The sequence below is a fragment of the Ursus arctos genome, unplaced genomic scaffold, assembly GCF_023065955.2.
Source record: "Ursus arctos isolate Adak ecotype North America unplaced genomic scaffold, UrsArc2.0 scaffold_18, whole genome shotgun sequence".
Taxonomy (NCBI): Eukaryota; Metazoa; Chordata; class Mammalia; order Carnivora; family Ursidae; genus Ursus; species Ursus arctos.
The window spans coordinates 29,610,262-29,896,889 of NW_026622852.1; the positions used below are offsets into that span (position 1 = coordinate 29,610,262).

General features: G+C 46.7%; 4 protein-coding genes across 7 annotated transcripts; 3 read left to right on the top strand and 1 right to left on the bottom strand.

The window, feature by feature from the left end:
* The first annotated feature begins 2,765 nt into the window (after nt 1–2,765).
* COL15A1 (collagen type XV alpha 1 chain) lies at nt 2,766–104,091 on the top strand. 2 transcript variants are annotated; one of them, XM_026506149.4, is made up of 41 exons: nt 2,766–3,136; nt 3,216–3,301; nt 38,999–39,546; nt 40,707–40,781; nt 42,297–42,377; nt 48,135–48,282; nt 52,189–52,298; nt 54,092–54,247; nt 55,512–55,664; nt 57,074–57,223; nt 57,729–57,872; nt 60,429–60,488; nt 61,665–61,757; nt 62,800–62,925; nt 63,477–63,539; nt 69,465–69,500; nt 69,917–70,057; nt 70,261–70,329; nt 71,124–71,159; nt 71,265–71,348; nt 72,675–72,740; nt 74,736–74,771; nt 76,686–76,748; nt 79,029–79,097; nt 79,207–79,242; nt 82,207–82,260; nt 82,356–82,415; nt 83,727–83,795; nt 83,918–83,959; nt 86,422–86,467; nt 88,504–88,584; nt 89,238–89,287; nt 89,390–89,491; nt 90,391–90,535; nt 93,818–93,882; nt 95,434–95,562; nt 95,712–95,771; nt 96,462–96,521; nt 100,051–100,236; nt 101,726–101,841; nt 102,998–104,091. In XM_026506149.4, exons 1-41 carry the CDS (start codon nt 3,126–3,128, stop codon nt 103,209–103,211), a joined length of 4,119 nt encoding a protein of 1,372 aa, XP_026361934.3. In that variant the 5' UTR covers nt 2,766–3,125; the 3' UTR covers nt 103,212–104,091. The 2 variants fall into 2 exon arrangements, with proteins under 2 accessions (XP_026361934.3, XP_026361935.3); XM_026506150.4 differs by lacking the exon at nt 55,512–55,664.
* A 28,632-nt stretch (nt 104,092–132,723) lies between these two features.
* TGFBR1 (transforming growth factor beta receptor 1) lies at nt 132,724–189,499 on the top strand. 2 transcript variants are annotated; one of them, XM_026506147.4, is made up of 9 exons: nt 132,724–132,890; nt 161,859–162,104; nt 164,476–164,718; nt 169,496–169,726; nt 174,353–174,520; nt 176,205–176,361; nt 178,307–178,431; nt 179,467–179,597; nt 184,951–189,499. In XM_026506147.4, exons 1-9 carry the CDS (start codon nt 132,806–132,808, stop codon nt 185,074–185,076), a joined length of 1,512 nt encoding a protein of 503 aa, XP_026361932.1. In that variant the 5' UTR covers nt 132,724–132,805; the 3' UTR covers nt 185,077–189,499. The 2 variants fall into 2 exon arrangements, with proteins under 2 accessions (XP_026361932.1, XP_026361933.1); XM_026506148.4 differs by having other exon boundaries at nt 164,488–164,718.
* A 39,956-nt stretch (nt 189,500–229,455) lies between these two features.
* Nucleotides 229,456–234,553, bottom strand: ALG2 (ALG2 alpha-1,3/1,6-mannosyltransferase). Of its 2 annotated transcripts, none has more exons than XM_026506144.4 (2): nt 234,129–234,553; nt 229,456–231,562 (listed from the first exon to the last, which is right to left on the bottom strand). In XM_026506144.4, exons 1-2 carry the CDS (start codon nt 234,474–234,476, stop codon nt 230,660–230,662), a joined length of 1,251 nt encoding a protein of 416 aa, XP_026361929.1. In that variant the 5' UTR covers nt 234,477–234,553; the 3' UTR covers nt 229,456–230,659. The 2 variants fall into 2 exon arrangements, with proteins under 2 accessions (XP_026361929.1, XP_026361930.1); XM_026506145.4 differs by having other exon boundaries at nt 234,276–234,535.
* A 273-nt stretch (nt 234,554–234,826) lies between these two features.
* SEC61B (SEC61 translocon subunit beta) lies at nt 234,827–244,839 on the top strand. The gene is made up of 4 exons (XM_026506146.4): nt 234,827–234,948; nt 235,156–235,253; nt 237,888–237,989; nt 240,844–244,839. The coding sequence occupies exons 1-4, from the start codon at nt 234,946–234,948 to the stop codon at nt 240,929–240,931; spliced, it is 291 nt and encodes a 96-aa protein (XP_026361931.1). The 5' UTR covers nt 234,827–234,945; the 3' UTR covers nt 240,932–244,839.
* The last annotated feature ends 41,789 nt before the right edge of the window (nt 244,840–286,628 follow it).

Genomic DNA, 286,628 nt, shown 5'->3' on the forward strand with positions numbered 1-286,628 from the left:
CTGCTGGTGCCTCAGCCTCTTGAAGGCTGGGTTTCGGATGTCGTCTCTCTTGCATCACACCCTTGCCAGAATCTCACCACCATCATTTATAGAAGCGAACATGCAAATGAGCATTATCTTGCATCAGACATGCTACTAAATGCTGCGGATCTCAGAAACATCTTCATCCTCCAGCAACTTATAGGAAAAGCTCTTTGTCATCTTCGTTTTACAGATTTTCCCACATTTCATATAGCTCATTAGTAACAGAGCCAGGATTCACCAGGCGGCATGATCCTAGAGCCCCAGTTCGTAATTCCTGCCTTCTCTGGGACCTCTTGTTTGTTAAGGGATCTGCTTCTCTAGTGATAGGGAATTCACCACCTTTAAGGATCTTCTGCAACACTGGAAGACCTTTCCCATTCTCTCCTCTTATGCATCTTCCTCCTTGGCTCTGGGACTTGTCAATCTGTCACTTACTGGATAGTTAACTTGGTAAATTGCATGGCCTTTCTGAGCCTCAATTTCTCCATCAATAAAATGGGGACAGGAGGGAGATGGCTGGATCAGATTTCTCAGGGTTCTATCCACTGTAAATGTTCCAGGATTCCAAATGCTCAGAGAATACCAGTGATTTCAAGGCCACATGCATACCCATCAATTGGCATGTCATTGAAGGTCTTGGCTCTGTAGCGTTACCCTGCCCGCCATTCCACTCTCCAACCCAGGAAGTCTTTAGCCATTTGCTGCTTGAGTGTGCATCTCTAGGATTAGGGCCTTTTCCCTCCTCTGAATCCCCTGCAAACTCTCCTTGGACCCAGAGGCTGGGTGAAGTTCACTTTCATCTCCAGGCCATGCTGCTCTCTTCCCATTCTGAAGCCTGTTCACATGAATCCCAGCGAAGTATAGATCCCGGATATGCAGCCTTTGACAGGGGACAGAGCATTGTGGAGTGCAAGTTTTCTTATTGACAGACTCACAGCCACTTACTTGCCCACGTCAGGACCATCATGTCCACTATACAGATGAAGAAATTAAAAAACCAGAAAACGACAGGATCCGCCCAGCTTTACTCTGCAGCCCAGGCCAGAACTGGACTGGAAACTGAGCTCCTGACCACTGGCTGGAGCCCTCATTGGCCGTGCAGGCATTAACCCTTTCATGCCAGGGTGCTGCGTGTCTCCAGTGGGTCTAACCGCCTTGTCCTTGGGCCCGTAGTGTGACTGAGTGGTGCAGAGCACAGGTGTCGGCACCTGTCCCGCATAGGCTGGGCATGTTTTAAACCTCGGCTTCCTCATGTATGAAATGAGGATCATTGCAGTCCTGCCTTTCCAGGGCTGTGGCGGGGATTAAGCAAGATAACACAGGTATAGGTATCCCCTGCTTTTCAAAGGTTCATGTTTTGCTGCTTTGCTTTTATGAAAGACCTATGGGAATACCTGTTCTCTGTAACTGAAAGAAATCCGAAGAGGATTTTCACTTTTGCAGAGAAAAGGGGCAAAGTGAAAATAGTGTTCAGTGTTTTGCAGGCAAACTGTTATAGATGCAAGCAGTGGGATCAGCCCCCGCAAACATCTCAGCATCAAGCTGCCCCCCACTTTGGACTGTGTCTGTGAGCATCTGTGCTTTATCTCAATTTATTTTGGGTATCGTTAGCAAGATGTGTCCTATGGTATTAGAAAAGCCTAAGAGGGGTTATTTTTTGGGGTCTGGGAACTCTCAAACATTTTTCCATATAAATTAATGGTAATTGCTTCTTTGCTTTACACCATTTTGGCTCCTCAAAGATTTTGTAGGAATGCTCTACTTTCCAACGTTGAGGGAAACCTGTAAAGCATTTATTTAGCACAGGGCCTGGGAGATAATCAGCACTCAGTAAATGTTAGCTACCATGTCCATCCCCATCCCATCTCTGGGCGCCTAACTCAAATTACTAGAAATGCAAACCAGGAACTGAGCACCGTGCCATAGCCCACTGTGGCCACTTGGTGCATCAGGAAGAGAGGCCCCTGGGACTTGCCAGGTTTCAGAACTGTGCAGGTCTCCGTGGACCTCTGTGGTGCCTCCTCGCACCCCCAAATCTTGCCCTATTGTGTCTGCTAGTAATCATAATAAAAAAAGCCATCATTTGAGGGTTTAGCCCGTGCCAGGCCCTGTGCTAAGCTCTGTACACGTGGGATATAGTCACACACCCGGGATAGCTTTGGGAGGCTGAGCCTGGTTCACCTCTCCTACATCATCCCAGTGCCTGGAGTGGTCTCGCCTGAGACTGTGCTCCTTCATTCACCCAAAGTTTATTGGCACTTCCTTCCACTTACTATTTTGTTAGCCAGATAACAAAATAAATATAAATTCTCACCCTCCTGAAACTTACATTCCCGGCAGGGGGTAGAAGGGGAAGGCAAGTTATAGAGAGGGAAACCTTGGAAATACTCGATACATTTAAATTTTTTGTTAGGATTATTTTTGCTGCATGTGTTTATATGTATCACTGTACCCCTCAAAATGGGGTCACTTCTGTGGGGTTCGTGTGTCAGGCGTGCAGGGCAGGCAGAGCAGTCAGGAACTCAGCCCTGCTGTGTGATCTTGGACATTCGCTCCATCTCTCTGAGCCTCAGTTTCTTAGTCATTTAAGGAAATCACAATGACTCCAGCCTCCCTAGGCCGTTGAGAGAATTCCATTGGCCCATGAAAGGAGAGCGCTTCGTCTGCGGGGCAGCCCCGACTGGGACAGACGTTAGGGCGGGAGGGAGACACGTTAGGGCGGGAGGGAGACGCGTCCGGTTTACCCAGAGGAGCGCGGGCGCGGGGCTTTTCTGGAAGGTTACATAAGACCCTCGGGGTGGTGGCCGCGGCCGGGAGCGCACGTCCGTCGAAGAGGGAAAGGGGTGTGGGGACGGCGGCGGCGGAGGGGACCCCCGGGGCGTGAGTGCCGCGCCGCGGGCAGAGGTGGGCGCGGCGCGGCGCGCGGGCAAGCGCAGGGCGCGGCGGAGTCGGGTTTCAGAGCGCGAGTGACTCAGGGGAGCCGCGAGGCTGCCCGCCGCCGCCGCTGCCCAGCGCCGCCTTTGTTCGCCGCAGGAAGGGCGAGCGGCGGCCAGAGCGCAGCCGGGCGCACAGTGCCTTCGGGGGCTCGGCAGGCCTGCGAGATGGCGCCAAGGTAGGACTCGCTTCCCCGCGCCCCGGCCCCTCGGCCCTCCCGCCCGCCTCACCTTCTCGCCCCCCGCCACTTCTTGCAGGAGGAACGCGCGCGGCTGGCGCCTGCTGTTGCTACTTTCGGTCTCCGCGCTTCTACCCGCTGTTACCCGGACCCGCTCCGCGACAGGTAAGCGACCTGGCCTGACGGTGGCACCGGCTGCGTCCGCGCCCCGGGGAAGTTGGTTTTGGCGGCGGGCGTGCCTGCGGTGCGCTCCTCATTCCTGGACTTAAAAGGGAGTCCTCGCGGCTCCGTGCGCACTGGCGATCCCGCCGCTTCCCCGGGCGGTGCAGGGGATGCGAGGGGCGACCGGGAGCCCCTGCCCCGCCGGGCGGGCGGCGCGCCGTTTGGGCACTGTGGAGCTAGGCGCGGCCCCTCGGATCCTGGGCACAGAGGGACTTTGGAAGCACAGTGACAACGCCAGCGGCTCTGCGGGGACAGTTAGCTCCAGCTCACCCGGCGCCCGCGCGCAGGTTGTGCGAGCTGGCTGGTTCATTTTAAGGGCAAGTCTGGTGCCCTCTCTGTACACAGGTGCGGGAGCGTGACCACCAGCGGGGACACCTGGCGCCTTTGCCGCGCAAGAAATAACGGGACTGAATTACCTCGATGCCTAACTTAGTCCTAAGTTACCTAGGGGAGTCCCATCCATCCTGGGCAGTGGCGCCATGGGTGATGAGAGAGCTAGGGGCGGGGAGCCAGGGGATCTGGTCTCTTCTGTTCCCTGAGCCTCAGCTTCCCCACCAGAATCCAGAGGCGGATGGATGACTGGTAGGGTCTGAGTTAAAACAGATTTTGGTTAAGGTGTGTGTTCAGGCTGCCTGTGCTTGAATTGTGGCTGAGTTACGTGACCCAGCTCAGGACAATGAATTTCACCTCTCTGTGCCTCAGTTTCCCCTAAACGGGAATAATTAGACCACCTTTCCTCCTTAGGATGCTGTGAAGATTAAAAGAGGTATTAGAAATAATATGCTTTTTGCACTGTGGCCCATACTAGGCACAAAGTGATAGAACTTTTGTGTTGACCCTTGGAACAACCGTGTGAGCAAGCAATGCAGGCAGTTGACAGAAGAGGATACTGAGGATGAGAGAGGCTTAGGAAGTGGCCTGTCCCAAAGGCGGGACTTGAGCCCAGATCCCTGGGCTCCCATCCTTCCTCCCTCAGCTCTTTCTCCTTGCCGGGTTGCAGAACTACGTTGACTCCACAGTAGCCTCCCACCCCTTTTGGATTGAGAAAATCAGTACTTAGCCTCAATAGAGTAAGTGTGTGAGAAAGGGCAACAACCTCTGTCCCTTTGAAGGAAACTGATGATTGAGGGTGGCCTGGGTTAACTCTTTGTGTGCCAGAGGAAGCCTCGGACAGCCTAGACCATTGTCTTCTTGGAAGCAAGACCCAAAGTCAGAGGCCACTTTTTCCTGCCAGAGCCTCCAGCCTGGCCTTTCTTGCAGATCAAAGGGCAGCTGGAGCACAGTTTTGGCTTCTCAGCACCGTGGCCCATGTCGAAACGTTGCAATTTTGCATGTGATAGAGGGTACTGCCAGCTCAGCGGCAGAGGGCAGCTTCGTGTTTCATGGTAGTTTGTGAATTTTGCTGTAACCCCACCTCCAAAAAGGAAGACGATTCTGGGGAAAGAGACTTCGGTGTTTCTTTCTTCTCCTGTGTTTGAAGGCCGGACCCCTTGATGTCCAGTCAGTTGTTAGAACAACACAGAGGAAGTCCTGTTCCCATCCATAACGTAAAAAGGGAGTGCCAGGAAACCCTCAGGAGCTGAAAAGGGCAACGAAAGGGCCATTTGCCACTGATGGGTATTCAGGGTCCCTCTGGGCCTCTGCAGAGACTCTTCCTAGATGTGTGAAATATGGTCCTGCAAACCAAATTTTGCATGCACTTTAACCAGGCTAAAACTTACAAACCACTTTATACTTTCGGGTGGACGTGTGAACAGGTCTGGGTTACCTTCATCCGTTCTCAGAATCACTCCAAGAGGCAGGGACTGGGACTGTTATTATCTCCGGGCTTTAATAAGGAAACCAAGGCCCAAAGTCTCAAGGCTTCCCAGCTCCTGAGGGTTTCCTGGCCTGCCCTGTTTAAAGAGACCCTGGTCAATGAGACCCTGTCTCCCACACCGATCCTTGTGCCCCTAACGCATCATGGCCGAGCCAGTAAAGTTCCAGTGCCATTGGAATATCTGCTATTTTAGCAGATAGGGAGGTGGTTTTGGGGGCAGGGGCAGTGGCTCCACAAGTAATTTGTTCCTGCTAATAAAATCCTTATACGTGCAAATTATTTACATTTCTTTAAACTGTTTTACCATGAAATATAACATCCATGCAGAAAAGTGCACACAGAAAGTACAGCCCAATGATTTATCAGGGAGCAAACAACCATATATCCCGGGTCAAGAAATAGGATAGCCCCAGATGCTCTCTTGTGCCCCTTGGATGTGATTATTCCCTCCCTGCCCTCAGAGGTCACCATCACCTTGACTTTTATGGTGATTGCTTCCTTACTTTTTAGAAATAACTTTAGTACCTAAGCATGTATTTCCAATTTCTACAGTTGCATTTGACTTGACTTTGAACTTTATACATGGTGTCTTTCACTGAATATCATTAAGTTCTGAGCTTCATTTATGCTGTTGTATGTGGCTGTAGTGAACTCATCTTTGTCGCTGTATAATTTCCCGCTGTATTAATATGCTGTGCATTATCTGTCCATTTTTCTCCAATGACATTTGGGGCGTTTCTATTTTGGCAGATACAGTGGGGTGTCTCTGAACATTGTCGTATGTGTGTCTTGGTGCACATCGGCATGTAGTCCTGTCGGTTCCCTATCTAGGGGTGGAGTGCTGGGTAACGGGCGGGGCGGGGGGTGGCAGCTCTTCCAGCTGAACAGACAGCCCCAGCCCGTCTTACTCCATGGTTGTATGAGGCACACGGTCGCCAGCCTGGTACAAGAGCTCCCACATCTTCAAATCCCCACCAGCACTTGGTCTTGTCCCTGGGCTGAATTTCCGCCGTTCTAATGAGTACATAGTAAAATCTGACTGTAGTCTTAATTTATGTTTTCCTGATTATTAAGTTGATTGCCTTTTCATGTATTTATTGGACCTCTGGTTACCCTGGTTGATTTTTCTTTTCTTGTCTTTTCTTTTTTTTTACTGCGGTGAAATTCACATAACAGGAAACTAGCCACTTTCATGTGTACAATTTGGTGGCAGCTCGTACATTCATACTGTTGTATAGCTATTTCCTCTGTCAAGTTCCAAAACATTTTCATCACTCCAAAGAGCAAAAAGCCTTATTTCCATTAAGTGGTCACCCACCATTACCCCCGTGCTCACCCCACCAGCCCCTGGCAACCATGGATCTGCTTTCTGTCTCTATGGATTTGCCTGTTCTGACTATTTCATATAAATGGCATCATATAACCTGTGCCTTTTGTGTCTGGCTTCTTTCATTTAGCGTAATATTTCTGGGGGTCATCCATGTTGGAGCAGGTGTCAGGACTTCATTGCTTTTTATGACTGAGTAATATTCCAATGCATGGATAGACCATCGATTGATGGGGACATTTGGGCTGTTTGCTCCTTTTAGCTATCATGAATAGTGCTGTTGTGAACGTTTGTGTACAAGAATTTGAGTACTTGCTTTAATTATTTTGGGTATATACCTAGAACTGCTGGGTCATGTGGTCATTCCATGCTGAGGTTTTGTAGAAATTCCCAAACCCTTTTCACAGGGGCCGTACCATTCCACAGTCCCACCAGCAGTGTGCAAGAACTCTGATTTTTCCACAACCTCGCCAACACTTCTTATTTTCCGAGTTTGTTTTTTTTTTTTAAAGATTTTATTTATTTATTTGACAGAGATAGAGACAGCCAGTGAGAGAGGGAACACAAGCAGGGGGAGTGGGAGAGGAAGAAGCAGGCTCATAGCAGAAGAGCCTGATGTGGGGCTCGATCCCAGATCGCCAGGATCACGCCCTGAGCCGAAGGCAGACGCTTAACCGCTGTGCCACCCAGGCGCCCCTAATTTTCCGAGTTTTAATTACAGTTATCTTAGTGGGTGTGAAGTGGTCGCTCCTTGTTGTTTTGATTTGCATTTTCCTAATGACTAATGACGTCGAGCATTTTTTCATGGGCTTATTGGCCATCTGCAGATCTTCTTGGAGGCCAATCTGAATGCTAATTGGAGCCAGTTTGGGATTTTCCTCCAGCCATCTCACTCTCGCTCATGGCCGTCTGATGTGCTTTCCTGAAGGAGAGAGGAGTGGGGAGGGGTCACACCTGAGATTTCCTGTCTCTGGCCCTTTGCCTTCCCCGTGCCGTGGCCTGTAGCGAGCTACCGTTGCTCATGTACCATCGGGAGTTGTGATGAAGATAAATGATTGTAGTGTTTTAATGACGGGCTGAACTTCTCGGTTCTGTAGCAAGTGGGGAGTGCCCAACCAGCATCCCGTGCTGCCCGCGTGTTTTACGGCAGAGCGTGGGCTGAGAACTGGCACGCGGAGCCCCTCACAGCTTCCCATGTCGTGTTGGGGTTTTATAGCCTCTTTGACTTTGCACAAGATGTGAACTCCTCTCCCTGTCTAGAGCACACTGCCTTGCCCTCTGTTTCTCTTTAAGGCCTAATGCTCCCTACCAGCTTACAGGGCACCCTGGGAGAGACCTCTCTAGGTGAGCGCTCTCATCGCTGAACTCCCCATGACCTGCGTCTGTCTCTCCCGGCGCCAGCCACTGTCCCCCCTCTAGGAATCAGTATGTTTGTTTATTTCTCTTTTCCGTGGGAGCATTTTGAGGGTATGGGTCATGCCTCGTTTGTCCAGAGTTGGCCACTTGGACTTTTGTCATTATTTTGTCATTATTATGAACAGTGCTGCTGGGACCATCTTCGGACAAATGGCCTTTGTTTTCTTTTGATTGTTGTTGTTGTTTTTTTTTTTTTACTAGATTTCCCTAAACAGACTTGCCCATCAAAGAACAGAAGTAGTTGCATAATTCTTATGTATTTAGATGGATCTGTCTTAGATAGAGATTTAACCATTCTCCTTCCTACTTTGATTGCTCTCACTGGGTTCTTACTGTACCTAAGAGGGGGTCATGCCCCTTGCTGCAGAGGGCCCTTTGTGGCCTCCCAGTCTCTCCGGTCACACAGAGCCCCTACTGGCTTGGGCTCACACCAAACCACTGGTAGCTTGTGGAATAAGATATGTGATGACTCACCTCTGTGTCTCTGCCTAGGCCGGTAGCTCTTTGAGGATACCTTTCTTCTTGTCTGCCTGGCAGCCCACCATTCATCCTTTACCCATCTTCTCTGAGAGGCCCTCCTCCACCAGGCAGGTTGGATGTCTTTCCTCTGGGCTGATACTGTCTATCAACCCATCCATCAGTCACAGGGCTTCTCAGACGGACGGTGACCACTGATGATTCGTCTGCCTTCCCTACTACGCAGGAATCTCCAAGAGGCAGGGACTGGGCCTTTCCAACTCTGAATCCTAGAACCTAGCTCAGGGCCTGGCCGAGTGAGCACTCAGCAAACTCTGTCAGTGACTCAAAGAGGGAATGAATGGGTAGGTCCAGCTTGTTGCCTGGAGAGTGTGTGCCAATTTACCATGTCAATTGTAATTGTAATTCATCTCCATTCTTCTGCAGCTCTGCCAACTGTGGGGTGATCATGGCTGAGTAATAAGGGTACATTATGGGGCTTTTAGGTTTTTTTCCTTTAGTAACTTTAATAACTAGTTAAGAATTTATGCTAATGTTATTTTGCTCTTTATCTTTTTTCATTATATGTAATTGCATAAACAATTTGTTGTCTAGTTTATGCCTACTCATCTTATTCCTGATGTCCTCCATTTGTCAAAAGTTGTACATTTGTCTTTTCTCTATTCACTAAATATTGAGTTTATTTTCAAGGTTTCTTTGAATGTCTACAGCTTGACCTACTTAAAATGGACCATAAATTAAGTTAATTACGTAGATTACATAGTATGTAATTTAAAGTCAGTTTTTTTTCAAAGCGGTACCCAGGATTCCCCAAAATACTAATTAAGATGTGAATGATTTACCCATTGTTGTATTGCTTCTGGGGTATCGTATAATTTTTTTTCTTTAATGATGAAAATTTTTTTCTCAAATCTCTACTATTGGTCCCTTCTTGTGCTTATGTGCCTATCTCTACTATTTTAAAATCTCACATGGTCTTGATTATCACTGCATTGTAATATGTTTTAAAATCTGGTAAGGGAAGTCACCCCTGTCTCGTTCATTAGGCCATATATTTTTTGGTACAGATTGATTTATCACAGAGTTTTCACATGATATGATTGGGTAGTGGGAGTGTTGGAGTGGTGATGGGCGAGTGAGGGTTATCAAAAGGGAGGAAATCTTATAATAAGATTCAGTTGAAGACACTAATGTGCAATAAGGAGAATGGATGAGCAAATAAGGTTTCGAAGTCAGAGCAGCAGGTCATGGGGCCTGAGCTACTACTGTCGACAGAGAGCACAGGGGAGTAGAGATGCTTCAGAAGTGCTGGGAGGAGCAGGTTTGCTGACTGACCCCCTTCCTCTGCTTCACCCCAATTCAAGAGAGAAAAAGTCTAGGGTTAGAGCGGAACTTGGACGAACGTCCGGACCTATTATTGGGCAAGCTTTAATGAGGGAGGTATGAGACTGGAGTCACCTAATGAGTGCATCCCACCCCTTATCCCCATTAGAACTCAACTGAACCCAACCTAATCTAATACAACCCAACCCAACCCAAGCCAACCCAAGCCAACCCAATTTTATCCAATCCAATTCATTTTGCACTTGTTACGTAGCATGGATGACTTGAAGGATTGGACAGGGAAGAAAACTCTTCTGAGGGTCCTGGTATCTCCCTCAAATGAGCAGGATCCCCGACTTCAGGTATTAGGAGAGTCCCATCCTGGGTTTGAGGGACTTGGCTAGAGTCTGATTTGCAGGGAGCAGCCTTGCCTTCAACATCTCCGGGAGTCACCCTTCCATCACCGAGGGACTTAAATGGGGCCCAGCTTGAAAGCCCCCTCTACCACTAGGAGGGCTTTTTCTTTTCTTTTCTTTTCTTTTCTTTTCTTTTCTTTTCTTTTCTTTTCTTTTCTTTTCTTTTCTTTCCTTTCCTTTCCTTTCCTTTCCTTTCCTTTTCTTTTCTTTTCCTTTCTTTTCCTTTCTTTTCTTTTCCTTTCTTTTTTCTTTTCTTTTCCTTTCTTTTCTTTTCTTTTTAAGATTTTATTTATTTATTTGACAGAGAGAGACACAGCCAGCAAGAGAGGGAACACAAGCAGGGGGAGTGGGAGAGGAAGAAGCAGGCTCCCAGCAGAAAAGGGAGCCCGACGCAGGGCTCGATCCCAGAACCTTGGGATCACGCCCTGGGCCAAAAAAGACACTTAATGACTGAGCCACCCAGGCGCCCCTAGGAGGGCTTTTTCAACTAGTCTTTCCACAACGTGAACATCTGTTGAAGTCTTTGAAAAACTGTCTGCCCTGTTCTGTGTTCTGACTACTATATAGATGTATAAATTTATAACATTTCTGTCTTCTTCCCATACTTCTTGATTGCCTGCTCTCGTGGAGGCCCTCTGGGATGGGTGGTGGGTGACTAAGAAGATGCATTGGACCGAGTGCCCATCCTAGATGCCTTGTAGTTCAGTAGTGGAGACCAGTGTGCAACAGCCGGCTTAACAGCTGGGGAGCTTATCCTGTGTGTCCTAACGCAGGTGCAAGCAAGCCTCTGCACTAGCAAAGTAAGGATGTCTATTTCCACCAGAAGATGGGGCGGGCAGGTGGAGGGAAGCAGGCTTTGAAAAAGGAGCTTTATTTTTTCAATTACGTTAAAAATTTGATGGTAAAAGTAACAGTCATTGTAAAAATCTAGGGTGGGGGAAGGAGTTTACAAATGACACATATTATATCATGACTCAGAAATAAATGCTGCTAACATTTGGTGGACAATTTTTCAAAGTTATTTGCCTAAATATGCACATACGTTATAAAAAGAATAGATCATTCTATACATTGTGTTTTGTGGCTTGGCATTTTTTTCTCTTAATAAACATCTAAACACTTCCTCTGGAGCATTAACTATTGTTGCCTAACATCTTTTGTAATTGAAATAGTATTTAATTGTATGTACGTGCCGTAATTAAACTAGTCCCCTTTTATGCTCTTAGACGGTTTCTGGTTGTTTGCTACTATAAACACTATCGTGATGAACCCATTCTTGTAGCTCTGTATTTGGCCTTTTCTGCAATTATTCCCTAGCACAAATTCCTGAAGCAAATTGTTGGCTCTAGTGCATGCCCATTTTTAAAGCTTCTGTTGCATTCTCTGGAAAGGCAATAGTGATTTCTACTCCCTGCAACAGTGTACTAGACTAGCTCACTCTGCCTTTCTCTGCTGCTCCTATTTCTCCAAAGGGAGATGGGGTATCTGGGTGGCTCAGTTGATTAAGCGTCTGCCTTTGGCTCAGGTCATGATCTCGGGTCCTAGGATTGTGCCCCTTGTCGGGGTTCCTGCTCAGCAGGGAGCCTGCTTCTTCTTCTCCCTCTGCCCTCCCCCACCCCTACTCATGCGCTCTCTCTTACTCTCTCTCTCTGTGTCTCAAATAAATAAATAAAATCTTTAAAACAAAATAAAACAAAGGGGGAAAGTGACAGCAGGTGTAGGGACAGTGCTGCCTGACTGCCCTATAATGTCCTTAGTTGAATGTCCTTAGTCGTGAATCCTTCCTCCCTTTTCCCTTCCCACTTTGTTCATTCATGTTACACATGTCCTGTAGGGCTGGAAGAGAAGAGGATCTTTCAGGAAATTGGAGTTCCAGAGGTCATGTGATAAGGTCCTTGGTGGTTCTCAACCTTGGCTGCTTGGAGAATCACTTGGAAATTCAGAATGAACCTGATGCCCAGCCTTCCCCACTTCCAAGATGCTGAACTCATCAGGGGTGACGTCTAGGCACAGTTTTAAAAGCTCCCGGGTGATTTTAAGGTACACCCAGGGTTGAGAACAACAGGGTTGAGAACAACTGGTGTGGCCTAAAGGCCTCCTTTCTGACGCGGCGATCCTGAGCCCCAGAGAGGGAAGTACTGCCCATGGTTGCAACACAGAGGAGGGGCAGGCTGGCACTGGATCCCAGACGGAGCTTCAGGAGCTATAGTTCAGCCAGATGAGCTCCGGGAGCTTGGGTCTTGGGTTCAGATCTCAGCTCTGCCACTTCCCACCAAGTGACCTCTCTTTGCCTTATCCTCCTTATCTGTAGATTGGCCAATAGTTCCTACTATGAAGAGTAAGGAGGTGAGCATTGGGCCTGTGATTGGTGACCTGTTCAGTACCTCCTTCCTTCCCTGCTCTCACATCACTGCGGGTTCCCTGAGGGCAGGAACCCTATTTTATTTATCCATGTTTCCTCCGCATCTGACATGGCACCAAACGGACACAATGAGCATTTGAATACATTGATGAATGAATCATTCAGAGCCTGAGACTGTGGAGATCTGAGTGAAAACCCAGCATTATGAACCCTTGACCGCAGCAAAGTCTGTGTGTGCCTCCAGCCCTGCTGGGAGACCACCCACAGCCATCTGCTACGATGGATGGTATGGGGACCAGAGCGGGGGTAGAGCAGGGCCTTGGATGTAATAGATAGATCGGGGATGAATACATGTCACCAAAGGAAAATGAAGCTGTGCTTTTTGGGTGCTGGAAAGTTATAACCATTCTAGAATAGAAGTCCAGAGAGCCCAAACGCTGGTGGACAAACTGAACCTAAATTCCTGTGATTTCTGCAGCATCACACACACAACTCCACCTGCAGTTGGGTCAGCCAGCTGCTTCTCCCCTCCCAGACGTACAGCTCAGCAACTGGCTTCTTCCATCTTTATTTTCAGCACACAGGTCTGTCTCGCTCCACCATTCAGTGCCTCCCCGCCTGCGGCCAGCAGTAGTCTTCTTGCTTCTTGCTGCTCAGATGTGGTCCGCAGGCCAGCAACATCAGCAATATCTCCAGTCCCAACCACAGACCCAGTAAATCAGAATGTGCATTTTCTGGAACACTGACTCTGATCATGTCACCCTGCTTAAAACCTTTTGTCATCTTCCTGTGCTAACCACCTGTGGTAGGTCGTCATGGCCCTCCAAAGGTGTCCGCATCGCCCTCTCCAGAGCCTGTGAATATGTTTGGTCACATGGTGTAGGAGAACTAAGGTTGTAGATGGAATTCAGGTGGTTAATCAGCTGACCTTAAAAGAAGGTGAGGACCCTGGATGACGCAGGTGGGCTCAGCATAATCACAAGGGTCCTTAAGAGTAGACGTGAGGGCAGGAGAGGAGGTCAGAGAGATGCAACATGGGAAGAACTTGACTGGCCTTCTTTGCTGGCGTTGAAGAAGCAGGAAGGGACCATGAGCCAAAGCACACACACAGGTGGCCTCTAGAAGCTGGAAAAGGCACGAAATGGATTTTCTGTTAAAGCTTCCGGAAAGGAGCACAGTCTGTTGATACCTTACTTTTTATCCAAGGAAGACCTGTATTAGACTTCTAACCTACAGAACTCTAAGATTATAAGTTGTTTTTTTAATATATATAAGTCACTAAATTTGTGGTGACTTGTTACAGCAGCCGTTAGACAACAATGACAACACTTCTTAGCATGGCACTTGAGACCCTTGACATCCCACCAGTGTGCTGTTCTTGTCTTGTCTCCCAGAATATGCCTGCTCACAGCCTGATCTCAAACCACACGGCCTCCAAAGTGGTTGAAATCTGGGGGAGGGCCACCTCAAGAGTCTAAACTGGGGACATTCTCTCCTTTACCCCCAGCACCTAGCATCATGCCTGGCCCCTGGCAGGTACTCAGGCAATGCTTGTGAAATGAATAACCTGGTGGAAACCTGGTACGTTCAGGTGACCATCAGCTATGGAGGGGTTCCCCTATCTTCAGGAGGCAAAGATGGCAATGATGGGGAGAAGCATGGTAGACACTTGCCCAGAGGCTCAGTTTTGATGTTCCCCTATTTTTCTTTTGGACAGGTCTCTGCCTCTTTTGGGGCCTCGTTTTCCCATCTGAGAAGTGAAGGGGTTGGACCAGGTGAACCCTAAAAGCACTGTTAGCATGAACATTCTAGCATGCCTGAGTTCAGCTTGGCCAGACGCTGTGGCACTCAGGGGAAGTGATTGAACCCCGCAGCTCTCATCCCTGTTCCTCTGGTTGCTAGGCAAATGCCTCATTGCATCCCCGTCCACAAGGCAGGATACAAAACTGTGCCCGACAACTGTGCATTTGGCATAAAACAGAGACCGCAGCTGCCCTCTCCCCCTGTCTAGTTAAAATGCCAAATTACTCACTCTCCCACAGAAAGAAAAAAGGGGGGGGGGAGAAACTATTTCTCACTGCAGAGTTTTTCCATGTGACACATTTTCTAATTTTACTTCAGGTTTAACTGTCTAGAGTAGATGGCTCCGTTTCAGGGTCTCCCCCCTCTTCTTTTAGAATGTAAACTTCCAGTTTAAGAAATGGAATGTTTTTGCTTGTTTAATATTTGCAAGTGTGGGCTGACACCAAATTACAGCTGAATGTCTTCGTTTTCTCTGCCGGGGGAAATTCTCTAAAATGCACGGCACTGGCCTAGTGGTCGGATTCCTCGATGCAGGGCCTGGCTGTGGAAGCTTGACCAAGTCATTGCCACTCGGGGACTCAGATGCTTACGGAGCAAGGGCAGGAAAAGGCTGTCCTTTGGAGGCAGCTCCCTGTGGAGACTGTGTGGCCGGACTGGAAGGAGTGGTTGGTCGGCCCCATTTCTAAGAGTCATTCTGTTTGAGACTCCTTTGGAATCGTATGCACCTGACTTTACATTGGCCGCCAGCTCTGCACTGTGGCCCCAGTGTGTGGAGGGGCTGAGAAATCGTTAGTACCTGGAAAGAGTACTGCCGCTTTGTTGGAAAGAAAACGGTCTTACCCTGCAATGTCTGTTGCATCCAACGTCCTTCTTCCATCCCTCTGGCCACCCCCCACCCCCGGATCAGGCCTGTGTCGGGTCCTCTAATGGATTGTTGTAGCAGCTTCCTTGCTGGTGGGACTTCCATGTCTCCGTTCCCAAGCACGCCCTGCAGGCAGAGTGGCTCGTTGAAACACAGGTCCCATCACGTCACGCCCCCTCTTAAAACCCTTCCGTGCTTTCCATTACACCTTAGATTCCACTCTCTTTGGGCTGGAGCTCAAGGCTGCTTGTCCCCTTCCATCCCTCCTCATGCCCTGGCTTCAGCCACGCTGAACTATTTGCTGGGCCCTGAACTTCACAGTATGTTCCCTGCACTCAGCCTTCGCTCATGCCTGCCCGCAGGCTGGAATACTCTGCCTGCCCTATGGAAACCCTCGTTCGCCTTTTCTCCTCTAGAGTCTTACTATTCGAACTGGTGCTTGTACCAGCACATGGGCATCAGCTGGGAGCTTGTGAGAAGTGCAGGGTCCCGGGTCAGCATCGCCCAGGCCCCTCGGGGATGTGGGTGCGCACATGGCCTTTGTAGCATGGTGGTTAAGTGTCGGGGCTGTGGAGCCGCACAGAGCTGGTTCAGTTCCGGGCTTTGCAGTTCCGGGCTGGTGATTCTGGATGGTTTACTAATCCTCTTCTAGCCTCAGTTTCCTCGTTTGTAGTGTGGGAGATAATAATCGTGCCCATCTCAGAGTTCTTGTGATGAGGCCATGAGCACCTGTCCCCACAGCTATTAGCACAGTGCTTACCCACTTCAGTCCATCTGGGCTCAGAATTCCTGGGCGGGTCCACCTTGCCAAGGATGAGGAGGGCTGGGATGAGGTCATTCATCTTTGGAATCACTGACCTTAGAGTGGAGGGAACGTAAAAAGCCATACTCTGTTGTGGAAAAAGTGAAATATAGCTGAATGGGGACTTTGCAAGGGTGGATGAGGGGTGGGATAGAATGAATGCTAACGTTTCTGGCCTCAGTAGACTTTGCCATCCTGCCTGTCACACCTGGTAGGGTTTTCGTTCTTTTTTTTTTTTTTTTAAGAGAGAGAAAGAGGGGGGAGGGGTAGAGGGAGAGAGAGAATCCCAAGCAAGTTCCACTCCCAGCACAGAGCCCAGCTTGGGGCTCGATCCCACAACATTGAGATCATGACCTGAGCCAAAATCAAGAGTCGGGCGCTTAACCAACAGAGCCACCCAGGCACCCCAGGTTTTTTATTCATTCATTTGTTCACTCACTGTTACTGAATAAATATTCACTGACTGCCTACTTGGTACAAGGCAATGTGGTGTGTGCTCGGCATCAAATGATGAACAAGAGAGGCATGGTTCCTACCCCTCAGGGAACCTACAGTCTGTGGGGGACATAGACACTAAATAAATAATTGTACGAAAAACCCCAAATATTTGTATGTGGCTAACAAATGTTATGAAGAAGTGCAGGGAGCTCTGAAAGCACAGCCCTGGCCATTCTGATCAGCACTGGGTTGTCGGGAAAGTCTCCATGAGGAGTGACATTTAAGGTGAGATGAGAGGGGTGAATTGATTTAGCCAGGAAAGGGGGTGGGGGTGGTAGGTTGGAAGAGGGATAGAATGTTCCAGATCAAGGGAGCAGAATGAAGAGAGGGTGGAAACGGCAGCCTGCGTGCAGCCTGAGCATGGTGTGGGAGGGAAGGATGCAGGTCTCAGGTCGAATGCAGAACTTCCATCCAGGAGCTGTTTTCCCAAGCCCAGCCCTGGGTGAGCATCTTGGCTTCCTTCTGTCCAGTGGGTCCCTTGCAGTGCTCACAGTCCAGGACCCACGGGCTGGGGGCCTCCGGGTCCTGCCTCCTGCCCTGCTCATGCCTCTACTTGAAGAGAGTGAATTGCTTCAGGGAGAGGGTACAGCGTCTCCACCTCTGTGTTGCACAGAAGTGCATTTAAGAGTCTTGCAGCAACATGATAGGGGAGCAGGGCTGAGTGAGAGCCACCTAGAGCCTCAGCCACCCAGAGCCTGTCCCAGCTGCCTCACCAAGAGCCCATGAATGTCACATGGGGAAAGGATTCTAAGAATTGCCCTCTGCAGTTAGACTCCAGTTAGTCTTGGGTTTGAAAAGCTTCTTCCTGTCTATCAAATGAAGGGGTTGGACCAGCTCTCAGGCCCATCCAGATCTGATACTCTCCTTTTGATTTTTGTCTCTCTCTGGATCTCGGTATTCGGAATGTGCATCCATCAACACAATGCAGGATTCTCTCGCCACGGAACAGAAACCAGATCTTGTGGCTAATAACTCTGGTGGGAAGCTTTTAGATGTGTTTACATAGGAGAGCAACTTCTTTAGAAATGGTGGGATACAGATGGTGCATTACCTCCTCCTGTCTGGGCCATTCCTTTAGAGACCTTCTCACCTTGGCTGGGCTCCTGGCTTGTGGCTGTGTGACCGTGGCACGCAAAGTCACGTTGTTTATTTCCTGCATCCATTTTACTCAGATATTGGCAACTTGGGGTGGGGTGGGGAGTCCAGTAATAACTGGGAAATAATTTAGAGCATTTTATACTAAAAGGAACAGCACACATGTTATGGGGTAGAATGCAAAAGTTGAGTGCTTTTAGAGTTAAAGCAGGAGGCTTTAATTCTCTAAGCTCTGGGGGGCTCTTTGTCTAGAGCCTGGTCCTCAGGCATAGGGTCCCCTCTCCCTGATGGTAGGATGCTAAGTGGAGATGATGTATATAGATTTGAGGTCCCCAACTTGTGGGGGAGGTTCAGAATCGTGGCAGTGGGTGCCAGAACCCACTCTTGTATAAACATTTTCTCCGTCTGCAGATATCTAATGCGCTTGTGTGTGGAAGGGGTTATTAACGTTTTTTGTTGTTGTTGACAAGATGAAGATCATTGCTATCCGCAGCTCTTATACTAGAAGTGTCAATTCCATGGGGGATGGAACTTGTCTGTCTGTCACTGCTCTATCCCCAGCACCTTGAATAGTGCCTGCCAGGCAGCAGGAGCCCAGTGAATGCTGGTTGAATGAATAGATGTGTGTGTGTGTGCGCGCGTGTGCGTGTATTCATGGCTACAAGAAGCTTTCCCCTCTCAATCTGCATTTACCTTTCCAGGAATGAGTGTGTGGGGGCAGCATTAGCATGGGAAGGTTGAGTGGAATGTGAGAAATGCTGCTCATGCGTATGCAGGCGGGAGACTGGCTAGTCCCACTCAAGTTCAGCGTTTCTAAGAACCGCCCTTTGGAGGCAGCCTCCTACCCAGTGTGGTCTGTACCACATAGTGGCTCCTGTGGGAGAAGGCACAGCTCACCGTTCATGCACCTTGGAGAGCTGGGCTCCTAGGGTGCCCCTCTGAAAGGGCCTGGAGGTCCCCCAAATACCTCACCTCCATCAAAACCCCTTGGGAACCTGAGGACCTGTAACATTTGGGACTTTCAGGATCATCTATTCTAGTTCTAAATTAGAGACAGAAAGATGAGAGCCACAGATGGAATACAGAAGGCCTGGATTTGGGTCTTCTGATGTCCAGGTAGGGGCATTGCACCACCCTGAAATTCCCCAGTGCAGCGTGACTGTAGATGCATGGTTGGTCTGTTCCATGCCTAGGGACATGGGAGGAGAGCCGAGGGCAGGCATTCACAGGTGCTGAGGTCCCTTTTATATGTGGCAGCGTGTGGTTGGAACTGAGCTTTGGAAACATCAGATGTACTTCAAATCCCAGTTCTTTCTTTTCTGGCTTGGGCAGGTCGCTCAGAAGGAGTGATGGTTTCCTCACCTGGATGTGGGGTAGGGGTGGGTAGAGGTCCTGCCTCCAGGGCTGTGTGAGGCATTCAGCAAGTAATGCTGGGGGAGTGCTTGGAGAGAGCCAGAGGCAGAAGGCCTTCAGTGGATGGGACGTTTCCCCTAAATCATGAACCTCACGCTGCGGCGCAGTGGCATCCCTGGCCTTATCCCTAGAGATTTTGGTTAGGGCTGCCGCCAGGCATCAATGTTCTAAACCCCTGGTGGTGGTTCTGCCAGGGATGAGGAACTCAGTTCTAGACCACACAGACCATGAAGACTGGTGACTCTGCAAGACTAGCTGCCAGGCATGTGGTGATTGGTGCTGATACTATTTATGAGTGAGTGAGTGGATGGGTGAATAGATGGATGGATGGATGAATGAACAAACGATGGACAGGATGTGCTTGGCACCTGACATTGCCCTGCACCACCACCCTGAGAGCTAGTTATTGCCATCTCTATGTCCAGAGAAAGAAACTAAGGCTCAGAAATGCTAAAGAACTGGCCCGAGGTCACTGGCTAGTAAGTAGTGGAGCAAGGACTTGCACAAGGGTCTGTCTGGCGCCAAATTCCACATCCTTTCTCCTGCACCCATGGGGTGATAGTGGTCCTCCTGGGATTCCCCTGATGTCACCCTGAGTTTCAGGTTTCCAGGTAGGGGCATCTCCCATGTACTCATCTTGGAAGCTCTGAGCCCCCTCCCCCAGCTCACTGCACCACTCTCCCTCCAGCGAACATGTGGAGATTGTCGAGCTGTACTTTCATCTAGATTAAACAAGAGTCAGCCTGTTGCAAAATATGACTTTAGGGTCACCATCTGTTCCAGCTGTTCGCTGAAACTCAGATCCCACTGCAGAGCCAAATGGGCTCCAGTGTCCAGCAGGGAGCTGGTCTTTGCACAGTTGAGCAGGACAATCTGTAAGAAGAAGCAGTGTGTTTGGTAGCAGCTGTAGGACAGATTGCTTAGCTGATTTGTTTCTGCCTGCACATCAGCACCCAAGTCATTGTCTGTGTGGGCTGCAGGCCCCCACTACAGCACGGATGCATTCATTCCCACGTTGGGCCCCTACTGTGTGCCAAGCATGGGCGGAGGCGCTTCCCCACGCCACGCCTTCTTTAGGGTTTTGGGGGAGAGTGGCCTGGGGAGTAGATAGCTGTGGGAACATGCCATGGGCACTTGGGTGACTCACACTGTCCATCTGGGCTCCGGTTTTCTCGTCTTTGGAACATTGGACTGGTGTTTCCTGAGGTCCTCCCCAGCTCTGAAGGCCTCCACCAGCCTTGGTCTGTGTAGACGAGTTTTCACAGTGCCTGCTGAAGCCGTGAGCTCATTCTGCCCGGCTGCTTCTCTGTCCTGGCTCAACTCACACAAACTTGTCTGTTGGGACACCCCGGGCTGTTCCCAGGGCAGCTTGATTCGCCCGGGGCATAGCATGCCAAGTGCCCCGAGAGGCTGCAGGAAAGTATGTCTCCTGCTCTTGCCAAACTACCGCCTTCGCTCCACATTCCAATTCGCCAATTCCACCCTCTCCTTGGCAAGGGAAGGAAGGGGGCCCTGCTGCCAGGGGCAGCAGCTTGGGGTGAGATGGCGACGCCTCCTAAAATGGTCAGCAGTGGCTTTCCCCAGAAGCCTGCTGAGGCTCCCTGTGGCCTGTTGGATACATTTTAGTCTCCTTGGCTTTCAAGGCTTTCTGCAACCTGGCTCTTGTCTCCTATGTGAAAAAATGGTAAGACTAGAAAGAGCTAGGGAGGACCTCAGGTGACCCCCTGCGAGTCCCAGCTACCTGCTCACCAGCCCTGAGGCTTTCATCTGCAGAATGAGAGAGCAGTAGTCCTCACCTACCAAATTGGCCTGAGATTAGGCGAACTACCACATGTCACTTTAACACTTCTAAGTCTGTATTTCCCTGGATTTGTAAGTCTCTCCTTTCTGCTCTAATACTGGAGGTTACCTAAGGGTCCCTTGCTCCACTCCCCAGAACCACTCACATACCCCTTGTTTTTCTTACAGTGGGTTAGCCTGTGCTCTGCTCCCTCCACCACGTTCACCTGCGCCAAGCCTTCCAGTTCAGGCCACCTGTAGTGGGGCTCTGCGTTGGTGTCTTGTCCCCTCTCCTAGGCTGAGAGCTACTTGGGGACCATCTACTCTCCCAGAGTCTAGCCCAGAGCCAAGTTTGGACCGGGTCAGCCACAGGACACTGGTTGTAGACGCTGGTTGTAGACAAGGCCAGAACCCTTGACTGGAACCGGGATAGAGCAAAAGGAAAGATCCTTCCAGGATCCATACTCCCCTTGTGGCTGTGCTGGGGCTGGGATAATGTAAATGATGGCTGAATTGAGGCACGTGGATAGCAACTCTTTAAGAGATTTTACTGACCAGGTGGTGTCACCATGCCAAAAAATTTAAGAGACACCAGAGGATATGCCTTACTTAGAGAAAGACTTAGAAAGCTCCAGAATTGTGAAGTTTTTCAAGCTCCTCCCACCATTTGATGCCCCTCCCACTCAGTGCCTTATTTCCTGGGTCCGGGTAGGGGTGAGGGTGGGGGATGCAACCAGGAGCAGGAATTTTTCCCTTCTCCCCCAGGACCTGGAAGGCTGGCCTGTCCCATCCCTTCCCACTTGTCCAGTGCCCCCAGGTCATGCCTGATACCCAGACAGGCTATGAGCAGCTTCCCCAAGGCCTCTAGCTGAACTTCAAGACCCTAACAGTATGTAAGGGAGAAGGTAGGCATGTGTTGCTCACATCCTCCACCCAGACCCTCATTTCAGGGAGGGGGAAGATGGGGGCGGCTGGAATTTAGTCTGAAGTCAGAGGCCAGTGTGTTTAAGGGAAGCACTCCCAACTCAGTCAGTGGGTGAGAGCCAAGGGCAGGAATTTTGCAGAAGACTGGTCATTCAAAGCCCTCTTACTTAGGGGTCAGCCAAAAGGATAGAAGACTGCAGCCCTCACAAAAGTTAACATCAAGCCTTTGTAATATAATAATAATAAAATTCTATTATATCTCAACCGTGGGGATCAGATGAGAGCTAGGCTATGAGGTATATATTGAGTTAATGGTGCTGATGGGATTATGATGGCAACAGCTAGCATTGATTGAATTCTTTTGATTGATGACAATAAATATGAGATATTAGGGCCAGCCTGCAATCACTCTTGTCCAGAATCTACGGAGCTCATTCATTCACTCACATGTGCATTATTTGTCCATCTGTCCATGCATCCATTCATGCTCAGTTTTCACTTACCCCAGGCAAGGTCCCATGCTAGAAGGGTCGGTGAAGTTGGAAGATACAGAAATAAAGCTAGGACATGATGTCTGTACCCCAAAGGGCTCATAAGCCGGTGAGAGACACAGGCAAGTAAACAGATAATAACAGAGTAGTGAGAAATTGGAGCTTCCTGGGAAACTCACCCAGGGAGGATTTCTTGGCAAGACGGGGTGACTCATTTGTAGTCATCTAGAAGGAGTGGGCCCTGAGGCCCAGCTTCCCAGTGTGGCTGAAGTGGACTTCCCTGGAAGTCTTCAGGCCCCTTAAGCTGAGTGCAGGGCACGGAGAAGCTGGGAGAGGCAAGGGAGGTAGCTGTCGCCACCGCCTCTGGAAGGCATGGGCTGCTTCTGCTCAGGACAGGCTTTCCCTGGTTAGTAGCTCCCTTGGAGGCCATCAGCTTACTCCTGGCTGCAGAACCCTCACCCAACAGGCCCAGGCCCTTGGGCTGGGGCTCCCAAGCCTCCCTGTATCCATTTACCTCCAGCCTGGGGCTACTTGGCCACCTCACTCCAGGCCCTGAGGCCCTCCTGTTGTCAATCAGTGGGATCTAGTCACACAGGGGACTCAGCATGGCATTGGCCTGGCTAGGAAGTCACTCATTTGCAGCTCATCATGGCTGGCTGGGGCCCTGCCTGGGTCCGTCCCCTGGCGGAAGTGGCTGGAGTCCTGCCCAATCTGATGCCTGGGTCCTAGCCCTGCAGCAGACTTCTGTGCTGCCGGCTGTCTGCTCACACCTGCTGCTGCATGCTTCCCTACCACTGGCCTCTGTTCTGGCCTTACGCGGTGACCTTAGCCTCCACCAGCACTGTGTATGACAGGTGTCACCAACCTGAGGGTGATCGTCACCGGGAGGACTAGTCCAAACACAGATGCTGGTCTTTGCTGCGGAGTTTCTGATTCAGTAGGTCTGGAGGATAGCCTGCGAAATGGTAGCTCGGTTCCCAGGTGATGCCGTTGCTGCTGGCCCAGGAACCACACTTTGAGAACCATTGGTGTTGTGGTTAAGCAGATGGGCTATGGGGCTTGAACCTAGGCTATCTGGGTCCAGATCTTGTCTCTGTCACTTTACCATCTGTGTGAACCCCTGCCTCTGCACTCCAGTCGCCTCATCTATAATCCGGGCTACCGTGAGCATGGAATGACCCAGTCCGGGTCCCACTTGGCATACAGTAAGAATTCAGAGAATATATTCATTTCCTTGGCTGCTGTCACAGAATACTGCAAATTGGGTGGCTTCAAACCACAGACATTTATTCTTGTAAAGTTCTGGAGGCGGGAAGTCCAAAATCAAGGTGTCGGCAGGGTTGCACCCCCTCTGGAGGCCCTAGGGGAGGATCCTTCCTGGCCTCCTCCAGCTTCTGCTGGCAATCCTCGACTTGCTGGGGCCTCCCTCCAGGCTCTGCCTCCATGGTCACAGTGTCTCCCCTTTCGCCTGTCCGATCTCCGCCATGTGTCTCTTATAAGGACACTTGCCATTGGATTTAAGGCATACCTGGGTAATCTAGGATGATCTCTTCATTTCTAGTTCCTTAATTTAAATATATCAGCAAAAGACCCTTCTTCCAAATAAGGTCAAATTCATAGGTTCCAGGGACTAGGACGTGGACATATCTTTTTGGAGAGCCATCATTCCATCCACTGCGCGAGCATGGTCATTATTATTATTATTGTTTAGTTGTTGTTTCCTCCAGCAGCTGCAGTTAGGCCTGACCCCAGCTTCTTGCCCTGGGGTAGGGCTGGGATTGAGTGGGGTGCTAAACCAGTTTCCAGGTTCCGGCTCCTCTGTGCCGGCCCCGTGTTCCTCAAGCCATTCCCAGGCTGGGGCAGGGAGTTCTGCTTATGGAGTGACGCTGGCCACATTACAGCCTCTGTGTGTGTGTGTGTGTGTGTGTTCAGATTTCACTAATCAGAGAAAAACAGCACTCTCAGCTAGAAGACACCTGTTTGGAGCCCTCTGTCCTTATAAATTGTTCCTTACACTTGAGTAGGCTGTGCTTGACAAAGCATTTTCCCATTCAGAACCACCTGTGGCCCTCTCTGCACCCTAGGGGAGGCGGTAGTTATCACCCTATCTGCAGGTGAGAAAACTGAGACCCAGAGGGAAAGTTGCTCAACGCTGCCTTTCATGGCAATTACAGTAGTTCAGGGGAGAGGAAGGAAAGCTTATGTCATTGATAATAATAGCAATACTCACGACCAGTGTGCGCTACTAAATGTCTGTGTTTGCCAGGCCTTCGGCTCAGTATTTTATATCTGTTATCTATCTCAGGTCATTCTCGAAACCCTCTCCTACAGTAGGTGACATTATTCCTATGTTACAGGTTTAGAACCTGAGGCTCAGAGAGGGGAAGTGTTTTGTCCAAAGTTGCACAGCTTTTAAATGCAGAGCTGGGATTTGAAGCCAGAGCAGTCTTTCTCCCCAACACCATTCTGCTTGGAGATCCTTCTCCCAGCTCTGAAAATATGTCCGGTCAGCCAAGATAAGAGATGTAGGTACCCAGCGGCCAGCAGGACCGGAGTCTCTGGCCTTCCTGGATCTGCTCAGAAGGTGAAGCCCAGGAGAGACCGTCTCTGGCTGGCAGCAGAGCCCTCTCCCTGGTAGCTGGTAGGGAGAAGCTGTGTTGATCCTAAAAGTGATGGGGAGGGGCTGTCAGGGCAATGGGGATAGAGAGGCAGACGGGCCCAAGGCCGCTGAGGGCTAAACAGGGGGTGCTCCCTGGAGTGGGGCAGCCTTGGATAGAAGTGACATTCCTCAAAAGGAGCAGATAGAGACTCAGCTCCTCACATCTGACAGATGAAGGTTTAAAGTCGTCAGTTCTGGGACCTGATAGCTGTGTGCCCTTGGGCAAGTTGTGTAACTGCTCTGTGCCTCTGTTCCCACATCTGTAGATTGGGAACAATAAGAGTGGGGCTGTTGTGATGAACTCAAGGGCTGTGTCGGGGCGCCTGGGTGACTCCGTTGGTTAAGTGTCTGGCTCTTGATTTCGGCTCAGGTCATGATCTCAGGGTCCTGGGATCGAGCCCCATGTCGGCCTCCGTGCTCAGCATGGAGTCTGCTTGAGAGTCTCTCTCTCTCTCCCTCTCTCTCTCTCTCTCTCCCTCTCTCTCTCTGTTCCCCCTGTGCGTGCGTGCTCTCTCTCTCAAATAAATAAAATCTTAACAACAACAACAAACCTCAGGGGCTGTGAATGAGTATCACCTTATGCCACTTCACTAGCCCCAGCCATACTCGGACCATCTGATCAAAACCTCTGAGAGAGAGGCATGGGCAGTGGTATTTTTGAAAATCTCCCCAGTGTGATTCTGCTGTGCAGCCAGAGCTGAGAACCGTCGCCACAGGGAAAGCACTTGTACCCAGGACACAGGGAGGGCTCAACACACGTGAGCTATCGTTGTGCAGAAATGCACTTGAATGTTCCTGAAACCGCCCTTTATGGGGCACCTACCTGTGCCAGGCTCTGTGCCGAGTATCACCTGTTACAGGTCAGCTGTTCATCGATCAACCGTTTCTAGCATTGCTTCTAAGAAAATGAGTCCGTTGGGTTCCATGCTTTGTGAAGACATGACCCAAATCTGACATTCTGAGAAGGTTTTACTGACGAGGGGGAAATTCGGAAAATGGACCCACATGGGAGCCGCTGAAGCCCTGTGTGTAGGATGTAGGCAAAGACCTCCACACCCTTAAAGAGGTAGCTGGTGAAGAAAGAGTGGGCTGCAGACTCTCGTGGGCCCCTGGGCCGGTGTCTTCCCGTGCAGCGCCCCCTGTGAACATCAGTAACATGGAAGGCTTTTGACGATGGGGTTCTTGGTTGGTTGCTTGGTTTTTAGCTACAGAACCCTTTCTTCAAATGAGGCTGTGATTGGAACCGGATATATGAAACGAATGAAGTCTGAGTTGCTTTGGTGCGAGTGTGTGTATGAGGGTAGGTGAGTGTGTGTGAATGTGCGTTAGAGTGTGAGAGAGTATCCACAAATGAATGTGTGAGTGTGCGTGAGTGTGTGAGTGTGTGAGCAGACGAGTGTGCATGTGACTCTGTATTGGGGATGAGTGTGGGTGAAGCTGTCAGCGTGGGTGTATGTGTGCGTGTGTGAATGTGTGTGTACGGCTACCTGCATCTGTGTGTGAGCGTCCGTGTGGCTGTGTGCGTGTGTTGGGGGCCCCACGGGCAGGCCTTCTCCTCCTTCATCTGCCTCCTCCTGCTGCCAGCCTCCTCGGTGCAGCTCCCTCCCCTGAGCCCCACCCCTGGCTCCTGGGAATGCAGTTTGAAACCCTCTGGGCCAGATGTCTACACTGACCCTGCCTGGCCTCCGGCTCTTGGTTTTTTGTCCCCATCTGGCGCCGAGCCCTGCGGTGTTCAGGAGCTGCGGTTGCCGGGGCCCACTGCTAGCAGGCAGCTGCATGCTCCTATCTGGTGCCCCTCAGGTGCCCCGACAGGCCCCGTCCCCTCCGTGCCTGTTTTCCATGAGTTTTCCTCACGGTGCCCTGAGCTGTGTCCTCCAGAGCAGCCTGCCGGGAGTGATGACTCATTGCAGTTGATGTCATCCTCGGGATTCAAGGCCCTCATCACACTCAAAGAGTCTTTGTTCCCCAAATGGAAAAGGAAGGTCCATACATCGAGAAGAGCTGATTAGAAAACTCTTCCCAGATGCTCCTGCCTGCCCACACCTGCTGGCCTTCATGTGCCACCTGGTGCACATGGTCCCTGAGGTGGCTGTGTACCCAGATTTCTGGAACAATTTTGTGAATGAAAGACCTTCACCGCAGCAAGACAGCAGGACCCACTGCGTGCTCCCTGAGACTTGCACATGGCTCTTGCACCGGAGCCGGTTTCTGCCTAGTCCAAGGGGTTAGTGTGTGTGTGTGTGTGTGTGTGTGTGTGTGTGTGTGAGCAGACCTGGGTCACAGAATGAGGGAGTCATCATATATATTCTCTCCAGGCTAAACTCTTCAGTTCCTTAGTTGCTGGGCTAACTTATCCAATTATATTATTAATTCTTTACTGGCTAACAGTGGAGTCTGGCTGAGGAGAGCATGGGAGCCCCGGGCCCAGAGATGGCCCGGTCGAGTTAGCTAGGACCCACGGTGGGTCCTGAGTTTTCAGATGTGCCAGCCCTCTGCTGAGCACGGCCCTCGTTGTGTTGGCTGTTCTCACGTTGACTCTGTTCTGTTGCTGCCCCTCCGTACAGCTCAGAGGAGTGAAGTGGCTTTCCCAAGACCATGCACGGGTTAGTGGCAGACTCAGGACTCAAGCCCAGCTCCGTCTGATAGCCAAGCTTGGGGTTGGGGGAGAGGGGTAACACTTACCTGTGGCTGCCTGCTGGGAGAGGGCATTAGACTTACCCAGACTAGACCCTGGAAGACACTGGGGTCCCCAGGGCCAGGCGGGAGGGGCAGGAGGGGCAGACCTCTGTCTTTTTAGAAGCTCCCTGCATGACTCTGATGTATGGCTAGGGCTAGAACCTTCACGCTGTGCTGTACCACCCATTCTGATTTGAATCCTGACTTTAACCGTTAATTATCCTCATGGCCTTAGAGTGGTCATGATCTTCTCTAAGCCTCAGTTTTCTAACCTATAAAGTGGGGATAATAATATTATCTACCTCATAGAGAGTCGGTAGGAAGGTGAAATGATGCATGGAAAGCTCGTTGAACCATGCCTGTCATGCAGCAAGCCCACAGTAAATCTTTGCTGCTGACGTCCTTCTTTCTTTCTTTTTTTTTTTTTTAAAGATTTTATTTATTTATTTGACAGAGATAGAGACAGCCAGCGAGAGAGGGAACACAAGCAGGGGGAGTGGGAGAGGAAGAAGCAGGCTCATAGTGGAGGAGCCTGATGTGGGGCTCGATCCCATAACGCCGGGATCACACCCTGAGCTGAAGGCAGACGCTTAACCACTGTGCCACCCAGGCGCCCTGACGTCCTTCTTTCTTGTCTTCATTCATAGGCCATCCTTGCCAGGCTCTGCCAGCACTGGAGTCTAAGATGGGTCTGCATGGTCTATGCTTAGAAGCCCGTGTGTCATTATATCAGAGAGGGAAGGGGCCACCAGCAGAATGCAGAGAGATGAGGGTGTTTGGGTGGAGGGATGGGTGGGGACCGTGGGGACAGAGAGGTATGCAGCTATACCTGGAGGAGTCCCAAGGGCAGCATAGGAGGCCGTGGCTTGTAATGGGCAGAGCCCAGTGTTGAGTCTTCAGTGCTCCTGAAGGTAGGTTGGGGCTTGATTTCCTCCTCTTTGAAATGAGAGAATGAGAGAATGATCATGCCTTGCCTCCCCTCTGGTGGGGGGGGGGCGCTCAGGTGAGGGGATGCTCTGGAAGCCAGAAAGGGTGCTGGGTGGGGGATGACTTCTCCTTCCCGCCGGGTGGGTGGGGCAGACAGGCCACAGTGCCCACACCTGGTCTGACTCCACCCACGTCCAGGCACCTTCAAAGCCATCCTTCTCTCGGTTTAGGCCAAAGGCCTGAGAGAGCAAGAGAGCGAGAGAGAGAAAGAGAGGGAGGAGGGCTCACACAGTAACTTCATTGAGCATGAAATTCCTATGCTATATATGAAAACCGGAAAAGGGAAGGAGGCGTTCTAAGTTTACATGTAGAAAAATGCTCTTCTGTAATTCAGAAAAATGAGGTCTTTGATTGTTGCCAAGCCCAGGTCTCCTTTCTAAGTTGATCCAGGACTTTTTTTCCCCTGGCAGGAAAATGGTTCTTTTTCTAAGAAATGCATTGGGTGACAGGTTTTTCTAAGAACCTCTTGCATCTTTGCTGGGTGCAGTTGGATCCCATGCAGCATGAATTCTGTTGTGTTCCTTTTCCTCAGGAAGGGAGTCCGGTAGAGCCGGGAGCCTCTGTGGGCTCCAGCCTGGGTGGGGCGATGCTTCCTCGCAGGCAGTGTTGAGACATTTTCCTGGGCACAGCACTCCATGCCTCTGGCCAGGCTGTGCTGCCCAAAGACGAGGAAGTCTGTTAGGGAGGGCTGGGTTTGTCTTGCTCCCTGTTGGAGTCATTCCTTCCAGGCCTGAAGGCTGTGGGCTGGAGGAACGGACGGTGAAGAGTGGTTGGAGAAACTGGAAAATAGACAGAGACGAGAAGGACGCAGGATTGGAGACTCCCAGGCCTGGCAGGGGCGTCTGGAAACCGTCATCCTGAGGCTCAGAGAAGAGAAGGGATTGCTCAAGATCATATATTGAGCTAGTGGCAGTCTGCCTCCCAGGCTGGCCCTTTCCTCCCCCCCATGTTTCTGAGAGGCCATGATGCAAAAGTCAAGGCCGACTTGTGTGTGGTCCCAGAGTGCAGAGAAGGGCTCAGCCTGGCGGGGTCGAGCTAAGGGAGACCACCTCAGTCCATCAGGAGAAAGAGGTCTAAAGACTAAAGACTGTCTAGCAGTGGTCAGAGTTGTCATGAGAGGGTCAGACTCCCCAGCAGCGGACATGTGCACACAGAACCCTTGAACATGGCCTTTTGATGGGTATGAGGTGGAGGAAACTCCTTCTCCAGATGGTGAGCTGTACTCTTCCTTCATAGTCTGTGGCTTGCTGCACTCCCAGCTTCCTGTCTCTGTGGGGAAGTGAGAGGAAGGGAAGCCACGGGCCAGGAGGTCTGATTTGATAACCCAGAGTCCTCAGGGGCCATGTCCCTGTAGGGGTATCCAAAGGGAAGGGAAAGAGTAGTCCTAAGAAGATGAACAAATGTCTCCCTCCCAGGCAGGATGGCCTGAGAAGGAGCAAGAGGAGGGACACTTGGTTCTCTGAGGCTCCCCAGTTTATGCTGCTGGAGCAAAAGAGGTATTGGGGAACTCCTTTCTCCCCAGAACCTAAGTGCAGAGGGCCCTGCTGGGACTTTCAGGGTAGTCACCCCCACTTTACCTACACTCCCTTAGCCTACTGGCTCCAACCCCAGGCCACAGCAACTTGGGGTCCTCTGGACCCCCTGAGCCTTGTCTCTAGTGGAATATACTAACCAGCTTAAAGAAGTCCTGGGTCCCCTTTTAAGCTGACGAAAGTGTCCCATGGGTCTTCACAGCCACAAGTGGAATGAGAGATGTGGGGCGGGGGCACCTTTTGCTTTCCCAGGCAGCCAGAACAGGAAAAGTGAAAAGGATAGGAGGTAGGCATCTAAGTTCTAAGCCTGGCTTGGCCACAGTAGCCTGCCTGACCTCAGGCCTGCTCTCTTGGGACCCTCCCAGACCTCTGACTCTGGTTCTGTTGTTGCAATCCCTGTCCTCCCAGTTTCCCCAGGCACAGGCAGTGAGTGTCCCTCCCAATTGCAGCTTGGGAAACCTTCCTTGGGTTTCATGGAAGCGCAGGTCTCCCTCTGGCCACCAGGGGCCGCTGCACGCATCATCCTGGGGTGTCCTCAGCCTCCCTCCCTGTCTGGCTTCTCTGCAGCCCTAGTTGACCTAGAGCCAGAGGAACGCTCCTTAGCTCCTTCCGGCCTTAAATGCTAACAAGCGCGAGCACTGGGCGCAGGTCCCAGATGATCATCTGTGAGATGGAGCTTTGCGAAGCCAAATACAGTTCCCTAGGGAGGCAAGGCTCCAAAGCCCGGACTAGCCCTGGGCACTGCCTCAGCACCCCACAGATGGAAGGGCTGAACCAGCCCATTACACAGAAGGAGAAACCGAGGCTTGGCTGGGGAAGAGAGATGCCAGATGTCCTGGAGTCTGTGGCTGCGAAGAGGGGAGGGAAGGGTTCCTGTGCTTCACCTCCTCTGGCCAGGTTGCTGTCGTCTCTGTGGAAGGAAAACCTGAACCCTGCCCTGTTTGTTTCTTCATCGCTAGGAATCTGCCCTAGTTTCCATGGAAACTGGTTTTGGACACCTGGGAGGAAAGTTGCACCCTGCAGTGACCGACTGTTCAGATTTTCCTCTGCCTGGTCCATCTCTAAAGCCGTCTGATGCCACCTCCCTGTGCCCTCGGGAGGGGCTGCCCAGAGCTGTGCTTAGGAGCCTGGACCAAGGACTTGCGGCACAGGGGCCTCTATCTGGCCCCTTTCCTCAGGCCACGGCACTGGTATTGAGTATTTAGAGGAGGGATTGATGCTGTGGCTCTGTATATAGGGGGGAGGAGGGCTCTGGGGTCTCGGAGCACAGTTGAGCAAGGGCAGGAAGTGGGAGGGTGGGTCTCTTCTTAGATGATTCCACTCTGAGAAGATGGGAATAGAAGGAACAGCATGCGCAGAGACAGAGATGGGGGCGGGGGGAGAATGAAGAGATGAAGCAGAGGGTGTCTTCACTGGAATTTTGACTTGATCCTGTGGGCACTAGGGAGCCATGGAAGGCTTTGGAGCTTGTAAGTAGCATGAATGGATGACTGCTAACCAAGACACCTAGATCATGAGCTTCTTGAGTGCCTGCATTCTAGATTCAGCATCGTATCCCCAGCGTCACACAGGCAGAATATGGCGACTTTATCAACGTTATCAATTCATGGATTGGTAAAGTGGGTTGAGAAATCCCCATTGGAGCTGAAGCTATCATTATGTATTAATGAAGTGAGAGATGAAGACCGAAGTCAGAGTCAGTTCCAGGAGGTATTTGGAAGGCAGTGAAGATGCCTAGAATATGTCTATATGGCTATGGCTCCGAGGGTCCATGTTGTCTGACTCCTTGATGTGCATGTGGGAAAACTGAGGTCAGGGATGGAGAACAGCTTGCTCATGAGCACAGATGGAGTCAGTGGCAGAGCTGGGACTCAACTGAAGGGTCCTGCACCCCCCGCCCCACCCCGGGCCTCTCTCATTGCCCCATGGCTGTGTCCGTGCCTGGAGGGCCCCCTGGGCTGGTGGACCTAGCATCGTGGGAATGGGAGGGAGCTTAGACCTAACTCCAGGTGGTGGACGAGCCCGCACTGAGGTCCCTGCTAGATGTGGAGCCTGAGTCTGCTCTTGCGCACCTTCACTGGGGCCTCAGATTCTGAGCCTGGCACTTCCTGTGCTAGGCATTTTAGATATATTACTTCACTCAAGTTACACGGCTGTCCTATGAGAATAGGTGTTATTATCTGTGGAGAAGTGTGGCCCCCTCCCACGAAGGGCTCCGAGGTTCCTGAGGCCAGAGAGTTCCAGAGTTCCAGCCCCCATCAGCACTGCCCCCTCCGTCTTCCCACCAGCTGTGATCCCCACCCTCCCACTTCCCACCCAGCACAGAGCCATCCCAGGACAAGCCTATGGACCAAGTTGCTGGGCCTGTTTGTCTTGGCTCCCTGGCTTCTCTCCCTTCCCTGGTGGCCGCCCAAGCAGGTGGCCCTCCTGCAGAAGCCAAGGGGAAATCAGCCAGCAGGCCCGGGCGCAGCCCCGAGCATGGGTCACTCCAGGCCAGGGGTCGCTCCCCACCACGCCACGCCAGGGGACACTGCGTTTGGAGGGAGGTAGGGGTTGCTGAGAGCAGAGCTGGGCTGACTTGGGCTTCCTGCAGATTGTAGTTTGGCTCTCTCTGTGGCCAGCCCAGCGGAAACAAGGCCAGTGGCCAGGCTCCTGCGCACTTGTCTTCCCTCACACAGTTGGGGCCTGGGCGGCAGGAGGGCAGGGGGCGGTTAGGGAGGGTTCTCCTTGCCGACTTTGCTTTTTGCTAAGCTTATACCTTTCAGTCAAATCGAATACCAGTCACTACCATTTGCCGAGCATTGGCACTTCCCACCCCTCGTTTCATTTGCTTCCCACATGTGAGATGGGCGGAATATCCCACATCCCGCTAAGTCATCCACCCAAAGACTGCCCACTTGGTAAATGGCAAAGTCTGGATCCGAACCCAGCTCTGTCCAGTGCCAAGAATTCTCCTCTGCAGGTGGCTTCCTCTGCCCACTCTCCAGATGGCCGACCCGCCGCCAGTGCCCGGAGGGGCTGGGGCAGCATGGCAGAATCACACCTCCCCTCTGTCCATCTTTGCCCGGGGCTCATCTGCCACTTCCTGCCTGTGGCTTATAGTCATGGAACTCCCTCTGACCATCTATTTTCCTATCTATAAAACAAGGCGGTTGGATAGATTTGCGATTTTTTTTTTTAAAGCAGAATTCTTTGAGGACTGAAGGATTCCCAGAATTGCCACGTGGAAGCCTGGGCTGGACCAGCCATGGCAGCCCTGGGTTGGTTTAAACCGGCTTCCCGGCCTCTTGGCCTCTGCCTCCAGGTCCCCTGAACCCCCACCTGTCCCCGAAACCGTGGGGACACTACTTGGAAGCCAGCCACTGGCTGCGTGAGAGCTCCGCCCATTTAGTCCCCCTGGAAGGGCACATTCTCCAAAGCTGGAGCAGCCCACCAGAAAGGGGCTTCCCTTCTTCTCAGGAGGGGGGACAGTGGACCTGGAGGAAGAGCTTCAGGGAAGAAGAGAGCAGGGCTGTCAGCAGGGTGCTGTTGGTTTGATTTTGTTTTTATCTTTAAACCGGGAGGGGAGAAGAAGCATCTCAGTGGGGTGTTTGCTTTTATTTCTGTTTCTTGTCTTTTCACTCTTTCTCTCCCCTTTCTTTCCAGAGACAGGCCATATCTGAGGACAAACAAGGAGAGAAGGTTTTATAATTTCTAAAAGGGGATGGAAGGAGTTAATGTCTTTAAAATATGGAAATGTCTTTTTCACACCATGTATATGGTATAAAATTTCAAGTACAAAAGAGTATCTAGAGAAAAGAAAGTCTCTTGTTCCCCACCCACCAGCTCCCTTCCCTGGAGACAATCTCTAGTCCCAGTTTCTTGTGTATCCTTCTAGAAATATTCTAACATATATTTTTAAATATATATAAATATATTTTAAATATATATAAATATGTATTAATATATGTATTTCTAACTGATAATGATTCTGCTCTGTACCCTCTTTTTTGGTCTGTTTTTACCTAATACATCTTGTTGATTATTTTGTATTAGTACCTAAGGAATCACTCTTTTTAAAGGCTACATGGTATATCAAAACTACTATTTATTTAACCATTCCCAGAGATGGACAGTTAGATACATTTTCAACAATGCTGCAATGAATATGCTTGTACGTGCTTTATATTTCACATATGTAACTTTATCTGTTAAAAAATCCATAGAAGTAAATTCCTGGATCAAAGAGCCCATGTACACTTGTAATTTTGATAAATATTGTCAAAGTGCCTCCCACAGACATTGGACCAGGGTATGGTCCCACCAGCAACACATGAGATGGTCTGTTTCCCTGCACCCTTGCCAGTCTAGCGTACTATCTGACATCCTGATGTGTGCCAATCTGAGAGGGAAAATGGTATCTCTTCGTAGCCTTAACTTGTATTTCTCTCCTGAGAGAGGTGGCGTATATTTTCACATGTTTAAGAGCAATTTTAATTTTTTTTATGGTGGAAAGAATTTCCCTATTCTTCTCCCATTTTTCCATGGGGCTATTGCTCTCCTGTTTTCTATGTAAGGTAATTAGTTTGTTGTCTGTGATATATGTAGCAAATATTTTTGCCCAGTTTGGGATTTTATTTGACACCAGTTTGGGAATTTTTGTTGCTATGCAGAACTTGAAAAATTTCGGTGCAGTTAAATTTAACCAGATTTATCAACCTTTTCATGTATGCCTTCTGGGGTTTCTCATACTTAAAATTAATTCCTGTTTTAATGCAAGTTGCAAACTGGAGAGGAAAAGCATTGGATGGAGAATCAGCTCTGAGTTCCTAGCCAGCAATCCCCTCCCTCTTTTAATCTCCCTTTCACCCTTTTTGTAAAATGAGGGGGTTGACTTTAGTCATGCATTCATTTATTCACTCATTCATTCATTCATTCATTCATACATCAGAACTAGGCTGGATACTGGGAACGCAGAGATGAATGGTGTGGTCCTTGTCCTCCTCGTCTAATGGGGAGAGAGCCGAGTGACCCAACAGTGTGCTGAGGGCTATGACAGAGGGTCCCAATGTGTACGGAGAGGGTGTCTAATGCAGCCTCCAGAGGGGACGAGGATGTGGGTGCAGGAGGTGAAGCAAGAGATTTCAGGGGAGGTGAGGCCGGGGCTGAGTCTTGAAGGATGAGGAGTTCTTCTGACAGAGTAACTGGGTGGGGTGAGATGGGGTGGGCGGCAGAGGGGAACATACTTTCTATGGAAGGGGAAGGGCCTGCCACAGCCTGGGGCTCTCCAGGGACTGCCTCAGGGCATGCCCGGGAGCAGGGAGTGCAGCTGCGTCTGGACCACAAAGGCTTCTCAAGCCAGGAGGCAGCATCCCAGCCCTAGACGCTGACTGCAGACCAGACCAGACCCAGGGCCCTGGCTGCACGGCCATAGAAGGCTACTCAGCAGAGTGGTGACTTGATCAGATTTGCTCTTTTGTTGAGGATGGGTAATTTTTTTGCGAAAATGTGAAATATTTTCCATGACATGTTTTATAAACAGTACTGCAATGAATACTTCTCAATATTGCTTAGTTTAAGAAGTAAACATTATCGCTCTAGTTGAAAAGCCCCACAGCCTGCTCCCATAGCTCCTCTCCCTGCCTCCCCTGAATGTTGGTAAGAATATGCTGCTGGTGGGCACAGTGGCCTCTGAAATGTTCTTACCACCACCAAAAAATAAAGATAGTTATGTGATGTTGAGGGAGGTGCTAGCTAAAGCTGTGGTGGTGATCAGATTGCAATTTAGCAATATATCCAATCGACACATTGTAATATTTAAAAAAAAGCGTCAGACGAGTCGACGCAGCACACCAACACTGATCCGAGGTTTAGAGACATGCACGGTGGTGGCACGTTCTGTGACAGGCATGTCCGTGCTCATGTAGTAAACATATGAAGTCATGCATGGGCGTGTGCATACCACAGGCCTCAGAGAGGCCACCTTTGGGACGTGGCCGGGGGAGTAGGACTGGAGAGCGTCAGAGAGCTTCTGCCACATCAGTACTTTCTCCAGCAGAGGGGTGGACACGTGCCTGTTCTTCATCGTATTCCTCAGAAATTAGTGAAAAATATATTCTGTTTAACCCAGTATTTCCCCCAATTATCATTTCCACGTGTAACCCATATACCATGATTAATGAGATATCTTCCATTCCTTTGTCCAAAGGAAGGCTTTGAAATCCAGTTCGTATGTTACACTTGTGGCCCAGCTCGGGTGGGACGACCCACATTTCAAGTGCTCGACAGCCATGCTTGGCAAGTGGCTGCCGTGCTGGACAGGGTGGGGTGAACACATCTCGGGTAGGGATTGTATCAGGGGCCCTCTGAGATTCCTTTCAGAACCTGAACGTCAAAGATGGTGATGATGATGGTGATGGTTCCCACCATGATTGAGCAATGCTGCATCTCCTACTATTTCATTTAATCCTCTCATTTAATTACTCCTGTCTAAAATCATGGCAAAATATAGGGGTGCCTGGGTCGGGTAAGTGTCTGCCTTTGGCTCAGGTCATGATCCCAAGATCCTGGGATGGAGCCTCATGTTGGGCTCCCTGCTCAGTGGGGAGCCTGCTTCTCCCTCTCTCCCCTGCTTGTGCTCGCTCTCTCTCTCAAATAAATCAATAACATCTTTTAAAAAATGGAATAAAATCATGGCAAAATATAAATACTTAAAATTGACCATTTTAACATTTAATATGTGCCTCCTATTATCATTTATGCTTTTTGGTAGGTCCTAAATATTTTGTACTAATTTTGTGACACACACATACACACGCAGGCTGGCTGCTGACGTTGTGCAGCCTTCTCTGGGGGACCGGGGGTGGGGCACTGGAGTCAGGGCATCTCTCTCTCTCCCATCCTCCAGGGAAGTTTGAGTTGCTGGGCCACCCAGAATTCAGTTGTACGCTCGCACTGCTAAAGGGGCATTGGCACGGCAGACTGACGGGTCGAGCTCCCTCCAGAACCCCTGGGAGGGAGCCCCCGTCTTAAGAGACTGAGGCAGTGAACCAGCCTGAGGTCAGACCAGTCATGGCTTGAAAACATCTGCCATTTACTGTGTCACCTCAGGGAGTCACTCCATCTTCCCGAGCATTCATTCTTCATCTGTAGGATGGGAGAGTGGCAGTTAATCCCGGGGCTGCAGTGAGAACTAAGTAAAATCATGTATGAAAAACCTGGACATTTTTATTCTGTGTGGGGGGCTCAGAACACAGAGGCAGAGTGTCCAGGCCTCTCTCTCCTTGTCAGCACAGTGTGGTCAGCGACCCCTGTCCGTCAAACTCTTGGGCTTGCTGAGTGGATGTAATCAAAGGGAAGAGTAGTGAATGGTTATTGCATCACCACCATATTTACCAGGGTTATACGGATGGTCTCCTTTACTCATTTTCATGGGGCCCATATCATAGGGGGAGACACAGCCTTGGAGCAGTGAAATGACTCACCCAAGGTCACACGGCTAATTAGTTATCAGACAGGGACAAGTTGGTAAACTGAAAGGCAGTCTGGATTTGTCAGATGGGGCTTTACTCGCAGTGCCCTTGAATGGCTTGGGTCTTCTCTGGAGACAAACCCAAGTCCCCTGCGGTCACTCAGGCTCTCAGGGTCCTCTGGCCTTTGGCTGTAGCCCAGGCAGTCCCCAGGGGTCTGCTCTGCTCCTTGGTCTCTGGGGAAGGACCCTGATCAATTCTGACCCTCACTGACTCCAGCCCTCCTCATTGGGCTGAGTCCTCAGAATCTGGCTTCACTTCTGAGGCCAAGGTGTCCTGTGTATCCATTGTTCTGCCTGCAGGGGTCCTGTCCACCTGTCCCCAAGAGCTGCCTTCCTGTCTCACTGCTGGCATCGTGGGCATTTCCTTGGGAATGTGTGCCCATCACAGCAAGCGAGCCCAAAGCCTGCTCCCAGGGCACCAGGGTTGGGCAGATCAAGGCTACCGAGCCTGGGTGCCTTTCTAGGCCTCCACAAAGGAGCCCTAGGATTTCAGCCAGATAAGAGCTCAGACTCTGGGGTCAATGCTCTGGCTTTGAACCAGGGCAAATTTCTTCACTTCTCCTTGAAGTAAAATGAGGCTAAGGGTACAGAGTTGTTGTAAGGATTAGATGAGCTAATGTATGTGAAAAGTTTAGAGCAGAGCCCTGCACAGAAGAACTCAGGGAAAGTCCATCATGATGATGATGTGAATTTCAACTGCCCTGAGGTCTGGGAACATTTCACCTTGTCCCAGCTTTCCCCCATACCCTGGGGCACTTCAACAGTAGACCTCATTTAAAACAAACAAAACAAACCTACCCAGTTTTATAGAAAGAAACGGGGAACAATCTGTAAATGGGTGGGAGAACGTTATATAGTCTGCGAACATTCTAGGACATACTTAAAAATGTTTTCCAAACTGCAGGTCAGGACTTTTTAGTGGGTAATGAAATCAATTTAGTGGATCATTGCCAGCAGGCTTTTAAAGATTCTGTTCGTTCATTTGAGGGGAGTGGACAGAAGGAGAGGGAGAGAATCCTAAGCAGACTCCCTGCCGAGCATGGAACCCAATCGGGGGCTCAGTCTCACGATGCTGAGGTCATGACCTGAGCCAAAACCAAGAGTCTGACGCTTAACTGACTGAGCCACCCAGGCGCCCCTCCGGCATGCTTTTAGTAAAATAAAAGAGGAAAAGAATTCCCAGAAGGAAAATATCAGAGTGCCTGGTGAGTATTGAAAGTAAATAATGTTTTATGGAACATTGTCTTGGTGTTACAGATGCATGTTTATTGAAATGGGCATGTTGGGCTGCAATATAAATGCGTTTCTCATTGTGGGTCATTGTCAAAAAAGCTTGAAAACCAGTAATTAAGGAATTACGGTGGGATTTCCAAGGGATCCCATTTCACTCGGGACTTTTTCTTTCTTTCCCATTTCCAAGCATAGTAGAATATATGTGTGAGCCGTGGCCTCTGTCTCCCTCTCTGCAGAGTCGGCTTCCCACGGCCACCTGGACCTCACGGAGCTCATCGGTGTCCCATTGCCCTCCTCCGTGTCCTTCGTCACGGGCTATGGTGGCTTCCCAGCCTACAGCTTCGGGCCTGGTGCCAACGTCGGCCGCCCAGCCAGGACCCTCATCCCACCCACCTTCTTCAGAGACTTTGCCATCAGCGTCACGGTGAAGCCCAGCAGCGACAGAGGCGGTGTGCTTTTTGCTATCACTGATGCCTTCCAGAAGGTCATCTATCTGGGCCTGCGGCTCTCGGGCGTGGAGGATGGCCGCCAGCGGGTCATCCTCTATTACACAGAACCAGGCTCCCACGTGTCCCACGAGGCTGCTGCCTTCCTGGTGCCCGTGATGACCCACAGGTGGAACCGCTTTTCGGTGATCATCCAGGGCGAGGAGGTGACCCTCCTCGTGGACTGCGAGGAGCACAGCCACGTCCCCTTCCAGCGCTCCTCCCGGGCCTTGGCTTTTGAGCCCAGTGCGGGAATCTTCGTGGGCAATGCAGGAGCCACGGGGCTGGAGAGATTCACCGTGAGTCCAAGCCCTGCAGTTCGGGGAGGCCCCTGGACGCCGGGCAATCAACACAAGCAATTGTTTTTATTATTTTGTTCTTATAGCTCAAAGAGGCATGTGTGTGGGGTGGGAAGAGCACTAGTCCTGGAGCCCAAAACCTAGATTCCAGTCCTGTTTCCAATTGAGCCTGATGACGTCAGAGCGTGGATTCTCTGATCCTTTCTGGGTCTTCTTATCTGTACGTGAGGATGAGAAAACCTAGGCCATGGAGTGGTAGAGTCAAGTGGGATGGTCTGAGTGAAAGCTCTGTGTGCATTTTAAGACATTATAAAGAGAGGAAGGGTTATTATTTCTTCAGCAATTGTTTACCTTTGGAGAGGAGTGCCACGTGCATACAAGTAATTTCTGCAAAGGTGGAGGACGCTAGAAGGCCAGAGGGAGAAGTCGTTTCTCTCTCTCCTTTTGGACGATGTGCCCTAAAAAAAACAGCAGAAAACTAACTTTCCTGTCAAAACAGGCTTTTATGCATGTTTAAGCCATTCTAAGAACATCCCTGTTACTGTGGTTATGCATCTCGTCAGCACACATACTTACTGATACCTTAGCTAGCTGATAAAAGATGGTACCCTGGGGCAGAGTTTGGTTTGCTTGTAGTACAGTGGGAGACCGTGCGTGAATCTGAAGAAGTTAAAATCCAGTTACAATTTTTCCACACTCACTTTGGGAGCGTCATGGAGAATGAACTGTCAGGGGTGGAGAGAGGGGGCGGGAGGGGAGGCGGGGAGGCTGGCTGGCCGCTCTTCTTCACACGAGGCCTGCCAGCCAAGGAGCTTCGAGCTACAGGGGAAAGGCACTTTCTGGGAGAGGGGAGACGGGCATCCTAGGGCCTGCCACTGACAGGCTGGGGACGTGGGACCGGTTAGAGGCCGCTGGGAATCTGTCTCCAGGGGCTTCTCCAGCTAGCAGAGCTCACATTACAGTGGCCTGGGGAGAGTCCCCCGAAACGAGAGCGGTCCAGGAGCTGGCTTGTTCCACTGTCGTGGCCACAGGCAGCACATTCTCATACCTGCCCTCTCACTTGGTGGTGTGGTCTCCGGGACAAGAACAATCATGCTTGCCACTAGTGGTTGTGCCGTGGACGAGCAAGTGGTGGCTTCTGACCCTGTGCTTTTCCCCAGGGCTCCATACAGCAGCTCATGGTCCACCCTGACCCCAGGATCCCCGAGGAGATGTGTGAAGCCGAAGAAGCCTCGGTGAGCCCCCATCTCCCCTGCCCTCGGCCAGGGAGGGCTGGACGCCCAGGCATTTCCTCTTCCCCAACGTCACAGAGTCTCTAAAATTTCTCAACTTGTCAAGCGCTGCCTCAAGTCCTATTTTGGGCTTTTTGGCTTAATTTTTTTTTTTTTTTAAGAGCTCCAGTCATCTCTTTTGTGGGGGGTGGGGGTTGGGGGTGGGTGGCGTTTCTTCTAAGGTGTTAGGTTCTTCTGTGGCTGTGGCAGTCAGTGGCCTGGTTTCCAGACTTCCTGCCAAGAAAGGGTGTCAGGATTCTAAAATCAAAGTTAAAACTCTAAGACATGAGTGTAAATTCCTATAAAAACGAACCTAAATTTAGCTTTTAGGCTTGGCAAAGGAATCTGTTCCTAAGTTGGGGATGGAGTGGTAGGCAGGGAAGAAAGATGGGTCCTTCCACGCCCCCCTTCCCTTCTGCCTCCCTCCCTCCCCCCAGGATCTACTGAATCCCTGCTAGGTGACAGTCCTGGAGGATGCTGGACATAATCAGATACTTTGGCAACTGTCTCTGCCCTCAAGCTGTTCACGCACACCTACACGCCCAGAGGCAGTGACAGAGCCAGGGGTGACTGGAACTTGGGAGGTCTTCAAACCCAAGCTCTCTGGGTTGGGTGGGGGCACAAGGGTGAAAGAAGAGGAACCAGAGTTAGGTGAGGGAGGAGCTGATACCTGACCAATGACAAGCCAGTATCAGCCAGGTGAGGAAGAAAAGGCCTTTCAGGCAGAAGCCTTAGCTTGATGCAACAAGTCAGAGGTGAGCATAGCTTGCCATATTCCTAGCACATCTGTTTCTCTTTCGGGGGGTGTCAATCCCAAAGCAAAGAGTAAATTGATTTCATTTATTTAGAAAAAAAATGCTGCCCATTTAGTGGGAACGCCCTTCAGAGATGGAATTTGGCTCTGTAAGAATGTTTGCTCTCCCTGAGGCCATGTCCTATGAAGCTGGGAGAAAGGGAAACCTTACGTATATTCATTCCCTTCCCTCTGCATTGCTGTTGGTACTGGAAAAGTAGAAGCTGCCCGAGAGTCCTAGAATAAGGTATTATTTACAAAATGATGGCCCCCAGGCTCCCTGGCTGACATCAGACAGCTTATTATGAAGATAAGGTAGCAATAGGAAGACATTCTCCAAACATCACGGTTCTCCAGCGTAACATTCCTATAACAGCCATGCACATGGCAGTGCCTTTGGCAGAGATTGAAGGGACCTGGACAAAATGAAAGTAGGCATGGTAGAGAGACTGTATGTTGACTGTAGTTTTTTGTCCACATGCACAATAAAGTATGGAAGGAACAGCAAAAAGAATAGCCACTGTAGATGTGTTCTCTCTCAGTTCCTCTCTCTGGCTTTGTCCATCTCTTTCTCTCTTACACACACACACACACACACACACACACACACACACACACACGCAGTTTCTCCAAAGGAGTGACCGTCTGTGATTTCCCCTCTGCTGGCATGATTTGTCTCCACACAGGCGTCAGGAGAGGCCAGCGGGCTTCAGGAGACAGAGGGAGTCGCTGAGACCCTGGAAGCTGTCACCTACACTCAAGCCCCGGTGAGTACTGGCTGCCGCAGTCTACCTCCTCGCCGGCTTTTAGGGGCCCAGAGTTAATGGAGCGTGCCCGGGCCTGACATCTCTGTTCTTAGATCTGCAGCTTCAACTGTGGGCTCACGTGGGGGGGTCAGGAAAGTCCTGGCCAGGGGCATTTGGCCACAGCCCCAGTGCCCTGGAATGCCTGTTATCTCCGGGCCACCTTGTGCTGTGGCCACAAGAGGACTGTCCAAGGCAAACGTTGTGCTCTCCTGCCTCCAGGCTCTGTGGGCTTAGGTAGCATACTCAGCCTCTCCGAGCCTCAGCGACTCCTCCATAAAATGCAAATCAGAGTCCTGTCTCGAGGGGGTGTTGGGAGGGTCACATGAAGCAGTGCAGAGTCAGGGCTCAGCCGGTGTCTGGCATGAGGGAAGTGGCCCTGAATGGTGGCTGGTGTCACATTTGCTCTGGATTGTGGGCTCTGGGAAAGAAGCCAGGGCCCCCACTCCTGGGAGATGCAGAGTCTTCCCAGGAGCTCCCTTCTGGCCCCATGGGAAAGGCGGCTATCCTTGCAGCGGGTATCCTCCTCCCTCCTGGGAATGTACTCTGTGGCCCAGACAAGGAAGTGGTTTTGAAAACACTGAGTCAGACTGTGGGGACAGCAGGAGCCCATTTTTAATGAAAACAGCCAGCAGTGTCTGAGTCATTGAACACAGAAGCCCAGCAATCTCGTCGACCAGTCTAGCACATTTTACAGACTCATCTCTGATAAAAGAAAGCAAGGAGATGGGGATAAGGCAGAGGCTATAGACCCCTGGTGACAAGAGGTTTGGGTGGGGCAGAACAGAACCGTAGTCTGTTAGTGCCGGGCAGAGGGGAGGGGCGCTTAAAGTTCCCCTCTCTCTGTACAGAGGTATATGGAAAACTGCCCTTTGTACAGATGGGCAAACTGAGGTCCAGACCGGGGAGGAGTCTGGCCCTTGGGTGCCTGGGCAGAGCGAGGCTAGAGCACGGGTTCAGGGTTCAGGCCACAGCCCTGTGCTTCTGGCCTGGGCCATGCTGCAGAGGCTCATCCCTAGGATCACAGCCAGTTCTGGGGCAGCCGAGATGGAAGAGGCAAGGGTTCAAGGTGGCCTGGGCGGTGATGGGGATGCTGGCTGCTCTGGGCAGTGTTGTAACCCTGTGTGCCACAGCTCTGGTCCCCCCCACACCCCCCTGCTGGTTGGTGTGTCCAGGGCACCTGCAGCGGGGCACAGAGCAGTGGTCCCTTGGGCCTTCTTGCCTGATGCTGCCCCCCAGTGCACTAGTTCACAGCTAGGCATGAGGCCAGCCCAGGCAGAGATGTCAGTAACATGTGGTGGCCTTGCGAGAGGGGCGGGAGCGGGGAGTGAGTTTTGAGAGCATGAGATGATCATGGCGGCAGAGACTGGTCAGGGAGGGCTTTCTGGTGGAAGAGGCCTTGAAGCTGCGCAGCTGTGGACAGGTGTCAAAAAAGGGAAGGGGTGGAAGAGGACCGGCATTTCTCGATACCCGCTGTGGGCCTGGTGCTTGTGTATACGTGACTTGATTTAATCCTTGCAACAACCTTGCATGGGAGGTGGTGGCAGACGCTCAGGGAACAGGGTGGCTTTGCCAGGTCAGGCAGTGGTGATGTCAGGACCTCGGGCCATAGTGCCGCAGGCGCGGGGTAGGTGGTATGCAAGCACGCTGCAGCTGGGAGGAAGTAAGGAATACATGCCTCAAGGGTCTGGAGAAGAGAAAAGTCATTTGAGGGACTCAGTGGCCCCTGGGGCCCTGCCGAACACTTTCCTTCCTAGACTTCCCAGCCCCCCTGTCCTCAGTGGTATTAAGAGAACTGGAGCACACCAGAGTCCCACCAGGGTGGCTCAACTCCGCCCCTTACTGGCTGTTGGCCATGAGCATGCCTACATCCCAGACTGGTGTGAGTTACATGGCCCTGTGACCACGGCAGCCCTCGGTGCGTGGTGGCGGGTGTCGCTCTTAACTGATAAGTTTATTGTGCTAGAGTGCCCCGTTCTTCTTGGGACCCCCTTCCCACCACCTGCTTCCTGGTTGGCTGGTGACTAGGGCTGCAGGACATGCCAAACCGCTGTGGTTGCCCTTAGTCCTTAACAGAATTCTCTCTGGGCTGTGGGTCCTGATGCGAACTGGTCTGTTCCTGGTATCGGAGTCCTGTCCCTGTCCGCAGGCTGCCGGCTTGGCTCCTACGGAGCATGCACTTCCTTTGCTGTTTACTGGGTGTGCTTTTCCAGTCATTCCTCAGAGGAGGCACTGAGGCACAGAGGAGGGAAGAGCTTTGTCCCCAGGGCTGCCCAGCCTGGAGGTGGCCGAGCCAGGTCTCCAGCTCAGGTCTAGGGAGCTGTCAGTCACGTCACCATCTCCTGGAAGAGCTCCATGGCTCCCCTCCATGGCCACCCCTCCAGCATGGGGGAATTTGCCTCTTCTCACAGATGTTCCCCTCCCATCTCTGTCTGGCTTCTCTCTTGGAATGAATCTCACTTCCCTGTCCTCACCCCTTCCAACCTGCCACCCCACAAGACACAAGCCATGACCAGCAGACTGAATCATGGGCTGCCTGAGCCGTCAGGGACTTAAAAAGCCAGCCCTCCTCACCTCCTTCCCCATTTAGGGCAGGAGTCCCTGCTACCCCACGCTTCCCCCTAAGTCAGCTTCTGCTGACACACCTTTCCATTTCTGGAAAGTTCTATCATGCTTAGTTAGAATTAATGTTCCTGTGGTTCTCAGCCCTGGCTGTGCATCAAAATTGCGAGTGTGTCTTGGCGGGTGGTGGTGGGGCAGTGGTGGGGGGACAGTTGCCTCTGGGCTGCATACCTGGACATTCAGATTCTGGGGGTCTGGAGTGAGGTCCAAGACAGTGTAGTTATGAGAGCTCTGCAGGTGATTCTGATCCACAGGCAGGACCTCTCTTCCAGCCACACCTAAATGCTCACAGTTTTCCCAGGCTCTGTAAACATTTGTAACCTGTTCGTCCAGGCCTTGGTCCCGGTGGTCTGTTCGCCTGGAGGGCCCTGCCTGCACCCCCCACCCTACCTGGCCAATTCCTAACTTCTCCTTCAGGATGCTGCACTCTGCTCTCACCTCTGCTGTCCCACGTGTCACCTTCAACCACACTATATCTGAGTCTGGGTGTCCCTGTAGTCCAACAATGTAAGGGTAGACACCCTGTCTTATTTCTTCATTTCTGTATCCCTGGGCGTCAGCTAAGGACCTGGCACGTAATAGGGCCTCAGGAAATACATGTGGAATGAATAACTCTGTGAATGAGACAGAGACTCAGCAAACCTCTACGTTTTTAATACAAAGTCCTGAGACTCGACAGTCCCATTTCGTCATCGGCCACGCAGGTTCCGCATCCACACTAACCCCTGAAAACCAACGGCCACCTGTTGGAGGCAGGACCCCTGGCCTGAACCACCATGGGTCACCTTACCAGATTCACGCTGTGCCTTGAATAGGGGTTTGTAGCGGACTTCTTGGGAGTTTGACAAAAGAGGGTTTTGGCGGACAGGCTGGAGTCAGTGATTTCATGTAACAGAACCTTTGCCGTCTTGAACCGAGCTCAGCCCATGTTACCTGGCTTTCCCATTTCCCATACCCCTGCCTGCCCTGCCTGCCTTGTCCCGAAGCTCAAGTCCCTTACAGAGCAACCTGGCTTCCTGCTACCAGCAGGGACAGCCTCAGAGCGCCACGGCAGAGCGCCCCTGCTCCTCAGAGGGGGAGGAGAGGAGCTGCCTGGGGGGAGCTCTTACCACCCTGCTGGGGAGGAGCGGGAAAGCCCCCGTGGAGTTCTTCACAGCTTCCTGGTGGTGGCAGCGCTGGCTCTCTGCTCCCACTGCCCACCCTGGTTCCAGCCTCCCCGGGCCTCTGTAGTGCAGCCTCCTGGTCTCCGGACCAAAACCTCAACTCCCAACCCTCAAATCCATGCTCATATTAGTGCCAGAGTGAACTCCCCAAAGCATACACTTCTCTTGAGCCTGATACCCATGAAGGCCCCAGGTCCAAGGCCAGACTTCTCACCCAAGAACCGGCCTCCCCGCTCTCCTGCCTCCCCTGGCTGCGTCCCCCTGCTTCCCTCCCCAAGCCCTCAAACCCTCGCCAGGTGCAGGGAGCCAGGCCCTGACAGTGCTGTGTCCCTTCTTAGCTGGTGCCTCCCTCCATCCCTGCCTTCTGTACTGTAACTCTCCTCAGTCTTTAAGGCCCAACTTCTTGGAGGATTCCACTCCTGCTTCTACCCTGGAGATTTTACAGTACGATAACCTATATTTTATTTTTGATACATAAATATTCCATACTCGTTATTGGAAAAACTGCAATTGCAGATAAGATAAAGCAATCACCTTTAATACCAACACCCAGAGAAAGGCACCATTGAGGGGTTGTTCTTTCTCAAACATTTAAAATTCCAGTGATATAGATAATAGCTACCATGCATGGGGTCATACTGTGGGCCTGGCTCTGTGCCAAGCACCTCCACGTGCTTTCTGCCCTGTGAGTAGTCACTCTTGTCCCATTGTACAAAGGAGGAAGGTTATGTGACTTGCCCAACGAAACGTAGCCAGTAAGTGGAGCACAGAGATTTGACCTAAATTTGATTTAAGAACTGAACCATTGAATCTGAAGTCATGGTGCCTGTAAGAATCCCCTTCGTTCTGATGGACCAGAGATTCACCGTTCGTACACTAGATTCTGACATTAAGGAAACAACCTTCTGTTATTAATCAGGATAGGCAAGTCATGCTACCATAACAGATCAGCCCTAAAAGTCTCAGTGGCTGAGTTGTTTCTTATTCATACCACAGGTCCAACACTGGTCAGCAGATCCTTCCATTCACCACGACTCCTTGAGCTCAGAAAGGGATGAGACTGTCTGAACATCCCCAAGCCCTGGGCTTAGGAACTGCTACCTGATCCTGGGTCTAGGGATGGTGTCATGACCTTTGTGGCCCCCCCATCAGGATTTCTGCCTAGATCTTTTTTTTTTATATAAAGATTTTATTTATTTATTCGATAGAGATAGAGACAGCCAGCGAGAGAGGGAACACAAGCAGGGGGAGTGGGAGAGGAAGAAGCAGTCTCATAGCAGAAGAGCCTGATGTGGGGCTCGATCCCATAATGCCGGGATCACGCCCTGAGCTGAAGGCAGACGCTTAACCGCTGTGCCACCCAGGCGCCCCTGGATTTCTGCCTAGATCTTGAAGCTGCTCTATGTTTCCAGCTATTGGGGCGTTTTGTCTGTTCATTTTTCTCTACTCGGTAAAGTTAGTTAAGACACCAACTGCTTTTGGAAAAGCTGCCCAGATCCTGAAGTTTCCTTGGAAGTCACACCCGTCTTATATTTCATGGGCATGCAGTACACATCTGGGATTGGATTTGTATAGTTTTTACTGGGGACAGCCTGGCTCATTCATTTGTTTACTCATTCATTCCCTCATCTAAGAGGTCTTTATTGGGCACCTCGCCTGGGCTGGGCTGGGATGCAGGGTCCTTGTGCTCAAGCTTCTGCCAAGATGAGCAGAATCTTCCTGTACACAGAGCAGAATTTCATTAGCCCATCATGTGCCTTTCTCAGGGGCTGGGAGGTTCAGTGATGGCCTACGTATATAATAGACAGGTCCACACGTTTTCCTGGCTTTGTTCAGCATGTCGTGGATGTGTTATCTCCTCCAATGAAAACCACCGCCGTTTTTTCTGCTTTCCTCCCAAGTAAATCCTTTTGGCTCTCGTTTTTCCTCCCATCAGTCTAAAGAAGCAAAAGTTGAACCCATAAACACACCTCCAACTCCATCACCTCCTTCCGAGGATACAGAGCTTTCTGGTGAGCCTGTACCCGAGGGGACTCCGGAAACCACCAACCTGAGTGTCACCGTGCACGGCAGCCCCGAGCAAGGCAAGTCCCCAATGCGCCATCACCCCCAGTGCTCTTTTATGAAGGGATTCCTGTGCGCCCACCCGCGCTATGCATGCCATTTAACCTTCCCCTTGGTCCGTCGAGGGAGGAATTATAACCATCCTTGTTTTATAGACAAGATGGGGAAATCAAGTCACAGAGAAGTTAGGTTACCTAGCTGTGGCTCTTTGGCTTGTAAATGGCAGAGCTGCATTTGAGCTTGGATACTTGCACATTTTTTTAAAAGATGTTATTTATTTATTTGAGAGAGAGAGAGAGTGTGTGTGTGCGTGCAAGAGGGGGGAGGGGCAGAGGCAGAGGGAGAAGCAGACTCCCTGTTGAGCGGGGAGCCTGATGTGGGGCTGGATCCCAGGACCCTGAGATCATGACCTGAGCCAAAGTCAGGCCCTTAACCGACTGAGCCACCCAGGCGCCCCTGATACTTGAACTTTTAACCCCCAGACTCTGGAAGGGCTTGAGTTCCAACAGAAAAGCTTGCAGTAATTGTTGCTGTTAATTAAGTACCTACTGTGTGCCGAGTGTTCACATACTTCATCTCCAACCCTGACAGTCCATCTCCCGCTTGGTATTATTGGCTAGTATATTATGGGTGGAAAAACTGATGCTTGGAAAGGTAAGTGACATGCCCACAGTCACACAGCTAGTGAGTGGTAAGACGGACCCTCTGCCCAGGCCCGACTCCAGAAGCCCCACCCTTTCCAGCTTCGGGTGCAAACTCCTGACTCTCAGAGGATAGGCTCAGGTCATCAGAATTCCTGTGGGGCACACATGGGAAACTGGTGGCCAGAGAGAGACAGGCAGGCACTCACCGGTCAGCAGCAGGCCTGGGCGAGTGCTGGCCTCCTGGCAACCCATCCAGGGCCTCACCGCTGACCCTTGTCCCCTGATGTATACAGAGGACACTGGTCAAAACCAAAGATCTGTTGTGACCCCCCTGGCAGCAGCGTGATACGTGTCCAAGGCCTGAGACGGGTCTGCACTTCCCACCCTTTATCAGAGGGGCATCTGCTTCAGACTGAGGTTACTGCCCGTGCCAGGGTGCCCACATGTAGGGCAGAAAACAAGGGCAGAAACCCATGTTGCCTGCAGAAAAGATTGGTGGGGAAGTTGTCTTTCACGTATATATACTGCCCTGATATTGGGGATGCAGAAGATGTGATGACCCAGGGACGGACTCATGCTATACTTCACGAGAAAAGCAGATTTCAAAACTCTATGTGTGTTGTAACCCCAACTTTGAATATATTATTTCTATCTTTTTATATATAGCCATGTAGAGCAGTGTGTGTGTGTGTGTGTGTGTGTGTGTGTGTGTGTGTGTGTCAGAGTAATAGACAACAAAATGTTCTGAGTGGTTATCTCTGTGGTGGAATTGTGGGTGGCTTTTCTTTCTTTACTTCTGTGTTTAACAAGCCTTCTGTAATCATATGTATCATTCTTCTTTTCACTCCTGCCATCAGTAACTGCGTGTTATTTTAACAACTCAATTGGGAAGTCTCTGGGTGAGAGAAGGTGTACAGTACTGAATAGGAAAAAATTTGTATCATCATTTAATACAGTCATAATACACGCACAGAGTCGGGGTGTTGCTGGCGAAGACGGGGACAGAGAAGATAGTTTGGACAGAAGCCCTGCTCAGCCACCTATTTGCTCTTGTGCCTGGGGCACGTTGCTTAATATTTCCAAGCTTCAGAGTCTTTTTTTTTTCTTAAGATTTTATTTATTAATTTGAGAGAAGAGACAGAGAGAGCGCATGAGCAGGGGCAGGGGAGAGGGAGAAGCAGGCTCCCCGCTGAGCAGGGAGCCTGATGCAGGGCTCGATCCCAGGACCCCGGGATCATGACCTGAGCCGAAGGCAGATGCTTAACCGACGGAGCCACCCAGGGGTCCCAAGCTTCAGATTCTTTAACTGCCCCCTGGGAGTGTTCACGATCCCTGCCTCCCAGGTAGTTTAGAGGATTGAACCCAGCCAGGGATGTGGTTTAGGAATTGCGAATGCTCTTCTCCTGGGTGGAATTAGGATCTCGGAGGAGGGAAAGGGGGAGGCAGAGGCAGCAGGGCCAGGCAAGAGCCTCTCCTAGACTGGAGGGTCAGTGCAAAGGAGGTGGGAGCCAAATGCGGACTGGGACGCAGGTCCAGGCACCACTCGTCTGTTCCCTGGGATCAGCCAGACTCCTGCACCGGCAGAGAAAAGGCCAAACAGAAGCGACAAAGCTTGCGGAAGTGTTCCTGCTCTTCCTGTTGGGTAGACAGCCCAGATGGTGAGGAGAAAGGGGCCTGAAACCTGAACCCTGTCCCCGTCTCGGGAGAGCCACCTAGTAGTTTTATTCCAAGTTTCCTGACACCATCTTGGCCCAGGGCACCCCTCCCTCCACCCCCCAACTTAACATCCTCCAAGGAGTGGGGACTCGGAGGTTTGGGTTCTGGCCTGCTGCTTGCACAGCACCCCCTGGTGGCAAGATCCGGGAGGACAAGAGAGAGTGACGATGCCTGCTGGAGATCCTTCGGCACCTTCCTCGGCCCACACTGTTCTTACCGTGGGACATGCATGAGCACAGCACGCGTGGACATGGCCTGACGCCGGGACAGGCTGACCTGGCTCAGGGCCCCTCCCAGTCACTTACTTTCTGTGGGACCCTGTTCCTCAGCCGCAAAATGGGGTTAATCATAATAAGGTGCTAATGTGCACGTCAGAGCAGCACATGCGTGCCATGGGGTGATAGTGGGCAGACTGAAAACGTGGGATTCCTGTCCTGGCTCTGCTCCCCCAGCTGTCAGGTGGTGGGAAGGTCCTTGTGGGTAGGACGGATGAGCTAGCAGGAGGATTAAATGAGGTACTGCATGGGACATGCAGACGCTTAACTGACTGAGCCACCCAGGTGCCCCTCACTTGTTTAAGTTGCAAAAGAGATAATGTGTTTGCGGTAACAGTTCAATCAATGCAGAGTTGTATGAACCCTCCAAGATAGTAGTTTCCTTTCCTATCCTCTGGAGGAAACCAGTATTAAGCATTGTGGATTAGCCAACTTTGTGTGGTCTGTCTGCATACACATAAGTATCTGTATATTACATATGTTGTTTAATAATCGTATTAATTATATAATGATTATATATATAATGATTATATATATAATGATTATATATAATGATTATATATAATGATTATATATATATAATGATTTTATATATATATATATATATATATATATATATATATATATAAAATGATGATAAAACATATACTCACAGGGCACCTGGGTGGCTCAGTCGGTTAAGCACCTGCCTTCGGTTCAGGCCACAGTCCCAGGGTCCTGGGATGGAGACCCATATCAGGCTCCTTGCTCAGCGGGGAGCCTGCTTCTCTGTCTTCTGGCCCCCTATTCATGCTCTCCCAATCTCTCTCTCTCTCTCATAAATAATAAAAAATAAAATCTTTTAAAAAAACATGTATACTCCCATAGTTTTTTTCCCCTTTATACACTTAGAACCACACTGATCGTGAACATTTATGAATTGCTAACTAAATTGCTAAATTGATTTAGGGGCTATCCTCAGTGCTTTTTTTGTATTAACTTATTTAATCCTTGTAGCATGTAACCTTCCAAACAACCTTGCAAAATAGGAATCGCTCCTAATTTATGGACGAGGAACCTGAGGCCCCAGTTGAATGTCACATTCCTAGTAAGCGGCAGAGCCGGGTTCCCACCCTGCAGGTGGTGTGGAGCCTGTGATGGAAGCAGGGGTGATACTGCATTCAACATCAGTTTTTCTCTCTCTTCTTCCTGTATTATGGGCATCTTTTCAAGTTAACAGGTAAAGATACACTTCATTCTTTTCCAAGATTACAAAATGCAGTTATTAATTACAGAATGCCTGTTTCCGTAGGGTCCGGTGAGGTCCTGAATGACACAGTGGAGGGAATTCATAGCATGGACGGTGCCCCCGTTACAGATGTTGGCTCGGGGGATGGGTCCTTCATACAGGTCACTGAAGAGGTGAGTGAATGGTGAATTTCATGTGCTAAGTCAGTAGTCAATCTGTTTGCTCATTTCAGACTTGATGGTGACTTGTATTGGGCACGGTGAAGAATCAAGAGGGTTTTCACTGAATGTCACGGTACAGAGGAGAGGAGACCCAGGGCCCAGGAGGCTCTCCAGGGAAGCCCCAGGACAGGGGGAGGAGATGCAGCACCTCACACCTTCCCTGGGGGATGCGTGCCGGGTCCTCACCTCGGTACCCACCTCCCTCCTGCTCATTTGTGAAGACACACAGCCTTTCCCTTTGGAGCCCCTTCAAGACAGATCGGGCTGATTGCACCTGTGCCTGTCCATCCCATTGTTGTGTAATTGGCTTTTGCACCTGTAAAGCCAGTTTTTTAAATGCTAGACACAGTAAGGTGTGAAATTAAAGCAAATGTCTTCTCACAACAACCTCTGCTAAAATCCCACAGGTTCAGCTCATTCTTTCTGCTATCCTGGGTTAAAACTCAAGACACTTCTCAGGCTCTCCCAGTCACGACCTGATAATAACCTATTTTCACAGCTATTTCCAAAGTCCAGTCCAGCATAACATCAAAATTCAGTCCCTTTGTTTCCCAAATTCCAAGGAACACAGCTCGCAAATGGTTTATAGTGGGGAGAAGGTAGGAGAAAGTCCCAGCACACTGACGATTGTCTCCAAAGGAATTCTTTACCTTTTCCTGTATAGCCCAGAGGCAGGTGGCAGGCTAAGCCCGATAGAACTGATTTCCTTTCTTGTCTCTTAGTACATCCCACGCAAGTGGTCTGGTTCCTGCTTCTAGCATGTGAAGTGTACTTAATTCACAATGAATTAATTGTTCTTAATTGTACTTTCGTGTAAGCTCTTTGTGACTTCAGCTGAATTTGAGGCAGAAAGAGTCTCATTTTAAAATCTGTGACATCATTTTTTCTCTCTTTTTTGGGGGGAAGACAATAATTCTGCAGGGATTCATGTTGTAGGAAAAAGGTTCTGTGGTCAAATACGTTTGGGAAATACTCCACTTTATATCCTCCTATTATAGACTCCTTAAAAGTCCTGCAGCAAGGAAATCTAACTTTGATCAGCTTAGCGGTTTTAGTATCCAAAAGAGCTACTTTTTGCAAACCAAAACAAAATAAGACAGAACGACCCCCACACCCCCCAAATTTAAAAGAAAAAGAAACGTTTGGAAAGTGAGATAAAACATAGTTTGATGACACTAGCAGCCAAACTGCTCTTTCCATTTCATGCATCTGCTGTGTTAACCTCCAGAGAAGGTTATGCATTTCCCGAGGAAACTGAGACCCAGGGAGAGAAGAATCATGGGGTTCAGTCTGGAGAAGGCTGGGGAGGACAGCGTTGTTGCCTGTATATCTCTGAATCTCCGTCAGGGGCAAAGGCATTCGACTTGTTTTTATGGCTTCTGGACGGGCACATGGGGGAGGTCACAGAGAGACAGACGTGTCTAGATAGAAGTGTCTGGAGCTGGAGCAGGCTGACTCGGGAGACAGGGACCTCCTGGTCATGGGGCGTGTGCAAACAGGTGCTTGGAATCAAACAGGAGATACGGTTGCCTTGCAATCTCTCCTGTCCCTGGCGTTCTGTGATTCTAGGACTGTCGTGGGACTGGGGTGATGTCACAGATAAGAAAATGCTTTAAGAGAAGGAAGCTACAGAAATGCAAGCTGATAGAGAGAGAGGTGTGGGCTATCTGTTCTGTACAGCCACAGGCACACCGATCAGAGCCATGGGCCCAGTGACATGGTCCCTCATGATGGTTTTGTTTCAGAGTCTGCATGCTGAAGAAGGTTTGGCAGCCACGGCAACAGTCAGGGAGGCTGAGGGGCCTACCAGCACCACTGGGGAAGCAGAGGCCAGCAGTGTGCCCACTGGGGGGCCAGCCCTCTCCTTGTTTACTGAGGACATGGGGGAAGGGGTCACTCCGGTAAGTAGCTCAGAGCATATGCTGTTTCCGGGAGAGGTGGGCATCTCAGGTGGGTGCAGTCACTGGTCTTCCTTATCGGTCTGCAGAATGCAGGGCAATGGCCTTGTGGGATCAAGTCTGAGTAGACACTGATTCGGAGGCTGAGGGGTCTGTTGCCTCATTCAGCGGATGTTTGTGGAGTGATGTGTTATGCTGGGCACAGGTAACTAGGATAGACCAGTTCCTGGGGACAGAGCCATAAGAGGTGCAATAGGAGAAGCACCAAAAGGGGCCCAGAACCCAGATGTGGGGGTCCTGGAAGCCTTCCTGGGGAAAGGATGCGGAAGGCGAGAATATGGGGACTCCTGTCAGGAGCCTGGCAGGTGGGAGAGAGACAGGTGTTCCAGGAGGTAGGCCAGCAGGAGCAGAGGCCTGGAGGCATCAACAGAAACATGGAAAGAGGGTCATATGTGAGCGGGGGGGGGGGGGGGGCAGGGAATGTGGCTAGAGAGGCCCCTGAGACCCTGGGAGCCACGCGTTGGAGCTGGAGTGTGTTCAGAAGTAGGGAATCACTGAAGGGCTAGTGGGCCAGTCAGAGTCTCTTTCTAGCCAGGCTAGAAAGAGAAGGGGTGGGAGAAGCAAGCCTGGAGGCCGGGGACTGGGATCAGAGGCTGTGTTGTGGTCCGGGCAACAGGTGGTATTGGCTTGCTCTGGGTTTGGTCAGTGATGTCATATTCTGCCAGAAGTCTCAGTGAGTAGAGGCTTGGAAGGCGCCCTGTGGATCTGCCACCATGACTGGTGGTGACCGTGGGGAGGATAGGGTTAGGGATGCCGGAGGGCTGGAAGGAGAGTGAGATGAGCAAGCCATCAGTGAAGGCAGCCAACTCCTCTAACGAGGACAAAGGCTGTGCATTGCGAGACCCTGGGTTTTGCCCCAGCACCATGACCGGGGCATCGGTGAAAGCCTCCCTCCCGGGAGTAGCGGAAGGGAGACGGCAGGGACTGAGGTGGCCGGCACCGAGGGTGGCAGGGAGGAGCAGGCTGAATCACGCAGGTGGCATCCCGGCCAGGGGCTCAGGCCTCAAGTGGTGTGTGAGGCGTGGGTTTCTGGTTGGGTGCCACGTTCGCAGCGTCAGCGCAAGGTGACATCTGGGATGTGCCAGTGCCTTGAAGGCGAGGAAGCGATGGCATGCAGGCGCCCGAGGGGCCCGGGCTGTCTGCTGCCTCCGGCCACACTGACCACAGCAGACTGCTGACGGCTCCCTCGTGGCGTCTTCCTGCTCAGGGTGCAGATGCTGAAGAAGGCTCGGCGACCACCGCAGCTGGGGAGGCTGAGGTGCCTGTCACCACCTCCGGGGACGCGGAGGCCAGCGGTGCACCCACGGGGGGAGCGACCCTCTCCACGGCCATCCAGTACTCTGGGGAAGGGGTCACATGGGTAAGGAGTGCGGAGTGCCGCAGGGTTGAGGTCATAGCTGGAGCAGGTCCTGACCTTCTCAGAGGACCCGTCTTCATTTTGCTCAGCGCATCCAAAGGAGCCTGAATGGGGCACTTCTCTGAAGGGGAGCTGGCCAAGGCCTGGGTACATGTGTGCTGGAATTCTGTTGGCTCGGGGACTGCACATGCTGGCAGCCCCAGCAGGCCAGTGGGGAGCCAGGCTGGGGGGAGGTGGAGAGCCAGTGAGGTGGGGTAGTCCCGGGGGCCCACTACCTCCACCAGCAGTGGGGCAGGAGCCAGGGTGGAGGAGCCTGGATGTGAGCAGAAGAGGTGATGGTGGGCACAGCCATGGCCAATTTCTGGGCACAAGCATGGGCTGTCAGAGGGCAGGGGAAGATCAGGGTCAAGGGCAGCGCCAAGCCTCCTCACCCTCTCCTTAGGCAGCATGGAGACAGTGTTCCCAGCTCGTGGAGGTGGGATGCAGATATTTCAGGACACCTGGCAGGTCTGTCCCTAAGATGTCATTACAGTGGCTGTCCTGCAAGTTCTTCAGACTCAGACCGAAACCTGGACTCCTCGTGTCCACTGTTGTGTTCCCACCTCAAAAGATTGGGACCATCACCCCCCAGTTGGCCAATCCAGAATTCTCTTCTGTCTTCCTTACTCCCCATATCCTGTCAAGCATCCAGTCTTGTTGGTTTTTCTACCTAAACCCACTACGCACCTGCACGCTTCTCCCCTTTCCCAGTACTATCCTGTGGACCGAGACAGCATATCTCCAGTGCAGACAATGGCTGAGGCCCCTGCCTCGCTTCCTCCGTCCTCTCCCCCGACTCTCCTGCTGGGGCAGCCCTCTGCTTGGAGCTTCCCATCACCCTCGCTGCAGACCCTGCTCCCCCACCTGACCACAAGGCCCTTCAGGGTCTGGCCTGGCCAGCCTCGGTGACCACGTCTTGGGTCACTGTCTCCCTGGCTCTCAGTTCTCCCACCTCACTGACCTTCCTTCAGTTTCTTGAATGTGCCCAGACCCTCTCCTCTCTGCTTAGAACCTTTTCTTCCCTCTGCCCTGCCTTTAATCCTGGCTTATCCTTTAGAGTTCAGCTCAAATACCACTTTGTCAAGGAAGCACCATCCCAGAGCGCCTGGGTGGCTCATCGGACACTTAACCGGCCAAAGCACTTGGCAGCGATGTGCCATAGGGGCGCCCAGGGGATGGGTGCACTGACCTGAGAGGTGCTCTCCAGCCTGGGGTTCTGGGGCTCTGTGGGCCAAGCCGGGTCTTGCATGAACAAACCTATGGCCATGTTAGTTATCTATCTGGTCACCCTGCGTCTTCCTCCCTGCAGTCACACACCTGCTGAACCAGGGGGGTACAAGAAGTGGCCGATTTTCATGCCTTTTTTGTTTCAGGGTGCAGTCAGTGAAGGAATGTTCACAACACCAGCAGCTGCAGCAGAAGTGCACCCCAGCACTCCTGAGGAAGAGGAGACTCACGGGGTCCCCACAAGCGGCCTGGTTCCCCCTATACCCACAGCGGCCCCTGAGCAAGCAGCCGCTTCTGTAAGTGTCTCCTAGCGTTTTCTGTCTGGCTCACAGCAGGGAGAGGGGTCAGCGTCCTGAGACAGGAACAGTCACTGGCTTTCCCGGAGGCAAATGCAACACTCAGCTTCAGGAGAGCGCAGATCTGGGTCAGGGCCACTGGAGGGAGGCAGGGTGCCTGGAAGGAGCATGACAGAGCAGGTCAGGGAATCAGGTGCCCAACCCTGCTGCTTCTAGCTTTGTCCAAGAATTTTCTCGGAGTGCTGCCAAGTGGGCAGGGGAAAGGGTTGCTAGGGGGAGGGGGGAAGGAGCGCCCCATCGCCGGAGGAGATGCGTATATGGGAGGGGGATTATGAGTCTGTGCTTCTGTGACTGTGTCGCACGTAAGGACGGTTGAGGGTAAACAAGTGTGGTGAAACTGGACTAACACCGTAGGAATGACGGTCACCCAGACTCTCCGGCAGCCTGCTGTGCCTTGCGTCACAGGCCAGGTGGGGTGATTCCTCTTGTTGGTTTTGCTTTTCAGGGTTCTGGTGATGAGGAAGACCTAGCAGCAGCCGCAACGGAGGAGCCCCTGCCCGTGACTGTGGCAGAAGAGCTGGACAGCAGCCCCCCTGAGAGGCCCCCACTGCCCATACCCACAGTGGCTTCTGAAAGAGGGGTTACTCTGGTAAGTGGCGTGGAGGGGCAAGGATTTGGCGTGGCCTGTCTTAACGGAGAAGAAAAAGAAAGGCCAGAGTCCTGGGAGGGACCCGCCCCTGGCTTGCTTAGAGCCGGGGTCCATTTTGGCTCATCAAGTTCCAGATTTGGGCATTTGAGGGCTATGCAACCTGGGAACACACAAGGAGGCTGCAGGGTGCAGAGGGAAAAGCAAGAGGTAAAAGGTAGGGCACCTGGCTTCATGACCCAAATTGTCCCCAGATTCAAATGAGAACTTTGTAACAGGCAGAGCTAGCCAAAGATGCCTAGACCCCATCTCAGATGTCACGAGAGTCCCATCTCCGACTCAGGGAAGCTTGTAAGATTCAGCAGGGACTCAGAGGTGTGTGTGGGTGACCTCCATGTCCCTTCCCCCATGCATTTCTGTAATTCTGGGCTGTACTTGTGAGACCTCACGCAAACCCTTTCTTTTCTTTGGGCCTCATTTCCTCCTCTTTATAGGAGGATAGCTGTGAGGTCAAGTCGAGGATGCAGGTCTGGGAATGTTTGGAAAGTTCCGTATGCATGCCCGGCATTGTCACCCGTTAAGGGCTGTGACTTTGTGTCTTAGAATTGGGAACCCCAGAACTGATTCTCAGCATGGGCGAGTGTGAATCTGAATGAAGCTGCTCTTCAGATGTGAATATTTTGAGGGACAATCTGGTGACCAGAGTTACCTGGTCACTTGCACTTTCAAAGGCTTGACTCAAGCTACAGGCATGTGACCCATGTGACCCATCACAGCGCTCCAGGACGAACCCCGTACGGTTGTCTAGTTAAACCAGCCATGTTGGTGGCCGTATGATGCTCTTACTACTTCTGAGAAGCTCTTTGCAAACACATATTAACAACCATGAAACATCTTCTTGTCTTGGCTCAGAGAGGCCATGTGGGAAGGAGAGGGCAGGTTGGGCCCCAAGCAGAAAAGGCTGGTGCTGGGACCATTCTGGAGAACGCGTTGGCTCTGGTCAGGTGCCTGGAGCGTGTTGTTTGGGGTTGACATAGGCAGCTCTGATCAAGGAGAGGGCAGAAGCAGTAAGAGGACCGAGGCCCAAAGAGACCGAATTGGGAGTCTGGGAGAACCAAAAAAAAGGCGTGGGGCTTAGTTCTGGCCACCTCTCCTCACCGACTGGTGACCTTGGCCTCTGCAGGCCTCAGTTTCCCCATTTATAATCAGAGGGTCCTTCCAATTCTGGTGTTCTGTGGCTGGGCTCCAGGCTCTGCCTTTGATTTTCTTCCTGGGAAAGCTTGGGCACATGGGAGCTTTAGAGACCTGGGTTTGCTTCTTGGTAGTTGTAGGGTTTCCAGAGAGGTCTTCAGTACTTCTGTGCTCCAGTTTCTCCATCTGTAAAATGGGGGTGGCGATGACTACCCCTCGAGGACATTGTCAGAATGAAATGAGGTGACGTTGATGGGAATGCCTTGTCTGGTGTCTGTCACCACAGGATAATGGACTTCTTCTGAAGCAGCAGTGACATTTAACTGTCACCACGGGGCTGTGCCCACAGCAACCAGGGCCAGGGCTCCTGGGAGCCCCACAGCCTGCGGAGGTCCCACCCACAGAGCCTGCTCGGGCCAGAGGCAGCAACGTGGCTGTCTCTGGGGACCCTATCCGTCTGCGTGCTGGTCCCGGTTCTCTGCCCACCCCCCACCTACCCCAGGAGAATGCTCATGAGGCTGCCGGTGGGGTTGGAGGGGAGGGAGGGCTTGGGGTCTGGGGAGGGCGGTGTCCTCACTTTGAGCTGGCCTCCTCAGTGGACTTCAGATGCCAGCAGGGTTCCGGGGAGCAGTCAGGGAGTCTAGGAGGGCATCACACCACACAGGTTTCATGCGAATTTACTATTCATGTTTCCATTCCTTTTGGTGGCTGAGGCCATTCTGTCACCTTTTTTTGTCAGAGCAGCCATTTCTCTGGACCCTTTGTGACAGCTAAATGCCCCCTGGGATGCTGCCCTTTCCCATTTTCTGCTTCATTTTTCTTTTCTCCTTCTCCTTTCCAAGTGGGTGTTCCTGTCACTCTGAAAGCATTCCCTGAGCTCTGGCCAAGGGCCGGGCACTGGGGCCTGGAGGGGATTCAGGCACCATGCCTGCCCTCCAGGAGCGCACAGTCCCGGGGAGGCAGGCCTACGAGCAGTAAAGGCTCTGGACAGGCTATGGGGCTGGCGGAAGGAGCAGGGTGGCCAGGACCTACCTCAGAGGGAGGCACACTGGGCCTGGCTACCATGCTCTCGCAGGACCTGAACCGGGGCGTGGGGCGGCGGGACCCTAGATGGTGGGATGGGGAGGGTCCCTACTGCCTCCTTCCTTCCATCAGTCCCATCCACGCTATGCGTGTGATGCAGAAACGAAGGGCTCCTGAGCCCAGCGTGGGCCGAGTGCCCCTTGGGCTGGCTCCTGAACAAAGCCTTCCCCCCTGCATAAGCCTCATCTTAAAGATGAGTGGTGTCTACAGGGAAGAGAGGGGACAGTATGTGTGTGTGTGGGGGGGGGGTGCCCAGTGCTCCACTGACCAGCTTGTTCTCTTTAGGGTGAAGCTGGGGAGGGGCTTCTTGGCCACCCTGAACCTGCCAGGCCTACTGGACCCACGGTGAGACCCCCTCTCCAGGCTCAACACACACACAGCATGCAGGGGCTGGGATGCTGAGAGATGGGCACAGGCGAAGGTTCAGGGTGCCTTCCAGTGAGACGTCGGGCCTTCTCCTCTATCAGAACCCTCAGTTTGCTCCGGACCAGAGTCTGTTTACATCCCGTTTATATCCTGTGCCCAGAATGGCCCATGTGTCTCTCAACCACATCCCAAACAACTCCTCACCATGCCTCAGACCTGCTCCTCCCTCAGGACTCCCCATTTCTGGGAATGGCACTCCGTCTTCCTGGATACCAAAACAGAAATCAGGAAACCTCCTCCAGTGGCCCTTCTTGCCTCTCATGCCCCATCCAGTCAGTCTCCAAGCCCCGAGTCTACCTGGTTCCTCAGACGGTGGCAGCAGCCCCCCATCCCCACCTGCCTTCTCCTACCCGCATGTACACGTCACTGCTACCCTTCTCAACCCAGCCCTGACCTCCAGCCCAGCTCCTTCTTGGGGCCTCGGAGCGCGTGCTCCATGCACGTTCCGTGATTGAATTCCACTTCACCTGGTTCTTATGCTCAGGAATGAAGTCCCAGAAAGGGTTTTTTTAAATTCCCTTTTGTTCTTTGGAGGAATTTGATGGCATTCAACAAGTATGCACTGAATACCTTCTTGGTACCAGATCTTGTGCTAAGATACTGGGCATCCAGAGGTACCTCAGGATGGGCCAACCCTGGAGGGGTCCTAGTCTAGAGGGGCTGCCAGACATATGCACAACTGAGCTTTGAGTCAGGTGGTCCTACCACCAAATCGAGACCTCAGCAGAGGTTGGTGAGGAACAGAGAGTAGGGAGAGATAAATTCCATCTCCACCCGGAAATGGGGTGGGAGGGCTTCCTGGATGTGATGACAGTGGAACTAGGCCTTGAAGAATGAGTAGGAGTTTGAAAGGCAGGAAGGGAGGCTGAGAAGATGTGAAAGACCATAGTATGTTTGAGGACCGGCTGCCCGTTGGCTGTGCAGCGGGAGGTGGTGGGGGAGGAAGAGAGGGGTAGAGGGGAGTGGGAGAAAAGGCCAGAAGGAAGGTTGGCAGCAGCAGTTACAGGGCTACAGAGTAAGGGAAGACTTGGTGACATGGCTCTCCTTAGGGAGTGGCAGGTGAAACCAAGTGGTGGGAATTTCTTCTCTCTCCAGGTGGGAGCTGAGGCCGAGGGCTCCGGCCTGGGCTGGGGCTTGGACGTTGGCTCTGGCTCTGGGGACCTGGTGCTCAGTGAGGAGCTGTTAAGAGTAAGTGTGAGGGTGGCACAACCTGCTGTCTGGGATTGCCTTCTCAATAATTGGGAGGATTCTTTTTTCCCCTCCACATGTGTCTATATTTGGCATTTTCCACTTGGATCAGTTTTGTTCTAAGTGAATATGAGCCTTAGTTTCTATTCAGGACCTCTACTTTGCCACTTGTCCCCTTTCCCTGGCATCTAGGGCTGTCCCACAGCAAGTATGTCCATGATCTTCACCTCTTACTTGGCTTTGCCCCCATCCCGTTTACCCATTCCAGAGAACCGCTGGACTCTTCTCTAGGGGGTATTTCACACTTGGGCTTCCAGACCCTTCTGGAAATCCTCCCTACCCTGAGGCAACCCCTCCTACCTCTTCAACCACTACTTCTTCCTCTTTGCTCTTGCTCCCTCAGCCTCCTGCCCAAGGCAGGGCCCTCACTGGTTCCTGGGGAGCACCTCCCTGCTCCAGCTGCAGCTGGGGGCTTTGTCCTGAGGCCCCCAACCTCACTGTGAACCCCTGTGCTGAATCCCCACCTAGAAGACTCCACTCAGTTGCCCCTCGGCCCACTCCTTAGGGTGAGGCCAGAAGGATTCTGGACTCACTGGATAGGGGCGGTGAGAGCCACATGCGTCTTCCAGGCTGGTGGGATCAGCCAACCCAGCTGGAGGCTAAAGAGGCTGCTACGCTGCAGGGAGAGATTTAATACGGGTTCGCAATAGGCAGTTTTTGACTGCTCTGTCAGGTAATCAGAAAACTAAATTAGAACACTTCTGAAAATTCTAACTGAATTTTTATTTTATACACACATCTGGGGAGAAAACATGGTATGATGGGCTCAGAAAGACCTGGGTTCAAATCCCAGCTCTTCTAATAATTAGCTGTGAGTGTGTGAGCCCAGACCAACTCACATTATCTCACTGAGCCTCAGTTTCCCCCATCGGTCTCTACTTGCAGTGTTAGAGTGAGGAACAGAAAGAATGGATGGAATATACATGCTTCATATAGGTTTATCCCCTCCCCTGCTGTTTCTTAACAGATATCTGTTTTTTAGGGTCCCCCAGGCCCCCCGGGCCCACCTGGCTCACCTGGGATTCCAGGAAAACCAGGGACTGATGTTTTCATGGGACCCCCTGGATCGCCTGGAGAGGATGGAGCTGCTGGTGAACCTGGGCCCCCGGTGAGCCACTGGGGTCGTCTCCCCTTCTCCATGGCCATGAGGCTTCTTCTAGCCAAGGAGGGGCATACAGAGCCCAGACCCCAGCTCGAAGGCTACTAACAGAGAGCATGCAGCTTGCTAACATTTGTAAACAAAAAGTTCTCAGCTGAGTCATTGCTAAGATTCCTAAGAAGCAGAAGCCAAGAAATAACCATCCTGCACACTGCTTTGCTGCTTTATCTTAGTATAGGAGATGCAGACTCATATGGAATCTTGGAATCTTAGGACATCGAAGTGCTGAGTCTGTAGCACGAGGCCCTCAGAGACCATCTGGTCCGGCCCTGCCCCCAGCTCCCCGCCAGAGTGAAGGACACTCATCCCCAGGTGCACGGTCAGCAGGGGCCATGCTGGGGCCAGGGACCGGCAGTTCACCCTAGACTGACACAAGGCTCCTGGGCCCACTGACCTCAGCACCTGCTCAGTCCTCCCAGCCATGGCCTCCTTCTCTAGGAAAGGGTCATACTTGGTTCTTATCAGAGATGTTGTGGGCTGATTGTCATTGATGTTCCCAGGGCCCTGAGGGACAGCCTGGAGCCGATGGAGCCTCCGGCCTTCCTGGGATGAAGGGAGAGAAGGTACGGACAGGGTGGGAGGGGTCCAACACTAGGGGGCCACCAGGCCCACACTGCCCCCCTCTGACCTCTAGGCCTGTCCGTGCTTCTTAGGTGAATGAATGACCCTTTCTAATCCCCTCCTAATCGTCTCTCCGCTGCATGTCTCCATCCCAGGGCTCTTGATGCCCAAACCTGAGCTCAGCGTGTCTAGCTTCAGTGAATGGTGCCGCCATCTACCCAGTCACGAGGACCCAAAGGCAGAATCTTCTCTAAGCCCTCCTTCCTCTCCCTTTCCTGCCGTGCCGCACCTGTTGCCAGGACTGATCCGTCTGCCATCCACATCCCTTGCCTCTCTCCGCCCTGATCTGAGGTTCATCTCTCCTCGCCAGCACCGCAGCTTCAGGCTTCTCGCCAGTGTCCCGTTCTTCCCACCCGCCATCCAGCTTCCACCCACCTGCCCTACCTGTCCATCCTCCTGCAGCAGGCTCCCTCTGGTCTCTGCTGAGAAGTATCGAGGCTTGCCGCTGCTTGCGGGACCGAACGCTGACAGTGCCCAGACCTGCCTTCCCAGCTCTGTCTTCGGCTGTTCCTCACACGGCTCTGGGTCAGCCAGCAGCCCTGCTGCAGTGCTCTGGGCATGCTCCTCCTGGATGGCCCCCTGACCTTTGCGCATGCTTTTTCTCCATCTCAGGTGACTTTTCCTTTCCTCGTCCTCCAAGGGCCAGTTCTGGTATATCCTCTGAGAAGCCCTTTCAGACTCCCTATGAGCAGAAAGCAGCCTTCCTTCCTGCACTTCCCATTAGCACAGCATTGGTTCTGCCAGGACCCCTCTGAGCCCATGTTAGCTTGTCGTGACAAGCAGCTCTACACGGTCTGTGTGTCCTTAGACTCCAGCTCAGGCCTCCAGTAGGGTTTGATCAGCAAACTGGCCATTCCCTTCACTCTCTTCATTCTCTGTCAGCCTGCGTTGTCCTCTGTCTGCACACCCTACATGGTGCTGCAGGGGTGGGGTTCCTGCCCCTACAACAGTTCCCAGCCTCTTTGATGAGATAAGCCATGCCCCCCAAAGGAGAGCAATCAAGATAAGGTGTATACGCAGATAATAAATCATAGAACACTAAAAAAAAAAAAACATAAGGTAAACCTCCTTGCTGTGATGGAGTCATGAGTTTCACCAGGGTTCAGAGGAAGGAGACTCCCTCCCAGCTGGGATAGGGAGCAAGGCCTTCTGTGGACTCCACTGCATGAAGTTGTGGAAAATGCTAACTCCCCAGACACCACCATCTTTGCTGAACTGAATTTCCAGTTTCCGTCAGCTCTCAAGTGTGTTTATTTTAATTAAAACAGTAACTCGATTTTCGTGGAAAGCTCATTTCTCAGAAAAAGAAGAAAGAAACTAGTTGTCAAGCTTTATAGGACTCATTTTACATGTACCAACTATTTCATAAGAAATTAGATTTTGCAGGAAACATCACAGACCTACACTGTTCTTCCCTGTCCTTCTTACCAGCTCTCCCCTACCCGCCCCCACAACACCCCTCCCATGCTCGTCTGGTATTTAAAAATACCCATGCCCACATCCGCACAGTGACACGGGGCGGGCACTGCTCAGGGCAGCAGGCTCGCCCAGGATCACCGTTGGAGAGAAATTACAGTTTTCTCCCCTGAATTTGCTATGAGTCCTAATTTGTTACACCATGTGCATAAGACGCTTTCTGGTCAAGTGAAAGCAGACTCTAGAAGGACTTGGGATTTTGCATCTAGAAAGCTTGAATGAAACCTTGCAGATAACATTTACCTAAAAAATATTTCTTAAAAGCCAAAAGTAAACCAAGGAGCATGGTATGGATATCAAATAACAGAAGGTGCTAGAGAAAATGAGCAGTCTCTGGGACATCACACAACATAGGATCCAGTGACACATTTGGTCCTTGACTCCCCTCCATGATATCTGTTCTTCAGCTTGCACACCCCCTGTGACAAGGGACTCATTCCCTGCCAGGCAGCGCGTGGACACGTGTAGGGGGATCGTTCCTCACGCTGCTCAGAAAACAGCCTCTCTTCTTGCTCGCAGGGCATGGAGACTCGTCTGGGCAGTTGTCTAAAGGGGAGTTTTCCCCCAAAGAATAAGGTCCGGCTTATTTGTCTGGCAAAAATATATATATATTAATATATATTATATAATATATATATATAATCCTATACATCATTTTCAAATTGGATTGTCATCAAAATGTGAACGGTCATTAAGAATTTATGAAATAGGCTGTTTTATGTTGAGTTCGATGACAGGCATACTCCTCAATTTATTTTCCCCTAATTAAGATGAGCAGCTACTCTGGGATCTTTAGCCCATGAAGAAATAGGCGAAGAGTCGCCTGCTTTCCCTGCTACAGAATGCTTCTGGAAAGGATGCTTCTGGAACATGCTGGAAATGGATCTCTGGAAAATGCCTTCCTGTTTTGTGCCCCACACACTGTGCCACCCAGATCGTCAGTACACGCGTAGTGTTTACAATCACCACTCTTGTCCTCCTTTTATAATCTGAATCATTCACGGTATTCTTTGGTGTCAGAAGGTGCTGGGACAGCCAGGCAGGAAAGAGTTTGTGTTTTGAAGTTTTCTTCAGTGCCCAGGATTGCTGAGGGGCGTTGAGCTCCCAGTAACGGGCTTCGAGTGATCTCACTGAGCTGCCGAAATGTCACTGCTGGGCCTTGTGTAGTAGCTTCTGTCTTGCCGGTGAGAAGAGGGGAAATGCAAGTAAATCATCATCAACTTTCCTTTCTCCACTGCGCCCCTCTTGGGCTTTGAGCAATTCTCTAAATTTTACACACTACAGAACAGGGTGCCCCTCAAGAGCCAAGCGGCAAGCCACGTTTAACAGAGATCCGGTGATGGGTTTGGAGCCGATAACAGCTTCTTTCGCTTGAATGTTCCAATATTGGCCCGATTTCCTATTTCATATCTTCTTTAACCATCAGAAGTGTTTGGTACAAAATCAGGACGATAGGTCTCCATCAAACCAAATCGACCATGGTCAATTGTAATTGTAACAAGTTGAAGTTATCAGTATAACAAACACCACGACTCCGCTGATAGACACGCACCAGGCAGGAAGTTGTGCCATCTCAGATACCACAGCAGGGAAAAAAAATCGATGTATTTATTAGGTTCTTTGATGTTCCTGTACGTTGAAGTCTAATAAAGTTCTTACCAAATCCAATTACCGTAACGAGTGGAAATTTCTACTGAATTCTGAAGCATGATTTTGTAGCACTCCTGCACCTCGGTCTTTTGCAGTATTTCTGTTGCGGAACTGGCCTCTCCATACTTCACCGCCACAGCCAGCCCCACAGCTTGGCTGGTTGGAATTCCAAGGTCCTCATGTCTCACACTGAGCAATGAAGTATAGCTCTACCACCATCATTTGGGGAGCAGGGAGTCTTTGCTGACTCTCGTAATTGGAGTTCCCGGTTTTCAGTGTACCCGTTGATGTAAATTCCAATAAGATGAGCTCTTCCGGGCCCCAAGCCGATCTGCTCAGATTCCAAAATGGTGGCCACCGAATCTGTGAGCTGATGGAATGGGTCCAAATACTGCCTTTTTGCATGTACAAGCTGGATAAAATCATCTGTTTCTGAGACCGATAACTCAAGGTCCGAAATATCTTCCAGAACTTCCTTTGAAACTGCTACAAGATGTACTCTTGACTTGAAGAGCTGGGAACGTAACTTAAGAAAGACCGTTTTTCACTTTCTGATCATGATTTTCTTTAACACGCTCAGCTGGCAACACAATAAGTTCTTCAGAGGATAGAGTCCAGAAGTCAAGAGAGGAGGCTAATTTAACTTCTGTTTCACGATATCCCTGACTGCGATGTGACTTGTTCCTGGAAAGGTGCACAAGGTTGGCTCTTCCTTCAAGGACAGATGGCGACAGGCCGCAGAGGACAGCGCGGCTGGTCACATCCAAGAAAAGCAGGCGCGAAAACCGTAGCCTCCAGATAAGGCCGCGGAACCCGAACGCAGTTCTTTTTGTTTCTGCCCACAGTGAAAAGTCCCATGAGGTTTCTCTCCGGTCAGGCTAGTAGGCAGAGAAGCCTCTGAGGCCGGCCACCACCGCTGCCTTCTCCCAGCACCCCTTCCCCCTCCAGCACCCCCTCATGTCCCGGCGGCGGGGGGGGGGGGGGTGGCAGCCTGACTCTGTAACTCCCTCCTCATGTACATCTGTGTGATTCAGCCCTTATAGAGCACTTCCTTCCAACAGTTACGTATTTTTGTTTCTCAGATCTCTAATTGTTTCTTTTGTGTAACCACTGTGCTTATTTCATGATCGTTTGTGCGTGTTTCGTGGCTGGAATACCCTCCCCTTTCTCCCTGAGAATATGTATTGTATACACTGGGAGTCCTGATGGGCTTGTGTTCTTCACGCTCCTTCCCCGGGCGTACGTCCCGTTGCTGGCACTGCCGCCTCCCCTTCACAGTGTTGCCTTCCCTCGGATGTGTGCTGTTTCTTGCTTGTGTGTTTGCTTTGGAATTGGAACCCACTTCGGTCTGCTTTCTGTCTCTGTGCGTATGGATTGTTGGGGAGTTCGGGATTGTTGGGGGGTTGGGCGGCAGCTACTTCGGAAACTTGCAGGTTTCAGGGAGCGGATGGTGGCAGTGCGGTGTGCCATTAGGCAGAGCCCCTCAGCAGCTGGTCTTATGAGTTTGGGGTACCGCTGCACCTCCCTGGGTTCCCCTAGCACTCTGGGCTCTGCCCTATGCCCTGACTCCAGTAAACAACGCTTATTGTTCTTGTAGGAGCGGGGACTGAGGGGTGAGGGGGATGGGCAGGGCTTGTAGGCCTTCTTGCTCCAGAATTTCAACCTATCTGCCCATGAGAGCCACACCCTGCTCCTGGCTTCTGCCACCGCTCTGCAGGGTACTTTTTCCCTTGCGCTTTCCCTCCACCACTGAAACCTCTGGCTTCAGCTTCCTGTGTTTTCCCTGTGGCGTTCCTCGCTATTTTCAGGTTCAGTGTCATTTGCCATCTTACTTTTGAGTCTATTATTTTGGAACTGCCCGTTCTGTCCTCTCTATAGATTTGATATAGAAGGGCGATCCAGCCCAGGGAAATAGGGGACTGGGGAGAAGGGCACAGCCACAGATGGTGCGTACATCCCCATCAGGTGTCAGGACCTTTTCCTGGGTCCTTCTTTTGTGGATCCTGAGCGAGTCTCCCACTAGGGGCCTGCCGCCCACAGTCCCCCGATACAGGGCCATGTTTCTTATGGTTGACCCCTTGTGGCCACCAGCTCCCCATTGGTTCTCCCCTCTGCTCGGAGCTCACAGCTGGCTCTAGTCTATGAGATCCACATCTAACCCCCCCCCCCCATCTAAACCTATACTGTGGTCCCCACTGGGGATGGATATGCAACCTACTTTAGAGTGATACCCCCCGACTCCATTCTGGGGCCACCCCAGCCGGCTTCTGGTCTTTAGATATATCCAGAAGAAAGTCAGTCATCGGTCCACAAATCTCCCAAAGTCTGGGGAATACACATCAAGTTCTTGAAGACCCTTTCTTGGCTTCAAGTAGGAGACATATCCCTTTACTTGCGTCAGGGGAGGGTGGGGTAAGGGACCGGCCAGGACACGGACAATTCTCCAAGGGAATTCTTCCCCTCCAATCTCTTACTGGTTAATCTTCAACTTCTCCTTTTCAGTCTTGAGGTAGGTAATGAGCTAATAGTTGGAAAATGGATTTCTGAAGCTTTCAGTCTAACTTGCCTAGCGAAGTGACGGCTAGAATGCACTCGGTTTGGAGATGTCAGCCCATTTTCAGATCCTGTTACTTAAGAGTCAGTAATTCTGCGTTTTCTTTTCTTTTGATTATACCAAATGAGATGTATATTAATTGGCCTTTTTTCTTGTGTTGTGTTTTGTGTGTGTGTGTGTTTTCCAGGGTGCAAGAGGGCCTAATGGCTCAGTCGGTGAAAAGGTAAAAGAAAAAAAAAAAGCTTTCTTTTCCCTCTTGTCCTTTCTCCGGGTTTACTGTGATTGGGCTGTTGGGCTGGAGTGCTGCGCGTCTGCGTGTCAGGCAGCAGAGAGAGACGGATCTCAGAAACTGCTCAGGGAAAGCAGAACAGCTGGAGTTGGAGGCAGGGGACAAGCGGCGGTGTCTGTCCCCCTCCCACGCCCTCCACACAAATGCTCACACGCACAGAGTGGATCAGCTTGTCTTCAAGTGAAGTGTCAGTTAGCAAGACAGCAGTTTCTGTACCTCAAAGCAGTGCCCAGCAGAGAATCCATCCACCTCATTAAATTCAAAGAATGATTTTCGGACCCAGGCATGTTTGTTACCCCTTTCACGAGTGAACCCAGGGCTGCGCAATAAACCTGTCCTCTTCCTTATAGGGTGACCCTGGCAGCAGAGGCTTACCCGGACCTCCAGGGAAAAATGGACAAGCTGGCTCTCCTGGGGTCATGGGACCCCCGGGGCCTCCTGGACCCCCAGGGCCCCCAGGTCCTGGATGTGCAGCGGGACTTGGGTTTGAGGTACTTCCCCCCCCCCCCTTCTGTGGTGAAAAAACAATGTGCATTAGGGACTGTTGGGAAAACCAGTTAACAGAACGCTGGCCCAATGGCAGAGACGGTGGTGACTCCCCCACCGAGCCCAGCCCCAGGGCCCAGCTCCACACCTGGTACCAGCAGGTGCTCAGGAACTGGATATGGAATTCTCATTCTCTTTCCTTCCCCAGATTACCGAAGGGTCTGGAAGCAGCAGGCTGTTGCACGAGCCCAGAATCTCCGGACCAGTGGCTCCGAGTGTAGGTTGAGTTGGGGAGCCTTCATCTGGAGGACTGTTGTGCTGGAATGAGGAAGCGGTGGGGGGCCATCCCAGCTCTGCTATTTTCAGTAATTCTCCCTCTCTGTGCCTTCAGCGTCCAGCTGTGCACGGGGGAGACCAAGTGCTCTTTATAGCTTGTTGCTTTGAGGAGCAGCACAGACGTTTTGTACAAAACATCATAGGGGAAGACTTGAAAGATCTCTCTCTCTCTGTCTCTCTCTGTCTCTCTCTCGTCCCTTACCATCAAGCATCTCTGCTTCTTTGCCTCCTACCTGCTGCCCCCTTCAGTACTCATACTTTCCTCATTTCAGAACCCGGGGCTCCTGACAGGTGCTCCTCCCCCCTGCATCAAGCCCCAGGGAGGTGTGGTCCATCTTCTGCAATGATTCCTGCTCTCCAGAGGACCAACCCCCGATCTCACTATCTTTGTCAGATGGGACCCAGAGCTGAGCGTACCAGTCCAGGAGAAAGAGCCTCATAGGGGCAAGCAGCATAGCCCCTCCGTGGTTAAAGAAGACCCTTCCCTATCCTCCTGACGCAGTGGGCTCTGAGATTCAGGGTTAAAGGGACACTCACCCTGTTCTGGGAGAGAGCTTCTGTGGGTGTTTCTTCTTTCTGACTCTGGAAGGGGAATTGGCGCATCATCTTTTGCTCCCATTATCTGGGGGCAAAATCCATATGGGCGCTTAGGGAGAGACGGCAATATGGGAGGATAGATGGGGAGTAAGCGAAGTGAAGAGAAGAAAGCCAAAGAATGTTTGTTTGTTTTACCAGGGTCCCAAAGGAGAAAAAGGAGACCAGGGACCCAAGGTGAGGTCACAGATCTGAGGTGGAGCTGGGGGAAATTTCCAGCCAGGTTCTAGGCGCGTTATCCATGTACAATGAATTTTTCCCCCATATAACTGCTGTATCCAGGGTGACAGAGGCATGGATGGAGCCAGCATTGTGGGACCCCCTGGACCCAGGGGGCCACCAGGTCGCATCGAGGTCTTGTCCAGTGTGAGTATCATCCAGGTTGGAGCATGGCTGTGTATTTTCTGCCTTTGCTAAAGGGGAGAGAAGGTTGTCCACCAGTTCAGGGCCTTCGGGGCTGGTGGTTACACAGAGGGCACACAGCAGGCATCTGGCATTGGAGTTTCCACCTGCCAGCACGCCCTGCATGTCTGTTCCTACCCCCAGTTACCACCGTTCTCTCTCATGGTGCTTCCAGAACACTCCTCTGGTTGGCAGCATTTGCAGTCAAGAGAATGGCTGTAACAGAGCTGTAACAGAGAGGTAGAGGAACGTAAGTGGGGGAACAAGTGAGGAAGTTGTTTTTGGGAGATGAGAAATTAAGGAAGACTTTCTGGAGGAGGTGTCTTTGAGCAGAGACTCGAGAGCTGAGAAGGATCTTACCAGATAAGTGTGAGGGACAGGACTTCCAGAAGTCAGTTGGCAGGGACACTCTGAGCCACATCTCAGAATAGAACGACGTGGGCGTGTCCAAGGCACAGGGAGCTGATGGCTGTGAAGGGCGTGGAGAGTGATGGAAATTTGTAGAGAAGGCTGGGATGGGGTTGGGACCAGAGCAAGGGACCCTTCATGTTAGGGCATCACATTGGTGAAGACTGTGGCCGTTTGGAGACAAATGATGTCCTACTGGTAGATGACAGAAAGACAAAAAGTCCCAAATAACTGGAAAAAAAGGATGACTAGAGTTTAAAAAAGGGGGGGGGTTAAAAATGTCAAGCATGAGTAAGGGTGTGGTGAAATAGTTAATCTCATACGCTTTAGCGACAGTGTAAATTGTATGGCCCCTTTAGACAGCTCTTTAGCAATCCGTTAAAACCAAAAATGCCCATACCCCCAGTTCCTCGTGGAACTATAGTGTATGGTTGGAGAAAGCAAGTGGAAAAGTAATACAGACAGCCTGATGCCATTTATGTAAAACAGGCACATGGACACACACACACCACCAGCACTGCAAGCTTTCTGTGAAGAGATATATATATATATATATACACATATATAGATAGATAGATAGAGATAGATAGAGATATATATATGCTTAAAAATATAGACGTGTGTTTAAAATTTTAAAAGCAAGCAGGCATTCATGTATTGCGCAAGCTTAAGGTTAACTGAAAGAAGAAAGTGCTACAGCAGCTCAGGGCTGTTTTGGAAGAAGTGGGGGAGGGGATGGATGTGTTGGCAGTGAGTTTAGGGTGTTCTCATGTCTGCCTGTGTTCTGTCACGCTGCGGTGACTTCAGTTAAAGCCTCGCCGCCAGGAGCAGGGTGGGATATGTGCTACCCTCTGTCTCACTGTCTGTTTCTTTTCTTTTCAGTCTTTGACCAACATCACCCACGGATTCATGAATCTCTCGGACATCCCTGAGCTCATGGGGCCTCCGGTGCGTATCCATAGCTGTCCTAGAGTGAGGGTCCTACCCAGATGCCCCTGCGGAAATGAAGTTGGGTTGGTTTGGAACCCTTTTAGCCCCTGAAGCGTGGAGCTAGAATATGTCAGAATAGAAGGGGAAAAGAATTTTGCATTTCTGAGAAACTGCTATCACACTAATTTGATTGTTCAGGGAGTTTTGTCCAATGCAGTGGAAGCTTCCAGTCTCATGTCTCAGAAGTATGTGTCATGGAAATCAGAGAATCATAAGTAACAAACCCATTGATGTCCATGTGATGGCTTTGGCCTCCTTTTCTTAACATGATCTCATTTCACAGAACGGGAAGAGCCTAGAGAGACCAAACCTTGTGCTAATGGGAAAACCAGCGCACAAGGAGAAACATGACTTGCTTCGGACTTTCTAGCCCCCTGTTAGAGATCAGGAACACTCAGTGAAGCTACAGTATTTCTGCAAGTCCACAGAGTTGGTCTATGGCCACAGCAGGACCTAAGAGAAAGGAAGCTTCTTCCTGAGGTCTGGGCCACACACTCCCATGGCACCTCCCAGCATCTGCTGGTGACAACTGGGGAGAGAGGAAAGAGCTCTGAGGAGCCTTGGGGTCCCAGCCCACCTGCCACACACCACCCTGAGCCTCTGAGCCCGTTCTCTGATAATAGCTCACCAGCTTTGGGGCAGCTCGTGAGAGGTTGGCGCATGTGGACCTCCTTTGCAAATGGCACACTTTGTGCAAGCCCACATGGAGACTGAGGCTTATGCTTCCACAGCTGGGCAGCCCAGATGTCTTCGGGGGGTCACCCACTCCTGTGGTCCCCACTGAGGTTGGCCTGAACCCCCACCACCCATGTCTTGGGGGACCTTGGTGCTCTCCCCAAGACTTCTGCAGATATCTGGGAGGGTCTTCTAGAACCAGTCTCTCCTGCTGGGAGACCTGGTGGTGGGTCCTTCCACTGTCTCTTCTGCACTATATCCACTGGGGCTCCCTTTCCTTGATATCTGGAACATTCAAAACACCCCAGTAATCAACCCCTAAAGCAAGCCAGCTATCAGGCAAAAGTGCTCTCACAGAGGGTCTTGGTATTTCCCAAACTATTGGAGGTTTGGGGTATTAGAGGGATTATTACTAAAGCAACGTACAGGCTCAAATCAACGATTTGGCCTCTCTGTTCTAAGAGTCCCTGGGTCTTGTCTGCCCCCACCCCTTCTCCCTCTCCCCACCTCTAGAATCCACCTTCCCCGCCAATCCCTGTCCTCCCCTTAGCAAATCCAGGCCCTCAAGGGTCCTTTTCAGTCCTAATGAAGGGCCAAGATTTTCCTACTCAGGTGCCCTTTCCTCCCTGAAGGGACTCAAGTCCCTGCCAGCACCCTCATGCTCTCCCACCCCACTGTATATACAGGGTATTGAGAAATGTGTTACTATCCAGTTGTCTCTCTCTTTATGTATTCTGCCAAACTCACGGACCTTTAATGAGTATGTGGCTACCTGAGCCAGCAGGCAGAGCCCTGGCCAATGTGGAGTGAACCACAGACTCTCTGTCTATTCTTCTCCGAGGGAGAAGAACTGCGTGTCACCAACATGCCCCCACTTCCACCCCCAAATACTTCAGGGCACTCTTTGGGCCCACTCCTCAGAAATGAAGGGCTTATTCTCCAAGAACATGTGTTGAGGTCCACGCTGAGTGGTTTCATAGAGCAGGAGTCAGCCACTTGAAATGCAGAGTCCTGCCTGGGGATGGGGTGGGTGTGGGGCCTCTAGGCTCCGGGCACAGTTTCTGGCTCGGTCACTAACTAGCCTTGTGACTCTGCACAGTTCCTTTCCCTCCCGGGCCTCGGCACCCTCCTCTACAAATGGATCATGAGATCCCCCCGTAGGAACACGCTTGGGCTTTTGGGAGGTGCTGGGAGGGGTGGGCGCCTGAGGCACAGTGGTCCTGCTGGCTCTGGAAATGCTACTCCTAACCCACCTGTTTGGTTTTTGGTACGTCTCAGGGTCCGGAGGGCATACCCGGGCTGCCAGGATTTCCAGTAAGTACCACAGTAGCCCTCTTCCCTCTGTGCCCTGGGGCTGTGTTCATTCTGTTCCTTCCACCTGGAATGCCGTTCTCTTTCTGCATGACCAAGCTCTGTGGCCATCTTGTTCGTGTAACCTGTCCTCGTTGACCCCCACCTGGAGTGATCCTTTCCTCCTCTGAGTCCCATAGGCTTTATTTTCGGCTCTGCTGTGATTCTTTTCTGCCCTGAATAACAGTTATTTGTGTCCTTGTCTTTTTTTTTTTTTTTTTTTCTCGATTTTACTGTGAACAGCTCATGATGGCTGGGTCTTATCTCTCTCTCCCACGGTACCAGCGGAAACCAGAGCCGGTGGTTGGCTTTCTATGAATGCAAGTGGATGAGTCAAGCATTTCGGTCAATAGATAGATAGATACAGTCGATACAGTCCCAGCAGATCAGTTTCCTAAAGCGAGGAGGTAGTAGCGATGGAGAATGGGGAAGGGGAATCACAGACCGGAAGTCCAATAATTCATAGTCTGTGTGCACACGATTGCGGTTTCCACCATGGAAGGCAAATATGCATTTCTGTGTAGAAAGTGATCAGTTCTGTCTCAACCGTTGAGCCTTGTGCTGAAGCTCAGGGCTCCAGCGTGAGAGCTACGTGATTTCTCCAAGACACTCCAGCTCTGGAAGGTCCCAGTGCCAACAGGCCTATGCACTGTCTCCGGATAAATGAAGGAAATTTATCAACACTGTGACATAAATTAATTCTTGATGGTGGAATTACAAGTGATTTCTTTTTCTGTTTCTTTCTACTTTTCTGAACTTTTTACATTTTGTTAAAGGAGCATATTCAGTGATGACACTGAAAATACCTATGAACTAGACCTTAGACACAGCAGAGAGAGTGGCAGCCGTGGAGGGCGCCTCTTTGTTAAGAGAGAAAGAGGCCACACCTCTGAGCTCCGGCCGTGGCTTGGCTGCTTCAAACTGGTGGCATGTTCCAGAACACGTTTTCCTCTAGATGAGTAGTTCTGTGTTCCTGTGGGAGCCTCCAGGGCCAATTTAGGGAGTAAAGAGGGGGCCATTAAGGCAGGTTCCGGGCCCCCGACCTCTAATAAAGAAGCTCCATTTGACATATTTTATATATTGGGTTTTCATTGAAGTCTTGTTTGAGAAAAAAGGACTGAAAAGAGCTTCATTGCTAAAAAATAATAATAAATATTTGAAAGCCACTGCTCTCGTGGGTAACTCCCCCTTTAACCCAGCAGAGAAGACAGGGACTTGTGCAAAGCTCCATGGCAGTAAAGTGTGTAAGCCTTTTTGGGGCAGCCGTCTGGCTATGAGTCATCGTCACAGGTATTCAGCATCTGTTGGAGTTGAGAAGAGGTCACCTCTGCCTGGTGTGCAGAACTTGGCTCTGCAGAGGGGCGGATGGGCGTTCCTGCAGGGGGAAGGGTATGGGCGGAGGCGCAGAGGGGAAGGGGAAAGGCTCACCCTAGTGGGGTGACGGGGAGTGGGGGATGAGGTGCTGAGGCTGGCTGGGCTGGGTTTGGATGTCGGGCTGGGATGGTTGGATCCCATCCCATAGGTGGTAGGGAGCCACAGAAGAAGTAGGAGTCATGGAAGGTGAATGGTGGGTGGAGGCCGGCTACAGAATGGCCTGAAAGGACCCACGGGGCCAGCTGAGGCAGCAGGACCAGGCTGTTTCAACAGTGCCCATCGGAGGAAGCCTCCAGGCCTACTTACGCTCAGCTTTGTCTTCTTTCCACCAGACCACCATTCCTGCAGCACTTAAAATTAAGAAAATATCATGGCTCATGGTGACTTCCTCCCACCAGCAGAATGACACTCTCTATTCTTCTACTTTTTGAAAAAACACTTCCATTTGGTTAAAGCAGTTTAATCTTAACAAACTACAAAATAGCCTCTCATGATTCCTTCCAGGGCCCTCGAGGACCAAAAGGGGATACTGGCGTGCCCGGATTTCCAGGACTGAAAGGAGAACAGGTAAGAGGGAGCCAGGTATTTAGTAAGCTCACGCTCCAGAATTTGCTAAGCATTTCCAATTGGCTGAAAGCAGCTGTTCACTTTTAAAAACTTTTCGAGATATAATTCACATACGACAAAATCCACTCCTTAAAGGATTGTGAAGTTCAGTGATTTTTAGTATATTCACAAGATTGTGCAACCATCACTACCCAATTCTTGGACATTTTCATGCCAAGAAGAAACTCCCTATTTATTAGCAGTCACTCCCCAGCTATTAACTTTTCTAATCTCCATGGTCCTCCAAGGTGTAGGTGGGTCGTGGGTGGAGAAATGGATTCTCATCACAGTTTGGGAAAAGAACGCAACACGCCTTTGAATGTTGTTGTCGTGTGTGCTGTGCTTTGTCTAACAACCTGTGGGGAGCACCCATTAGAGTGTGCGCTCCCCGAGGGCAGGCCACATGCCAATTTCTTTTCTATGGTTCCAGTGCTTAGCATAGGTCCCGGTACCCAGATGGCACCCAAGACATTTATTAGATAAAAGAATATATAATTAATGAGTACAATGAAGGCTAATATTTAGAAATTATAAGCTGGGCGTTCTGCATTTGTACGGCAGTCTTGGTCCAAAATCTTTGGAATAAATATTTAGCATGCAAAGCATGTCCTTGGAGCTCCCAGGACACTGAACGGACCTTTATACCCTTCCACATTTGCCTCTTAGAGTGAACTCCCCAATTGGTTTTTATAGATAAGGTGGAGAGTGACATCCCTCCACAGCTTGCAATGACTGGGGACTGGGTCATTAATTCATCTATGCATTCGTGTACTCATCCGTCGCATATCCGTCCCCTGGGGTATGCCAGCCGGTTTCCCATAGTAGGCACTAGGGACATAGAAGTAAGACATGAGGAACAGATGTGCAATCAGCTAACAGAAAGTATGGCTGTTGCTGTGCTGGAGGTCTGTGCAAAGCCAGTAGGAGCAGCCCTGGAGCCTGCCTTGAGAGTCACAGAGGGTGGGTATGTCTCCAAAAGGAGGGAGCACTAAGCTTCTCTCTTTCTCCCCCCACCATTCCACCCCAGCCTCCCAATAGGACCTCTCGTGTCTGTTGAACCATAATCTTAGAGAGGAGGGGGTGCAGTGTGCTGGGCAAAGGGGTCTAAGTTTGGTGCCACATGGGGTGATGTCTTGGGATGCTTTTCGATGTCTTGCGATGCTTTTCGCTGCCGTGGGTCTTTGGCAAGCAAGAATGGTTCTTGCCTTAAACACAGTTTCTAGAGGGACCTACATGCCATCGCCGCCCCTAATCTCCTGCCATCTTGAAAACTGGGATGGCGCCCAGCCAGCTGTGCTCCAGCCCTCACGGCAAATGCGCTTTCTCTTGCTCTGCCTCTAACACTTTTGTGCTTGTCCTTCTCACTGCTGCCGTGCTCAGGACTGCCTTCCCTCACCAGTGGAGTGGTAAGATCCGAATATGAGGTGTGGGCTCGGGGACGGAGGGAAGAGGCTGCTCTGCTTGCTTTGGCACCACTGTCCTGGCTGTTTCTGGCCCCGTGGAAGGGAGACTTTCGTGGGGTCCAGCCCAGCCCCCCAGGGGCCAGTGCTGAAGTTTGGGGCCAAAGCCTCAGAGTGATATAGAGAGTTCGTCCCCCCGGGCTTCTCTGTGCACAATATCTTCTTGGAAGCCTCCTGGGAGAAGTAGGTGGCTCTGCTGAGGACAGGATTTGGGGCAGGATTTGCCTCCGGTCTCCCCAGCTCCCCAACATCTGAGATAACTTTGCCCTGATCAGGTTTGCACAGGATCCCAGAGTTAGGGGACAAAGTTCCACATGGTGACACAAGACCTCTATGTCGAGAGAGGCTTCTGGTGTTCATACCTTTGTCTCTTTTCCAATTGCAGATGTTTTCGCAAGAATAAAGATTGTTAGGAAAGCAAACCACCAAATAAATTAGGAGTCAGAGGTTTTCAGAGGGGTGCCGTGTAGCAAGACGTGGGGAGGACCTCACCAGGACGGTCCTGGAGGGTAGGGGGTGAGGATGCAGATCCGGCAGCAGTGGGAGCCCTGGAGGGCGGGGGGCTTGCAGGACCCCAGCCTGGTCCTGGGCTGTATGGGGGGAATAATCCAGAGAGCACCCCTGAGAGGCTGCTGCCGTTCTCTCCCCAGTGACAGGTTATGTCAAAGCAGTGGGGCGGGAGGGGCGGGGGCGGGGCTGGAGGACTTGGGGGGTGAGGGAGCCTCAGGATGAGGCAGTGAGGAGGAGGCCCCACTTCATCGAAATGTTCTCTGAATTGCAGGGCGAGAAGGGAGAGCCAGGTGCCATCCTGACAGGGGACATTCCTCTGGAACGGCTGCAGGGGAAAAAGGTAATCGTGTCATCAGACCCCGAAGGCACACATCTATACCAGCATCCCATGTTTGTTCCCGCCACAGACTGTGTTCTCTGAATGACAAGTTCGTATCTCCCTGCTTTAGGGTGAACCTGGAGTGCACGGAGCCCCGGGACCAATGGTAAGCCAGAGCACCTCTCAGCTGGGTCTGGCCTGAGGGCTGAAGGGCTTGTCATACTTTGGCTCCATTAGACTGAATTGTCCCGGTTGTGAAAATAGGAAGGATGTGGCAAGATGCGTGTGGAATAGGGCAGGTGGCAAGATGCGTGTGGATTAGGGCAGGTGGCAAGATGCGTGTGGAATAGGGCAGGTGGCAAGATGCGTGTGGATTAGGGCAAGTGGCAAGATGCGTGTGGATTAGGGCAGGTGGCAAGATGCGTGTGGAATAGGGCAGGCTAATTGTGATGAAGTAAGGGTCTCACGGGTTTAACAGCAGCTGCTTGTCTCTCATTCCCGCCAAGCCCACAGCAGTGGGCAGAGGCCCGCCGAGGAGCCTCTCCCCTCCCAGCAGTGACTCAGGGACCCAGGATGCTTCCGTCCTGTGACTCCACCATCTGGTGGCTTCGAGGCCACACTGGCATCTTCCAGGGGGCGGGCTGAGGTTGGGGAGGGGAACGAGGTCGTGGAAGGTGGTGAATATCACCTGTAGCACATTCTACTGGCCAGAAAGAACTCAGGTGCCTCGGGGCAGGGGTGTGGTTGAGCTGTGTGCCGGGGAAGGTGAGGAGCCCCGATGGTGCCGCCCACTCGCACCAGCTGAGGCGCCATTGCCCCGGGGGCCCCTCGGAGGAATCCCAGAGAGTCTCTCTGCTTTTTGGATTCTAGTTGTGGGACCACAGCTCCTTTGCCATGAGGCCTCGAGCGAGTCCATTTTTCTCTGGGCTTCTGCCTTCCCAGCTGTAAGGGGAGGTGTTGAATTAGTACTAGATGATGTGATAGGGCCCTTCTCGCCTTACTTGCTCTAGGAATCTGTAACCCAGTTGGGCTGCGGAATGGTTTTGTAAGCTACCAGTTCTCTCCAGAATGAGCTACAAACCTCTCTGTCCTATCGTCCCCCCACAAAGAACAAGAAAATTCAGGTGTAGGAGCCCCACTGTGGGCCAGACGCGCCGAGGCTTCCCGCCATTGCATTTCATCCTCAGCACCCTGAGAGGCGAATATCAGAATCCCCACTTTAGAGACCAGGACACTGAGGTCAAAGAGAGTGAGGAGCTCGTCCTCTGTCACACAGCTTGTAAGTGGTACACTGGGGATTTCAACCAAGCCTGTCAGACTCTGTGTCCGGGTTTCTCCCCCTGCCTCCAGGAAGCATTTCTTCGGAAGCATTTTGGCCTGGAGATTTGCACGTGGGGTTGGTTTGGCCGAAGCTGGACCGCAGGCCTGGGGAGAAAGGACCTCACAGACACATGTCTTTGGTGAATGAATGGCTCATAACCTCCAAGGTGCATCCTTCAAAGGACGTTCTGAGGCCTTTGGTCCTTTAAGTCAGGCAGCATGGATGCCGTGCAGAGGAGAAACTGTAGGTTAAGGCAGACTGGGGGAGTATTGTGTTAACCACTGGTTAACCACTTACTAGCGTCCAGTACCATGGGAAACAGCGGTAGTTAGCAATGGTGGCCAGCTGGCTGCTGCAGGTGGTGCGTCGGTTGTTCCGACCGAAGTCCGGTGTGCGCTCTGCTTGCCACATGCAGATAGAAGGGAGCGCCTTCTTCTGATTTGCATAAAGGTACCAATAGGGCAGCTGTGGCCCGCATGACTAGTACAGCTTACACTTCCTTTGCAAATTCCCTACTCGTGGCTCATGGATCATCAGCATCACCTGGGAGCTTGTTAGAAATGCAGAGCCTTAGGCCCCACCCCAGACCTCTTGCGTTTGCATTTTGACACGATCCCAGGTGATGCCTATGCACACTAATGTTTGAGAAGCTCTGCACTAGAACATTCCACCAAATGACCTGTGCCCTGTGATTCCTTCTGTTCTTGCTTTTCTTTCATTAGGAGTAATGTGGGCTGGGTCCTTTACATCCAGAGCCTGTTTCCTCTCAGCTTTGCCATTTTCCTGGGCGTGGCTATACATGTTAATGTCAGCGGGAAGAAGGGACTTGGCTTGAACTAGTCATTCCCCGGGGAGACAGGGCAGACCCAGCTACAGAAGCTGGGAAGTGCAGACTGCAGGTAGAGCTTTTCTGGGAAGAGGTCGTGGGCATTGTATGTATTCTGGATGCCAGAAGGTGTGAGGGTTCCTGCAGGAGATTGGAACAGGGCAGTGTTTCTAGAAGCATGAAGACGTAGAAAGCCAGCACTGGAATGAGTAAGGGTCCAAAGGTCAAGGACTCCTCTGGAGAAGTGGGGTGCCAGCCCTAGACTCTGGTCCTGAGAGACAGGTAGGAGCAAGGCAGAAGCCCAGTCCTGGAGCAGGTCCTCAGGCTGGGCTGGCATGAGGGGTGAGGCAGGGTAGCATTATTCCAGTCGGAGACATGGGACAGCTGGGACATAGACCTAGAGCAAAGGTCCGGTTTCTTTTTTTTTTTTTTTTATGATTTTTATTTATTTATTTGTCAGAGAGAGAGAAAGAGAGAGCACAAGCAGGGGGAGCGGCAGGCAGAGGGAGCAGCAGGCTCCCTGCTGAGCAAGGAACCCGATGCGGGACTCGATCCTAGGACCCTGGGATCATGACCTGAGCCAAAGGCAGACGCTTAACCCGCTGAGTCACCTGGGCGCCCCAAAGGTCTAGCTTCTAAGTTACGCCAGCACCCAGCTACCTGGGGGCTGAGGCCCTGAGCTGCTACTGATCTCCGGCTCCTTTGGTAGCCCCGACTGAGAGGGTGGGGTCCGGAGTCTGGGGTGGGGCAGAGCCTGCAGGAGCACCTGGGGAGGTAAGGGGTGGAACAGTTGGTCCCAGCTGAGAGCAGAGAGGTTGGGAGACATGGTGCCTGGCAGGTGGATACTTCATAATTGCTGTTGTCCTCCTTCCTCCCCTCAGTGATTCATCCTTACCCTGCTCACAAAGGCAGGCCAGTGCCCCCCATCTCCCTGGCCCTTGACTTTCTGTTCTTTTCTAATTTGATATTTGTTTTGCCTCTAGGGGCCCAAAGGACCGCCAGGACACAAAGGAGAGTTTGGCCTTCCTGGAAGACCTGTAGGTGTCGGTATTCCTCAGACTGGATTGAAGGGCGGACACGTGGGCTAGGGGCTGGGCAGTGGGTTTACTAAGGCGTCGCCTGTGGGTTTCAGGGTCGTCCGGGACTGAATGGCCTCAAAGGCGCCAAAGGAGACCGAGGGATCATGATGCCGGTGAGTGACATGACCTCTGTCTCAACCCCGTGCCCCCTGGGGACAGAGCCCTGAGTCCAGCGTCCAGAGGAGGACTGAGAGAGTGCCACGTCCAGCGAGTGGGGCTTGCAGACAGAGTCTTGAGGAATGTTTTTCTCCTTCCTCCGTTGCCACTTCCAGAGACCCTCCAGCCCAGCCCGTCCTCCAGCTCACTCTCAGGAGGGTCCCTGTCACTGAAAGCACCTTCGTGGAACATCAGCTTCCTTGTCCAGACCCAAGAGGGAGGATGGGAGAAAGCAATCCGGGTGTAGTCAGGAAATCTGGTCTCAAATCCTAGTCCTGTGAGCCTGGGGTAATATCCCGTCTTCCCTCCGTACCCAGTCCCAGGGATTTCGCACATCCCTAGGGCTCAGGAGCTGTTTGAGAGCGCATCTCGAAGGTGGGTCAGCCGCTCGGGCAGAGCCTCACAGGATGGCGGACGCTGGGGGCCTCAGCAGGGTCCAGAGCCTACAATCAGGAAGCCAGCATTTATTGAGCACCTACTCTGTGCCAGCCTCCACAAAGTCTACTTTTGTTCGTACCACACTGTCTCTCCTTTGTATGTCCAGAAACCAGAAATGCACTTTTCCTGAGGCTTGTGGGGCCTGGCTCACACCCGTCACGCCCGCTGCAGCTGCTAGGGAAAGCAGGCACTCATGCCCTCACTTAGGATGACGAGTGCAGCTTCCGAGCAGGCCAGACTCCGCATGCCTGTGGTCAGAGCCTCACCCCTCCTGCTGCGAGGTCCTGCTTCAGATCCAGGCTTGGAGAAAAAAACAGTGTGTGGTATTAAGGCCAGGCTGACCTGGCTTTGAAAATAGCTCTGCTATTGAGCAAGAGTTTTGCATTTATTTTTGCATTTATGAGACATTCTCCCAGGTACTGTGTCCGTTGAAGGGCCCTCCCCGCCCCACCAGCCCCTCCATACTAGGGATGTGCTGGTGGAGAGATGGTGGGTTCTGGGTTGGCTGAGCGTGCTGTGGGAGTCAGAATCGGAGTTCCGACTGTGTGGCCTTGAGCGGGTCACTTCCCCTCTCTGGGCCTCTGTCTCCATTTGTTAAATGGGGAGACTGCTTGCTCTGCTGCCTCCCCCACGGGTTGCTGTGAAGACGCCATGGGGTCCCGGATATAGCTGTGTCTTGAGAAGTGTCAGGTCTACCTGTGGGAGAAGTTAGTCAACTTCAGAGGACTCTTCTTTTTGCATTGTGTCCTCAAATCCTGGAGAAAATATCCCATGGTGCCTCTGCCCTCACAATAACCTGAACCCAGGAATGGCCTTTCTTCTCCCTTCAGGGCCCACCTGGCTTACCTGGTCCTCCAGGCCCCCCAGGACCTCCTGGAGCTGTGATTAACATCAAAGGAGTAAGTTGGTTGGGGCGGGGGAGGGAGATCTTCAGGGAACAGCAGGGAACGGGCCCCAGACTGGCCTAAGCTGGAATGGGGGCTCCTGATGGCCTCACTTCTCTTGTTCTCACTTCACACAGGCTGTCTTCCCCATACCAGTCCGGCCACACTGTAAAACGCCGGTAAGTAGTGTGCAGTCACTGCCTTACAGACCAGACTTTGGCATAGAAAGCAACCTAGAGAAGGTGATCAGTCTTTGTCTTGAGCCCCTGCAGTCCGTCAATGTCCTCTTTGATGTCTCCTATCACCTACATATAGACCCTGAAGTAAGTAGCTAGAAGCTTCTAGAAAACACGCCATGGCAATGAAACATACTGGGTCTTCTAAAGGTGCACGTGCTGTCAGAGTGTTTCTTTTAATGCATCAGGAGAGCAGTGTCTCGTTATTGTAAGCACATTAGCTTCATGCATGGAGCTGTATCGTAAGAAGGATTACAACCCCCTTAAAAGTATCAATGGGAAAATAAAGCAATTCCAGTCAGTGTTCTGTGCATTAGGAACTGTGGGCTCAGACCTACAACTGAGTGTGTGCTGTCCCTTCCCAACTGGTGTGTTGCACAGCACACAACCCTGTGAGGCCAGCGCCCTCCCACCCACTTTATAATGAGCAAGCAAACTGTGACTCAGACAAGCTCACTGACTTGTCCAGGGTCATGGTCCTGACAGAGCCAGGGTCTTCACAGGTCCCCTGGCCACCAGGGAGCGGGTGCGGGCACTGTGATTCCCAGGGGTCAGGCACATGCCTGGTCACCCAGCTAGGCAGCGGCAATGTCACTGAGGTCTTCCCTCTATTGGGAGGGTCCTGTTTCTGTGGGGAAGGCTAGGGAGAGAGGGCCTGTCCCCGTGCACAGGCATTAGTCATGGAACGATGTGTGATCACTTTATCATTCATTCAACAAGTATTTCTTGAGGACTTGCTGAGAGCCAAGTACTCTGCTGGACCCTGGAGACACAGGGATAAACTAGACAGGCGTGGCCTCCCTTCTCAGGAGTTGCAAATGACAGTTTACAAAGATTCTTTGAAGTGGGCTCATAATTGATGCTTATTGGGTGTGGTGGTGAGGGTTGGGTCAGAAGCTTTTAAATGACGCAGTCTGGCTGAATATTTGCCTGGACATCTCTCCGTGTTGAAATTTTGAGGCACCCAAGTCTGCAGCCCAGGGCCCGGGAACTCTGGCCTAGAATGCAGATGACAGGACCCACTAAGACAACCAAGGGGCCTACTGGCTCCCAGATCTCCATGCGGACAAAGCAAGCCAGATCATGTTATGTCGATGGCCTGAAGGGATACCTCTGAGAGATGGCTGCATTCCATCTCCTTCTCATACAGAAGAAGAGACTGTCTGCTCTAGGGCCCCCATGAGTTTGTGCCCGAAGCCCCCCTCCAATAACACGGTTCCAGGTGTCAATGGACCAGCATGGGGCAGCACTCGACAAACTTGAGATTGTTGTAAAAACGCTACTGTAGTCATCACGAGCCTGTGCTAGGACCCTTTGCTGTAGCCACGGCCTCTGGGGTCCTGAGGTTCTGGAAAAGAAACCAAAGATGAGCTCAGAGCATTTTTGATGAGTTTTTCATTTCACATTGCCTGGCCAGACACCAGGGACATTTCTGGACCAGCTCTCAAAATGGACACTTGAAAAAGAACTGCTTTCTGTCGTATCCATCATGCCATAAGCCCCTTCTACTTTCAGCCCCTTTCTGACACCACCACGATATCAGCCCATGTCGGGAGTGCAGGAACCCTATCAGCATAGCCACAAGATATCAGCTTGGCACTGCAGCCTTCATCTGTAGCATTGAAATGTTGTTCCTGGGGATTCCTATCCGTGTCCCCCCAATTCCCTTGGTGACCCCTGAGCAGCTCGTGACCCTCTACCCAAAAGCAGGAAGATCCTGGTGCCAGAGGGTCATTTTGATTCCACATATCAACGGGCAGAGAGTGAAGTTGGCTATTAAAAGCAGGGTTGCAGGTGGCTCTGTTTTATAGATAAGAAAATGCAGGAATCTGGGAATGAACTAGGAAGGAGTTTTATCTAGGATAACTTGGGTGCCAGACCCTCGACTTGTAATGGGGAGTCTAGAATAGCCCTTCAACCAAATGCTAACCCCCCTTGTTAATTACCACTACCATCATCAGCTCCCGTTGATTACATGCGTCCTTGATTCTATGTGGCACCAGAACTCACGTCTGGCCCAGCCTCGTGGCTGGGTACATCACTCCCTTGGATGCTTGACCTCTCACATGAATCAGTCCTAAGTCATGAGAAAGGAGGCTAAGAACACTCAGAGTTGGCCACGATTTGTTATCTTGAAGCTTTGCGCTAGCCCTTTGCAGAGTTGTTCGGCCAGTAAGTCTCCTCCTGGCCTGGCTGCGTAATGCTGCCCGCCTCCGCCCAGTTGAAGGCCTGGTTTGGCCTGTGCAATGAGGGCCGCTGGGGAGCTCAGGGCTTTGGGGGCTCTAGAGCCAAAGAAGGGCCGACTTCATGACACCGTGCCTCCTGCCACATGCCTCCAGGATAGGGGACAGTGGCACCCCAGGACAGGGTTTACCCTTTGTGACCTTGGCTCTCTTCCTCTCCAGGTTGACACCACTCATGCTGGGAATTCAGAACTCATCACCTTTCATGGTACAGTTTCCCTTCTTTACCTTATGGTTCTGTGGGAATTTCCAGACTCTCGTAGCTCTGCAGAAGGTGGTCCGCACTCCCAGTGCTGGGCCTAAGACTCACGGATGGGAAGATCTGCTGCATGCGGTGGGAGCAGGGGTTGCTGGGCCAGCGCTGTGGGGCTGGGCACCTCTTTCTGGTTTTGTCACACATCTGTACGTTCTGTCATCTTGGCTGGGACTTCCAGCTGGCAGGAGGTACTCCATGTGTCCATTCGTTTGTTAATTTGTTCAGAAAGCATCCACTGAGACCACAGTTCATGGTAGCATCCCATGCATTGGGCTGAGGCAGTTGAATCCTACACCGTTCCTGCCACCCAGGCCCTTAGACTCCATGAGATGGAACTATTTTAAAAATCATGATAATGCAACGTGCCAAGACCGAATAGAGGGAAGGGCCGGGGGTTTCAGAAGACCTTTGCTTCAGAGTGTTTTGGACCAGCAGCAGCAGCATCTGCTGGGAGCATGTTAGAAATGCAGCATGTCAAGCAGCACCACGGGCCTTCCGAGTCCGAGGCCGCGCTTTAAGCTCCTCGCTGAGACGTGTGCACAGTGAAGTGTGAGAGGCGCTGGCTCTGGGCATCTGATTAGTAAGTATCCACAGAGGGCATAGGTCAGGAGACAGGAGCCTGCAGGGGAGGCACTCACTCTGGGTCCCTGTCCCCACACCCCCGTCACTCTCTTTGTCCCCCTTTTGACTGAGAGGTCTGAACACTTGCCGCTGAAACAGGTGAAGGTTGTTTTTGTCCCACGACTGACGTCTGGCCCTGCTCTGTTGTCCGTGGCCCGCCAGGCAGTGGTCTCCCTGATGATATCTGGCCCCGTGGTTTTTCTGTTGCTTTTGGTTACAGGGTCCAGACGGCTTTCACCCTCCATGCTCAGATGCAGTTCAAGGCTCTCCCCCTGCCGCTGGTGCAAGGTGGACCTTGGGGAGGCAGAGTAGAACTGGATTTGCCGTTTCAGACCCTCAGTGGTTCCCCGTCCTCACAGGCCACTCTGGGGGTGGGGGAGGGAACAGGACAATTCCTGGTGAGCCTGTGTCCCGCTGCTCACTTGTGGTCGTTGCTCCTGCCCGTGGGGTGAGCAGCCTCACTGGTGGTGGTGAGCTCGGTATCCCCTTCTCCGGGCTTCACTGCTGAGCTCACTGTGGGTGGGTGGAGGTGTCGCCACCCCGGCCCTGCGATTGATCTCCCCGCTGACCCCCAGCTGGCGGCATCGTGCCTCTGGTTCTCACCCCCTTCCCCCATGCTCCGAAGCCTGAACCCCCAGCCCCGTCTCTAGGCTCCAGGGTGCTGCTTGGTTGATCTGTCACACCTTGTGGGAACTAGGAATGCAGAGATCTAGTGTCTTCCCCACCCGTCAAAGTGATACAGGGGATTGCTTCCCTTCCCATTGCTGAAGTCCCAGAAGGCTCCCGCCATGCCTCTCCTCCATATAAAGAGTTGGAGAGAGAGGGTGCTTCTGATAAGCCCTGAGGGCTGGTGGTGGGGGACACGGTTGGCGTCCTTCCAACTTTGTACATGGACTGCTTAGCAGCCTTGGTGTCCTCTGAGGGCACTCCTGGGAGCGTCCTCTCCTCCCCTGCACCACCGTGGTGCATAGGCAGAGGTGAGATGGGACGGGGAGCTTGACCAGGTGTTGAGCGTATGAGGCTGCGTGCATTCAGCTGTCCGGCCCCTGTGCTGGGGCCCCCACCATGCACTGCTGGCACCTGAAGGTTAGCACTCACTGCGTCCTGCCTCCAGTTATCCCTAACTCTGTCTGCCCCCCCCCAGGGGGCAGAGCTTTGCAAGATGAGGAACTGTGTCTGATGTATCCACCTCTGCTCTCCCCATCATTTAGCAAAGGATTTCATACCTTCACTAGGCCTTCGTGTATTGAGTGGCCTTTGCTAAAGGGGCGCAGTGTGAAACTTGTCTCAGAAACATTTTATATAGAATGAAGGTGATTTTCCATTGTTTTTGTTTCCTTTTTTAACATATATGTGTTTGGTGGCAGGTGTTAAAGGAGAAAAAGGATCCTGGGGTCTTCCCGGCTCAAAAGGAGAAAAAGGCGACCAGGGGGCCCAGGGACCACCAGGTATTCCAACTACTGTTCTGGATCTTGCCTTTGATTTTTGCTCCTGAGAAAGCCAACTGAACCGGAAAGTGAGACGCATTCTATTACCACTGTGACCACAAGCTCCACAGAGTTCTAGAGACCCAGTCATGGGCCACACATACTTGAGATGGGACATTGTCAAGAAAGACCAGTTCCGGTCATTCGTGCTACCTGTGCAAAACGAGGCCCAAAGAGTTCTGGGGAAATGCCCAGGATCCCACAGTGTCTGGGTTGTGGGGGGCCAGCCTAGGACTCATTTCTGTCTCCACGTCCAGTGCCCACTCTGTGGGCTAAACCGTTGTGAGGTCACTTCCACTGGGGAATAATGATGGTTGCCAACTTGGAGACTTTTATATATTTATTTTTTTAAAGATTATTTATTTGAGAGAGAGAGTGTGTGCACTAGCAGGGGAAGGGACAGAGAGAGAAGGAAAGAGAGAATTGTCAACCAGACACCCCACTGATCATGGAGCCCAGTGTGGAGCTTCATCTCACAACCCCGAAACCACGACCTGAGCTGAAATCAAGAGCCGGACACTCAACTGACTGAGCCACCCAGGCGCCCCTGGAGACTTTTATTTTTGAATTTCTGAGGTTATAGTTGTGAATTTTACACAGCATTTCTTTTTCAGGCCCTCCAGTGGACCCAGCCTACCTGAGACACTTTCTGAACAGCTTGAAAGTGAGTTTTTCTCTATCAGACTTTTGGCCTGTGTTTCCAAGTGCTTGGGCTTACGTCATAGACTGCTTCATCTTACTCTTACCGAATGTTCTCCGCTTGCAGGGAGAGAATGGAGACCGGGGGATCAAAGGAGAAAAAGGAGACTCTCATGGTGACTTCTCCGTGTCAGGGCCTCCAGGCCTGCCAGGAAGTCCTGGCGTGGTTGTGAGTAGTGACTTCTCCTCACATCTGCCTCAGTGAGTCACAGCCTTCCCTGAAGCCCCCCCAGCGGGACTAGGCAGCTGGAGAGGCCGGGGTCTGTCTCAGCACCACAAGCTGGAGGCAGGACTGCGCATGGGCCTCTCTCCCTCATATTTATTTACTGATGGGGAGGTTGGCTGAGGCCCACGGAGGAAAGGTTGCTGGCCGTGGCCATATGCATCCAGGTAACTTCCAGGTCGCTAACCCCACATTCTTATTCATGTCTGTGGTGGAAAATTCGCTCAACCCAAGGAGTTACTGATGGTGAACATATCAGATGATGAAGGCTGAGTGGAAGATGAGGGAGATATTTTTAGAGGGGCTGTTTGATTCTTCTGAAATTTCATCAAAGAAGGAGCCCCTGGGTAGGCTTGGTCTTCTTAGGATGCCAAGTTTCTCCAGCTCACAAGAGACAAATTCAGGTTATGCCTCCAATGAGATTATGACCAGATCATGACCCGCAGGCACCCTAAGCAAACTGTGGTCCCAGAGCTCACCGTGAGGGTGGGCCCAGCAGAGCCAGGAGACCAGGGGTCCACTTCCACCTCTGCTGCGAATTGGCTGTGACACTTTGAACAAGCCGCCTCCCCTCTGTGTGTGTGTTTCCTAATCTGTGAAATGCAGAGTCGGGGCCCTTCTGACTCCAGGGCTTTCTGTTTTGGACGTAGTGACATTAAGCATAATGACCGGGCTACTGTTCTCTGGGTCTTATCCCACCTGAACTGTGCCCGGCATGGAGGATAGCGATAGCCACAGCTGGTAGTTACTGCCTTTTTACCAAGACCCTCCTGCAGAGAAGAGCTGGGACCTCTAGAGATCGAGGCTGCGTTCTCTCTTCTGTTACTGTGCTCTTGCCTTGACAGGGCCAGAAAGGGGAGAGTGTCGTCGGGCCCCAGGGACCCCCGGGGGCTCCTGGTCTGCCTGGGCCTCCTGGCTTTGGAAGACCTGGATCCCCTGGGCCACCAGGACCCCCAGGGCCACCAGGACCCCCAGCGATCCTTGGAGCAGGTCAGTACTGTGAATGGTGGTCATTTATCCTGTCCTTGCTGTTGTGCTCAGGGTCAGTCACCACATCTGAGTGGCATGTCCGAGCCACATTGTGTGACAGAGAGCTATTTCCTGCACAGAGCTTGCTTTCTTTTCTTTTTTTTTAATTGATATATAATTTACATGCCATAAAATGTACCCATTCCAAGTGTACAGTTCAGTGGATCTTAATATATTCACAAGGTCGTCCAGCCATCTCCTCTCCCTAATTCCAGAACATTTTCATCATCCCCAAAAGATACCCTGCACCAATGAGCCGTCATTCTTTCCCTCCTCTCCCCGCCAGACCAGGGTCCGCAAAGATGTACTTTCTATGTCTCTGGCTTTGCCTAGCCTGGGCCTGTCCTATCCGTGGAATCACACTGTATGTGGCCTTCTGTGTCTGGCTTCTTCCCCTCAGCATAACGTGTTCCAGGCCTATCCTGTCGTAGCGTGTGTCAGCACGTCCTTCCGTGTTCCGGCTGAGTAATTGTCCATGGTGTGAACACACTAGCTTCTGTTGATGCACTCGGCGCCTGACGGACACCTGGGTTGTTTCCGCTTCGCGGCTGGTGGGAATAATGCTGCTGGGAACATTCTCGTGCATGTTTTTGTGTGGACATAGGTTTTCTCCCGGGTCTGTGCTCCTAGGCGTGGCCTTGCCCGGTGGCAGAGACACATATTCACTCTGTTTCGCTTTTGGAGGACCTGCTAACCTGCTTTCCAAAGTGGCTACCCCATTTTTGCATCCCCTCCAGCAGCACGGGCAGGCTCCGGTGTCTGCTCGCTTTCACCCACCCTTGTTATTATTCTACCCCTTTTAGTCCAGCCAGCACCTGTTCCCGGGAAGTGCTAGCTCGCGGTGGTTTTCATGTGCCTTTGCCCAAAGTCTAATGACGTGGAACGTCTTTTCATGTGTGGGTGGGAACTTCTTGGCTGCTTTGTCCACGCCTGGCCCTGAGGGGACTTGAGGACCAGCGTTGATTCTAACCCTCTATAAAAGTCTCCCTACCCGTAGCTGCCTCACTCCCTCAAACTAAAGTGGGTGAAGCAGAAGAGAATCTCCTTTTACTGAACATTTACCAAGTGCCGGGCACTCGGCTCGTCATTCTCCTACATCATTTCATGGAAGTCTCATAAAGCCCTTCAAGGAAAGTATTAGCATCTCTATTTTACAGATGAGGAAAGTGAGACCCACAGACGTTTCCAAGGTCGCACGCCTAACCAGGGGCACCGACAGGGTGTGGACCCAGATCGGCGTAGCTCCGAAGCCTGTGTTCTTCCTACTGGGCCCCTGGTAGAAAAGCAGGCATTGTAGCATGAATGTGTCACTTTTGTTGCTTGCACTGGCACGAGTCGTGTGTAGTGGAAGGACCCCTGGGAAGGAAAGTGTCGGGGGCATTGGGGAGGACTTTACAAGAGGTGACTTAGGGATTGGGCCTTTCACTTAGTCTTGGATTTTTTTGGCTGCAAGCGATAGAAATGTAACTCAAACAAGCTTAAGCAGAGAGAAATATATTGGATGTGAAGAAGGAGGTGAGTCATTCTTTGTGGGAGGGACCGGCCTACAGCAGGACCTCAGACACAGCCAGAACTGGGGACTCGACCCCTGTGAGGAATCTCTGGCCAGCTCCTGTTTCGGCTTCTCTCTGTGCACCAGCTTCACGTTTCTTCACCACAGACCACATCCCTTGCACGGTGGGAAATATGGTTACTGACAACTCAGACTTTCCACAGCCAGCTAGAAATCTTGGCCTTCTTTCTTGGTTTTAGTTTGAAAGGTCCTGGGGTGGAGAAGTCCTAGGGAAGAATTCTGACGAACGTGTCCCGGCCCAGATGCCTGACCTTGGGCCAGTCACCTGTGGCCAGAAGGTGGGATCGCATGAGCACACGACCGGGCCTTCTGAATCCAAGTAGAGGGGAGGGGAAGCTCTCAAGAGAAGGTGAGGATCCTGGTCCCACAAAGAAAGAAGGTGCCAGGCAGATAAAACCGTAGGTGCCAACATAACCTTGGGGGATAAGCAGGAGTTGCAGGAGGAGGAAGGGCATTGCAGGGTGCAGGGAATCTGCCGTTCATAGCATCTCCACGTGAGATGCCGCCCAGGGCTCCTCGCTCCACTGACTAAGGGCTGCCCTCCCCTAATGCGTGGCCATCCACAGCTTACACAATGTTCTCCTATCAATTAGCCCATTTAATCTTCACAGCGACCCTGGGAGGGAGAGGAAAGGGATATTACTGTACAACTCATTTCATGGATGAAGACACTGAGGCTCAGAGAGGTTGGGAGACTTGCTCAAGGTCACAAATACTAGTAAAGGCTTGGCTGGGGTCCAAATCCAAGTCCTCCAACCGTCTCGTCACCAGACATTCGGCACCTATGTAATGATTTTCAAGTCCTATGTCAGAATTGCGGACTTACTTGCACCTGAAAAATCTCATAGAAAAATTTTACTGCAACATGCAAAAACATCCTGAACTGCCAAGAGCTTTGCAGACTTGGGGGGGAGGGTACGGGGGTTGGAGACATAGAAGGAGAGCACGGGCACGTGCATTTTTCTAGGGAGGAGGGCACTGAGCCTTCAAACACTGCGAACCTCTGGCTGGATGCCGTGCAGTTTGTGCAAGGCACACCCCTAGTTTCGATCTGTTCTCTGTTCTCACCACAGCCCAGGAAAGAGGAAAGGCTGGTTTACATCTCACAGGTGAGGAAGCAGGGGTGCAGGGAGCTTGTTGTTTCCCCGAGATCACACGGCTGAGACACGACAGCTCGGGGGCTGCAGTCCATGTCTCCCGGCCCCAAGGCCGAGGCTCCTGTTGCTGTTACCGCACTACCTTGCCCTGCTGCTGCAGCCCAGCATCTTCTCTTCCTCTTTCTGAGCCTGCTTCCTCTGTCCAGTAGTTCCCTGCTTGTCTCTAGGCTGAGGTAACATGCATGAGTTGGGACATTTTGGGAAACTCCACTCAGACTGACCTGTACAAACAGCAGAAACAACAGGAATTCCTTTACTTACAAAACTGCAGAGTCCTAGTGTGGCTTCATCCAGGGCTGTGGTCAAGAATCCCAGCTCTTTCCCAAGCCTGTCAATGTGGCTGAGTCCCTGCCCGGGCCCACAACCCCCCGCCCCCCGGTACAGTTGCAAGGTGCAGTGCTCTGCGGCCTTCTGAACGGGGCTGTGAATGCTCCCCTCGGTGGCCAGCCGACATCTGAGGCCTTTTGCAGAGAGTGTGCCTTTTTGTAACTCTTCTTTTCTGCTTTGTCTTAGCTGTGGCGCTTCCAGGCCCACCCGGCCCTCCAGGACAGCCCGGGCTTCCCGGATCCAGAAACCTGGTCAGTGTTATTATCCGTGTGCGGTCCTCCTTCTGCTCTGGGTGGGTTTCCTTAGAACTTCAGCCATAGTGTGTACGGGCTGGCCCACCTTTTAGGTAAGAATTAGGCCTCCATGGCCGTAGAATTGGAACAAATTCCACGTACAGAGGCTATTTATGATCTCTTTAGGTGATTTACCCAGTAAAAAGATACAGAATACAAAAGCATTTCTTTTTTTTTTTTTAAAAGATTTTATTTATTTATTGGACAGAGAGACAGCCAGCGAGAGAGGGAACACAAGCAGGGGGAGTGGGAGAGGAAGAAGCAGGCTCATAGCAGAGGAGCCTGATGTGGGGCTCGATCCCATAACGCCGGGATCACGCCCTGAGCCGAAGGCAGACGCTTAACAGCTGTGCCACCCAGGTGCCCCTACAAAAGCATTTCTGACTTCGGCTCCACCCTTCTAATCCTTAATTGACTAAGCTGTCACAAGACCCGATTCGATTACATCCAAAAACAGAAGCCCCAGAGGGTCAACAGGATCACAGCAGGCCCGGTGCTGGTCAGATCTCCCCTGCGCGTTCTGCCTTCTCTCTCCTGCGCAGGGATATCTCTCGTACATTCGTTGCCCTGCACACCATGGGCACAGAGTGTAGCCCTCGAGATTATGACGATGCACAGGAAGAGGGACTAACACCTCACAAGGATGTCAGGAGTCCTGGGAACGCTCTGGGAGCTTGGCTGGATTTTAGCTGGAAAATGTGGCTGCCAAGGGCAAAAACCATCCAGCAGCTGACGGAATGTTGATACCTGGCACCTTCGGGGCATGTCTAAGGCCATTTCAGTGCACAAAGTCATCATTTTCAAGGCTAGGTGAAAATTAACTTTTCATGATCTTTCTCAGTTGAGATGAACATTAAAAGCTCTCTTGGCCGGTATTTCTCGGAGGTGTGATGCTTTTCCGTAGATTTTGGTAGCTTTGCGGCTGTGCCAAGCTGGATGGCTAATGTGTGGCCATTTTCTAGACCGAGAAATGACAGACCCCCACTGCCTCTCGCGTATTTAGTATTATGACTACCCAACTGGGCAACACAGATTCAAAACCTAAGTACAATTGCTCACCGGCTTGGGTTTCTTATTCCAAATGAAAACAGACGCAAAACTCTTTAAGGAACGGCAGGAGTTAAATACACGTACCTATGTCAGGGCCACCGAGCGGCCACACAGATGCAAGCGGCAAAACGTCCCCATGGTTTTGCTAATACCAAGACCCAAGAAAGACAACTCTGTGTGCAGTTTCTGACTGGCTCTGTGCTCCTGGGAGATCATCTTCCTGTTCTCGTTTATTTATTACAGTTCAGATTTGTGCTCCAAGCTAATTGGTGTGTTTGTTTCCTCATAAAGAATGTCCTTTGGCTATTAGTGACGTTACATATGGCTCTAAGGCACAAAGAGCCTTTTCACGGGCTGTCGGGGGATGGCTCCTGCCTGCATGCGCGGCGGCCGGTGTTTCAAATCATGCCGCCGCTCTACCGATAACGGCACTGCCGGGAATGGCAAATCTTCTGACAGGTGACGGCATTTAGCACCATGGATGACATGTTGCAGAAAGCACATTTGGTTATTGAAGGGACGTTCATCTACCTGAGGGACAGCACCGAGTTCTTCATTCGGGTCCGCGATGGTTGGAAGAAACTACAGGTTAATCCTTAAGCTTCTTTTTAACAAACGGCCTCCAAAGACCCTCTAAGAAATTATAATCTACCCCTGGAAATGCCATTTTTCTGTTTGGAAAATAGGCTAACAATCTCTAGCTGATGTTTCACTTTCAACATATTATTTCCGTTCAGCTGGGAGAACTGATCCCCATTCCCGCCGACAGCCCGCCGCCCCCCGCGCTCTCCAGCAACGTGAGTAGCTGCCCTGCCTTACTTCTCGCTCCTTCCCTCGTCAGCATCCGTGAAGTCCCCCTTGGTGTCCAGAACCGAGCTCTCCAAACTCTGGCCAGCCAACTCTGCATGGTTTAAGGTCTGGCGGAGGGCCAGAAATGCCCAGTGCCAGCAGAATGTTCTCACGGGAGAGCAGAGGAGGAACTGGGCCCAGAGGCTGGAGACTTGCTAATCCCATGTTGTAGCTGAATCCTCTTGGGCAATGGGCTTCCAACCCCTCGGCCTCAGTTTACTCCCTGTGAAATCACGGTCGGCATACGAGATCTGGAAGAGCCCTTTACTTTTTGCACTCTGAGACTTCTTTGCCTGATAAGAACATTGGCAACTTCCCTGGTCCATTTTTCGGCCCTACAGCAACCCTTTGAGGCAGGTCTTGCCATCTGCACCCTGCCGTTCGGGAAACTGAGGCTCTGAGTTGCTGACTGCTCTATGAAGTGAATGAGTTGGCTCTAAGACACGGGTCTCGCGCTTCGTCGGTTCAGTGGCTCTCTGTAAAAGATTGGGGACTGTCCCCTCCCTTCCTGAGCATCATGTCTTTGTGGGGGGTGGGGGGGCAGACGACTTGAAGTATCACACTTGCTCCTCGGTGTACCCTGAGGAACAGACTGGATGCTTATTCAGGACCGTTTGTTTTCCTCTTTTATGTAACAGCCACATCTCCCTCCGCCTCCGCTGATGCCTCTTTCAAGTGTCAGTTACGAGAGGCCTGCGGTAAGTACGGTTCAGCATTTTCCCTGCAAATGCCGCGTGCGTGTCTACCGTGTGCTCGCCCCGTGCTTGGAGCACGGTCCCTCCCGAGAGCCATAGACCAGCAAGAAGGGCAAACCAGAACAACAGGTCGTTACAATAGCTGCTAAGTCATCGGGGCGAGGCGCTCACGGTGCTGGGGTGCTGGCGGTGCGAGGAACGTCAAAGAATCCTCTCTTCTTTAGAGGAGGGAGCCTCTGAACTCAGACCTAAAGGAGAGTTGAGAGCAGGAGAGAGCCCGGTGGGAGGGAGACAGTGGGCATATTCGAGGCCGAAGGGATGTGGAACAGAGGGAGGCAAGGGGAAGCACTGGGGTTTCGTGTGACGGCAGGTACTTCGTCTGGCTGAAGAGGCAGGTGTTAAGGCCGAGAAGGGAGAAGTTTAGTTGGCAGAGGGCAAGGGCCTGTAAGCCAAGCTAAGGGCTTTCACCTGTTCCAGCCGACAATGAAGAGCCACTGAAGGGTCTTAAATAAGAAAAGAGTCTCTAAGATTGGCGTTGAACGTGTAGAAAACTAAGATTGGAGAGAAAATAAAAAGGCAGGAGCGACAGATTTGGTCTGTGGTGTGGATATGGGGCCGTGAGGCGAGGGAGGTCAGGAGCGATGCCCAGGTTTCTGCTTGGATAATTGAGTGGTGCTGGTTTCCTTCCTGAGGGTCATTTTGTTGCCAGAATTAAAACTCTTGACTCTTTTCCTTTGCTAGCTTAAGTGAAGATCTTGTTCGGATAATCGCAGGAACCTCCTGACACTTACTAGCAGGATGTCCCACGGGGCCTGTGGGACTCCCGTCCCTGCTCCTCGTCTGCTCCAGTGCAGGGCAGCTTCTGCAAAGCTCTTTCTTCCTGCCTCCTTCCCTCCGCCTCCATCCCAACACACACACACACATAGGTCATGTCCACAAAGCTCGCACGCCACTTTGGGTTGCCGTGGCACTGATCGTGGCCCTAACTGCAGGTGATCTTACGGCTACAGAGCCCAGTACTACCTGGCTCAGTTTGGGGTCTGGGGAGAGGTCGTCTACACGGGTCATCTTGGGCTCACCGCCTACTCCCAGCCAAATCAAACGTAGCCAAGAGAGTGAGACTGAATGGCCTAAGGCCACTCTTTCGGGCGAGTGTCTTGGGGGCATTTTCAAAGAACAAGCCTGGGCTCGCACCACAAATGTGTTTTCTGTGGTTTTGCCACTCGTTAGGCAGGACCTTATCCGGGCCACAGTGAGTCTGGGGTACCCGTAGGGTATGTGAGTGGAGGCCGCCCGCGGGGAGTCGGATCGGGGGCCTGGTCCTCAGATGCAGACCTGGGAGTCTTCCGCCGAGCCATGGTAAGGGTGAGGGGGTGGCAGGACTCCCAAAAGAGAGTCTGCACCCTGAGCAGAGATTGGAGTCCAAGAAGCAAAAGCAGAAAGGAACCGATGGAAGAACCACGAGAATGAATAGAAGCCATAGCCCAAGAGGAAGAAAGAATGCCAAACAAGGCAGAAGCCAGCAGTGTCAGACGCTGCCGAGAGGTCCATCAAAAGAACAAAATGGCGGCCTCCAAATTTAGAAGCCAGAGAAGAGCATATCTGGGGCGTGGAGGGGTGCAAACGAGATTCCAGGTGCTTGAGGAATAAATGGAGGTGAGATGAGGAAAGAGAGAAGCATGTGGAGATAACCCTTCCAAAAGCTCAGCCATGAAGGGAGAAGTTAGGGCAGCAGCTGAAGGATTTTTAAAATAGTATCTTATAAATTCTAAAGTCATAAGTATTTTGTAGAAAACTTGGACAGTAAATAAAAAGAATGGAGAAGCAAACAGTAAATCCCTGATAAGTTTACCAAAACTACAACCATCCCCCGGATCACCCTTTTAACATTTGATTGTTGAAACAGTATTGTCTTCATAAAAATGGTAGCATATTCGTTATTAAAAATGTCCCGGCCCTTAGAGACATACAGACGTGAGAGCACAAAGCCCCCAGTCTCACCATTCGGAAACAGCCATCATTCCAGACATCTCTTTATGGATCTTTGTAAAAAAGGAGAGTTGGAGATGGGTGGGATTGGAGGCCCGGCGGGGAAGCCCTGCATGTACCTGTCACCCTCCCTAGGTGTCCCCTGGTATGGGGACGCCATCCTCTGATGAACACCCTTGGGTGTAGCCACCAGAAGCTTGCTGGTTGGAGGGTGAGGAGACCACAGGGTCTCGTCCCTCGGGTGCTGTCTGCAGCTCCATGGGAGGGAGGAAGACAGAGCTGGTGTGTGGGGCTGGAAGTCCGGTGGCCTGAAAGTGGTCGGGTGAGGGAGCAGTGTGGGGCAGCCGCCTCCCCCTCCTCAGGCTGCTGCTGGGAGGGCTGCAGGGGAAGCCCTGTCTCAGCTGGGGAGCAGGGGGTGTGCTTGAGCTGGACCTCTAGCTAGTGTGGCGATACAGGCAGAACCAGGAATGAATAAACAGGAGGAGACTGGGAGGTATGGCATGCATGGGGTCTCTTCTCTTCAAAATGGGGAAGGAAAGGGGTGGTGAGATGGAGAAGAATGTCCCGAGAAGTGCAGTGACTGCATGGGGCGGTCTGGATATTGTGGTTCATGGTGAGCTCTGCCCACCTGGCCGGACCCTTGATGAGCTGGAGAATGCCAATATGGCGACCTTCGGTGTGGAGCCATACCGAAGCTTGGTGCCGGGGACATTCAGACCAGAGAGGCAGCGCAGACCACCTCCTGCCTCACCCCACAGGGCTCATTTCACGTCTTTTGGTTTAAGATATCTTGAAATATTTTTTTTCTGGAGACTTGGACCTAGGGTCTGCACCAGCCCTCCCCAGCTTTCTGCTGGTGAGGGCAAAGTCACTCCTGAGGTGACGTCGAGGAGGGAGAGGGCTACTCCTGGACACATGCCACAGAATGCATTCTACACGGCACAGCATGAAGGCCGGGAGAGAGGGATGGGTTTGGGGAGAGAACGTGTGGGAGAAAACAGACTATGGAAGGACTTTTATTCTGGCTGCTGCCCAAGGTGGCAGGAATGTGAGGCTCGAGTTACTGTGTGACCCCTAGTTTCTAAAAGGGTCTACCCGGCAGTCTTAGCAAGAAATGTCATGACCTTCTCCTTTCAGTGCCTTTCCCTCTGGCCCCTCATGATCAGCCCCAGGCCTACTCGGGCAGTAGAGGAAAGGGCAAGGCCAGATAGCTTTCTGTAGCTCTGGGATCCAGGACCAAAGCTGGCTTAAAACCTCTTGGAAGCTGAACCAGGGCAGACCCAGGAGTCTCCAGCAAATGGCCCGCACACTGGATTCAGATCTCTGAAGTGCTTTGTTTTGTTTTGTTTTCTCCTGCACGGAAGACACTGCCACCGTCGAGAGTGGTTCAGCCCGCTGCTTGGGCTCCGAGCTCTCCTGCCCAGAGACGAAGGAGACCACCTGTAGCGCCTTCCGGCCCAGGAAGTCCGGGGTCTTACTAGCAACCTGAGATGAGTATGCCGGCCGGAGTTTGCCTCTAACTCTTTTAACTTACTTTTCTTAGCTGCACTTGGTTGCTCTGAACACGCCATTTTCTGGGGATCTTCGAGCTGATTTTGAGTGCTTCCAGCAGGCCCGGGCTGCGGGGCTGTTGTCCACCTACCGGGCCTTCTTATCCTCCCATCTGCAAGACCTCTCCACGGTTGTGAGGAAAGCAGAGAGATATAGCCTTCCGATCGTGAACCTCAAGGTAAACATAAAAAACAGTGTTCCCATTGTCTCCTGGAGGCACTGGTCTCCGCAGGGACAGTAGGCAGCTGCCACTCCCTGACATCATCAGAAGCGTGCTGGTTCCAGCCCCGGCCTGTCCCTGATTAGCTCTGTGGCTGGGTGGGTCAGTTGAACCTCTCTGTGCCTCAGTTTCCTGATATTTACCATGGCCCTTCCTGCTTGGACAGTAGGACCCTTAGAGCAGACAAGTACAAAGTGCTTTATATCCATTATCTTCACAGACACTTCCAATAAAAGAGGGAGTTATCCTTTCCTCAGATTGTCAGTGTGGGAACTGAGGCACAGAGGGAGAAAGGAGTTTGCCGGAAGCCACTAGAAAACAGAAGTCAGGTTCTTGACGCCCAGTCCGGGACTCTCAGTTCCACCGGAGGCTGCTCTCAATAGGGCATTGGCTAGACGGCACCAGAGAAGAACTGGTGAGCACTGGTCCCAGAGCAGAGCCACATTGTCCTGCCCCCTACTTTGGTCCTCTCGGCACATCTAAGCTGCTAAAACCTGGCAGATATTTCTCTGCCCCCTTTCGCTGGCAAGGCAGGGCCTTGTAGGACCCCTGTTCCGCCACGGAAATAGCCGGCTCCTTTAAGGCCACAGAGGGACAGCTCTGTCACTGCTCACACACATCCTGGATCCTGACCTCTCACCATATCTCACGGATACTTCGAGACCCTTAAGTTCCTGTGACCCCCGTGCTCCAATTTGGTACCTCGAGGCTAGCAAGTTCCATCTGGACCCCACACCTGGCCCTTTCTGTCTCTTTCCCTAAGGTTCCGTTCTGCCACATTCACCCACTCACATGACTGGTATTCTTGGAATACAAATAACTGAAGGGAACTGGGCTCCTTCAGGAGAAGGAGTGAGAGAGACGTCTCCCTCTCACCTACAGTACAGAGCGGCACATGCCCTGGCACGAATTTGAAGTTTGGTATATATGTAGAAAATTTTTAAAAATAAAAATTAGGGGCGCCTGGGTGGCGCAGTCGTTAAGCGTCTGCCTTCAGCTCAGGGCGTGATTCCAGTGTTCTAGGCTTGAACCCCACATCAGGCTCCTCCGCTAGGAGCCTGCTTCTTCCTCTCCCACTCCCCCTGCTTGTGTTCCCTCTCTCGCTGGCTATCTCTCTCTGTCAAATAAATAAATAAAATCTTTAAAAAATAAATAAATCAATAAAAATAAAAGTAAAGATCTAAAACATACTTTTGATGGACAGGAGCCTTTATATACCTAGAATAAGAGAAATTACCTCAAGAAATAAGCTATAAAACCAAAAGTGTTCAAGGATGGATTGTAAAATCAAACCACAAACATTTCCTGAGTTCCCGCTCTGTCCAGGCCCTGGGATGGGGGCTGGTGGCTCTGACATGGGGTAGCCTGTCGGCCTTGAAGAATGAATAAATAGTCACTCGCAGGCCCATAGCACAGTGACTTCAATGCGGCATTTCTATCTCCACAGGGCCAAGTACTTTTCAACAACTGGGACTCAATTTTTTCTGGCCACGGAGGTCAGTTCAATACGCATGTTCCGATATACTCCTTTGATGGCCGAGACGTGATGACGGATCCCTCCTGGTAAGCAGGGGGTAAGCCCTCAAAGCAGGTGGTGTGATAGGCAGTTTTAGGAGACGTTCTAACAATGGGATGCTCTTACCAGCTGCCCCTCTGGGCTGTTGCTGGCCCGGAGCCTCAGCGAGGCAGCTGAGGGCCATGAGAGAGCCCCAGCTTTGCAGCCAGGAGACCTGAGGCCAGAACCTTAATAAGGGACCTTTCACGCCTCCTCCACTCTTTGAGCCTCAGCGGCCTCACTGTGAAATGGGCAAGATAACCATCTCTGTACACAGGATTGCTGGGAGCGTGAAATGACAGGTGTGAGAACATCTAGCACGCAGTAGGCACTCGGCAAGTGGCAAGGAGTGCTGTTCTTGGTGACCCTGTAACCCTGTGCTGTGAGCTGTGCTCTAATTCTGTGGAAATGGTACGTGCTATTAAGATCAAGACAGCTTGGTTGGGGTGCCTGGGTGGCTCAGGCAGTTGAGTGTCTGACTCTTGATTTTGGCTCAGGTCTTGATCTCAGGGTCATGAGTTCAAGCCCTTCATTGGGCTCCACGCTGGGCATGGAGCCTACTTAAAAAAATAAAATAAATAAATAAAAGATTAGAACGACTTGGCAAAGCTTTCCTCAATGTCTACCCTATGTCAGGCCCGATGCCCACCCAGAAGCCATAATAATAAGCTACATCACCCCAAACCTTTACAAGGCTCACTGAGGACAGTCACCAACTAGCTACAGTTCTAGACAGAACACTGTAATTGTAAAATGGAGAAACAGATAATGATGATGGGAGCACAAAGGAAGGATTTATCTATATTTGGGGCTGACAGTCAAGAAGGCTGCCTGTAAGAAGAGGCATTTAATGGACTTTGAAAGACCAGAAGGAATCCCTGGTCTGAAAATGAAAGAGAAGCCACTCCAGACTAAGGGACCTTGTGAGCAAAGGCTCAGATTCACGAAAGCAGAGAGTACGGTCTGAGAACAGCTACGAGCTGGGTGGGGTTGGAAGACAGGGCGTTCAGCCAGTTGGAAAGGGTGACGTTCCCAGTGGTGGGGTCAGGCCATGAACGGCTCAGGAGTTGCACCTGATTCATGACTTATGTCAATCTGTTCTTCAATGAGGTACGCCACGAAGAAGTGAGATCTCGAAAGTAATGTGGCACGATTCATTTGCAGGCCCCAGAAGGTCATTTGGCACGGCTCCAGCCCCCACGGAGTGCGTCTTGTGGATAACTACTGTGAAGCGTGGCGAACCGCTGACATGGCGGTCATGGGACAGGCCTCCCCACTGAGCGCAGGGAAGATTCTGGACCAGAAAACTTATGGCTGTGCTAATAGGCTCATTGTTCTGTGTATCGAAAACAGTTTCATGACAGATGCCAGGAAGTAATGACCTTCCAATGATTCTTAAGAGTTTTCCAGTTTTTCTTATGTGAAGAGTTGACACTGAAATCTAAAAGGTTTAAATGTTGTAAATATTAGTTTTTTATTACATATTCGTCACAACAGCAACCAAAGAAAACATACCTCAATACACTCAGAACTGAAGACATAAAGGACTCAGATCACAAATAAAATCTGATCCATCTCTTGGTGCTAGATTCTGCAGGAGACCCCGTGCAGTGTGAACGCATCCCAGCACGGTTAAGAGCGAGCTGAAAACAAAGGCCTTGGCATTCTGCCCACTGCTTCCTTCAGAAAGTGATTTCCTCCTTTAACCATTGTTGCTGAGTGTAAGATGTCCTTCATGTTTTCTCACAAAGTCAGTGTTTAGACATGTTCCCCTATCTAAGTTATGTGCCAACCGAATGCTTTATTCTTCATGCATCCATAACACACACCCGTCCTTGGCTGTTCATACAGAGACAGAACTGCTCAAATGATCCCATTCGTATTTTCTGATATTACCAGACTTTAATGTGTATTTCCTAAAATATTACTGCCATCGTGCTTTAGGAGTTTGATATTTTTACACGATCATAGTTTAGTATGGCATCTGTTTATATAACTGACTTGCTGGAAAAGTTTAAGCTCCAAATGGTCTGAAGCTAGACAAGAAATAGCGCCTAATGGCTACCTTTCCCTTGGCGGCCCTTCCCCCCACCCCCACCCCCTGATTTTACGACTTCCATGGGGCAACTCTCGAACTCCAACTGCCGTTGAACCAACAGGTTCATGAGGATGAGTTTTCTGAGACACATATATCTTCGTGCTGTATACTTTGATTTTTTTTTCCATGTAAGTGAACATAAAAACATCTTTTCCAGGCATTTTCTAATGTTTGACTCTTTGCCCCTGGTTCCTTTATTCTCCACCACTGATGTGGACGCGGCCCGGGGGCGGGTGTGCTCACGCTGCCGCTGCGACACAGCCCTCGGAGATGATCGGAGAACAGGAGGCTTTCCCGTCATGCTCCTGCGTGCCTGCCTGTTGTCTCGCCCTTGGTGGGGCAGCGTGGGGTGGGCAGGAGAACCACGGTGAACTGTGCCTGTGCCACGCATGACCTTGGGCAAGCCTGCCTTGTTCTTTCAAGGAGGTGGGGACAAAAGAACCCTAATATCAGCTCCCGGTTATTAAACATCAGCCTTATTATAAGGCCCATTTACCTTACTTAATAACCCTGCAAGGTAGGTATTTTCACCTCCACTTTACAAATGAAAAAAAGAAAAAAGTCAAGGCCCAGGAACTCACTTGTTCCAGGTCGCCTATCTGGGGAGCGGTAGAGCTCCTTTCAGACTCGGTCTGTGTCAGCTCCTTGCAAGGAGCCCGTGCACGAGGCTGCCTGTCTGCTCCCTGCGGCTCCGAGTCTGTGATGCTCTGGCTCTTGGCTTGAGCCTGCAGGAGAAACAGAATCACCAGGCAAGGGGCATGCCGGGATGCTTCCTCCCATTCAGCGGGGCTGGCCCAGAAACTCGGCAAAGTGAATCCACCCAAATAGTCCTTGAGGTAGGAAGGAAATTGAGGACAAAACAAAAGCACGCACAGCCCAGAACCTCCACTTAGGGGCTTCCTAAATGGAAGAGTGATGAGAATCTCTAATGAGTCATAGAATAAACAAGGCAGTTATAGGTTGGAAAGCCCCAGAAGTGCATTGTTGAGGACCGGCCCACCTACCGAGTGATGGGGGGCTGGGAGCTGCCTGGCATGGACAGGAACTAGAGAGGAGGGGGGCAGGAGGCTCCTGAGGTCACAGAGTGAAGATGCCATCCATCTTAGTCAGAGCCCACCACGGCCACGGGTCACAAAGCGGGCAGGGCAAGATGGGGAGTTCGGGGACAGCCAGAAGGAGGAGCGACTCCTTCTGCTAACCGCAGGAAGGGAGACTGAGGTTCCCGCCCTGGCTTCTCCGTCCTCCTTGTGCCCTGGAATAGATATAACCACTGGTCCTCCCGGTAGAGGCCCTGAAGCAACCTGAGCCCTTTCAGTGTCTGACAACGAAGGTCAAAATCCTGGGCATTCCAGACCCTTCACTGGACATCAGCTTTCCTGTCGCTTGCCAAAGGCCACCAGCTCAGTGTCCTCATGGAGACTTAAATGAGTCACATAGGCTCCTCGGCCAGGCTGTTGCTCGTGTCCCACCCCATGTCGGGACAGCTGTCACCACTGTTTGCTGATAGCCAGTGCAGACTGCTTCGTCCCCAACATCCCCCAGTCCCCTGAACCTGTCCACCTCTTGTCGTTCTTCCTCCTCTGAACACCTGGTGTTCTCATCACACAATTGAAACACAGAGGCTGAAAGGTCTCTAAGCCTTCGCTCTGCTCCTGAATGGACCTCAGGCCAAGAAACAGACCGACGCTCGGAGGCACACTAAGGGAAGGAGTATGCCACCAAGAGTTCATCCTTACAGTGCTGGAGGGCTTTGGGTACTTGATCTGAGTCTGTACTGTAGACTTTCAAGGTCTGAAGCCCACAGCGTCCAAGGTCCCCCACCTAGAAGCAGAACCAGAATGACAGAAGCAGCTGTCAACATACATAAGGGGCTGGGGCCCCGAAGAGGCAGACGTTGGAGGCCCCAGAGGAGCCGAGAGACTGGGAAGGTATGGGCGGCGGTGGACACAAGCATGAAGGAGAAGGTCCAGGGTGATATTGTCTGCCAATCTGAGCGTGGCCGCGTGCTGGTGCCGGAAGGGGAACCGAGGAAACAAGGAGGATGGATCACAAGAGCCACTGTCACATGTCCTGCACCCTCTGGACTTCGTTATGGCGCGCACTACCTTGTCTGAACCTGTGGAGAGTGCCAGAAGGAGACAGCGTGCTCTTCAGGGACCTGTCAGCAATCCAGTACAACTGAATACTAGTCAGTAAGGGAGACACAAGCCAAATTCATAAGCCAAAAACACAAAACAACAAACACACAAAAAGGAATGTATTGGCTCTGGAAATCAGGAGGAAGGACGGGGATTGCAAGAGACTCAAGTGATGTGGTCACTTTGTTCTGTGTGTGTGTGTGTGTGTGTGTGTGTGTGTGTGTTTGACTGTCTGTCTGCTCTCTTGCTTCTGCTTTTCTCTGTATTTGGCCTCCTTCCCTCCAGGGAGGAATAAGAGTTCTTCGCATGGCGGGGGTTGCTCAGACAGCCCCAGGCTTACATTGCCCCACCACCGCAGAGACTGGCCTGAGGAAAGAGACGTCTCCCTTCTGGGATTATATTAATTCCTGGAAAGGATTTGATCCGTCCCACCTGTGCTGTGTGCCTGTAACTGGGATTGGCAGCTCCACCCAGGATGAGCTGTGCGGAAGGAACGATTCCTGCCCCCAAAATGTGAGGTTTACAATGACCAGAAAACGAGGACTCAGGAAGTTGAGAAAAAACAAGCACACAAACGAAAATTCCAGCACACACAGGGAAGGGCTGAGCGTGGGGGATGTGGTGGTGGATGATAGATGGAGGTGAGATCATGTTGGCCTTGAATTCTAGGATAAGGCATTTGAACTTGATCCCGCGATTGGTGGCACGTGTTGGGAAGATTTTAAGAAGATGAGATATGGGCTCAAGTCTTTGAGAAAAATCAGGTAGGTCTTTTGTTTATTCATTCATCCGTTCAGAAGTACTTTTGAATGATGACCTTGTACCCAGGACTATGTTCGGATTTGGAAGTACGAAGACAGATGATGCTCCCCATTTTTTAAACTCGCCGAAGGCATTCTCGTGCCACAGACTCTTGCAGACCTCGCATGTATCTCCTTCTCCCCCAATTCCACAGACCTCACCAGCTGAGGCGAGCGTGTGTGTGCAGCCTCTGCCCCCGCAGCCGCTGGAGAAGTACTTTTCTGATTACTCCTTGAGCTCCCGGGTCACCGAGACACCGCTGAGCTCCTCGCAGCCCTTTGATCCCCGTTGGCTGACTTCCCCTCTGCTTTCCACCTTGTACTCCTACCTACAGAGCAGTCTCGCATAGGCAGGCCTTCGTATGGGTTTGAATTTGGTCTCTGCCCCCGAAGAGCCTTGTCACCATAGGCAAGTTACAGAAAATCGTCGCCTACACTCAACCTTTCCCTGCAGCTCCGTTTCTTCACCCATAAAAAAGAGATAGTAACGAGAACTACTATTAAGTTGTTGAAAGCTCTAGAAAGGGTCTTCTCACACTGAGTAAGTGTCCATAAGTGCTCACTGTCTTTTGCCTGCCCTGATGTGTCTCAGGAAGGAGGAGCTGGGGAGCTTGCCTTGCTGGGTGATGTCTTCTAATCCGCCTGACTCAAGCCCAGGGCTCAGGCTCAGCCCGTCCACATTGCTGCAGTTACACCTGTGGGTGACGATCCACTGCCCCAAGCCCTTAAGTGGGTGAAAGGCCCACGCTTCCGCCCGCCCTCGCCCTCTGCTCCTCCTCCCCGAAATCCAACAAGGAAAGTGCTATCATCTGGCTCTGTAGGGCTCCAGGCTTCCGCTCGGCGCCGGGGCTGGAGTCCTCCTGATGGACAGGAGCACGTGCTGCAATGACTATGAACAGACTTAGGCTTGCCCTGCCTCCGCCTGCCCGGCACCCTGAGTTCCAAAAAGTACCCAGAGTGGCCTGTTATCTGATCTGTTTGTCGAGGAGATTGCCTGCCCCACCCCTCCTCCCAGACTTGCTCCTTTCCCCCAGGGGCCTTCTCTCAGTGACTGCGCTGCCACCCCGCCAGCAGCCAAGGAGTCATTTATCTCTTCATTCCCTCATCATTCAACAAACATGGACCGAATGCTTCCTTAGAAGTAGTAGTAATAACAGCAGCAACAACAACAATTTAAAAAACATAAAGGTAAGTGCTAGGATGTTCAACAAAGTCTAGATAGTTCCACGATGGCTATTTCTATTCTTCTGAATGTCACAATATTTAACCAATATCTTGGGGCTCTCTGCTCTGCTGCAGGTGTTGGTCCTTGAGACACACTGGGGTGTTGGCTCCTCTCTTACCTTCTGTGGGACTGCTGCTCACACCTCCAGGCTGATCTCCTGGCTTCCAGCTTCCCTCTCTGGTTCATTCTCCACACCAGGAGAGAGAACTTTCTAAAGAGCCTGCCACACTCTGTCATTTGGGGTCACGGTTAGATGAGCATTCATTTGCAAGTAGTTTATGTGGGGGCTGACCCTAGGACACACCCGACAGGGAAGTGGGGAGGTGAGACAGAGAAGGGAAGGCAGGCTATAAAGGGGGCATCTAGCCGCTACTGTGGATGGCCAGGTCACGCTCTCCTCTTAGGAACTCCGGGAGCCAGTACGCAATCAATAGGCACCGCCTGAGGGACAAGGGAGCTGTGGTAACTAGACCCCATCAGTCACTGAAAGGCAGGGGTGCACTAAGTTCCAGTACTTTTGAGAAAGCTCTTAGGGAGACTCTTGCAATCGCAAGTTGGAGGTCTCTAGGCTGGGCCCCGCAAAACCTGCTAAATCACGCTCCGTCTAATGGGTTTTGTTTCCAGAACAACGCCAACCAGGCAGAAACCTCGAGAACTTTCTGGGAGATGGAAACCTGGCCTGAGCAGGTATCTGACAAGCACCACAAAGGCAGTGTCTGCCTGTGAGTCTGTCCGGCTGCTGATTTCGGCAGGACGGTGCCAGCAGGGGCTGGAGGCACACGTGCTCCGGGAGCAGCTAGGAGAGCTCACAGCGACCTGCGTGGTTGCTCCCCGCGCTCGGAAGACCCGTCAGGCCTTTTCAGTACAGACTTTCATATTTATAAATACCGGCGAATAACAAGCATCTGTTAGTCATCTGAGGAGACTAAGTGGCCTCAAAATGGAACCAGAAGATCGATCGGAGCCAATTAAGAAGAATCATTATAGAAAGCAGGAGGTAACTTTTGAAGCAATTCAAATTTGCATTTCGGTGAAAAGACAGAGGGCAGAGGAAGCACGAAACAGAATACTGGGAGAACAAGAAACAATCCCTGAAGACAAAATAATTGTATGTGCCCCCAAATAAAGTAGAACTGTAGCATACAGACTATAGAAAACTGACTTAGTGAGTTATCAGATAAACTCATAAGAATTACCACGATCCCCTCAAAACACAGACAAAAAGAAAAATCCGTCAGATGAAAAATAAGAGAGAGGAAGATAGAAATAATGTTCCAATATTTACGTAACAGGAGTCTTAGAATCAGGAAGAAGAATGGATAGTTTTTTTGAGTTTTTTTTAAGTAATCTCTACACCCAACCATGAGGCTTGAACTCACGGCCCCAAGATCAAGACTCACATGCTCTTCCAACTGAGCCAGCCAGGCGCCCCAGAAGTGAAATATTAATTAACAAAATAATGAGAGAAAATTTCCTGAGCTGAAAGAGTTTTATCTATGGATTGAAGTGGTTCACTGAATCACAGGATTATAACGAAAAAGTCTATAAACCACTGACCTAGAAGTCATTTTAAAAATTAAAAGATCCTACATACAATCTACGGGTATGAATTTTAAAACATAGATATAATGGATAATGTGCTGTGAAAATGTAAAAGCAAACCTGATGCAAAAATAAATAGAAAGCCTCCATGTTCTAACCACAAGGGAAATTTAAAAGATTATACAAATCTGGTCATCTCTTCCAAATTCTGCATTCTGAGATAGTATGACCAGGATAGAGAGCAATTCCTTGAAGAAAGAAAACGTACATTGGCAAGTGAAAACAAAAGAAAGGGGGAGAAATGTACCTTGAGGGCACATGGGCCCAGGACGGACCCGGGAAGATTGCATAACCTCCTGGGTGATTGATTACAAGTCCAGTCTGCCTTTACGCTTCAATCTCAAGTGGTTTAAATCTGCCCTGCCCCTCCTGAGCTCGGACGCTGACGGCTGGGAGTGAAGATGGGGACCGAGTACAGTCAGGTTATCCCCCCCATCCTTCTGCAAGGCCCTGCTGTCCCAGTGTGTGTGCGGGGGGGTGGGGCAGAGGGAGAGGAAACTGGGCAAGAGTGTCTTTACTCACCTGGCCACAGCTGCTGTTCTTTCTAAGTTGGCTTCTCCTGCTTCCTTCCTCAGTGGCCACGGACGCCCTCTCTGTGGCAGGTGTTCAAATGGTGCTGAGTCCTCCGGAGGACCTAAGCCCAGCCCCCTTTCTTAGTGTCCATTTCGCCCCACCGTCTTGCCAGACAGCAGTGGGAGTACAAGTAGCTCCTCTTCTGCCCCTACCTCCAGCTGGAAACTACGCCCGCCTTCCTACCTTCCTCACAGAAGTCTAGGGGCAGATTAGAAAATGATCCTCAGCTTGGGAACAGCAGTCTCCCGGGGACCCCCTCTCTATGGCTGATTCCTTGGCGCCTCCCTAGTATTTGGCTTAGGGGGAGCGTCAGCTCTCATCACGAACACTGCTCTCCCCACAAAGCAGAGGATTCTGGCTCTAGCCCACTTGATTTTCTCTGTCCCAGTCATCTCGTGAAGATCGGAAAGGAGGCATGGAGGACAGCTGATAGGGACATTCTGACATCTTTCAGTAAGCCCCAGCAGGGGAAACTGGTGCTACGGGGTGGGGGGGGGGGTGTGTGGAGAGGCAGCTCTCTTGAACCGGTGGATGTTTAGAACCTCTTTGTCCTCATCTCTGGGCTTTAGCTGGAATTCCTGGACAATGAGAAAAGTCCCACTGAGTATCCTGTTACCTTTGAACAATGCAGAGGGGATGGGCTTGCAAAGATCTGGGGGAAGAGTGTCCCAAGAAGGAGGAACAGCAAAGGTACAGGCCTTGAGATGCAAGCTCGGTTGGCATGTCCCAGGGGCAGAGAGACGCTGGTAGAGCTGAAGCAAGAGGCAGTGAGGGGGAAGCCGGCGCCCACCGAGGGAGGACCGTAGGCAGCTGCCGATCACCGCGGCTCCCGCTGACGAAGGTAAGGCGTTTGGATTTTCTGTCTGGTCCCTCTGAGAAGCTACTGGAGGGTTTTAAGCAGGAGAGGGACACAAACTGGTTTTATTTATTTTTTGGAGGCAGCAGATTATACAATTGAATGTATCATTATGATATTTTCCGCTGCCAGAGAACACAAAACCAGCATTGACTCTTCCTATACACAGAGTCACAAGTGTACTCGCCTCCTGCTGCGAGCATTCATTTTATTATTGACATGGATACAATGATCTAGATGTTTTCTCTCATTAGGTTTGACAGTGTATGAACTGATTTTTTTGTTTTGCAAAGACCTCTGTGACTTCTGTGAGCTGAATGGACTGTGGGGCAACGCTGGAGGCAAATGGCTGACTCCCCAAGTCAGAAGTCATGGCTGGTTGGTGGTTTTCTTCCTTGTTGTATCCCCAGGATCTAAAAGAGATCTGCCAGTTAGTAGGTGCTCAATAAATATGTGTAGAATAATTGAAAAAGCAATAGTTGGATCAGGTTATTATTGAGAGGCCGATGAGTCTTGCCATCTTTGACTAAAGGATGCATGAAACCACTCCAGATATGTTTGCAAAATTCTGTTTTTAAAAAATGGAACGGGGAAGCAATTCTGGCTGTCATCAGCCAACTACCTATATCCCATCCTTCTGGACAGGGATGGCAAAAACTCCCTCTCTGGTAGAGGAACAAATTCCCCTGCTCTTCTCTTGGCCCTGCCTCTTGGGGGACTTGGGAGAATTTCACTGAGCAAACCAGACCCAGAACCCATAGTGGAGGGATTTCTTCTCTTGGCCACAGGTCTGGAGGAGGGTCCATCTCCTGGGGACTCAGCTTCCTGGCCTGAGCTGGCTTGAAGCTCCAAGAGATGAGGAAGGTCTACGCAGGCCCTAGGCTGCTTCTCTTTTATCTGCCTGCCAATTCCCCTCCACTTTCAAACAGCCCGGCTTTGATGGAAGCATCCTTTTTGTAGTGCATGGACGACCCGGTCCAACATCCTGACAAGACCTAGACTTGTTGTAACAGCCAGTGACAGCCCAAGGCCTGGAATGCCAGCTTCTCCCCCGAGGAAAGAGGAATCCTTGTGAATCTGCACCACCTTGCCTGAGCCAGTCCCACCTTTTAGGGTCTCTTACAAATCTCCATTTGCAGGGACCAATTGTTGTATTATTCAGGCTTCCTTGGTTGTGGGGCAGAAATCCAGCTAACTCTCGCTTACCTAGGACAGGAGAGTTACTGATGCTTGTACAAAGTGGGGGGCCTGGCATTGGGATCCCTGTGTCCAAGTAAACAAATTGTATTGTCAAGTTTTTTGCCCTCAACTCCCATGCCTCTCCCTGCATCACTCATCTTGACTCTTCTGTGTGCTCATGCCCCATTTTCTCTTACTTGGGATGGCTTCATCCTGGCGAGGATAGGGCACCAGAAGCTCCTGACCTGTTCTTTAGCTAACAGTAAGAAGAAAGCTGCTCTCTCCTCCCCGTGCTTAACCAGATCTAAGTCCCAGCTGCGGCGTCAACCAGCCTCCGCCGGTCTCCGCCCCCAGTCTCCAGGCGGCGGGAAGGGGCTCTGTGATTGGTCAGGCTTCGGTTGCGTCATCACCCGGAGGGGGTCGGGAATCCGCGCCCGGCAGCCCCGCCAAACCCCGGCAGATTTTGAAGAGAAGGAGGTGAGACTGCGGTGTCTGTTGAAGAAAGTCGGGAAAAGGCGCTAGGCAGGCAAACACAACAGAAATCGGATTGACTGCAGTCCAGGAACCGAAGAAAGAGTGCTCACTCGGGCTGGCTTTGTGTTGTTTGCTAACTTCAACCAGAAGCGCACGTTGCGGGCAGCAATTGTAATGAGGAAGTGAGCGCCGGGGCTTCCTCGGTGGAGACACGTAGGACCGAGCGGTTCGCGGGGAGAGGAGGTCCTGCCTTCGCACCAGCCGGCAGGAGGCTCTGGGAGGAGGAGGCCGCTTCAGGTGATGACTCAGTGCGGTGTATCGTGCCTTCCTGGGTTCGGCTCTGCGCAATTCTCCAAAGCCAAATAAATAGGAAGTGTGGCAGACTGGATTCTTTTTAGCAGCAGTACACTTGGGTTTGTTTTCATGGGCATGAGTCCACTGGAAAGCAATTATTTTCTCTTGCCTTCTTGCTGCATCAGAGAAATGGAGCAATTTTAAGGAGAGATTTCAAAGAAACAATTTTGTAACTTACAAAATGGAATCGCAGAGTGACTGCCAAGTTGGCTGTGCTCGTATGTCAGGACTGGCTCTTTTTAAAAAAATAAAATAAAACTGTGTATATTTAAAGTGTACAACATTTTGACATACATATACATAGTGAAGATTACTACAGTTGAGCTAATTAACATATCCATCTCTCCACATAGTTACCATTTGTGTGTATTTGTGTGTGTGTGGTGAGAGCACCTGAGATCTACTGCCTTAGCAAATTTCCAATATACAATAGTACTTTTTTAAAGATTTTATTTATTTATTTGTCAGAAAGAGAGCACAAGCAGGGGGAGCGGCAGGCAGAGGGAGAAGCAGGCTCCCTGCTGAGCAAGGAACCTGATGCGGGACTCGATTCCAGGACCCTGGGATCATGACCTGAGCCAAAGGCAGACGTTCAACCGACTGAGCCCCCCAGGCGTCCCTATAACACAATATTATTAACTGTAGTCACCGCCCTGTACATTAGATATCTAGAACTTATTCATACCACATAATTGCAACTTTGTACCCCTTGCCCAACATCTCCCCATTTCCTCTGCCTCCCCACCTCTGGTAACCACCCTTCTACTCTCTGCTTCTGTGAATTCGACTTTCTTTAGATTCCACACATAAGTGAGATCATGCAGGATTTTTCTTTCTATGTCTGTCGTATTCCACTCCACATAATGCCCTCCGGGTTCATCCATGTTGTCATAAATGGCATTATCTTCTTTTTTAAGGCTGGATAATATTCTTCTGGTGTGTGCGTGCGTGTGCGTGTGTGTGTGTTTAGGTTGTTTCCATATCTTGGCTATCGTGAATCATGCAGCAGTGAACATGGGAGCACAGAGAGATCTTCAAGGTACTGATTTCATTTCCTTTGGATATGTACCCAGAAGAGGGGTTGCTGGAACATATGGTGGTTCTAGTTTTAATTTTCCAAGGAACCTCCATACTATTTGGCATAATGACTGTAGCAATTCACATTCCTACCAACAGCGTACAAGAGTTCCCTTTTCCCCACATCCTCTCCGATACTAGTTATCTTTTGTCATTTTGATAATAGCCATCCTAACGGGTGTGAGGTGATATCTCGTTGTAGTTTTGATATACGTTTCCCTGATGATGAGTGATATCAAGCATCTTTTCATGTATCTCCTGGCCATGTGGATGTCTTCTTTGGGAAAATGTCCATTCTGGTCCTTTCCCATTTTTAAAATCAGGGTTCTCTTTTGTGTGTTTGTTGCTGTTGAGCTGTATGAGTTCTTTATATATTTTGGATATTAACCCCTTCTCAGATATATGATTTGCAAATATCTCCTCCTGTTCTGTAGGTTGCCCCTTCACTGTGTTGATGGTTTCCTTTGCTGAGCAGAAGCTTTTTAGTTTAACGTGGCTCCACTTGTTTATTTTTGCTTTTGGTGCTTGGCTTCTGGTTTCCTATCCCCAAAAATCATCGCCAAGACCAGTGTGTCAAGGCTTGGTCTGGTCGTATAGTTTCTGTGCAAGTCAGCATGCTGGAATCAGAAGGGGTCTTACAGATCACAGCCAACCTTGTCACACAGCAGAAAAGGAAACTAAGGCCCAGAGAGGGGAAGAGAGTAATTGAAACAACCATAGCGAGTTCGAGGCAAGGTGAAGTCTCACACCCAGGTCCTCTGCATCGCTGCACCTGATTCATGCCACTAAGTCACTCCAGATTGCTTCATAAAGTCAATCACGAGCGTCTGCTACAGCGTTGGTTCTAAATGTCCTTGAAAACAGTTGATGGGAAATTCAACCTGCTGCTGCAAGGGAAATTGCTAGATGAATTCGATTCTTGCATGCCAAAAATATCTCCGCAAAGATGTGCCTCTATCCTTGCTTAAACACAGGGACACTTGAATTCAGCCATCAAGGACATGCCCCGGCCTCCCAGGGGCCTTCTGGGTCTCTGAATTCCTGTGGTCTGAAGGTGGTCTTCCTGAATCAACTGCTTGACAGTGATTTTGTCATCTCTGATACCGTCTGGTTTCCCCCATCCTGACTGGTGGGCCGTGCTGCTCAGACTGGCCCCCCTCGACCTGCCCCCCCACTTGCACAGTGAGGCCGTGTGCGTCCCTTGCTCCTCCAGACCCACCTGGCTCTGTGCCCTGCATTCTGATCACCTGGAACACAGCAGTGGGTTTCCTTGTACTCCCAGGTAGGTTAGGCCAACTGGCTAGAGATGGGGGGAGGGAGGAGTGCAAGGTCTGGGGATTTATCTGCCAGTTTCCCGTCTTTGGGCTCTCCACGGTCTGGCTGCATCCCTCCATCGAACCGCGCAACTCCTGTCAAGGGGCATCCTGTGCAGGCCTCTCTCTCCAGGTGCCCGGAGCTCCTTCTTCCTGCACCTGTTCAGGCCTGGGCTGGTACCAGCACCTGCTGCTACTGGGGCCTCAAGGAGCACTGTGGGCTTCCGCATTCTCCCTCGTGGTTTCTCCGTCGCCTGCCACCCCTTTGAAAACAGTCCTTTTATTTTTATTTATTTATTTTTTTTAAAGATTTTATTTATTTATTCGACAGAGATAGAGACAGCCAGCGAGAGAGGGAACACAAGCAGGGGGAGTGGGAGAGGAAGAAGCAGGCTCATAGCGGAGGAGCCTGATGTGGGGCTCGATCCCGGATCGCCGGGATCACGCCCTGAGCCGAAGGCAGACGCTTAACCGCTGTGCCACCCAGGCGCCCCGAAAACAGTCCTTTTATTAAACGTTTTTCAAATTACCCAATCTGCATGTGCCACCCGTTCGGCTGGGCCTCGGACTGATCAACGACCTAACTCCAACCCGGGACTCCAGTCTCCCATCATCTCTCGGACATACTCTATCCCAAGAGAGACAATGTCCGGAGCCTAAGTTCAGGAGTCAGTTTGCCTGGAGCGGCCTTGAACCGAGACTCCTAAGTCTTTATAATGAATTCTCAGTTTATGCCCAAGAACAAACCTCCAGACTCTGGGGTGGAACTCCTCACGTGGAGATGGCAAAGAGCCAGAAATCAGGAGCTTGAGCGAGGAGCCCGCTGAGCTGTGCTGCTGTCTGGACGGTGCCAGGTGTGTCACATGGCAGAGGGGCAGGAACTGGGCTGGGAATCCTGACGGAGAGCTTACCCTGCAAGCGGTGGAAGCCGGAGTGCTCCTGCACTTTCTTAGGCTGCTAAGAGCCGGGGGAAGGGATCTGTGTCCATGTTTCCGCCTGGGCACGAAGAAGGAGCAGCACCTGCCAGGGCCTCGTCTGACAATGGCAGTGGGGGTCTGCCAGCTGGACTGAAAGAGCCCCTGGGGAAGGGGAGGCACAGTCCTCTCCCCTCAGCACTAACCCCCCGTAGCCCACAAGTTCAAAGTCCTGGTCCCCCTAGACTAGTCCTCCCCGGGGTCTCTGAAGCTTCAAGTCCCTGTTCTGGCAATCTCGAGCCATTCAGTAGTAGTCCGTGCTGCCTTTCTTTCTGTCCCTCATTGTGCTAGACGCAAAATATGTGCGATTGAGAATAATTTACAGTCACTTACAACCTGCTTCCTCAGACTGCCACTTGAGCACAAAACTGTGTGGGATAGCAGTTTCACAGAAGAAATAAGCAGTTGCAAAGATGCCCAGAGTGATAATATTATCTCACATGTTTTACAGTTCGTCAGACATTTTCTCATGCAGTACATATCGACTGGGTCTCGCAGTAAACCTATGGTATATGTCTGTCTGTCTGTCTATCCGTGTATGTATCAAATGTATCAGAAGAGCCTCAGGCTTCAAGAAATAAAATGACTACCCAAGGTCATATAAATAGCCAGAAAGAATTCCTTCTTTATGTCTCTCATGATCTCATTGTGTAATATAGTAGTCGTGATTATGTCTGTCTTCCGCTTGAGTCTGTGAGCTCACGTAACACAGGGTCCGTGGCTTATTATATTCTTGTCATATACGCCAGTAGCTGTGTGTGCGTATGTATGTGTGCGTACATTGCGTCTCTAGTGTTTAATGAATGATAAAACAGCCAGCCACATATCTACCACTTAGATTAGGAAATAAAATGTTTTACCATCCCTGTTGAAGGCCCTTCTGTGTCCTTTCCCTGTATCTCTCTCTCTCCATCTACTAAACTACTATTCTGAATTATTTTATCATGTTAAGGTGTCCTTAAAAATATATTATTTACTTGTGTATGTCATGTAACGTTATATAAATGGGTACGCGGCCCATTTATCTTCACCGCCCGCACACGGTCTCCACGTCATACACAGACACATGCCTGGGCTAGCCTGGCCTTAGCATGATCAAAAAGCGTCTGTCCCCTCACAATAATCCAGTCACCAAGGGGTTAAAGAGTCGGGTCAGAGGTTGGAGTTGGGTTCTGGGTAACAAAAATCACGCAACAAAACATCTTGGGGCACCCAGCTGTACTGCATACCCACGCCGCCTCCAGAAAAGGCCTTTGTGGCCACAGTCAGATCTATTCCAGGCTTAAGTCCTGTCGACTGCTTGCTTCTTGAAGCTGGAGTCCCACTTTGGAACTCAAAACTCTCCGCTCCCAAGGCCTGCTTTCCGAGTCAGAAGTGGCAAGCACCGCCCCTCTATGCTTCCCAACCTTGTACTCTCCATTAATTCAACTCCCACTTCCTCACACACTTCCCTGTTACGTTCCTGGAAAATTTATGACACATTTTAACAACTATTTAAACAATGCAAGCGGTTCATGCAACCTTACGAAGAGCATTTTTCAAACTGTGGGCTGTGAACCACTAGTGAGTTGTGAAATCAATCCAGTGCATGGCGACCAGGAGTTTAAAAAAACTGAGATAGAATTGAGTGTTACCTGGTCAAGAAGCCAGGACTACAGAATGTCAGCAGGTAGTCCCAGCAGCAAGCAAAGGGTGAATATCGGTTTGTGGAGGTTCAGTTACAGCTGTGTGGGGGTCCGGTGGGGGTGGGTACTGGGTCACAATGTAAAGTGTATTTCTTACTACGGATCACGTACAAAAAAGTGTTTGCAAGCCATTGCTCAAGAGGAACGTTGCAGAGAACACTGATTGCTTACTCACCTGCTACCTCTTCTCTCTTTCTCCACAGTGGGGTAGCTGTGTGGTTTGGGCGAGCTCTGGGAGTATCCATCGACTGACGTAAACCAATTACTGTAATCTCAATCAGTTGCCACTGTGATTGGTCCATTGGGTGGGCAGTAGTCCCAGGCCAAGATTAAGATATGTCACTCCATGGCCACAGTGAGGGGACACATGACCCAATTAATCCAGGGATCTGTCTCTTAGGAAATCCAACCGAATCCTTTGATGGGCCCGGAAACATTACAAATAAATGCTTTGGAGATGCCCAATCTGGTCTGAAACACAAAAAGACTATTCACTCTCCACTCCACCCCCATCCCAGGCCAGAACTTGCCAGGGAGGAAAGAAAGACCAAAAAGCAAACAAGACACAGGGTGATTTCCAAGCTACACCATCAATAACCTACTTATAAAAGCCATGGTTTTGCTGTCCTAAAGAGAGTGTGGTAGTGACCACAGACAGGTCCCCCTCAAGCTCCAGGTTCCCCCAGGGAGGAGTTTACACGTTGGAAGGACCTGGGCACTTAGAGGCTGAATTCCTGGGGAAATGGGGATTTGGGAGTCATCCGCATGTCCGCGCCAGGGGAAGCCGGGGGAGCATCTGAGGTTGTCCAGGAAGAGGTGTGAATTGAGTCGAAGTGGAAAGACCCGGCACAGATCCTAGGGAGCAATAGTGCTTGGGGATGGACAGAGGAAATGGTCAGAGGGAAGACCGCCACCGTCGCCACACCTGTCCCGCCGTCCCGCAGGGGACACAAACAGCAGCAGTTGTCCCGCCTGCCCTCTCTGGCAGCCTTCCAAGACCTGTTGTCCATTTGCCCACCAGACGCCCAGGGCTTTTATGATAGAGATCTAGGTAGTGGGAGAAGCGGAGGGAGAAGCCTAACTGGGTAGATGTTAGCATGAGCGGAGGGCCGGGAGGGAGGGAGGGAGGGAGGGAGGGAGAGGATGGGGTGGCATAGGCCACATTTGGTCACTTAAATGTAATCTTTCTGGCACCATTAAAAATTTCATTTTCAATAAAAATGTAAATGACTTTTTGTGTGTGTGCTTTGGGAAGTCAGACTGTTGTTTCTTCGATGAAACCTGATGCAGGATCTGGGAGGTGGTCTGGAGATAACTGAAGTTAGGACCCTACAATAAGTTAATTGTATGCAGCCCTCTCCCTCACTTAACTGTGAGCTCCTAGCAGGAAAACAAGGGCTGGGCTGGAAGGAGGTGACCTATCCATGTTTAAGAGAGGAAAGAAGAACAGTTGCATGGAAAGACCTCATGCTTTAGTCCTGTCCTTCCAGGGGCCCCTTGCCCTTCCCCATTCAACCCGGCCCGTGAGGGCTGGAAGACAGAAAGCAATGCATCCAGGAAGCCTGACCCCTCTCCCCCCACACTGGCTTTTTGTTGGGATTGGGAGGAAGGAGCCCACCTCAAATAATATGAAGTCATATATAAATGGAACTCTCAAATACGGTGTGGAGCAGAACCTTCCAGAAACAGAATCACATAGATTCTATAAGCTTGATGGTTTACGACATTTTCTTCTTTCATTTCCTTAAGCTTCACAATTAAATTCCTTTGGAAAGTACCTCGTCGTCTCCACCATCTTACCAGAAATGAGGAAAGAGTTTCAGTTGCATTCTGGGGCCCGAAGGAGGAATGGAGACCTGTACTCTGGGGGCCAGAGTTGGTGATGCTGGCATGGTGCGCCCCTACCTGAGCAGTGCTCATCCAATGCTCAGGCTCTTCGAAATCTCTCCTAAAAGTCTGTCCTGGTCATAGCTTTTGATGCAAGTGAGATGCTTCTGAGAGCCTGGCCCCTGCGGCTACATGCCGCACCCACTCAGCTCAGCTTAGACATGGGCACAGGCAGAAACCTCGCTGTCTTCCCACTGGAGGTGAGGTCCTGGAGAGGGAGGCTGGGACTGCTTACCATCCGGCCCCCTGAGGGCAAGACTGGTACAAACAGAGCCGTGGCATGCAGCCGTGGGACTGCTTCTCAGGGTCAGAGAGAAGACGGTTCAAGCCTGCAAGCCCTCAGCCCTAAATCACAGGGGCCAGGAAGCTGGCATTGCTTTACAGTTTTATGACAAGGTAAGGGGGGGTGGTAAAGGCCAGAGGATGTGTCTCTGGGGAGACAGGGAAGGCAGTGGGGAGAGCTAAATGCACGTCTGTTCTTTGCAGATCAAGCAGTCAAAATGAAGCAAAGATTAACTACCAGGATTAAAAATGCTCACATATACACACACCAAAATTCACGTGCACAAAAGAGCCCACTTCTGTTTCCCACTATCCATGGGGCGTTTATAAAATTAATCAAAAATTAACAAATAAATAAAGTCCCCAAAGCAGAGAAAGTGTCCAGAGGACAAATTCTTTATCCATAGTGTGTTTAAAAGGAGACATCCATAACAAAAGTCTAAATGAAAACAAAACAATACAAAACACAAAACAAAACATTTTCTTAAAGCAACCCAAGCATTTGGGGAAGCCAGCTTGACAGAGGCGAGTGGGATAGACAGCCTGTGAGCATATTTTTAATGTTTGAAAAGCAGCAGAGACAACGCCAGAAGCCGAATTTCTTTTGCACTATATTGGCAAAATAGCTTTTGTTTGAATCCCCTCTGATACCTGTAGCAGTCACAACCGTGGTACGCGGCAGCAGAAAATTGGATAGTGATTTTTAAAATGGCTGCGTCAGAGGAGGTTAGGCAGTAGGAATTTCATTCCTGACAACTGGTGAATTGACCCTCCCATGGAATAAACCTAAAAATGCTGGGGAAATATATCTTCCAAAATGCATTCATCAGCTGGCAAGAAAGTAAGGAGATTCTTGGGCCAAAATACTAAGTGAACGAAGGGACTCATCATGGTAACTGGAGCACTGCCGCTGGCTGTGGCTCCGAGGGCGCTTACTGAACCGGATGAACTTGACTTTCTGATGTCTGGTCTCACAGAGTTCTGGGAATCACAGAGCACAAAGATCAGGGGCCACGCAAGGCCTCTGACACCTCCTGCATAAAGATGAGACCCCAGAGGTCTACACTCCCGGCGAAAATGTGAACCAGAAATAGCGATTAATCTCATCAACCACCAGGGAGTTGCAAGAACATGGGTGCTGCGCAAAAAAAGGAAAATAATGTCTTCACTGAGAATCTGGACGCATAAGCTGTCCCTCATGCATTCTAAAGCCCCAATTCATATTACCTATGTGTTCTAAACAGTAAACACATTAAAACCCCCCAAAATTCAAGAATGCTCGTGGTGCGGGTTGCAAGAACAAATGTAAATCCTCCACAGAGAACCCAACCTTTACCTCAGACCTTAAAGAATTTCTGCAAATAAAATCCCAAGGAACATGTACTGCTTTCAATGAAAAGGAACAACATGTATACAAATGCACTGTGAATGAGGAACAGACGCAGAAATAGGCCCCCGAGAGTTCGAGTACTGGCATTATCATATACAGACACAATTATGAAATACCTGTGATTGCAATGTTTTTTAAAAACACCAATGCTTTAAATGCTTAAAAAAAAAAAGATCAAATTGAAAAACACACATTGGAAACAAGGAACAGTAAGGGAAGGCCAAACAGATTTGGAAAAGATCCAAATATAGCTTCTACAAATGAAAAAAAAATTAAAACTTAATGGAAATGCATGGAGGTTAACTGGCATCCTAATAAACAGTGAGTGGGTCAACCAAGAAATCAAAGAGGAAATGAAAAAATACATGGAGACAAATGCAAATGAAAACAGAATGGTCCAAAATCTTTGGGATGCAGTAAAAGCTATTCTAAGAGGGAAGTTTATAGCAATACAGACCTGCCTCAAGAAGCAAGAAAAATCTCAAATAAACAATACAACCTTACACCTGAAGGATTAGGAAAAGCAGAATAAACAAAACAAGTAGAAGGAAAGAAATAAAGATTAGAGCAGAAATAAATGAAATAGAAACTTAAAAAATAGAACAGATCAATGAACCCAGGAGCTGGCTCTCTGAAAAGATCAACTACATTGACAAACCTTTAGTCAGATTCATTGAGAGAGAAAGGACTCAAATAAAGTCATAAATGAAAGAGAAGAAATAACAATTACAATATACAATTGTATAATCAATCACAAAATATAATTATAACAGAATATTATGAAAAATTATATGCCAACAAATTAGACAACCTAGAAGAAATGGATAAATTCCTAGAGACATATAAACTCCCAAAACGGAATCAGGAATAAATAGAACATTTGAACAGACCAATTGCTAGCAATGAAATTTATTAATAATCAAAAAACTCCCAATAAACAAAAGCCCCAGGACCAGACATCTTCACAAGTGAATTCTACCAAACATTTAAAGAAAAGCTAATACCTATTCTTCTCAAACTGTTCCAAGAAATAGAAGAGGAAAGAAAGCTTCCAAATTAATTTTATGAGACTAGATTTACCCTGATACAAAAACCAGATAAAGACACAACAACAACAACAACAAAAAGAACGGTAGGCCAATATCTCTGAGGACCATAGATGCAAAAATCATCAACAAAATATTAGCAAACTGAATCCAGCAATACCTTAAAAAAACCATTCACCACAATCAAGTGGGATTTATTTGTGGCCCGCAAGGTTGTTCAATATTCACAAATCAATCAACCTGATACACATATCAACAAGAGAAAGGATAAAAATCAAATGATCATTTCAATAGATGCAGAAAAAGAACGTGACAAAGTACAACATCCACTCATGACAAAAACCCTCAACAAAGTAGATTTAGAGGAAACATACATCAACACAGTAAAGGCCATATATGAAGAACCCACAAGGTAACACCATACTCAATGGTGAAAAACCGAGAGATTTTCCCTTAAGTTCAGGAAAGGACAAGATGTCTACTCTTCCCACTTTCATTCAACATAGTATTGGAAGTCCTAGCCACAGCAATCGGACAAGAAAAAGAAATAAAAGGTATTCAATTTGGCAGGGAAGAAGTAAAACTTTCACTATTGCACATGACATGGTATTATATATAGAAAACCTAAAGACTCCACCAAAAAAACTATTAGAACTGATAAATAAATTCAGTAAGTTGACAGGATACAAAATCAATATACAGAAATCCATTGCATTTCTATACACTAACAATGAAGTAGCAAAAAGAGAAATTGAGAAATCAATCCCATTTATAATTGCACCCAAAATAATAAGATATCCTAGGAATAAAGTTAACCAAGGACCTGTACTCTGAAAACTATAAAACATTGGTGGAAGATACTGAAGATGACACAAACAAATGGAAAGACATTCTATGCTCATGGACTGGAAGAACACATATTGTTAAAATGTCCATACTACCCAAAGCAATCTACACATTTAATGCAATCCCTATCAAAATACCTATATCATTTTACACAGAACTAGAAAAAACAATTCCAAATTTTGTATGGAACTACAAAAGACCCTGAATAGCCAAAGCAATCTTTAAAAAAGAACAAAACTGTTTAAAAGAATAAGATAAAATAATAAAAAGAACAAAACTGGAGGTATCATAATTCCAGGTATCAAGATATACTACAAAGCTGTAATAATCAAAACAGTATGGTACTGGCACAGAGACACATAGATCAACAGAACAGGATAGAGAGCTTAGAAATAAACCGATGGGGGCGCCTGGGTGGCACAGCAGTTAAGCGTCTGCCTTCGGCTCAGGGCGTGATCCCGGCGTTCTGGGATCGAGCCCCACATCAGGCTCCTCCACTATGAGCCTGCTTCTTCCTCTCCCACTCCCCCTGCTTGTGTTCCCTCTCTTGCTGGCTGTCTCTATCTCTGTCAAATAAAATAAATAAAATCTTAAAAAAAAAAAAAGAAATAAACCGATGAATATATGAACTATCAATCTTCAACAAAGAAGGTAAGAATATTCATTGGGACAAAGACAGTCTCTTCAACAAATGGCATTGGGAAAACTGGACAGTCATATGTAAAAGAAAGAAACTGGACCACTTTTTCACACCATACACAAAAACAAACTCAAAATGGATTAAGGCTCTAACCTGAAACCATAAAAATCCAGAAGAGAGCACAGGAAGTAATTTCTCTGACATCGGCCACAGCAACATTTTTCTAGATACCCCTGAGGCAAGGGAAACAAAAGCAAAAATAAATTACTGGAACTACACCAAAATAAAGAGCTTCTGCACAGCAAAGGAAACAATCAACTAAACTAGAAAACAACCTACAGAATGGGAGAAGATATTTGGAAATCACATATTGGATAAAGGGGTAATATCCAAAATATTTAAGAACTTATACAACTCAACATCCCCATAAATAATTCAATTAAAAATGGGCAGAAGACACGAACAGACATTTCTCCAAACAAGACATCCAGATGGCCAACAGACACATGAAAACATGCTCAACATCACTCCTGATCAGGGAAGTGCAAATCAAAACCACAGTGAGCTATCGCTTCACACCTGTCAGAATGGTTAAAACCAACAACACAAGAAAACAACAGGTGTTGGTGAGGATGTGGAGAAAAAGGCACCCTCACGCACTGCTGGTGGGAATGCAAATTGGTGCAGTCACTGTGGAAAATAGTATAGAGTTTCCTCAAAAAGTTAAAAATAGAACTCCCCTATGACCTAGTAATTGCACTACTGGGTATTTGCCCCCAAAATACAAAAACACTAATTCAAAGGGATACATGCGCCGCTAAATTTATTGCAGCATTATTTACAATAGCCAAATTATGCAAGCAGCCCAAGTGTCCGCTGATAGATGAATGGATAAAGAAGAAGTGTGTGTGTGTGTGTGTGTGTGTGTGTGTGATGGACTATCACTCGATCACAGAAAAGAATGAAATCTTTTTTTGCAACAACATGGGTGGAGCTAGAAAGTATAACGCTAAGTGAAATAAGTCAGTCAGAGAAAGACAAATATCATATGATTTCACTCACATGTGGAATTTAAGAAACAAAACAAGTGAGCAGAGAAAAGAAAGAGAGAGACAAACCAAGAAACAGGCCCTTAACTCTAGAGAACAAACTAGTCACCAGAGGGTAGGTGGGTGGGGGATGGGAGAAATAGGTGAAGGGGATTAAGAGGACACTTATCATGATGAGCACTGAGTCATGTAGAGAATTGTTGCATCATTATATTGCACACCTGAAACTAATGTAACACTGTTAATTACACTAGAATTAAAACTTAAAATTTTAGAAAACAATGGAAATGACAATTAGAAAATGAAATTTAAAACGAATCCCATTTACCGTAACATAAAAGTTTAGCTAGAAATAAATTTAACAATGTTAGGAGTGACTTCTCCCAATAAAAACTATAAAACATTGTTGAGAGACATTAAAGACCTGAATAGATGGAAAAAGATACCATGCTTGTAGATTAGAATAATCAATATCGTAAAGATGTCAGTTCTCCCAAAATTGATTTACGGATTCAGTGCAATTCCCAGTAAAACTTCTAGCAGGCTTTTCTGGGTAGATATTGACAAACTATCATTATAATTTACTTCTTACAACAGGCAAAACAATGTTGAAGAAGAACAAAGTTGGGAGGCAAACTCTACATGATTTTAAAACTTGCCATAAAGTACGGTCATCAAGACAGTGATACTGGCACTAAGATAGACAATTAGACCAATGTAAGAGAAAAGAGAGTCCAGAAATAAGCCTGCAAACGTACAAATAATTTTTAAGAAGTTACCAGCGTAGTTTCAAAGGGAAAGAAAAGTTTTTTCAGCAAATCATACTGGATCAACCGAATGTCAGTACAGGAAAAAATTAAACCTTGACTCATACCTCACATCTTCTACAAGAGTTAATTCAAGGGGGCTTAAAGACTTAAATGGAAAAGCTAAAACTTTAAAGCAACCGGAGGGACACATAGAGGAATATCTGTGTGGTTGAGGATAGGCAATTTTTTCTAGGCAGAACACAAAAAGAACTAACTAAAAAGAAAAACAAAACTACTACTCCTTAAAAAATAACATTAATAAAATAACAGAACAAAAGATCCACCATACACACATTTGGCAACAGACTCATATCCAGGTTATATAGGTAACTCCTATGAATCATTAATATGAGACTGGAGCAAAAAGCTCGGGCAGGCTCGTTGCAGAAGATGATATGCAAATAAACAACAAGCACAGATGCTCAGCGTTTCTTCTGATTTGAGGAGCTCGGGATCAGTGCTCAGGGACCCTGCGCTGCTAGATGCGCAAGGCCGAGTTCGGGAGAAGAAGGAGCTCTGCAGGGAGTTTGAGAACTCCGCATCAGGGCCCTCTGGATCCTTTGGCGGAATACTAATCCGTGCGTGCAGAGAGTGAAACCCCACAAGGGCGGTAAGAACAACTTTGGAGGAAAGAAAAAATACCGAGAAGCTATAAAACAGGTTCTCAGAGTTCAGACCAGCTCAGGAACCATTTGAGTCCTCTCCAGGCAGCGCAGAGAGACCTTGTGGACTCTATAGAGCATTTAACAGAGATTCCAGAAAGAACATATCGTACAAGTGATGCAGAATTAGTCTTAGGATAATGGTTATTTTGGACTTGTCCCAAAGGAGTTTTAAAATTAGCCTCAAAAGGGTGAAATTAATCTGTAAGTAACTTAACTCACTGTCAGAAAAAGTTCAAGACTCTTCAGGAAAATAAGGCATTCCATACCCTAAAATTTACAACGTCTGGCATCCAGTAAAAAGTCACTAGACGGAAGAAGCAGCAGGAAAATGTGAGCCTAAAATATCAGTAAACAGAAACAGACCCAGAAATGACAGAGTAGACGGAATTATCCCACGAGTACATTAAAACAGCTATTATAAATATGCTTCATATGTTTAGGGATATAAAGAAAAAAATGGAGACATAACGAGAGGAGAAATGAAGATTTTTAAAAGAACCAAATGAAACTTCTAGAGATGAAAAATTCAATCAAATAAAAGCAGCCAGCTATGGAGCAACAGGACTCTCATTCACTGCTAGTGGGAATGCAAAATGGTACAGCCGCTTCGGAAGATAGTTTGGCAGTTTCTTACAAGCTAAACATACTCTTATCATATGATCCAGCTATCATGCTCCTTGGTATTTACCCAAATGAGTTGAAAACTTATGTCCACACAAAAACCTGCACAGGGATGTTTATAGCATTTCATCCATAATTGCCCAAACTTGGAAGCAACCAAGATATCCTTCAGGGCATGAATGGATAAATAAACTCTAGTAAATCTATACAACGGAATATTATTCAGCGCTAAAAAGAAATGAACCATCAAGCCACGAAAAGATAGGGAGGAAACTTAAATGCATATTACTAAGTGAAAGAAGCCAATCTTAAAAGGCTACAGTATGATTTTGACTATGTGACATTCTGGAAAAGGCAAAATTGTGGTGACAGCAAAAAATCGGTGGGTGCCAAGGGTTCGGGGGAGGGAGGCATGAGTAGGCTGAGCACAGAGGATTTTCAGGGCAGTGAAATTGCTGTGTATGACACTGGAGTGGGAGATACACGTCATTAAACATTTGTTAAAACCCATAGCATATACAACACAAAGAGTGAAGTCTAAAGTAAGTTATGGACTTTGGGTAATAATGATGTGTCAGGGCAGGTTCATTGATAATAACAAATGTACCACTCTGATAGGGGATATTAACAGTGCCAGAGACTGTGCCTGGGTAGGGACAGGGAATATATGGGAACTCTATGTAATTTATGCTCAATTTTGCCATGAACCTAAAAAATGAATGTTTTATTTATTATTTATAACATTTATAAATATTTTTATTTATAAAAAATAAAGTCTATTTTAAAAAAGTAGACAGAAAAGACCAATTCCCTACAAAGGAGAAATGGACTAATACTTGATTTCACATAAACAACAATGGAAGCTGGAGACAGCGGAATGATAGCTTCGATTGTTGAGAAAAAACAATTGCCAATCTAGAATTCTGTAGCCGGTGAAAACACTGTCCAAAGATAAGGATTAAATATAGTCATTTCAGTCAAACAAAAACTAAAATTTTTTGCTACCGAATCAGCTCCCTCTAACGGGAATTCGAAAGGATATACTTCAGCTGGGGTTAAAGTGATTTGAGATGGAAAGTCTAGGGATAAGGGAAAAAAAAGATCAGAAAAAGCGGTAAAAAGTGTTTGCAAAAAATGGCCACACTTATGTCTCTCTTGGTATCTATGCCCCTTTACAATGTGATTTTGCAGTTTCTTTTATCAAGAGGTGGAATCTATTTCCCTACCCTTCGAATTTGGGCTTGGCCTAATTCATGTCCAAACTAATGGGAGGTGGCAGAAATGATGTGCCACTTGTACACTGCCATTCATTATCTTGGATCCCTGAACTGTCATGTTAACAAACCTAGGCTAGCCTGCTAGAGAGTGAAAACCCACATAAAGGAGCTGCACTACACAATTATAGATCTTTTCAGCTCCCAGTTGACCTGCCACCCAATAGCAGACTCATATGTGAGGTCAGCTGAGATCAGCTTAAATTGGCCTAGACCAAGAAAAACAGCCCAGCCTACCCACAATCTCATGAGAAATAATATATGGTTATTATTCTAAGCCACTAAGTTTTGAGGTGATTTGTTATTTAGTTAGGAGCCCAGAAGTTAGTAAGTAAGAAGTTAGTAATAGATACCATTATTATGGTATAAATCAATACTAGCTTGTAGGTTAAAAAATAAGATAGAGACAAAATACATGATAGATAGCATTGACCAGAATTTAAGTGTTTCAAGGTTAAAAAAAAAGGAGATGTTTATTTTTCTCATATAATATGAACTTCAGTGGTAAGCATTTCGAGCTGGTACAGTTGCTCAAGGAATTTATCAAGGACCCAGACTCTCTCCATTCCTAGTTATCTACTCTATCCATTCCTAGTTTCTCTCTACTAGCCCTGGTTATGGCTACCATCCTTATGCTCACAAAATGGCTGCTGTACCTCCAGCTGTTGCAACTTTGTTCCAGACAGAAAGAAGGTGACAATGTGACAAGTCTATCTCTTCTTTATAGGGAAAACAGTATCTTCCAGACAAGCTCTACCGGGTAGACTTCTTATATTTTAGTGGCCAGAACTCTGTCACGTGGTCATATCTAGGTGCCAGGTGCCTGGGAAATTGAGATTTTTAGCTAGGTGAACTGCTTTCCCAAAGGAAATGAGAATTCTGTTCATAAAGTGTATGTAGGAATGACTATAGTTTAGACAGCTAACCGTCTCTGCTCTCCATTTGGGAGAAAACATTTTACCTGAGGGAATAATCCCAAAGGAAAAGCAAACAACGTTCTTGGCATGAAGACTGAGAAGTAGCATTGTGCAGAGGACAAGGCACTGGAGTGAGAGTCTCTTAGTCTTGGCTCTGAAGCTGACTTGCCTCAGTTTCTTCCCCATTAAATCAAGACAGAGTAAACAAGCCTTTTTCAGAACCTATAGAGACTGTGAAGGGAATTAACATTTATGATAGATTCTTCATGTGCAATAGCTCATTTAGACCTTACAACAAATAGATGAGTCAGTGTCATTATCCCATTTCACACTGGGGGATGTGAAGTCTCAGAAAAATCAAGAGTGTGCACAGATCCTACTTCCGGTAAATGGTAGAGCCAGAATTCCAGCTAGGCCTCCAAAGTCAGAGGCTTCTTTCCATTGCCCTCCTTTCTCAAAAGGTGAAATGAGTACATGCATTTTTATTTACTGAATTTCAAGGTAACACGTTCTAAACCAGTGTCTTTAGAAGTGTGGCCTGGTGACACCGCAGCAGAATCACGTGGGGTCTCTTACACATGCAGAGTCCTGAACCTCCTTCAGATGAACTGATGCAGACCCTCTAGGGCTAACACCCAGGAATCTGCATTTTAAAAAGTTCTCCAGCTAATTTGGAGACATTTTAAAGTTTGAGAACCATGATTTTAAACTTATAATTTATCATTCCATTCCAATGTAGTTTATTTATGGATCCATGGCTCATGGAAATTTCTTCCTAATATCAGGAAAAATAAAATTTAAAAATAGTCTCTTTCTCCTTCCCGTTCCTCAGTGTTCTAATGAAGACACTCAATTCCATGGAAAATGTTAGGGAACTGGAAGTGTGTCATAGAAGATAATCTAACACTGATTAACTGAGGCTCTGCAAGGCGGAGGCACAGGTGAACAGAACATGAATGCTGATTAGAATCACACAGAGCCTGAAGGGGCTGGGCAAAGGAAATGGCATTAACTATTTACCATGTTCTAAAAAAAATGTATTTACTATGTTTTAGACGCTGTTCCAGACACATTACCTCATCTAAGGGGCCCAAGACGTGTGATTCAATCCCTTTTATTTATAAATAGAGTAGGTATAATATTTCATTTAGCGATGAAGAATCTAATGAGAGAAGGACACTTCACTCATCTGAAGTGATTCATTCATTCATTCATTCATTCATTCATTCATTCATACATACAATAAATACCTCCTGAGCTCTCATGGAAGACACTGAGAATAGAGCAGTGAAAAAACAGTCTACAGACCTCAGGTATCGTAAGACCCTGACTTACCCTCCACATCTCAGTGAAAACACTGGAACTGAGAGAGCAGATCGGGACTGGAGCCAGCCGGAAGCAGTCTCCGCCTGCTCGGGCGGCCCTAGGCCGGGGGCAAGACGAGAGCCTGTTGCCCATGGTCTCCAGCGGCCAAGGGCGCCCAGGAGCGCAGGCCAGGCGGTGTTTTCGGTAGTAGCGACTAGAACCCTAGGTAGGCAGTTCAGTGTATACCCCCGCCCCCCTTACCTGTCCAGGGAAGAGCTGATGAGGTGTCTGGAGGGAGGGCCTAGAAGTAGAACTTGAGAGGGGGAGGGGAACCCCCAATCTTATGTCCTCTCACTGACCTTGGGAGGTAGATACTATTTCCATTTTACAGAAGAAGACATGGAGACCCAGAAAGGTTAACGGACTTGTTCAAGTAAAGGTCCTACCCGGGAGGGGAACAAGGCAGGTGTCCGATCCCAGCTCCTACACCCCCACGCTGCCCTTTTACAGCTCGGGCCGGGAAGTCTTCGCAGGCAGGTCAAGCGCTCACGGAGGAGCAGCGCTGAAGTGATTTACAAATCGATGCTAGAGGGTGATTCTGACTCCCGCTACCGAGGTTTATTTAATTTCAAGCTCAGATCACACAGAAAATAAAATTTTCTCCTTAAAAGGTTCTGTGGAAAAATGTTCTCTGTTCTATGTAACAGCCTCCTCGGCTGTGTTTGTGTCTGAAGAGAGGAACTAGTCTGACAGGAAGAATTACAAATCTGGAGCTCATTTTGGTGTCCCAGAGGGAAGGTGGGTGGAGCGTCTCACAGTAAATTACGAATTCAGAATGAAAACGTAGCTGAGTTTATTTGGGTTTCTAGTGACACCTCAGAATTATTGTGCAGGCGTGTCAGAGGCAAGTCGAAGTATTGACTGCCCCCCCTTCGCCAAAGGAGGAGTGCTGCGAGCTAAGAAGGGGGGTCCTACTCTTTTGGAGGTGGGGGTGGGCACCTTCCCTTTCCCACCTGGATCAGGAAGAGGTCAGAAGGAAGGAGTGTGGTTTGGAGCCCCGTTCTGGGTCTGCTCTTTGTTCCAGAGGGAGAGAGGCTATTCGGGGGCGTGTCGGAGCTCAGGATCTGAATGAAGTCTGAGGCCAGGATTTCAGGACTTTCAGGGCCTGGAATTTGGTGGGGGTTAGACACTGACAGCGGGAGGAAACAGAAGACTGAGTCGTATATGGAAGGCACTGAGGAAAGATTTTGGGGGGATGTTGAAAGTTGAGGCGTGGATCCGGGAAGTGGAAGTTGAAGCCTGCGTGACGATACCGCGGATCCGGGTGAACATGTTGGGGATTGATGGTGCAGGGCTGTGAATGGGGGTCGGTTTGGGATTGGGGTCAGTACTAGATCCTAGGTGCTTGGAGAAGGCTACAAAAAAAGAGCGTAGGGCGGCCACAGCCTTTTTCCGAAAGCGACTCACACCCAGACACACCCCTAGAGTGACCCTAGCCCTCCGGGGCCGGTGGCTAGGTCAGGCCGGGGTGCGCTAGACCGTGCCCCCATCCGGCCTCCTCCTAGAGGGGAACGGCTCTGGCTGGGGCAGGGGTCTGGCTGCACTGCCCCTGGGGAGTCTGGGGGCGTGGCCAGAGGCCGGCGCCTGCAGCTGCGGATTGGCTGCCCAGAGGGCCTGTAGGCGGGGCTCCAGGCTGGGTCCCGCTCGGCCGCTCGCAGACAGCCGGGAGGCGGGGCCGGCGGGAGCCCGGCAGCCAATGGACGCGCAGCCCCCGAGCAGTTACAAAGGGCCGGAGCGAGGCCGCCGCGGCGGCGGGAGGTGGGGCGAGGCGAGGCTTGGTGAGGCGAGGCGGCGGCCGGGCCGGACCGGGCCACAGGCGGTGGCGGCGGGACCATGGAGGCGGCGGCCGCTGCTCCGCGTCCCCGGCTGCTCCTCCTCGTGCTGGCGGCGGCGGCGACGCTAGTCCCGGGGACGACGGGTGAGCGGCGGCGCGGCGGGGCTGGCGGGCGGCTGCGGGGCGCGCGGGCCGGGCCCGGCCTCTGGCTCGCTCCCTCTCTTTCTCAAACATGGCGCGGGGCCGGGGGCGCAGGTGGCGGCGCCGAGCCGGGGCCGGGCTGGCCTGGCCTGGCTGCCGCCACGCGAACGCCGGGCGGGGAGCGCGGGCGGGGCGGGGCGGGGGCGTGTGTCCGAGCGCGGGTGGACGTGCCCAGCAGCCGGCGGCGGCTCCTGCTCCCGGCTCCCAGCGGGGAGGTGGCGTCGGGCGGAGCGGTCCGAGGGCCGGGCTGCCTTATGGGGAGCGAGGGGGCGCGGACCGAGGGCCAGGGGGTGTGCGGCTGGCCGGGCCTGGCGGAGCTGGGGCGGCGTGTGGCGTTGTTTGAGCACCCCACCCGGAGCGGGAGGGTGCCCGAGGCTCCCGGGGCCCGGGGCGGGGTTGGGGTCGCGGGGGGCTTCCCGGGCCGGGTAGGAACTCTGAGCCTGCCGGACGGTGGGAGGGGTGACGTGTGGCGGAGACCCCCGGGTCACAGGGCCGCCCTGGCTGTGGGCGCCGGCCCGACCCTGCCAAGAGGGGTTGCTTCTCCAGCCAGGGGTGGCTTTGGAAGGGGAACCGGGAAGCTTTGTGTGAGAAGAAGGAGGCATGAAGATGTGCGGAATGTTTCTTCTTTCGTGCGTCTGGGAACTGTTGAAGTGAATCCAGTAACCAGAAGGCTACAGATTGTTTTCGTAGTAGAAACTTGAACGTTTGCTCACTCTGCGGGGTTTGGAATGTTTGAATGGGAATGACTCTGTGAATTGATCAAACACTTTATTTCTTCGAAGGACTATTACTAGTGTTGTTCCTTTTCTTGAGTGACAATAGTTTGAATCAGTAGTCTCTGTGTAGTTGGTTTTCAAGGAAGAATGTTTGCTCCGTTTTCCAAAATATGAAGTCAGGATGGGGTACGTGGTCATAAGCAATCTCCGTGGAAAGAACAGTGAAAAACTTTGTTAACATAGAGACTAAAATACTAGAAACTGAAATATAGATCCTTACTTAGTGTTAGAAGCTAAATTACAGTGAAAGTACATTTCTGTCTCTAAAATTGAATACCAAATGTTTTAAAAAGCAAAAAACTCAAGAATGGGAGTGCCAATAGCTACTGTCTGTTAAGAGCTTACTATGATGTAGATGCGTAAAGTACACCAAAGTACATTATCTAATGCTCACGATGAAACCCTCAGGGTTACTGGCATTTTGCCCCATTTATAGATGAGAAAACTGAATTTCGAACAGGTTAAGTACTCGATTACTAAGGATTGGAGTTAGGATTGCACCCAGAGTTCAGTGTTTCTAAAACCCGCATGCTTTTATATATATATATATGTATATATGTATATACACACACACACACACACACCAATATGTGTGAATACACATACACCCTGTCTGGCACAGCTCATATTTCTTTTCAGTTCACTAATGAGCACTTGGTCTTTATTATTCATTTTTTTATTTTACCCTCACAATATGAAAGTCATGTTAGCTTCCTTCTGACTCCTAGTACATTCCTGGAGTCCCTTCATATTGGGCCTACATTAGAGGAAACTGGATTTTTGACATTGGCCTAGGGAGTGGGGGCAAGATAAATATGTGGACAATTGGGAGAGTCAGTAGTTATGTATCAAGCAAAAGTAACATTTCTGCACCACTCTTAATTCGAATAGCATAGTTCACTCTTTTCCACTTAGCCTGGCACACTAAGTGTTCATGTATTGAAGTAACAATAATAGACTTAATTGACATAAGGAACATTGCTCAGTCCATGCTGGGAAGAAGCTTACAGACTACACTGGCATGCATACAATACAAAGCTGATCCAGGTGCTATTATTCTTAAGTCTAGACTACCTCAGCTGGTCTGCCCACGCTTGTTGGTGATGTTGATGATGATCTTTCATACATTCTGAAGAAGCTCAAATGCACTTTTAAATTTATAATTTGGCTTCCTTTTTAAGACCTTGCAGTTTTTCCTTATTGTCTGGGTATCAGTTTTGTGTTTCTCTGCCCGGCTTCTCCTCTAATATTGATTTCTCTAGGGAAGTTGGTCCCCTGTCCCTAGTACACAGGCTAGTACTGTACCAGTATGTCTACATATATATCCCATGTGAGAATCCTGTTTCCTTTCTGCCATCACGTAAGTTTTTTCTTTGAAAACAGACCTAGAGCCCAACTCTTCTTTATATAGATGCCTCTTGAATGTCTCTTCCTTTCTTTGTATGCAGCCGTCAGTTTAGTCCTACCTGTTATGCCTTGAATCTAGTTGCTTTCCAGTTTCTCTCATCTAGATTTTTTTTATAGGCTACTGCCAAGCTAATCTTCCTCAGCCATCCTCACAAAGGGTTTACAAGATTTTCCATTTGTATTCGGTGCTTAGAGGCTTATTAGAGCCATCTCTGAGTATTCAACCAAAGATCTCGCTTCTTGCTACTACTGTAAACCCTCAATTCCAGGGATTTTTGTTTTTCCACTGACTCCTGATTTTTTTTAGCCTTTTAACTATATACTTAATTTTGCCCCTTTTGGGAGTATGAGGAGAGAAGTTCTCAGTTCTGGCTTCATGTACTGGTTTAGTTCCTGAATTCTTTATTTCTCCGAACTGTGTAGCACTTAAGGTTACAGTTTGTGTTGTTTATTTCTGCTGTCGTGCGCTGCTATTTATCTCTACGTTTGAATGTGTTATAGGTCCCCACAGGGCAAAGATAGGCCTTTTCTTTCCTTTATGCTCTCAGAACCTAGCACTGTGTTTATATTCTGTTCCACTTACATGCTTGTTGATTAAATGAATTTCATTTGACTGAGCATTCCTTTAGTATTTATACTGTTTTATGTAAGTACAGTTTATGCAATTTTAATTGACAATTCTGTGTATATAATATGGGAAAATTGTGTGATGTTGAAGAAAGAAGCAGTTGGTTATTAGATTCGATTATTAGTCCCAACCTCACCTCTAGTTATGCAGAAAATCTAGATGGTACCTACTTTTTCAAGAGGTCTTGAAGACCAAATGAGAAAGTTGTATTGGAGGTTGAGGTTGCTATTTTATATTGATAGTAATAGGTAAGGCTGATGTTTAACCAGCAGTTTTCCCCTGGGCCACGTGTGTTTTGATTGATTGACATCCTTTCTGATTGGTTGGTACCATTGTGGAGTCAGTTGTTAAGTATTTTTAATATCACCCTTACAGAGAGGCACCAGCAGCCAAAGAGGGAAATGATTAATGCAGGCTGATGTGATTGAGGGGGGCTTTCTGGACACTTTAGGACTCACACTGACTTTGAAGGGTAGCTCGAATTCAGATGGGCAGAGGAGGATTTGATGAGTGGTAAGCCGTCCTGGGGCCCACTCCAAGGCAGAACCAAAACTTGTATTGACCGGCTGGCAAGTTCCTCTTTAGAGTTAAGTTCCTTATTCTGTACTGTGGGGTTTGGATGCATTAACGACTCTTTCTTTCTCCCGATTCTGAGAACTCTATAGTATGTGACTGGAAACAAAATAAAAGGGTAATCTAAGTGGGGTGCATAAGGGAAATAGTATTATGGGCTGCCCACCAGGGGTAAGCGTTCGATTGGTGAAAGTTCTAAGTCACTTCAGTTTACAAGGGAAAAAAATGACATCGAGATTAGGTGAATTTCTCAGGGTCAGGCAGAACTAAGACAAGAATTTAGATGATCTCATTCCAAATCTGTGCTCTTTAAAGTATGAAGGACTTGGAGGGGGAAGGGCAGGGTTAATGGAGTGACTTACCTACATGAAGTTATCTTGAATTTCACAGAATTTATGAAAAGTGACTTTTGATGGACTGGGCGAGGAGGGGTGGTGGTGGTGGTGGTTAAAAAGTCCTCAAGAGAAGGTCAGTATCTTTTTTTATATTGTTGATAAAAAGACCTGGTGTAGAGCTTATTGACTGAGAAGAGTAGGCTTTAGTAGTTTAAAAGATGGTAAAATGGTTTGGGGTTTAATTAAAATGGATGTAATTGAAAGGCCTTGCAGTTCAATGGTCTAGGTTTAGAATTTTAGATCTCCTTTGTTGTTGAAATTAAGTAGGGAACTGACATGATCAAAGTAATCGAGAGGGAGATAAATCTGTTCCTCTGGGGAGGGCTGCTTATGTGGAGAAGACCTTTGCTGCAAGGTTCTTCTAGGCCTGTTGAAACAGTTAATCTGAACTCAGATTCTGGTAGTACCTTTGTAGTGCATCAGATATGTTCATTTCTAATGCCTTGGGTTTTGCCATTATTTTATGGATGGCCCTTCTGATGTGAGAATATGTCTCTCCTAACCACAGAGCCCTCTGCACATGTCAACAAACTGCCTGCCTTTTGCTGTTCTTTCTTGGTTGTGGCTTACATAATGCAAGTTCTCTGAACAGATGGACTGTGGTTTATTATCATGTGATTGGGTCACATCTTTGCTTCCTGCTTCTGGAATTGAGGGCAGATGCTGGCATGTTTCTCAGGGATTTTCATGCTTTGTCCCATAGAACTGGCTTGAGAAAACTTTCGGAATTTTCTTAAAAATTACGGTCTATTTTGACCCAGCCTAACTCCAATACTTAGGATAATTAATGCCTTTCTTAACTGAATTTCCTCAGTATCAAATCCAAGCATTATTCATAAACATTAAGATTTGTTCCTACTTTGCAGTAGATCCAGTTTTAGCTGTATAGTTTTGACCCAGGTAATGCAGGTAGGTTTCTTACGGTTACCTTTTTTTTTATATGGACTTATGATTGGTTGATTTGTAGGCTTTTTGCCTTAGACAAACACTTTCTCAAACACTATGAAGAGTGAAAGTGGAGTAAGTCTGGATTCCATTTGTATGGGTCCAATTTTATAGATCAGATCTGGCCTTTTGTAAAGCCACTCTCTTACTTTGGCATTCCAAGAGAATACACATTATAAAGAATGATTTTTAACTTAAAAAAAAATATTACACACAGGTTGCTTTGACATTTCTTGAAGATTCAGTGGTCCATGTACCATTTTATCAATCTGAAAAGAATATATTATAAAAACATGCTAGGGGCACTTGGGTGGCTCAGTAGGTTAAGCCTCGACTCTTGGTTTGGGCTCAGGTCATGATGTCCGGGTTGTGAGATGAAGCAGGAGCACCTCGTAGGGCTCCACACTCAGTGCGGAGTCTGCTTGGGATTCTCTCTCCCTCCCTGTCTGCTACTCCCCCTGCTTTGTGCTCATAAATAAATAAATAAATAAATAAATGTCATTTCATTTTCATAACCAACCCTGGATGGTAGTTGTATAAAAGCACAAAATCTTCTTACTTATGTGCCAGTTAATTTCCAAAAAAATTTTTAAAAGATGTATTTATTTTAGAGCGAGAGAGAGAGAGCACATGTGAGAGAGCACAAGCAGGAGGGGCAGAGGAGGAGGAGAGAGAGAATCCCAAGCAGACTCCTCACTAAGTGTGGAGCCCATCAGGGGGCTCCATCTTGTGACTGGATGGAGATCACCATCTGAACCAAAACCAAGAGTCGCTTCTCAAATGACTGCATCACCCAGGTGCCCCATTCCAAAAGATTTTTTTTTTAAGTCCATTTGTTACTAGGTCCAGCTGACCAATGCTCAAGAGGTAACTGTAGGTTTGATGACATTGGTTCCAACCCAGGATTCTTTTCAGCTCTCTTAGATGTTATCCAAAGATGTTAATATTCTTTCATCTTTTAATAATAAATATATTTATTAAAAAAGACACTGCTTCAGATAGAATAGAGGTCTGTAGACTAACAGTAGTCTAACCACCGAGGTTCAAATGATTGTGCATTTCCATTAACTCCATCTGCTTGGGTAGGCATAGTTAACTGGAGTTTTGCTCAGGTTGGAACTTAGTTTGTAACTATGAAAGTTTGTGAAAAGAAGAGCTTCTGTGTTTCCACTTTACAGACCAAGAAATTGAGGTCATGATGTTAATAAATGGTGGACCCTGCACTTGAGCATTTCAGAGGATGTACTCTTTCCTGTACATCATGCTGCTTTCATATACATTAAATACCTTGTTTTGGTCACTCCATGAGGAAGGTTTTTTTCTTCTTTTTTTTAACCATGAGAATTTGCTTCAGCTTGTTTAAATTATAGTTTGCCTCCTCACAACTGCAGGTTACTCAGATGCTTACAGTCTTTGAATTATATTTTTAGGTAATTTGAATCTCTCTGATGAGTCTAATGGTAGTTGATCATTCTCTATTTGTATTGATTAATATATTTTCATAGCAAACTCTTTGCTTTTCAAAGTAGCATGAGCACAGATCTGAAAGTAACTGGAAATTTGAATTGAGAAAAGAAAAAAGCTATCACTGTCTATCATGAACACTTTGGCTTGTTCTACCCCCCATGCATTTTTTTAATATGGTAAAACCATTTTTTAATGATTCTCTCTCTTTCAGTAGTTTATCAAAGCTAGTAAAAGTGTTTTTTTTTTTTTTTAAAGATTTTATTTATTTACTTGAGAGGGAGCAAGTGAGAGAGGGCACAAGCAGCGGGGAGGGGCAGAGGCAGAGGGGGAGGGAGAGAGACAAGCAGACTCCCCACTGAGCAGGGAGCCCAATGTGGTCTCCATCCCAGGACTTCAGGATCATAACCTGAGCTGAAGGCAGATGTTCAACGGACTGAGGAGCCACCCAGGTGCACCCCACTAATAAGAGTGTTTTTAAGGGGCTCCTGGGTGGCTCAGTTTATTAAGCATCTGCCTTCAGCTCAGGTCATGATCCTGGAGTTCCAGATCTAGCCCCACGTTGGATTCACTGCTCAGTGGGGAGCCTGCTTCTCCCCTTGCCGCTCACCTCGCTGGTGCTCTCTCTCTGTCTGTCAAATAAATAAATAAAATCTTTTTAAAAAAGTGTTTTGTTTGTTTTTTTTTTTAGATTATTTATTTATTTATTTATTTATTTATTTATTTATTTATTTATTTGACAGGGAGAGAGAGAGACAGCCAGCGAGAGAGGGAACACACGCAGGGGAGTGAGAGAGGAAGAAGCAGGCTCCCAGCAGAGGAGTCTGATGCGGGGCTCGATCTCAGAACACCGGGATCACGCCCTGAGCCGAAGGCAGACGCTTAACACTGAGCCACCCAGGCGCGCCTCTAAAAAAGTGTTTTTAAGTTGGCAAAGAGCTTCTTTGTAGGAGAAATAGCTCATTTAATCTTAACGAATATTTAGTAGTGACCAATACAATGGGAAGTAGAGAAAAGAGGATGACTTGCTTTCAAGAAATAGGATGCTTGGGAAATATGATAAATACAGATTCAATAATAGCAACCACAGGCACTGCTTTATACAAGCGGTAGGAATTGATCTCCTGCCTTGTGGGATGGATACAGTTTAGAGTGGGTGAGGGGCAGAGAGAGAGCTCTCCTAGGCAGGGGAGGATGATGCATATGAAGAAGGAACATGCTAAGTTTCAAGAATTTTAAGAGGAAGGAGTGGAGGTTCATGATATAAGGGGTGGCTTCAAAGAATTATGGACCATGAAAATCAGGTGAATAGTTTTAATAATCGAAATGAATGTCTAACTGCACCACACAGGAAATGGAGCAGGGTGACTACCTAGGAGATTTTGGACTTTGTGTGATGGCACTGGGAATGGAGTAGAAGGCTGGTTCTATGACATTTCGAAGAAATTGGAGGAGCTGGTAGTAGGGCCTTTGCATGGCTGTCGCTTTGCCTCCATGCTCTTCCCTACATACCTGCACAGCCTCCTTCCTCACCTCTTCCACATCTTTGCTCAGATGTTACCTCTTGCTCAATGAGGCTTATCCTGACCACCCTTTTAAAAATTGTCATTATCTTACTCTACTTTTTCTTTTTTGTAACATTTACTACCTTCTGAAGTCCTTTATTTACTTACCCATATTTACTTATTTACTATGTCTGTTGTCTCCTCCTTCCTTCTAGAATATGAGCTCTATGATAATGGATATTTTTGTTTTGTTCACCAGTGTATAGTGCATAGAAAGTACCTGGTGCATCTTAGGCTCTCAGTAAATACTTGTTGAATGGCAGTAGATCTTAGTTGTAGAAAGTTGAAGTACAAAAATTAAGGACTGCATGAAATAAAAAAAGAATGACCAGGATTTTTACACCCGGATAATACCTTTAACTAGTAATTAATTTGCTGAAAGAAAGATTAAGGGGAAATGAAATCTGGTTTGAACATGTTGATTTTGAGGTAGAGGTAGCATAGTCAAAAGGAGTAGGCAGCAAAGATGTAAGACTGGAACATGGTTGGAAATGGGAGAGAATCTTGGGCAAAGAACCAGTTATCAACATTTGCTTTCCATCTCATTCTCTCTCTCTCTGTTTGTTTCTGGTGCCCTAAAAAGCCACCTTAAGTGGAGTATTTATTTTGACACTGAACTCCTAGCTTAGATATGGAGCCTTGCTCCATTCACTGATATATTCTCTCCTGGATTGCAGATCCATGATTTGTTCCCTTTACCCCTTCCTACGCCAAAGAAGTATGTATTCAGAGTTATTTGTGATCTGATTGTACTGGCATTAGCCTTCAGGCTCTCTTTGACCTCTTGGGAATCTGCTCTGGTTCCTGGGTAGGGTAGAAGAGAGTCCAGCAAACAGGCTCTCAACCTCTCTAGCATTCATAGCTTTGAGATGAACACTATTTTGTAACTTTCTTTCTTTTTTTTTTTTAAGATTTTATTTATTTATTTGACAGAGAGAGAGAGAGAGCCAGCGAGAGAGGGAACACAAGCAGGGGGAGTGGGAGAGGAAGAAGCAGGCTACCAGCGGAGGAGCCTGATGTGGGGCTGGATCCCAGAGCCCTGGGATCACGCCCTGAGCCGAAGGCAGACGCTTAATGACTGCGCCACCCAGGCGCTCCTATTTTGTAACTTTCTTGTATGGGAAAAATTTATTCGCTGATTGGCTTGTGTACTCTGGCTGTTTTCCGAAAAAGGATTTAGGAAACTTGAAATAAAAACATATGCATTAAGACCAGAACTAATGATCAGAAAGATAAGAACCAACGAATAAAAGGGGAAAAGAAAGAACAATTATCCATAACTTTTAGCTGAGGAAAGCTTTTGTAGTTGAACACAATAGTCAGCTCTGAGTTTTCCAGCAATGGGAGCAATAAGGGAACCTGATAGTTTGCATCTCATTGCCTATTATTGAGCATTTATGGGAGGCTGCCACCTTCCTTAATAATAAGGAGCCCAGACACAAAGATGCAATGCAGGGAGAATCTCTAAGTGGTAAGGGATTGCTGGACCTCAGCTCTGGTTCTCCTTCTCAGGTTTCCTCTTCAACATGTATAGAGGAGCATGCTACCATTTTTCTTCTTCATGCTAAGGCTGTGATCCGAGTATGGACACACTGGTCTTAGCCTAATGCCACTGAACAGCTGATGTAAGGCTGCAGTGTTTAAATCAAGCTTTGCTAAAAGCTGGAGGATAATGAATAGAGAAAGCAACATGAAACTGTTCAAGCTGGCTTACAAAGACATTTTCCTCATGTCCTTATCTTTTGGCCTGTCTCCATTTGGCAGACATCATCTGAGTGCTGCCACCAGGCATTTATCTTTCTTCAAACAGGGCCAAAACAGCAAGGTCCAGAGACTGTCTTTGCTTGGGTTTCCTATTTGAAGAGCTGCCTCCTTTCTGGGTGATGGATGTTGGGAATGATGGCTTCCTTTTGGAGAGACCACACTTAATCAGAGAGTGTGTCCCTACACGTATAGGTTGCATAGTAACCCCAATATTCATATCAAAGATACCCACATATGTCATCATGAAGGGTATTCTTTAATTAGAGACATGCCGATTTCATTGGGAAAAACAAGTTCCTTCCTGCTCTTGAGCAGAATCTATCATAGAACTCTTTGTATAAGGGGCATGGGAAATCAAGTGAAGAGTTTGGGTTTATCACTGTCCATGACTTGAGTAGATTCACTTTCCTTATTCTGCAGTTCCAGTGTTTCTTTCTTCTAATCAACAGGGCTGAACTCCTTATTTTTGTTCATTTGCTTCAGGATAACCATTCCATCCAGATTTCCTAGGTGTGAACCTCACTGATTACATAATAGTGTGTATTTATAGTTCTAGGACACCTTGTGCAGGCATCCTGTTACATTTCTACAATATAAGATCTTTAAATATGCATTGAAATACAAATAGCTCCAATGGAAAAAAGCAAAAACAAATGTTTTTTTCTTTTAGAAGGGAGAACTAATATATATATTTGAGAGTAATGAACATGGAGGAGATAGTTAAACCTGAAGAGGAATGTAGAAAGTCAGTTAACTATGGCTTTTCATTTATACAGACACGACGATATATGTATGGTCTTTGTTGTTTTTTTTTACTTGATGTATTCATTCCCAGATCAAACCGTAATGTGCTCTAATTGAGTCTCTTTGTTTAGCACATGGCTGTTGATTTGAGTACTTTCTGCAATTGAAAAACTGACATTTTAATTTTGTTTTTCAGTGTGCAACAGATTTAAATAAAAACACCAAGATTGTGTATTGTAGATTTTCTTCAACAATAATTATACGTAATTATTTTACCAAAATAAACAAGTTAAAGTAGTTTTAGCTGTTTTATCTCATTTTACATTTGGAAAAAAAGATTGCAAACCAGGAACTAGAGTTGCTCATGTTTCTCAGTGAGCAAAGATAATTTCTGTTTGCTGGTTCCAGCTAGTTCCACCAAAGCAGTACAGAATTGATGCTAGTAAAAAGTACTGAAAATGTGAAAGGGAAGTGCACCTGGAAATAGGTCAGAGTGGCTATGTGCTACTAAAAACAGTTGGTAGTTTTCATGAATGTGGTATCTCAAAAATTTTAAGGGACCTGTGAAGATTAAATGAGATAATAGCATACTTCCTGCCACATAAAAAACACAAAGTAAATGGCAGTTATTAAGAAAATTGTTTTTCACAGAAACAGAATTTTTAGGCTAGAAAGGATCATAACTAAAGGGGTCATGATTATCATTTTGTCTCACTTTATTTTACAGATGAGGAAACGGGGGCTCAGAAGGTATTTAGTATTTCAGGATAGTCAGGATAATTCCAGGATAATAATTCAGCTAATGACTAAACAGGAATCCAGCATCTTCCTCACTTAGAAGTTCACTTAGCATCCGTTTTCTGACCCATGTCTCCGATAAGGAGAAGGATTTTTTTTAATTGACTAAATTTATGCAAGATCTCTTTAAGTGCTATCAAATCAGACCTCCACAGATGGATACATAGATGGATAAATAATGATAAAGTCTATATAGCAAAACAGTAACAACTACAGAATTTAGGTGGTAGGTATATAGGTGTTCGCAGTTGTCGGTTTTTCTGAATGTTTTGAAAATCTTCATAATAAAAAGTTGGTGGAGGATAATTGAAAAAAAAATCTGTAATAGCTCCTCATCCCAGATGTGTTTCTGTCATTGATCTCTCTAAATATAGACAAATCAGTATTTGATATAGCCAAAGGAAAGAAAACAACCAGGGTCGTGCACCTCTGGGATACACATTCTAGGCCTTTTCTTTGACATTCTTAAAGGATTGAGAAGCACAGATCTGTCATGACTTTTTCTTTTCCTTTTCTTTCTTTTCTCTCTCTCTTTTTTTTTTAAATTACAAAGGATAGTTGTGCGTTGCAAATTTGAAATTCCCTAATCACCAAAAAACAAACCAATTAACACAGTTACTACTGTAGATCACTTTCCTGTGAACAAATGCTGTATTTTTTTTCTTTCCATTGTTTTGCTTTCACCTTACCCATGGTAAATTTTAACTTTTGTTCTCTTCCTTATTTATAATGCATTTATAAGCTTGGTTCTCTCTCTGCCCTCATGTAGTCTTTCTTCCAAGATCACAATTGTTTCTTCCACTTTATTCTTTAAAAACAAAACAAAACAAAACAAAACAAAAAAACCCAAAAAACAAGGCCACATATTCTTTTAGCTACGGACTTTCCACCCTTACTTACTGATCATTTAAGTTTTGTCAGATCTAGCCTTCCCTTGCCTTATGGTGGGAAAAGAGGAAGGAGGGAGGAGTTTCAATAAATCTGGATTTAGGAGTCAGGCAGGAACTGTAGGGGATAGTTTTCAAGGAGCAACAGACTCAGAATTAGCTGGGCATTGCAAACAGATGGTATACCCTAAGGAAATAGCTGTTCTAAGCAATTGGGTGCTTGCATCTAATTTAGCTTAGAGATCCTGGAATTGGAGAAGTCTCATGGAGCAAATGGGTACAATCACCTATGAACCATTCTAAACCATTGCTAGGGCCTAGTAATTATTGACTTCTATATAGATGTCATCAATTCTATACATATGCTGCATAATTCTATACAACATAATTCTAGGTTGTTATCTTCAATTCTCCAAAGGCTAAATATCATCAAGCCCTGGCAAACCCTTATCTTTTAATAACCAACCCCCTACTAGAGGACTTCTTCAGTAGTCAAAATGCTAGGTAGCATCAATGCTAACAGCAGTTTGAAACCCATATTCACAGTGCTAAGCCTCTGGACGTTTGTATCGTGATATCTGAAAACTTTGGTTGGTTCTTCTAAAAGGAGCTCAGACAACACTAGTGCTCACATCCTCATGCCCCAAAAGAGGTAGTGGATTTAATGGTTAGAAATATTATAAAATATTATAAAAACATGAATATTGTAAAATATTATAAAAGTCCCTCCATTTTGGCTGGCCTTTTCTGTCCTTGCGTGGTTTAATTTAGCCATATTCCTTTAGGAGACTGCAACCAGAATTGAACTGCTGCTTGCTTTGATATTTTGTTTGACAAGGGAGACGAACATTTCAGACTAAGGAAGTCAAGAAATTAAAACTTGTGTAACTATATGTGTGGTTCATCAAGTTTCTGAAATTTCCAGCAGTGTGTCTACCATCCCTATTTTAGCTAAATTCAGTAAGTTTTTGTCCTGAAAAGGTATGGGAATGACATAAAGCTAAATACCAAGAGACTCAATTAAGTATAGAAAGTGTGATTGCTTCTGTGGAGCAGGAAATAGGAAGGGCTGGGTGTTGGGGAGCTGCTATCTTCTTTTGTTGGGTGGGGCAAGAGTCTTGTAGAGCTATTTGACACCTTAAACTCTATACATACATAACTTTAATAAAAATAAAACCTAAGTTTTAAAAATTAGTGGTAAGTGTATGGCAGTTAGAAGTCCATTAATGCTTAATAAAAATAAAGAGTTGAATTTCCCTGTTGGAAAAGTCACATTCGTTGGTTGGATTAATATGTACACAGAGGCCTTCAAACTTAGCTTTTTTTTTTTTTTTTAAAGACACCTAAAATGATGTGAAAATGTTGAAAATAGTAGAATAGAAAAAGGCAAATCTGACCCCAAAAAGGTAAATACAGTTAAGATTAATACCCGACAAAATCCAAGCTACAAAAGCATTAAAGGGAAGAAAGAGGTGTGTATTTTCTATTGATGAAGTACTATCTCTCAAGACATGTCATGAATCTTTATGCAACTAAGAGTGTCAAAATATATAAGGTCAAAACTGTTAAAAATCCAAGAGGAAATTGATAAATTCAGCATAGATGAAGAAAATAATTTTTGAATAACATAATAAAGATTTCATGCATTCCAATTTTGTAATGATGAACAGTATTCTTTTAAAATACTTCTTGAGTTTTTCAGGAAATTGATGATATGAAGGTCTACAAAAAATACCCAAATTAGAAATTCACAACAACTAAAAGTAAAAATAAATAATATATCCACTTGAAAATATAAAATTATTCTTCTAACTAATCCCGGGGGTAAAGAAGAAGTTAGAGTTGTAATTACAAACCATTTAGAAATGAACAACAACAGGAGCTCTATGTATCCAAACTAGTGGGAGTTCTGCTAAAGCAGTACCCACAGGGAAATTTGGAAGCAAGAACATTGCAAGCTGGAGAAGGAACTAAATACAGATCAACCCGGAGAAGGAACAACTAAGTGTGTATAAAGGAAATAAGGATTTAGAAAAAAAGGAAAAACAGATTTGATCTATAAAATACCAAATTGGTTCTTTTTAAGCACATTACCAAAATAGACAAATACTTGATAAATCTAAAAAAGAAAAAGATACAAATAGAAAAGTGGTAAAGGAGAATGGTGTCTTTTTGACAAAATTTAATGCATTTTAAAGTAGTGGTAGTCCAACATCTGTTATTTTTTCTTAAAGGTTAGGGCTTTTTGAATCCTATTTGATTACTTTTTCTCAACCTAATGTCTTGAAAATGTTTCCTATGTTTTCATGTAAAAGGCTTCTTGCTGTAACTTTAATGCTGAGATGTAAAGCCCATCTGGAGTTGATTTTTCATTATGGGATGATATGTATATATATATCAATCAGTGTATAATTTTTTAAAAAGGATTTTATTTATTTATTTGACAGGGAGAGAGAGTCAGGCAGTGAGAGAGGGAACACAAACAGGGGGAATGGGAGAGGAAGAAGCAGGCTCCCAGCGGAGCAGGGAGCCCGATGCGGGACTCGATTCCAGGACCCTGGGATCACGCCCTGAGCCGAAGGCAGATGCTTAACGACTGAGCCACCCAGGTGCCCCAGTGTATAATTTCTTAATTTAAGTTTTACTTAAATTCCAGTTAGTTAACATACAGTGTAATAATAGTTTCACGTTTAGAATTTAGTTATTCAGCACTTAAATGCAGCACCTGGTGCACATCACAACAAGTGCAGTCCTTAAGCCCCCATCCCCCATCTAGCCCATCTCCCAACCCCACCTCCCCTCTGGTAACCGTAGTTGGTTCTCTGTAGTTAAGAGTCTGTTTCTTGGTTTGCCTCACTCTCTTTTCCCCTTTGCTCGTTTGTTCTGTTTCTTAAATTCCACATGTGAGTGAAATCATACGGTATTTGTGTTTCTCTGACTTATTTCACTTAGCATGATATTCTTTAGCTCCATCTACGTTGTTGCAAGTGGCAAGATTTCATTCTTTTTTATGGCTGAGTAATATTCCTCTGTGTGTATATGTGTGTGTGTGTGTGTGTGTGTGTGTATTTTATTATTTTTAAAATATGTATGTCTGGTTAATCTAGCACTATTTGTTGGTAATACCTTCCTTTTCCCAGTGCACTGCAGTGTCACTGTTATAAATCAAGTAGTTTTATATGTGAGAATCTGTTTCTGGAATCTGTTCTTTTCCTTTGGTCTATTTGTTCTTTTGCCAATACCACACTGTCTTAATTATTATGATGTTATGATGGGTCTTGATATCTTATAGTGTAAGTCTTCCAAAATCATTGTTTTCCACTATTGCTTTCGCTGTTCTTGGGATGTTTTTCCATACAGATTTTAGAATCAGCTTGTGAATTCATACACACACACACACACACACACACACACACACACACTCTGTAGGATTTTGACTTGATTTTTTAAAATCTACAGATAGATCACTTTGCAGAATATTGATACCTTATAGTATTGAATCTTACAGTGAGGAGGCTGGCATGTTCCTCCATGTATAAATACATAAATTTCATTTTATATCCTTCGTAATTTATGTCAAATAAGTAACGCTTTGAAGCTTTCCCTTTAGAGGTCAGGTCTTACATATTCTTAGATTTATTCCTAGGTATTTGATTTTGGGTGCTTTTGTAAATGATATATTTTCCTTCTTTTTTTTTTTAAGATTTTTATTTATTTGTCAGAGAGAGAGCACAAGCAGGAGGAGTGGCAGGCAGTGGGAGAAGCAGGCTCCCTGCTGAGTGAGAAGCCCGATGTGGGACTCGATCCCAGGACCCTGGGATCATGACCTGAGCCGAAGTCAGATACTTAACCAACTGAGCCACCCAGGTGTCCCGAATTTTTGTTTTCTAGTTATTGATGGTTTAAGAAAAGCTGACTTTTTTATATAGTGACTTTTGTATTTTATCATGAACAGGTGCTGAATTTTGTTAATTTTTTTTGTTTATGTCATGATTATATGATCTATTTACATTTTTCTAAACTACTTAAGTCTCTTATTTCTGAGTCTATATACAATATCTTTGTACAGCTTCTCCCTGGGACGAATTTCCTTTCTTCTTTAGCCTTCTGTAAGCCTCAGGGGAGGTGCCATCTTTGAGAGAAGTTTCCCTTCTCTCTGCTCTCTCAGCACTTTGTGTGTGTTACCCTCTGTCCGTAACATGTTGCTCTCTACCTTACATTGTGAATTCCTCGAGAGCAGGAATCTCATCCTAGGTATCTCTGTCCTCCTCAAGTTGTATTCTTTGTTCCCACACAGGTTGCGTACACTGTTCTTTTCTGGTAAAAGATGAGTAGGCCTTACCCTGTGCTTCTAAAATTATGAACTGCATAGTGCCCCCAACTTGTTTCTTCAACGATGGCTCCAGTAGGCCTTTTGCTGTTTGCAGGCCCAGGTGTGACTCTCCTCTTCCTTTAATTCAAAGGCAGCTCGTGGGTGGTTGCCACTTCCTTCTCTTACCACAGTGCTGTTTCAACTTCATTCAAGCCCGGAATGATTTGCCGCTTTCATTTAAGTTCATCATTGTGCCTCAGTACCTGTGCAACCAAGTCACATCACCTATAGCCACTCTTGCTTTCCGGAGGGAAAGGCTTGAGTCCTCCATCTTATCCTACTTGGGGGAAATCACCATAGATTTTCTAACAATCTTTTTTTTCCTCTGCTTTTAGAATATATCTACATTATGTTGATGTAACTTTTTGGGCACTTCTGTTTCCTCATCTGTAAAATACAAGGTTAAGATCAGAAATTATCAGGGTGCTCTTAGCATGAACATTTTATGAGTTTTTTTTTTTTTCCAAAGTAGGCTCCAACATGGAGCTTGAACTCACGACCCCAAGATCAAGACCTGAGCTGAGATCAAGAGTTGGACACTTAAACGACTGAGCCACCCAGGTGCCGCTAGTTATGATTCTTTATTAGTTAGGGATATGTGCACACTGGATGTGTTCCAACAGTTTGTTAATTTGGGTTGGAACTGAAGATAAACTTTCTTGTAGGTACATCTCATGCTACTATAGTGAAGCTCTTGGGCCTAACCCTGTTCAAACAGTCATATTGCTGAAAACTCTGTAATGGTATCTGTGAGTGGAGAGAGATACAGAAATAGCTTCGTAGTGTTCACTGCTTTATGTGCACACTGTATATTGTGTGTCAGTGTTGTCTTCTAAGGTTGTGTAAAGGTTTGCTCTGATTCTCTGTCCAGCATATATAGCAGGGACTGGCATGTGGTAAGCGTGCTATTAAACACCTGTTGAATGAGTGCATAAATGAATTGTTGAGCATTTTATGTGCCAGGTACTATTCTAAGTATTCTTGTATCTGTATATGTTATTTCATTCCTCACCTTCTGAGATTGCTGTTGTAATAAATTTAGAAAACAGACTCAAAGAAGTTAAGCAGTTTCCCCAAGATTACTTAGAGGCTGTCTGGCAGAGATAGGATTTGAACTGAAGTCTTTTTGTCTCTGAGTTCCGTTATATTAACTACTATACTCTTGTAATACCCACTAGTCAACATAAAATATAATGAGAAACTATAAAAGTGTGTTTAGATTGAGGAAAAACAAGATACTCAGTTATTGTTTTAGCATTAACTGTCAGAAATGAAAGTTTCTCCATTTCTTTTTAAAGGCTAGGGTAAGGCACAGTGCATACATCTGTTATATATGCCAACATACCCCCTCAACTCGTCGTTGAATAAAACAAGATGATCACTCGATAGCGATGAAATTGTAATCACATTGTATATAGTCCTAATAGTATGACCATTTCCTTGTCCTTAGAAATGCTTCTAAAATATCAGCTTAAATGCCTCTATAGTATCCCATTTATGATTGTATCATAATTTGTCACTGCCATATTGTCATTCATACAGGTTGTTTTCAACCATAAAATACCATAACAAACATCTGTGTGCTTTTATCTTTGCTCTTATCTCCTGTTATTCCTTTAGACTAAGGAACAAGTAGAAGTAGAATTACTAGATTAAAAAGAACTAGGCTTTAAAGGCTCTTACTATATCTTGGCAAATTGTTTTCTAGAAAAAACGTTAAAGTTTCGAAATCAGCATCAAGTGTCTATACTCCATAGAGTAAATACCCTGAGTTGGAGTTTTGAAGATAGTATAGGGGAGAGGGATGGATCATGAAAGGCATTTTTAATTTTTTTGTAACTTTGAATAGATCTAATACACTCACATTTTTCTAAATTCAAAAGGAAAAAATGAGGCATAGTGAAAAGTCTCCACCCACCCCTGTCTTCTGGGTACCCAGTTCCCTTCCTTGGAGGCCAGTGTTACCTATTTCTTTTGTTTTTCCAGAGAGGAACTTTGTAGTATCTGTGTGTGTGCATTTTCCTTCGTTCTTCCCTTCCTTCCTTTGCTGTTTAGCACGGATGTTGCTATATCAAACACACTATTCTACACGATGCAGATTTTTACTTAATACATCGTAGGGGTCAGTCTACATTAATACGTAGAGAACATCAATTTTTTTGATATTATGGTCTTTTATTTTATAGTGATATCATCATGTTATTTTACTGGTTTTATTGATAGATTCATAGCCAAGATTAGAAACAATCTAGTATAAACTCTTAGGAAATTAATAAACATGTATGTAAGGCACTTTACACACGTAAAGTGTATCTATAGGGTACATTCCTTCTGGGTCAGAGGGTATGTTCCTGTGTCATTTTGAAAGTGTCAGCTTGCCTTCCATTTATATGGAGGAAGAGGTTATTCTGGATACATCAAATGGGCTCAAGGGAGCTACCTAAGTGCGAATTTTTGACAGTTGAAAAGAGAGCATTGAGAGATGGGAAAAGGACTTCAAAGATGAAGGTGGTAAAGGGTAAAAGAGAAAATTTGCTTGCTTGGCCATTTTATTGAGGACCTTGGTGGTAGCGACCATCCACATACTAAAGAGACACTCCTGGGACGTTTATTCAAGGAAATTACTAGATCCTTTCCCATGTGCCAGGATCTAGGAATGTAGAGATGCATAAAGTACTCATAAGATACTAACCCAGGCCCTGGTCCAAAGAAGTTCACAGTTTAATGAAGGAAATAGATGAACAAACCAATCATAAAATGAGATGCACTGCCGTAATCGCTGTACATTGAAGATGTCAACTTAAGTTCAATTAGTCAAAAAAAATGAAAACATCAATGTTTAATATTTGATGTAACTTGTAAAATAATAGAATCTTACTACTTATAGAACTGTAGAGGCGCCTTTGGGTGGCTCAGTCAGTTAAGTGTTCGACTCTTGATCTCAGCTCTCAGGTCTTGATTGAAGGGTCGTGAGTTCAAGCCCCATGTTGGGCCCATGCTGGGCCTCACGCTGGGCTTGGAGTCTACTTAAAAAAAAAAAAGAATTGTAGAGTTTTAGATTAACCTTTTACTTAGTGTAGGAGATCCCTACTTCACAAATTCTGACTATTGGTTATTAAGCCTCTGCTTAAATACCGCTAATGACAGAGAACGCATAATCTTCTGTGAGGCAGTCGGTTCATTGTAGGGAGGAGCTGTAGTTAGGAAGTGATTTTTATGAAACGAAATTTGCCACATCCTGAGCTCATGATTTGATTTAATATTGGAGTAATGTAAATTGGCACTACATCTATAAAATGAGGTGATTGTCTCCACAGCTAGGACACCTTTCAGATCGAACTTTGTTGAATTCGTTCTTTGATTTTCTGACTCATATTTACACGGCAGATTGATATTCAAGTAACACTTAACTGATTACTTATTATTTGGACATTTGTGGAGTTTTGTGCCCAGTTCTCCCTCTATCTCCCCCATCACCATGGCTACAGTTAACAGTAAGTGCTGTTGACCCTTTTAAAATCTGTTGTTAAACAGATTCCCCAAATCTGCTAAGCAAATCTTTATCCTGTATTGCACAGTTTATTTTATTTTGAGCCTAAATGAAAGCCTTTGTATTAATTGCCCCTATTAAATCTCATCTTGCTGTTTAGGCAGCCTGTTCTTAGTGTGCTTTTCTCTGATATCAGTTAACGTTATATCAGCTAATTCCTTGGAGCTCAGGAGACTAGAAAATGAAATTATTGTGGAAAAACAAGTGATTGAGAATTTAGGTGTGCCTCTAGTCTTCCAGGTTGGAATTGTATGTTGAATCAGAAATGATGTTTCTTAAGTGCTTGGACTTTCTGGAGAAATGTCTGGATAAATCATATTTTTGTTTTGAAGCCCTTAATTTGAGAGTCCAGTGTTATCTGGACTAGACTAGAGAATTCACTTTCACATCGTATGGTACTTGGTGTTTTGACAAGCTGACTTTGACATTACTGCTGCCAGGTAACTTTAAAGTTAGGGGTGAAGTTGAGAAGAACCACTGAGTGCTTTGCAGAACAAAACTCAGTTGGTGGCCAGGGTTTTAGCCTTGTTTACAGAGATTTGCAGCATATTTTTAAAGAGGAAGAGAACATACATATGCCTCCCCCAGAGCTGGAACCAGGTAGAAGAGGACAAGTCCCCTTGAGAGAGGGCATGGCATTGGGCGCAGTGGGAAGAGGGGAAGGCAGAAGAACTGGAGTAGAGATATAGACTAGCTTGTAATGGGGTTGCCATTAGTACCTGAAAGGATTTGTTACAACTTCTAACTTTTGCCTTCATCTTTGCCAACAGCGGTATGAGCTTCTGTTTTTTTTTTTTTTTAAGATTTTATTTATTTATTCGACAGAGATAGAGACAGCCAGCGAGAGAGGGAACACAAGCAGGGGGAGTGGGAGAGGAAGAAGCAGGCTCATAGCAGAGGAGCCTGATGTGGGGCTCGATCCCACAACGGCGGGATCACGCTCTGAGCCAAAGGCAGACGCTTAACCTCTGTGCCACCCAGGCGCCCCATGAGCTTCTGTTTTTAACAGTTGCTAAGCAGACTGAATAAAAGGCACTGTGCATGTCCTTCACCTGCCCATTGGTGCATATTTGTAATATTTGGAAATACTCTCACTATGTAGTAGAGTATAATTGTGTTATAATGGGAAGGGGAAGGAAAAGAAGGGTCATGACCAGCAAAGTCAGAGTGGTGAAAAAATTGGAATTCAGTCTCTGGTGAGAGAAATCGTCATCCCTCTGTTCCTTTTTAACTGCTGAACTGTCTCAGCAAGAAAGAATCTAGGGGTCCTTTCAGAGGCCCTTTTATCACAAATACCACTATTAGAGGAATAATATTGTATTTGGTTTTAAATGTGTTGACTTTGCACTAAAAAGCAAGCCAGGCAGAGCATTTCTTGGAAGGCAGTTAAAATATGAGTCTGGGGGCGCCTGGGTGGCTCAGTCGTTAAGCGTCTGCGTCAGCTCAGGGCGTGGTCCCGGCGTTATAGGATCGAGCCCCACATCAGGCTCCTCCGCTATGAGCCTGCTTCTTCCTCTCCCACTCCCCCTGCTTGTGTTCCCTCTCTCACTGGCTGTCTCTCTGTCGAATAAATAAATAAAAATCTTAAAAAAAAAATATGAGTCTGGAACTCAAGTATGAGGTCAAGAAGTGTAAAGATGTAGATCTGAAATGCAGCAAAGGGCTGACTGTGGACGTGAGTTAGGGAAGTGTGATGTCATGTAAACTAATAAAGATGTGTCAGTGCATCTCATATCCTAAAGAATTGTAGAAAAAAATATTGTGAATTCACTAGTGAATTTCATCAGATGTTTCAGTCAAGTTCTTGATGGAGTGGAAGAAGGATTGAGAGACCAAATAAGCATTGAAAAAGGAAAGAGTATTGAAGTATATACATAAAAAGGGGGATAAGTTTTATAGACACTATCACTCTTGGCCTGGGAAGACAAGGTTTCTGGTACTAGTTTTCATTTAATCAGCAGAGGTCATATATGTCTGATCCATATACTCTTCACCGGCTGTCTACTTTTCCGTTTGTCTAGCCAGATATGTAGGCTTGTGAATCAGCCCTTGGTGGCCCAAGCACTAGGTAGAAGTAATAGTGTTTTGATGTGTGACTGACCTCCAGAAACACTGAAATGAGGCAGTGATGGAAATTTCCTTTATAGGTGGGACCAAGAGCCAGAATCTCAACTTGGGATTTATCACCATCACTGAAGATGATAAGGATCCTGCTCTCTCTCGTTACTGTTGTCACTTTCTTTGATGATAGCTAGATATTTGGTTTCTGACAGTCTTTCACATCACACCAACATCTTCAAATTTTGAAAATTCTGTGATTTATTCTACAATCTTTGGAAATTTCTATTGCTAGTAATTGTATTTTCTGGCACGGGATTGACAATTTTCTGTGACTACAGCCGTTTTTCATTGTAGTGCTGAGCCATAGTGAAATCTTTATGAAGACTTTAATAGGGATTAAGGTTAAGCTAAATTTTAGTTTTAGGAGGGCTACCAATGCAAATGAGTAAAGTGGTGATTAAGTGAATAATCCCTTCCGTACATGGCCACGTTTGCACGTGCAGAGGTTCCAACAGTTGTGTCGTGTCTTAACTTTCTGTCCAGAAACTGGAGTTTTCTTTTTACCTTGATTATAATGCAGATGCAGATTTCAGAAGTTAAAGTGTGGGAAAATGTGCGTTTTAGAATGGAGAAGCTGTGGCTGCTGGTAGATACTAGGGCACAGAAGCAAAAGGTGGCCAAGGTAGGAGAAAGGTCCTGAACAGGGAGTTTGATTCTTATCTTTGGTGTCAGGCAAAAGAGCCAAACTCTAGAGGTCTGAACAGGAAGCCGTACTATTGAACCACTGGGGAGTCTTGAAAGGTTTGAGTTATTTAACATATGGATACCAACACAGAAACATACAGATTGGGGGGGAGGGATTGGGATAGGCCGGTGATGGGTATTAAGGAGGGCACGTACTGCACGGTGCACTGGGTGTTATATGCAGATAATGAATCATGGAACATTACATGAAAAACTAAGGATACACTGTATGGTGACTAACATAACATTATAAAAAATTATTATTAAAAAAAAGAAACATACAGATACCAACACCATCACATTTGTGATGATAATGTAGTGGGAATTCACATCGACCTGTAATATGGGTAGAATATTGTTATAACTTATTTTGATACTCTTAGGTTTGGGTTTTTTCATTAGTAAAATGATAGAACTGAATTAAAATGAGATGATCTTGAGGTTTCCTATGGCCCTGTCTGTCTAGGATTGTAGAGTGGAATTTTACATGTTACTTTTGGGAAGATGTGTTTCTCTAGTGGCCTACAAATAAACACTGCCATTTATTATATTTGATAATTCTGTATGGTCACATACGATTTATATTAGTAGTTCCAAAATGTGCTAATGTACAGTATCTCATTTGACGATCTTATTGAGATGATGAAATAGGTCAGGAAGGTATTATGTTCATTTTGTTGATGAAATGAAACCGTTACGGTTAGTATCTTGAATACTTATTTAAATGTGATGGTCTCATTAACACTTGGGATAATAGCCACCAAGAATGAAATCCTGCCACTGAGAAAAGAAAACCCTGTCAGGACAACTTTCTCACCTTAAACTATTGATCAGATTTACATATTCTCCAGGTTCTGACTTGGATGTCCTGTGAAGCTTTTCTTGCCTTCCCATCTACCTTGGCAGAGTTCGAAGCACTTTGATCATTCTCTTCCAGACTCTGGATTTCAGTGATCTGTTTAATGGCTTACTCTTCCACCCTAGTGAACTCCTTCAGTCCTGCGCAGCATCTGGCATATGGAGAGGCTCAACGAAAAATGGCAGAATTAAATGAAAGAGTGAAGTTGACGAGGTGTTAAAGGATGCTGCAGGGTGGGGCATGAAATTTGAGCTGTGGGGTGGGAAGAAGACATCATTGTATACCTTTGTTAGGTAGAAATTTTGCCCTGTAAGTGCATTTAAAAATCAACAAAACAACAACCTAATTAAGAAAGGGAGATAACTAGGGGTCAGAGCTATCTATTGATAAGATAAATTTGAATTTTTTAAAAATGGGAATTAAAGTTCATGAATTCTGGGAATTTTTAAATTGTCTTATTTTTTCCCTAAACTATATTGCTGCATCTCATACATTTAACAGCAATCTTGTATTCCATCTCAACTCTGATTTAAAGTGGTAAAATAGAATTTTAAAATTTCCTCAAGAAATAAACCCTTACCTGGTTAAGCTTTATGTTAAGTAATGTTTATATTTGTCCAGTTACCTGTTCCTACTGAAAGACTTGTTAAGAGAAGCCCTTTAGCACTGACTTTCTCAAACTTGCCATAAGTAATGACCCCTTTGGAAGGAAACATACAGAATGTATTTTTCATGTTACTTAAATTGTATAGCTATGAAACTAGATATAAAATTTTTGTTTTTGGCTCATTTACAACTATAAACCAAGCCTGCAAATTAAATACAAAGACACTACAAAACTAACAAATTTCAAATTAATACAATTATTCAGTGTGACAGGTGATGTTTAGGTTTCACAGTAGAAAAACAGTAGCCTTAGGTCTCATTCCATTTTAGATCTGTTTCTGTATTTTATCTTCAGTGATACTAAAAGCTGCAAGTACCCATTCTCCATAAGTAATATTGTGCAAGGTGCTATTAATGACTTCAAGGTTTGTTCGTAAGTTCAGGATAGTCAGACCTCATAATCTAACCAAAACACTTGCCAGCAAACATTCCTCAAATACCAATTTTAATGAGATGTCAGCTGTGGTGTTCATTTGAAGATGAGGTTAATGTTATGTCATTACTGAAATCTTTATTAAATGGCTGTCTACACTAGCTCATGCTGGAAGTGAGAATGGAAAAATGTCATTGGATACTTCCAATCACATTTACTGCTAATGAGCTTTTGCAGTTGTACTACAAAGATAGGATCCATTAATACTTGTAGCATATATATGGTATTAGCTGTTAGACTTTTGGCTTTGAATATACCATACCTGTTTTGTCATATGCTCTGATGATTCTAGTTTCCTGTATTTTTCACTGTTGGTTAGTTACTATGAGAGCTTTGCTTTTACAGTGTGCCATCAGGACATTTCACCTGAAGGAGATTTTAACGCAACTGAAGAAGCATCAGTGAAAGCCTACTGACAGTACTTATTTACATTGTGGTTACTTATGGTTCAGCATTTTTATCATTCGTTTTATTTATTTATTTTTTTTAAAGATTTTATTTATTTATTTGACAGAGACAGCCAGCGAGAGAGAGAACACAAGCAGGGGGAGTGGGAGAGGAAGAAGCAGGCTCCTAGCAGAGGAGCCTGATGTGGGGCTCGATCCCAGAACGCTGGGATCACGCCCTGAGCCGAAGGCAGACGCTTAACGACTGCGCCACCCAGGCGCCCCTATCATTCGTTTTAGTTTATCTTTTAAATGAAAACATTAACGAAATTTTGTACACAATTCTTAGACTCCCCTTCTTCTCCCAACATTCTTGTGACCTCCTCTTTAGGAAACACTGTTTTAGCATATATTTTTGTGATCACTAAGAGTCCAGGATTCACTGGTGGGAAAATAAATTAAAAAAAACCTTGGCCCTTCTTAGTGTAATGAGAGACCCTTTTACAACAAACTATAAATTGATTGATTTGTTCTATCTTAAAGGTATACAAAGAGGACTATGGGAACATATTATAAGGACCTCCCACTTAAGGGTAGGGGAGAGTTTAGAGAGCCTGTCATGGAAAAGATTTTGTTTGAATAGCGTCTTAAAGGATGAGAGGTGGTTTAGACTAGGCAGAGAGATAGTATGTGTAAAGACCATGGTCATGAAAGACATGATTGTTGTGAGAAGCATGTGGCCCTAGATTGTGTTTGTAATGTGAGTGGTCAATTGGGCCCCAAAAGTAAAAGTCTTAATGTTAGACCAAGTGTTTAGGTCTCATTTCTTATATGCTAAGGGAGAAGGTGAAGATCTTAGAACTGAGATAGTATTCATGGCAATATTTTTTATATATACAATTACCACATTGTATTATGGTGTTCTCTTTCTATAGGCCTTGGAACTCTTCAAGGGCTGTGACTATGAATTATCAATCTTTGTACACTACGCTTTTGGTACAATAACTGATAAAGCTAATGGTTAGAAAATATTGGTTGACTAACTAACCATGAGTAAAGGAGATTCAGGAGAGAATGATGATAATCTCCGATGGTGGTGGTTTTAATCTTTTGTGGGTGGTAGACCCCTTTGTGATTCTATTGAAAGCTATGACCTCCAAAATGTAAATACATACAACATTTGATAGTTTCATGGCATTCATGTATCCCTGAAACCAGTCCATGGGTTTCTTATTCAGAATTCCTCTTTAGGAAATTGAACCTATAATCACCCCTAAACCTCACCATGAATAACCACCATCTCTTTTAATTATCTTTAAATGTTAGAATGATTTCACTCATGTGGAATTTAGCAAACAAAACAGATGAACATAGGGGAAGGGAAGGAAAAATAAGGTGAAAATGGAGGGAAACCATAAGAGTCTCTTAACTCTGGGAAAAAAACTGAGGGTTGCTGGAGGAGAGATAGGTGGGGGGCTGGGGTAATTGAGTGATGGGCATTAAGGAGGGCACTTGATAGTGAGCACTGGGTGTTATATGCAACTGATGAATCACTAAATTTTTTTTTAAAAGATTTATTCATTTGACAGAGAGGCAGCGAGAGAGGGAACACAAACGGGAGTGGGAGAGGGAGAAGCAGGCCTCCCGCTGAGCAGGGAGCGTGATGTGGGGCTCGATCCCAGAACACTGGGATCATGACCCAAGCCAATGGCAGACGCTTAACGACTGAGCCACCCTGAATCACTAAATTTTACCTCAGAAACTAATAATACTATATGTTAACTAAATGTAATTTAAATAACAAATTTTTAAATTTTTAAAAATAATTTTTATTTATTTTTTTATTTTTTTATTTTTTTTTTAAAGATTTTATTCATTTATGTGACAGAGAGACAGCCAGCGAGAGAGGGAACACAGCAGGGGGAGTGGGAGAGGAAGAAGCAGGCTCCCAGCGGAGGAGCCTGATGTGGGACTCGATCCCGGATCGCCAGGATCACGCCCTGAGCCGAAGGCAGACGCTTTAACGACTGCGCTACCCAGGCGCCCCTAAAAATAATTTTTAAATGTTAGGGTATGATTGTGTCTCTTTAAATAGTCTTTTTGAGTTCTTATGGTTGGAAGGAGTTAAATCAAATAGTTTAACTAAGAAGAACAAATTTTTTTTTAATAATGACTAAGGTAAAACTTTGCTGGTTTGTAAAGGTAATAAACAAGTATATTAATTAAGCCAGCAACCAAGAAGCACTTGCTTGAGGGGATCCTGACATTCCTGAGTTTGGGTTTAGCAAGTGAGTTGAGGTCCTCAAGACCACCTTCAGGCTGAGTGATTTGCTAGAAGGACTCATAGGACTAGAAAAGCTACTGTACTCATGGTTATGGTTTATTACAGTGGGAAAGATATATATTAAATTATCAAAAGGAAAAGGCACATGGGGCAAATCCTAGGAGAAACCAGATGCCAGCTTCCAGGTGTCCTCGGCCAGTGCAGTAGCACAGGTGCGTGCTGTAGCTCAGCAGCAGTGTGACAGCACGTGCTCAGTGTTGCCAGTCTGGGAAGCACAGCAGAGTCGTGGTGTCCAGAGTTGTTATTGGGGCTCAGTCACACAGGCTTGTAGCATTCTTATCAGGGAGAATATTTCAAGGGCTCAGAGCTCATTTCCTAGGGCCAGGCCAGGGGCCAGGCCTGAAGAGAGGCGTTTCTTGGGAATGTGCAGGGTTTGAGCAACTCAAGCCTGCTGAGTTAATCCTGCCTGCCTAGCTATTCTTTTTCTAGATATACAGTTTCTGTGGACCTCTTTGGTCTTATCATAAGTAGCCATTCTATGTACTACATATCTGGACTGTAACTTTTTCCTCTCCAACAAGTAATAGGCAAGTTTGTTCGGATTTAAGGACATATCTGTGTTTTGCAGTTTCATGAGATTGTAGTGGAATGTAAGTACCCGTTCTATCATTCAAAAAAATTTTTTTGAATGCTGGTATGTACCAGACCTAGTGTTAAATACAGATTTACAGAAATGATTACTGTGTATCTCTGCCCTCAGTGAGCTTATAGTTTCATAGGGGAGAGAAAAAATTAGCAATTCTGGTAAGCAGTGTGTGCTTTGGGCAGCATTTAACCTCATTGGAGAGCATGGTGGAGTGTGTGTGTGTCTGTGTATATGGAAGGTGTTGGTAATTAGGGGAAGACTTCCCTAAAGGAGTCACTTCTTGAATTGAGTCATAAAGATCAAAAGATACAAGTGGGCATAGAGCTAGTGTTTCTCCAGTCTATGGTTGGGTGTGTGATTGGAGCATTCATCTATTACTGGTGCAGTCTCCTTGGCTTACTGAGCAAGTACACTAATCCTAGCTAGAAGATATTTGTCTTTCTTAGGGTTTGCACAAGAGGAGAGAGTATCTGGCTTAGTACAAATCTATTTCCTTTTTATTCCATTGCCATAAATCTACCCAAATGGCGTTTCCAACCTACCATGAGTAGGTAGAAGTATTTTCACATGTTGGTTCCCAACGGGGGTATGTGAATACATAGTTTTGAACTGGTAAGAATAAGTATAACCATTAAAAATTTAAATGTACTGTGTTTCAAATAGGAGGGCTTATGCTTGCCTTAACTTAATGAAATTACTTATAAGAATTTTCTATACTTGGAAGCAAAAAAGTTTTAGAAAAAAAACGTGGGTCCAGATTTTATCATACTGGCTCCTACGTATGTGTGGTTCTCACAGAATTTGGAACCTCTGAGAGTAATAAGAGTTTTGTTTTTTGAACAGTGCAAATAAATTGTATGATTATAATAGGATCAGGAATGTATTGTTTTAATGAATATGGGATAATTTCACATTGTTAACCTGGAGAATTTTTTTCTAATAGAATCTTGTTCTCTTTTTCCAGCATTACAGTGTTTCTGCCACCTTTGTACAAAAGATAATTTTACTTGTGTGACAGATGGGCTCTGCTTTGTCTCTGTCACAGAGACCACAGACAAAGTTATACACAATAGCATGTGTATAGCTGAAATTGACCTAATTCCTCGAGACAGACCATTTGTATGTGCACCATCTTCAAAAACTGGGTCTGTTACTACAACCTATTGCTGCAACCAGGACCATTGCAATAAAATAGAACTCCCAACTGTTGGTAAGTTGTCGTATAAGATTTTTTTTCTTAATACTACAAGAAAAGCTGATTCCGACTAATGTTTTAGAGCTGAAAGAGGTCTTATAGAACTTTGTCTAACTGTAGACTTTGTCAGCTTATTCAGTTCTGAGGCAAGAAGGAACTTGTCCATAGTTGTAGAGTCACAGGAGTAGTCAAGATCCCGACTTCTGGTTGTGTGTTGTTTGACAACGTGGTTCCAATAATAGACTTTCTCTGAGGTCTGTTAGGCCTAAAAGGCTAGCCTCTTAAAGGCGAATTCTGACAAAGCTGCCATAGCAGTACGTCCTCAGGGGGTCCCTACTTTGTCCTCAGAGTGGATTTCTTTTCCTAGTATAATGCTTCAGGCTCTTAAAGCAATTGCTAATGGGCAGGAATTGAGAGCAGCACTAAATAGTTCAGATGCCTTCATTTTGCAATTTAACCTTGCTTTGTGATCTTTATGTATAAATCATTATATGTGATTTCTAGGTTTTTGGTCCTTTGCCATAGTTTACATTTTACAATGTCCTGGCAGAGCTAGGAATTTGAAGGCTTTATATACTCTTAGGATTAGTTTAATTTTCAGGTTCTGGTTTGAGATGTTGGTCTGAGCACATGTATTTAACTCCTCCATCACCTTCCTCAAATCCCACATTTCTACTGTCATACTCAAAGGAATATAAAAATGCGGGAAACCCATATTCATGCTAGCCAAATTGATGGAAGAATACCACCCTCATGCCTGCACTTGTGAGAAACTTCTATAATTTATAGTGCAGATAACTTCAGACTAGTGAAGATTGACTACCCATATGAAAAGAAGTAAGTGAAAGGACCTCTTACAAAATCCCACCAAACCTTAAGCTGAGCGGTTTGGGGTGAGGAGGTTACAGGAGTAAACGCTCAGTTCTCCTTCAGGAGGAAGCACCTGGTTTCATTGCTCAGGGAGGCAGACCACAGTGCTCACTCTCCACTCACAGTTGGTCCAGGTGTCATGCTAACTGAAGTAGGAAGCACCACTGTGGCCCAGCAGAAAAGGGCCAGTTCTGTAGGTTACAGAGGGAGGCAGTCCTCCATTCAAGTGGTAACAGCAAAGTAAAACCAGATCTTCAGCATTATAGGGAAGCTTCCCCAGGGCAAGTTTCTATCGGACTATAATTTTTCTGACTTCTGTTTAGGGTATCTGCAATTCTAATATGACAAAGAAAATTACAATTCCAGAATTTCCCATTTCCATTGTTTGGGCTTGAAGTATCTAAATGAAGGCTCATAAAGCCTTGTGAAGAACTTACTTCATTTCTAATGCTAAACATACATAAGTCCCTCATTCCCAGGTCTCTGTTAAGCAAACAGCAAAAAAAATTACCAAATGAAAGATTTGGTGGTTCAAAAGAAGTGAACTGAACTGGGTAAATCAGAGTAGATGTCGTCCTATGAAAAAGACTTACCTCATGATAAAGAAGAACTTTCAGACAGTCCACAGTCCATTTTCAGTTAAAGATCACTCTTAGGTGAAAAGCTAAATTGATGAATTATTCTTAAAAATGTAATATTGAAAGTGAGTAGCAGAGTGGAGACCAAGATTTTACAGCCTAGTGTGAGACAAGCTTAAGGCAAGACAACCTTGAGAAATTGTGTTACAATTCAGGGAGAAAAAACAGTGAGCAAATGAAGAGATATAGAGGATAAATCTAAGTGATCCAATATGCTTACTACAAAAATTCCAGAAAATGACATACAAGCAGACAGAAAAGAATATGCTAGCAAAATTAATGAAGTTATTGAAAAATACTTAACCAACTACATACAATAAAATGTCAATTTCAAGAATAAAGAAAAAAATTGTTTATGCATTTAGCACAAGGTAACACTGCTTACCTCTAAAAGAAAAAGTTCAGATTTTTCTTCTTTTTTTAAATACCTAAAGGCGGTAGAACGTTTATTGTTACCCAAAATTCTTTAGGTCAGCCAAGATTTTCCATATATAAAAGCAATAGCCATATGTAGATAATTAAGTATTCAGTGTATAAGGACCCATGTACTCTTCTTAAAAGAAATTACTAGAATTAGGATTCTGTCGTAAGAAATCCAAATTAAGATCTCAAGAATGGGAAAGTTAAACTTCCTTAGATGAAGGCTGAAGAGCAGAGGAAGAGTAAGTGGATGTTGACTGAGCTGGTGATCATGAAAGAGGGGCCAGTGGGTAAAGACTGGATGATTCACTTGTTCTGGATTTGAGCCCTATGAGCTTCTGGAACGAGGCTCTCTGACTAATGGGAGTAGTGGCCAAGTATAGGAAATGTGGAGGATTAGGAAATTGTGGTTCCCACCTTCAGTGTTTTTGCTATTGTTGATGTTTATTTCATTTGAGGCCCTTTTTCAGGAAAGCCATCATCTGGCCTTGGTCCCGTCGAATTGGCAGCTGTCATTGCTGGACCGGTCTGCTTTGTCTGCATCTCGCTCATGTTGATGGTTTATATCTGCCATAACCGTACTGTCATTCACCATCGAGTGCCAAATGAAGAGGATCCTTCCTTAGATCGTCCTTTTATTTCGGAGGGCACTACATTAAAAGATTTAATTTATGATATGACGACATCAGGTTCTGGATCAGGTAATGGAATTATTTTTCCTTTTTCCTAAGAAGTCTTTTAAAAGTTAACTGTAGTATTTATTTTATTATTTGGCTAAGCCATTTTGGCTTAGTGCGTTTAAAACTTGGGGTAGTGTGAATACTAATTCCAACTTTAAGCCCAATAAAGGTCTGACTATGACTAGTTTAGCATAGACAAATTAGAATGTACTTGTAAGTCAGCTTCATGTTTGTATAAATTTCAAAGCTTTCTCACCTTCTTATGATTCCATGAGATAGAAAGAATAAGGATAATTATTTTCTTAATGAGGCTGAAGTTCATAGATATTCAAATGATCTATGACTACCCATTCTATTCAGGATTGTTTAGCAGCTTTATTTTTATATTTGAAAGCAAGCATGACAGAAAACATGTTTGAAATTGTGAAGGTTATTTGCTTTTTTAACATATGAAATTGCTGTCTTTAGCTCAGACCTAGTTTTTTTTGTTAAACTAATGATTTTCTCACTTTAGAAAATGTCTAACCACCTTGTTATTTAATATAGCTTTATGGATCCATGGCCTCTGTGATGTTTGCTTTTCTCAGTTCCATTTGCTGATTCTTGTGGTTTCAGAAATAGACTGGCTAATTGCCAGAGTCGTCCCTCGAAGTGGATTTTGATATAGCAGTGCTTCATGTTTAAACTGAAAGGGATTTATTTTTTCACTTACATGTGCTTTGAAAGGATGCTAAGAGAGGAAGACCCCTGTCCTCTACAATATTGTAATTTGACACTGGGCTAGGAGTCAAGAGATCTAGATTCCAGTGCAAGTTTTGTCATTGGTTGGCTCTGACCTTGGTTAAACCATGTTTCTTCTTTTGGGCTTCTGGTTCCTCATCACAGATATGGAACAGAGACTGAGATATACTGTCTTTTGAAAAATATAAATCAGCTTCAAAGAAAGCCTAGGTTCATGGATAAAATGAAGATTTGAAAATACACATAATTAAAATTTCACTAATTTTTTAATCAAGTGACTAAACGAACATTAAAGCAGAAGTTGTTACTGGAAGAAGAATATGACTGAAGCATGAAATCACATCTGATAGTGCATAAAGTTCACAATGACAAATGTCTATTTATTTTAAGGAAATGAATATATATTGATTTATATGTGTATCTGTTGAGTCCTGTAAGCATGAAGAAACCGACTTCTTGGCCTGAAGTCATCTGTTGACTTTGGCCATGTATATTCAGTAAGTGACTTCTGTCTATGACAATAGGACACATACAGGCTTGCACTGGAAGCCAGGTCTCTCAAGGGAGCCTTCAGGGACCCCTGAGACCATTGTGAGCAGGGAGGCAGCGAGAGGTTGGATTGAGATGGAATAGCCTTGGCACTGAAGATGTGACAATCTTCAGACCGGAGTGGTAGAGAAGTGGAGAGAGCTTGTTTCAGGGCTTCCCTGGGGTTTCCAGTTGATTCTGAGTTAATCTAAAGAGTTCCCAAAGGAGATCTGGCTCTTTCTAGAAGTCATCCTAGATCAAAAAACTATGATAAGCAAAGACCAAAGTCACAGAAAATCAGGGTGGCTACAGATCATTTGGAATGAATCCATTGTTACCAAACTTACACGCAGGGGAATCACAGCTGCTCGTGCCACGTGGCACAGTAGTACTGTATCAGGCCTCCAGGGGAAGAAGCCTACCTAAAGGATTAGAAGAAATTGCCGTCTGGTTGACAGCTGATTTCTGAATAAGAATACATTTATTTACTTTTTAAGATACAGACATGAAGTCAAGAATGTAATCACTCTTTTTCCATTTTATCTGTATTTTTAGATGCATCAGGAACCACAGCTCTGTTGTCTGAAAGCTTCTCTCTCTCCTTTTATGCCTTACCCAGCAAAAACTTGTCTACATTTTTTCCTAGCTCTGTGGCTTTAGGCAGTTAGCTGATGTCTCATGCCCAAGTTATTTTATCTTTAAAATGAAAGTAATGAACCCTGCCCTGTGCACGTCATTGGATTGTTGTGAAGTTCAAATGAGACAAGATGTTTTGATAAATTGTAGTTATGTCCAAATGACAGGTGTTACTCTTATTGGAAAGATATTTGGAAGAAAAACTGACATATGGTATCAATTTGCTGCATTGTACCAAAAAAACTTAGTTGAAGGCCTCCTTTCCCTGTCATAGTTCATTATGTGCTGAATGGCCTCCAAATTTATTGAGACAGAAGCTCTCGAATGTTGAATGATAGGAGAAAATGCCACCTGTTTCCTTTCTATTCATTATAAAGCCTTAATGCTGTCTCATGCATGGGACTCATGACGGTGAGTAAGTAAAATGTCTTTATGTAATACCCTTTTTAGTACTTTCGCTCATTGAGAAAAGGTAAAACTAAACATTTCATGTTATGAATTCATATGTTTATTATTCAGTACCATGACCATAGTGGAGGAAAGGCCTGATCTCTATTTCTCAAAGACTGTATCTTTAACTTGGGAACTGTGGGCAGTTCTACGCCTGAAGCTAACCTAATCTCTATTGCAAAAATTTGAATCACAGGTTGTGTGTGCGTGCCCTTATTTAAGCTGTCATTAGATTGTAAAGTATGTGCGTGCATGTGCACGTGTGCCAGTTTTTGAAAGAGAGTGAGCCTTTTAGGCCACTGTTCATTATGTCTTGTTCATGCTTAAGGTCTCTTATAATGTATGGGGGTTATTCGGGTCTTATTTCTATTGTTCACTGCGTGCAAAGCTGCTCAGACCCTGTTTCCCTGTTGAAGTTTTTCTCTCAAGCAGTTCTAAGGATACAGGAGAGGAAAGCAGAGAACATAGAGATTTGAATTAGGCCTATTTATTTTTCTTTTTAGAAGAAAATTAGTACTTTTTAAAAATACTCATGTATTCATGTGGGTTATGGTAACTAAATATAGATAATATGATGAATCTAGATTTGACTTTGAATTTTAGTTTGGGATCTAGAGTCCAGTGATAATGGGGAGACAGAAACTTTCCTTGTCCTGGTAGCCTTTCTTGACCATATCATTTACATGCGACCTGAATGTGTTAGACATTTTCAGACTTCCCATTTATAATTTCCCTTTTTCCTGTATTCCTTGCCTTTCTAACTTCCAGAGTAGCCTCCTGAAGTTAACTTTTAGGTATACTTTAAATCTTCAAGTATATGGTATGACCCCATTCAAAGGCTGTAAGAAAATTTTACAACTTAGTATCTATACTAAACAACATAATTAAGAATCTTCAAGATATAAGAACTTCTTGATTTAAATAAGGATTTTTCACAGATCTATTTTTAGCTAGCAGCCTCCTTATAAACATAAAAACAATTGTTTATAATTAGACTGCTAACTCCTTTGCAGGAGGTGGGGAGGATAGAGAGCAAGGAGAGGAAAATGATCCATTTGAGAAACTTATAGATGAAAAGAGGAAAAACTTCTGATCACTTTAAAGACTTAATATTTGAATATAGAAGCATTTCACATCAGGAAACCAAAGAGCACATAATTTTATTTACTAGCATTGGGTTAATTTGGTCTAGCAAGGAACTCTGAATATAAATTATAAGTTACACAAATTTATGTGTATAGATTGTATGAAAAAAATGCTAGTGTAGAACATGGTTTATACTGGTATTTTTATTGTCAGGGTCAGGATAATTTGAGATGACGCTTACTTAGTTCATAAGGGGATATGATATTAAGTGAATTGGAATAGTCCCACATATAGTGATACTTAAATGTTGTAGGTAGTCATAAATCCTTTTCTGTAAACAAGTGAGTGTGGCAATATTTTAAAAATACATATTTTAGAGTAGGGCATGTTCAGATAGTGAAATAATGCCAGTGTCCCATCACACCAACGTTAAGTTACTTGGCATCATTCTTTAAGATACTAATGTTGCCTACGCAGCCAGTTCCTAGCATGTAAATTGCTTGTCTTGAAATGGTTTCTGTGATAATTTTTACTGATTTATTAAAATCAGTGTGGTCTGTACATACTGATTTTATGTTTCTTGTGTTCACATACTTTTCTCCTCCCATCAATAAAACCGTTACCAGATTCATCCTCCTAAAACAAGATTTTTAAATTGCTTCTCCTCATTCATGAACTCTTTTTAGACATTTTTAATAGTTCCTGTTTCATCCACAGCTCTCATTGGTCATCTTTTTTTTTTTTTATGATTTTATTTATTTGACAGAGAGAGCGAGAGAGCACAAGCAGGGGGAGTGGCAGGCAGAGGCAGAGGGAGAAGCAGGCTCCCCACTGAACAGGGAGCCTGATGCAGGGCTTGATTCCAGGACCCTGGGATCATGATCTGAGCTGAAGGCACACACTTAACTGACTGAGCCACCCAGGCGCCCCTCTCATTAGTCATCTTGAGCTCAGCAATCAGTACTCTTCATAGTCTGATGACAGCTTCCCTTCTCTTCCACTGCTTTACCACACACATCGCTTTCTGTTTAACTGAGCTGGTTCTATAAACATCCATTCATTTCCCTCTTCTACCTGTGCTTTAATATTCCTCCTACCTGAAAACCTTCTCTCCTCTTCTCCTGTGATCCTATCCCTTCTGTAAAGGACAGTCAAATTCAATTTACTTTGTAAAGCCTACCTGGACCCTCTAGCAGGAGTTTCTAGATTCTTTTATTATATTTGTTATCTTATTTTCATTTTATATGAATTACTATTTTTGCAAATGTAGTCTGTCGCTCTTGAGATTGTTCAGTTCCTTAAAGACAGAGCTTTTGGAGTTATTCTGTCACTGTTTAATGCCTATTTTTATTTTTAGGTTTACCATTGCTTGTTCAGAGAACAATTGCAAGAACTATTGTGTTACAAGAAAGTATTGGCAAAGGTCGATTTGGAGAAGTTTGGCGAGGAAAGTGGAGAGGAGAAGAAGTTGCTGTTAAAATATTCTCCTCTAGAGAAGAGCGCTCATGGTTCCGTGAGGCAGAGATTTATCAGACCGTAATGTTACGTCATGAAAACATCTTGGGATTTATAGCAGCAGACAATAAAGGTCAGTAACATCTGCTTCTCCTGTGAGTATAATGAAATCTACTTGAGCTTTTCTACAAATATGGCTACTAAACATTGTCAGATTTGATGAAAAATAAATGTTTGTCATATAGATTAGACCCATTAAGTGAAATAGAATATATTAGAAACCTTTACAAACAGGAACTTAAAAGATTTTCTTGACTCTTGACAAGAGTCTAAGTTTCTAAATCTCTAATTGTTTTATAAAAGAGCTATATTTAAATTTAAAAGTGATGTGCTTTTGTTATTTTGGTTTTAGGCAGTTATTTGAGTATAGTCATAGCATAGAAAAAGTAGAATTTTTATAAACTCCGGTTGCTCAAAATTTTGAGATAAGTTAGAGCCCAGAGTTAGAGCCCTGTTTCCTTTAAATTTCTTCATGACCATTAGGGCATTCTAATAGATACTAATGACCTTATTTATAGGAAGAGTAAAAATAACTTCTCAGTGTATTCTGTTTTAAGTTGGCAGGGTTTAAGTAGTCTTTTAAATAAATAAACTTTTAAATCAATTCCATTAAATAGAGCAATAATTTCTCTAGGACCACTGTGCCCATTGATAACCAACCGTCTAGACACTTTCTTGCCTGTGGTACAGGTGCCTGGGGCCCTGGCTCAGTCCGATGCTGCAGGAAGCGCGGAAGCCATGTCAGTGGAGAGTCAGAATGAGCACTGACGAGGAGCAGTGGCTTCACGCTGTACTTCATCTGCTGTCTTGGCTTCGGCTCCTACGGTTGTGCCCACAGTTCCTGCTTTTGTGGCTTCATCAGAGACTCGTGTTAGAACTCTCATCATCCCGGGGCGCCTGGGTGGCACAGCGGTTAAGCGTCTGCCTTCGGCTCAGGGCGTGATCCCGGCGATCTGGGATCGAGCCCCACATCAGGCTCTTCCACTATGAGCCTGCTTCTTCCTCTCCCACTCCCCCTGCTTGTGTTCCCTCTCTCGCTGGCTGTCTCTATCTCTGTCAAATAAATAAATAAAATCTTTAAAAAAAAAAAAAAAAAAAGAACTCTCATCATCCCTGCCTGCAATCACTTGCATTTCCCAGCTTTCCTACTTTTAAAAAATTTTATCATTTTCTCTTTGAGATTGGCCAGAACCATGGTCCTCTTTTTCCTCTTCTCCCTTCCAATTTTTCTCAACAAAATTTATTTCTTCAGAATATTGTTTAATGATTTTCCCCTTCGCTTTTCTGTATTTTCAAATTTATTCCCACTAGCATGTATTACTTTTTTTTTTTTTAGAGTTTATTTCCAGAAAATTTCCAATATTTAGAAAAGTAGAGTGAGTAGATTATAATGAACACCTGTCACCCAGCTTCAACAGTGATTAGCTTATTGCCAATCATATTTGATCGGATTCCGCCTCCTCTGCTCTGTTTGAATTATTTGAAGCCAAAGATATGATAGCATATCTTTTTATCCATAAACACTTTTCATTTGTATCTTTAGATTAAGGAATCTTAATGCAATGTGACCACACTACTGTTGCCAATTTTTGAAATGTCATCAGTATCCTGTCAGTTTCCTATTTCTGCAGTTGTGTATTCTTTTTTTTTTTTAAATTTTTTATTATGTTATGTTAGTCACCACACAGTACATCCTTAGTTTTTGATGTGGTGTTCCATGATTCATTGTTTGCATATAACACCCAGTGCTCCATGCAATACGTGCCCTCCTTACTACCCATCACCGGCCTATCCCATTCCCCTACCCTCTCCCCTCTGAATAGTCTTTTTTTTTTAAACAATTTGTTACCCACTTTAGGATGCAAAGTCCACACATGGCATTTGGTTGATATTTATCTTAAATCCCTTAAAATTCCTTTGTTCCTCTTCATTTTTTTTTTTCTTCTTGCAGTGTCTTAAAACTGGATTGTTTGTCCTGTAGGGCTTATCACATTCTGGATTGTGTTGATTGAATTTCTCTCGTATCTCTGAACTTGCTCCTTGTATTTAAAAACTGGTAGTTAGGATTAGAGATTAAATCTGAGTAATTTTATTGGTTTCCTGAAAATATTGTATTCCTTCCTATATATTGTATACTTTGTATTATATACTTGTATATTGTATACAACATGTTGTATATTATATATTGATATATATTGATATATATATTGATATATCTATATATATCAATATTATATTAGGAGCCATATAATATTTTATTATTTCTCTCTCTTTTTTAAAGATTTTGTTTTAGAGAGAGAGCATGAGCAGGGGGAGGAGCAGATAAGGAGAGAGAGGGAGGGGGAAGGGAAAAGAATCTCAAGCAGAATCCCTGCTGAGCACAGAGCCCTACCTGGGACTTGATCTCACAACCCTGAGATCATGACCTGAGCCGAAAAGGAAGGGTTGGACACTTAACCGACTGAGCCACCAGGGGCCCCTTGATTATCTCTTTTTTGTGACTTAGGGGCAGTGATGGATGTGATGGATATAGTCAGTGATTTATCAGTGGCTATTACCAATTCAGTATTACTTAATGTAAAAACAAAACAAATAAACAAAAGCAGTGACCATAGTTTGACCAAGTCCTTAGTTTTCATTTTCTTCTGCCTTTGGCACCATTTGGCTTCCTCCCAACTCTTAAATCTTACAATGTTCTGTGACTCTAGATTTTCTGCGTTCATTTATTATTTCTTAGTAGTTGTGTTTGTTTTCTAAAAGTCTTTTTACTGATTTGTATGAAGGCTCTAAGTCTACAAACAGTAATAGTTCCCTTGAAGGACTTAGCCACGTGCATAATTCAAACTCCACTGTGGTGGTTGCTTTTAAATCTGTCTTTTGGGGCTCAAACCTCACCCTGGCACAAAATGCCCTTGTTGCTCTGCCCTGAACTTTCTTTTCCCATTTGCTCAGGCAACAGACAAGCTGGTGCTGTCATCTGGTGGTCACCATGAGAACTGGCTGACCAACCCTCTTGGGTCTTCTCTACCCTCTTCTTTCTTCTTTTTCAGGGGTTAATGGACTTTTCCCAGAACCTAGCCCATCCACCCTAGTTCCCTTCTCCTTTATCTTTATTCTCCTGATTTAGTTAATTCCACCTCAGACAGCCCTTTATATCAGACAGCCTTTTACATATCCTTCTTCTGCCTCTCTTGTTAATTACCTCAGAAAACCTCCTTTTCTTCCATCTGCCTGTGTTCCTCTTTATCTGTCAGCCTTTCAGAATTCAGTCATGATTAATAAGCATGCAGATAAAAATGGTGATGCATTTGTATCAGGGAAAAGAAAAGGTACAAGTTTGAATAGAATCAGTTTATAAAGTTTGTGAAGAATAAACTTTGTTTATATATAAAGTTTATAAAGAACTAGTGTCATGAGTATCTAAATTCTTTGAAAGTACCCAGAAATCCCCTCCCGAATCTTCTGAAAATACCTTTCTTAATCTCATCTAATCAGAGTTGCTTTCCTTCAAGTAACAACCTTCAAAATAAAGAATCTGTTTTATGTGAATTGGGGTGGGTTTTTGTTCTTGTGGAGTCTTTTTGTTTTGTTTTTACAACCAATAGGAAAGGAGACAGCCCATTTAAATTCTTATGAGCCATGCATTCCACTAAATGCTTAATTAGTTGTCCTGTTTTTTAAATCTTCTTAACAGTTTTGCAAAAGTAAGATATTCTTGCTGTGTAAAAGAAGAAACAGAGCCTCATTGGTTAAGAAGTTTATCTGAGGTCACATAGTCAATAATAACTGGGCCCTGGATTTCACCCCAGGTCAGAATGACTCCAAATGTGTATCTTTTACTGAATTGTGCTGCTTCCTAGCATGTGGTTTTCTTGCTACTCCTCGGTTAAATAGGCTTTTGTGGACCAGCCTCAACCAGCAGCCTGGCCGAAATCTATACCATGATTCCCATAGGAAAACACGTTTCAAATCCACGTATTAGTTTACAAATTTTGGGAATACATACTCCTAGTTGTCGAGGTTCAGAATCACCTTGTGTAAAACTGGGTTCAGCCCTAGCTTTTTTTCCTCTTTGACATGTTAGTTCCTGTCCCGGTTTTCCCATGTGTCAATGATACCACTATTTTTATATTTTTTCTAAGCTAGAAACCTTGGAATCATAATCCTCTTCTCTGGCTTCTTTGTGAACTGAATGTATAGTCTGTGATTAAAGCTTGCATTTCTTCGTTTAAGCTCACTTTCAGTTTTGTCCTATACTATTCCATTCCTACTGTGGCCACACTAGGCTCCAGATACTTCTCATCTTCCTCCCGCTCCGCTTTCCCTTCCTCCTTCCAAAAACAACCACTGACCACCCAACCTGAACCAGACATTTCTCTAGCCACTCAGGAGTACCAGCTCTGCTACCGTCTGTGTAGTTTCAAAATCACCATCTTTGAACTATGATTCCTTATCTCTTAAATGGGATTAGTTATCTTTGCCTTATCTCAAGAATAGGGGGCTTACTCAGAGGATCTAAAAGATACGTAGGTGAAAGTGTAAGACAAAGTGAAAATGTGAAAGAAATAATATACAAACCTAAGGTACCGTCGTCATGTTGCAGTTGTGGAATTCAGGATTGAGAGTAAAAAGTGGTAACTTTTGAATAGATAAATCGATGTTCTGCAACCCATCTGAAACATGTTATTCTACTCTACAGACAATGGTACATGGACTCAGCTCTGGTTGGTGTCAGATTATCATGAGCATGGATCCCTTTTTGATTATTTGAACAGATACACAGTTACTGTGGAAGGAATGATAAAACTTGCTTTGTCCACAGCAAGTGGACTTGCCCATCTCCACATGGAGATCGTTGGTACCCAAGGTAACTCAAAGTACTTATGTTATTTAAGCTTTAAATTCCCATGAATCTAATGTCTGTTAGAAAATTTTTGCAAGAAGTCAGCCTAAATGAAGATGTTTGAAAGGTGAGATTTTTAATGAAATTATTTTATCTTTCTGTTGGAAATCTCAGGTGGAGTTAGGAATATGAGAATTTGTTTAGAGATTCTCTAGTCATTGTAACAATACTGATATGTGTGTGAGTTCTTAAAAGTAGCATCTAGTCTTGTGATTTTTGAGGGTCTCGATTTTAGAATTCAAGTCTGAAAGAATGTGTGTTTTTATGTATACTATCAAATGTAATGTGAAAAATCCTTTTTAAAAATCAACATGCCACCTATTGTTGTCTGGCCATCTAATAATTATATTTGACCCTGAGATAAGGAGACTGCATGAGATCATTTTATAGTTGAAAAATTATATACTAAATTTTAGTTATGAAATTGTTAATGGTATGATTTTTGTGCCAATATATCTTTCTCCTCTAGTGATTATTCCCTTGCCACCTGGTGGCTCCCTCACTCCCCACTTTACTACACACATGTGCTCTTTCACATCTTAGCCTCCCTCATCTTGTTATTGTTACTGTTGTTGATAATAACAGTTGTATTGCGTTATAATTCACATACCATACAATTCACCCATTTTAAGTGTACAGTCCACTGGCTTTTAGTGTATTCACAGAGTTGTGCATCACCACAGTCCATTTTAGAATGTTTTCATCACTCCAGGAAGAAACACTGTGCCCATAGCAGTCACTCCCCATTTCCTCCCAAACTCCTTAATCCTGGGCAACCACTAATCTACTTTCTGGCTCTATAGATTTGCTTCTTCTGGACATTTCCTCCAAATGGAATTGTATCACATGTGGTCTTTTGTGACTGGCTTCTTTCTCTTGGCGTGTTTTCACGGTTCATCCATGTTATAGGATGTGTCAGTACTTCTTTCCTTTTTATGGCTGAGTAATATTCCACTGTGTGGATATACCACATTTGCCCATCAAGTTGATGGACACTTGGGTTGTTTCCACTTTGGGCTTTTGTGGATAATGCTGCTATGAACATTGGTGTACACTCTTTGTGTGTGTGGGGGGGTATGTGTTTTCAGTTCTCTTATACAGTGAAATTACTGGATTATACAGTAATTAATGCTTTTGAGGCACTACCAGACTGTGACTCTTTTTTCCAAAGTGGCTGCACCATTTTACATTCCTACCAGCAATGTAGGAGGACTCAGGGTTTCCACTGTTAGTATTAAAGATTGTGAATTTAATACGGAGTACATTACAGTTGGTAGGTAAAGGAAGCGGTGTCGATGCTTGGTCCTTGGACTGAAATTCAGTCTGTGACAAGAGTTCCATAAATAATTCATGAGATATCAACAAACAAACATCTTTAACACCCAGTCTTTGAGTTGTTAGACTTACATTTTTTTGAGCACCATTTTTTGGAGCATCTTATTTTCTCTATTTTCTATGAAGAAATGTGATTTCAGCAACTTTTGGTATACCGATTCACTTGAGGTTGTTTAGTAATTGTCCAGGTATTGTGGGCGATGTGGGCTGAAATGCTCTGACCCTGGGACAGGAGTAGAGGCTTTGAACCTAAGGGGAGAGTAGTGATTGGTATCACCTTTTAAGCAATTGTATTTACTTTTTGTTTCTTTAGGGAAACCAGCCATTGCTCATAGAGATTTGAAATCCAAGAATATCTTGGTAAAGAAGAATGGAACTTGCTGTATTGCAGACTTAGGACTGGCAGTGAGACACGATTCAGCCACAGATACGATTGATATTGCTCCAAATCACAGAGTGGGAACAAAAAGGTATGCTTGTGAATAGTGTTCAGTATCTTCTGAAATCAACTTCTTTTTCATTTCCTTCTCGTTTGTATGTACATATATTCTGAAACTCAAACCTGTACTTCATTAGATTGCCCACAGGTAGAAGATCTCATGGTCTTGCCTGTTCTGAAGCCAAGGTTACCTGACTTTTAAAGATGCCTGCTGATGAAAGGTGGCCCTTCCAGAAAATATTATCATTTGTTATATTAATTATAATAACAATAGTAGCTCATGTTTATAGGGTGCCCAGTATGTGCCAATCATTTTAATGTGTCATATGTGTGTGTGTGTGTGTGTGTGTGTGTGTGTGTGTGTGTGTGTATAATCTCAGTTAATGCTCTCTTCAAATGCTATACTGTAGCTGAACTATTTTCTGATTTTTAGTGTCTGGAAATGCACCTTTCTTTCTTCCTTAGAATTTCTGCATGTACTGTATCCTAGAACAGACTTTGCCCTGCTGTTTCCCGATTTGTACTCACCCTTCCTTTCTCAGAGGAAGCTCTTTCTGGACTGAGGTGCCCTTACCAAGGGCTCTCATAGCAGGCTAAACCTGGACTGTTCAGGCTCTTAGCACATTATAACTCTCCATTTATTTGTTGATATATTCCATTGGATTGCAAGCTGCTTGAGAGCAGCCTTGTATTCCCAGAATCCATTACAGTAGATCCTCAGTAAATATTTTTGAATTCATGAGTTTTCTAAAGAACATGACTAGATAGGTGACATTGCCCTCATTTCACAGATGAGGAAACAGCCCCATAGAAGTTAAGTAATGGGGTCAGCCTCATACAGATGGTAACCTGAAGAGCTGAGATTTGAACCTAGGCCTTTCTGACCCAAAAGGCGTTACTCTGTGTATTATCACAGCATGTTGCTACAGCATATCTTCACGTTACCGCCTCGGCCTTGGATAGAGCCAAGCTTCATTCTATCTCAGTCGTATTTATGATTTCTGGATACCGCAAGGACTCTCAGAACTCTTGACTTAGGGACCCAGGACAGTGGTTGCTGTAGGTCTTCATGAATCCTGATCCATAACTTCAGTAGGGTTTTTAAAACTTCAGAACCCTAAAATGTAGCATCAGGAGGAGGACTGGCATTCATTTTTTATCTATTATTTTGTTCCCTGGATTATGTCCTCATCCTTCCTTTCATCCTGTTTTAGTGAGAAGACTTCCAGATTAAAATATATGGTCCCTGCATAGTACTTGACAAAGTAGGTGGTGTATGTTGAGACATTTATAATAGTCATTATTGTTACAGATGTGTCTTTCATTGGAAACTAAGATCCTAAGGCAGGTAAATAGCATGAAATTGCTGTTTCAGCTTTTCATGGCATTTATTTAGTTGATATCATTAATTTTCAAATCAGTTTGGATATTTAATATTTTTCTTGAGTTTAATATGATCTTAGTTATATTGTGTATATATGTCTATATATGTATAGAGGTATCTGAATGTTGATCAAAGTGTTAACACTGGGTAGTAGTAATAGAGTGATTTTTCACTTTGTACTTTATGAACTTTGGGAAAATTAAGAAGTATGAATCATTTTATTTTATTTTTTTAAAGATTTTATTTATTTATTTGACAGAGGTAGAGACAGCCAGCGAGAGAGGGAACACAAGCAGGGGGAGTGGGAGAGGAAGAAGCAGGCTCATAGTGGAGGAGCCTGATGTGGGGCTCGATCCCAGAACACCGGGATCACGCCCTGAGCCGAAGGCAGACGCTTTAACAACCGCTGTGCCACCCAGGCGCCCCACGAAGTATGAATCATTTTAAAAAGTAACAGAACCATGCTGAAAGGAAAGAGAAGTCTTCATACCAATTTTTTAAAAAATTCTCAGGAGAAAAAGCAAATATATGAAACAGTTCAAAAGTAATGTGATCACCATTTCATAAAGTAAATTGCTGACTTCTTTTTTAGGTACATGGCCCCTGAAGTTCTAGATGATTCCATAAATATGAAACACTTTGAATCCTTCAAACGTGCCGACATCTATGCAATGGGCTTAGTATTCTGGGAAATAGCTCGACGATGTTCCATTGGTGGTAAATTTCTCCCCCTCCCCCAGCAGTTTGTCATGAACAGAAGCTGTTTCAGAATAGCCTTTTTTTTTTTAATTGAATGAAATTACACACACCAACAGTCCAAAATTATGTTCACCAGGTGATCACTGAGAGTGCCAAAGAAAATAAAGGAGATAAAACCTGCAGTAAGGGGAAATGACATGACACGCTTATTCTAGTGTATTCTTTTTCTATTTCCATTTGAATCTTGGGAAGCATCGGGAACCAAGGCCTTGTTATCTTGGAATATAGTTATTTAGAATGGATGACTACTTGAGAGACCACCCAGGAAGCTGTTTCTAGCATGTACCTGGGTCAAACTCATTCCCCCACTGCCACTCCCCCCACTCCCGAGAGTGTGGTTATTTTGTCTAACTTCTTAGCTGGAAGTTACATATACAGAATACAGTTACATTGCCATTACACTACTTTTTAAGCTAAGTTTATTTTAAGTTTATTTTAGATTGAGCAGTTTGGATATTTACTTGAGCAATACTTTCTCATCCTTGCGGGCCCAGGCTTGGTTGAGACTAGGGTCTCAGGTTTATGTGGCAGTAAGAGGGAGAGCGTGTCTCTGTATTATAGCAAAAAGGACAGATCCAAGTAGAGGTAAAGAACTTGCACCTCAGATTTGCTTGTAAGTTTTACATCTCCATGGTAGAGTGTACATCCCTGTACCAAGGCTGAGAACTCACAGAATAAAAACTCTCATTTCTTGCACATGAGGGTTCTTTGGGAAAATATCAATCAGGTCATTACAGCTCATAGTTAACCATCATTAAAATAACCTTTGCTGATCCCATAGTGATATTTAGTTTCAAGGTGTGGGCCCAGTACCAACTCAGAGAGATGGGTTGATGCAGATGTGGATGAGATAGGGCAAGCTATAAGCCCTGTTCCACTAAGCTAATTAATTAATGGAACCCTGAAATAGAACTCTCGGGTGTTCCTGGGCGAAGAATGGTCTGGCATTATCTAAGTAAATTCTTCTAAAGAAATTTTTTTTGACCAATATAGGAATTCATGAAGATTACCAGCTGCCTTATTATGATCTTGTACCTTCTGATCCGTCAGTTGAAGAAATGAGAAAAGTTGTTTGTGAACAGAAGTTAAGGCCAAATATTCCAAACAGATGGCAGAGTTGTGAAGTGAGTATTTATTTTGGATACTACACAATTTTCTAAACTGCTTCTGCTTAGTATGTGGAAAATTTGCTTCTTTTCTTTTCCTTTCCTTTCTCTTTTCTTTTCTTTTCTTTTTTTTTTTTTTCCCATGGCAGTTAAACCAGTGAGTGAAAAACAGAATAATTTGGTTTTCATGTTCAAACTCAAGGACATCAAAAGGGCCATGGAGCATTGGCAGTGGCCATCAGTTTATCTGAATAGTATTTAAATCTACCAATGAAGAAGGCACCTACATTTTCATTTTATCTGTCTTTTACATGGAATGTTCAATCCATTTACATTTAATTCACTTATCAGTATGGATGGATTTAAGTTCACCATCTTTTTTTTTTTTTTTTTTTTAAATAAGTGCGCTCCCTAATCCCCATCACCTATTTAACCCATCCCCCCATGCATCTCCCCTTTGGTAATCATCAGTTTGTTCTTTGTAGTTTTGAGTCTGTTTCTTGGTTTGTGTCTTTCTCTCTCACTTTCTTTGCTTGTTTGTTTTGTTTCTTAAATTACACATATGAGTGAGATCATATGGTATTTGTCTTTCTCTTACTAACTTCGCTTAGCATTTTACCCTCTAGCTTCATGCATGTTGTTGCCAATGGCAAGATTTCATTCTTTTTTATGGCTAATATTCCGTTGTGTGTGTATCACATCTTCTTTATCCATTCATCTATCAGTGGACACAGTTGCTTCCATAGTTGGCTATTGTAAAATAATGCTGCAGAGAACATAGGGGTGCACGTAAACCTTTCAATGTTTTTGTATTTTGGGGGGGTAAATACCCAGTAGTGTGATTCCGGGATCATAGAGTAGTTCTCTTAATTTTTTGAGGAACCCCCATACTGTTTTCCACAATGGCTGCACCAGTTTGCATTCCCACTAACAGTGTAATAGGGTTCTTTTTTTCTCCACGTGGTTGCCAACATTTATTGTTTCTTGTGTTTTTGATTTTAGCCATTCTGACAGGTATGAAGTGATATTGTAGTTTTGATTTGCATTTCCCTGATGTTGCACGATGCTGAGCATCTTTTTATGTGTCTCTTGGCCGTTTGGATGTCTTCTTTGAAGAAATGTCTGTTCGTGTCTTCTGCCCATTTTTTTTTTTTAAAGATTTTATTTATTTATTCGACAGAGATAGAGACAGTCAGCAAGAGAGGGAACACAAGCAGGGGGAGTGGGAGAGGAAGAAGCAGGCTCATAGCAGAGGAGCCTGATGCGGGGCTCGATCCCACAACGCCAGGATCACGCCCTGAGCCGAAGGCAGATGCCCAATCGTTGTGCCACCCAGGCGCCCCATCTTCTGCCCATTTTTTAATTGGATTCTTTGTTTTTTTGGGTATTGAATTGTATCAGTTCTTTATGTATTTTGGATACTAACCCTTTACCAGCTATGTCATTTAAAAATATCTTCTCTGGGCGCCTGGGTGGTGCAGCTCAGTTAAGCATCCCACTCTTGGTTTCGGCTCAGGTCATGATCTCACAGTGGTGAGATCGAGCCCCCTGTCAAGCTCTGCACTCAGTGCGGAGTCTGCTTAAGACTCTCTGCTCCCTCTGCCCCTTCCCCCACTCTCTCTCTCTTTCTCTAGAAAAATCTTCTCCCATGCAGTATGTTGCTTTTAGTTTTGTTGATGGTTTCCTTTGCTGTGCAGAAGCTTTTTATTTTGATGTAGTCCCAATAGTTTATTTTTGCTTTTATTTCCCTTGCCTGGAGAGACATATCTTGAAAAATGTTGCTATAGCTGATGTCAAAGAAATTACTGCCTGTGCTCTCTTCTAGGATTTTTATGGTTTCAGGTCTTACATTTAGGTCTTTAATCCATTTTGAGTTTATTTTTGTGTGTGGTGTAAGAAAGTGGTTCTGTTTCGCTCTTTTGCATGTAGCTGTCCAGTTTTCCCAGCACCATCTGTTGAAGAGACTTTTTCCCATTAATCTTCCTCCTTTGTTGAAGATTAATTGACCATATAATCGTGGGTTCATTTCTGGGTTTTCTGTTCTGTTCTGTTGATCTCTTTGTCTATTTTTATGCCAGTATCATACTGTTTTAATTACTACAGCTTGGTAGTATGACAGTCTGGAGTTGTGATACCTCCAGTTTTGTTGTTTTGTTTTTCCAAGATTCCTTTGGTTCTTTTTGTGGTTCCATACAAATTTTAGGATTGTTTTAGTTCTATGAAAAATGCTGCTGGTATTTTGATAGGGATTGCTTTAAAAGTGTAGATTGCTTTGGGTAGTATAGACATTTTCATAATATTTGTTCTTCTAACCCATGAGCATAGAATGAATGTCTTTCCGTTTCTTTGCAGAGTCTTGAACTTCTTTCAGCGGTGTTTTATAATTTCTGGAGTACAGATCTTTTACCTCTTTGGTTAAGTTTATTCCTAGATACTTTGTTGTTTTGGGTACAATAGTAAATGGGATTGTATTCTTAATTTCACTTCCGCGGTTTCATTATTAGTGTATAGGAATGCAACAGATTTCTGTACATTGATTTTGTGTCCTCCAACTTTACTGAATTCATTTATCAGTTCCAGTAGTGTTTTTGGTGGAGGCTCTAGGGTTTTCTATATATAGTATCACTTCTTCTGCAAATAGAAGTCACCTGCATTTTAAATGAATGTGTCCTTTTCATCAGGGCAGCCCAGAACAGTAGAATGGATGCTGGATGGAAATTAGGAAGCCTGTATTCTAAACCAGCCTGGCCACCAGTTTCAGAGTTTGGGCAAATCGTTGCAGTTTTCCAGACCCTAACATGCCTTTTAAAAGGAGGAAGTTGGATAAGGTGATGGGGAGGATGGTTCCGATGATTTGACATCTTACTCATCTGATTGCCTGTGTGACCATTCACCAGGAATATGGGGAAAATGCTTTCTAGCAGTGTCTGAGATTCTCAACCCCAGCTCTTAAAAAAAATTTTAGAAATGTTTTTGTACTTGTAAATTTAAAGAATTCATAAGACAAATTTTATTTAATCTATAGTAATTGCTAGCTGTCATTATTATAATATTGACAAGGCAGAGCATTTTCCTCCAGATGTGAAGTTTTATAGCTTAAGAGGAATAAAAAGCTGGTGACTTAGGTAGTTGATTTTACATCTTAAAATAATGTAGGCATCAATAGTCAAGACATCAATAGAGCTCCGTAGCTACCTCCAACAAAATCAAATATCCAGGCCCAGATAAAAATATGTCTTAGCGTGCTCAGAGAATTTGCACGTTTAACAAATGAAATTGGGCTAGATTTTGTCTTTTACAAATTTGATCTTGATATTACAAAGTGCAAACTCAAAGTATTCATGCATTCATTAAATAAATAGAGCACATTATTAAACAGATGGCTTTTTAAGCATGAGGAAAGTTAATAGAAAATATGAAGAGCACAGATGCAATTTGCAGTTACTGTCACATCTTGCTGAATTAATGCCATTGTTGTCATTTTTGTTTTTTCTCCATTTGGTTAGTTCTGTATTTCACTTTAACTAATTCAGTCTTTCACTTTTCTGTGGTTTTATAAATCTCCTCTCAGTAGTTGAAACACATTAAGAACATGAAACGAATAGAATAACTGAAGAAGTATCTTCCAGAACCTTCTGGTCTTTTCCAGTCTGGACTTGTAGCTCCCTAGGCCAACTGTGCAGCTTTCATCTTGGGATATCCCTCACCTTTTGTCCTGGGATTCCCTTTGCCTCTGTTACAATGAATCTTCCTTCCTGGACCTCATGACTTCCTGTTTCTTGGTTAATTCAACTTCCCCCATCTTTTAAGTCTCTGCTCAGATGTTACCTTGTTAGTAGACATTATACCCATTTAAAATATCACCTTCTTTTCTTGGCGTATTTTATCTCCTTCCCTAAATGATGTTTCTCCTTAGCACTTACCACTGACAGTCCATGTATTTCACTTGTTTATTAATGATATGCTTTGGCTCCCTACAGCATGGGCTTTATGAGGATAGGGATTTTGTCTGTGTGTTCTCTTTTGTATCCCCAGTACCTAGGATGGTATGTGGTAAATGGTAGGCTCTCCATAAATTTATAATTTTGTGGAATGAGTATATGTATATCACATACATTTGGTCATTTTTATATGGAAACCAATGTTCATTTCTAGGAAATGTCCCTTAAGTATTTCTTTGATTTTGTTCCTTTCTGTTTTCCTTCGTTCTCTTTCTCCCACTTTAGTTTTGAATGTTAGACCTCTTGAAGAGGCCTTCCTATTTTCTTATCTTTTCCCTCTTACCTGTCCCTGATTTTTTCTAAACTTTCTGCTAGGTTTATCAACTTTTATCTTTTTTTAATCAGGTTTATTTTCCAATTCTTCTGTCATATTTTTCCAAAGTCAAACAAGAAGAAAAAACTGGCAGTGATGAATCTGAGTATTTTCTTTATCTCTTTGAGGATATTAATAATAAATTGTTGATATTTTCTTCTCTGTACAACTGTTTTGTCCAAGTTACTTTGGTCTCTTTGTATCAGCTTCTGCATTCATACTGCTTTCTCTGATGTCTGATCAAACTCCTCTTCTCTTCATGTTTAATGACAGAACACTGGAAGCTGATGGAAGCTTTGTGCGTGTGAACGGAGCTTATCCACTGTGACCTTTAGGGTGACCTAACTGGGTTGCTTCCATCAGTGGTTGGGAGCCACCGATGTGTCGGTATCTTCAGATCTTTCCTCTTGGGCTCACATTTCCCAGAGAAGACTCTCTCAGTCTCTTGCCTGGAGGAGTATCTACAAGTTCCTGCCTGTGTTTTGGGGAGAAAACCTATGGTCTTATCATTTAGTGAGTTGTCAATATGGAACTTTGCCCCCATGTTCCCCAAGTTAGAAGTCTGTTTTACCCTCTCAGATACAGCCTCTAGTCTTTTGCTGGGGTGGGAGTGGGCCAGGCGCTCAACCGTGTGAAGGTTGGGGTGGGGTAGGTATCTGGGGTTCCAGCTCTTTTGGCTGATCTTCCTGTTTTTAGCTTGAACTTCACATCAGAGGAACTCAGTGCAGTTAATTCCTTGGTTCTAGGGGAGTTTCTGTGTGAGTCAGGTTCTTTTTTGCCTTGACAGCTCTGGTTTAGGATTCAGCTTTTTCAGGTCTGCTAAGTAAGTTGGCCCTCATCCATCTGCTTTCCAGCTGCTGACACCAGTATCCCCCTGATGGGAATTGAAGTCATTTCTATTCATTTGCTATTACAGATAATGTGGAAATATAACAAAACAAAAAACGTGGACATATGTCACTTGGAAAGAAGATGTACAGAGTAAACATCTTATTCAGATGAATGGCAAGCACTCGTTGGCACTCATTAATTATTTTTCTTCTATTTTTTTTTGCAGGCCTTGAGGGTAATGGCTAAAATTATGAGAGAATGTTGGTATGCCAACGGAGCGGCGAGGCTTACGGCTTTGCGGATTAAGAAAACATTGTCACAACTCAGTCAACAGGAAGGCATCAAAATGTAGTTCTGCAGCTTTGCCTGAACTCTACTTTTCCTTCAGATCTGCTCCTGGGTTTTAATTTGGGAGGTCAATTGTTCTACCTCACTGAGAGGGAATAGAAGGATGTTGCTTCCTTTTGCAACAGTGTAATAAGGTCAACGAGAAACTCCCCAGGATTTCTTTGGACCCAGGAAACAGCAGTGTGGGTCCTTTCTGTGCACTATGAACACTTCTTTCCCAGGACAGTTACAAAATGTTGTGTAGTCTACCTTTATTTTTTATTAACACAAAACTTGGGTTTTTTTTTTTTTTTTTTTTTTTTTTAAAGATGATTGCTGGTCTTAACTTTAGGTTAACTCTGCTGTGCTGAAGATCATCTTTAAGGGTAAAGGAGCTGGATTGTTGAGTTATACGAAACATTTCTTATTTTTAAAGAAAGTGATTTATTCCTGGTTAGTACATTCTCAGAGGATTCTGAACCACTAAAGAGTTTCCTTGATTCAGACTTTGAATGTACTGTTCTATAATTTTCAGGATCTTAAAACTAATACTTATAAAACTCTTATCTTGAGTCTAAAAATGACCTCATATAGTAGTGAGGAACATAATTTATGCAATTGTATTTTGTATACTATTACTGTTCTTTCACATATTCAGAACATTACATGCCTTCAAAATGGGATTGTACTATACCAGTAAGTGCCGCTTCTATGTCTTTCTAATGGAAATGAGTAGAATTGCTTACAGTCTGTGTGTCTTAAAAGGTGTAGTATTTTAATTCAAAAAGTTTATTTATCTGGGTAACCCAGACTTTTTCTGTTTTGTTTATTAGAAGGTTTTTTTGTAGTATGTCATTTGGTATTCCATTTTGAAAATGCCTTTCTCCTACCAAAATGTGCTTAAACCACTAAAGAAATGAAGTGGCATTAATTGGTAAATGTTATGGTCATTTTTGAATATTCTCACATCAAGCTTTTGCATCTAAATTGTGTTGTCTCAGTATACCTTAAAAAATTCAAGTGGCACTGTAGATGCTTATAGTACTCTAATAATTTAAAACTTGTAGCATACAGACTAATTTTTCTAAAAGGGAAAATTTGTCTAGCTGCTTGTGAAAAGTTTTGTGGCATTCTATAAGCCATTTTTTTCTTTATCTGATCAAAGACAGTGTTATTTTTTTAAGAAATGAATTACATTTAAAATTAGGGTATGGTTAATGTTAAATAATAGGCCTTTTCTAGAGGTAAAGGTAGTTAATCATTTGAGTAGGTAACAGGTGTGCAAGAGAGTCACATTTGTTATGTAGGAGTCCGTGTTCAGTGGACTTTCTGTCTTTGTAACTAAGGTTAGAGTTAGCGTGGTTCTGAGGTCTCACTACACTTTGAGGAAGGCAGCTTCTAATTCAGTCTTTCCTTCTGTGTGCAGATACTGCCACTGCTTAATTTATATGATTAGGTAATAAGTTTAGTACACCCTTGATATTTGGGAGAATGGTAGCTAAAGAACATTCTGAGTATAGGTTCTCCATTTACAGATGTTTTCAGTCAAATTCAGTGTTTAAAGCAAACTCGTCATGGTCTTCACACTAAGTCGAAACTAGCTTATAATAACTGGTTTTTACTTCCAGTGTTAAAAGTCTTTTAGGGCTTTTACAGTTTTCAGAGCTCTCTTTATCACTGTGATCTTATTCTGATGGGAGAAAAACTATCATAGCAATGAGGCAAGACATTGACTTTATAGTGCTATCAATTTCCAAAAGAAAGGGTCAGAATAACCTTTATAGTATTTGGTAAGAGATAGTGGCCATTTACTCTGACTGAGCTGCATTCTGATTATGTCTTACCTGTTAAACATAGAATAAATTTGAAAGACTATTTGGTCTTAAAGCCAAAGTAATTTTAGAATGAATGACATATGCATAGGAATTTAGTGTCAATTTCATGTGTTTAAAAACATCATGGGGAAAATGTGCTTAGAGGTTAATATTTTGACTCCAAATTTGAGGGCTTTTTTTTGTAGCTACCATGATTTTGTCAAAGCAAATGAATGAGTTTGAGGGGTTTGTTTTATAATTGTGTTGTATTTCCTGTTTAATAATCTCTAGCTCTGTGATTAGGTATATATATATGGTTTTTTTTTGTTTTTTTTTTTGGCCATTTCTAAGCCTACCAGATCTGCTTTATGAAATCCAGGGGACCAATGCTAAAACTATTTTTATATAATTTTAAGAACATACCAAAAGTTCTTGTCTGATTTAAAATTGAGATACATGATTTCTCACTTTCATGTAGGGTAATCAACTTTTACTGAAGATACTCTTTATTAAATCAAAGATTGAGTTGCAATTATACTATTTTTGCCTAAGTGGTTAAAATGTACTTTTGGTGAGTCAGGGAATTTTTTTAAAAGTTGGAGTTTAGTTCTAAATTCGGTTTACATATTACTGCAGCAAATTCCTTTTTTGGCTAATGACAGTTTGATAAACCCCAATTAGTTAATATTGAAAATGAAAGTCACTTAAAAATGAAATAGATCATTATTACTATGGCCATAACTGCAGATACGTTTGACTAGAGTATTAATTTTGTCATTTAGATACACAAGCCTTTGTTTATACTGCCTATCTTCAGATGCTCACCTTCCAAAATTAAACTTGGTTTAAAATATACCTTCAGACCAATTACCTGTCCACATCCATTTTTTCAGTTCCCCGGAGGAATGGGGATGAGGGAGGTATGACCCAGTGGGGCACAGGAATCCCTGGTCCTTCCTTCCTAACTTCACCTTAAGTTTCTCTCAACCTGCCTTCCTGCTGGTCTCTGCCTCAGAGACTAGTTGCCTTGCCGCCATGCTTCCCCGCCCATCTCCCCTCAGCAGCCTTTTGACTGAATAGCTGCTTTTGAAATCTATAGTAAAATGGTTGATGGAAGTGGGGGACATGCTTCCATTTCCTTGAGTCACTGGATGTTGCTGGGAGGGTTCTCTGAGTTTGGAGGTGGGGTGGATGATGGCCCTGCTGGCTGCCCTGTTGTGACTTAAGCTATGGCCAAGGAGTGGGAAGGCAGCAAGGCAGCAGCTATGGCAGTAGGAGCTGTGCCAGAAGCAGCGGCACATCCCACCCTCTAGAGGACAGGGTGCGGTCCGGAGAGCTGAGCCTGTAATTCTGCCGTAGTGATAGTGCTCAAGAAGTGCCTTGAGTCCGTGCACAGTGACATGGTTAATAACATCAAGAATTCCACGTTTCAGTTCTCATTACAAAATTTAAGTGGTCACTTGGCCATTTTGCAGCTCATGCATGAGCTACCGTTAGTTCCGCCGCTACATCTGAGAACTGTCCCACATAGAGTATTTTATAAAACAAGATGGCATAGTGCTAATTAAAATGCAGAACAAAACCCGTATCCCATTAGACATGTCCTATCTAGAGTTTATTTTTATCCTTGCGCTGAAAGAGGGATTGTAAGTCAACTGTTGATTTTTGTTTCTTGACTGTGGCAGTGTTCTGGCTCCAAATGGTGGAGATTCTGTTACAGCTTGGCAGGAAACACCAGTTCAGATATTTCTGAGATCCTAAAGAATAGGTCTGGACATGTAATCTGTAGCTCCTAGTGTCTGTTTTGGAATGCTGGACTACCAATGGGCCCTCTCTCTAGAAATGCTGGAATTCTAAGACATTCTGAGGATTGTCAGTACATTTAAACTTTTCAACACCATTATGCAATCTTATTTGTAATTGTAGACTTTAAAGAATGTATTTAATAACATTCAACCTGTTTCTTAAAGCTTAAAAAAAGAACTTAAGTGAATTTGTTTTTATTTTTTAACAAGATTTGTGAATTGAATATCATGAACCGTGTTTTGATATCCCTTTTTCACATTGTGCCAATGGAATGGGGTGTTTGATATTTCTTTATATGTCAAGGAGATGCTTCAAAATGTCAATTGCTTTAAACTTAAATTACCTCTCAAGAGACCAAGGTACATTTACCTCATTGTATATATAATGTTTAATATTTGTCAGAGCATTCTCCAGGTTTGCAGTTTTATTTCTATAAAGTATGAGTGTTATGTTGCTAAATTACTCAAATGGTACTGTATTGTTTATATTTGTACCCCAAATAACATCTTCTATAGTTTTTGTTTTCTGTATTTTATTGTATTTGTGCAAAATTCTTTTGGCTTTATCAGTGTGATCTCTGCCCTTTCAGATGTGTACAGAGAATGTCCATATAAATTTTCATTTAAGTTGAATGATTTTGAGAAACCTGTAAAGAGGAAAGAAAAACAAAAACTGCAGTTCCCCATAAGTTTTTAAAAGATGTATATTGTATTTGTAGTAATATTCTGAATGAGTTGTAAATAGGAAGTAGAAGAGCGATGCTTATGTGAAGTCCTAACACTACAGTAGAAAAATGGAAGCAATGCAAATAAATGACTTTTTTCCCAAGTGCTAGTGGCGTAATTTAAAATAAAGTGTGTATATTGGATCCCGAGCCATGCTGTTATGAAAAGTAGTTGCTGTAGATAGACATTAGAATTTTTAAATTATTCCCCAGTACAAGTTACATTGTAACGTGGTTGAGAAGTGCCCACCTGCCCCAAGGTGCCTCCGTGGGCGTCATAGCTTCTTCCCATGTGTGCAGGGGTTGCTGATCTGTCAGTGGGCAGGCTGGGACCTGCCTGCCTGTGAACTATGTTGCCTCTTGCTCAGCAGATTTGCTAAGGTTGTGTTAAAGTGATGTTATTATTTTGATTCTCAAAGTTTTGCAGTTATTTTCAAAAGAAATTTAGAGTGTTTTCATCTTTCCTAATTTAAGGATTTATGAGAATTGGCATAATTTGTAGAAATAGGCTTTGCTTTTTTTTTTTAAGTAGATTTGAACAGTTAGTATGCTGGGAGTGGGAACTTGGCTCATGAGAAAACTGAGCAGATAGTGGATAAGGAGGTGTGGCCCCCAAACTCTTGACTAACAGTCGGGAGTGGTTTTGTGGATTGGCTTGCTCTTGCGTTACAGACTGTCACTTCAATTCAAAGACTGGACTTAGGGATTTTTTTTCCCCTTCCTCCATAATAAGACACATAACCAGGATATAGAGCTTTTGTTGAAAGATGGAAAAAAAGTGAAATTATTTTTAACACATAGATTCAGAGAAACAGCAGAACCAGCTTTATATACTGGTCTCTTCGAATTTAGAAAAAATGTTTTTACATATGTGGTCTTATGGGCATATCTTGCAACTCTGCACTTTTTGTTTGTTTTACAGTTGAGGATTTACAAAACAATGGAGCTATTCTGAAAGATGAGTAGAAAAACTTGATGTTATAAAAGCTAAGGCTCAGTCGTGCATGGTTCAGCCATGCATAATTTTTAAGAATTGGGAAAGAAAGAACACAAAATCATTACAGAAATAAAGGATACTTTATGAGAGCTAAAGAGAAATGGAAAAGGTAAGAAATTAACTATTTTCTATTAGAAAGAATAGAATCATAAAGGGGGATTGGCAACTTAAGTATTTCAAAGGGGAAAGAATCTATTGAGAGAGGGTAAGAAAAACTGGAAGTTAAGGGAGTATTGGTGTAGACCGATAATAAAATGTGCACGCGCTGTGGTAGGCAGCACCAAAACACTTGGGATCTGAATGTAGTAGATGGTGTACAGGGAGGTCTGTTTCTTTGTTTAAAGGGAGGTGTGATTGAGAAACTATTTGGCAATGTTAGGCATTTTTATTTTTTTTTAAAGATTTATTTTAGAGAGTGTGTGCACAAGTGGGGGGGGAGCAGAGGGAGAGAATCTTCAAGCAGCTCCCCTCCTGAGCCTGAGCAAGGTGCCTCTCTTGGGGGCTCCATCCACTGACGTATGAGATCATGACCTGAGCCAAAACTAAGAGTCAGACACTCAACTGCTTGAGCCACCCAGGCGCCCCAGTGGTAGACATTTTAAAAGGAAAAGCTATGTGGGAAAGGTTATGGACATTGCCAACCATAAAATAACAGTAGAACTGTTGCTTGGCACCCATGGTACTCACAGGAGGAGTCAGGTGGTCATTGGATTCATAAGCTGAAATAGATGTGGGCACTCAGGGGTGGATTAAATACAGTTTTGAGACTTAATTCCAGACATGAAGAGATGATTGCACTTGTCATTACCTAGTGTTTGAGTTTTTCCAAGTGCTTTCATATGTATGATCTCACCTGATTTTTGCAACTAGGACAGATGGTGGCTAACTGAGTATCCTAAGGAGGGGACAGAGGGCTGGAAGGAGCCTTTAGGGAATGCGTGAAGGTGAACTGGGTGTGGATTTCTAGGGGTGAGGCCAGAGAGGGCAGCTAATGTGTAAGAGGCTCAGGAGTAGCCATCTCTCCTTCACAGGCCTTCCACTTTGTGAGCTTCTTTCACTCCTGGTTTGTTCCCTGGGAGTCTGATTTGGGAGTTCAAAGCCTTGTAGCTTGGGAGGCCCAGTGGCAGCTGGGCAAGCCCCAGAGCCAGCCTTAGTGCTCACCTCAGTCTCAAGGAGAGAGAGGCCTCAAAAATCTCTCATAAAAGCAACAACAACCCCCCCCCCCCAAACTTAGAAAGCTGAACATTCTAGATGTTCTCAATATGTAGCGAACCTACCTAGATTTGAACAGGCTACAGCAGTTATAAACAGTACAGGCAAAATATGCCATGGAGGGCCTACAGGCACACTCTCTCTGGTTCCTGAGTAGGGGAGGCTCAGGGAGGGCACTGGGTACAACAGAGTAGACTTTTGTACACCAAGCTCAGATCTTTCCTTCCTTTCCCAACTCTTGGAATCAAAAGAGTGTAGGGAAGGTGACTCCTGCTACCCTGAACCCCTCTAGCCAGCTCAGAAGGGCTGGACATCCATCCTGTGGTTATGACTCAGATTTAGGGCCTGCAGATTCCAATTAAGTTGCCACTCTCCCCAGTAGGCCCCAGAGTGTCTGGTATTTCTACATCTAATCGTAAAGCCTGCTTAGGATAACAGTCCCCTTGGGAATCTCTGACTCAAGACCAGCGGAGGGACTGTGGGTTCATGGGTGATGCTTGCACTTTCAGGAAGCTCCAGGGATTTTTGGCTGGGAGGATTTGGATACTACTGGCTTTCAAAAATGAGGGCAAAAAACTAAAGAGATAAAAAGACTCCATTTGTTGCCTGTGGATCTGCTTTTAAAGAAACCTTTCAGAATGAAAATAAATAACACCAGATGGTCACTTGAATCCACAGGATGGAAGGAAGACTACTGGAAATGGTAAATACGTGAGTAAATATAAAGGATTATATAAATATATTGCTGACATAACAAATTGCCACAAATGTACTGGCTTACAACAATACCCATTTGTGATCGCACACTTCTGTAGTTCAGAAGTCCAAGCATAATGTGCCTGAGTTGGTTCTCTGCTCCATGTTTTAGAAGGTCAAAATCAAGGTGTTGGCTGTACTGCATTCCTTTGGGAGGCTTAGGATAAATTCACTTGCAGGCTTGTTCAAGTTTTGGTAAAATTCGGCTCCATACGGTTCTAAGACTGAGGCTCCCATTTCCTTGCTGACCGTCAGAGGAGTTGTTCTCAGCCTCTGGAAGCCACTCACAATTCTTGGCTATTGGTTCCTTTCCTCCCATCTTCAAAGCCAGGAACAGTAATGTGGGTCCTTTTCATACTTCATCTCTCTGATCTCCTCTCCTGCCCCATCTTGGTTCTCTCTTCCACTGCATTTCTCTCTGATGGATTCTTCTACCTCCCTCTTGTATTGTTCATAGATTACATGTGATTACAGTGTGATTACACTGGGCCCATCTGGATAATCTAGGATCATTTCCCCATTTAGTAACCTTAATTTCATTTGCAAAGTCCTTTCATGGCAGTACTTTGAATAACCAAAGGATGGGAATCTTGGGGAAACATTTGCATACACAATAAATATATTTTTTTCTTTTTTAAATGGCATGTTATGGTATAAAGCAATAATGGTAACACTCTAACATAGATGCAATGTATATTATAATAATAGCACAAAGGAGGGAGTAGGAAATGGTGCTGTATTGAAACAAACTTCTATGTTTTATTGGAATTATGTTAGTATTAATTTGAAGAAGACTGTGATAAATTGAAATGCATATTATTGTAGTCCCTAGACCAAGCACTAACACAATGCTCAAAAAAAAAGAGTTGAAAAATCAAGAGAAATTAAAATGGTATACAAAAGAAGAAAGCTGGAATTAATATGTATTATATATATGTGATATATATAATCACATATATCACATATATATATCACATATATATAATACATGTTAATACATATGTATCTATGTATTAATATCAGGCAAAGTGGGCTTTGAGACAAGAAATAGAAATAGAGGACATTCCAAATGATTTTAAAAAGGGTCAATATATATGAGGCATCTGGGTGGCTCAGTCGGTTAAAGTGTCTGCCTTTGGCTTGGGTCATGATCTCTAGGTCGTGGGATGGAGTCCTCTGTTGGGCTCCCTGCTCAACAGGGGGAGTCTGCTTCTCCCTCTCCCGCCCCTTGCTTGTGCTTTTTCTCTCTCTCTCCCTCTCTTTCTCATAAATAAATAAAATCTTTTTTTTAAAAAAGGGTCAGTATATCAGGGAGATATAACAACTATTAATGTATATGCACCTAACAACAGAGCCCCAAAATACATGAAGAAAAAGTGACAGTTTTGGAAGGAGAAATAGACAATTCAACAATAATATTTGGAGATTTCAATATCCTACTCTCAATAATTGATAGGACAACTTGACAAAAAAGCATATAAAAGAACGCTGTTAGTCAACTTGTCCTGACATTTGCAGAACACCACCCACCAGCAGCAGAACACACATTCTTTTCAAGTCCCCATGGAACGTTCTCCGGGGAAGACCATATGCTGTGCCATGAAACAAGTCTCAACAACAACAAAATGAAATCATAGGAAGTATCTTCTCTAACCATGTTGAAATTAAATTAGAAGTCACCAACAGAAAGAAATCCCCAAATATATGCAAATTTACACATTTTCTAAATAACTCATATTGAGGAAATCACAAGGGAAATTAGAAAATAATTTTAACTAAGTGAAAATGAAAACATCCAAATTCATGATATACAGCTAAAGTGGTGCTGAAAGGGAAATTTGTACTTTTAAATACCTATATTTGAAAAGTAATTTAAATCCCACGAAGATAGATACAAAATCCTTAACATTAGCAAACTGAATCCAGCAACAAATAAAAAGCTTTATACACCAGGACCAAATGGAGTGTATGCAAGTGCTGCAAGCTTGATTTACCATCCCCAAATCAATCTTTTACACATTATTAATAAAAGAAAGGATAAAACCCATATGATCAACTAAATAGACAACAGGAAAAGCATGAGACAGAATTCAGCACCCATTCGTGATAAATACTCAACAAAGTAGGAATAGAAGGCAACTTCTTCAACCTAATGAAGGACTTTTCAATCTATGAAAAACCACGTCTAACGTTAATGGGGGGAGAGTGCTTTTCTCCTGAAATCAGGAACAAGTCAAGAATACCGCTCTCATTATTTCTATTCAACCTTGTAATGGAGGTTCTATCCAGCTCCTGCTGTCCTTTGCCAAAAGAAGGAGTCATTTAAAGTAGGAAAAAAAAGTAAAACCATCTTTATTCACAAATGACATGGCCCTGTAAGATTTTATGGAACCCACAAAACAAACAAAAAAACCCAACCAGAACTAGTAAATTTAGCAAGGTTATAGAATACAAGTTCAATACACACACAAAAGATCTAGTGAAATCCTCTATATTAGCAAAGAACAATCCCCCCCAAATTAAAAAAAAAATCCACTCACAGTAGCACAAAGAGAACCCAGAAAGAAATATTCCATGTTTGTGGATTTGAGGGTTCAGTACTATTGTAATGGCAGTTCTCCCCAAATTATTCCATATGTTCAACTCAATCCGTATCAATATTCCAGCAAAATGCTTTGTTTAGAAATTGACAAACTGATCCTAAAACATATGGAAATACAAAGTATCTAAAACAGAATCATTTTTGAAAAGAACAGAAAAAGAATATTAGAGGACTTACCCAATTTCAAAACTTACTATGAAGCTGCAATGAAGACAGTGTTTTATTGACGTGAAGATAGGCAATATGGACCAATGGAACAGTATTGAGAATCCAGAAATAAACTCTTGCATGTATGACCAAGTGATCTTTGACATATGTGCCAAGACAATTCAATTGGAGAAAGGACGGTCTTTTCAATAAATGGCGCTGGAACAATTGGACACCCATATTAAAAACGAGAGGAAGGAAGGGAGAAAGAAAGTTATTTGGGCCCTAACTTCATTGTAGACCTAAAGATAAAAGCGAACAGATAAAGGTAAAAGGCTATATAACTTCTAGAAAAAAACGGGAGAAGCTCTTTGTGAACTTGGGTTAGGCAAAGATTTAAACTGACATAAGCAAAAGCCATTAAAGAAGCAGAACCGTAAGTTGGACATCATCAAAATTAAAATCTTTTGGGCTTAAAAAATCTTTGTCTATGAAAAGATGAGCCAAAAGATGGAGAGAGAGAATTTACAAATTACGCATCTGATAAAGGACTTGTATGCAGAATACATAAAGAACTCTTAGAACTCAAGAAGACAAATGACCCTATTAAAAATTGGTCAAAAGTCTGATAGACATTTTCCCAAGAAAATCTACGAATGGCTAATAAACACAATTTCCTGAAGACTGTTGATGAGATTAGAACCATAATGAAAACCACTCCATACCCGCTAGAATGGCTATAATCAAACAAAACACCAAGTGTTGGTGAGGATGAGAAAAAACTAGACTCCGATATTGCTGGAATGTAAAGTGGTATAGTCCCTTTGGAAACCAGATGGGCAGTTTCTTAAGACAGTCAAATATGAGCCTACTATATGAGCCAACAATTCCATTTTTTACATCTCTACACAGAATGGGATTGGCAAATAAAATACAAGATGGATTTCAGGTAAACAACAAATAATTTTTTTATATAAGAATATCTCAAATATTGCTTGAGACATACTAAAAAAAATCACCTGAAATTTGAATTTAACTGGGTGTCCTGCATTTTAACTTGCTATATCTGGCAACCCTTATCCAAGAAAAATGAAAACATCCACACAAAGAATTGTGGGTGAATGTTCATAGCAGCATCATAGCCCAAAATTGAAGCAATCGAGATGTCCACCCAACTGGTGGATTGATTTTTTTTAAAAAGGTGTTCTATTTATGGAGTGGTTTACTATTCAAAAATAAAAAGGGACGGACTACCGGTATATACTGCAACATGTTGGGAGACCACAGATCCCTGCAACATTTCCCAGTCATTGTACAACCTCTCATTGTGTTTCATTCCCATTTTAACCCCCGTAGGATTTTTAGGACTTTTCTCTCCCTCTTCGCCTTGAAGGAAGCAGACGGCTCGCATACATTTCCCTTTCCTAGCACCTGAGCAGTAGCGGGTTCAGTGATTATTTGGAGGCTCACTCTGCTGGGTCCTTGGATTCTCAGGAGCGTGGTGTGATTGGGGTGTCCTGTCAGAAACCCAGTTCCACTGGTTAGGGTTGTCTTCTCTGCAGACCTCCAAGCCACGTTCTGTTTATGAAGCCACATCCCAGTGTATGCACGCTTCCCTCTAAGGCCTTGTCCTTGAACGGCTGCAAGGCTGGCCTCTGTAGCTGGAAATGAGCCTCCCCGCAGCAAGGACCAGGTGGTTCACTGTGACCCTCTTACCCAGAGCGGGGTTTGGCTCCGAGCAGGCCCCAAGAAGAGCTTGTTGAATGAATGAACATCCAGTTTCAGGAATTCGGGATGGATCTGAACTGACCTGACAGAATGCAGCTATGGAGCTGTGTATTTACTTTCCAGAAGCAAAGTCTTCCACCCTGGGGCTCCCCAAATGGAGGGCCTGCGAGCTCTTCTTACAGGCTTTGCAGCCTGCAGCCTCCCTTCCTTCCTCCTTCCTTGTGGTCCCACTAATCCCTGGCTTCCCTCTTGCTGTTCTGTTCACTTCTTCCATCAGCTACTCCCATGTCCTTTTCTTCGTATTTTTCTCACACTTGATTTTTTTTTTTTTCCCCTAAGACAGTGGGCTGTCTTTAGAACCCAGTACCTTTTAGTACGATGAAGTTTGGGGCTTTTTGATTTAAATTATTTAAAGTGAAAGAATATTTTTTATACTTAAATGGTTATTGAGCATTGACAATATAGCAGATTCTGTACATATCATTCATGTCTATTATTCTTGCACTGTCCTTCAGATTAAAAAACACTCAGAATGCTTACTTACAGCGTTCCAGAACTCAGCCCAGCTTATAAATGTAGTGAACTGGATGATTTTAGAAAAGTCTTTCCAGTTCTAATATTTTGTGATCCTGATGTAGTTTTTTCTTTATGTTTCTTTTTAAATCAGTGAATGAAGTCTGCTTTGATCTTATTGGGATGTCGATATTTTCAAACTTCACTTTAAAAAGGAACAAGACTTTTGTTTATTAGATTGTAGGGCCTAGGTTTTTAAGGAATGTGTCCTAAGCGGGGTGAGTGCGATATGGAAATCCAGTGCTTGCTAAACACGAGTTGGGTTTGGCAGACGCCTCACCAGATCTAGTTTGACTCCTTCTGGACTCTTTGGTGCCTTGGCTCTGTTGGCGTCATTCCAAAAGCCAGTCTATGGATCTGTGTCTCTGGCTGTAAGGGGACTTGCACACTACTTGACATATAGTAGGCACCCAGTAGGGATTTGTCAAACGCCCGAGCACCAAGGCCATGTAAGCTAACATCTCAGAAATGCAGACAGACATTCTTTCTGTAACCTCAGGATGGAGGGTTACCCTGCCTCTCTACCCATTTTTAGTGACCAGGGATGCATTCACTAGTTCACAGGACAGTATAAGTTATTTTTGGAGAGGAATACTTATGAAAAGGTCCTTTCGGGTATGCTATCCCACCTCATCGTTGGTCCCACACGCCAAACCTTTGCCCCAGTGTAGCCGTGTCGGATATTGGAGACCCTGTTGTCCCTTGGGCCAGCGCTTGCTAGGTTGAACACACCCCATTTCTGAAACTGTTGCCCATGCCCTCCCGAGCGTCTCTCTGTATGATCCTGCTAGTAGTCCTTGCTCCCGGGAGAAGATAAACCAGCTTTCAGGATTGTGCTGGTCTCAGGGGGTACCGTCATTTACTAAAACAGAAAGCCTTCTCAGCTCAGCCTACTCTCCAAGAAGTCCTCAGCAGATGGCAGTGTTGATCTTTCACTGGTTTTTGGTCTGCAGACAGTTTTTTTTGTTTTGTTTTTACAAATTTAGAACAGCCAACATTTCTGCCTGGCTTTAGATTGCGGGGTTCCACAACATGTCGTTCTTTAACTGAGGGGTTTTTATCTGGGCCTTACCAAAAACCCTAAGTCCCTCGGGCAGGCTAATAATTAAGCAATCTTCAAATTAATATTTCTATTTAAAATTTTTTGAATCTATGCCTGCCTGTATAAATTCAAAAAGATACAGAAGTGTAGAAAGTAAAAGTGAGTGAAGGTTTTCCAGGTGTTCGACTGGGCATGTAGAATACGTCTATAACAATGTGTATAAACATCAGTGGGGTCACACTATTCGTATTACTCTGCAACTTACATTTGCTTCCTCACAGAGTGTGCGTTCTTCCACATCAATACATACCATCGTCATTCTTCCCACTGTGAAGGTTTATAACATTTACATTCTGTTCCAGAACCGTAGTCAAGTCTTCCAGGCTTGAACTTCTGAATACTTAAACCCAATAAAAATAGCATTTACCATACTGTGGTTATGTAAATATCAATCACAGCAGAACAAAATGAAATCAGATCTACAGTGAGATAAAGAAAATCCCGTGTACTTAACGACAACCACAAAATTGTCAAGGTTCAAATCTGTCTTTTTTTTTAATGGAATTTCCCACTTTATTTTTAAAGTTAATTGAATTAGAATTGACGTGCAATATCCTATGGGTTGCGGGTGTACAACGTAGTGATTCGATATCTGTATACATGATGACGTGATCACCGTGGTAGGTCTACTTACCAACTGTCACCGTACAGAGTTGTTACCATATTATTTATTATAGTTCCTATGTCAAAGCTGCCATTTAATTTCATTTTTACTTTCCTCACTTTTACTCAGCTATCACTGCTCTTTACTAGTTTGTTTTAATCTCACGTTCCTTGAAATCTCACTCTTGCATTCCTTTTGCTTTGCTGCAGTACCCCCTTGAGTAATTTGTGAATTTGAGTGCCGCCATCATAAGATTTCCCAGCACAGCTGACTGCTGGTTTGGCTGAAAGTATAATTTAGGCTCAAATTCATAGGTCATTAGAATTTTAAAGACCTGTTTAAAAGTATTTCTGATGTGAAGTCTGATGTTAGTCACTTTTGCACTCCTTTGTAGCTGACCTATTTTTTTTTTTTTCTTTCTGGAAGACTTTGAGATTTTTATCATTGTTCTTGGGGTTCTGAAATTTCAGTAGGTATCTAAGTCTGAATCTTGTTTTTATTTATCCTGCTTGGTACTTGATGGGCTCTTTCAATCTGAAGATTTGTGTTTTCCCCGAGCTAAGAAAAATTTTCTGTTGTGTCTTTGATCTCCCCCCTTCCTTTTTCTTTTTTTTTCTTTTCTTCTTTTTTTCTTTCTTTATTTTGTGTGTGTGTGGGGGGGCGGTTCTTTCTTCCTCAAACTCCTATTGAATGAATGGATGTGAACCTTCTGGGTCTTTCCTCTGTCTATGGACTTCTCTTTCATTTTTCATTGCTTTGTGTTTTTTTTCCTGTGTTGTAGATTTCATTGACTTCCAGATAACTGGTTTGGTTTTTCAGTCTTGGCCATATTATTCCTTCTGTTTGCTGGATTTTTAAATTTTGATAATCCCTTTAAATGTACAGAATTGATTTCTTGTTCTCTTGATGGCTCCCCTTTTAATGGCAGCTAGCTCTTGTTTTAGGGATTTAACATTCAAATCTGTCCAAAGGTACTTAGAGTTTTCTTCCTGAACATTCCCTACTGTGTCTTGTTTTTTTCCAAGGTGGCTCCTTTTAGTTTTCTTTGTTTAGCTTTCCTGCTATGGGTTTTCCTCAAACGTTTGGTGTCCATTCACTTTCATAAATGAAGGACTGGATTAATCTGCTTAAGTAGTTGGCAAGGCCCATTTCCCAGGTGGCCTTTTGCTTGTAGGGGAGGGCGGGCTACAGGCTCCTAGCAGCGGTTGGGCTGTGTGGTCAGCAGGCTTACCTCTAGGTTGCAAGCTGGGGATGCCCATACTTGCCACTGTAAGAAGAGTTTTCAGTAATGGACGGGAGCACTTCACTATGTTTTCCTTTTGGACCGAGCAATACCCTTTTCCCCTGACAAAAATGTCCCTGGTGAGTATCTAGAGACTTTAGGCTCTATTCTACTTCTGAGTTTTGACACCCATGCTAGGATCCCTTCCTGGATAGAGCACCCACAGTTTTTGGAAAGTAAGTTTTGAGTCTTAGGGACCCAAGAAACATGGTTTCTCCTTAGGGGTTGGGGGTAGGGGCAAGGGAGAAAGGTGGGGGCCCCTACTGAGTTCAGTCCCTTGCTCAATTATTCTGATGATGCCCTGCGTTTCTGGTTTTGAGTTCTTGGGTCTGAGTTGGGAGTTTCTCTGGCACTCCCTTGAGAAGGAAGTTCTTGGTCCCGGAGTTTGGGGCTATGGTTTACCCTTACTCTTTCTCAGCTAACCCATTCGCGTCTGCTCCCAGCTTCCTGTGTTTTCTCACACTTTCTGATCTGCTGCCATGCCGTCTTGTTTTCTAGTATTGCTACGATTTCATTCTCTGAAAGATACCTTCTGTTTTCATCTAATGAGTCCGTGGCACCGTGGAGAGGTGGATGCATGTGCTCAATTTGTGACGTCCAGTGTGCCGTACTGTTCCAACCGAAAGGTTTTCTTAATGCACCTGGTTCGAAGGGTAGAAGATGGATATATAAAGAGAAAATGTCTTCTTCATCCTAGTGCAAAAAAGACCCCTAGTTGTTCCCTTCTGTCTATGCTTTCCTTCTTCTGTTAAAAATAAAGCCCCAAATTTTAGCCAGGCTCTGACGGCTCAGCCGAGGACACTGCCTCATGTGACCAAGTGACTGAGTTCTGGCCAACGACGGGTGAGTGGAGCAGCGTGCTTAACATCGCCGGGCTCCTCTGAAGGACGTGCCTGTGCCTGCTGATTCTTTGACTCCCCCTTTCCTGATGGCCGGAGTGCAGAGGTCCTTGTCTGTGTGGAGCTGGGCAACACCCTTGGGATGGCAGGACAACAAAACAGAAGGAGCCTGGGAGTCCCTACACTTCATTGCCATTAGACCAGCCCTGGTTCGTGGGAGGGAAATGAAATGCTGTTTTGTTTAAGCCTTGTATCCTGGGGTCACTTCTTAAAACCGCCTATCCTATCTCCTAACTGAGACAGTCTCTGGGCTTCTCAGGTCCCCCTGGAGGCGCCCAGTGTGGACACATTGCTGGATCCTTCTAGGGATATTTCATGCGTGGACTAACATGTATATACATACATGCATGCATATATACACACACATACACACAGACATACGTATATATAGCCCCTTGTCCTTTTTTATATAAAGGATATTGTACCAAACAGCTGATTTTTTGAAAAGGATTTATTTATTTATTTGGGGGGGGCATGCAAGAGGGAGAGAGAGAGAATCTCAAGCAGACTCCCTGCTGAGCATGAAGCCCACTGCGGGGCTTGATCCCAGGACCCTGAGATCACAACCTGAGCCAAAACCAAGAGTCAGACACTCAACTGACTGAGCCACCCAGGTGTCCCCCAGACAGCTACTTTTTGAAGAGGCTGAGCCCCATTTGAGAAGGAGGATTGCTGGTGACCGCCGCCAGCCCGGCTTCTCTTCTGTGCTGGCAAAATGAGCTCTCTGCCTGCGAACGTGCACACTGCCTCCCTGGTGAAACCCAAACCCAGCCCACTCTGAGACCGTTTCTTACCCAAGCATGTCCCTCAGGTGACTCATGACTCCTTCCGCTCTAAAAAAAGAGGTTTATTGAAATCTTGTAACCACACAGAATAATCTTTGTGAGAAGTTCCAGTAAATTCGTTTTCCCCCATCTTGCCTCTTTCTGGAGTCTGCGTGGTAGGAGTTGTTGCTCCGGTGGCCACCCAGCGGGCCCACCTGTGATCCCAGCCCTGGTGCTGCCTACGGCAGCTCCGAGTGTCGATGATTCAGCTGAAGAATGAGCTGACTCTTGAAGGCCTGCTCGAAAGCTCTTTTCCCTCCATCCATCTTCCCCTCCCCCACTGCCACTCGTGTGCTGGGTTCCAGTGCTCCGAATCCATCTTGTGAGAGAAAGCACTGGAAATGGGACAGCATCCACTCTGAACTTTCTACTTCTACCCTTTCTGAAAAGAAGGAAGAAGCCAGGAATCCACCAAGGTTGGTGGGAAAGAGAAAAGGTTTGTGGGTTGGGGGGTGAGGTGGACAGGATCAGTCTCAGAGCAGGGGCTTCTTCCTGTGCAGCCTTGGCCACCACGGAACTGTCAAATTTGTGTCTTCCTCTTTTTCCTCACACCTTCTGTCTGACCCTGCCCAGCTCACAACTACACCCTCCACTCACAAGGGACGCTTAGGAGCATAGGAACTTCTTGTGGATTGGATATCCTTTTTAAAATTTTATTTTTCAAATAGGTAATACACTGAAAGAATCCACAAATAGTACAGCAACTATGGGAGACAGCATGGAGTTTCCTCAAAAAATTAAAACTAGAACTGCCATGTGATCCAGCAACCCCACTTCTGGGTATGTATCAGAAGAAAATGGGGGCACCTAGGTGGCTCAGTCGGTTAAGTGTCTGCCTTCGGCTCAGGTCATGATCCCAGGGTCCTGCTCAGCCGGGAGCCTGCTTCTCCCTCTCCCCCTGCTCGTGCTCTCTTGCTCTCTCTCTCTTCTCGAGGGGATATCTGCCATACTCATTGCAGCATTATTCACAATAAGCAAGATGTGGACACAACCTGAATGTCCTTCAACAGATGAATGGGTAAAGAAGATGTGAGACATACATATCATATATGTATGTAAGATTGATGAGTTATATTATCCAGCCATGAGAAATGAGGAAACCCTGCCATTCCCAAAAACTTGGATGAAACTTGAGGGCATTATGCTAAGAGACATAAGCCAGACAGAGAAAGACAAATTCTGCATGGTATGTATTTCATATGTAAATCATATGTATGTGGAATTTTAAAAAACCAAATTCATAGAAGCCAAGAATGGTAGTTGAGGGGGTGGGGAAGGAGGATGGAAGATACTTGTCAAAGGAAGATATTGATCTCATAACTTCCGGTTTGGAGGGTCTAACGTACAGCATGGTGATACAGCTAGTAATACTGTAGGACGTACTTGAAAGCCGCTACGAGAGTAAGTCTTAACCTTTCTCACCGCATAAGGAAATGATAGTCACGGGAGGGCCTAGCTGGTGCTATGGAGGCACGAAACATTTTTGCCAGCGTTCTCTTGACGGATACCTGACCCTCAGGACAAACCTGTGGAAGGGCTCCAACCGGCTCACAGGCGAGCAGGGCACCTTGAGCACACACACGTGCTCATAAACCCAGGAGGACCCCCTGGGGTTTTTCTCCGCCCTCCTGCCGGTCACCAAGGGGTTAAGCCTCAGCTGACCCTCCGTGGTTTCAGCCAGGACTCCAAAGCCCTTAATCGTCAGGGGCCAGGGCTGCTGGCTCAACACTTAACAGCAATTAGCCTGCATTCCAGGCAGCATTGTTACCCCGGCCTGGCTTCCTCCATCCTCCAAATTCACATTTACCGAGCCAAGCGCCGGTTAATGGGAAGGGCAGTAGAAAGAAAGGCCGCACACCTCCCCCGCCTAACTTAAGCTCGAATGAAGCCATTAATTAACGGGACCCGCTGTCGTTAATTAACCGGACGCGGCGCGACGGCGCTGGTGTTCGGGGCTGGCCTCTTTGCCCTCCCCTCGCCGGCACCGCCCGCAGCCTGTGAGCCCCGCTCCAACGGAACGCCCGCCGTGATCCGGGGCCTAAGGGATTCCTGGAAACGCTCTGCATATTGGCTGGGTGGGGAAACTGAGGCTGAGACGAAAGCAGAGGGCTGCGTGGCTCCGCGGGGTCAACAGTGAGCTGCTCCCCGGCCTGCCCTGCCCCTCGGTCCACCTGCCAGGTGCACCTGCGGTCTGAAGTGCCCAGCCGCGCCCTCTCTGCGCCTGGGGGCCCCTGTGTCACCGTTCACAGAGCGAGCTGTGTCACCGTTCCTGCAGAGCTAGAAGCTTCGGTGGACGGCAGCGCCAGTGTCCGCAGACAGCCTGTTCTCCCTGCCTCCCTGACCCGGCAATCTTGGGGAGGTGGGGGGGGGGGGGTCCTTGCAGACCTTCCAGCTCCCAGGTACCGCCTGTCTGAATCCTCAGCCTCTCTCCATCCCAGCTCTTCTTTCCGGCTCACCGCTCACTTCGGAGGATTCTACGCAGGGGGTCCTCCACCGGCCTGGCAGGCCTTTCCTGTGCCCCCCTTCCTCCTGCCTCTTCACAGCGACTGTTTACAAGTTCCTGCCTTGCGTTAATTCCCTACCCCATCCCTCCATGTCCTTATCAGAGGGCCTCACCTCCCGCCCCAAGAGGATAGACAGGGAGGGGTGCGGCTTCTGCTTAGCGTCTCTTCCTCCTGCTGGGGCTCAGCTGCCCTCCCTGTTAACTGAAGGCTGCACTGTAGTTGTAGAGGGGTCCTGAGGCCCCTCCCTGGGCCCAGGGTCTGCGTGCCCTTGGGGATCTCCTTCCTTACTCCTCTGTCTCAACCCTCTCTCTCTGTCCTGGTTTCTTCCCCCACTTTGCAATACTCCCAATGATCCAGGAGACCTGGTCCTGGTCTTAAGTGCCCCGCAGCGCCCCGCAGGGCCAGCCCCCCTCTCCGTCTCCCTGGCTGTGCCGTCTGCACCCTCTGCGCAGAGTCTCGCCTTCCACCCACTCCTATTCGCCCCACAGAAACGCTTTCCCAAGTTCAAAATAACCTCCTTGTTCCTAAATTCAGAAGACACGTTTTAGGGCTTTTAAAAAAAATAGGATCTTTCTATATAATTTTCTGCTGTTGATCACTGCCTCCCTGCTTCCTGAAACTCACTCTCCCTTGGCTTCCATGAAACCTCTCTTCCCTTTACAGGCGTTCCCTTCTGCCTGTCCCCTTCGGCCCTTTCTCTCCTCATCAGGCATCCTCCTGGGAGCCCTGTCCACTCTGGTGGCTTCCATTACCAACTAAGCGATGGTGATGACGATGATGGCGAGGACTTCCGAACTCTTTGGAGTCCAGATCTACTCCTGAGCATCAGGCTCCCGTCCAACCACTTGGGAGACCATCTTACTTGGGAGTCTTACAGGCATCTCGCGCTCACAGCGTTCCAGATAAGCTCATTGTTTTCCCCTTGTCTGCTTCTTCCTGGGGCTTCCCGTCTCATTGAAAGGGTCACCATGCACATGGGAGTCATCCGTCCCCTCATCTCTCACGTCCAATCAGCCAGTCAAATAATCATCAAGGCCTATACCTTTGATCTCCAAGGGGCCTCTGTATTCCTACTGCCATTACTTTAGCGGTGACAAATTCCAGCCTTGTTCCCCTACTGCCAGAATGATCTTGCTAAACCCATAGTTTATCAAGTCACACCCCTCAGTGGCTCAGCAACGCCCTCAGGTCAAAGGTCAAATTCTTCAGAACATCCTACAAGCCAGACTCCCCAAGACCACCAAATGGAGTTTCATGTTAGGAGAATTCAGGGACTAGGACAAGAGTTCTCATTGTGGGCTCACTTCTCACCGTTTTAAGCTCAAACATCCCTTCAACAATGTTAGTTCTTAGAACTTTGATATCTACTTCCTGATTTAGGTCTTGAAACACCTCCATGAGTCAGGTGTTATTGTTCCCGTTTTACAGATGAGAATCATCACACCTCACACAGCCCAAGGTCACAAAATAATCAAGGCAGGATTTGAACACCGGTCTGCGATTTCCTGTGCTCTTTCCGTGACCCCAGAGGAGGGGGCTTCCAGGGGCTCAGAGACCACTCTGACCATGCCCTAGATGTCAGAGACCTTCTCACATTGCGAGCCTCTTCTCCTGTGTACCACTGTACCTGGGGCCTGAGCCCCCGCCCTGGGCTCTGGGTCCAAGAGAACCTGCTCTCACACGTGGTCTCAGATGGCACAGGGGTGACAGACGAGCGGAGGATCAATAGCCATCTGTCCAGGCTCCACTGACAAGCTGATCTTTTCAGTAAACATTTCATTAGCTCCTGCCAGGCTGCTCGCACCTGCTGACAGGAGAGGCAGGATGGGGTGGCGGTGGGGGCCTTCTGCTTTATAATAGGTGCAGATGTCAGCAGGGGTCTCCTGGCCCCTGAGATCCAGCTAGGCCACGCGCTCACGCTGCTGGAATCCCAATCACCCCCCCAGGATTTTGTGGATTCCCAGAGACTCCTGTTCCGTTTCCTCGGGCTTTCAGGACCGGCCATCTAAAGGAGTCTTCCTACAACTTCTGCTTGCCCGTCATAATACTCTCACTGCTGCTGTCAGCCAGGTTAATGCAAGCAGCAAGCACCTAGTAAGCACCTGCTCCGTGCTGGCCGCAGGCAGGCTGACTTACATGCCCCGTTAGCTTCGGTAGACCCCACAGTCCTACGAGCTAGGGGCTGTGGTACTCCCCGCGTTGGGCAGGTAAGCAGACAGTCTCTGAGACGGTTCATGGAGTAGTAGAGGCTAGATCCTGGGTTTGTCTGCCTCCAAAGCCCCAGCTCCTAGCCCCCCCTCGCCCCCCATAGTGCTTTGGAATTTGTGGAATTATGTGACTGACTCTGACTCCCCCACCAGACTGGGAGCTCTGCAGAGGCAGGGAGCATGGCTGACCGCTTCACCACTATGTCCCCAGGACAAGGAGGTTGTAAAAAATAATGCAGAGGTGTGCTGCATGAGTTTGTTTAAGCCTTGACCGCTCCCCAGCCAGTGGAGGTAAGAAGCTGGTTTTTGTTTGTGTTTCTTTCGCTGGGGAGAGTGCTGTTTGTTCTTGCCATGCAAAATTTAATCTCCTGGGCTGCTTCAGAGGAAAACTGCTTCCTGCACATACTCGAGTTTGGTGACTTCTCATTTTGCTCACCTGCTCCGTTTCTTCAAACCCAGCCATGTCCAGAAAACGACCTTTTGCTAGCCGGTGACCCCTCTTTCCCACTGCTATAAATAAGCCACTCCAGTTTTGCATGTGGGGGTGTTTCTCGTTTGCAGAATTCTATTTGGTGGCCTTCTCTCCACTTCCTCATGCATTCTTCCTGTTCAGTTTCCCACCTTATTTCCCCGCTTTGGGCAGCCCTTACAAACAATTTTGGTTCCAGAATTTTAAATGTCTCCAGGTTTAATAAAAATTGTTGCTTTGGGTGGTTTCCAGGAAGAGAAAAGGGAAATATTGCTATGCCCTGAGGTGACTTCATGGGGACTGCGGGTGCGCCTGTCTCCGGGGACAGCCCAGCTGTGTGCGGGCGTTTGGGAATGAGGCTTACCAGTACCAGGTCTGTCGGGTCTTCCCAGGGCTGGGAGAGGACCCAGCCAGGACCGTCATTGTCGGACTCTCAAATGGTCTCAAATGCTGCACGGCAAGGCCCCCCTCGGCCATGCTGTTGGAAGAAAAACAGAAAACACTGATGGGCTAAAAGCAACAATTGAAATCACCGATCCCGTTTCCACCTGGAGAAAACCACTGTCGAACGTGACATGCCGGTTTCAAGCCTTCAGACTGTTTTCTGTGCCTCTAGATGCAAGAAAGCAGTGTTCTACCTGGTATGTGATTTTGAAACCAGATATTCTCATTTAGCAGTATACGACGAATGTTTCTATTTCCATGTGGCGTTCTGGTGTGCACCAAGCACCAAGCACGATTTATTGAGCGAGTCCCCTATTGACATGCACCGTTTTGAATCTTTTAACTTTGTATAAAGTGCTGCATCGAATAGCCTTGGATGTATGTTCCTGTGTACTTACCTGAGCTTGTTCCCTAAGGCAGGGCTTCTGGAAGGGACCAGTCATTCCTGTTGGGCTGATCAGCATCCTTGGCCTCTATGCACGAGAGGCAGTAGCTGCCCCCCGCCCCCGTATCCTGACAAGTAATATCCACAGATTGCTAAGTGCCCCTGGGTGACAAAACAGCCCCTGCTTGAGAACCACTGCCCCCGGGATAAAGTGACAAGGTTAAAGGACATGCATATTTTAAGACTTTTGTTATCTGCTGACAACTTGCCTTCGAAAAGTTGCACAATTTATTCTCACCAACAGGGGATGGGGGTGCCCGATTCACCCCCCTTGTGAATATGTGCTTTACCATCAGACACCGCTCTACCCATCTCAAAAGACAAGACATTCTCTGAGTGTGTGATATATTTTCCCATGTTTTATTTCTAGAGTGAGGTTGAGCATTGCAAAGACCACGTTGATGACGCTGGCTAGCTGCTGTTTCTGCGGCCAACAATCTTGCCTTACAATTGACTATTTTTGCTTTTGGGGTGCTCATTTTGTCCCTGATTTTCCGTGTCATCTGTTAACATATTAAATCAAATGTGCATATCGATCCTAGCTTGCTGTCTGTCTTTATGTGTTGATATTTGTGGTCGTGTTTGCCTTGAAATCCTTATGGATCCGGCGGCGGCAGATTCCCCGGGAGAGCGTCCTTGCGCATTCGCCTCACGGGGGCTCTAACCGCGTCCCTGCGGGTGCACCTGCAAACTGTCCCTGCTTTGCCTGCGGGAGGACCCTATCTGGGTGGTGCTCTTTAATACCAAGATCGACTGGATGTTCCTTCTGTGTGTGAGTGAAAAGTTCTTGCTCTGCAAACCAGCTCGTCCGGAGGCAGCCCTGCTCTGGGAGGACTGACTGGGGGGGCCTGACCATAATTAGTTCAGCTTAATTATTGCCAATCTGTACCCTCGCAGCAGCGAGGGGGGCCTCTTTTCCCTTAAGCCAGGGCCTCTGGAGGTTTCTTTTATGAGCTCTGAACCCTGAGGGAAGACTTCAAGTAATGAATTTTCCTGTAATCAGATTTGAGGGTTTGTTCCCTGAGCCATGCAGTCAATTGGAGAATTGAGCCCTGACTGGTTTATTTGGCCAAAGGAGGCCGAAGACGAAGCATGGGGCGCCATGCTTATTGATAAGGAGAGGCTACCGTCTGGGGGCTGTGCAGAAAGAGTGGGGTCCACTTTGGTGTTGAGTATCAGGGATAAGATTCTGATTATCCTTGAGTAAAACCTTGTGAGATTTGCCTTCAACTTCCCCGCAGCAGTAACCCGTTGGTCCAGGTTTCTAAGTACTTAATGTGTTCAGTGTTCATTCAGCGTGCATTCACGTGTCCGTGCATTTCCTCAATCACCAGGAGCCACTGGGAATGTGGAATGTGTGACACCAGGCTCCTGCCTGTCTTTAGGGGCGAGCAGGTGGCCTGTATTATTGGGAGAAAATAGACTTTCTGTGTGGGTTTGGAATGTACGTTGGGGTCACACTGTGAACAGTGAAGAGGCCTTGCGGCGAAGTTAGTGAGGCCGGCTCAGGAAGAGGAGGAGAACAGGCAGGAGTGCAGGCGACTGGTGATGTGTGCACCTGTCGGCCACCAGGCACTCACCAGACTCGAGTCCCTTCTCTCAGGAGTCTCCCATGTGCGTCTCTTGGAGAGTGCAACAGCCTCACCAGGTCTGATCCTGAAGAAAGTTCCTTGCAAATGGACTTTCAAAGAACAAGACAGGAAAAGTAAAGACCTTTTTTTGTGTGAGGTCACGTGGCCAGGGGCAAAGGGGAACTCCAGTGGATCTCCCTTTCTCTCTAGGCAGGTGCCTATATGGCCAACGGGAGCCTGCTCCACGTGGTAGGGCCCGGGGGGCGCTAACAGCTGAGCAGCCCAGCCCAGAAGCTCCATGGGCTCCTGGCCCTGGGAGGCAGCTAAGTGGGAGAGAGGACATAGGTTGCAGAGGGGACCCTTCTGCTGTCTGATCCATCCCTGGAGTGAAGCCTGTGTATCTGACTCTTGAGTTTGCTCAGCTCTAGATTTTCTTTACAATTGTCTGATTTTCCTTGCCTTTTCAGCAAGTCCCATTGGTGATACAAGGGAATGCTTGAGATGGAGTTTCTATGTAGCCCCCCTCGTCTCAGGAGCCACTCACCTGGTTTTACACAGGAATGCAGTTTACAAAACTCTAGAAAAAGGTGTTCTAAAGACAGAGATTCCAAAAGGGAAGTTTGGTTCAGAACGATGTGAAGCTCTCAGAAATGTCATTCTGAGTTGATTCCATTCTGTACTTAATTTCAATGGCGGAGAAAAGGGAGAGGCAGACAAAGACACAAACATGGCTGCACAGGAGACAGCTGAGGCCAAGCCACTTAACCGCCTCGGCCAAAGATGGGGTAAGAACACACACACACACACACACACACACGCACGCACACACACACACACACACACACACACACACGCAGGCACAGCAAGGACACGTAGAGACATGGTCAGGATGGCCGCCCAGCATCGCTGAGATTTGTGAAAACGGCAAAAAGGTTTTGATGGTTCTGCTCTCTGTGAATTCAAAATTGCATTTAACGGCTGGTAATAAGAGACTTGAAAAGCAATGGCTTAAACCAAAGAGGGGAGCATCTTTTTCTCTTAGGTAGCACAGAGCCACTCTGGTCGCTTCACAATGCCATCCAAATCTGCCTTCTGCAATACCATCCTCACTTACTGAGTGGCTTCCATCCATGATTTCACCTCATGGCCCAAGATGGCTGCCAGTGCTCCTACTATATCTGTGTTCCAGGCAGGAAGAAGAGGAAGTGAGGAAGAGCAAAAAGGGTGCCTTCCAAATGTGTAAGTTCCTTTTAAAGTAATTCCCCAGAAATCTCCCCAGTGACTTCTGCGTGTATCTGATTGACCACTTCATTTGCAAAGGAGGCTGAGAAATGTGGTTTTATAGTGAGACACATGGCCTCATTCAACACTATGGGGATTCTGTTACTAAGACAGCAAAGAGACTAGGCCATGGGGAGGCAACTAGCAGTTTCTGAACTAGCAAGCTCAAGGAAGACAATGAACAAACAAGGAAAAGCTCCTTCCCTCCCTTTAATTTGGGATATGGCGCACTGTTAATAGGCAATAGAAACCTCTAGCAAGTTTTTTTTCACCCTCCCCTTAAACGTTAGAGGACCCAGGGAAGTCTGACAGAGCAGCAGTCAAAATGATTTCAAGCTCCAGCCCCCTGGATATGTTTCAGTGCAGGGCAGTGAAAAGGACCGAGACATCATGGAGAATTTGACGAGGGAGGGTCTCGAATGGGAATCCCATTTTCTGAAGAGTGTTCCACAAGCCGTTGCCCCATGTCACGTGAAGATATGGCTCCCTGGTCACAAGCTTGGGAGACTCTGGTTTAAGCCAATTAATTGCAGAAAAATTTGGCATCATAAACATGCTCTACTTACTTTGTGCTTTTTTGTTTTTCTTTCTAAAAGGGAGTTTTTCCAAGCTGATGGGATCACGGGAGCTGCTTCTTGCAGAGCACCTATGGGACAAGTGTTCCAGAGTAAACATTTGGGAAGCAGCAGGGTGGTCAGAAGCTGCCTGCTTACCCGCCAGGCTCTGGCCTCCCGGGGACGGCCCGCACCAGAATCATCTTCGCCCCACTCCAGGCCTACTGAGCCATAATCTTGGGCCCTGGCTTGGACCTCTGCCTTTTTCCAAGCTCTCCCGGTGATTCTCAAAACTCACGGATGTTTGAGGGCCACTAGATGACAGAGCTGAGCCTCCACTTTACAAATGCTATGACTTGATGACTTTCCCTCCAGCTAGCTCCTCCCGGCCCCCTCCCGACTCACTTCTCTCGTCGCCCTTTGGTACCTGGATAATTTCCTCGGCTCTGTGCACGGCAGCTCGCGTTTATCTTTATTGCCGTTCCCCTTATTGATTTAGGCCCATCTCTGCAATCCGTCAAGCTTGGATCGTATTTTAATCTTGTCCTCCAAAGTAGCTAAGATCCCTTCCAGCTTTGTGTCGTGCGGACATCTGATTAGCTGGGTCTCGATTCCATCCTTCAAGTCATTAATGAAAATATTAAATGGTGCTGGGTTAACACGGCGGTGTTCAGGGTTCTCAGGAGATGGACGGCTCCTCTGACGGCCACTGGTCTCTCCTCGGTGCCGGCAGACCTTGGCGATCACGACCAGTGTTGCGTTATAGATTATTGCCGCCTTTACCAGTCCACGCAGGGAGGGCGCATCTATGTAGAGGAAAAAAGAACCTCTTAATTCATTGATTAATTCAATACACGTTGAGCCACAAATGTCTTTAAGGCCTACAATATTTTTCCTCCCACACCAATGGCATGCTGGCTGCGGGCTGAAGAAGCTTATCCCCAGTGCGTGCATTAGAAAGATCAATCTTTATGTAAAAGGCAGCTCAGCTCCGTCTTTGAGAGACACGATTCTGGGCCGAGCCAGGCTCCCGACAAGTACTTATACATAGTGATGCGGGAAGAGCTCGCTTTTCCAAACCGTTCCTACGTTCCTACATGCCAGCCACTGTTCTCGCCCCTTCATAGGTTACTGGGTCCGCAAAACAACCCTGTGATGGGAGCGCCGGTGTTATCACCCTTTTCTGGACGGGCTGTCGGAGACACAGAGAAATGGCATAACACGTTTAAAGCGCCAGAGCTGGCGAGTGTCAGAGCAAGAACTCAGATGGGGGCAGCCTGGTTCCCGCGCCCAGACTCGGGCCCACCATGCTGCGTAGTTGCAGCGAGGGAGCGAGTAGGTGGGAAAGGCCTACCCAGGGCCCAGAACCCGGTGGTTATCAGCAAGACTGACCGTGCCGTCAGTGGGTTTCCATCCGTTGTCTCACTTAAGGTTTGGAAACGGTCAGTCGGTATGAGCTGCTCCTATTGTATAGACGAGAAGACAGGCACAGAGCTAACCCCCCGAATCCATCCCGGGGCCTGCCGACTCGCTCTCCCGAGGCTGGCCCGGAGGACACCTGCCAAATACGCGGCTCTGAGGACTCCTTGGAGAAGTGGGGGGACATGCAGGGCAGGTGGCTTGTTCAGTCCTCCCCACCCTCCCCAGATATTCTCTCTGTGGCCTCATCCTCAAACCTGTAGCAGAGCGGGACTGGGCTGAAATTTTCTCTTTCAGCAAACATGCTCGCTCACCCCAAGCTGGGCCTGGCCTCATTCTGGGAGCCAAATAAGACGACTCCCTGCCGTCAGAAGTTTAAAGTTGAGCAGACATCAGCTACAGTCCCTGCTCACCCTGACCCGTGGCAGAGGTGGAAACAGAGGTGTCACCAGCTGTCACCTGCTCTGGGAGAGTGTGGGGGGAGGGGGGGAGCCTTCCTGCAGGGGACGGCAAGAGCTGGGCCTTCAGGTCGGGTTTCAGTGGCAAATGAGGGGCAGGCAGGTTGGGTTCTGAGGGGGACTGACACCTGGCGAGCACTGGAGCACCCCCCCAGACGAGCACCTGCCCAAGCAACAGGCAAGCCACGTCTTCTCGTCAGTCCCCAGACTCAGCCCCGCAGCCAGGCCTCAGCGGCTCTCTCCTGAGCTGATGTCCATCTCCTCTGTCAGTGGAGCCACGGCAGCAAAGGCCAGGGCCCCCAGGATAAAAACCTGTCCCCCCCACTCTCCCGAGGCCAGTGAAGGAGGCATGGAGATGGCGTCTTTGTTCTCCCAGTCGGCGATGAAGCACTTTGCCCTTCAGCCACCAGAGGGCGACAGTCGCCCACACATGGGATATTTCCGCAGGGACACGGGGCATCCCCTGTGCATCTGGGAGGCTGTGGAAGATGCCTTTGTTAAGGAAAGTTGGTGGGGACCCCCTCCCCGGGCCCAACTCCCTGAGCTTTTAAACGCTTTCAAAGAGGTGTATTCCAATCCCAGCGAGCAGTCTAGTTTAGGGATAGTACCTTAGGAAGCCGGGCACTTGATCTGGGGAGACCAGAAGACTGGTTCTCACATGGGCTCTGACACTCCCCAGCCTCAGTGGTCTGGTCTGTAAAATGGGGTGGCTCACGTGACAGGAGGGAAGGAAGTGAGGGGGCTCTAAAGGACATGATGCGTGCAGACAAGAGGTTCTGATCACAGCTTCTCCTGCTGGTGGCTGTGCCAGGACCCTGCCGGTAGTGGAGAGGGAGGGGGGACCGAGGAGCCCACTGCGTGCTTGGGGTATCACAGCAGGTGGCTGCTTTGTGGTCAGGGGCACAGAGCCACGTCCCTACATCTGAGAGCTCAGGGCAGCTGGGAGAGGATAGGTGGTAGATCACGGGGTGAGGGCTCTGGCCCTGTTCTAACACGGCCTCACGGTGTGACCTCAGGTGCGTCTCGCCGTCTGTCCAGTGGTCAGGAGTTGGGATCTCTCGGGGCGTCTCCCAGCCTGTGGTCCTCTGAGCGGTTCTGAGAGGGAAAGATCACAGCTGTGATGGTTGGGGGGGCGGGTTGAAGAAGAGCCTCTGATGCACCTGGAACCTGGGGACACTCCTGGGGCCTTGATTTTCTCATCTGTGGAATGGGCAGGTCGGACTAGGTGATCTCTAACCATTGTCTCCTCCTCACCCTGTCTCAACAAATACAGAGTCCATATTGGTGCTAAAACGTCCTAATTCTGGTTCCACGAAACAAACACACATGCTCCTTTGCCCACCCTGGCCATGTCCCACGGCCACGTACAGTGTCAGTCCTAGACCCTGATGTTCCCCCACCCCAGCCCCTTCTCCTTGCCAAAACTCTCTCCCCTCTTGCTCTCCAGCCTTCACAACTGGTCATTCTGTCTCCGGCAGCTTCTTCCCTTCGATGTCCATCCACAACCCTCCTACCCAGAGTCTGCAGCTTTGTCCTAATCGTCCCCGTCCCCGGTGCCCGAGCCACCCACAGCCCACACTGGGGGCTTAGGAGCTAGTCCGTAAACAGGAGCTGGATGAATATTTAAAGGGAAGTAGTAAGTAGTATATTAACAACTTACATGGATGTTGTAATGATCCGCGGTGAAATATTCCCTCACCTCTTCGCGAAATTATCATTCCGCACCACGGAATACATTAGGTTTTATGATCTCCTCGCTTCTTTGGGGAAATATAAATCTTGAAACATCATCTTCATATGACAGGGCAAAGAGTCCCCTGGGACACAAGATGTTTAAGAATGTTAACCGAGAATCAGAAATAGTTTGCGATTAATATCGGGGTTTTGTTTATGGGCGTAAATAAATCCCTGGTGTAGGGCTGACCTGTAAAAATCTGTCCAAGATGAACACTGATTGCAAATGATGGAATGGGAAAACAATCTGAATTTAAAGACGTGATTTGGGGTGCAGGGTTGCATGTTTAGGAGCTAATATTTTCTGACCGTAAATTTGTATGCTGTTCAAACATTCCTAGTCACCAACTAAAATAAATATTATAGAGACTGGGAATTTATATCAGTGGTCTACAGCCATCCAAGTTTCGTACGTAGGTCACGTGAAACAGGGCAGTGCCCGTTCCTAGGATCATTGAAAGATCCTCGTCAGCCCTCTTTCACCGTGAGGGTGAGGCCCTGGTGGTGCTGCTCAGTGTGGGGGTGTGGGGGCGAGGAAGCCACACCAGCATTTGGGGCCTTGGGTGACCGGAAGTAGGGGTCCTCCTGGGAAGACTGCTGCTTTGGGAGTGAGGAGACCCACATGAACCTCCCCGCCCCTTGTTGGCCCTTGTGCGGGGCTGGTCAGGCCTCTTCTTTGTTTAAAACCCATCACGGACTCCTCATGGCTTCTAGAACAAAGTGCAACCCTCAGAATCCCTAGCCTGGCTCATAAAATCCTCTGAGATTTGACTCTGCCCCTCTTTCCTGGCTCTCTTCCCCTCATACCAGGCTTTCAGGACTCAGTATGTTCTCCCCACGCCTTGGTCCCTTAACCTGCAACTTCTACCCAGAATATCCCTCCTCTGTGAGCCATTTGGTAAAAAACTGCTATTTTTTTTTTAAAGATTTTATTTGTTTATTTGACAGAGAGAGAGAGACAGCCAGCGAGAGAGGGAACACAAGCAGGGGGAGTGGGAGAGGAAGAAGCAGGCTCATAGCGGAGGAGCCTGATGTGGGGCTCGATCCCATAACGCTGGGATCACGCCCTGAGCCAAAGGCAGATGCTTAACCGCTGTGCCACCCAGGTGCCCCAAAAAACTGCAATTTTTACAAAACTTCGTGAAGGTCATCTTTGACGCCTTCTTAAAGGCTCCTGGGAAGAGGTAGTTTCTCCCTCTTTCCAGTTTCTCCTAAACCTGGAACATCTTATGACCTTGCTCTTCCCAGAATGACAGAACAGATTTCCCCACCTCACTGGTGTTGGACTTGGCCAAGAGGCTTGATTAAACCAGTGGGAATGTGAACAGCAGAGCTAAGGCCTTAAGAGACGATGTGTTTTCATGTTCTCTGGTGCTTCTTTGATGTTCGACAGGAAGAATGTGTCTCTGACAGCTGCTGTTCTGAGGAGAATATGGAGTCTTGTGGAGCAAATGTGAATTCAGCTGGAACCTGGAGCCAACCCTAGCCGCCCTCCTGTGCCCCAGCCCAAGCACAGACGTGTGAGTGAAAAAAAATCGATGCTTATCATTGGATGCCACCGAGTTCTGTGGTTCGTTGGGCAGCAAGAGTGTGGCAACAGCTGACTAATACACCATTCTCATATTCCTGCTGTGGGGACTGAAATATGCCCAGTGCACAGTAAGCACCCAATACATGGTAATATCAATTATTATTATTATTATTACCATTATTATTATTACTATGACGATGACACAAAAGGACCTACAACAATGTGACAGTCATCTCAAGGTGAGGATGACTTTATTTTTCTTGCCCTTGATTTCCAATTTTTCTATCACGCACAAAATTTCCTTTGGAACAAAAGAAAGAGCAATAGAAGGTGAATCGAAACAATGAAAGAATCTGAAAATTGTTGTTTTTTTTAAATGTCTGATTCATTCTCAAACAAGAAACTAGATAGAGTTCATTGCCTCTTGGGTAATGTTTCCATTACTTTAATTTTTACAAGCTGGTTGCAAATAAATGTTTTCCAATGCCAGTTGGTTTAAATCATTTTTTAAAAAATGTACCGCACGTGCACATTTTTCCATGGGACTGCTTTTGCCCACATGGTTTGCTCCCAAGACCTTGCCGCGGAAGGGACCCTAGTGGGGCGTGCAGCACTGGGAGAAGTGCGTGGGGTGCTGGAATCCGGGTCTCCTGAGAATGTGGGGTCCAGCGGGAGCATCCTCGGACAGAGGACAAGTGGGCTCTTGCTTGACACTAGACTCTGGGAGGAAAAATCAATGTTCGATTGTGATTTTAAGGAGATTATGTTTACTTATGAAAGTCATTAGTTGTGGGTATTTCTTTGCAAATGGCTTGAAACTGCGTCTTTGCTTAGCTGTGCAAATGTTAGCAGGTAAAGCGAATTTTATTTTTAATATGAATTCACCAAATGTATCGAGTGCCCACCATGTGCCCGGTAGACTGGAGAACGGATCTGGGCAGTGAGTGGAGAGGAGATGGTGATTGGAGGAAGAAAAATGGATCAGTCAAGGTCACCAATTTCTATGAGCTCATTATCTACTTTAACATTTCCCCATATTTGCTCTATCTCGCCTTCTACTTCTTTTAAAATTGTTTTGCAAAACCATTTGAAAGCAATTTCCAGACATCACGACTCCTTATCCCTATATACTTCAGCGTAAATCTCCAAGGGTAAGAACATAGTTCTGTATCACCGTATACTGTTATTACTAAGAAAATCAATAAAAATTCTAAAATGTCTAATATTGTCTATATTCAAATGTCTCTCTCTCTCTCTCCTTTTTAAAGCTGTTTTGTTGTAATCTGCCCTGATGCTGTATTTTTAATTGCCTGGAGTGAAGATGACCTTTGCTCAGGATAGCCAATGGCACTGTGTTCTTCCCATAGCATTTGCTGGCGTCTCAAGGTCCTGTTTGAAAGGAAGTCACAGGCTCTGCGGGGCTCGCCTTTATGTGGGAACAAATACCGTGTTTTGTAAGAAAAGCTGGCCCCTTTGGACTCCCCTTTCCAGCCGCACCAGGAGGAGCTCAGGCTCTCACCCCAGAGCAAAGGCTCAGAGACGTACCTTGCCCAATGTCACCACCTGGGAAGTGGCAGAGCAGGGACTCTGGATCCGAGTTGTCTAACTACATAGCAAGAGCTCTGCCCCCTGCCCTTGCCCCTTCTGCTGTGTGCAGGGACCACTGGAGAGAACAACGCTGACACCGAGGCAGGAAGTGGACTCTGCTCAGTGGAGGCGATGTCTGTACAACGGGGATTCTCCTCATAGCATTCCGCAGAACCCATGATGAGAGCTTCAAGAAAACAAGAGCACGGCCAGCTCTAGGATAACTCCCCCTGAACACCTGTTGCCTTAGCTCGGGCTGCCCTAACAAACACAAAGATGGGGGGCTCAGACAACAGCCATCTACTCTCTCAAAGTTCCGGGGGCTGGAAGTCCATGGTCAAGGTGCCAACAGCGTTGGTTCCTGGTGAGACTTTTCTTTTTGGCTTATAGACATCTGCTTCTTGTTGTGTCCTCACATGGCCTTTCCTCTATGCGCACTCAGAGAGCGAGCGAGCTATTGTGTCTCTTCCTCTTCTGATAAGGACACAGTCCTTATTGGATTAGGGCCTGACTGTTACAGCCTCAGTTAACCTCAGTTACCTCCTTAAAGGCCCTGTCTCCAAATATAGTTAGAGCTTAGGGCTTCAACATGTGGATTTGGGGGAATACAACGCAGTCCATAACACCTGTTCAGTGCTTTGACTAAACACAAGTATTCTGGTCCCACCTCAGTTGCATTTAGCGAGGTGTGGCGGGCCATCAGGGTCGTCCAGAGCCGAGGTCCTTACTTCTCTTCACTGGTGACGGTTTCCTCATCTTATTTGGTTGCCCTTGGCTTTGCCCATAGACCCAGGGAAAGGAAACGCCAATTTATCGCGCCTGGTAGTAAAACCCAGCTCAGCCCTCAGTTTCCTCTTGAAGGCTTCTCCTCACAGCCTCCCACTGTAGGAACTGAAAATGCCAAACACTCACGGCCGCGGCTCCCTTGCATCAAGCGGGACCATGACCGCGGCTTGGCCAAGGCAGACTCGTACCCCTGATTTGAACTGCGAGCTACTGAAGCGGAGGAGGGACCCTGCAGAAGCCCTGCTGGCAAGGTCGCGGCAGCAACAGCAGCTCCACAGTGTCCCTGAGGGGGCAGGGCTGGGGGCTGCATCCGAGGGCCGACAGTGTAAACTACGCAGCGTGAACTCCTGGGGGGGGGGGGCATGGCAGCAGCAGTGGGGTCTCCACGGGGCCTGTTCTGAATGTGGTTTCCAACCCTGTCCCAGCTGCATGGCCTCTGAGGCCGTCTCGCATACTCTGCGTGCTCCCCAGTGTCCTACAGCAAAGTCCTCGTCTGCGTCAGTCACCCGGAGTAGATTTCTGTCACTTGCAGCTAGGAACTCGGGCTGCTTCCTGCTTGACCTTTGGAAGGCCATGCAAGCACAACCCATTACTACAAGGAGTAGCCTTGGGGCACCTGGGTGGCTCAGTTGGTTAAGTATCTGCCTTTGGCTTGGGTCATGATCCCAGCGTCCTGGGCTCGAGCCCTGCGTCTCGAGCCCTGCGTCGGGCTCTCTGCTCAGCAGGGCATCTGCTTCCCCTCTCCCCCATGCTCTCTCTCTCTCTCTGAAATAAATAAGGAAAATATTTTTTAAAAAACTGAAAGGAATAGCCTTGCTATTAGCTTATGACTAAGCACAAACGATGCTGCAAACTTCTTTTTCCAAATAGACTTTTTATCTTAGAACAATTTTAGACACACAGAAAACTTGCTAAGATGATAGAGTGTTCTTGTGTACTCCTCACCGTTATCGCTGCGATTAACTTCTGCTATTAGTGTGGTTCCGTTGTCACAGTTAATAAGCCATTGGTGATATGTTATAATTAACTAAAGCCCAAATATTATTCAGATGTCTTTGTTTTTACCTGTTTTACTCCATGTCCATCTTCTGTCCCAGGACCCTATCCATGATACATTACATCTAGTCATCACGGCTCCTTGGGCTCCTCTTGTCCGGGACAGTTCCTCAGACTCGCCCCATGTTCGAGGATTAGTTTGGAGGAGTGCTCATCAGAGGTTTTGTAGAATGTCTTTCTTTTGGGACTTTCCAATCTATTCCTCTTGATGAGACTGGGGTTCTGGGTTTGGGGGAGGACGGAGCATATCAAAGATACATCCTGTCAGCATGCCTGGTCACTGCTGCTGTTGACCTTGGTCAGTTGGCCTAAGTGGTGTCGGTCAGATTTCTCCACTATCAAGTAACTCTTGTTCCCTCTCTCCATAGTGTCGCCTTTGGAAGGAAGTCACCATGCATAGCCCCCAAATTAACAAATAGGGAGTTATGATTCACCTCCTTGACGTGGGGATATCTTCTGCCAGAAAAATTGGTTTCCTGCCTCCATTTATTTATTTGTCATTTATTCAGATCACTATGGACTCATGGATATTTACTTTATATTTTGGATTATAATCTGGTACTATTTTATTTATTTTGTCTCTCCTGTGTCCCAATGACATAGCTCCCACTCCGTCAATGTGGATTTTAAACTTTTTTTTTTTTTTAGCACTTTCTTCGTTTTTGGCGTTACTCGTTGCTCTAGGCTCAGCTCGCGTATTTTCTGTGCCATCCTGGGATCAGCCATTTCTCTATGGAGCTTTGGTTCCTTCTATTGGTGGATGAAATTAGACATCATGGTTCGGGTGCTCTGTGGGCTTGTTGCTGCCAAAGTGTTCTGGCTGTTTTCGAGGCCTCTCCGCTGAGAAGACAAGGATACGCAGTGTGTATATCAACCTGTGTGTATATGCATGTCTATATGTATGTCTTCATTTTTAAAACAACTTTTAAAAAGATTTTATTTATGTATTTGAGAGAGAGAGCCAGGGGAGGGACAGAGGGAGAGGGAGAGAATCTTAAGCAGACTCCCTGCTGAGCGCAGAGCCCAAGGTGGGGCTCGATCCCACGACCCTGAGCTCATAACCCCAGCAGAAATCAAGAGTCCAATGCTCAACCGACCAAGCCACCCGGGCAGCCGTATAAGTATTTCGCTGTGTGACTGTCTGTGTCTATATTAAGTGAAACAGGAGTTCATACTGTTATCTCCAGCCTCGATCCCTTCCGCCCTCCTCAGGCTCACCTGTGACCCTCATGACCATAGTGAGAAACCTCCTCCCACCATCTGTTGCCCGTTTACGTAACTGTCCGATTCCAGTGCACACAAAGTAGTTTCAGAACTAACCTTCACCCCATGGGAAACCACTCTGTCAACTAGAGTGAAAGGCTTCCGTGTCATTCCTTTTGCCTTTAGTGTTACAGAAACCACGAATTTCCAAAGTGACTTCAGGCGGCGCCTTCTTCTCCACCCCCTCTTGGTGAGGTTGCTTCATACATTTGTGCAAAATCCCTTTTCTTCCCAATGTGAGGCAGATTTCAGCCCATACGGAGTCAGCCTGAGATAGTGCCCGGGCCCCTTTTTTCTCCTGACCTCACTTCCTCTCTTCTACCCTCTGCCTTCTTCCCAAAACCTGCTTTCCTCCTGCCAGCCCTTTCCCTGGGGTAGACCAGGGAGTACGGGCTTCATCTCTACCCTGAAGGAGCAAAGGGAGTTCTGAACAGTCAAGGGGTGTGCTCCATAGACCTCCTGGGAATGAGGCTCAGGGTCCCAGGTCCCCCGGAGGATAGAAACTATGAAACAAGAAAATTTTTCTCTTCCTAGCTTTCACGGCCTCTCAGAGCATTGCTTCAGTATGTTATTTTTCAAACTTGCAATCCACAGACGTGAGGATGGAAAAGAAGGAAGGGGTGAATAGAGACAGACAACAGCAGCCCACCACGTGGCGGACTGTGGGCTATGCTGCAGGGCTGGCTGGGAATCAGTCATGCCACCGTTCTACAGGGTAAGGATTTTCCAAAATCAAATCATTCATGGAAACAAGATTTCACTTGCTTTTTACACATTATATTCTTCAAATTTCTCTATCATGTTTATTTCCAAAAAAATCATGGGAGTATTGGAATACTTTGAAAACTCACCCACTCCTCCCTGAAAGGTGATCTAAATAGCATTCTTATAGTTGTAATAATCCCTGCGGCTCTGGCTGGGGGGGGGGGGGGTCCCAAGTTTGAAGTGGTGTCCCTCATTCTGTCCCTGGGAGAGGAGGAGGGAGCCCGGCCGCTGATCGCTTCTCGCCTTTGATCAGCACCTTCCTTCTAATGACACCTTTCCCAAAAGTAACTTTTGCAACTTCACCCCTTACCCCACCCCTTACATCCTGTTTAAAAGGAGCCTATTCAGACGGCTTGTGAACAATGATGCTCCGGGTGGTTTAATCGGGGGAAGGAAACCTGTGGAGAATCTTATCTGGGGTGAGTGTCTCGAGCATCCAAGATTATCTCCCTGTCACCTCATGACCCATCGTCTTCCTGCCACCTTTTAATTTTGGTAGCAATTACGGTGTATCTGGATAATGCCCATTAGCATATTCATGGTCATCTCGTCCCACTTATTGTCCACACGACTCATTAATCTTCATCTACTTTGTGCGCTTGACAGCTCAATCTATTTTGCAATCTCTGGGAAGCAGCCATAGCCCCCCAAAGCCTTTGTTTTCCTGTAAATAAACTGTGTTGGGGACCAGAGGACAATGGTGCAGCCCGTGATGATTGACACCAGCCACGGCTACTAATCAGGACGGGACTTCATCGCCAGCTGAGTCGAGTGCGTTGGGGGGCCATTGTTCCGACGCTGCCAGGGCAAGCACACACACGGCCGGTCACCTTCGCAAGATGGGTTGATTGTTCTTCAAGATTAGACCGAGTTGCCTTATTATCCGTCCCAGACAACGAGGCATCTCACCCAAACAGACGCATTTGCAGGAATGGCCGGGGCGCCGGCCAGATTTGAATTGCTAATGTATAATCTGCCGGCACAGATGTGCGATGAATATTTGGATGTTGTTTTGCCCGTCAGTCGAGGAGGCTGAATTGATGAGGTGACGAGTATTCAGTGATGGGTCCTGGACGGGGGCCAACAGCCGAGTTCGAGTACTTGCGCTGACGATAATCAGATTACCCTCCGAAGTACCTTTGCCGAAAGGCAGCGGCAAATTCTGTTAGAGGCTGGTGGGTGGAAAGTTCCCTCTTCTTTTTGGTGCAATGAGACGTTTTGTTGTGTGTTTCAGACCTGGACAAGGTAGAGAAGTTGCCTTGATTGTGCGCTTACTTGACGACTCTTAAGGCTGTAACGCAGAGCTGACCGGTTGGGTTTGAATTCACCGTGTTCTAGCTTATTTGCTTAAGTTCATTTTGCCTCAGTTTGCTCATCTGTTAGAATGGGTTGAAAAATTCGATCAGCCACCTAGAGCTGCTGTGAGAATCCAAGGAGCTGATATACATAGACTAAGTCCTAGAACAGGGCCTGGCTCATAGGATGCTCTCAACAAATCTTAGCTATTACTGTATTATTGGTCATTTGTTTTTTTCTTGATATTACTATGGTCAAATAGCTTGGATACACTGAAAAGAAAGTTAGACCATCTTCATTACCTCAGCGTGTCTCCTGGCCTTTACTATGCTGCTTTGTCTGGCACACTTCCAAGTGTATGGAGCATTTCCCATAGTTATGTGATCACAGAATCCTTCCCCCTGAAGCATCTTTTACAGTTTATTTTCCCCAGAACATACTATAAGGAAAAATATAGGAAAATAAAAATATTCTATGCCAAGAATATAATACAACATTTGCAAAGCTTTGAAAGAAAAACATGGGATTCAAGAATTTTATATACAATCAAACTATTTATATGTGCAGGCCATGGGAATTAATTACACAAATGCATGTATTCTCTCTGAAAAATAAGTCCTCCAAAGAGGTGTCCCATAGGGAGGAAATGTAAGGATGGCAGATAAGAACTTATAGGAAGCAGTGAGACCACTTGATTGCATTGAAATAAGTCTGACCAATGGTAGCGAATATCTTGTCAAACTGACATCAAAAGATTAAAATATTTGAAAGAAATTATTTCTATTAAAATCATGGGATAGGGGCACCTGGGTGGCTCAGTCGTTAAGCGTCTGCCTTCGGCTCAGGGCGTGATCCCAGCGCTCTGGGATCGAGCCCCGCATCAGGCTCCTCCGCTATGAGCCTGCTTCTTCCTCTCCCACTCCCCCTGCTTGTGTTCCCTCTCTCGCTGGCTGTCTCTCTCTCTGTCAAATAAATAAATAAAGTCTTAAAAAAAAAAAACCTTTAAAAAAATCATGGGATAACAGCATATAACAATGCAGATCAAGAGAACGAGGAAGGCAAAAGAAAAACAAAGTGATTTTTTTAAGAAAAAAAAAGGTAGGTAGAAAAAGGTATCTATCTAACTATCTCTATCTATATAAAGGTATAGTGAGAGCAACTCCAGTAATCTTTCATTAATCATTAAAGGCCAATACTCCTAGATGTGAGGGGAAAAAAACCCTAAATCCAAGGTTTCTCTGCTTATTTAAAAAATTTTTTTAATTTATTTTTGAGAGACAGAGAGAGAACACGAGCAGGTGGGGAGAGGCAGAGAGAGAGGGAGAAGCAGACTCCTCGCTGAGCAGGGAGCCCAACACAGGGCTTGATCCCAGGACCCCGAGATCGTGACCTGAGCCGAAGGCAGACACTCAACCAACTGAGCCACCCAGGTGCCCCTCAGCTTTTGACTACTTATGAAAAAAGTTGCTGTGACTATTTGAATAAAAGTCTTTGTTCAGGTATATGTGTTCACTGATTTTAAGAAAAATACCTGAGGGGCGCCTGGGTGGCTCAGTCGTTAAGTGTCTGCCTTCGGCTCAGGGCGTGATCCCAGAGTCCTGGGATCGAGCCCCGCATCAGGCTCCTCTGCTGGGAGCCTGCTGCTTCCTCTCCACTCCCCCTGCTTGTGTTCCCTCTCTCGCTGGCTGTCTCTCTCTCTGTCAAAGAAAGAAAGAAAGAAAGAAAGAAAGAAAGAAAGAAAGAAAAAAGAAAAATACCTAAAGTGGAATTGCCGGTTTGGAGGCTAGGTGTTATGTTTAACTTCATGAGAAACTGCCAACCTGCTTTCCAAAGTGTTTGTACTTTTTCATGTGCCCACCAGCAGTGGGTGAGAAACTCTAGGTGTTCCATGTTCTTTTTTTTAAATTAAATTAATTTATTTGTCAGAGAGAGAGTGAGCTCGAGCAGGGGGCAGGCAGAGGGAGAAGCAGGGTCCCCGCTGAGCAGGGAGCCTGACATGGGGCTCCATCCGAGGACCCTGGGATCATGACCTGAGCCAAAGGCAGACACTTAACAACTGAGCCACCCAGGCGCCCCAGGTGCTCCATAGTCTTGTCAGCGTTCTTCCTCGGAATCTTCCATTTTATGGGTGTGTGCTGGGATCTCACTGTGGTTTTAATTGGCGTTTCCTCGGTGACCAGTGATGTTGAGCATCTTACCACGTGCGTTTTGGGTATGTGTGTATTTTCTGTGAAGCAGCCTTTCAAATCTGCTGCTCATTAAAACATGTGGGTTATTTGTCCTCTTACTTTTGAGTTGTACATTCTTTACATATCCTGGCTGCAGAGCTCTATCAGATGTATTAACTATGAATATTTCCTCCCAGTCTGTGGCTTGTCTTTTCATTTTTTTTTTCTTTAAACAGTGTCTTTTGAAGAGCAGCAGTTTTTAATTTTGATGAAATTCAACTTATCAATTTTTCCCTTTAGGCTTTGTGCTTTTTGTGTCCTATCTAAGAAATCTTTGCTTACCCCAAGGTTATGGAGATTTTCTTTTGTTTTCTTCTCTAAGTTCTGTAGTCTAGCTTTTATGTGTAGGCCTATAATCCCCCTCAGGTGTATTTTTATATATAATGTGAAGTAAAGGTTGAGACTCGGTTTTTCTCCCCATACAGATACCCAATTGTCCCAGCACTGTTTCTTGAAAAGATTATCCTTTCCCCATTGAATTACTTCAGCATGTTTGGCAAAATGACCCTGAGATCATGACCTGAGCCAAAATCAAGTCAGACACCTAACAACAGAGCCACCCAGGTGCCACCACCGCCCCCCCCCCTTTTATCTGCCCTTCTCCACGAGCACCCTGTGTGGCAAGCTACTTAGATCCCATCACGCCACTTTACAAATAAGCAAACACAGACTTTAGGATTATCATCATCAGGACACCTTCTCAACAGTTGGAATCCTGAAATTCTATATTCAACCCCGAAAAGCGAAAGCCAACCAGACTTCAACATTTTAGCAGTGTGTTCTTTTTTGAGGATTAAAAAATATGTATTTTATTTATTAGAGAGAGGGAGAAAGTGTGTGTGTGTGTGAGAGAGCATGAGCAGTGGGAAGGGGCAGAGGGAAAAGCAGACTCCCTGCTAAGCAAGGAGCCTAACGCGGGGTTCAATCCCAGAACCCCGGGGCATGACCTGAGCCAAAGGCAGACGCTTAACCGACTGAGCCACCCGGGCGCCCCTTAGCAGTCTGTTCTAATCGTGCCTGCCATCTTCTCGGGTGAGTGGCAGGTCACAAAGGCAAGTCAGATCTATGCTACACCTGTGCCCCTTACCCCCACCCCCCAAAACCCAACACAAACGCACCCTGAGAGAATCTTCTGTATTTGTCTGAAATGACGTCAGGGGCTGCTGGCCTAGTGATAGTGCTTCCTACAAGATACTCCAGCATTTGCTCATGTTCACATCTCTGGGTCACAAGGACACTTCGCCCTTATTGTGAGCCCCACCCAATCCTCGGATCCTCCTGACAAGGACAAGGACGGAGTGCTGGCTCTGTAGCCCCTGGGCTCAGGAGTCAGGATGGTAAAATCCCTCCCTTTCCTCCCTCCAGAGGGCTGCTGTTTGATCAGAGGGTGGGTTGGAAGCAGAGTCTGTCATTTGCAAAGTCCCCACCCCCGGCTCGCGGACACGGCGCTGGTGTCTGGGTGCCGGCACCCTCCCCAGCTTCTGGGATGGAGCTGCAGGGGCTGCGCTGAGGGATGAAGAAATATGGGGTTCAAAGGAAGTGGCAGGAGATGAGGGGTATTGATCAAAGTGCAGGGGTTGTGGGGGGCTTTCTTAAGTTCAGGAGAGCTACAATGACCCTGGATGACCTCAAGCAGGTCCCTTTGGGTTTTGGGGCCTCTGTTTTCCCACCTGTGTAAGAGTGAATTGGGCTTCGTGATGTCTGGGGTCCTATTCAGCTCGGAGTGGGTTGGATGCTGGGAGTTGGGAATGCAAAGAGAGGAGGTCACGGGATAGTCGGTGATACTGCGGGAGGCGAGCAGAGAGCAGGGCAGTGAGCTGCTGGCTCTCTTCCTGATGTCAGAAGAGGTGGAGCAAGGCAGCGAGGGGCAGCTGGGAACTGGGCAGGTTGGAGGTGGCGAAGCATCCCTGAAGAGGCATCTGTTGGACAACGGACGCAACTGCTGATCGGGCATCCGCTGGCTGGAGTTGAGCGGGGCTCCCGGGCTTCCCTGCTAGAAGCCTCAGAGTCCCCCTGTGAGCTCAGCTACAAGAACCACCTGCAAAGATCCCGTGAAGAGCAACGAGATCACCTGGAAAGAGCTCGGCGAACTCGGAGGCTGCGATGTTTACAGTTACCGAAGGGCAGCAGGCTGAGATCCTGGTACGAGCTGTCCTGGGTGGACGGGGTCACTACTGTTGAGTCCTGGCTGGCCCACTTTTCAGCCGTGTGCCCTCCGGCACGGCTTTCATCTCCTGGAGCTTCTTTGCTGATGAGAAGGGGGATAAAACATCCGTCTTACAAGACTGCTCTGAAGCCGAAGGGGGGAAACGACGGGCAACACCTTTCTCACCCTGAGGACCTCAACAGGCCCACCTGCAGCGCGGTGGGGGGTTTCCCGGAAGAAATGCCACAGGAGATTGGTTAGGGCGAAGGCCAACGCAGTGGTGCAGTGGTTGGACTTGGAACTGGAGCTTCGAGACGGCCCACCCACCAGGCTGAGTGACACAGGTAAGCTGCTTCACCACTCTCCTCTACCAAGGCAAGCACACGTACACCTCAGAGAACTCCGGATAAATGAGTTGTCTGCTGTGTATGTCGTATCATGCCCAGCACACAGCAATTGCTGGAAGAATTACTATTGATAGGGTCCCGGACAGTTTACTTCAGTGTGCCATGCTTCTGTTCTCCCTAGCTTCAGCTTAGTTTTGGAAGCTGTGAACACCTCCTACGGGCAAAGCTCCATCCTAGGTCTAGGAGCCAGGAGTTAATTCAGCAGAGGCTGTAAACTCATGGCACGTAGAGTTCTGCATCCCGCCCTCCTCCCCAGATCTGTGGTCTTAGTGTCACCTGCTGGGACTTATGACAATGAAGGGAAGTTAAACTTAAGGCCCATGAGCTCCTGGTGTCTACTTTGGAAGGATCTGCATAAAAATGGTCAAATAGGCCAAAGTTGTCGTGCTCTGAATGGGTAGGGAACAGTTATGGATCTGAGTCTGTCCTAAACCTGGCGGTCAGAGCCACCAGGCCTTTCTGCAAAGGCTGCAGTTCCCTGGGGGAACACATGCACCAGCCACAAAATACACAACCCACAACATGCGGATGACCTCTCTATTGGACTGTAAACTTTCACGATGACAAAGGAAAGCAAATTCAACTTTTCATTCCCTAAAAGACTTAATGTATTTGACTCTCGTTTTAAAGAACTCCTTTTTGATAGTCATTTCATTAAAGTACTTCTGTGATACAGACTAATGTGATAAATTACAACCTGAAATTGCATTCTATAAAAAAACCCAAAGAACCATACAGTACTGCAGCATGAACCCGCATGGAACTTCTACGGGTTTTCAGTATCCCCAGATTACAAGAGCTAACATTGACATAGCCCGTACCGTGTGCCGAGTACTGTTTTTAAGTACTTCACATATATTGTGGTAATCTGCCGTAACTACTCTATGAAGAATGTAAAACATTACAGCAGATGGAGAAGCTGGGGCACGGAAATGAAGTAATTTGTCCAAGGTCACACAGGCTGTTGGGCTCCCAGGTCTATACTCTTAGAATTGATGCATGTGGAGCCTTTGGCTACTGATCATTGCTCTTTTTTAAAAATGGATTTAGCTTCTGGGGCACCTGACTGGATCAGTTGGTAGAGCATAGGACTCTTGATCTTGGGGTCGTGAGTTCAAGCCCCACGCTGGGCTGGAATAAAAAGAAAAAGGTAAAAAAAAAAAAAAGAATTTAGCTATAAAGATATGTTGAAAAGTGCTTTTTGTTTATTTGTACTTAGGCCAATAGGTAAGTAAGGAACTGTAAGACTGGTCTGTGCCACAAAAGGGCTAGGGTCCACGGATAAGGAAGGCCAGGAGGGGAGGAGGGAGGTGGGAGGAGGGTCAAGGAAAGCTTCACAGCCATGGCAGGACTTGAGGGACACAAAGCAAGTGTGTCTTACACTTAGTAGAAGCTTACTTAACACAACACATTGTTAACAAAGCCAATGACTCGGAGACATGAAGAAAGCAAACATACGTTAAGATGCACACCCATTGACTGATGATGTCCCTCTATGGCAACATCCGGTTTACTCTAGTTTCAGGCTTCAGGCTTGGCTGTCCACACTCCTAACAATACCAAACAGATCACAGAGGCCCAAATCTAGTATGCTTTCTTTTCCTATGATAAACATATTTTATTGTCACATCTCAGTGTGCAAAAATATAATAAATCATCTTTCTAAAAAAGTACAGAACATTCTTCCTATGGATCCAGGCAAAGGTATGACTAACAAAAATTTCCTAACAGAGGATAGTGAATGCTTACGTGCATTGATTTTGGGAACTGCGGTGACCCTGTTCTTTTTATGATTATTTATTCACTTAAGAGAGTGAGCGAGTGCACCAGCAGAGGGTAGGGACAAAGGGGGAGGGAGAAGCAGACTCCCCACTGAGCAGGGAGCCCAATGTGGGGCTCAATTCTGGGACCCTGGCATCATGACCTGAGCTGAGGGCAGACGCCTGACGAGTCACCCAGGTGCCCCTACAGTGACCCTGTTCTCATTATGCTATGAACCCAAATTAATTGACTTTAATGATGATATGCTTAAACTATAGTGTGCTAAGTAAGCCACACTATGACTCGAAATTTATAGGCAAAACAACAATCTAGAGAAAATATAACTGAAATTTTTTGATGAATGTGGAATTGTACCACTTTTATATCTTAACAACGGTAAGATATGGAATAATTATAGCATGAAAGATACTTCGTTTTTTTCTGAAAAAGTAGATAGGAAGGCGTGGTGCATAGGAAAGTGGCTCAGGTTCAAGGTTCAAGTGTATTTTTCTTTTAATCGCTTCTGCAATGGACTCCGGATTTCTTTTTCGGTTTCAAAAGTGAGTCTACAATCTACAAAAAATGATACTAATGAATATAGCATAAAGGCCTTTAAAAAAATCTGATTATACCAGCAGTTTGGTGACACACTGGTAGAGCTGTTCTGTAAAAGCTGCAGAGGAAAACTTCTCCTTCACCCTGGCTCTCCCAGCCCGTCCCATTGTGGCTTTTAAGGAAGGTTCATGGATGAACTTTTCCATCGCTTCTGAGAAGTGCACTGGGTCAGGCTCACACAGAAACCCTGTGACACCATGGACGACCGACTCCAAGGGCCCACCCGAATTAACGGCGATGACTGGGCACTGCATGTACATGGCCTCCAAAGGGACGATGCCGAAATGTTCATTACTTGGTGTGTAAAGCACACAGGTACAGCCGTGGAGAAGTGCGATTTTCTGTGTGTCTGAGAAGGACCGCAGGAAGGTCACACACTGTCCAAGGTCAGACTGCTGGACCACTTCCTTCAATTCCTGATAGTGTTCCACATTCTCCAGGACTCTTTCGTCATAACCGCCTGCCATGATCAGATGAACTTTGTCCCAATCTTGGGATGTCAATCTTCCACGCAGTTTTACTAGGGCTTCCAGCGCCAAAGTCAGGTCTTTCTTCCTTTCATATCTGTTGATGGAGAGGAACAGGAATTTCTTCCCCTTGGGGACGAGGTCATCGAGCTTTTCGGGAATAGCAGAGTCAAAGCTGGTGACATTCAGAGACGGGTAGAGGACATCGGGGTCTATGTGAGATAGGGACTTGAAGGTTTCCTTAAAAACGGCAGCTGTAAACCGGCTGTTGACTAGGATGCAGTCTGCCATGCCAGTGGTGTACTCCTCTACCCAGTCAATGGGGGCCCTGTAGAAGCGCTTCAGGAAAGAGTCTCTCCTGGTGAGAAGCAGATCTGGGAAGTGGCAATAAAACAGGATCTTCTTGCGCCGTCTGGCCAGCTTGAGCACTGGGATGCAGGCGGACACCTAGGCGAAGCAACGATCAACAGCAGATACAGACAGGTCAACTCAACTTCAACCAAGTCAAAAGCACACCCCCCCACCCCCCCCACCCCCGCCTGCTGGTCCGTGGGCTCGTCATGGGCCATGCCTGATTCTGCTTTGTGTTTCCCTGGACGCTTACCCAATACGATGCCTGGTGTATGGAAGGCTTGTACACATCTGTGTGCTAAGTATTTAAAGCTGCAAGTCCAATGTTTCCTCTAGAACAGCACAGTCCAACGGAAATAAAAATCTAATAACTACAGGACACCATTTTTTAAGGGTGAAATTTAAAAAATATTTATCTAAAATATTATCATTTCAACATGTAGTTCTCAAAAAAGTTAATGAGACACTTTACATTCTGTTTTTCCACACTAAATCTTTAGAATCAGATGTGTAATTTACACTGGCACCGCATCTCAGTTCGGACTAGCCACATTTCAGATGCTTAGTAGCTACAGGTGCCTAGAGGCTACCCTACTGCACCGGGCAGCGCTAGCACATTTCTCCTCCTAAGGAACTGGAGTGCGGGCTCTGGCATCAAGATTGCTGGCTATGTGACCACGAGCAAGTAATCTTACCTCCCTCCGTGCCTCAGTTTTTTCTTCTATGACGTGGTGACAACTGTAGTTCAAAAAACCCCACGGTTTTGTGATTATTATTTTTTTTTTTTTAAAGATTTTATTTATTTATTCGACAGAGATAGAGACAGCCAGCGAGAGAGGGAACACATCAGGGGCAATGGGAGAGGAAGAAGCAGGCTCATAGCGGAGGAGCCTGATGTGGGGCTCGATCCCAGAACGCCGGGATCACGCCCTGAGCCGAAGGCAGACGCTTAACCGCTGTGCCACCCAGGCGCCCCGGGTTTTGTGATTATTAAATGTACCAGTACATGTAAAATGCTTAAGAATTTAGCACATAGCATATGCTCAATGTTAACCATAATCGTTACTAAGCATGAACTACATGCTGGCATTACTAGAAGACTTTCTTGTTGGGTAATCTTTACAAGTTACTTAATCTCTAGCTCACTTACCACTTGAATCCTGCCAGATTTATCAGAAGTGTCTAGGTTGGAAAGTAGCAGATCTGGAGAAACTCTGATTCCTCCTACTTCCAAGCTCAGGTTTTTTTCCTATTCGCTAGTCTCGGCTGCCTCATGTTTAATGACTAGCTACAAATGCAGGATGTTTGGAAATGTCCACATTTCTTAAAAAGAAACAGCTTCTGTACAAGCGAAGAGGATCAAACTAATTCAGGAATAATAAAAACACAAATACAAATGTGAAATCATTTCCACCTATCGGTTTGGCAAAAATTAAAATGGTTGATAACATCCATTGTGCACAAGAGCATGGAATTGTGTGAGAGCAAAATGACACAACCTCTTTGAAAGGCCAATTTGGCAACAGCTATTGACATTTAAACTCTGGGACACCAACTTTATTTCTAGGAATTTACTCAAAGGACATGCTGACAGAAGTAGAAAAAAGGTACAAGGATGTCCATTACAATACTGATTTATTTGCAAAAAACTGGTCACAATGAGTGTCCCTTTACAGGAGTATGTATAAATTATGGTACTTTTAAACAAAAGGAGATTTTTCCAGCAACCATTGAGAACCATGAAGTGAATCTCTAATATTAAGGATGGCCCAAACAGGAATTCTGGTGGAAAAAAGGGCACGTGATCAAATAGTAGGTGTTGTCGTGGTCCTCACTATTACAAATAAGATGCATCTGAGAACAGATGTATATTTTAGTGCAGCTACAGGCAATTTCTGGAAGGATACACGAGAAACTGCTAACAGTGGCTATCTTTAGGGAGTCGAACTGGGATGGGGCTTTTACATTACTCTCTCTTATACTATTTGAATTTTTGTCCTGAGTAAATGGTACTTTTTAAAATAAATTATTTTGGGAGAAAAAAAAGTGTAGAGTCCAAAATAGCTAGAGCCCAGATGCAGGTGGACATTATTACTGAGGTAAAGAACTCTGACTTCTCCCAAGACTAACAGGGAGCCATATTAAAGCTTTCACAGGGCATGACATGTTTCGCTTGGTGTTTTGAACACGACACTGCGGACGAACGAGGTGGCCTGTCTGCAAAAGCTACCAACAGCGGGATGCATGTGGCCTGGAGGTAGAGTCACCATAATTAATGCAAAGAAGGGAAGACCTACGAGTTACTCAGAAGTAAAGGTGACTTAGGGTTCACTTCTAACGCCTGCGTTTCTTAGAGCAGCCCCAAGGCCCATGTACTTCAGAAGCGCCCGAAGATCCAGCGAAAATGCAGATTTCTGGGCCCCACCTCAGGGCTCCAGAATGAAAGCTGAGGGTGGAGCCCTGTAACAATGTGCAACTTTAATGTGCCCACACTAAAGTTCGAGAACCAGTCTCACTCCCAGTTCTCTTCTCTCTACATCAGCTCCGATCTCTCCGAACCGCAGGCCGGGAGAGCTCACCACAGGCCATGCAGTGCGCCCTCCCTAGCGGGAAAAGGAGGCGAGGCGAGGGTCGGGCGTGGCCGCAGTGGCGGCCGCCTCACCTGGTCGCACACGACCACGTCGAACTCCTCGTCGCCGAGGAACAGCACGTACAGCGCCAGGAAGATCATGCGCACGTAGGCGCAAACCGCGGCGCCGCGGCCGCCCCAGCCCAGGCTGCGCGGGAGCCAGTCCCCGGCGCAGCGCACCTGCAGCTCGCGGCTGTCCGCGAAGCTGTGGCCGGGATCGTAGTGCGCCGTCCAGACCTTGACGCTACATCCGCGCGCCTGCAGCGCCAGCGCCGCGTCCAGCACCAGCCGCTCGGCGCCGCCCACGCCCAGGTCCGGGTGCAGGAACAGCACCGACGGGTTGGGACCAGGGGCTTCGTCTCGGCCCCGCTTCTCCGCCATGGTCGGGAAGCCCAGCCAGCGCCCCCCGCCTTACCGGGCTTCCGCGCATGCTCCTTCCCGGCTCCCAGCGGGCCTCTGCGGGGCCGACCACGCCTCGCGGCGCAGGCGTCAGTTAGGCCACATCAGCGCAAATTTGCAGGCGCCCAGTGTCTGCCAGAAGAAATTTCCCGTCTGGTCGTAGCTATGGCCTCCCTTTGGTAGGGATCGGACTCTATGAAGGACGCTGCGATTCAGAGAAAGGAGGCGGAAGGTCCGTACTTCCCACACAGCGTCTGACCAAGTCGTCTCTTACAAAATTTGTACAGGCACATGGTGGGACAGCTCAGGCGTCCCCTGGAGCCGGCGAGGACCCTGCGAGGGCCCTGGGGGCGGGGCCTGAGCCAGCCTCTCCAGCCGCCGGTCCTTTGAGTACTCCACAGACCGCTTCTTGGCTGTCAGTTTCAGCCTCCTGCGCCTTCCAGTCTCCAGCATGGTAAGGCGGCCCTAGCCTTCCCTTCTTGGTCCCGCCTCTCCTCTTCGCCCTGACATTGGCCTTCCGCCTTGCCCCCCTTTTGTGGCTGCCTTGCTTTCCCTAGCTTCTCCTGCAGATAGATGCTGGTTTCGGCCGTCAGGGCCTGGGGTCGGGGCGGGGGGCGTGCCGGGGGCGCTCACCCGCCTGTCTACTTGTCTTTCTCTGTAGCCTGGTCCGACCCCCAGTGGCACTAATGTGGGCTCGTCGGGGCGCTCCCCCAGCAAAGCAGTGGCCGCCCGGGCGGCCGGATCCACGGTCCGGCAGAGGTAAGGACCCCCGCGATCCTCTAGTTGTGGGCCTGGAGAGATGGGGCCCAAGAATTCGCTGGTCCGGAGGAGGACACCCTGGGATAAAAAGAGTCACAAAGGCAAACTGAACCTCAGGTGACGTGGCCGTAGGTCTTGTGTGTCTCGAGAGGGAGGCGATGTTTTCTTCGAATTGCTTAATTTGGGGTACCTTTCTTGAAAAAGCAGTTAACAAAGTGGAGTAGGATCAGAGATAACTTTGAGAATACTGATGTCATTGAACTGGTGTGTCTGGACCTCAGCTTTGCTGTCACATTTTGATCTGCAGGTCCCATCACACTCAGTCCAGCGTGACTTGTCCGATGCAAAACTCAGTCTCCTTTCATCATAGCTTCTTCGCCAGTTTTACCTTCCTTACTTCAGTAGGGCACTACTACTACTCTACATCCTAAGTCTTCTCTCCAGGTCATTTCCGCTCCAACCTGCCCTCCCCTCTGATTCTGTCACACATCTTCTTAGTTTTTACCTCAATCTCTTGTTGCTGAACTCAAAAAAAAAAAAAAAAAAAAAAAGAAGGGTGGATACCAATGCTCTTAGTGTTATATCAGCCCTGCTGCCTCTCCTCCTCGCTTGTGATCCAGCAACAGCAAGCTTATTACTGTGGAACTCACTAGACGACCCCTCCCCCCACTTTGGTTTATTCTGCAAGACTAAGCTCAGGGATTCTTGAGGCCTTTTCCTGACTTGGAAAGTCAGCAGTGGCTGTGAGTCTTCTCTTTTGCTCCCACAGCATTTTGCTTATGGGGTTATAATAACATTCATGTTTCCATATTTATCTCCTTTGTTAGATTTTGACAGAAACGACCCATCATCTCTATCCTGTAATAAGAGCTGACAGAGTAAATGATGAATAAATGAAGGAATCAAGCCACCCTGTAGTCTTGGGATTTTTTGAAAGAACCATAGGGTATAGGAAGAGGGAGGCAGTTACACTGTGGCCAGAAAGGGTAAAATAGACCCCTAATAGAAATTTAAGAGATTAAAATGGGCTCTATTAACTTTTACCTGGCTTTCTAGTGGAGGAATGGGAGATATTTTGAGTACATTTGGTATTTCCAGGTGCCCTGATTATCAAGTCCCCTGCATTGTCCCATGTGCCAGTAAGTGTAAGGAATCTTGAAGAGCCTAGACTGATTTCTTTGGGGCTCCTGTAATTCCAGGAGACTGTGAGAACGAGCACTGCAGTTGGGAGGCCGCGGAGTAAAGTGCACGGGTTCCAGTCCTGGTTTAGCTGATCACTTACCACGTCCACACTGGGTGTGCCATCTAGCTCAAGTTCCTTTTTATGAACAAGGAGGAAGATTTCAGATACCTACCTCACAGCTTAAATGATGCATTCTAAGTGTATGAATTGCTGTGTAAATCCCTGTAGAATTATGTTTACTATTTGCCATCAGTTGTCTCATAGAAACAGCTGTACACATGGATTTATGAGTTCCCGGGCCACTGTGTAGCCAGTAATCAACGTGTCTGCACTAGAGTTTGGGGTAAAGGCCATGGCAGGGGGAGGTGGGGATTATGAGCAGAGCTGGAAGGGCAGTGAGAAGCGATGGTGGCAGTAGGGTTTCACTCACAGTCTCTCCCTGTGGGCCCTGGGGGCTGGCACATGTGCCGTTGGTCTGCTTCTGTGCGCCCGGGCTGCCTGCAGCGTGTGGCTCAGCTTACGAACCTGATCCCCTTGTGAGGGGCATGTTCTGGTTGGGTGTTTTCTGCATTTTTCACATCCTACCTCTGCCCAAGATCTATGGCCAGTATATCAAAATAGTGAAAACAGGGGCGCCTGGGTGGCGCAGTCATTAAGCGTCTGCCTTCGGCTCAGGGCGTGATCCCAGCGTTCTGGGATCGAGCCCCGCATCAGGCTCCTCTGCTGGGAGCCTGCTTCTTCCTCTCCCACTCCCCCTGTGTTCCCTCTCTCGCTGGCTGTCTCTCTCTCTCTGTCAAATAAATAAATAAAACCTTTAAAAAAAAATAGTGAAAACAGATTACAAAATAATTTTTTATAAAATGTATACTCCATTTTAGGACCGGGATTACAGCGAAAGCTTAATTGTTTTTGTCTCTTTTGTAGCATATACAGTAACTTAAAAACATTTTAAAGTAGTCATTTTAAAATCAGATTATATGGAGTCAGGGCTTTTAAGGCAGGGGTTTATTACTTGACTTCACAAAAATACATGTGAAGAGAAACTGAAATTCATTGTTCGAATGAGGCACCCATATGTGTGGGCAAGTGGATGGGCTCTGGCGTCAGAAGTGGGTTCACGCCGAGCTTGGCGGCCTGCTGGCTGTGTGGTCCTAGGCACTACTGAACCTTTTATGAGCCTGTTCATTTATACATGGGGTACGGCCACTACTTTCTGGGGCGGTTTTCATTAGCATATGGCAGGTCCTCCGTCCTTAGTGGTCATCATGATCATTGGAGTAAAAGCAAGAATTTGGGGGGTCCAACAAAGAAAGTGTTTTTTGTTTTTTTGTGAGGTTTGTTTTTTTTGTTTTGGGGGGTTTTTTTGGTTCTTTAACAGTGTAGCGGTAGCATATGTTATAATGCTATAGTAAGGGCTTCCGAGAAAAAGCTTTTTGTAATTTTTCTTCCAGAAAAAATGCTAGCTGTGGAACAAGGAGCGCGGGACGCACGACCTCGGCAGGCACTGGGGGCATGTGGCGGTTCTACACGGAAGACTCACCTGGGCTCAAGGTGTAAGTGTTGGGGAACAGAGCTTGTGTTTCTGTTGAGGGTCACACAGCTGAGACACCAGTGGCATTTGCTCTGATGAGATGTACAGCACACAACAGCTGCATTTGTGCAAGGTGGGCCCCCGTTCGTTGGTCTGTGGACCAGTCATTTAGTTTAGAGCCTGGGGTAACATCACGGATTGAGTGAAGGCAAGGGAAAAATCCTCATGTAGCTCTGTCAGAATAAATGATGGGAACAGAGACAACTGGAGGGAATACTGCTTAATTAGATGAAATTGCTCTTTGTTTGGTGTTCTTGTCCCCCACTGAGAAATAGGAGTAACCACTTGAACTGGAGTTGGGTGATTTTTCAGAGCTCTCCCGGAGGCACACGCTGGCATTATTACAGCCTAACGGGAGTGTCTGTGTTAGGCTGTGTTACCAAAAGTTCTTTGGCCCCCTTTGTCTTTGGTGGGTGGCGGGTGACCCTGGAGGGTGAACTGTTCTTCAGTCCGGAAGTGCTCAGTAGGTGATGGGACATGGGCATCCAGGGTCTGCAGGCCTTGCTCGCCTCACTTTTCCGTGGTTTCTGGTACCGCGTGGCAGAGCTTGTCGCACAGGTCCCTTCGTGTGAGGCTCCGGACACCCCTGCTCACAGCTGTCTCCTGCTTAAACCCAGTGGCTGAGGACTTGGAGTGAGGACGCACTCCCTGCTCACAGAGGCAGTTACGTGGGGAAGGCAGCCAGCCGGGGCTGAACTCCGTCTGCTGACTGTTCGATCCCATGCTCTTCCCACACTGCTTGTCTGGTAGAAAGAGACAAACTTAGATTTATTTGGATTAGTTAAATTAACTCGTAGCTTGACTTGGGTGGCAAATGTAGTTGACGAAGACTTCCCTAGAATTCTTGAGATTTGGTTTATCGAGTGATTTCTTACCGTTCTGTTGAAGACTTGGAAGGCGAGGATGGGTTTAGGGAATCATTCCTGGGGTTGGGGTATGTCAGTTGGTGGCATGAAAAACCTTTTGGTCTTTGTTTCAAAGGTAATCTTTGTGAGTATTTCAGAGAGCAATTTTGAAGCCCCTTGCTCTTCAGGGTCTCCGGGGGACTGACTTTATGCTGTTCTCGAGAGGGTGGTCGGACCTGTTCTTCTGGGGGTGTCCGGCCTGTGCCAGCTCGCGGCTTTGTGCTGGCGAGCAGCCAGGCTTGCGTGCTGCTACTTACTGCTTGAGCCCTCCGAGGAGAGACGTGACTCCGGAGTGCCATAAACCATAGTTTATCATCAGTAAGAGACAGATGTTTGTGATGAGAAGACACAGTTGGGAATTTATATCCACAGAGCCACACCTTGCAGCTTGTTGCTGGTTCTTCTTAGGAGTTGAGAATTTTTTTTCTCAGGCTGATAATAGCAGCTCCTGGGAGCTCCTATAAGCCTGCATTGTGTTCATATTAACTTATTTAGTACCTCAGCCACCCTGTGGGAGAGGCACTGGGATTGTCCCCATTTTACAGATGAGGAAAATGAGGCTTGGAAAAGGTGAGTAATGGCCACAGTCACAGCTCATGGGTGACAGAGCTGGTTCCCAAACTCCAGCTGTCTGGGAGCTGCGCTCTCAGCTTCGTGCTGTGTTTCATGTTGCTCAAACGTTGCACCAAAGTGGGGGGGTGTGACTAAGTGTAACTCGATGAAGATTCCTTCCCACGTACTTTTAAATTTGTTTACTTCCGTAGTTGAACAGATTTTGGAAGAACAGAATAGTGAGCGAGGACTTCGAACTCCGTGTGTTGTCTCTCGGCCACTAGTGGACTCTCCTACTCCACTCTTCCATTGCATGACTCTACTGCCTTTGCTGTAAAGATTTCTGGGTTTTTTTCCGATGTCCACTCCCCAGTTGTATCTGGGAGGTGAAGTGACATCTTGAATTCTCCAAAACCCGTGTTGGCAGGAAGAGTCACAAAGGAGGGGCCCGTCACATATCATTAAAGTCAGCATTCACAGGTTTTGTGAGATCGAGGGGTTTAAGAAACCCGTGGACTCATTCTCAACTTGAGAAACATTTGATTTAGGGAAGGACTGATGAGTAAAACCTATTTCCTTCCTTTCATAAACTCGTACATGGAACTAGATGGGAACCTCAAAGAGACAAGTGCCCTGCTCAGTGGGGAATCTGCTTCTCTGACTCCTTCTGCCCCTCTGTCCGCTTGCGCGCGCGTCTCTCTCAAATACATAAATAAAATCTTTTTTGAAAAAAAAAGAGAGGCAAGCAATATGTATCAAATCAGAAAACCGGAGTTCAGATCTCTCTTTTCTGTTCTGGCTATGTGTTCTTAGGCACGTAATAAATAATCTCTGAGCCTCTGTTTTCCTTGTTTATAAAATGAGATTAATATTTGTTTGTCCTGGGTCATGAGTTTGCTGATCAAGTGAAAACACTTTGTAGCGTACAATGTGATATGTGTCTTTGTGTGACTAGTACATTCTAGTTAGACAATGGTTGTCTTTAATAAATATTAATTTGAAATAATAGTTTGGTAATTAGGTTATTTTCACTTAAAGAGTTGGGGAAATTTTTCTTACTACTTTTTATTATGGAAAATATCAAATATATGAAATTAGTATCTCCAAGACATCAAATCATTTGTATATATTTTAATACGTTTTACTAAAAGATAAGGATTCCTTCTAAGTAATCACAGTGCCATCCCCACACCCTCAAAATATCCATTATAATAATTTGGGGAATATTAAATGTTGTAAATCATAGTCTCGGATGAATCTTAGGTACTCCCCCTGCTTTATCGCCTCGGCAACCTTCAGTGTTATAACTATGACACGTATTATTACTAAAAGTAAGCGCGCCTTCTCTTCTCCTTGCAGTGGCCCTGTTCCAGTATTGGTTATGAGTCTTCTGTTCATCGCTTCTGTATTTATGCTGCACATTTGGGGCAAGTACACTCGTTCATAGATTCAGCTACATCCATCTGTCTGTCATCCGAACAAGAAGGAAAAAAACCCAACATATCTTGGACCAAAAGCATAGTGATTTTCTGTTTGTGAGAAAGAAATACTCTGTAAGCTTATTGCTTTACAGGGAACTTAACATGAATTGATTTTAAGGAATCGATTTTTTTCTATGGCTAATAAACTTTTTAATTCATTTATACCAAGTCTCATTGCCGATACCTGACTACTAGGGCCCTAGTCTCTCTGCCTTTAGATTTACAAGTGAGTATAGAGAAAACATTAGGGGAAGATTGTTTTCTTTGTTGGATTAACCGTTCCTTTTATGACCATGTAGTCACCCAAATCCAAGATACTGTAATTGGCCATGGCTTGTTTTCTTCTAGGTATTTCTGTCCTGGTGATTGTTACTTTATGTGTGCTGTGATTATTAATGACCGTGCCTGTGACTCCATCAGGAAGATCTGTGTTCAGAGGCAGCTGGTACCCAGGGAAAGAGACATAGGGATCATAAACCAGATATCTTGGATAAAATGTTTGTTCATTCTGTTCTTTGTCTCTGAAATTGTAGTTGATATTTTTGCCTCTTGTCTCTCTCAGTTCTTAATTCTGTGAGTGTAGACCAGAGATTTCCATTGATTTCTCACTAGTCGTTAAAACTGTTTTGAAAGCATTTATTTGGTAAATTGGATTTATCAAATAAAATTTTGTTTTCATTTTGAAAATTTTAATTTGTAATAATCAGGGATAATAATTAAGGGACCTTAATAATCAGAGTGAGATACCAGCATTTTTAAACCGAGTTGATACAATTTCAACCCAAAATAAAAAGTTTGAAGTTTCACTTAGCCAACATCGCCTTTCTGGGTATAAGCATTCAGTTTTTCGTCCACCCTAGGAAACACCCAGAATAGCTCAGAGCGCATAGCCCAGGACTCTTAAGCCAGGATTTCTAGAGTCAGAGATCCACTTGAAATGCCCTAGTTGTCGAGCAGAATCACAAAATGAAGAGGTGTATTAGTTAAAAAATAGATAATTTAAAAAACCTCTTTCTCAAGTCTATTTAAGGAAAACTTCCTAGAACAGTTAAGCAGCTTCGTAAGTGTATTTCTTGAGCCCTGTCTGCGGAGTAATTTTAGGTCTGGGGAACCAGGTTTAAATGACGACAAGTATCTTTTAAACAGATTTCCTGAGGCAGTATATGGGTGAGTGTGCGCTTACAAATCCGAACAAATGGCAGATTATTGGGGGAAAATGATGAAAAATGGTTCCCTTGGATACTGGGCGCTGCTCATCGCATGAAAATGCAGCATCTGTCTTCATTTTGAAATTCAGGGGGAAAAGTCCGTTTCACTTGGAAGAAATTAAAGATTCGATGGGATTTTTTTCCCCCCTGGATGTTCAGGTTGATGGTTCCGGTAACAGCTAAAAGTTAGGTGTTCAATTTGCAAAAGAAATCTGTTCCTCTGGGGTGTCTTTTTTTCTGGGGGAGATGCTGAAGCCACTCGGACGAGCTGTTTGGTTGTGAGGGGTACGTTCTCTTCACCGCAAGATGCTGCCTGTTGGCCCCGTCTGCCTCGCAGTGGCCTCCAGCGCACTGATGGCCGAAAGTCACGGGGTTTTTGGAGCTAGCGATTTATAAGAAAATGCTGGTTTCCTGTGGCAGAGCAGGGAGAGGCTTCATTCAGCAGAAAGAAAATTGGTGGTTGGGCATAAAAATGTACAACATCTATGATGTTACGTAGCTGCTTTTGGCTCCGATGATACAATGCTAATAGCGTAGCTGAGAATCTCAGCGTTCAAGCTGTTCCTTTCTCTTTTCTTCTTCAGCTTTAAAAACCGGGCTAAAGGACACGTACCGTAAAATGCGCCATCCTAACCCGTTTCCAGCGTGTAGGTCGGGGGTATTGAGTGCGGGCATGTTGTGCAACCGTCCCCACCAGCCATCTCCAGAACTCTTTCATCCTGCAAAACCGAAACTCTAACCCCGCCGTCACCTTCCCTTCTCCCCTCAGCCCCTGGCCACCACCCGTTCTTTCTGTCTCTGAATTTGACTCTCAGGACCTCAGAGGAGTGGGTCCTACGGTATTTTGCCCTTCTGTGACTGGCTTAGCCCACTTAGCATCATGTCCTCGGGTTCAGCCCTGTTGTGCATGCGTCAGGGTTCCCTTTGCCAGCCTTTTTAAGGCTGAATGACGTTCCAGTGTATGTCTATACCACCTTTTGTCTTCCTTTCTTTTAATACAGAGATTTCTAGAGTGTTATTTCTTGAGCCCAAGGGGACCATAAGCCATTCATAGTAATTCTGAAAGCCTAACAAATTAGATCTTTACTTGCCTGAAATCTGCCCAGGCCCAGAGAGTTCTCAAACCCGCTTCACTATGGGCTGTAATTCTAGCCACTTCCGAGTGGCTGCGAGCCAGCACATGTGAAGCAGAAGTGCTAAGTGATTAGTACTGGGAAGATGAATGACGTTGTAACTGCCGTTTGGGCTGAGCCTTTTAGGTCACTGGGGAAAGGGCCCAAGAGTCCCTGAGACTAGCAAGGGGTGGAAAGACAAGGATCCCTGGGTCCAATAGTAGCCTGAACACATTCCAGTAAAACTGGGTGAGAGATCTGTTCCTGGGAGAAGGGGAACATGCCAGAGCTTTTGTTTCACACCTGGCTCGGTCTGGACTCCAGTTTTTTTCCAGGTGCCGATGTCCTTCTAGAAAGAATTGAAAAAGACGTTCCATTCTGAAATGATACAAATGGTGGCATCAAGTCAAAATGGAGGAGAACGTCTACAGAGCTGGCTTTATTAAACAGAAAATCCCGTACAGTATGTGGAGTTCTACGTGCCCGGCGTCCTGTTCCTGATTGCCACAAAGCACTACATCACCCCTCACTGCAAATGCTGCAGGAGGAGGGTTCAGGCCAGGACCAAGTCTGTTTGACTCTGGGGCCACACTCGGACGTCCAAAGTTAGTGTACTTACTACCGCATCTTCCAGACGTGGAAGTGTACCTCCTGGGTCCACCTGCTGGCCCTGCAGTTTACCAGTTCTGAGATCCTGGTTGACTCCCTTCCTTCCTCTGCTCTCCTCTCGTTTGTCTTTTGTGTAAATGCCCATGAAGGGTATTGAAGGAACGGAAGGCAAGCTGAGGACAAAGCAGAAGCTGACACCCCACAACCCCCCCCCCCCCCCAGCTGGGATATACCGGACATTCCTCAGGCGCTCCTGGCTGCCCTAAAGCTAAGGAAAGGAAAGACAAATAGTTAAACTTACTGAGATCACAATCCTGCAAGACCTGAGTCTCCCTCGGTTTACAAATGTCTTAGCAATCTACAAGAACAAAGCATTTCTATCAGTAACCTAGCTTCCAGAAGGAATGTAGATACAATTAAATGTCCATATAACCTGCAGCCCATTGACAGATACTTGAAGCGGGCAGAGCGGAATGTTCCTCCCAGAAGCTCCCAACTATCTTCCTGTTAAGGCCTTGCTAGAGGGAAAACAACCTTAACTTGACAATGGCAGGGCCTCCGGGATCCTGAGTCTTTAACATATGAAAGTCCTTTTGAAACCTTCTTTTTCCCCTACCTCCCCCAACCCCATGGTAAATCAGCAGTCATCCCTCCCAACCCAGCGCAGCAGCTCTTTCTGCCCAATGGTCCTGTCCCTGTGCTTTTTTTTTTTTTTTTTAAAGATTTTATTTATTTATTCGACAGAGAGAGACAGCCAGCGAGAGAGGGAACGCAAGCAGGGGGAGTGTGAGAGGAAGAAGCAGGCTCCCAGCGGAGGAGCCTGATGTGGGACTCGATCCCGTAACGCTGGGATCACGCCCTGAGCCGAAGGCAGCCGCTTAACCGCTGTGCCACCCAGGCGCCCCTGTCCCTGTGCTTTTTAATAAACTACCATTTTGCACCAAAGATGTCTCAAGAATTCTTTCTCGGTCGTCGGCTCTGGACTTCACCCCACCGAACCTCACCTGTATTCCACAACCACATTAGGTGTGATGATTCCCACCAAAAAGGATTAAATGAGAGAAAAGATCCGAGCGCTCTGTTAATTAGCTGATGGCTAACAAGTGCTTCTTTTCTTTCTTTCTTTTTTTTTTAAAAGATTTTATTTATTTGAGAGAGCATGAGAGAGAGAGAGAGATATCAGGAGCAGGGCAGAGGCAGAGGGAGAAGCAGACTCCCTGCTGAGCAGGAAGTCCAATGTGGGACTTGATCCTGGGACGATGACCAGAGCAGAAGGCAGATGCTTAACCAACTGACTGAGGCACCCAGGGGTCCAACGAGTATTTTTTTCAATAATTTCAGAGACGGAGGTTTCTTATTTAATCCACAAGCGAGTGAATTTACCATCTGCCCTATTTTACATAATAGTAAATGGAAGGTCCAACCACCCGGCTTGTTAACTCCGGGTCTGGGACTTCCCCCCTAGAGTCCGACAGACAGGATTACCAAGTATTTGAGGTGAGGGCGACAGAAGGGTATCACAACAGAGCTTCCGCAATACAGCTTTTAAAAAGAACACAGTTCTGAGACCGTGCCGCGCTGTGGTCTGGTGTACTGCGAGCATCGCGTAGCTTCAGTCTGACGCGTTGTGGTTCCGCGCACTGCGAGCATCGCATAGCTTCAGTTTGAGGTTTGGGATTCTGCAGAAGAAGCTGGTTTCTTAGGAACTGCCCTCCTGAGCTTTGTTCATCATATGGAACTTTTGTGTTTGTAGAGAAAGCATAGTGTTTATTCACTCAACAAACATTTACAGACCACTGTGTGCCATGCCCTTCTATTGGGGTTTTTGAAATGACCTGGTGAGGTCACTCTCCGTTTAAGAGCGCTGGGCATTCGGCTCCTTGTTGCACCTGGGCGAACGGACTCTAAATAGCTCCGTGATTATGGAGAAACCCGACAGGGAGCCCTATCAAAGCCCCCTCGACTTGGTGAAATGAGTAGCTGGGACCATAGTTTTCAGTACTAGTTTGCTCGGGGTGTGTGGGCAATTGTACCGGGGATCGAGGAACTGTCACTGCCTCCCAGGAAATCCGTACTGGCTGGTCACTTGTCCAGGAGAAGAAAACCAGGGCAGCCTGAGATCCCCTAGCTGGGGCGGCTGAGAATTCACTGCGTCTTCCCACTGTGCGGTCGAGGAGCCCGGGCCGGAGACCAGAGGCTTCGTGCAGCAAGTGCGGAGCGGAGCAGAGGCCAGAACGAGGCTTTCTGCTTCTAGCGGGGGCTCCTCCTCAGAACTGCGCTGTGACCCTATACTGGGCCGGTGCCTAAGCCGGGGAACTCTCTAGAGCCTTGGCTGTGGACCTAGGTAAACCGAGTGGCGGGCGTTGATTAGTGGGCAGTGTGAATCAAAGGAGGAGGAGTAGAGGCGGCAAGGTTAGCTAGTCAAACTAGAATGAACTCTGTTAGTAAATTTGGGCATGGGGAGACAAAATCGGGAGAAGCAGGCCGCGGAAGCGCACTGTCTGCGTCCTTGGGCCCACGTGCCTTAGGGGAGCCAAGCACGCAGTGAGGCTGACCGAGCAGGGTTAAGGTGGAGGCTGAACGGCTTGAACACTCTTCCTGGCAACTCGGCCCCTTTCCCGTGTTAGAGACATTGCAATAAGGTACAACGTGCAGATTAACTGTGAACAGGAAGCAGAGACTAGTCAGTCATACGCAGTCTAGATTGCTCCATTTTGGGGAAAGATCTAGAAGTTTGTATCTGAGAAAGCACGTGAAGACATGAAGGGAAGAACTCGAATTATAGGGAAAGGGGTGAAACTGGTCCTGCAAACACACTTGTCTTTTTTTCATTGGCTCTGGTCGTAGGCAGTGTAGATAATAAATCCTGTACTTACAGCTCCTTCTCCTAGAACCCATCTACACTGGTTTGGGCTGTAGAATTGAAATCAGTGGTTCTCACCTGTTGGGTGTGTGTGTGTGTGTGTGTGTGTGTGTGAGAGAGAGAGAGAGAGAGAGAGAGAGAGAGAGAGAATCACCTGGAAGGAGTCTGCTTCTGCCCCACGGCAGATCTGGCTGGCAGCAGCCTGTGAGGGCCGGCTCTCTAAAGCAGGGTCACAGCGTGGGCTCAGGGTCGCCGGGCCTGCAGTTTCTTGCAGGCCTGTCACCCGCACAAGAGTCTTATTTTTGTCCCCCTTTCTCTTCTTCGAAGCTTCCCTTCGAAGGTACCCTTTGCTTTGCAGTCTCTGCCCCGTGCTGGGCAGTTCCCCGGCCTCGTGGGATTTTGCATTTGTGTATTTGCAGCCTCAAAGCGTGCACGGTGAGCTGGCTGCCGAGCTGGGAGGCCCTGCGAGGCCCAGAGCCCCGATTCCCCCTTCAGTTCCCTCCCTCGGTCTCATAGCAGCACCCCTTCTGATAGACAGGCTGCCCGAATGCACGAACCAGCCCTTGTCAGACCTCCTTCAGTAGTCGGCTCATCGGGCCGGAACCGGCTTTGGTCGGCTCCAGGAGGCAGGACAAAATGAAAGGGACAAGTGTGTGATGATCTTGGCTGGGTGGGCCATCAGGTACCGGTGTGGCACCCCCTCGTCCATTCTGGAGGTGTCATGGGCAGGGAGCCTCCCTGTGGGAGAGCCGTGGAATCTGCAGCGGGGGTACGCCTCTGTGAGACACACCAGGGAGCCCTGAAACATTGGTATTAGTGCCCCGTGTATCCTTTGCCTTGCTTGTTGGTGGCCTTTGTAGTAAGTCCAAATTAAATTTAGGTGACTGGTGACGTATCCTCACCTACCTCTGACGCGGGCACAGGCTTGGCAGTCTGTGACCCAGCTCACTGCTCTTCCTCTTTCCTTTCCTCCTTCCCCTCCTCCGTCTTCTCCTTTTCATCTTTCTCCTCTTCCTCCCCAGACTCCTCCCCTTCCACCCTCCCCTTGCTCTCTCCTGTTCTACACAACTCCGATTCCTGGGCTCTTGTGTGCAAAGAAACACAGTCCTCCAGTGAGGGTTATTACAAAATAATTCTGATTTTCACCTATACTTTTCCAAGTTGTTGTGGGTTGAATTGTGTCGCCCCAAATTTATATGTTGAAATCCTAACCCCTAGCACCTCAGAATGTGACCTTATATGGAGATAGGGTCTTTGCAGAGGCAGTCAAGTTAAATTGAGGCTATTAGCATGGTCCTGATCCCATAAGACTTAGTTCTTTTAAGAAGGGGCAATTTTGGGGAAAAAAAATGGCAGGGGGAGATTTGGACATACAGCCATACGGGGAGAATGCCACATGAACTTGAAGACATCCTTCACCATCCATCAACAAGCCGAAGACAGGTCTGGTCCTGCTCAGAAGAACCAAGCCTGCCGGCACCTTGGTTTGCACTGCCAGCCTCCAGAACGGTGAGACCCCACAGCCGCCCCAGTCGTGGACCTTGCAGGGCAGCGCTCGCAAACCCATATACAAGTGTCTTAAAGAGGAAGCCAATCTGCAACTCAGCAATGCTTTTGAACACCCGCCTTCTTCTTTTCCTAGTCTTAAACTCTGAAGTCCCTTCCCCACGACCGGGCAGAATGACTTATTTCCCTAACACCGCCTTCTTGGGGAGCCAAGAAATCAGCGGGCTCCGATTCACGGCTCTGGGATCCTAATCTTGAGGAAGGTGATGCCCGTTCTGGGCCACCGGCCATGGCTCTCCCCCAGCGTCAGCAAAAACCTGGCTTCTGTTTATGCCCCAGGAGTGCAGTAGTTCCATCTAGCTTGTCCCCTCTGGAGACGTGCTCATCTCATGAGGAGCTGAGAAAAGCCCAGTGTTCTGACCCAAGACACCAAGCGGGAGACCTTGGTTGGTGGTAAATTCTTGGCAGGGAACTGGGAGTGAGCAGAGTTTGTTTGGAGGAGTGGATGGCATTCCTACACCAGCAGTGATGCCTGGACCAGGGGAGGCCTGGCACTGCCAGCCAGGATGAGGTTTAGACACAACAGCTGGGGATCTAGATTCAAGTTTTCACCTACGTATATTCTCCTTGCACTCCTGGAATGAACTCCGCTTGGTCATGGGGATGAAAAGAGCCGCGCAGGCTAGACACTGCTATTTTTAGAAAGGTCTGTTTGCAAGGTGGGCCCTTGACTGGTGGTCTGGAAACTTGGTATTTGAGCCAATCCCCAACTTGTAAGGTGATTGACAATGTGATTTATCCTGTACACTGGCTTTCCTTCTGAGAGTCTGGAATTTCAGTGGTTGCCAAACAGAAGATGCCTATCACCCCACTAGCAATAAAGTCCTTGGCACTGACTCTTTAATGGGCCTCCTGGACCGAAGCATCGCACACATCACTGCATCCTTCGCTGCTAGAGAAAAGAACGTGCTTGACGTGCCCCTTGCAGGAGGGACAGAGTATAGGAAGCCTGCCCCTGGATTTCTCTAGACCACGCCCACGTCTTTTTTCTCTGATGAACCTATCGTGTATCCTTTCCCTGCAATAAACCCTAGCTGTGCGTACAACTATATGCTGAATCCTGCGAGTCTTTCTAGAAACCGCAAACACGTGGGTGGGCTTGGGGACCCCTGAAACAGTCACGATGTATTATTTTTTAATGAGCTGTTGGATTGTGTTTGCTAATATCGATACTCAATATCAGTTCAACTCCCATTTGTCAAGCTTCTCCTTCATGCCCACTACTCTAGACATCTTGGCAGATAGCAACTTCTTCCATCTTTCGAGGGACCCATGAGAACTCATTTTACAGGTGAGAAAACCGAGGCCCACGGAGATGGTGTGACTCACGCAACATCATGGAGCCACTGACCAGCTAGCAGCGCTGGGAACCCCGGGCTGTGTGTTAGGGTGACCAACCATCCTGGTTTGCCTTCCCCTGAGGTGTTTTCTGGGACATGGCACTTTGAGTACGGAAACTGCAGTGGTCCAGGGCAAACCTTGGTACCTTACTTCGAGTCTACCGCTGGTTTCTACTGACTGGAGACTTCTATTTTCCTACAGGAGAGCTTGTCCCCTTAGGAGGTAGGCATAGTTAGCCCCGAACTGGAAGAGCCGCACACCTGGCCTGTCAAGGAGAACAATTTCCAAATTCCTTTTCCTGGTGCCCAATTCCTTTCCCTGGCCCTCCCAACGCGCTGGCTGCATCCCTCCTTCCTCTTCTCCACCAAGCCTCCTACCCCCCTGCTCTGCCCACCACATTTTTCAGCATTACTGGTTTTAATTTCCTTTACCATTCCCTTTGCAAAAACTTCTTTCCTGATTTAATTACTACTTCTCTTAATTCAATTTCATTCTCTTGATTGTCATTAAGCTCCCAGAGTTGTTTCTCCAAAGACTTTAACGGCGAGGCCCTCTGCTTGGAGATTAATTGTCATCATTTCACCTTCAAACGCAGGTACTTTCTTACTTCTCTGCAATTATCTCCCAGAGAAGGGGAAGTGACCATCCTTCTTCTCAGGGCCTCTCTGAGAACAAACACTGCTGGGGGCTGCCTTTTGAGAGAAAGAGAGAGAGAGAAAGTGAAGTCTCTTAAATTTTTCTTCCACCTTCTACTGACTGTAATCTCAGGATCTGAGAGTAACCCGAGAGCCCCAGGCGCCTCAAGGGCTCAGGCTGTGAACAGGTCGGGGGCTCCAGGAGAGGCAGCCCAGCCTGCAGAAATGATGGCTCTCTGTCAAGAGGGGTGTGGGATGGTGGGGAAGGGCCGCAGGGGCTGGCGCTGGCCTCCAGCGTCCTGCCCAGCCGGAGTCTCTCAGAGGAACTAAGGCTGTCGCTCAAGGGAACAGAAACACTGTGGGCTAGAATTTCCCTTCCCTGGAGCGTCGCTCTAAGGACACCAAAGCCCCTGTGCCCCGTGCTCCCACAGTTCCCTCACATTCTCAGGACAGCAGGCCTTTGACCTTGAAGAGACATCCCCAGCCCTCAAACTCTGTTTTTATCAGCTCTGTCACCCCTGAATCTCCTCTTTGTGCGCAAACCTTGAAAACCGGCCCCCAGAGGAGGAGGGACGATGGCAGGTGGGGCCGTGGCCAGCTTCCTGTGTGACCCAGTTGCTGCCCCTCCCGCCCAGCTGGGCACTGAGACCCACCCAGCCTGGCACTAGGAGCTGTGTGACCTCGGTGCTCTGCTACCCGAGCCTCGGTTCCCTCGTCTGCAGATGTTCAGACATCAGACCGTGTGAAAGGGATATAGGCCTGCTTTTCCATTATGTCAGGGTCGAATGAAAGAATTCAAGTCAAGTGTTCAGCAAAGTGCCTGGCACGTAATAAGCCTTCAGTAACAAGTAGTTGTATTCACAATGCGTAACGTTTCATCCTAGAGGTTGTAGAATCCCCAACTTTTAGTACCGAAAGGAAAATTCCATTGCCAATTCCAATCTCCAACTTGAATCTGAAGTCTTCGGTTCGGTCTCTGACTCTGCTTGGATACCTCCTGCCATGGGGAGCTCACTGCTCCTTGGGAATCCCTGCCTTCTTTAGGTCATTCTGTAGATGCCAAGTAGGAACCCTGCGTCCACGTCTGACGTGCTTAAACTTTGCAGTTGCAGGGAGCAAGTTGCCTTTCCCTGTTCAACAATAACATAGGCTGCCCAGAACAGGACCAAATGGCTGTTTGGAGGATTATTTAGCAAGTAACTCAATGACATATTCTTCAGTGAGGGTTGCAGACTCCAGACTCTCCCCTTACCTGGTTCCTGGGGCTCTGGTGCAGCTGAAGATGAGGCTGGGGCCGAGCAGGAGCCCAGCTAATCCAGGCGCATTTTATAGACAAGGCCTTAAAGATCCCCAAGGAGTCTTTGAAATCACCCTTTTCTCGGGTTCGCGAGCACTCATAAAAGATACCGTCTATTCCTGGTTATTCATGCTCATTAAATGTCAGAATAAACAGCGTAGAGCTCACGAGGGGCCCTGTCCCTATTACTCCGGGGCCGCTTGGCTGCATTTATGAAGCCAAGTCGCTGGGGTGTTCCATATGAGCTACCCGATTTGTCTAATAAAATCCTTCCACGGCTGATGTTACCAGCTTCGTGTCACATACTCTTGTGCTATTGGGACAGTACCAGCATGGATTTTAAATCGCCGTCGTGTCTATTTAATTTTTATTTAAAGGAAATGATTTTCAGCGTTGAAGGCAGATTTTCTAATGTAAATGTGTCTATATGGCTAGTGTGAGGAGTTAGAGACGTGCGGTCACATGCACCGAGACGGCAGGGGAACGATTTAAGGAAGGCGTAGTAGAGGAGCGAGTACTCCTTCGGGGCTCCTTTAACTGCCGACCCACACTGTCCTCCCAAGACTCACGATTCCTGCGGCGGTGTATTTGCATTTCTATGTTTACATAAAGCTGAATGTATTCTCATTTAATGCTTAATTGATTTCATTGTATTTTAATGACATATTTTATATAGGCTTCTAGAAGGTATGGATTGGGCCTTAGAACTTACTGTGGCCAATCCTTCCTGCTACCGATGAAAACACTGCGGCCCGGAGAGGTTAAAGAATTTGCCCACGATCACACTGGTAGTAAGCACAGGGCTGAGATTCCAGCCTAGACGCACACATTCAAACGCAGCGCTCGTTCCACCAGAGCAGGAATCCCTTGCTCTACGTCTGTGCGTCTGGCGTTCATGGGCACACCCACAGGGGCGGGCGCTTGCACACAGAAACACGTTTACGGTAAGGGCGTCTGGCTGTAGTGTGTGTCAGCACTGACCACCAGGGTCCTCGGGGGCCAGCTGGTGCTTCCGTGGCTGGTCTCTCGCCTCTCCCTCTCTTGTTTCCCAGCTGTAGCGCTCAGGGGATAACACACAGACAAGCCCTGAATTAGAACAGCTGGCCTCCAAAGCCAGCGGTCACTTTCCTTCTCTGGGCCTCAGCTCCCTCACGTGCAAAACAGAGTTACTTCCCCAGCCCCAACCCTCCTGCTAACCGCAGTACCTGTCTCATGGGATGGGATGCGGGTGGTGAATGGTATCGGTTTAGAACTTTCTGCAGGTGTGCAGTGAGACACGCTGCTTCTTTAGTGATGATAACGGTTCCTCGCCCTCGAGCTCCAGATCCTGTTTATTTTGAATTAATCCAGCTGGCGGATAAATTTGCTATCACCCAGGTGCTGCCCCTGCCTCAGGCGCGTTGGTGAGGAGCCTGGATTTCCCCTCACCCACACACAAGGCCTCTACACGTGTGTTGCAGACTTCATAGAAGACTTGAGAAAACAGAGAGGTTTGCATAATCATGTTGCTTGTTTTCCCTTCTTTGTTAGAACACCTTCTGTAGGATTCATCCCAGAAGTTCCCTGTCTCTCACTTCAAAACACAGAATTACTTTCAATTCTCTATCATTTAGGGATTATGTTTTGCCTCAACAATGGCCTGTAAAACAATGTCTTAAATATGGTTTACATTTTTCTCCCTTGTGAAAGGACTTTGGAGATAAGCATCCTAGGGCTCGTGCCATAATCTCATCAATGTCCTAACCTCTTGTCTTTCTGTTTTGCTATCCTTGACACTAGCCAACTGTCTTCAATCGAGATCACCTCAAGACTACAAAATGACTGCTGCAGCACCAGTCATTACATCCACGTTTCAGGTAGAAAAAGATGGAAGACCAACAGGGAACCTGGCAACATAGCCCCATTTTCAGGAAGCATTTCCAGGAGTCTTATCTATAGTTTCTTCCTTTATACCATTGACCAGAAGGTGGTCATATGGCCACTCTTACCTGGAAGGGAGGCTGGGAAATCTAACTTTTCAACCAGGAACATTGCTACCTTCAACAAAATCAGGGCCCTGTGTAAGTAAGAAGAGAGGAATAAACTTTGGGTAGGCAAACCAGGAATGTCTGCCACAACTCCCGACTCCCTTCTGGGCCTCCCTTTGCATAGCCAATGACTCATTGCATTAAAACTAAGAGGCCATCACACTGTTGAAAGGAGGGAGCTGGAATGGTTGGATCTTTCATCTGCTGTCCCAATTAACAGTCTCTGAAAGTGGAAGGGGCAGGGGAGAGATTTATTTATTTCTTTATTCCCCCCGACCCAGATATGAAATTGACCACTCTGCTTAGAGCAGAAGGACTGTGTGAGTGTTGTCATGTCTCCCAAAGCTGCCTGCGCAGCTGAAGAAAGCGGTTTTCTTTTCTTTTTTTAAAAAAAGATTTTATGTATGTATGTATGTATTTGTTTATTAAATTTATTTATAGAGTGAGAGCAGGGGGAGGAGCAAAGGGAGAGGGAGAGAGATAATCCCAAGCAGACTCTGTGCTCAGTGTGGAGCCCGACGTGGGGCTCCATCCCAGGGTCCTGAGATCATGACCTGAGCTGAAATCAAGAGCCAGAGGCTCAACTGACGAGCCACCCAGGTTTTCTGAGACAGCAGGAGTGAGAGCCAAAGGGAAAAAGGAGCCAAGGGGGCAGGGGAGAGGCAGTGGGGACAGAGAAAGAGGGAATAAAAGAGGGAAGGGGGAAGAGTGGAGGGTCTTTTTTTTTTTTTAAAGATTTTATTTATTTATTCGACAGAGATAGAGACAGCCAGCGAGAGAGGGAACACAAGCAGGGGGAGTGGGAGAGGAAGAAGCAGGCTCATAGCGGAGGAGGCTGATGTGGGGCTCGATCCCATAACGCCGGGACCACGCCCTGAGCCGTAGGCAGACACCCAACCGCTGTGCCACCCAGGCGCCCCAGAGTGGAGGGTCTTTTAACATCCAAGGCAGAACAAAAATACCTTGACAGAATCGACGCCCGTGAGTGACCCAAAGGCACATACAATGGTCTTGGAGCTGGAATCCCAGTTCTCTATTCGAGTCTACCTCATTTCAAAGCAATACATGTATATTGAAGACTACATGAAACATGAAAAGGCATGAGAAAGGATATTTTAAAAACTGCTATCTTGATATATAACCGACATACACTAAACTGTCCATATTTAAAGTGTGTAATTTGATACATTTTGACATAAGTATCCACCCATGAAATCATTGCTACAATCAGCATCCCATGTCCATCACCCGCAAAACTTTCCTCCTCTCCTCCCCTCGTGCCCCTGCCCCACCATCCGCCTCCCCACCAGGAATCGATGGGCTGCTCTCTGTCACTAGAGATGACTCTGCATTTTCTTAAACTTCATGCAAGTGTATATAATGTATATGCTCTTTTTGCCTGGCTTCTCCACTCAGCATAATAATACGGAACAAAACAAAACAAAACAAAACACTGAACACAAATTATATAGACGTATAATTAAAATACAACATAGACCTGCCAGGACTGAGAACAGTTCATGTTTAGTCCTGTTTGCTTCAGCTTTCCTCCTAGGTTGTTTTTTGGTTTTGGTAATGTCATTTATACAAAAAGTTTTTAAAATTCGTATACTTTAATGAACAGTTATAAAGCAAACCACTGCGTCAGCACCACGCAGATCAAGAAATGGACCCTTGCACGCACTCTGCGTCCCCCCCGACAACTCCACCTCTCCCCATTCCAGATCATCACTAACCTCACTTTTGGGAAAGTCATCTTCTTGCTTTTCTTTTTGGTTTTATGACCTAAGTATCTGTCCCGGGATGGCAGACTTGAGTCACTCGTTTGTGAATTCTGTATGAATGAGATCATCCCGCACTTCCTCTTCTGTGACTTGCATTTTCTCTCGTTCTGTTTGTGAGATCAGCCCCGTTGGGCTGGGTGGCTATGGTCTGCTCATTTTCATAGCTGCGGAGTATTGTGTCCTATGAATACACCGCTGTGGGCCTGGCCCACACCAGCCAGAAACCTCTTACATGTGATCAGACCGTTTGGCCTTGTGTGGGCACTCAGGCCTGGTAGCCATCAGACAGCCATCAGGCTGACAACAGCTATCAGACATCACAGGATAGAAACAAGCAAAATGCCCCCCACCCCTGCTGCCAGCGCCCCCCCCCCAATCCCCACCCTGTGTCCATGGGAGGTTAGCCATAAATATTCACATATGCAAATCATAACTATTTACAACAATAGCTTCTGCCCGACAGTACTCTGAAGAAGAAGCACAAAGGCTTTTAAGAGAAATCGTGAACTTTATGTCATCGTGTTCTTCGGCTCAGGCTACTATGATGGATACCACAGACTGCGGGCTCAAGCAGCAGGAGCGTCTTCTCACAGCTCCGGAGGCTGGAAGTCCACGATCAAGGTGTCGGCAGCTCTGGTTTCTCCGGCAGCTTCTCTCCTTGGCTTGCAGATGGCTGCCTTCTGCCCTCACGAGGTGGTCCCTCCGTCTCCTCGTTGTCCCCCTCTCTGTGCCACTCTTCTATAAAGACCCCAGTCACACTGCATTCGAGCCCACACTGATGGCCTCATTTTACCATAATCCCCTCTTTAAAGACCCCCGTTTCCAAATACAGTCCTGTTCTCTCTCACGGTCCAGGGGTTAGGACTTGGAGGTATGGATTTGGGGGAAAGGCACGGGGTAGCCCACAACACTGCGTCGATCTGAATACAGCTAGTTATATTCTGCACGCAAGAAAGACAAAGCAGGACAAAGTTGGAGGACCTTTTTCAAAAGGCTGCTCCTCCACCCCCTCTCTCTTCCTCAGGCCTTCCTCCAGCTGGCTCACTGCTCCTCGATGCCATTAGTCACGTGCCCCTTACAAGATGCTCTTGCTCTGAATTACCTAGGAAACACAAGAGATCAAAACCTACTTTTACGTTTCCTCATGTATCAGAAACATTATAGTAAGAGTCATGAAGTCAGTGCTTGCAGTCGGAGACTTAAAAAAAAAAGGGTTCAGGGGCACCTGGTGGCTCAGTTTGTTAAGCGTCTGCCTTCAGCTCAGGTCATGATCCCAGGGTCCTGGGATCGAGCCCTGCATCGGGCTCCACTCTCAGTGGGCAGCCTGCTTCTCCCTCTCTCTCTGCCCATCCCCTCCCCATTCGTGCTCTCTCTATAAAATAAAATAAAATAAAATAAAATAAAATAAAATAAAATAAAATAATAAAATATACAGGTTCGTTGCATTTTTCAAGTTAAAAAAATAATGATTTAGACTTTGGCCTGCCTCTAGCAGACAGACCGGATCGCCCCTCCCCAACCCTCTCTCAAGATGCTCTGTTTATTCTGTGATGACCTAAGTCTCTGCTGGCATGGTCATTTACTAGCACGTTCTCACGTCATGAATGATTAGGTCTTAATCACCTCCCAGGGAAGTAGGGAAATAATTTGAATCCCTGTTGTACCAAGGAGATAACTGGAGAATGAGGAATGTGAGATTTTCAAGGTCACAGGGCAGGAAAGTCGCCGAGCCAGTTTCCTTGTCTCAGTCTAAGTAAACATGAATGCCCCAGCTTCCTTCTCCTCTGAAGTGGAGGTCCGTCAGCAGTTTTCTGTTTAAGTTGGGGTGCAGTGGTGATAGTCATTGGAGCGGGGAACAAGTGAAAATAGCACGATGACCCAGAATGATCAATAGGAAAATGAGTTGGTGAGGAGGCAGGAAGACTGGGCAGCACTGGGGAAATAATTGTCATCTTCTGGGAGCAGGACGTACGCTTTGCTTTTCGACCAGCAGGCATACTGGGTCCTGCTCGCTCTTTGTCATCTGTGCTTTCAAGGCTTCTTTTCTCCACCATAATCCAAACTCATGGATTTTGTTATTTCATACTTTGTACGTCTAACCATTGCCATGAAAATTTAGAGGATCTCCCTGGAAAACCATCCGAAACCTATAGTTTCTTTGTGGGAAAATTTAAAAAGCACTCATTCAAGTTCTTACTTCGTTATGAAACGAATAGGGTTTTCCATTTCTTCTCAAGTTAGTATCGGCAAATATGGTAGTTCAGGACAGGGGCTGACCAGCTTTGGTTGAGCCTAATGCAGCCACTGCCCGTTTTTGTAAATAAAGTTTTATTGGAACACAGCCATGCTTATTCATTTAGATACTGTCTATGGCTGCTTTCTTGCTACAGGAGTAGAGGTGAATACTTGTGACAGAGACTGTATGGTCTGCAAAGTTTAAAGTAGTTACTCTCTGACCCTTTGTAGAAACAGTTTGCCAATTCCCAACCACAGCTTGATTCTTATTCCCAAATATTAGCAGCCCCTCTCTGGGAGAAGGTTATACTTCCCCTCACCACTGACTTTAGCACGCGGGCCATGGGACCTGCTTTAGCTAACTAATGAAAGTGACATATATCACCTCCAGGCAGAATCTTTAAGAGCAGCATGTGACTTACCATACTATTAATTTTTTTTCCCTTCCTGAAGACTGGCAATGTTCCAGATACAAGCTGCTTCATTAGCTTGGGTTTGAAGGAAGATAGACTGGCAGCTGATTTTGATGGATATGTACATGGCAACTTTTCTGCAAATCTAAAATTACTCCAAAATAAAACGCTCCAAAAAATATTTTTAAAAATAAGCATGCTATACATTCACGATATAGGTACTTCCTGTTTCAACTTGAAGACTTTAAGGACTCAATGCAATGTGCTAGCTTATATTGGCTCCCAGAACAGAATAAAGGCATTAGTGGAAAAAATGGGGAAATCTGAATAAAGTTGGTAGTTTCATTCATAGTAATGTTCCAGTGTCAATTCTGACAAATTAACCTTTTATAAATTGACATTTTTCACTGCAGTTTTGTGAGATGTTCACACCTGGGGAACCTGGGTGAAGGCAGACAAGAAACCTCTGTACTATCTTAGCAAAATGTTTTTTAAAACGTGAAGCATACAGAAACCCTAAACACTCTTTAAATGAGAGCAACAGTGGGAGGACAAATCCACCCTCAGCTATAATCCAGCTATAAAGGGGAGGGTTGGAAGCCAGTACATCCTCACTTGGGCTTGGCCCACAGGTCACTGACACCCTTCTTATTTTTAAAAGGTCTCTTTTTCTCTGTGTGTTTCATTTTGCCTAGATTCTATTTCTACATCTTCAAGTTCGCTATTTTTTTTTCTGCACTCTCTAATCTACCATTTACCCAATCTGTGTGTTTTTCATCTCAGATGATGTGGTTTTTATCTCTAGAAGACAGAGTTGGGTCTTCTGCATATTCTCCAGGTTTACTTAACTCTTCGAACACTGGGAGTACAATTATAATACCTATTTAAGGTCCTTCTCTGCTGATTCTAACATCTGTATTAGTTCTGAGCTGGTTTTGATCAATCGGTCGATTGATTGGCTTCATTATTGGCCATGTTTTCCTGATTTTTTGCATGCCTTTGCATGTAAGCTTTGATGGGATATCAGACATTGTACATTCTACCTTGTTGATGTTAAATATTTTGCAAATCATGAGTATTCTGGACACAGTTAAGTACTTGGGAAACTGGGATTCCTTCGGTTCTCACTGTTACGATCTGCCAGGCAGGTCTGGAGCAGAGCAGTCTAGGGCTGCTTTCTCCCCGCTGCTGAGGAAGGACCTTCCTGAGTGCTTTGCCCCATGCCCTGTGAATGATGAGTTTTTCAGTCTGACTGCTGGCTCTGGGCACTACTCCCAGGCCTATGTAGGCCTTAGGCTTTGTTGTCCCTTATCATTTTGGGTGGTTCCTTCTTCCATCTCGGGTAGTTTCTCCTCATGCATAAGTTATTGGTGGCCGTGCAGAGGGCCTTATGCAGATTTCTGAGGTTCTGTCTCCTAGTAACCTTGTCTCTTGGTCTTCTGCATTATAAGTTCTTGCTGCTATGGTCTCCCTGGCCTCTCAGCTCCATCCACTCAACTCAGGGGTTCTTCCAGGTTCTGCCTCAGTTCCCATCCTGTGCTGCAGCCAGAAGACAATCATAAGATACTAAGTTGGAGCAACCACAGGGCTCCCCTCATGTGCTTCTGGTCTCAGGCATGTTTGCCATCTGGTGTGACCACCTGTGTTCTGAAAACCACTCTTTTATGTTTCCTTCCTTCCTTCCTTCCTTCCTTCCTTCCCTCCCTCCCTCCCTCCCTCCCTCCCTCCCTCCCTCCCTCCCTCCCTCCCTCCCTCCTTCCTTCCTTCCTTCCTTCCTTCCTTCCTTCCTTCCTTCCTTCCTTCCTTCCTTCTTTCCTTCTTGTTTCAGGCAGGGGGGTGAATCAGTCCCATTCTCCTCTTGGCTGGAAGCAGAAGTCCCCATATTCTTTTTTGTTTTCTATATTTAAATGAGATATGCTTTCTTGGTCTGTTTAGGGAGATTTCTGAGGGGCCACGACAGTTTCAAAGTGCAAGGGCTCCCTCTTCCTTTGTTACCTCAAAGAACTCAAAATGGAGCCTCTCTGTGCAGACACTTATTCTCCACAGCTAAGCTTTCTGCCTCCGATCTGTGCTTCTTAGAGCTCTACCTTCCGAGGTGATGCTACAAGTCTTTAAAAGTAGTGCAAATAGTAGTCTGTGTTGAAGAGTAAGCTCATTTGGGAAATGGCAGGGCTGAGGGAGATGCTGGGACAGACACAGGTGAGGTGGAGGCAGAGGCCAAGGTCACACAGATGAAGAAGCCAAAGCTGGGGCCAAACACGCCACCACGAGAGAACCATGTTCAAGGAAAATTCTACTCATTCACGTGTTCCACGTCTGAGGCAGGGGCGGGTACAGAATACAAGTTTGCCAAACAGTGGAGCAGCCCTGTATAAGAAGAGACCCACGCATGTCTGTGTAGGGTGTTGAGCATTTGAGAGGAGCTTTGTGTCTGAAACACCTGTGTGACCGAGATGGCTGGATCCCCACCGAAGATAAGAGCTTCCTTTGCCGGGCTCTCAGGATTGTCGCTGGGGAGAGTTGCCTGCTCAGGGACTTGGTTGACATATGACTTAGGGCCAGGCCATTGAAGATGAGTGGTGGCGATGTGCATCTCTCACATGGGTTAATCTATTTGCCCCCATGCTTTGGCCCACGTGTGTGCATACTGGATTACCTAATTACTGAGAGGTATCCAGTAATGCCCTTCCCTTCCTCACATTGGGGGCCTAGCGATGGAGTTACGGGTCTGACTCCTTCAGTTTGTAGACGGGCAAACTGGGACCCGTACAGAGACATGGGGCTGCCCAGGGTCACTAAGTATAAGTTGCTGAGTTGGGTTTTCCCACATTTACTTGATTCAAAGACTTCACAGAGGCCCCCTCCCACTCCTCATGCCCATATTCACATTCGAGTTGCTCAACTCGCCTCCGTGTGAGCTGTCAGACACCACAGGCAGACACCAAGGGGTGGGCCTGCAGGGAGACAAGCCCCCCCATCATTGCTGGGGCATCACCCAGATGGCCTGCCCGGTGCAGGGAAAGTGACATGGCAGAGAGGAGCTTCTTACACTCACCCCCGCCAGCACGAATACTCCTGGTTTCATTTTTCAGGGGAATCCCTCCTGCCTTCAGTCAGTGGCTCATGAGGCAAATGGCTTGAGTCACTGTCGCTGTAGCACTGAAACGGGACCACAGACGGTGACCACAGAGCTGGGGAGCTGGGGCTGTCTAGAAAGCAGTTTCCCTTTGAATGTCTGTCTAGAGGTTACTCTTCAGACATCTCCCAGGTCCTGTCTGGTCTCCCCATGCACCTCTCAGTTTGATTGTTCAAAGCTACAACGAATGACCATGTCTTCCCTAGAGCCTACGGAGTGGCACGCAAACTCCCTAGAGGGACATTCAGAGAACTCCTCCAGCCCACCGTGGCTGCCCTTGCCTCTGTGAGTCTTACATGTAGGGATGCTTCCAGACCTCTGAGCTTTTGTATAAACTGTTTCTTCTCTCTAGACTTTTCTCCCCAACCTTGACTGCTTGGAACACTTCCTCCTCTTTCTTTTATTTTTAAAAATGAGTTATTTAAAAAAATTGTGTTATGTGTACATAACCTCAAAGTTACCATTTTAGCCATTTTTTCATGTACAATTCAGGGGCATTAAGCACATTCACATTGTTGTGCAGCATCACGACCGTCCATCTCCAGAATTCTTCATCTTACAAAACTGAAAATCAGTCCTCACTAAACAATGGCTCCCACCCCCCCCCCACAGCCCCTGGCAGCCACCGTTCTATTTCTGTCTCTATGAATTTGCCCACCGTAGGCACCTCGTAGGGGTGGAATCATACAGTAATTGTCCTTTTGAGACTGACATTTCACTTACCATAATGTCTTCAAGTTTCATCCATGCTGTAGTATATGTCAGAATTTCCCTCTTTTTTAAGGCTGAATAGTATCCCATGGTATGTATGTGTATATATATGTGTATATATATATGTATGTGTGTGTGTGTATATATATATATATATATAGTATCCCATGGTATGGGATATATATATATACACACACACACCAGATTTTGTTTATCCATTCATCCATTGATGGACACTTGGGTTGATTCTGCCTTCTTCCCAGCATGGGCTCCTGAGTAGGCTCCAGTTCAGGTGAGCCCACCTGGCCCTGTGCTGGTTGCAGGGTGAGCCACCTTGGGGAAGTGCTAGACATGCCCAGACTGTTCCTCTTTGGTGGTTGGAGAAGGGTTTTGGATGGTGTTTAACAGAGTCCATAGTGTGCTCCTTGGGATTTTGGTGACCTGGAATTCTGTTTATGGCTCCCTTCCCTGTTCCAGGGGTCCTCTAGAGAGGGCTAGCTTTACTGCTCCATTGACTGGCCTTGACAGTCAGGGAAAAACAGGGACAAGGGATAACTAGAGAGGATCTGATGAGGGCCTTCAGGTTTATTTTCTTGTACATGATAATAATATTTGCCCTTACCTTACTGGATTGCTGACTATGTTTAAAAAGGTAATGCCAACAAGTGCTACGTGCAATGCCTGATGACAGAAAGCACAAGGACTGTAGTTGCACCTGGTACTTGTCCTGTGAAGACAGTGGTGGCTCCTGGAGATGTGTCTCCATCACACTTCGGGGGGCCTGGGTGAAGCCTGTCACTTCCATGCTCTGAAAGCTTGTGTGGGCTGAGCACTGGACAGGACAGCAGGACTGGGTTTCAGTCCTGGCTTGAAATGGCTGCCCTCTCTGGGCCTCACTTTCTTTTCTGGACCATGAAGGCCTTGAAACTAGAAGATCTTTGAGGTCCTTTGGCCCACAGAAGTTGGGGATCCGGGCCATGGGTAGGGTATCACTTTCTGATGCTCTTGACTCTTTCTCCAGGGAAGGGCATCTCCATCCACTCAGAGGTCTGCTGGTTCCCTAGGCAGGCCCCACAAGATGGCGTGCTGGAGACAGATCTGGAACCAGGGGTTCTGAGGCCAAAACTGTCAGTTCCCCTTGCGTGAGGGTGGGACCTGAGACTGGTGCCTCCCTGCCGAATGCCCTAAAGACACCTCCAGGGAAGGGGTGCTGCCTGGATTCCCTTTAGGGTAGTTGCCCCACCTGCCCTGGACAACCTGACCCATGTCCTCAAGTCACGGGAAGAGTTCAGTATGTCCTGCTATGACACATGGCCAGAGGGCAGTAAAACTCAAGCCCTCCTGGCAGGCAGGTGATCCTCACAGACTTTGCCAGGCCTGACTCAGAGCCTCAGCCTGCCAGCCCCCGAGCCAGCTGTTCCTGGGCCACCACACAGAAGTCACCGCCGTGGGGGATGGCATCAGGCTGCAGGAAAGCGTGTCCCTGGCCCTAGGGCCAAGGAGAGGACTGCAGTATCAGTCTGGCACCGAGCGGCCTAAGAACAGCTGACCCTCTGCAGGGAAAGCTGAGACGAAGTCCCAAGTTCAAGACTGGCTGGTAGCCTCAGGACACGGATTGCTGATGATCTGAACCACTGCCAAGGAGAGAACTGGATGGACCCTCTGAGGCCAAGCCCCTAATCCTCACCCCCACCCCCATGACTGTGTGACCTTCACTGGGTTCCTGCGCTTCTTCAGGACCTCGATTCCCCATCTGGGGTGACTATGAAGGTATTAAGAGAGCAAATTTTGTGGTGTGTTCACTTATAATTTGGGGAAGCTGTTCCTTCAGGCTTTAATGGAAATGTGACTATGGAAAGGAAGTATATGCTGTGTAATTATCTGCGGCAGTGGGCATGGTCCCTCTTCACCACAAACTCACCATGTCCTATGTTCTAGCTGGTACCTATTCTCTCATTTTTTAGAAGGAAAATTCCCTTCATTCTGGATTATGGGGAATAATGATCTGGACATTTCAGTGTATAGTTGAAGAGACTTGGACTGGGCCAAGAAAGTCTTATTTCTAGTTTCAGCTCTACTGGTGGGGTCTTGAGCCATTCTCCACCCCTTCCAGCCTCAGTTTCCCTCTTTGTAGTGTGAGGTGTTTCTTTCCAGTTTTGTCTCAGGGTCTCTAATTTCCCTTTGGAAATTTAACCTTGTATATCCTCCCTTTGTCTCACAAATGGTTTAAATGGGAATGTCTGAGAAATGAAACATTTTGGCTGGCGACCAGCTCAGGACAATGAAACCTCTAACCTCGAATGTGGAGGGCAGATAGAAAATTGCTGTGCCCACCGCATTTGTGAAAAAGGTAGGGTGCTCAACGTTCATATTGCACCCATGGTGAAGGCTTTTCACGAGTGGCCTCTCTCTCTGTCTCACATGCACACATGCACACCAGTGGGCGGGGGGGAGGGGGGCTGCTGGGTGTGGCTTTAGGAGAATGTTTGTCCCCGAATGAAAGTCAGGCAGAAAAGTGCCCTTGGCATCAGGCCCTGCTGGGATTACCTTCCTGGAGGAGCCATAATTTATTTTTCCACGGACCTCGAGATGGTTAAGGGGATTCCAGAAGCTTCATGTGAGCAGTGAGGACCTGGTATCCTAGGGCTGCCTGCCAGTAAGGCGAGCTCTCTGTGCCGGGTGCCACCACCTGCTGACTGGGAGCTGGCTGCGGCTGCCCGGGGCCCTCATGGCATCCCAGGTCATGTGAGGGACTTACCAGGAAGCCAGTGTTCATCTCCCAAGCATTCGGGAGGCCACCTTTGCCATGGAGCTGTCAGCATGCCTGTGTCAAATGGATTCATCTGCATGTGCCTGGGGCAGGGCCACAGTCCAGGTGGCCCGTCTGGCTGTCCTGTCACCCTGCTCTGTTGCTGACAGATACCCACAGCCTTAGCTCTCGTCCGTGCTGCCAGAGGCCTGGATGCTTATGTCAGCAGCTGGGCCTTTAGCTGGTGGCGGGAGGGAACCCTACACGTTGGCCACTTGTGAGCGCAGCTCCGCGCAGTGAGCGGGAGAGCGGGAGGTAGCGAACTTGCATGGGAAGATTCATAATGCATTTGAGTGATACAAATTAAACCAGTTCGCCTAGACTTGCTCAAAGGGGCCTCTGCACCCGATCACAAACCTGTGATGATTGGTGGAGAATGTTCACCAGCCACGGCCAAATGGGGAAAACAGAGCCAATGGAGTGAATTTTTAAAACTCACGTGGCTTGAGGAATTTTTCTTCATTTTAAATGAAATCCTTGCTACCTTTTAATGTTAAAATGTTTTTCTCCTTATGAAATGTTAGCGATATTAGATGGTAGTTGGTTTTTAAAAAACATACCCACCTGACAACCTATGTCTATCCTCTGTCATTAAGAAAATTGTTTTTACTGATGGATGAATTCCCAAAGTCTAGGAACCAGAGTACTCTCAGAGGACTCATGAATAGGGGGGAATGGAAGAAAGCGCGGCAAGTGGAAGGCCTGGGTCTATAGGCAGCAGAGGACTATGTCTGTTTTGCTCACTGGGCTAAGCTCAGCATGGAGCCCACAGGGCAGTAAAGGTTTTTTCTGTAAGGGGGGTGGTACGAAATATTTGAGGCTTTTTGGGCCATGCTGCCTCTGTCACAACTACTTGACTCTGCCCTCATAGCATGAACGCTTCCATAGACGATACGTAAATGAGAGCAGGGCTGTGTTCCAATAAAACTTTATTCACAAAAGCAGGTGGCAGACCTGATTTGGCTCAGGGGTCCTAGGTGGCTGACCCCAGTCTAGCAGAATGCCTAGCATCTAGCAAGTATTCAATAAACATTTCCAGTGGGCAACGAGGAAACATTGCAGGGGGTCTGAGGCAGGATTTCAGAAAGATCACTGTGGTCAGCTGTCTAAGATGGGCAGGAGAGCACGCACGAGGCGGAGCCCAGGGCCTGGAGAAGACGGGGGCGGGGGGGGGGGGGGCTCGGCCTGGAACAGGGCAGGAGGGAGTGAAGATGTGGGAATGGCTGAGCCCCACGTGATGAGGAGATGTTTAAAGAGGGAAGGAAAAGCCACGGATAGCTGGAATTCAAGTCCCAATTCCTTCAACTCTGCTTCTCATGCCACAAACCGTCCTCTAGAACTCAGAGCCTTATTCGATATTAAAAAGCTTGGCTCTTCCAAACCACATTCTTGGCTTTCAAGACTGTTTTTGCTATGACTTTCCAAAGCCCACTCCAAAAGCCAAGAATCTGATTCTTTGCTTTCTCTTTACATTTCAGCTATGCCAGCTTTGCTTGGAGGCAGTAAGTCCTGAATGTCTTAGCCTCCTGATTTTGCTTTAATGGGAGAAGGGAGTGCGTTAAAAAAAGAAAAATGAGAGTGAAGATGTACTTGTTAACTTATCAAAGTATTTTCCTGCCCTATTTGGTACTAATAAGAGGCAGGAAAGTCTGGGGCGGGTGCTGCTGTTGGGGAAGGCATCATGAGTCCGTCTTGGACATCTGCGCCGATGGGAGCTTTCAGCCGGGATGTCCGCGGGCGCCCAGGATTGCCTCCCAGGCTCACCCGGAAGGCGAGTTTGGCTGGAGAGTCCTGGAGGGAGCTGCGAGGGGAGGAATTCTCTAACAGTGGGAAGAGCCAGAAAATCTGAACCGTAGCCTTCAAAACATGGCATCATTTATGGCCTCCAGCCCTGGGCAACCATCAGTCTTTCTGTCTCTAGATTTGCCTGTTTTGGGCCTTTCATATACATGGAATCATATCATATGCGGTTTTTTGTGTCTGGCTTTTTTCACTCAGCACGTGTTTCCAAGGTTCATCCACGTTGTCCAGTCATCAGCACTTCATTCTTTCCATTGTCAATGCTAAACAATATCGTATCGGTAGATACACTACATTTTATTTGTCCGTTCCTCAGCTGACGGACATTTGTGTTGTTTCCGCTTCTTGGCTATTGTGAGTAATGCTGCTGTGAGCATTGGTATACAGGTTTTTACGTGGAGGCATATTTTCAATTCTCTTAGGGATATACCTGGGAGTGGGACTGCAGAAGGATGACTTCTCTGATCTTACATCCTGTACCACCCCTTCCCACCCCCTCTGCTCTGACCACAGTGGGGCTCTACTCCCCCACCCCTGGCCCGTACTTCAGTCCCATGACGCTCTGCCCACATTGCTGTCTCCCCTGAGAAGTTCTTCCCTTCTATCATTTGGGGTCCAAATCCTATGTGTTATGAAAGGCCCAGTCCAACTAGCACTTCCTCCACAAAACCTTCCTCCAAGGCCTCTTATAGAGAGTCATGAAACCTCACGTGTTGAACTTACAACATTAGGCCTTTCGGCTTTGGATTATAGTTATTTGTGCCTAGGGCTTATTACTTTCCGAGAGTATATATACCTCCTAACTTCATGTAGACTCTGGTTTTAGATTTATTTTAAAAGATTTTATTTATTTATTTGTCAGAGAGAGACAGAAAGAGCACACAAGCAGGGGGAGTGGCAGGCAGAGGGAGAAGCAGGCTCCTTGCTGAGCAGGGAGCCAGATACAGGACTCCATCCCAGGACCCCTGGATCATGACCTGAGCTGAAGGCAGACGCTTGGCCGACTGAGCCACCCAGGCACCCCTCGATTTTCTTTAATATTCCATGTGCTTTGCACACACCAGACTTTACATAAATATTCGAACAGTGAGCATTCAATGCATTCTGTTATTTAATGATTTTAAGACGATACCTCTACAGCCTGCGTGGCTAGCAGGACTGCGAAAGCCCTTCCCATCCTCTCAGAAGGAAGACACACTCTCCAGGCAGCACCTGGTGAACAAGGCTGAGCTGCCTTCTGTTCCTCTGTCCCATTCCCCTTGTTTCCAGTCTGACATGGACATTTCAGCCTCTTCCTCACATTTCCAGCTAAAATCTAATGAATTACTCTGAAAAACAGGGTTATGCATTTTGGATTCCGACTTCTTTGAGCATTGCTCATGACTTTGAAATTTATAAACATAGACATCTGTCTTCCCAGATGACCTACCAAATCATATTCCCCTAGAAAGCAGAGCTAAATTTGATGTTTAAGGGATCAGAAAGTGAAACGGACTAGAATGATTTCCTGTCCTGTGCAAGGTGGGGTGAGGGCCCGACAAATGGTCATCTGGTCTTGGAGGAAACATTTCCAGAAACAAGTGCATACCTTCCTCCCAAGGCTACCCAGAGGGTAAGGAAGTTTTTCTTTACTTGGAAGTAAAATCTTCCACTGCAGCTCTCAACCATTGTTGGCCCAGCCCCCTGGGGCCCCTCAGACCACCTCCACTCCTTCTGTTCCAACTCAGCCCTTCAAGTTTTAAAATAGGCCTGTGGCTTCTGTGTTTGTTCTTACCCAGATAGAATAGCTCCAGTTCCTTCAGGAAGCATTCAGTACTAAAACAGTAGAAATAATAAATCGTTAACGATCAATTAATAATAATGGATACTTTCAAGTAAGAAAAATATTGCAATAAAAAGTGACAATATTATAATTGTGGTCTTTCCTAACTGACGACTGAGCATTTAGCATATGCTGGGCATCATGCCCATGAGATTAACTCGCAACAGCCAATTGAGGTAAGGGCACCTCACAACAGCCAACTGAGGTAAGGACTGCTATGACTCCCACCTGACAGATGAGGAAAGGGAGACTCAGAAAGACTAAGTACCCTGATAAAAGTCCCACAGCTACTGACGGACCCAAGCAGGTCTTCTTGAGTTCAAAGATTAACTTCCATGGGCACAGCCTTACTACTGGATCCTGGCAGGCAATAGTGACCTTTTCTAGAGAGCTGGCTGCTGGCCTTGTTCTTCCGTGGTTCAGAGGAGAGCACCGGCCGGAGCGTCAGGAGATAAGGGTTCCAGTGTGCTGTGGATCTGCAGGAAGTCCCTTGGTCTGAATGTCAGGAATGGCGTCGGCAAAACAAGGAAGTTGAACTTGATACTCTGTAAGGTTGCTATTGGCTTGTGATTGGAACTTTCCAACCTTCCCTGAATGCACTAACCCCTCACCCTCACTAACCCCTTTGAACCTCCGGTCTCCTTGCCTGGAAGTTTCTTTCATCTTCTACCACTTGACTAATAATAACAACACATCTTCTGGTTGTTGAGAGCTGGTTTGAATATGGCTTCCTCCGTGTGGCCTTTCCGGAACCCCAGCGAAGGTCAGCCCTGCTCCTCCCTGTTCCTCCCTGCTCCCTAGACGCTTGCATAAGTCTCTGCTCTAGAACCTGTGATTGTCTCCCCAGATGGACGGTGAACTTCCCAAGGACAATGACTTGTTTGTTCACGGTGACCTCCGCACTGAGCACGGGATATGCGGTCTTTGCAGGGCTCCGGAAGGGCCCGGGAGGTTCCGGTGCTATTTCACCGGCACATCTGCTAGGTGGCGCTGCAGCCCACGGGAACGCGCCCCGTGATCCCCGGCAAAAAGGCCGGTCTGGCCAGAGAAGGCGGTAGCCTCAAGCCAAACTGGGAGACCGCTTGGCCAGCAGCCCGGGAAAAGTACAAGTTTCCATTCCCCGCCCCCCTCCCCCATCTGCTGAGTTTTGAATGCTACTAGGATTGGACTCTCTCTAATTCCCATTCCTTAAGGGTTAGGAAGCCAGGGGACGCTCCCTTCTTCCCTCTGCTGCCTCATAGCAGAGGAATTTAGCCCATTCCTTTCCTCTGTCTTTGGACTGTTCCAGGTTTATTATCCAATGTATGTACGATCTGCTCCTTTTTGCTGCGTGCCATCCTTACCTGCTCCTCTGACAAAAGGAGAGGAAAGATACAGTGCAGCACTCCATGATAATATTTCTGGACCAAATGAACTCCTATGTCTGTTCCTCTTCTGTTTGTTCAAACCCATTTTCTTTTAGTTTTCCTATTTGCTGTATCTTCTGTCCACCCCTTCAGTGACTCAGCACCCCCTCAGCACACCTCGGTCTGATTCTTGCCCTTGTTACCTCCCTGTCTGACCTTGCACAGCTTACTTGACCTCTTGGTGACTCAATTTCCTAATCTGTAAAATGGGGGTAAAAATAGTACCTACCCAAAAGCATTGTTGTGAGGATTAAATGAGTCCTTAGTGCTTTATTTAAAATGGGGCTGATAAACATGAAATGGTTATAGAGAACTTAAAATTGGAATTTACTCCATCAGTACCTTTTATGTTAGCTTGAGAGTCCCAGGAAGGCAGGGGTTTGGTTGGTCTTGTTCACTGTCCGGTCCTTAGCCTCCAGAAGAGTGAGTGCTTGGCATCTGAGAGAGGCTTCCTTCAGAATTTTGGAAGAACCGAGGTCTCTTTTAGTTCTCCCTCATGATAAAAATGAACTAAAATTATGATATGTAATTGTTTGCCCATTTAAACTGGTTAGGATTTACTTTTTTATTTTTATTTTTTAAAAAAAGAATTGGTTAAGATTTAAAATCAATACCGGTGTTGGCAAGGGCATAAAACGGGTGCTTTTGTTTATTTCTGGTGGAGTGTAAAATGATAGAAACTTTCTGGAAGGCAGTTTGACAATATGGAGAAGAAGCCTGAAAAAAGGTTGACTCAGTAATTCCACTGTCATTTTTAAAAAAGAATTTGAGTGTTTAAATATGCTCGAAGGGGGCGCCTGGGTAGCGCAGTCGTTAAAGCGTCTGCCTTCGGCTCAGGGCGTGGTCCCGGCGTACCGGGATCGAGTCCCACATCGGGCTCCTCCACTGGGAGCCTGCTTCTTCCTCTCCCACTCCCCCTGCTGTGTTCCCTCTCTCGCTGGCTGTCTCTATCTCTGTCAAATAAATAAATAAATAAAATCTTTAAAAAAATAATAATAATAAATATGCTCGAAGGTTTAAGTGCAAGGCTGTTCATAACAGCAGTATTTATTCTATTAAAAAATCGCTAACGATTGAACGGAAATACTGAAACAGTTAAATAAATGGCACAGCCATGAGATGGGATATCAGCTAGCTATAAATGCTCTCTTCTGCAGGAGAGTTACTGGTGTGGGAAAACCCTCCTGATACCAGCTTAAATGATAAAAAGTCATCTACGAAACTGAGTATACAGAATAGACACATTACTTAACCTCTTTGGTCCCAATTCCCTGATCTGTAAAATTAAACAACAATGGCTCCTATCCCTTAGGATTGTTACGAGGCTTACAAAAGTTTTTTTTTTTTTTAAGTCCAAAATATTTTATTAGTCTGGGCATGGGAGTAAGGGCTCATAAATGTTAGCAGCTGTCACAGAACCTACCAGGAGAACAAGACCGGAAGGAAACACAGCAGAGTGTTAACAGTAGTTCATCTCCGGTGGTGGGATTACAGGAGTTTTCATTTTCTTCTTTATAAAATAAAATATATGTAAAGCAGCTAATCAAGGGCCGGACCATAGTAGTTGCTCCATAAAAGGTAGCTGGCGTTCTTCTGTTTTTCTCTGTTTTCTGTCTCTTTTTAATAATGAATATGTATTACTTTAAAGGTTTTTTTTTTTTTAAAGATTTTATTTATTTATTTGACAGAGAGAGAGAGACAGCCAGCGAGAGAGGGAACACAAGCAGGGGGAGTGGGAGAGGAAGAAGCAGACTTATAGCGGAGGAGCCTGATGTGGGGCTTGATCCCAGATCGCCGGGATCATGCCCTGAGCTGCTTAATGACTGAGCCACCCAGGCGCCCCTACTTTAAAGCTTTTTAATATGGCCTCAACACCAGTTCTTTGTATTTGTTAATTAATTAGCAAACCATGACTTCACATGCACTCTACGCCAGGCTTTATAACTGCCACTTCGGCTCTATGGCCAGGGGACAGACTGTGACCCTTTTCCCTTCAGCTGGGAGCCCGGTGCCGCCAACTCAATTCTGCTTGCCTCATCTGCTTTTTAAGACTCTCCCCGATACTCTTTCCCTGTGGCCATCATTTCTGTGATAACACGTTCCTGCTGTGACTCAGTAGTTTTCTCTTGCCATTCCCTCCTCAAACTTTCCTTTTTCACAGCAAATTCCATGACTCTCCTAACTGCTTGCCCCCGATTTTATCCCACACCACACTCTCCTTTCCTAGCCAAAACAAATAATGATTCTTCTCTCCCTTGTAAATGAAGTCAAGATTGTTGATATTAATCATTTCGATCTCTTTTAAGTCCAAATAAAAAGTATATGAGTAAGTTGGGATTACAAACCAGAGAGGAAAGGATGACTAATTTGATGAAAGATATTGAGAAATGTAACCAACTATTTTGGAAACAAAAAATGAGATTCCTCTGGCATACCGCAACAACAAATAAATTCCAGATGCATTCAAGAGTCATGGCTAGGGAAACCTGAAGACGATGTCGGTGAATATCTCACCGCAGGGTGGGGAAAAACTTTCTAAAGTCTCATGATATGCACAGGCATACGTCTGTGTCTAAATAAACGTAAAATCTTCTCTGACTCAACAAAGCCCAAAACAAAATGGCGAACACAAACATATTTGCAAGATTGGTGACAAAGATAGATATCCTTAAGATAGAGAAAGTCCTTATAAATCAGTGGAAAATATGATGAAGTCAACAGAAAAATGGGCAAAGTTACGAAAGGTTGAAAGACAAGTGACAGACCATGAAAAGGAGTCTGTAGTGTATCAAACAGATTGAATATTAATGAAGTATTAATTGTAGAAAGTACTCCTCCAAATCAATATGAAAAAAGAGAACTCAAACGAGAAACCAGCCAAGGCTGTGAGCAGGTGTACCACCAAGGCAGAAATAAACATGACCAACGGAGATGTAAAAAGATGCTCAACCTCACCAATAATTAGAGAAATGCAATTCTTAAAAAAAAAAAAAAGGACCTTTCCCACCCAACAAACTGACAAAAATCAAAAGTTAGAAATCACCGAAGTTGTAGCGGATATGAGGGAAGCACTCATTCTCATGTTCTTACTGCTGAGATGATATAAATCAGTAAGGCCTGTAGGAGGGCAATTTGGAGGTAAATTTTTAAAATAGTCGTCCTTTCTGGTGTGGTAAGTTTAGCTGCAAGAGGTACAGCCTCAGAAGTACTATCCATGTGCACAGAGATGTGTGCAAAAAGGTGTTAATTGCTTACTGTAGTAAAAAAGTGAAGGAAAAGGGATTCACCTGTTGCAGAGAACTCTAACAGAAGTGCCCACACGTGTATGCGTGAGAATTGTCGCTGTAGTTTTGGAGGGACTTGGAAGTATCTCAGATATCTAATAAGAGCAGATAATGAAAATAAATGATGTGCATTCACTTAATGGACTACTACTCAGCTTAGAAAATGAATGGGCTTGATATGTATGTACGGATACGGAAAGATATGCATAATAATAAAAAACAATAATGTCTATAATCATTACTTTATTATTTTTTTAAAGATTTATTTATTTGACAGAGAGACAGACAGTGAGAGAGGAAACACAAGCAGGGGGAGTGGGAGAGGAAGAAGCAGGCTCCCAGCGGAGGAGCCTGATGTGGGGCTTGATCCCAGAACGCCGGGATCACACCCTGAGCCGAAGGCAGACGCTTAATGACTGCGCTACCCGGGCACCCCTATAATCATTACTTTAAAAAGTAGATTGCAGGACTTTAGGTGACATCTGATCCCCTTTATGTGAATGAGACTATGAACCCTGCAATCCTGTGTGTCTCCACTTGGGTGGGCGGGGGCCCTGCTGATGGAGGCTGAACCAGCATTGCTGGCAAAGCTGAGTGCCAGCCCCAGTTCCCATCATGCCCTGCTTTCACAAGCCACTGTCAGGGGAGGGCTCTTGCCTGAGCCTTCTTCCTCTCACCATTCTGCTGGGTGGACTTAACTTTGCCTTGTTAAATGGGTTTAAGGTAGAACACGAACCCATTATCAAATTCTGAGGGTTTCTTCCTAGGGAAAGAATGAAATGTTCAGCATTTCTCCATGAGAGAAGGAGGACAAACCAGTAAAATCTCCCAGAATACCTGGGGCTGTGTACCAAGAGGACTTTTCCAACAATGATAGTGGATCGTAAGTACGCTAGGCAGGAGGACCTTCTGTATCAGAAGGAAGGAGAGAGACTAACTGAGCATGAGTCTGTGAGATCTATTTGGATGGCCCTTTCTCTCAAGGTCTTCTGCCTTGTGTGAAGAGGAAATCTGCTTTTTTTTGTGGTATCCTAGGTTCATTGGGGTCAGGCCTATCTTCCCAAGGAGAACATTTTAGAAACTCAAAGAGAGTGTCCTGTTTTCTCTTGTGTCAATCTCATGGCGTAGAATCCCTCTGTCACCTGAGGGGTTCAAATAGAGGCCACAGTGCCGTTGTTAGAGAAGCTGATAAGGGGAACCCCCATTGGTGAGAGGCTGTCCTGGTTGATCCCACTAACCCTTGGTTCCCTAGAATTCTCTTAGAGTATGTGAATCTAAGACTTAGCGGTGAAGGGCTATATTCATTTTCATTATCCACTTGTCCCTCTGGCCTTTTTCTTTGTGAGTTGCCTGAAGATCTCAGCAAATGTGAATAGAGAAGGAATCTGTAAATGAATGGGCTGTGGAGAAATGAGTTTTTGTTCATGGTAATAGGTAAATGTGAGATTCTCAGTGGCTTTGTGGTGCTTGACCTTGAAAGGGGAATAACTCTCCTGAGTGAGGATCCTCATGGAGAGACCTTCCCCCTTTTTGAGTTGGAATGAGAATGGCTCTGAATTTATATGAGTTTAAGCTGCCAGTGAATAAGGGGTAAAAAACCACTAGTCAGGAACTTTGTAAGGAGTCAGATGGTTGGGGCGGCCATGTGGGTGATGGCCAAGGACCACAGCAGTCTGCTTCACTGTTAGGTCAGCGGTTCTGCTTTGAGGAAGAAGATGGCACATCATCACACAAATGTTGGTCTATTTTCTTTTTTCTTCTTTTTAAAATTTATTTGACAGAGAGACAGCCAGCGAGAGAGGGAACACAAGCAGGGGGAGTGGGAGAGGAAGAAGCAGGCTCCCAGTGGAGCAGGGAGCCCGAGGCGGGGCTCCATCCCAGGACCCTGGGATCATGACCTGAGCCGAAGGCAGATGCTTAACGACTGAGCCACCCAGGCGCCCCACTGAGCCACCCAGGTGCCCTGGTCTTATTTTCCATTTGGATTTCCTTCAGTTACTCAGAAGATAAAGAATATTCTAGAAAAGTATACCAAAACACAGTTTTCTGGATTTTCTTTCTCTAAACTACTTAAGTTCTAATTTCCCGAATAAATAATACTTTTCTTCAGGTATCATAATGTTTGTAGACACTGGTTACATTTTTAAACATGTTTCATAGTGATTGAATAACTTTGAGACGTGAAGAGAGCAAAAGAAGACAATATCTATGTAAAGAATACTGTAAACTTGCAATTTTATAAAACTGACCTGGTACTTCAAAAAAAAAAAAGCAAAAAAAAAAAAAACAAAAAAAACAAACAAACAAACCCCCCAACAGCAGTTATTTACTTGTACAGCCTTGGTAGAAACTTAGTACTAAGAATTTTTGAAACACTGATGAAACAACCCTTCTTTCTGCTCTTTTGAGCCCATCTCCTCTTGCCTTCAAAGGAACTATCGGTAGCCTCCTTTTCTCTCCTGTATATTCACTGATTGTGTCTCAAACCCGGATCATCCCCTTGATGTGTAGCCAGCATCAACCCTTCCCTATTTAAGAAAAAATCTAATGCTTCACATCCCACACCTGCACTGCCCATCGCTTTTCTCTCCTTTTACAGCTAATCCTCCACAGAGTTGTCTACACTTGCTGCCCCATTTCCTCACTTCCCGCTTGGCCCTCAACCCCTCCACTCTAACTTCTGGCCCCATCGATTTACCAAGACCATCCTTAATAAAGTTACCAAGCATCTCCACCACATTGCATCCAGCGGACATTTTCAGTCCTTACTTGATTCTTCAGAGCACTTGACATACTGACAACTTCATCTTTCCTGAAAGCCTCCTCCAGTGATTTCTGAAGTGGCACTCTCCTGGTTCTTTCCTCATCTCTTAGACTGGCAAGCAATTCTTCATTTCCCCTGCTTTCAATGTTGGTAGCCCTCAACTTCTCATCTGAGGCCCCTCTCCTCCTTTTCATTTCATACTGTTTTCCTCAGTGACAACATTTATCCATCTTTAGAAAAGCCACTCTAACTTACTCATCCCTAGTCTGAACGTCTCCTTTGAGCTCTAGATCTGAATATCCAGCTGGCCACTTGCCTTGGCTTGGATGTCTTAATGGTTCCTCAAAGTCGTGTGTCCAAGACTGAGCTCATGGTCTTCCTCTGCCCCCCCTAATCTCTTCCTATCTAAGTGAATGCACCACTAATCCAAGTGTTTTCACAAGTTGAAAAACTAGGCTTCATCCTTGACATCTCCTTCTTGTCACTTTTTTTCTGTGAGTCTCTCTTAAAGTACCACTTCTTTCCATCTCTACTACCTTAAAAGTACAAAATGAAAAGGGTTACTTTTTAAAGGGAGTGAGCTCACCATTTTTGGTGGTATGCAAGCAGAGACTGGTTGGTCACTTGGCATGAATGATATAGTAGGGGCTAGGTGACTGTCAGTGTTCATTCATCTTCTCTCATTTAAATGTAGGGTAAGGGTTCAGCCCTCCATTCTCTTGGACTACTCTTTCTCCTGCTTGTGTACCCATTAGAGCTCTTAGAGGCCATGAGGCCAACTTCTAACCAAAGTCCTTTTTAGGAGAGGCCTGAGTTCCTTGGAGCTGCTAATGTCCCCAGGCAGTATCTAGTTCAGACAGGAGAGCTGAGGCTCAGAGAGCAGGGCAGGGATTTACTCCAGGTTAAACAGTGAGCCAGTGGCAGAGCTGGGGCTATGACCCAGCCTTCTGCTTTCTAATGCTTTGTCTTCTCATTATCCCCTACTGGCCCTCATCAGTCCCCTCTGTCTCATTTAAGTCTGGTGAGTAATACTTTGCACCAGACCCTGTCAGATGATAAATTATACCTCTCAAGTAGGAAGGTTGCTTCAGTGCTGCTCTGGGCTAGGGTGTCAAAAGACAAGAGCTATTTGTTTGAGACACAAACAAGGAGACTGGAGAAAATGTAGGGACAAAATCCAGGTGGATGCCTTGTTCACCCTCATACCCAAGGACCTGAAGTTCAGATCCATAACTGTGTGGAGGATGTCTCCTGGGGTGGGGGAGGGCAATATTGGAATCTCTGGGTTGAGGGGCATGTAATTTGAAAAAGCATATTCAATATTGTCACATAATTTTGTCTGGAAAACACAGAATAGCTAACAGATTCTTAGTGAAAACTCCAGGGAGTAAAGCTCGATGAAATCTTCATGGTTGATAGGGTCACACAAAAGATAGGGTGTTCTAAATTAAAGCATTCTGAATTAGCCCTAAGGGTAGCCAAAATGATGGCCAAAAAATCTGAATATCTCAAAAACAACACAGAACAGGAAGGATAAATAAAACTACACAAAGTCCATGTCTTCAGCATAACTAGAAAAAAGGGAATGCACACATTTCAAATTTACCCACATTTAGATTAAAGAAACACCAAATTGCAGCAAATTAACTTTCATGCTTTGCCCACTGGCATTCACAAAGAACATGGACAGCAGGGGAAAATGCTATATGGAAGAGTGAAGAGGGTAGATACCGACGGAGAGGCAGAGTCTACTCTAAGAGTCCTGGTGTGTCAGAAGATATGCTATAAGAAAGGAATGTAAAACTGTATGCTATTTAAGGGAGCAGTTTTTGAAAAGGTATTGCTTCTGAGGAAAAAGAATGTGAAAGGGTAGGGAGAGATGGTTTTTGGAAATTTGATGGTGATGGTGAAAAGAAGGAAAGGAGAAATTTAGAGTTTTGCAAATAAAAGAGAACCCAAAAATTGGAAGACAGAAAATTTCTTCCCCAACCTCAAAGAATAAAAGCCATCTTTAAAGATACTATGCATTGATACATGGGCACAAAAGGGAACCATTGCATTAGTAATCTAAGAGAATTTGTTGAATTAAAAAAGGAATGTAAACAAAAGACAAAATCATACCAGAAATCACTATTAAGTGTCCTTTTACAGGGTGCCCAAGAAAGAATGGACTAAAATGAAGTTTTTATTAGGGAAATTGAAGAAAGTCAAAGAAATGATCAAGAGACTGAGGTGATGAGCCCTGGGTATTACACACAACTAATGAATCATTGAACACTACGTCAAAAACTAATGATATACTATATGTTGGCTAATTGAATTTAAATTAAAAAAATATAAAAGCTTCTATTTTCATAAAAAAAAGAGAATGAAAGCAAGATAAAGTTGAAGTAACTGGGTGATGGGCATGAAGGAGGGCACTTGAAGTAATGAGCACTGGGTGTTGTATGCAACTGATGAATCAGTAAATTCTACCTCTGAAACTAATAATACAGTGTATGTTAATAAAATAAAGGAAGATAAAGTAAGAAGACAAAAGGGTCAAAGAAAAAGCAGGTGGAATGGTAGACAGACCGGCAAAATAGAAACAACATACATATAATTGGAGTCACTGAAGAGCATAATTCCAGAAGACTTTACAGAAATAAAAGATCAGGATCTACATATCGAAAGGGCCCACCGGGTACCTGGGAAAGTTTACTCATAAACATCAACTCTGTGACATATTCTAGTATAACTGTTAGACTTTATTTTTTTTAATTTTTAATTTTAATTTTAATTTTTTGATGTAAAGTTTGATGATTCATTAGTTGCGTATAACACCCAGTGCACCATGCAATACGTGCCTTCCTTCCTACCCATCACCAGCCTATCCCATTCCCCCACCCCCTTCCCCTCTGAAGCCCAACTGTTAGACTTTAGTCATAGAAAAAGTCCTTGAAGCCACCAAGCGAAAAAAATCAAAAGACGTGTAAGAACAAGAGAATCAGAATCAAGATTCTTTGTTATGCAGCAATAGATAAGTGATACATACGGATTTTTACATATTGCAAAGACGTCCAGCTTCCTTATAGTACCACTAGTTTAGAAATGAAGAAAAAGTATGCCTTGAGAGTCTCTCAAATTGAAAAACATTAAAGTAAAATCATACTGATGTAATTAAAGAGACAGTGGATTTTCCTGTGCAAACTGATTTTCCTGCAACACATAATATTGGACTAGGAATGTACAAAAGTGAAATTGTGCCATGAAGTAGCCTATGGAATCACAAAAAATGATATTAAATATATTCATCCAATGGAGACACTCTCCTCAACCTTCTATTGGGAATACTGCCAAAAACTATTTGGAGATGAAATACTGGGATATTTTTTCCCCTATTCAGTTTTATAGTCAAGTGTCAAATAAGGTATTTGTTGAAGATATCAAACTTCAAGTTTTACAAAAAAGCCAATCATAACTCATTTTGGTTTTAGTTGTGACAGATCCACAGTGGACAAGGATTGAGTATAGCTATTTCCTTATGTGTGATACATGGTTAGAGGTACATGTGAATCAAAAGTGCTATTTTTTAAAGTGTTGAAGATCGTCACTGAAGTTGATGATGTCCTTCAGGCTGGGCCAAAATTATTTGAGGTCAATGAACTAAATTGGGAAAAAAACACTTACAGTGTGCCCGATGGTGATCCAGCAACACTGGGTCTGAAATCAGATTTTTTTAATGGAAAAACATTTCTAGGTTTTCATCTGCTTTTAGGATATATATTGACATTACTGATAATCAATTTATGAGAGGATTTTAATCTGCTGTCAAGAGAGTAATTTTTTATTTGAAAAATTGGGTAGAAGCATCAGATTACTTTCTTGGCTTTGCAAAAAAATTAAAGGTGAGTAAAAAAGTTCCGTTCTACATGAGGGTCATTGACTCTCATTGGCTCTATCTTTGAAATTCTGGAGAAAAGATCAAAGGTGTCAATTTAAAAAGTGAGATATTTACTTATGAGATATATTTGAAACATTGAATGCATTGAAATTGAAAGGTGAAATATATATAATTATTATTCATCAGGTTATACTCCGGCCACTTATAATTTCACTTCCCCCAAAGATACTGCAATTATTCGGTCTACTACCCATGGTAGAATCTCTCAGAAAGAGAAACAGAATTTCCAAATGAAGGCGTGCAGGGCAGTCCTCAGAATTCTCTGGAATCTCCTCCTAACTGAATTGAATTGCAGTCTGGGAATGACGCAGGTGAAAAGAGACTGGTGGTGCAGGTGTGATGTGCTCCCCAAAGTGAGGATTTCACAGATGTAACATCCTAGGTCAGTGGTTCTCAGACTTTGTGCGTTCATGCCAAATGCTCAAATACTCAAATTTTTGGCATTATGCACGAAGCACTTCTCAGACATTTTGACCATTGGACTCACTTTCTAAAAAATATGATGTAAGACCCATGCTACTTCAAACGTACTCTGGGAAACACTTTCCTAGATGACAATGAACTTGACCATATAGAGCACGAAAGAAAAATACTGTGAGCCAAGAATTAAACTCAGTCAAGATGTTCATGTGTGAAGCAACTGAAAACGTTAAAAGGTCTCAGAAAGTGCATCTTATACACACTTCTCTGAAGTAACTACTCACAGATATTCTTTCCTGTGTATTTCTGTTTGAAACAATAATGAGTACAATATTCTAAATAATTGTGGATACGAAAGCAAACATTTTCAGGTAGAGAAAAATGCAACATTGCACTTTGTTAAAATGACACAGAAAGTATTAAACGAGTTGGAGGTAAATAATGAAGTTGGAGGTAGGGATCAGTAAATTAGGAACCAAAATCTAAGAGCCCATTACTTTAAAACAGACAAATCTCTGTTAAACGTAATCCATTGAAAGGGAGAAACTATAAGCACGAATGCACATACATACCATCAGACAAGTATATTTAGGATCTTTCCATTGGCAGTTTGTACTTCTCTACAGTCTCTCCTTCTTCCCCTGTCTCCTCTTCTCTCACATTTCATCTTCCTTCTCTCTGAGCTGACCAATGCAAATGAGCCGATGTGTATCCTTGCATACATTTCTCTTTGCTCATATAATCCTATACAATGACATATACCCATATACAGATTTTTTGTGTGATTTTTATAAAACTGGATTCTTATTAAAAAACCTTTCTCTACAAATTCTTTTTTGTTTTTTTTTCCACTTAATAATACATTGGGTCAACCCTTCAGGCCAAGGATACAGAAGTATTTATTTTTTTGTTTTGTTTTGTTGTGTTTTTTTCTCCTTTAAACTTTAACGAAATTCTCAGCCAAGAGAGGTGGTAAGTTGGCTGTGCTATGCACAGAAATCATTCATTCTTTTTAATGACTACCTATTTTCAGTTTTCTCCCTGCTACAAATACTGCTGCACAAAACATCCTTGGGTGTATTATACTATTGCTGGTCAAAGTGTATATGTGTTTTAAATTTGAATAGACATTGGCCCTTCATTGTTCTTATAGGGACACTGAGTCCTGGGGAGTGATAAGAACTAGCCTAGGGAACAGACTGGCCCAGCAATGGCTGGAAGTACATAGCCTAGCTCCACACTGGGGCCTGACATCTTACTAGGGTTTGTGACCTTGGGCACAACACTTAACCTCTCTACCTTTGATTTCCTCTACATAAAAATGGGGGAATGCGGCACCTGGGTGGCTCAGTGAGTTAAGCATCCAGCAGTTGATCTCAGCTCAGGTCTTGATCTCAGGGTCATGAGTTCAAGCCCTGCCTTGGGCTCCATGCTGGGTGTGGAGCTGACTTAAAAAAATAAAATAAAATAAAACATAAAAAATGGGGGAAAACAACAGTGTCTACCTCAATGGGTAATTATACAGATCAAATGACAAGTTGTTAAGTGCATGGCACTAAGTAAAATGTGTTATTATATCTAGACAATTTTCCTGCCGTCCGAGCCCTCCACCCGAGGAAGCAGCTATGGGGGACTTTCTCCAGTGCCATGTGGTTCTTCCTCCCAGCCACCGCTGCGACCCTACAGCTGACTGTTGGTCTCCTCTTGCCAACACTGCATCATTTTGCCTTGCATTTGGGTAGCTGCTGGCTTGTCAGTCTTCTCATGGAGCTGGTATCCTGCGGAGGGTTACTGGGGCTGCGTTTACTTCATTGCTCTCAGCACGCAGCCTGGCACAGACTCGACTAGGCCTTCAGAAGAGCTTTAGGGGAATGGACGTCTTTCATTCCCAGAATTTCTGACTTGCAGGAACTTATAGGCTGTCTCACCTGATTGCCCACCCAGTTCCTGGAATTCCTCTTGGACCCTGAAGCAGATATTTTTCCGGTCTCTGCTTACTTACCTCCAGTGGTGAGAGACTCACTATTGCTCAGAGCAGCACATGTTACTTTTTAAAACAGTTCCATTTTTAGAATTTTCTAATTTTAGTCAATAGGATGAATTTTTCCACCATCTGCATCAAGTTTTGGTTGGAGACTGCAGAGACATGCAGAGAGAAGCTGGTAAATAAGAATTGTTCAGGATTTATGGCTGAGGTTACACAACAGTAAAAAGAGTGACAAAGCACACAATATAACTTTAATAAGCTCCGCTCAACTAGTCAGAAACAAGCTCTCGGAAATGTCTATACATTTCTGCCTGTGCTGTTTACTGGGAAAATCCTTATATGGTTGTTATTTACAAACCCAGACAGGAGTTTATAGAGGGTTTGAAGACAGTAGTTTATAGACAGCTTGATGTATTTGTTTGCATGCTAATCTTCTAAAAGTTCTTTTCTGCTCCACAGCTGTGGGAGCAAAGTTGTGAGGGTGCGTTTGAAAGCCCGAGTAAGAAAAGGATTTGACCTTCTGCTCCTAAGATAATTTTGCTGCCTTCTGGAAGGAGTGCTAGAATCTTAGGAGATGCCTTCCAGACACCCAGAATGCTCTGTGGAGTTTAGCCAGAACATCAGCTTCCATGGAGAGTGGACAAAGACAGGTTGGTGCTAACTCAAGTCCTAGCCAGAAAGTTCTTAAAGCCTCCCTGTGACCAAGCTGTCTGCAGTGGGTTGAAGCTTCCCAGAAAACTTCAGGGAACTGCTCCCCTAAACCTTGCACCAAGAGAAAGTGGGTGAGTCTTGAGGGAGCGGTGTGGTTTAACTGAAGGAACATCAGGGAGGGGAGTCGGTGCTCTAGGGGTCGATGTCCGTTTGCTGCTAGCTCAGTTTTTCCACGGAAAGTGAACTCTAGCATGCTGAAAATTTAAAACAAACAAAGCGGTCACAATCCTCTCCAACCGCATAGAGCTTCCTCCTGCCCTTACTTAACTCGAACCTTCCCAGCACCCCTGGGAAGTAGACAGGACGGAGATGACACCTTCCGTTCTATGGATGGAGAAACTGAGGCTCAGCCTTGATGACACACCAAGGTCTCACCCTCAGGAATGGGCAGATCCCGGAGTTCAGATCTTTCTCCACCCACCATGGTTGTGACCAAGCCTCCCGACTCGAACAATCCGTAATTATTCGGTCAGCCTCGGTACAGCAAGTCATCTCCTGGGGGAGGCGAATAGTTAGATGGCAAATGTGACTTTTATGTGGAAGATGTCTCAATACAAAAGCATTTTTATACAAGGAGACGAAGAATAGGGGCTCAGACTGTCTCTGGGATAGCGATCTTTTGTCAGTTTATTAAATTCAGATTTATTGCTGACTCCCTGACCAAAAACATAGCTGTTAGCAGTCCATAACATGGAGCAGAAATATGAGTTCTCAGTGAATCTGAGGGAAAAAAAAAAAAAAGAGAAGAAACCTTAATGACCTGTCGCTTGGAATAAATCTTAGTGGCCACATAAACTGGGATGACAGGAATTTATATTGTTCCTCAGCACTTGAATGACTAATGTGGTCAGAATGGGGAGCCATAGAAATTATTTCTCTTAACAAGCCAGCACCTGTTTGCAGACTCTTGGAACTGCTTTGATGAAGCCTAGGAATGTCACCTTGCTATCCCTCAGTCACACTCTCAGTGGGCAGCAATCTTCCCACACAGCTTGAAGCAGAGGCATTTCTGTCCTCTCCTGAGACCCTGAACTTAGCTGTTCCCGGGCGACCTGGAAGGTTCTGAGTCAGAGGAGTACCCTCGAGAAGCTTGCGATAATCCTCCAAGAAATATTGACACTTGCATGGCAGGGGCAGCCGGAAGGGGTCCCAGAGGCTTTCAGGGTGGATGGACATCTGAACCATTCCCAACTCCATCCCCATCCCACACTGGGATTCTGGATTCTGCCCTACCAGGTTTACTAGGTCAGAGCTAGAAGTCAGAGCTAGGTCAGAGATCAGTTAGCTCCATTTTCCAGATGAGAAGACTGAGGTTTACAGGATGGAAGTAAGTAGCTCAAAGTCATGGGGCAAGAGGGTCTGCTGCGAACGAGAGCTCAGATTTCCAGACTCCTGGCCACCACGTAGCTTCTGTTAGTGTGAAACAGTCCTTCCTTCTGTGAGCCTGAATGATTGTAAACCTGCTCACCACTGATGACTGATAGGTAAATGGTCCGCATCCGGTGCTGGGGATGTGATCCCCAATGCAAAGAATCCCATTAAGATGCTCCCCGTGAATCATTACTGACCCTGAACGCCCCCTCACTGATAGAGCATGTGACCCACTACACCACGGTTTCACGTGTTTCCTCTTATGTGATTCTCACAACCGCACTGAGAAGGCGGACGGGATGGTTACTTTCAGTCATGGTACAGACGAAGAAGCTGAGGCTCCTAAGTTAGGCTCATACGGCTGCCCTTTTATTTTCTCAAAGGACCAAGAGTCTGAGGAATCAATGAAATCCCACATGCATTGAAATGAAGTGCTGTTAGTGTGTATAGTCAACAAACATTGCTGGCATCAGTAGCGTCCATGGAACCCCCAGCTCTGACCTTGACCTGAGACTCAGCAGTCTACTGGGAAAAGAAGAGGCCATCAGAACCCCTGACGTCTTTGGCGCTGGGGCTGTCCTAGCCTTCCCAGAGCCTACACAACCCATTCCTGGAGGTTCTGGATAATTAAACTAGTGCCTTTTTTTTTTTTCTAAAAACAGTTCATCCAAGATGTGATCTTTTAATAAGGGTTTCTGTCTCTGATTTGGTGCCCTATTCTTTTTTTGTCATTTAAAAAACCCATTTTAGCTATTTTAAAACTTATTCATCCTAAAGCACTGCTGGGTAAATTTTATGCTTCTATTCATTTATCAAATTTGCAGCATTTTATGAAGATGGTATTTTTTTTTTATCTATGCAGGTGTCTTTTCTATTAAGAGGCATAAAACTACTCTTTTCCTCAAAGTGATATGTATCTGGCAATAAATATTTGCATTAAAAACCTGAATTCCAGTCAATTGTTATGCATAGACACACCTGATCCTGTCTTTGTAATTACAGATGATCTGTACCAGTGTTGGATATTTTTTATCCTGTGCTTCATAATCAGCTGTTGATTTATGAACTAAAATATGGAGTCGATGTCCCAGGTAACCCAGAATGAACCGCTGCAGATTTGATTGTTTGTGATCTGAGGATGTGCATTAGAGGTCATCCCAGTAATGCCCCGAGAACTCAGGGGGACGCCACCAGCAGCTGCAGGAGGGAGAGGCTTTGAACTCTGGCAAATACAGCCTGTGTGGAAAGATGGACAGGAGTTCTAGCGCCTGCATTTGAGCCCAACTAGGTCTTAAAAAGGCTTTAAAAACGATGACTTTAGCAGTCACTTCACTCAATCATTCATTCATTCATTCTGCCTATTGATGGAGTCCCCACAGTGTGTCAGGCACTAGGCTTGATTCTGCGGATACAATTGTGGGCTTAAACACACATGCTCCCTGACCTCACAGAGCCTATTCTCTAGTGAGGGAGACAGATCTTAAGTCACTGTCACACACCCGTGTCCTTTTCCTTTTTCTTCTTAGTAATAGAATCCTGCTATTGTTTGGGGTGGCAATACACCCAGCTGAAATTTACTTCCCAGTCTCCCTTGCAGCCGAGGGTAGCCATGCGACATTCTGGCTGCTGAAACGTAAGTGGAAAGCTATTGGGTATCGTGGACAGGCTTTGCTTTCTTGACGTGGGTGCTGTTCCTTCCATCTTGCGGCTTCCTTTCTTTTTTGTTTCCCTCTGGAATGGGAAGGTGAGGCTGGGAGGGAGCAGCCATCTTGCAGCTTCAGCGTGGCCATGAGGCATTGTTAAGTGAGAAAAGTAAGCCCCTTCTCTTTGGTTCAACAGAGCATAACTGACTCTCTTAAATGTAGTTCCTACTAATAAACTCACTCATGCCTTCGGTGTGAGATTGTGAGGCAAGAATTTTCTGAATGGGAGCTAGGAGTCTGGGAGGGGCGATCCCAGCCATGGTCCACTGACAAGACTCCAGAATTATGTCTGCAAGGGCTGGCCAGAACAGCAGGGTCTAGTCTGCTGTGTTTCAAGGGCTCCCCAGGGGAGGCAGCACGTGGGAGTGGCTGTAAATATTCCTCCCATCTTCCATTCCATGGCCCTGTGCCATCGTGCCTACCTCACAGGGCCACACCTATGAAGAGGTGACGGGAGAGTGTGAGTGGAATTCTGTAAAAACTAAGGAGAGGGGCGCCTGGGTGGCTCAGTTGTTGGGCGTCTGCCTTCAGCTCAGGGCGTGATCCCGGCCTTATGGGATCGAGCCCCACATCAGGCTCCTCCTCTATGAGCCTGCTTCTTCCTCTCCCACTCCCCCTGCTTGTGTTCCCTCTCTCGCTGGCTGTCTCTATCTCTGTTAAGTAAATAAATAAAATCTTAAAAAAAAAATAAAAATAAAAACTAAGG

What these genes read in the sequence shown, in the direction of transcription:
- COL15A1 (XM_026506149.4), top strand. An exon ending in GCATCGAGGTCTTGTCCAGT is followed by an intron (nt 71,349 to 72,674) that starts GTGAGTATCATC and finishes TTTTCTTTTCAG; the next exon opens with TCTTTGACCAACATCACCCA. An exon ending in CCCAGCGATCCTTGGAGCAG is followed by an intron (nt 90,536 to 93,817) that starts GTCAGTACTGTG and finishes GCTTTGTCTTAG; the next exon opens with CTGTGGCGCTTCCAGGCCCA.
- TGFBR1 (XM_026506147.4), top strand. Translation starts at nt 132,806, where the DNA reads ATGGAGGCGGCGGCCGCTGCTCCGCGTCCCCGGCTGCTCCTCCTCGTG. An exon ending in GACATCAGGTTCTGGATCAG is followed by an intron (nt 164,719 to 169,495) that starts GTAATGGAATTA and finishes TTTTATTTTTAG; the next exon opens with GTTTACCATTGCTTGTTCAG. An exon ending in ACAGATGGCAGAGTTGTGAA is followed by an intron (nt 179,598 to 184,950) that starts GTGAGTATTTAT and finishes TTTTTTTTGCAG; the next exon opens with GCCTTGAGGGTAATGGCTAA.
- ALG2 (XM_026506144.4), bottom strand. Translation starts at nt 234,476, where the DNA reads ATGGCGGAGAAGCGGGGCCGAGACGAAGCCCCTGGTCCCAACCCGTCG. An exon ending in ACGTGGTCGTGTGCGACCAG is followed by an intron (nt 231,563 to 234,128) that starts GTGAGGCGGCCG and finishes TGCTTCGCCTAG; the next exon opens with GTGTCCGCCTGCATCCCAGT.
- SEC61B (XM_026506146.4), top strand. An exon ending in GGATCCACGGTCCGGCAGAG is followed by an intron (nt 235,254 to 237,887) that starts GTAAGGACCCCC and finishes TTTTTCTTCCAG; the next exon opens with AAAAAATGCTAGCTGTGGAA. An exon ending in GACTCACCTGGGCTCAAGGT is followed by an intron (nt 237,990 to 240,843) that starts GTAAGTGTTGGG and finishes TTCTCCTTGCAG; the next exon opens with TGGCCCTGTTCCAGTATTGG.